At 44.8% G+C, this 288358-nt stretch overlaps 3 protein-coding genes across 6 annotated transcripts in view; 1 reads left to right on the forward strand and 2 right to left on the reverse strand.

Moving 5' to 3' along the window:
* Positions 1–50121, forward strand: part of slc25a16 (solute carrier family 25 member 16) — a 171688-nt gene extending 121567 nt beyond the window's left edge. The window contains exons 4-10 of the mRNA XM_041209003.1: positions 24393–24526; positions 25748–25811; positions 41696–41817; positions 44764–44830; positions 45575–45737; positions 47640–47708; positions 49449–50121. Coding sequence (XP_041064937.1) covers positions 24393–24526; positions 25748–25811; positions 41696–41817; positions 44764–44830; positions 45575–45737; positions 47640–47708; positions 49449–49605 — 776 coding nt within the window. The 3' untranslated portion in view covers positions 49606–50121. The remainder of the gene's footprint in view (positions 1–24392; positions 24527–25747; positions 25812–41695; positions 41818–44763; positions 44831–45574; positions 45738–47639; positions 47709–49448) is intronic.
* Positions 50122–62616: 12495 nt separating this feature from the next.
* Positions 62617–117648, reverse strand: LOC121289867 (inorganic pyrophosphatase-like). Of its 2 annotated transcripts, XM_041209777.1 has the most exons (11): positions 117518–117648; positions 115132–115196; positions 105328–105381; positions 102171–102290; positions 98335–98421; positions 94149–94275; positions 91458–91585; positions 81588–81673; positions 78401–78470; positions 73138–73177; positions 62617–62832 (listed from the first exon to the last, which is right to left on the reverse strand). In XM_041209777.1, the coding sequence occupies exons 1-11, from the start codon at positions 117579–117581 to the stop codon at positions 62801–62803; spliced, it is 873 nt and encodes a 290-aa protein (XP_041065711.1). In that variant the 5' UTR covers positions 117582–117648; the 3' UTR covers positions 62617–62800. The 2 variants fall into 2 exon arrangements, with proteins under 2 accessions (XP_041065711.1, XP_041065712.1); XM_041209778.1 differs by lacking the exon at positions 115132–115196 and having other exon boundaries at positions 117518–117621.
* A 9496-nt stretch (positions 117649–127144) lies between these two features.
* Positions 127145–238649, reverse strand: dydc2 (DPY30 domain containing 2). 3 transcript variants are annotated; one of them, XM_041210154.1, is made up of 6 exons: positions 238584–238649; positions 163635–163795; positions 141892–142011; positions 135479–135589; positions 130179–130295; positions 127145–127280 (listed from the first exon to the last, which is right to left on the reverse strand). In XM_041210154.1, the coding sequence occupies exons 2-6, from the start codon at positions 163779–163781 to the stop codon at positions 127236–127238; spliced, it is 540 nt and encodes a 179-aa protein (XP_041066088.1). In that variant the 5' UTR covers positions 163782–163795; positions 238584–238649; the 3' UTR covers positions 127145–127235. The 3 variants fall into 3 exon arrangements, with proteins under 3 accessions (XP_041066088.1, XP_041066089.1, XP_041066090.1); XM_041210155.1 differs by having other exon boundaries at positions 163635–163784; positions 238584–238630; XM_041210156.1 differs by lacking the exon at positions 127145–127280 and adding an exon at positions 129166–130080.
* Between the last annotated feature and the right edge of the window lie 49709 nt (positions 238650–288358).

Consider the following 288358-nt stretch of genomic DNA (forward strand, 5'->3'; position numbering starts at 1 on the left):
TCAGCACCTAAACAGGACTAAACATTAGCAATCATCACCAAGCAGCTCATCATCTGACTTTATGATGCAGGGAAGGTCATTGATGAAGCAGCTGAAGATGGTTGAGCCGAAGACACTGTGCTGAGGAACTCCTGGGGCTGAGATGATTGACCTTGACAGCCATTGTCCTTTGTGCTAGATATACTTCTAGGCAGTGGATACGGGGCAGGGGTGGCGTGGTGGTTGGAGGAGTGGGAGAATGAGAGGGAGCATTGTAGTTGACTCATTGATGCCTAAGGCCCACCTGATCGAATTTTCAGGAGGCCCTGCAAATGAACAAGCTACATGTCTGCATGGTTCTGGTGGAAGGCTTTTTAAAATGCAAATCAGACTCCTGTCCTGGTTGTATGACCCTGACTGCAATATTTAGGTGCCTGTTTCACTTCTTTCTATGTAGCATTAAGCTGTCTAACAAGGGACCATCAAAAGCCACTCAAAAAATACCCAAATACATTTTGAACTTCAATTTTTTGGGGCTACGAAGAACTGATTTCCCACCCTGTCACAAGCAGTGGGATGTTGTGGGGACAATTCAATGATGGCTTTGGCCTTTGGCTGGCAGCTTTGGGAGCTGCTCTATTAAGTATTGGAAGATCATTTCTGCTGTGTGAAAGGAGGATAGAGATTTGAAAGTACTGAAAGAACCTGGGCTATAAACTGGGCAGGAGTGGGAAATATGTTGTTCACAATATTTTTTGGAGGGGTTGAATGGTTTAGAAGGAAGGAAGGTAATTGATACTGATAAAGGAGAGAGTATCTGCTGGAGGGTGGAATAATTGCACTGTAAAGACCAGTGTGTACAAATTATTGAAATACACTTTGGACATAGACACACACATTTGCTGCCAGGCTGAGTTGTGGTGGGAATGTGAAGGTTGGGGTGTGGGGTGGGTGTGAGAAAGTCATTGAATGGACTCCAGTATAAGTGTAGAGCACTTAGGAAAGATGAGGAATGTCTGTTACTAAATGTAGCCCTGTGTATATAGGCATGTCAGTCACTGAATTTTTAAAAATGTATTTGCTCGTGGGATATAGGCATCACTGGCTAGGCCAGCATTTGTTGCCCATCTAACTGCCCTTGAGAAGGTGGCGTTGAGGCGCCCCTTGAACCGCTGCAGTCCATGTAGTGTAGGTGCTGTTAGGGAGGGAGTTGCAGGATTTTGACCCAATGTCAGTGAAGTAATGGTGATATTGTTCCAAGTCAGGATGGTGAATGGCCTGGAGGGGGAACTTCCAGGTGGTGATGTTCCCTTGTATCTGCTGCCCTTGTCCTTCTAGATGGTGAGTTTGGAAGGTGCTGTCAAATGAGTCTTGGTGAGTTGCAGCAGTGCATTTGGAGATTGTACAACTGCTGCCACTGTGTGTTCATGGTAGAGAGAGTGGATGTTTGAGGTGGCGGTTGGAGTGCTAATCAAGCAGGCTTTCTCCTGAATGGTGTCAAGCTTCTTGACTGCTGCACTTATCCAGGCAAGTGGAGAGTATTCCATCACATCCCTGACTTGTGCCTTGTAGAAGGGGGACAGGTTTTGGGGAGTCAGAAGGTGAGTTACTCGCTGCAGAATTTCACTGCCTATGATCTGCTCTTGTAGCCACAGTATTTATGGGGTTGGTCCAGTTCAGTTTCTGGTCACCAGGATGTTGATGGTGGGGAACCCAGTGATGGTAATGCCATTGAATGTCATGGGGATTTGGTTAGATTCTCTTGTTGGAGATGTTCATTACCTGGCACATGTTACTTGCCAAGCCTAAATGTTGTCCAGGTCTTGCTGCATTTGGACATGGAATGCTTCAGAATCTGAGGAGTCGTGAATGGTGCTGAACATTGTATAATCGTCAGTGACTATCCCCCTTCTGCCCTAATGGAAGGAAGGTCATTGATGAAGCAACTGAAGATGGCTGGGCTTAGAACACTACCCTGAAGAACTCCAGCAGTGATATCCTGGGACTGAGATGATTGACCTCCAACAACCACAACCATCTTCCTTTGTGCTAGGCATGACTCCAACTAGTGGAGAGTTTTCTCCTTGATCCCACTGACTTCAGTTTTGCTAGGGTTCCTTGGTGTTGCACTCAGTCAAAGGCTGCATTGATGTCACCTCACCTCTGGAATTTAGCTCTTTTGTCCATGTTTGGACCAGGGCTATAATGAGGTCAGGAGCTGAGTGGCCAAGGCAGAACCCAAACTGAATGTCAGTGAGCAGGTTCTTGCTGAGTAAGTGCTGTTTGATGGCACTGTTGACGACACCTTCCATCACTTTGCTGATGATCAAGAGTAGTCTGATGGGGTGGTAATTGGCTGGGTTGAATTTGTCCTTTTTGAATGATCTCCAACATCTCCAATGTAGGGAATATAGGGGATGTCTATTACGGAATGGAATCCAGTGTAGATATAGAGAATATAGGGAATGTCAATCACTAAGCATAACCCTATTTAAATATGGGAAATGTCAATCTCTGAATGGACACCAATGTAGATTTTGGGAACATAGGGAATACAAACATATGAACAAATGAATTAGGAGCAGGAGTAGGCCACTTAGCCCCTTGAGCCTGCTCCATCGTTCAATAAGATCACGATCTGATTGTAAGCTCAACTCCACATTCCTGCCTACCCTCAATTACCTTTCATCCCTTTGTTTATCAATAATCTATCTAGCTCTGCCTTAAAAATATTCAAAGACTCTGCTTCCACTATCTTTTGAGGAAGAATTCCAAAGACTCTCAACCCTCAGAGAAATTTTTTTTCTCATCTTTGTCTTAAATGAGCAATCCCTTAAGTTTAAAAACTGACCCCTAGTTCTAGATTCTCTTACAAGAAGAGACATCCTCTCCACATCCACCCTGTCAAGATCTCTCAGGATCTTAAAGGTTTCAATCAAGTCGTCTCCCTTACTCATCTAAACTCCAGTGGATACAAGCCTAGCCTGACCAACTTTTCTTCATAAGGAAACCCGCCCATTCCTGATGTTAGTCCAGCAAACCCTCCCTGAACTGCTTCTAATGCATTTATATCTTTCCTTAATATCAGTTAATGAGTGGAACGCAGCGTAGATGTAGGGAATGTCAATAACTGAATGGACTCCTCGGCCCAACCATCTTCAGCTGCTTCAAGAGTGACCTTCCTTTCATCATAAGGTCAGAAGTGGGGATGTTTGCTGATGATTGCACAATGTTCAGCACCATTTGCAACTGAAGCAGTCCATGTCCTAATGCAGCAAGACCTAGACAATATCCAGGCTTGGCTGACAAGTGGCAAATAGCATTCACGCCACACAAGTGCCAGGCAATGACCATCTCCAACAAGACCATCTCCTTCAAGGTGAGGGGCAGGAGGTTTAGGGGGGATGTGAGGAAAAACCTTTTTACCCAGAGGGTGGTGACAGTCTGTAATGCACTGCCTGGGAGAGTGGTGGAGGCGGGTTGCCCCACATCCTTTAAAAAATACCTGGATGAGCACTTGGCACATCATAACATTCAAGGCTATGGGCCAAGTGCTGGTAAATGGGATTAGGTAGGTAGGTCAGGTGTTTCTCACATGTCGGTACAGACTCGATGGGCCTCTTCTGCACTGTGATTGTGATTCTGTGTGAAGAGAGTATCAAACCATCGCCCCTTGACGTTCAATGACATTGTCATCACTGAATCTCCCACTATTAACATTCTGGGGGCTACCATTAACCAGAAACTGAACTGGACTAGCCATATAAATACTGTGGCTACAAGAGCAGGTCAGAGGCTAGGAATCCTGTGATGAGTAACTCGCCTCTGACTCTCCAAAGCCTGTCCACCATCTATAAGGCACAAGTCAGGTGTGTGCTTGAATAATTCCCACTTGCCTGGATGAGTACAGCTCCGAAAACATTCACACTATCCAGGGCAAAGCAGCCTGCTTGATTGGCACCACACCCACAAATTCCATCCACCACCGACACACAGTGGCAGCACCACGTATCATCTACAAAATGCACTGCAGGAATTCACCAAGGCTCCTTAGACAGCACCTTTGAAACTAACCAGCACTACCATCTGAAAGGACAAGGACAGCAGATAGATGAGAATATCACCACCCGGAAGTTCCCCTCCTAGTTGCTCACGATCCTGACTTGGAAATATATCACTGTTGGTTCACTGTCGCTGGGTCAAAATCTTGGAACTCTCTCCTAACAGCACTGTGGGTGTACCTATACCACGTGGACTGCAGCAGTTCAAGACGGCTGCTCACCACCGCCTTCTCAAGGGCAATTAGGGATGGACAATAAACGCTAAGCCCACATTCCGTGAATGAATTAAAAAAAAGACCTACCAGCAACAATTTACTTTGAAATACTCCAGTGTCATAAAACGTCCCAGGGTGACTCGCAAGAATGTTATAAAGTAAAATTAAACACCAAGCCACATAAGACAATATTCGCACAGATTTCCAAAAGCCTGGTCAAAGAGGTAAGGGGCATCTTAAAGGAAGAGAGAGAGGAAGAGTTTTAGAGAGGCTTAGGGAGGGAAATTCGGAGATTAGGGGCTTAAGCAACTGAAGGTACAGCCACCAGTTAAAATTGGGGATGCTCAAGAGGTTAGAAGCTCATTTCAGCCAGGAGTGATGCCAAAGTTATAAACAATCTGATTTAGCCTCAGACTGTAATTAGGGAGAAGAAAGGAGTGAGTAGCTGTGGAATAGAGTTTGGAGCAAGGATTGAAGGCAATGGTAGAGTTGGATGTATTGGTGTATATTGCTGGGTCAAAGTCCTGGAACTCCCTCCCTAACAGCACTGTGGCTGTACCTACACCACATGGACTGCAGTGGTTCAAGAAGGCAGCTCACTACCACCTTCTTGAGGGCAATTAGGGATGGGTAATAAATGCTGGTCTAACTTGGGATGTCCACATCCCTTGGGTGAGTGAAAAAAATGTGAAAACTAATGCAGTGCTTTTGGCTGACGTTGCTGAGATATAGGAGGGAGCCAAGCAAGGATCCTTGGGGACACCAGAGATAGTGGTGCAGGAACGAGAAGAAAAGGCATTGCAAGTGATACTCTAACTCTGATTAGATAGTTGAGAATGGAAATAGGCAGGTGCAGTCCTATCCAACTAGACAATAGTGGAGAGGTGTTGGAGGATGGTGGTGTGGTCAACCATGTCAAAGGCTGTATGCAAGTCAGGAAGGATGAGAGGGGTAATTTAGCATGGTCACAGTGACATAGGGTATCGTTATAGGGCATGCCGGTCTGTATAGATATAGAGAATTAGCCCCTTTTGTGATAAAAGATTAAAGGTTGCATAGAATCTTAATTCACCCTGGTATATGGGGAACATCCAGTGCGTAAAACAAAGATAATAATTGACAAATGGACAGAATGGTAGTAATTGACCTAACAACTAAACAAGCTTGATCTATCAACTGTATGCATACAGAAGGTAATGAGATATTGGATTCATTAGTTAACCTTATTAGTACAGGCTACACTCTTGTATTTCAGGAATTGTGTATAATGTGACCCAGGAATATTGTTTGGGGGTGGGGGGATAGATGCAACTCTCTGACCCTATTGAGTTTTTTATCTCCAAGCATAGTTGGTGTTGATCTCATGGACTCCGTGCACAATGGGTTCTAGTGATGTTTATATTAATGCAAGTTGTTAATCTGAAGTTTCAATATTTCTTGGTCCTTGAAGTCCTTGAAAGAGGAAGGGTAGTGAGGATTCTAAAAACCTAACAATATACACAAAGGAGGTTCAGACAGTCTGTATGATCAGAGATAAAGTATAAAGATGGATTGCTCCATTAGTTAAATATCTATGGAAGGTTTTGATTGAAAAAAGCAATGGATTTATTTGAGGAGACGACAGACATGGTAGATGGGGAGATGCAGTGGCTGTGGTATACCAGGACTTTCAGATAAGGTACCACCCAGGAGATTATTGGAGCAGATTAACTGATGTGGAATTAGAGATAGCAGAGTTAAGGACTCTTACTCTAAGTGGTTTGTAATGGGTAGTGGTTCCTTACAGTTCTGTGGGGCCACTTTTATGCTGTAATATTGCATTTATTACCCTCTCAAGTTATGCCTCCTTAATAAAGTGTAACTAGGTTTTTAACGGTGTACTAAGCAATAACTATCTCCGAGCAACCTCGCTGGCCCTGGAAAACTAAGTTTATATTTGTGTAATTTTGATTTTTTTCCATTATGATAAATTCCATAGGTTTTTAATTTAATTTAAAAAAGCTTGTTTATATTGGGGTTTTAATCCTGCAAGGTGGGATAGGGGGTTTTTAAAACAAAGGAGTGCTGGCTTGTTGGAAACACAGCATTGGTGTGGGTTTGCAGGCACATGGGAAGCCTCATGGGGTAGGCAAGTTGGTGATTATAAAATATAAAATACATTTTGAATGAAGATTTAACCCTGTGTTCTGGTTTTAACCACCAGCACACGGGCTTTCCAAGCAATCTGAAAGTTTCTAAGGTCAACAAGGCGAGTTTAACACTGTAACATTGACAGGTTGGAAAGCCATTAAGTGCTGAACTGTTTATTACTCATGAAATGAAGCAGCTGTCAAAGATTTGGGTTACAGGACATGTTCTGAGTGCATGCTTTCACTGCTTTAGTGAGTCAATACTTTGTAACTCATTTCTGCTACCTTGGACTTTTTTGACCTGCACTTCCCAGCTGCCAACCTTCACTGCAGCTTGGGGGCAGCTTTATCTTGGTTTCCTGGTAAGGAGCAAGAGCAGCAGCTGTCTTTTCTTCAGCCACCCGGATTTACACAGGACAGTTGGAGTGCACACAGAGCTCCAGCTTGAAGGAGGTGGTACCCCTAACACGGTTTCTCAGCAAAGGATCAGCTTTCTGGACATGACTGAGCAGAATTTCTCAGGTTGCTGACATCTGTAGCCTCCTGGAACAAGACCAAGTAGACATGCATTGCCAGTGGCTGTCAAGGTAATTCCTGAATTTATTTGTCTCCAACTCTCTGCAGGGCTTTTGACACATCTGCAGGATTTCAAAATGGGAGATGCACTTGTGTGAAGGTCAGGTGCCCGATGCCATGCGTGCCAGGGTCCTACTTTGCCACTGATAAGGCTAGTCAAAATAAGAGGGTCATTGGATTTTCTGCAGATTTCCACAGAGTATGGTGTGGGAAAGTGTGAGGTTGTGTACTTTAGCGGGAAGAATAGAGGAGCTAAATATCATTTAAATGGAGAAAGACTGCAGAAAGTTGCAGCACAAAGGGATTTTGGAGTCCTGGAGGACTAGCATACAGGTTCAGCAGGTAATGGGGTGGGCAAATAGAATGTTGGCCTCTATTTCAGGGGAGTGGAGTGTAAAAATGGGGAAGTCTTGCTAAAACTGTGCAGGGCACTGGTTAGACTACACCTGGAATACTCTGAACAGTTTTCCTTACGTAGGGAAAGATATACTGGCATTGGAGGCAGTTCAGAGAAGGTTCACTGGGTTGATCCTGGACATGGAGGGATTTTCTTATGAGGAGAGATTGGGTCAGTACTCATTTGAGTTTGGAGGCATGAGAGGTAACCTTATTAGGATGACAAAACATATAGGATTCTTAAGGGGCTTGACAGGGTAGACGTTGAGAGGTTGTTTCCCCTTGTGCGAGTGTCCGGGACCAGAGGTCATAGTCTTAGAGTAAGGGGTTGCCCATTTAAGACAGATTAGGAGGAATTTCTTCTCTGAGGGTCGTGAATCTGTAGCATTCTTTACCGCAGAGCTCTGTGGAGGCTGGGTCATTAAGTATATTCAAGGCTGAGATTTTTTTATCAGTAAGGGAATCAAGGCTTATAGGGAAAAGGCAGGAAAGTGGAATTGAGGATTATCAAAGCAACCATGATCTCATTTAATGGCGGAGCAGACTTGATGGGCTGAATGGCCTACTTCTGCTCCTGCATCTTATGGTCTTATAGATACAGGGAGCCATACAGTACACCGGCAAATTAAGGCACCCTCCGATCAACCAGCAGTCTTTATCGTTCGGAAAGAAATCCACTCCATCAGTGTTCAGCTGGTATGTGACCACCAGCATGCATGTCTGTGCAAGATATCCTGGAGGCTGCCATGGGCCTTCATTCTTTGCCAGTCATGTCTTCCACAGGTCTTTGAACCTCCAAGCAGTGTCAGCGAGTGGCTCTTTGGAGACAAAGGCCACCTTATAAAGGCCACCTGGTTGATGACACCTGTGAGGAGCCCTAACTCAGATGAATAGGAAAGGTACAACTGGAATTCAGTTAAGTTTCGAATCCATATTACCCTTCTTCAGAGCCTTCTCTTTCCACAGATGCTGCCAGACTTGCTGAGTTTTTCCAGCATTTTCTGTTTTTGTTTCTGATTTCCAGCATTCACAGTTTTGTTTTTATTCAACTGGAACTCACTGCCTATAAGGGTGTTAGAAGCGGAAATGATCAATGGTTTCAAAAGGAAATTGGATAGGCACTTGGGGAAAATAAATATGCGCTATGGGGATAAAGCAGGGGGAATGGAACTGATTGTATTGCTCTACAGAGCTTGAATGACCTCCTTATGTACTGTAATGACTGTATGACAAGAGAGGTCATTGAACAAGCTATTGGGTTGCTGAAGATGTGATTTGTGTGCCTGGGCTGATCTAAGGGTATCATTCAGTATGCACCAGCAAGGGCACCCCAAATGGTAGTGGTCCACTTCGCTTTACACAATACTGTATAGTGCGGCAGAGAGGACTGGAGCTGCAGGAGGAGGAAGGTGATGATTGTTTTGCATCTTCAGAGGAAGAGGATGTGTTCAGGGTCCCTGAAGCTGTTCACCTAGCTAGTAGAAACACCTGCAGCGGATTCGTACAAGCATGATTGAGCTAACTGATGTTGTTAAATCACGTGGCACACCAGTGCTGAAACGACTGGGCACTATTCATACCCAATACAAAGCATTCCCACAGTCAATAATCTTTTCATCTCATTGACACCCATTGCTTGTCGTCATCTCTGGCGGGACAATTTTTCTCAAGACTCATGGCCTGTCGACAGGTGAGAGGCGACAGTGGAGACTTGCAATAAAGTTTATGGTTTGTTAACATTGACAATAAAGTTGACACAGTGACATTACTTGAAAACAACCAAGTCTTGTGGAACTACAAAGTCTTTCCCTTCCTTTTCCCCTTCCACAAATATTGCCCCTGCGGATTTAGCACAATTTGGGCTGTCAAGTGGCAAGTTACATTCATGCCACACAAGTGCCAGGCAATGACCATCTCTAACAAGAGAGAGTCTAACCATCGCCCCTTGACGTTCAATGGCATTACCATCATTGAATCCCCACTATTGACATCCTGGGGGTTGACCAGAAACTGAACTGGTCTAGCCATATAAATACTGTGGCTACAAGAGCATGTCTGAGGCTAGAAATCCTGTGGCGAGTAACTCACCTGACTCCCTAAAGCCTGTCCGCTATTTACAAGGCACACGTCAGAAGTGTGATGGAATACTCCCCACATGCCTGGATGAGTGCAGCTCCAACAACACTCAAGAAGCTTGACACCATCTAGGGCAAAGCAGCTTGCTTGATTGGCTCCCCTTCAACAAACATTCATTCCCTCCACCACCACCAATGAACAGTAGCAGCATTATGTACCTTCTACAAGATGCACTGCTGAAACTCACCAAGGCTCCTTAGACAGCACTTCCAAAACCGCAACCATCTAGAAGGATAAGGACAGAAGATAGATGGGAACACCACCTGAAAGTTCCCCTCCAAGTCACTCACCATCCTTACTTGGAAATATATCGCTGCTCTTTATTGCTGGGTCAAAATCCTGGAACTCCCTCCCTAACAGCTCTATGGGTGTACCTATACCACAGGGTCTGCAGCGGTTCAAGAAGGCAGCTCACCACCACCACCTCGAGGAATTAGGAATGGGCAATAAATGCTGGCCTAGCCAGTGATGCACTGATCCTTGCAGCACTTCGTGCCTCTTGAAAATGCCCTGTTTATGCCCACTCTCTGCTTCCTGTCTGTTAACCAATCCTCTATCCATGCTTCTACATTACCCCAACTTCATGAGTCCTTATCTTGCTTATTAACCTTTTGTGTGGTACCTTATTGAATGCCTTTTGGAAATTCAGCAGTACTACAGCTACTGGTTGCCCTTTATCTACCCTAATAGTTCCATCCTCAAAAAAACTCTAATAAATTTGTCAAACAGGATTTCCTTTTCGTAACACCACGCTGACTTGTTCTAATTATACTATACTTTTTATAGGTGCATTGTTAAGACTTTCTTAATAATAGATTCCAGCAATTTCTCAGCAACTGACGTTAGGCTAACTGACCTATAGTTCATGGTTTTCTTTCTCCCTCCTTTCTTGAAAAGCAGAGTAATACTTGCTAACTTCCAACCTGATAGGACCATTCCCAAATTGAAGGAATTTTGGAAAATCATAGCTAGTGCATCAAATATCTGCAGTTATCTCTTTTAGAGCCTCAGGGTGTAGGCCATCGTGTCCTAGGGATTTGTCAGATTTTAGTCCCTTAAGTTTTTTTCAATGCTTTTTCTCTGCTGATAATTTCTTTAATTTCCTCACTCCTTTTAGCCCCTAGGTTATCATCTATTTCCAGTATGAAACTTGAGTTTTCTGCCGAAGACAGACACAAAATATTTGCTGTGTCTGCTATTTCTTCATTCCCCATAAATATTTCTCTCTCTCTGCTTCTAAGGGACCAAAGTTTACTTTAATTACTTTCTTTTTATACACTTATAAAAACTCTTACAATCTGTTTTTATATTTTTGACTACTTTGCTCGCATTCTATTTTTTCCCTATTTATCAAATTTTTGGTGGCCCTTTGCTGGTTTCTAAAACACTCCCAATCCTCAAACTTGCTGCTGTTTTTTGCAACAATATAAGCATAATCTTTTAATCTAACACCAGCCTTAGCTCCCTGAGTGAGTCACAGATGGGTCTTCCTTGCTGAGATTTTGGCCAGAATTTTTCGTTGGCGAGTTGGGGGCGGGGCCAGCTTGCCAACGCGAAAATAATGTGGGATGACGTCGGCCATTGACAGGATAATTAAGCCAATTAAAGGCCCTGCCCGTCCAACCTTAAGGCTGGTAGGCAGGCCAGGAGTCCCAGCGGGCTTCTGAAAAAACATGAAACCTCATCCACTGGCGGGATGAAGTTTCATGTCTGTTTTAGAAATCTTTAATAAAATTTGTGATATTTATTAACATGTCCCATCTCGTGTGACATTGCCACATGAGGGGGACATGTTAATTTTTTTTTCTATTTTTTAAGTTTATAAAACTTTCAGCGCTCTCCCTAAGACAGCATTTAGTCTCAGGGAGCTGTGCGCTCTTTCGCGTGCATGCATGAAAGAGCACACTTTGACGGTTGGGGAATCCCTCACCCACCTGCACAGGAAGCACATAGCGCTTCCCGTCGGGTGGCCCGCTGGGCGGGCCTTAATTGGCCTCACTCAAAATGGCGGCGGGGCCCGTTTCGGCGGTGGTGGCGATTGGCTGCCCGCCTGCCATTGAGCTGGTGGGACCCACCCACCCACCCACCCATTAAGGGCAAAATTCTGCCCTTTATTGTTTTTCAGTGGAATGTATTTTTGGTGAACATTTAGAATTGTTCTTTAAATGTTTCTTACCATTCATTTGCTACCATACCTTTTAGTCTGTTTAGCCAGTTCTCCCTGCTTACCTATGTATTTGGCTTTATTTAAGTTTAAAACTCTTGTATGTGGTTGGAGTATGTCACTTTCAAATGTAACGTGGAATTCCATAGTGTTATGATCACTATTTCCCAATGGATATTTTACTATGACATTACTCATTTACCCTGTTTCTTTACACATTAATAGATCTAAGATGGCTTTATTCCTAGCTGGTTCCACAGTGTATTGCGCCAAGAAACTGTCATGGAAACATACTACAAATCTATGTTCGAGACCAATCTTGCCAATTTGATTGTCCCAGTCTAGATGAAGATTAAAGTCCCCCACTATTATTACATTGTCTTTGTTACAAGTTCTAATATTTTCTTGCTTAATGCTCTATCCAATAGCACATCTACTGTTATATAAACTTCTCCCGCTAACTCCTGCTGTTTCTAATTTCTACCCATACTGATTCCACTTCATGATCTTCTGAGGCCAGATCCATTCTTACTAATGTCATCCTTTACTATCAGGGCTACCCCAGCTCCTTTGCCATTCTGTCTGTCTGACCAAAATATTGCGTACCCTCGAATATTTATTTCCCAACCTTGATCATCTTGTAACCATGTTTCTGTAATGGCGATTAGATCTAAACCATTTACCTTTCTTTGTGTCACTAATTCATCTATCTTATTGCAGATGCTTCATGCATTCATATAAAAAATCTTTAATTTCATTTTTTCTTTTGTTCCCTGCAATGACCTTTTTTGCTGATGTACAGATTTTGTTAAACTCTATCTCTTCCTGTCGCATTCTGCTTGTCTTCAATTTTTTAAAAAAATATCATTGTGAGAGTCCTGTGCTTTTGTGTCTAGTAGCTTTTCCTCCTTGTTTCTACAATACAGGAAAAAAAATACGATTAGCCGAGACAGATTTCAATCTGAAACCTGGCTTGCTCAGCATTAACATTATCAGTGGTCATAACAGTTGGGATGGGTTCAACTTAAGTGAGGCTGTGACCAGCGTCTTGGCCAATCATATAACTAGGGCTATGGACAGGTCTTTAAACTAATGGAGTGGGGGAGAAGGTTTTTGTGAAGGGAGATTTAAAATCCAAAGAGAAAGGTTGAGGCATCGGAGAATTAAACTGTTTATTAAAAGAAAGAAAAGATGAAACTCAAATGCACAAGAAAAAAGGTACACATAAAGAAATCTTACAAAACAACCCCCAAAGTGCTTTATCAAAGGTGCCCAAAATAACTCTTTGGCAACAGCCCTTCTAGATTCTTAATCATAAAATCCAGGAAATATTATCCAAACTGAGAAATTACTTTCGCTTTAAACAGAAACACAATCCATGACTCTCCAGAACAAATCTACACTGATATGGTTTTTCCAAAGGGTGATTCAAAAAAAACTTTCTCAGAACAAATATTCTCCTGGCCCAAAACTGAGTTGTTTTCTTTAATTAAAAAACTTTCACAGCTTTTCAGCACACTCCAAAACACCAGAATTGGCCTTCAGTGGAGCTTTCCCCTACAGCAACTCACTACAACTGAAAACCCATTTTCATAAATACCTTTTCACCCTTTTATCTTAGTTCTCCATTTTCTTTAAATATCTCTTTGAAAACTCAGGTTCCCGAGTATCAAAACCTTTCATGTTCCCATTTTACCTCTATTTCAGGCCAAAAACATTTAAAATGCCTATCTCTTGAATCTCTTGTAAAATGTTCTTCTGTATCTGAGACTCCTTTGAAATGCAACAGCTACAAATCAATTTCAAAACTCATCCCCAAGTGTAAATTTCATATCTACTATTTCCCTGTAAGTTAACACCCACCAAAAGGCCTCATTATTAATTGCAGGAAGATAGCACCTTTTCAGGAAGATAACACCTTTAATCTTTTATCCCTTAGATTCTGTACACAACTCCTGTCCCACACCAAACTCCCCTCCAGCCATGAGAAAATGTCCTTAACTCTGCCACTGGGCATGCACCACAACCTTTGGAGCTCCCAGTCGCGGCTGCAGAGAACCGTATAATCCCCTGACTATACTGTCCCCTGTCATTACCTCATTCCTCTTCTCTCCCCCAACTTGAATGGTGTCCTTCACCATGGTGCCATGGACAGTCTGCTCATCTACCTTGCAGTCCTTCTCATCGACACAGGTAACAAGCACTTTGTGCCTGTTGGACAAAGTTAGGACCTGAGGCTCTGCTGTCACTACATGTTGATTCCCCATACCTCCCTCCCTTGCTCGCAGTTGCACCCTTCTGTTAAACTATTGACCAACTCTTAAAGATCTGCCTAGCCTAAGGGGTGTGATTGCCTCCAGGTGTCTGCAGCTCGGCCCCTTGCTTGAGGACTCTAAGCCGAAGTTCCTCAAGCCGTAGGCACTTGCTGCAGACACGTTTTCCTGGATCACACTGATGTCCAGGAACACCCACGTTTTTCAGCTGCCACGCAAGACCTGCTCAGGCATCTTTACTATATGTTAATTAATTTATTACTTTTTTCTTAATTTATAATTAATAAACCCTACTACTCCCAATAAGCTTTACTACTGCTAGTAAACCTTATGAATAAAACCTTACAATTACCAATTAAACGAGAAAAATGGGAACAAATACCCACCAACACTTATCTGTTTCCCTATGGTGTCATACTTTGATTTTTCTCCAAACATGGTTGGTCCACAGCTTGTATCCCCATTCCACCCCCCCAAACCCCGATCTGTTTTTAAGCTCTCGGCAAGTCAGAGCTCATCATGGCCTGCTCGTTTCCTTGCTGACAGCTGAGATATGTGAGATGTATGAGCTCTGGATTTTGGGACCATGAGGGCCCCAGTAAGTTCTGTCTCACCTACACCTATGCAGGGTCAGACAGGGCCTTTGGACTTTGACTTGGGTAGGAAGGGGAAAGCAGGGAAGAACGGGAGTGTCTTGAGCAGAGTTCAATTTACATGTTTCCATCTTCCTTATCATGGCTCGTCTGTACTTCCCTGCTGGCCAAAATCTGGAGAGCACTCTGCTACAGTTCAGTGATGCACTAAATGGTCAACGGGAGGTTTTCTTCATCCTGAGTGTATAGGCCATTGGTGAGGATCTGCGTACACTCGGTTACCTGCCGCTTGTGATTCTCCATGCAGGTGGCCTCTCTTTCCATAGAGATGGACATTTGTGCAAAGTCCCGAAACATCATAGCACTCATGTTAGAGACAGACTCCTCCAATCTCTCTCCAAGTGTGCACAGTGCCTCTTGATAGGTTGACTACCTCACACATTTTCTGTTACTTTTCCAGAATAGCTGCCTTTGTGGATGACCACTGAGGCTTAATATCTGCGCCTAGCTAAGCAGACCTTGGAATGCCCTGCACCGTATGACAGGATTTCCCACTGTTGTCCCTGTTTTCAATACCTGCTGACTTTTGATATGCACTTTACCATGTGACAACGTAGCTATCTTACTTGGGATCCCCACTGAGATGTGTGTACTTAGTTGGTGTTTCCTCAAAGTGCATCATGTTTTATGGACCTGAGAGATGAAAGACATGAATTAGAACTGGAAAGGGTTTAAAAAAAATCAGCATTGTGATCATACAGTGAGTGTGTGTACCATGTGTCTGTGTAATCGCCAATTCTGTCACTAGCCATCTGAGGGATCTCCATCTCTAATGACTGTGCAACCTACCATCCTGCACATCTCCATGGCCACCACCTCCACAGCAGTAGTGGTGGCGATGATCGGAGAGCCACCCCCCCAGCTTTCTGTCTCTCCCTGGTGTCATGTGCTATCTTCAAGAGAAATGAGAGATCTGTGAGTGTGTGAAACAGAACATTTTGAGAGGCTGGAAGAATAATATTTGTGGAGGGTGACTGTGATGGATGGATGTGGGATGGCATGAAGGTGAATGTCAGTGGATCCTGTTCAGATAGGGATGTGCAAATATCTCGAGGAACAGGAATGAATGGAGTTATCAGAAGTGTAGGTCTGAGTAGTGCTGCACAGGAGAACGCTGAAGTCAAAGCGAGGGCGTTGGCACTTGAATGAGGGAGCCGTCACTCACTTTCCTGCCGTAAATGAGGCCTTTGAATCTCTTTTGGTACTGTATCCATTTGCAAAGTACCACGCTTCTGCTGCTGACTGTCTGAGCCATTTCTAGCCGTGGCTGCTTGGTTTCAGAGGCTGTTCTCTTTCCCCAGTCTGCTGGGAAGAGTGTTTCTGTATGGGCCCTTACAGCCCACAGCATGGTATCCAGGGCTGCCTCTGGGAACCAAGAGGAAGCCTTCCCACGGTGAATCTCCATAATTGTACAGGCTCTGTCTGCAACCATTTCAATAATGGATCCATTATAATCTCCACTGGTGCCTCTTTAAATAGAGAGCCTTTAACTGTCAGGTGCAGGTTACCATAACACTGTGCTTTGACTGTTCTGAAAACCTTGAAATGGGATGCTAATGCTGTTGTTGAGTTAAAAAGCCACAGCAAAGCCCACTGCAGTGGCTTTCATATGCCTACCGTGCTTCCCCAATTGTGAGTCTGTATAAGTGTTAAAATTTGATCAGATATTTCAGTTTCTAATGTGCCTGTTCACTTTCTGTAAAACTTATAAAATGTGAAAGATAACAAGTGTTTATTATTTCCTGGCTTGCTGTCTGTCAGAACAATGTGATTGTTATTTACTTTGCTTGATGACATCACTGTTGCTAGATGCCTGTAGCTCCTTTTGACTTGAAGCTGAATTCAAATTAACATTGGGAAGTTGAAATCTATTCCACAGAGATGATTAGATAGTCCACAACACACCCAGAGGTGAGAAAAAAACCCCAGTGGTGGAGAGCTTTGGGAACCGTCGGCCCAAAGTCACATGTTCCTCCCAAGTGCTCTACACTCTCCATATCTCACATTACTCACATACTGTATCCCAAAGTGCTCTTTTCTGAAAGAAATTTATCATTTGAATGAACACTATAACTCCTGCTGCTGACCAGAAAGGTATCAGGAATGGTTGTGCATGTGTACTAGGCCCACATTGTGGCTGTTGGTGTACATGCGACTGTTCCTGATGCCTTTCTGGCTGGTGGCAGGAGTTCGGAATATGCACGATCAGCATCAATTTCACTGCAGCAAATAACAGATATGAGAAAAAAAAACATAATTTGGCGAGAACAATTAAAAAAGCCTCTCTTTGTAGCTTAATTATTCATTCCAATTCCCTTTCTGTGATAGAATCTCAATCTCAATCAGATTTTATATGAGTGCTGCCTCCTTAAAAGGAGTCACTTGGAGCTAAACCTAGTGTGTTAAGGCTTTGTGCAGGAAATTCTTACACAGCTTAGGTAGCTTAGTTGGTAGATAATGGGATGTTCAATCCTAGGGTCATAGTTTCAAGTCTCACATTGGGTAATGAAATTTTTCCAAAATATTTTATTCAGAAGTTTTTTTTAAACCAAAATGTATCCTTAAACTAAATATTACAATCAAATTTCTGCAGTCTCTTTGAGTTCATTGGAAGTTAAGAATTTCACTTACTGAAATTTCTTGATTATATATCTTCGTTATTTACTGAATTGTGTTACATAGGGAACAGTTGAGAAGTGACAGGTGGACTAGGTAGAAGAACTTGCAGTTGGTTAAGGACTGCAAAACCTAAAAGTGGGTAACTTGGATTTTATCGTTAGTCTGTGTCAAACCAACTCATACAGACAGCTGACACTTCAACTATGCATGTGCAGGAAGTACCCTCCTAAGTGTTGTGGTACAAATATTTAACCCTGAAAAGTGTGAGGTGATACACTTTCGAAGGAGTAATCTGACAAGGAAGTATTCAATGATTGACATGACACTAGGAAGTTCTGAGGAACAAAGGGACCTTGGCATGTGTGTCCATAGATCTCTGAAGGCGGAGGGGCATGTTAGTGGGGTGGTGAAAAAGGCATATAGGACACTTGCCTTTATCAATCGAGGCATAGATTACAGAAGTAGGGAGGTCATGCTGGAGTTGTATAGAACCTTGGTGAGGCCACAGCTGGAGTACTGTATGCAGTTCTGGTCGCCACATTATAGGAAGGATGTGATTGCACTGGAGGGGATGCAGAGGAGATTCACCAGGATGTTGCCTGGGATGAAACATTTATCAAGAGAGATAGACTTGGGTTGTTTTTATTGGAGCACAGAAGACTGAGGGGCAACCTGATCGAGGTGTACAAGATTATGAGGGGCATGGACAGGGTAGATAGGGAGCAGCTGCTCCCTTAGTTGAAGGGTGAGTCATGAGGGGACAAAAGTTCAAGGTGAAGGGCAGGAGTTTTAAGGGGGATGTGAGGAAAAACTTTTTTACCCAGAGGGTGGTGACGGCCTGGAATGCGCTGCCTGGGAGGGTGGTGGAGGCGGGTTGCCTCACATCCTTTAAGAAGTAATTGGATGAGCACTTGGCATGTCATAACATTCAAGGCTATGGGCCAAGTGCTAGTAAATGAGATTAGGTAGGTAGGTCAGGTGTTTCTCACATGTCGGTGCAGACTCGATGGGCCAAAGGGCCTCTTCTGCACTGTGGGAAGCATTCTGTGATTCTGAAATAAACACAGTTGTTCTTAAATATATTGAAACCCTCCTGTACCTTATCCTATTCAGCTTCACAGCCTGCCACCTTGATTAGTTTTGTATCATCTGCAAATTTAGATGTTATGCTTGAGACACCAAATTCTCAAATATTTATTAAGGTATTAAATAAAAGAGAACCCCATGTCATAAGTCATTTTGGTGCAGTAGGAGACCATTTGGCCCATTGGGTCCATGACTTTATTAGTAATATTCACCCAGACTGATGAGAATTCCCAAACCACGATACTGGTTCTATCAATCAGCCAATTATATATTCATTGTAAAATATTTCCATTGACTCCTGTTGAGTTAATTTAATTCCTTCAATCTTTTACTCTCCTTTCTGAGACTCTGATGCAATCTTAGTAACTGCGAACAAATCTTGGCCTGCAACTTTTGTTCTACCCTTCTTTAAAGATCACATTGTGGTGAGTATGCAGCCATGTATTCACCCAGATCCCCCATATTTCCTGAATCTGCTTTGTAATGGAGATAGTCAGTCCCCAGTTAGACACTCAAAGCACTCAAACGCTCAATTAGATATGTTCCTGCCATAGTCGCCAATAGTGTTGAGTTAATGTAGGACATTGTCATATATCCCTATTGCCCTCATTTGGGGATACTATAGGATATTATATATTCCTGCTGTCCTTATGTGGAGGTATATTGAATATTGTCATATAGTCTTAATGCCCGTATGTGGAGGTATTATATCATTATGTGCAGCAACTTGCATTTATAGCATGTCTTAATGAGCCAGAGAGGTTTAAGGAAGGAATTCCAGAGCCTAGAAAACTGAATGCACAGCTGACAAAAGTGGAGCAGTGTAAATTAGGGATGCTGCAAGAGTCCAGAATTGGAAGAGTGCAGCCACCTCAGAGGTTTGTAGAACTGGGGGAAATTCCAGAGGTAGGAAGGACTGAGGCTATGGAGGGATTTGAAGATAAGGATGAAAATTTTAAAATCAAGGCACCGCCAGGTTGGGAGTCAATGTGAGTCAGTGAACATGGGTGACGGGTGAATGGGATTTGCTGCGATTTAGGAAATGGGCAGCATGGTTTAGATGAACTGACGTTTACAAGGATACAAGATGGGAAATTGGCAAAAAGAGTACCAGAGTTATGGACAATCTGTTTTGCATCTGATTGTGGCCAAGAAGAGAGATGTAGTTGATAGCTAGGAGTGGAGTTCTTGGTGGGGCAGAAGACAATGGCTTTGGACTTCGCTCTGTTTAATTATAGAAAATTTATGCTCATCCGATACTAGATGTCAGACTAGCAGTGTAATTTTCAGGGGGGGGTAAAGGGGGTCAGAGAGGTGGTGGTGAGGTAGAGCTGGGTGTATACCCCGATTCAACTAAGGCAAACATAAAAATAAAAGTGCAAATAGCCTAAACATAAGGAAAAAAAATGAGAGCAAAGTCCAGATCATAAATAGCATTGAAGGTAATACATTTTTCAGGTTCAAAAAAGAAATAAAGGAAATAATATTTCTGTTAAAAATAGAACAGGATTGATGAAAGCAAGTTAAAATGTATCAGAAAAACATAATAAGATCATAAGGTATGGAGCAGAAATAGGCCCTTGAGCCTGCTCTGCCATTCAGTGAGATCATGGCTGATGTGATTGTGGCCTTAATTTCACTTTTGTGCCTTTCCCCTGCCCCCAATAATTCTTGACTCCCTTGTGGATCAAAATTATGTCTGATGCAGTCTGAGTGTATTCAATGACCCAGCCTCCACTGCTGTTTGGGGAAGAGAATTTTTAAAGATATAACAGCCCTCAGAGAAGAAATTCCTCCTAATCTCCGTCTTAAACGTGAGACCCCTTATTTTTAAACTGTGCCCCTAGTTCTAGATTTCCCCATGAGAGGAAACATCCTCTCGGTATCTACCCTGTCAAGCCCCCTTAGAATCTCATATGTTTCAATAAGATCACCTCTCATTCTTCTAAACTCTAATGAGTATAGGATCAACCTTCCCTCATAAGAGAACCCTTTCACCCCAAGAATCACCCTAGTGATTCTTCTCTGATCTTCAAATGCAAATATATCCTTCCTTAAGCAAAGTGAACAAAACTATACACACTAGTTGCAATCTCACCAATGCCCTGCACAGTTGCAGCAAGACTTCCCTACTTTATATTCCATCCCCCTTGCATTAAATGTTAATACCATTTGCCTTCCTAATTACTTGCTGTACCTGCATGCTACCTTTTTGTGATTCATGTACAAGGACACCTTTGTACTGCAGCATTCTGCAGCCTTTGTCTGTTTAAATAATAACCCTTTTTTTATTCTTCCCACCGAAAGGCATGAAAGTGGACAACCTCACATTTTCCCATATTATACTGCAGGACAGGGATAGGGTCTATTGCCTGAGTAAGTGTTGTCTACACCAAAATGTGTGTAGCATAAGAAATAAAGCAAGTGAAATAAAGCTGCAATCGATATGGTGTAGGTACTCCCACAGTGCTGTTAGGAAGGGAGTTCCAGGATTTTGACCCAGCGACAGTGAAGGAAAGGCAGTATATTTCCAAGTCAGGATGGTGAGTGACTTGGAGGGGAACACCAAGTTCCCATCTATCTGCTACCCTTGTCCTTCTAGATGGGAGTGGTCGTGGGTTTGGAAGGTGCTGTTGAAGGAGCCTTGGTGAATTCCTGCAGTGCATTTTGTAGATGGTACACTAGTAAAGCTCTTGCCCAAGGTCTTGTTATCGAGGGCAATTAGGGATGGGCAATAAATGCTAGCCGAGACACAAATTCAGCTTAAACAGCATGATGTAGGGGGCCATCACCTGGCTACAAGTTGCGTGTGACTAGGAACTAAATATTGCAGATTATAAGGTCTTTAGATAGAATAGGGAAACTGGAAAAGGAGGAATAACAATATTGATAAAGGACATTGGTGCAGCTTTGGAGAGAATAGCAGTAAGGATGAGGAGGCGGTAGAGATGCTGGGTTTATAAAGAATAGAAAAAGATAAAAGATTTGGAGTAGGATAGCAGTGATGAAGTAATATTCACAAAGATCAGAGAAGCTTGTTGCAAAGACAGAGTGATAATAATGCGAGACTTTAATCTCCCTGAGATGTCCTGCTTCTCTCAATTAAAGTCCTAAGGGCTGATTTCTTGGGGTATTTAGAACAGTTGTCTGGGAGAATATGTCCTTGAACCAAAAAGAGAGCAGGCTATCTTAGATTTAATAATGTGTCTAAAAGTTGTTAATCTAACAGGAAGAAAATATCTAGCTAACAGTGACCACAATATGCGAGAATTTGATATTAGGTTGGAGAGGGAAAATGTTGAGTCACGAATTAAGGCTTTAAAGGCTGACTTTGGATCGATGTGGCAAGAATTGACCATAACAGACTGGGCAGAACTACTAACTGATAAACGTATAGATGAGCAGTGGGTGGTGTTCAAAAATGTATTTGTTAGACCACAAGACCTTGGGCAAGAGCTTTGCTAGTGTACCATCTACAAAATGCACTGCAGGAATTCACCAAGGCTCCTTCAACAGCACCTTCCAAACCCACGACCACTCCCATCTAGAAGGACAAGGGTAGCAGATAGATGGGAACTTGGTGTTCCCCTCCAAGTCACTCACCATCCTGACTTGGAAATATACTGCCTTTCCTTCACTGTCGCTGGGTCAAAATCCTGGAACTCCCTAACAGCACTGTGGGAGTACCTACACCATATCGATTGCAGTGGTTCAAGAAGGCAGCTCACTGCCACCTTCTCGAGGGCAATTAGGGATGGGCAATAAATGCTAGCCCAGCCAGCGAAGCCCACATCCCGTGAATGAATTTTTAAAAAAAGCAATATTACACAATAGTCTCACCAGTATTTCTACTTCAAAATCCAGGCCATTTTATCTTGTATACCAGGGACTTCTCCAGGATCGCAATTCGTATTGAATGCTTTCTAGACTTAGCAAAACTATGATCAAAAGTTCCAAGGAACTCCAGTTTCTGTATCTTTTCTATTTTTAATTATATCCCCCTACCATGACGTCATTACATCAACATTATGTAACTATACCTGTTTAATCTTCAATGTGTGTGGAATAATATATCACAGTATCTTTATAGTGCAGAAGGAGGCCATTTGGCCCATCAAGTCATCACCTCGTCCCACTCCCTGACTTATACCGTAACCTTGCACATTTTCTCTCTTCAGGTAGCAATCCAATTCTTTTGAATACCTCGATCAACCCTGCCTCCACCACCCTTTCAAGTAGTTTGTTCCAGACTCCGACCACTCTCTGGGTGAAAAGAAATTTCCTCACATCACATTTACTCCTGCCAACAGTTTCAAAATTAAAGATAGGATTTAATTGTGAGCACTGTGGAGTCTGAGAGCACTTTTGCTTCTAGCTCCAGAGGCAACTATTTGTGATTGAATTAAATATCCCCCAACATTGGTTTGATGCAGAGGCTGCTGTTCCTCAAGAAGTGTTGGAATGTATTCTGAGCCTAACAGTGCATTGGGTCCTTAAACCCGTTTGTCATTATGCCCATGCTTGCGATACAGGTGCAGTTGAGGCATGGGACCTTGCCCATGAAATTGGTCCTTTCTTTCTCCTCATCGTCATTTTCTGCCTGAAAATCAGCTGTTATGAGAACCAATTTTGACTTAGTTATAAATCTGAGCAGTGGGAAGATACTATTTAAGTAGTAGTGTGGGGGAAAGAAAACTGATTCGCAAGTCATGTTGTCAGGAAGTTCATATAGACTTGTGATTTTCAATAATGTCCGGGTAGATATACTATTGCACAAAGAGAATCAAGACCAGGTACAGTTTTCAGGTGAAGCAGGGCTAAAGAACGGGAGATAATTGGACCAGGAAACAAACTGTCCCTTGGTGAGACAGAACTTCAAAATGTCTGAAAATGTTGCTGAAGCTTTTCATCTTGCACTCATCAGGGCAATGCAAGAATACAAAATTTCAAATGATCACAACAATTTATACTACAGGAGAAAAGGGTTGCTGATTGGTTGGCAAGCCGACTCTGACTGAGGTGTTGCCATGGAGAATGCACGGCGAACTCTAGGCTCCCCAGGCTCCTGGGTATTTCAAAGAAGAGGCACAAGGCTTGAACACATTCCTTTTGTTTGCAGAGAACAAGTTCCTGCGTATGAATGTATGTCACTTTTAGCAAGCGTAACTGAGTCATGTTATGAGCTCAACTGATTATCTTAAATTGGTTGTTAGTATAGCTATTGGTGCATTCAGGATTGTTCAGCAAGTGTTGTCCAATCACAGGATCATATCTAACAGTAAACATTGAAATTCATACACAAAGCTGTTCAATTGTATAGTAGGCAGAATGTGTTTTTAGACAGCAGCATTCTGTTGGTGGAAAATACCACTCATGTGCCACTGCATAGTAGCAGCATGTAACAGCTTGCTTAACCTGTTGTTCAAATTATTGAAATACTTTGCCATTCCAGGATAATTTGAGGTAGAATGGGCACTTTTCAGTTTCGAGATGGGCGGTCTTTGACCCATTTGTGAGTTTGCATGATACACAGCAAGCAATGACCTGATCAGGATAGTCATCGTCCCTCAGGGTAGCTTTGATGTGCTGTATTCTGTGTCAAGGTTGCAAAGTGAGCAAATGGCTAGGGCCCTATTGACAAGATTGCTGATCAGGCCAATCTTAGAGCACATGGAGCTTTATGAATCCCAATATGTATATTGACTGGTGAAGCTAGGCTTGTGGTAGACAGTAGTAAAGAACACATTAGTGGATTTCTCAATTAGCACATTAGGAAAAGGAGTGAGTTAAACTGCTCCACTTCAAAGTGAATTTGAGTGTGGGATGGAATGTATTTAGGTAATAACATAATTCAGTTTTCACCTTAAAAGACATTCTGATCGTATTCGTGTATTTAGTTTCAAAATTACTACATTTACATTTGTAATGGAAACTGTGTAAATTTCTCACATTTTGGATACACTCCAACCAGTGAAGGTGCTGCACATGTGCTAGTATCATAGGGTAATAAGTGGTATCTGGTTTAAGCAATGCGGGTCATCAAAGTCAGCTTTGTAATTAAAAGTTTGTTTGGAACTTGATTTGTGACTGCAATCTTTCTTACAGGAGTGTTTTCTACTCTGCGTGCTGTACCAAAGAAAGAAGGCTTCCTTGGATTGTATAAAGGTAACGGAGCTATGATGGTCAGGATCTTTCCTTATGGTGCTATTCAGTTCACTGCATTCGACCGATACAGAAAGGTAAAGTTAGTTGAAGAAATAGAGTTCATGATAATAGTATTATTAAAGTATGAAATCATTATACAAGTAAAATTTGTGGCATTCATTTTTGTTCTGTAACTTGCTGACTGAAATGAGTGGGCAATAGTGTGGTGTAGCAGTGGAGTAAATAGGTCATATATCAGTGCATCAGAACAGTCATCTATAACTGAACATGAGATATGGATGTAACACATGTCTTGCCTAAATTCTGTGTCTCCCATTCCTAATTAATTAATTCTTATTCCTAACTAATGGGAACAGTTTTTCCTTGCCTACCTTATCCAGACCCGTCATAATCTTGTACACCTCTATCAAATCTCTGAATTTTGTTTGCTCCAAGGAGAACATCCGCAGCTTCTCCAACCTACCTTGGAGCTAAAACCTGCTCATCCTTGGGACCATTCTGATTAATGTCATCTGCATCCTCTCATGGACCTTCATATCCTTCCTCAGTGTGATGACCAGAACTGAATGCAATACTCTAGTTTGTAACCTTATTTGAACTTTATAAAAGTTCACCATAACTTCTCTAGTTTTGTACTCAATGCCTCTATAAAGCCCCAGATCCCATATGCCTTGCTCACCACTCTCTCAATTTGTCCTGTGACCTTCAAAGATCGATGTACCTGCACCCTAGGTCTCTCTGCCTCTGCACACTCTTTGAAACTGTGCTGTTAAGTCTATAAGTACCTCCCTATCCGTTCTGCCGAAATGCATCACTTCACACTCAGTCATGCCCTCTGCCTCTTTTTTTGTTCCCTAATCGGCCCAACCCTTCCTTTGCCCCTCACAATTTATATGTTTTTAAAAGGTTCCATTGGGTCTCCAGAAGAGATTTGGAAAAGTGCTTTGAGGGGAAAGTGAATTGCAGAGCTATGTGGAAAGAAAAGGGAATTGGAACTAGTTAGATAGTTGTACCAAAGAGCCAACATATACCTGATGGATGAATAGCCTCCTTTTATGATGTATCATTCTACGTATGATGCTGAGTGTCTTGGGGGAGGGGGAAAGTACCATGTGTTGTGGGGCAGTACTGAGTGTCTCAAAGGGGTGGGGAGTACCAAGCCTCTCTGGGGCAGGGGTGTTGCCCAGAGTCTTGGGGTCTCACCTGTATACTGTGTGTGTATTGTGGCAAGGATTAGAAAGGATTTTGAATAGTTAGAATTGTGAATAAAATAATCCTTGTTATGTTTCATTCAGCTTTTGATCAGCAAACTTGGCATATCTGGGCACATTCATCGATTAATGGCTGGATCCATGGCAGGTAATTTGTTTTTCTTCTGAAATCTAGATAACCTTCCAGTGTAGCTGGTGTAAAGGAGACTTCTGAAATTGCTAAAAAAATTAAAGAAGTGTTTTTATGAAGTCATAGAGTCATTATGACACAGAAGGAGCCCATTGAGTCCATGCTGGCTCTCTGTAGAGCAATCCAATCAGCCCCATTCCCTCTCTCTATCCCCATAGTACTGTAGGATTATTTTGCTCAAATGTCCAATCAATTTCCTTTCAAAATCATTCATTGTTGCTGCTTCCACCATCCTTGTACTCAGTGAGTTCCAGGTCTTTACCACTCGCTTTGTAAAAAGAGTAATTCCTCACATCCCTCCTGCATCTCTTGCTCTAAATCTTAAATCTGTATCCCCTAATTCTTGTACCATCAGCTAACGGAGATAGCTTTGTCTACCTTTTCTAAACCTGTCAAAATTGTGTACACCTCTATCAAATCTCCCCGGAATCTCCTTTGCTCCAAGAAGAACAACTCCAGCTTCTCCAACCTAACCTTGTAACTAAAATCCACCAATCCTGGATCTATTCTAGTAAACCTATTCTGCACCTGCTCAAGGACCCTCATATCCTTCAAAAGTGTAGTGAACAGAACTGGATACAATACTCTAATTGTGGCATAATTAGAATTTTATAAAGGTTCATAATAGCTTCCCTGCTTTTGTACTTGATGCCCCCAATTATAAAGTCCAAGATTCCTGTTTGCTTTGCTCAATGCTGTCTCAATATGTCTTGCCATCTTCAAAGATCGAAGCACATGACCGCAGGTCCCTCCGTTCCTCATACTCTTTAAAATTGTGCCATTGAGTCTTTATTGCATCTTTATTTCTTCTTCCAAAATGTATTGCCTCAGACTTGTTCATATTAAATTCCCTCTGCCACTTGTCTGCCCATTCTGCTAGTGTAACTATGTTCTGTTGCAGTCGATGGGAATCATCCCCACTGTTTGCCACACCTCCAGGTATCATCATCAGATTTTGAAATATTACTCTGTATTCCAATATCCAGGTTGTTTATTTGTAGCAAAAAAATAGCAACGGTCCTAGCACTGATCCTTGGGGAACACCACCGTCCACCAGCCCGAAAAACTACCATTTACGACGATTCACTGTTTTCTGAACGCAACAATTTTTTATCCAATTGGTCATTGATCCTCCTATTTTAGGAGCCTCAATTTTGGTAAATAGCATTTGTGCTACTTTGTCAAATGCTTTCTTAAAACTCATATGCACATCATCCATCGCTTTCCCTTCATCAGCCTTCTCTGTTACTTAATCAAAAAATTCAATCAGTTTAGTCAAACATGAGGTGCCTTTTACAAATCTGTGCTGGCTCTCCTTTTTTAACTTAAACCTCTTAATTTCTCCCTGATTATTGTTTCTAAAACCATACCCACCATCGTTGTTAAACTGACTGGCCTGTAGTTGCTAGGACTTTCCTTACACCCTTTCTTGAGTAAGAGTATCACATTTGCCACTTTCCTCTGGCATTTACCCTGTATCTAGGGAAGATTGGAACATTATGACAAGCCCTTCTGCATTCTCTACACCTACTTCCCTTAGCAATCTGGGATGCAAACCATCTGGACCAGGTGACTTATCCACTCTAAGCATACCAGCCTTTCCAGTACATCTTAACTTTTTCATTCATCCATTACCTCTACCATTTCCACTTCTAGTGATATTTTGTTAGTATCCTCTACTTTGGTAAACACCGATACAAAATACTTATTAAGTATTCTTGCCTTGTTCTGCACCTCTAAGCATATATCACTTCTTTGACCTTATTTCTGCTCCTGCTGGCATGTGGTACTGGGAATAATCCAGGGATTACTACCTCCAGGGTCCTACATTTTAAACATTATCTCCTTAAAGTCTGACTGTAGGACCTCAGTACCTGTTGTTGGTACCAACATTTACCACAACTTCTATCCCACATCCTACCCACTTCGGAATATTCTGCACCATCTCCATGCTGTCCTTTCCTCAGCACCAAGGAAGCAACATACCATGCGGAACTCTCAATGAGGACTACAGAAACGTTATTCTGTCCCCTAACTATAGAATCTCCTATAATGACTGCATTTCTAGTCTTGGCTTTTCCATTCTGTACAGCCCTTTGCCCGTTGGTGCCATGGTCTGGACTGCACTCATTCAAGATGCCATCACCCCCAGCAGTCTCCAATGCTGAGTACCTGTTTGAGAGTGGCACACACTTTGAAGATTCCTGCACTTCCTACACTTTCTGATGGCCACCTATCTGCTATCCTGACCTCTCACTGCTTGTGGGGTGACTGCCTGCTCAAGTGTACGATGCAGAGAACACTCATCCTCCCTGGTGCTCTGCAGTGATTAAAGCTGCCCCATCAAGGTCGGAAATCCAGAGCTTGAGCAGCTGGTGACACTTCCCACATACATGGTCACCCAAGACGCATGAAGCTTCCTGAAGTTCTCTCATGGCACAGGAATGGTAAGCAACAGGTCTCTACTGTCTGTCCATGCTACATACAAACACACAAATTAGGAGCAGGAATAGGCCTCTCGAGCCTGCTCTGCCATTCAATAAGACCATACTGACCTGATTGTAAGCTCAACTGCACATTCCCGCCTACTCTGATAACCTTTCACCCTCTTGCTTATCAAGAATTTATCTACTTCTGTCTTAAAAATATCCAAAGACTCTGCTTCCACTGCTTTTTGAGGATGCGGGTTCCCAAGACTCTCAAAATTCTGAGCAAAATAATTTCTCTTCATCTGTGTCTTAAATGGGCTACCCCTTATTTTTAAATCGTGACCCCTAGTTCTCGATTCTACCACAAGAGGAAACATCCTTTCCACGTCACGCTGTCAAGACCCCTCAGGATTTTATATGTTTCAATCAAGTCGCCCTTATTCTTCTAAATTCCAGCAGATACAAGTCTAGTCTCTCCAACCTTTCCTCGTAAGACAATCCACCTATTTCAGGTATTAGTCTAGTAAACCTTCTCTGAACTGCTTCGAACGCATTTACATCCTTCCTTAAATAAGGAGACCAACAGTGCAAACAGTACCCAGAAATGGTCTCTCAATGCCCTGTATAACTGAAGCATAACCTCCCTTCTTTTGTATTCAATTCCTTTCGCAATGAATGATAACATTCTATTAGCTTTCCTAATTACCTGCATACTAACCTTTTGTGATTCATGAACTAGGACACCCAGGTCCCTCTGCAACTCAGAGCCCTGCAATCTCTCACCATTTAGATAAAATGCTGCTTTTTTATCCTTCCTGCCAAAATGGACAATTTCACATTTTCCCACATTATACTGCATTTACCAGATCTTTGCCCACTCACTTAACCTATCAGTATCCATTTGTACCCTCCTTATGACCCCATCACAATTTAATTTCCTACCTACCTTTGTGTCATCAGTAAATGTGGCAACCATACCTTCGGTCCCTTCATCCAAGACATTCATATAAAATTGTAAAAAGTTGAGGCCCAGCAACTGATCCCTGTGGCACGCCACTTGTTACGTCTTGCCAATGGGAAAAAGACCCATTTATGCCCACTCTGTTTCCTGTTAGCTAGCCAATCTTTTATCCATGCCAATATGTTATCCCCTACACCATGAGCTTTTATTTTCTGCAGGTGGCACTTTATCAAATGCCTTCTGAAAATCTAAGCACAGTACATCCACTGGTTCCCTTTTATCCACAGCACATGTTACTACAAATAACCCCAATAAATTGGTTAAACATAATTTCTCTTTCATAAAACCATGTTGACTTAGGAAAGGCTAAGTGCCCTTCTGAAATGTCTTTAATAATAGCTTCTAAGATTTTCCCTATGACAGATGTTAAGTTAACTGGCCTGTAGTTTCTTGCTTTCTGTCTCCCTCCCTTTTTGAATAAAGGAGTTACATTCACTATTTCCAATCCAATGGAGCCTTCCCTGAATCCAGGGAATTTTGGAAAATTGAAACCAACGCATCTATCTCACTAGCCACTTCTTTTAAGTCCCTAGGATGTAGTACATCAGGACACGGAGATGTGTCATCCTGCATCTCCAACAATTTGCTCAGTACCACTTCCCTGGTGATTGTAATTTTCTTATGTTCCTCCCTCCCTTCCATTTCCTGATTTGGAGCTATTTCTGGGATGTTACTTGTATCTTCTATAGTGGAGGCGGTGGCGTACTGGTATTGTTGCTGAACTAGTAATCCAGAGACCCAGGGTAATGCTCTGGGGACCCCAGTTCAAATCCTGCCACAGCAGATTCAATTGAATTGAATTCAATTAAAAAAAACCTGGAATTAAAAGTTTAACGATAACCATGAAGCCATTGTCGATTGTTGTAAATGTCCATCTGGTTCACTAATGTCCTTTAGGGAAGGAAATCTGCTGCTCTTATCTGGTCTGGCCTAAATGTGACTCCAGACCCACAATTGTACCAAACCACTACAAAGTCTCAAAAAAGGAATGACACCTAGGCACTGGAAATGACAAAGTCCTCCTTAGTAACGTCTGGGGGCTAGTGCCAAAATTGGGAAACTGTCTCTCAGACTATGTCAAGCAACAGCCTGACATATTCATACTCTCAGAATCATATCTTACATACAATGTCCCAGACACCACCATTGGCAGGATAGACCCAGTAGAGGTGGCGGCACAGCGGTATACAGTCAGGAGTTGCCCTGGGAGTCTTCAACATCGACTCTGGACCCCAAGAAGTCTCACGACATTAGGTCAAACATAGGCAAGAAAACCCCTTCTGATTACCACGTACTCCCCTCCCTCAGCTGATGAATCAATGCTCCACTTGGAGGAAGCACTGAGGCTGGCAAGGGTGCAGAACGTACTCTGGGTGGGCGACTTCAATGTCCATCACCAAGACTGGCTCGGTAGCATCACTACTGACTGGGCTGGCTGAGTCCTAAAGGACATAGCTGCTAGACTGGGCCTGCGGCAGGTGGTGAGGGAACCAATAAAGAAACATAGTTGACCTCAACCTCTCCAACCTGCCTGCCGCAGATGGCAGTATTGGTAGGAGTGACCACCACACAGTTGTTATGGAACCGAAGTCCCACCTTCACATTGAGGATACCTTCCATTGTGTTGTGTGGCACTATCACCGTGCTAAATGGCGTAGATTTTGAACAGATCTAGCAACTCAAGACTGGGCGTCCATGAGGCGCTGTGGGCCATCAGCAGCATCAGAATTGCACGCGCACACAATCTGTAACTTCATGACCCAGCATATCCCCTCTCTACATTTGCCATCAAGCCAGGGGATCAACTCTGGCTCAATGAAGAGTGCAAGAGGGCATGCCTGGAGCAGCACCAGGCATACCTAAAAATGAGGTGTCAACCTGGTAAAGCTATAACACGACTGCATAAGCAGCAAGTGATAGTCAGAGCTAAGCAATCCCACAACCAACGGATCAAATCTAAGCTCTGTAGTCCTGCCAAATCTAGTTATGAATGGTGGTGGACAGTTAACTCACTGGAGGAGGAGGCTCCACCAATATCCCCAACCTCAATGATGTGAGAGCCTACCACATCAGTGCAAAAGGTAAGGCTGGAGCATTTGCTACAATCTTCAGCCAGAAGTGCTGATGGATGATCCATCTGGGCTTCCTCCTGAGGTCCCCAGCATCACAGATGCCATTCTTCAGCCAATTCAATTAACTCCACGTGATATCAAGAAACGGCTGAAGGCACTGGATACTACAAAGGCTATGGGCCATGACAATAGTACTTAAGACTTGTGCTCCAGAACTTGCTGCACCCCTAGCCAAGCTATTCCAGTACAGCTGCAACACTGGCATCTACCCGGCTATGTGGAAAATTGCCCAGGTATGTTCTGTACGCAAAAAGCAAAACAAATTCAACTCGGCCAATTATTGCCCCATCGGTCTATTCTCGATCATCAGTAAGGTAATGGAAGGGGTCATCAACAGTTCTAGCATACGTCACTTGCTTAGCAATAACCTGCTCATTGACGCCCAGTTTGGGTTCCACCAGAGCCACTCAGATCCTGACCTTATTACAGCCTTGGTTCAAACGTAGACAAAAGGGTTGAACTCCCGAGGTGAGGTGAGAGTGACTGCCCTTGATACCAAGGCTGCATTTGACCGAGTTTGGTATCAAGGAACCATAGCAAAACAGTCACTGGGAATCGGGGGAAATCTATCCACTGGTGTAAGTCATACCTAGCACAAAGGAAGACGGTTGCAGTTGTTGGAGGTCAGTCATCTCAGCTCCAGGACATCACTGCAGGAGTTCCCAGGGTAGTGTCCGAGGCTCAACCGTGTTCAGCTGCTTAATCAATGACCTTCATTCCATCATAAGGTCAGAAGTGGGGATGTTTGTTGATTGCACAATGTTTAGCACCATTTATGACTGCTCAGTTACTAAAGCAGTTCATGTCCAAATGCAGCAAGACCTGGACAATATCCAGACCTGGGCTGACAAGTGTCAAGTAACATTCATACCACACAAGTGCCAGTCAATGACCATCTCCGACAAGAAAAAAATCTAACCTTCGTTCCTTGACATTGTGGCATTACCATCACTGAATCCCCCACTATTAACATCCTAGCAGTTACCATTGACCAGAAACTGAACTAGACTAGCCATATAAACACTGGCTACAAAACCAGGTCAGAGGCTAGGAATCCTGCATGGAGTAACTTATCTCCTGACTCCCTAAAGCCTGTCCATCATCTATAAGGCACAAGTCAGGAATGTGATGGAATGTTCCCCACTTGCCTGGATGAGTGCAGCTCCCACAACACTGAAAAAGCTTGACACCATCCAGGACAATAGGGTTGTTGTGGTGGGTGATTTTAACTTTCCCTATATTGACTGGGAATCACTTAGAGCTAGGGGTTTGCATGGTGCAGAATTTGTAAGGTGCATCCAGGAGGGCTTCCTGAGACAATATGTAGATAGTCCAACTAGGGAAGGGGCAATACTGGACCTGGTATTAGGGAATGAACCCAGCCAGGTGGTTGAAGTTTCAGTAGGGGAGCATTTCTGGAAAAGTGACCATAATTCAGTAAGTTTCAAGGTACTGGTGGATAAGGATAACAGGAGTTCTTGGGTTAAGATTTTTAATTGGGAGAAGGCTAATTATAACAATATTAGATAGGAACTGAGGAATCTAGACTGGAGGCGGATGTTTGAGGGCAAATCAACAACTGACGTGGGGGGAGCTTTCAAACGTCAGTTGATAAGAATTCAGGACCAGCATGTTCCTGCTAGGATGAAGGATAAGTATGGCAAGTTTCAGGAACCTTGGATAACGAAAAGAAAAGGGAAGCATTCGTAAGGGCTAGAAGGCTGGGAACAGATGAAGCCCTTGGAGAATATAAAGAAAGTAGGAAGAAACTTAAGCAAGGAGTCAGGAAGGCTAAAAGGGGTCATGAAAAGTCATTGGCAACCAGGATTAAGGAAAATCCCAAGGCTTTTTATACATATGTAAAAAGCAAGAGGGTACCCAGGGAAAGGGTAGACCCACTCAGGGACAGAGGTGGGAATCTGTGTTTGGAGCCAGAAGAAATGGGAGAGATACTAAATGAATACTCATCAGTATTCACCAAAGAAAAGGACTTAGCGGTCGATTTTTCTAGGGAAGAGTGTGTGGATAGCCTGGATCATGTTGAGATCAAAAAAGAGGTGTTAGGCATCTTGAAGAATATTAAGATGGATAAATCTCCAGGGCCAGATGGGATCTACCCCAGAGTACTGAAGGAGGCCAGGGAGGAGATTGCTGGGGCCTTGATAGAAATCTTTGTATCCTCACTGGCTATGGGTGAGGTCCCAGAGGACTGGAGAATGGCCAATGTTGTTCCATTGTTTAAGAAGGGTAGCAGGGATAATCCAGGAAATTACAGGCCGATGCGCCTTACATCAGCGGTAAGGAAATTATTGGAGAAGATTCTTTGTGACAGGATTTACTACCACTTGGAAGCAAATGGGCGTATTAGTGAGAGGCAGCATGGATTTGTGAAGGGGAGGTCATGTCTCACTAACTTGATCGAGTTTTTCGAGGAAGTGACAAAAATGATCGACGATGGAAGGGCAGTGGATGTTATCTACATGGATTTCAATAAGGCCTTTGATAAGGTCCCACATGGCATACTGATACAGAAGGTAAAGTCGCACGGGATCAGAGGTGAGCTGGCAAGATGGATACAGAATTGGTTTGATCATAGAAGACAGAGGGTAGCAGTGGAAGGGTGCTTTTCTGAATGGAGAGCTGTGACTAGTGGAGTTCCGCAGGGATCAGTGCTGGGACCTTTGCTGTTTGTAGTATACGTAAATGCTTTGGAGGAAAATGTAACTGGGCTAATTAAGTTTGCAGATGACACTAAGGTTGGAGGAGTTGCAGATAGTGAAGAGGATTGTCAAAGGATACAATGGGATATAGATCAGGTGGAGACTTGGGCGGAGAAATGGCAGATGGAATTTAATCATGACAGATGTGAGGTAATGCATTTTGGAAGGTCTAATACAGGTAGGAATTATAGGAAGTAAATGGCAGAACCGTTAAGTGCATCGACGGGCAGAGGGATCTGGGTGTACAGGTCCACGGGTCACTGAAAGTGGCAGCGCAGGTGGATAAGGTAGTCAGGAAGGCATATGGCATGCTTGCCTTCATCTGCAGGGGTATTGAATATAAAAGCTGGGAAGTCATACTGCAGCTGTATAGAACCTTGGTTAGGCCACACTTGGAATATTGCGTGCAATTCTGGTCGCCACATTACCAGAAGGATATGGAGGCGTTGGAGAGGGTGCAGAGGAGGTTTACCAGGATGCTGCCTGGTTTGGAGGTTATTAGCTGTGAGGAGAGGTTGGAGAAACTCGAATTGTTCTCAGTAGAGCGACGGAGATTGAGGGGTGACTTGAAAGAAGTTTACAAAATTATGAGTGGCATGGCCAGAGTAGACAGTCAGAAGCTTTTTCCCAGAGTGGAAGAGTCAATTACTAGGGGACATAGATTTAAGATGAGAGGAGAAACTTTAGAGGAGATGTGCGGGGCAAGTTTTTTACGCAGAGTGTGGTGAGTGCCTGGAATTCGTTGTCAGAGGAGGTGGTGGAAGCAGGTATGATAGTGGTGTTTAAGAGGCAGCTTGACAAACACATGAAGAGGATGGGAATAGAGGGATACAGACCCCGGAAGTGCAAAATGTTTTAGTTTGATAGGCAATATGATCGGGGCAGGCTTGGAGGGCCGAAGGACTGTTCCTGTGCTGTACTTTTCTTTGCTTGTTCTTTGTTTGTTTGACAAAGCAGCCTGCTTGATTGGCACCACATCCACAGACATTCAATCCCTCCACCATGATGCAGAGTAGCAGCATTGTGTACCATCTACAAGATGCACTGCAGGAATTCACCAAGGCTCCTTAGACAGAACCTTCCATACCCACGACTATTACCGTCTAGAAGGACAAGCACATCAAATGGTTAGATTAGAAGTTCCCCTCCAAGTCACTCACCATCCTGACTTGGAAATATATCACCGTTCCTTCACTGTCCCTGGGTCAAAATCCTGGAACTCCGTCTCTAATTGCACTGTGGGTGTTCTTACACCATGTGGACTGTAGCAGTTCAAGAAGGCAGCTCACCACCATCTCTCAAGGGCAACTGGGGATGGGCAATAAATGTAGGCCTAGCTAGTGAAACCCACATCCCATGAACGAATTAAAAAAAAACCATTGAATTTATCTGCCATTGCCTTATTTTCTGTCATTAATTCCCTAGACTCACTTTCTATAAGACCAATGCTCACTTTGTTAATTCTTTTCCTTTTTAAATATCTACAGAAACTCTTTGTCTTTACATTTCTGGCTAGCTTTCTCTTGTACTCGAATTTTTCCCTCCTTATTAATCTTTTAGTCAGTTTTTGTTGTTTTTTATATTCTGTACAATCTTCTGACCTGCCACCCATCTTTGTGCTTTATCTTTACCTAAAAAGGTTAAAGACAGTATCAAACTTAATCACAGATGGTAGGTCCTCTGCTTGGAATTTTTCTTTCATGCTGGAATGTATCTATTCTGTGTGTTCTGAAATATGCCCTTAAATGTCTGCTACTGCATCTCTATTGACCTATCCCTTAACCTAATTTGCCAGGTCACTTTAGCTGGCTCAGTTTTCATGCCCTCATAATTGCCCTTATTTAAGTTTAAAATACTAATCTTAGACCCACTTTTCTCTCTTTCAAACTGAATGTAAAATTCAATCATATTATGTTCCCTGTTACCAAGGGGCACCTTCACTATGGAGTCATTAGTTAATCCTAAATCATTGCACAATACCAGGTCTAGTTTCGCCTGCTCTTTGGTTGGCTCCAGAAAGTGCTGTTCTAAGAAACCATTCTGAAAACATTCTATGAACTCCTCATTTGGGCTAACTTTGCCCATCTGATTTTTCTAATCTAAATATAGATTAAAATCCCCATGATTGTTGCCGTACCTCTCTGACAAGCTCCCATTATCCCTTCCTTTATACTCTGTCCTACCATGTGGTTACTCCCACAAGTGACTTCTTGCCTTTATCATTTCTCATCTCTCCCCAAACCACTCCTACACCCTGATTTCTGAACTTAAGCCATCCCCCTCTGCTGTGCTAATACCATCATTAATTAACAGAGCTACCCATCCACCTTTTTTTAGCTTCCTGTCCTTCCTACATGTCATGTACCCTTTAATATTCAGGTTCCAATCTATGTCATCCTGCAACCGTGCCTCTAATGGCTATCAGATCACACTTATTTATTTCTATATGCGTTATCAGTTCATCTGTTTTGTTTCGAATGCTATGTGCATTCAGTTACAGAGCCTTTAGTTTTGTCTTTTTATTATTTTTGTAACATTTAACCTTATCTGCTGATTTACCTTTAGATTTGTACTCTTTGTCCTTTCCTGTCACAGTCTGTTTATCCTTTCCCATATTAGTACCTTTCTCTCTTGCCTTGTCTCTACTCTTTGATTTACCACATCTTCCCAAATTTGATCCCTTGCCGCTACTATTTAGTTTAAAATCCCCTCTACTTCCCTAGTTACGAAGCTTGCTAGAACATTGGTCCAAGCATGGTTCAGGAGCACATTGTCCCCTTTCCCAGTACTGATGCTGGTGCCCCACCAACCGGAACCCACTTCTCCAAACCCAATCTTTGAGCCACGCATTCGTCACTTTTAATTTAGTGGCTAGCTCCTAATACTCTCTATGCAGACTCTTTCCTAGTCATTCCAATGTCGTGGTACCTATGTGGACCACAACCATTGGATCCTCCCCCTCCCACTGCAAGTTCCTCTCCAGCCTTCAACAAATATTCCGAATCCTGGCACCATTCAGGCAACACAGCCTTCTGGATTCTCGCTCTTGACTGCAAAGAACAGTGTCAAACCCCCTGACTATACTGTCTCCTGTCATTACCACATTCCTCTTCGCTCCTCCCACTTGAATGGCATCCTTCACATTGGTGCCATGGGCACTTTGCTCAGCCATCTTGCATTCCTTCTCATCATCCACACAGGTAGCAAGCACCTCAAGCCTGTTGGACAAAGTCAGGGGCTGAAGCTCTTCCATCACTACATGGTAGTTCCCCATACCTGCCTGACTCTCAATCATACTTTTCTGTCCCTGATCATTGACCAACTCTAAAGTTCTACCTAACGTAAGGGGAATGACTGCCTCCTGGAACAAAGTGTCCAGGTAACTTTTTCCCTCCCTAATGCCCCGCAATGTCTGCAAGTCAGAGCCAAGGTTGCCTAAGCTGCAGACACTTGCTGCAGATATGGTTGTCTGGGATTGCAGTACATTTCACAGATTCCCACATGCTTGAGTCATGGCACACTACCAGCCCTGCCGTTTCTGTCTAACCATATTTATTTAATTAGTCAAATAGTTAATAATTTACACAGATAAAGTAATAGAAAGCTGCACTCACCTAGCTTGGAGACAAGGAAGGAAACTCACCAACTACTGGAGACTGGAAAAAAATGCAGGAAAAGGAGCACCTCTCTGCCCCGAATTCCCACCTGAACCAAATTCCCAACTCCTCACCCAATCTACGTCTCACTCAGATGTTGTCTCGTATGCCGCGTGCCTCTTTCTATGATGTTAAAGAAAAATCTCACCTCTTTTAGAATTTATTTAGTATCTTCTTAAACTATTAATTTTAATTAATGCCTCCAGATCTTCGCTCTCAGGTCTCACTGTCTCCTGTCCCCTTTCTTAGACTACTCTTCGCCAAATTCCCCAGTACTGGACTCCATGCTGCAAATGTTGTGCATAGAAGTATTTCCTAATTTCACTTCTGAAGAGTCTGGCTCTAATGTATAGACTATGCCTCTTAGTCCTAGACTGCCCAATCAGTGGAAATAGTTTTTCTGTTTTTATGCTGTTCTCTTAATACCTTTAAAACTTAATCAAATCACCCATTAAGCTTCTAACTTCTAGGGAATAAAACCCTACTTTGTTTAATTTAATTTAACCCTTTGAGTCCAGGTATCATTCTGGGTAAGTCTGCATTCCAAAGGTGTAGTGCCCAGAACTACTCCAGGTGTGGCCTAACCAGGGCTTGTGTATTTGAAATGTGACTTCTTGTATCCTAGGCCTTTAGATATAAAGGCCAGCATTTCATTAGCCTTTTTGATTATTTTCTGTATCTGCCCATGATTTACGTACTTAGTGCATCTGTACTCCTAAGCCTCTGTGGTGAAAAGCTAGAAACAGTGGAGGTCCATTTAAAAGGTATCCTGTTCTATCCTTTTTAGCAGCGACGAGGTCACGTTTGTCTACATTCAAATCCATTTGCCTCAGATATGCTCATTTCCTTAATCTATGAATATCCCTTTGTAGTTTTAAACCATAGAAAAGTTACAGCACAGAAGGAGGCCATTCTTGTCCATGCCAGCCCGAGGACACCCAGGTTCCCTTTTTAATCCCACCTTCCTGCACCTGGCCCTTATCCCTGCAGCTTACAGCACTTAAGGTGCAGATCCAGGTACTTTTTAAAAGAGTTTAGAGTTTCTGCCTCTACCACCAACTTGGGCAGTGAATTCCAGACACCCACTACCCTCTATGTAAAAAAAGTTCTTCCTCACGTTCCCCCTACACCTTGAATCTATGTCCCCTGGTTCTAGAATTCTCCACCAAGGGAAACAATTTTATCCTATCCACTCTATTCCTCTCATAATTTTGAACACCTCAATCAAGTCATCTCTCAGTCTTCATTGACCTAAGGAAAATAACCCCAACCTATCCAATCTCTCCTTGTAGCTACACTTTTCTACCCTGGCAACATTCTTGTAAACCTCCTCTGCACTCTCTCCAGAGCTATTATGTCCTTCCTGAAATGTGGTGACCAGAACTGCACACAATACTCAAGTTGTGGCCTCACCAGTGTTTTACACAATTCCAATATTATACTTCCAATTATACTGCTGCCAATCTTTGTCATTGGCAAATTCTGATATTTAGCTTTCAGTCCCTTCATCAAGTCATTAATGAATACAAAGAATAGTTGCGCCCCCAAAACATCATTGCAAAATATTACTAGTCACATCCTGTCCCATTGTCCCCAATCTCTGTGTCCTCCTGCTTAGCTAATTTCTGACAATAATTCACCTTCAATTCTATGAGCTTCAACTTTAGCTAACAGTCCCTTGTAAGGGACTTTACCAAATGCCTTCTGGAAGCCCATATAAATAGCATCTATTGACATTCCCCTGTGCACTACTTTAGTCAGCTCTTCTGGTTTATCAGGCGTACTGTACCCTTCACAAATTCACGCTTTTTCTCTTTTTCTCTGACTAGCTGAAAATTTTCAAGATGCTCAGTCACCCTAACCTTAATTATAAACTAATGATTTCCTGATAACAGATGTTATGTTAACTGGCCTGCAATTCCCTGTAGTAGGTATTTTCTTGTTTTGTGCATGTGTGTTTTTTTAAATTGCAAATACTCTGCTTTTCCATTTCATTTAAATTTAAATCTTAATTAGCTGGGTGACATGCACAACTTTCCAGTCTAAAAGAATAGTTCCAGAATCGAGAACTTTTGAAAATTATATTTAGGGCATCCACAATGTTCTCACCTACTTCTTTTAAACCTTAGGATGGAAACATCTGGTGCTGGGGATTTGTCACCCTTTACTGTCATTATTATCTTCTTTACTGTTACATGTTAACCTTGTTGAGTCCCTGATTCAGTATTAATTTCCTTGGGATTTCTGGCATGCTAACATCTTCCTCTTCCTGGCACGCTAACATCTTCCTCTTCCTGGCACAAAGTAACATCTTCCTCTTCCTGGCACAAAGTAAATGTTCAACTTGGTTGCCATTTCCTTATTTTCTTGGACAGCATCACAGTTATCAGTTTTCAAGCGGCCCACATTACTCTTGAACACCCTCATTTTCCTAATAAAATTGTCACAATATTTTGTGTTGCTTTTGCTATTCCTCACATTTCATATCCATTTTTGTAGCTCTTACAATCAGTCACCCTTTGATTTTCTTTGTATCTTTTCCATTTGCTAGGATCTCCATTATTGTTTGCATTTTATGTGCATTTTTTTAATATTTATATTGTCTCTTACCTCTTTAATTGCCCATTGCTGTTTTTTTTTTGGCAAGGAGAACTTTTGTCCCTTGGAGGTACGACTTATTCTGTATCAGGTTAAATTATTTTTGAGCACCTCCCATTAACAGGCTTGCCCAGTTTAATGTGGACAGTCACTGTCTCCTTGCAAAAAGTCAGCCAGACCTCAGTCTAGAATCTTAGCTGCTTTTCCTCTATTGTTCTTTTCAAAAACTATATTATGATCACTATTAGATGATGGCCAGTTGGTAGTACAGAACTAGAATATTGCTGAAAAGAAAGACATGTCCCCCAAGGTTTTCAAAACAAATGTGAGAATGCCAAATTTCAAACGATCACAATTTATACCATAGGAGAAAAGGGTACTGACTGGCCGGCAAGTTGACTCTGATTGGCCAAGGCTAATTATATAATGGTTCATTTGTGCCTTGTAGTCGGGAAAGGCTTTGTGGAGTCAGGAGGTGAGTTACTTGCTCCAGAATAACCAGCCTCTGACCTGCTCTTGTAGCCATTGTATGTGGCTGGTCCAGTTCAGTTTCTAGTCAATGGTAACCCCCAGAATGGGGGACTTGACAATGGTAATGCCGTTGAATGTCAATGGGAAATGGCTAGATTCTCTCTTGTTGGAGACCTTGACAACATTGATGACCCTTTCCCTGACCAAAATCTAATCAATCAAATGTCAGCATTTGGAACAAATGAGCATTAAGCTTTCTTTGGCAGCTGGAAAGCTGTGTTCTTGATGATCAGACTATGCTCAGTGCATTTTCTTCAGAGTAGAAGGCAGTTGCAGTGGTAATTTTCAACACCAGATTTGCCTTTGACGGTCTGACTCATATGAGTGTTAAAGTTGCCCCGTGGCTTAGATGTTCATTGAGCTTGATTTTTGATTTTTGTCTGGGCTGCTTCTGGTTGACACATTGGTGCTGATGATGGCAGGATGACATTTTCCAGGGAGTGGTAATCTTAATGTCATCAGGGAAAGTTATCAAGTTTCAATGCAAAGCCCCTATTGATCTTGCCAGCATTCCCCTTTAATCCGATCATAGGCCAAATGATAACACAGGAAGTACGTTTGGCCACTGGAGATGTACATAATTGTGGCAAATGTATCTATTCTACATGAGATTGTTAAAAATGTATGCATGGGTTTTGCTGTGGCTCAAACTGTTACTACACTAACATTGCAGAAACATGCCTCCTTAGTTTGGGTTTTGATTCACTTCTTGCTCTTTCACAAAACAGCGGACAATAAGTAGTTTTATTTTACAGGGATGACTGCAGTGATATGTACCTATCCACTTGACATGATTCGAGCGCGTCTGGCATTCCAGGTGAAGGGCGAGCACAGGTATGCTGGAATCATTGATGCTTTCAGGGTCATTTATACACAGGTGAGTATTGCATCTTTCTGTTGCACTTTATGAGAAACTAACCCGATGAGGTATATTGGAACTGGTTAAATGTTGAGATTTCCTGATATGTTAGTAAGCATTGCTGTTCAGTATTTCAATGACCAAAGCATAGATCATATTTTGCAGATTTCGGTGTGTGAACTTCAAATACGTGGTTATAAAAGGATCTGGGTTTTGCCCTCATTTCACATAGCTTTTTCTTTAGCCCATCCCTCCCCTTAAAATGCTGGAATCTATCTGTCTCTGCGCTGTGGTTTGTGTAAATTAAAATGAGGTAACTAGGGTCAAATGCCTACTAAATAAATATAAACATTTTATAATTTGGTTGACTTTTAAGTACACAGCAAGATAAAATGATAGTATGGAATGAGAAAAGACCATGTTTTAAATTTGTTCTTGGGACCTGCTATTCGCTCCTCCTCATTCCCAGAAGACACTGTTCAGGTACCTTCCTTTAACCACAGGAGTGCTTGCAGTGAAAAAAAATATAAAAACAAAAAACTGCGGATGCTGGAAATCCAAAACAAAAACAGAAACACCTGGAAAAACTCAGCAGGTCTTGCAGCATCGGCGGAGAAGAGTACAGTTGATGTTTCGAGTCCTCATGACCCTTCAACAGAACTAAGTAAAAATAGGAGAGGGGTGAAATATAACCAGCTTATATTTCACCCCTCTCCTACTTTTACTTAGTTCTGTTGAAGGGTCATGAAGACTCGAAACGTCAACTGTACTCTTCTCCGCCGATGCTGCCAGACCTGCTGAGTTTTTCCAGGTATTTCTGTTTCTGTTTTTGTGCTTGTAGTGAAGGTGCTTCCAGTGTGTTAGACAGGGATTTCCAGGATTCTCATCTGGTGGTGAAGAAGGAATGACAATCTGGCAGGATTCTGTTCCTGTTAGTTAGTAGTTAATGTGACTCCATCGTTAAGCCACTGTGCTTTCCTTCCAGGAATTTCCTGCATTTGCAGGGCAGGTTCAGAGCAGCAACACTGCTCCTGAAGGATTTACCATCACTGGGAAGGTAGAAATTCAAAACTGCAGAGTTTAAAACAATGCGACCATTTAAAAGGATGCAGATGCTTTAACAGAGCAGCAAATAGCAGTGGCAATAAAGGCAGCCCCACCCCTATCTGGATGATCAGGCCCAAGGTACCCCTGACACTGGGACTATGGCCTCATTGCCATGAGCCAGAGTAACAGGCGGCGCTCCCATTAGAATCACAGCACAGAGTCCTGTTCCCTAGCTCTGAAGAAGTCATAAGGCCTCGAAACATTAACTCTGTTTCTCTCTCCACAGATGCTGCCAGACCTGCTGAGTTCTTCCAGCATTTTATGTTTTGATTTCGAACTTCCAGCATCCACAGTATTTTGCTTTCATCCTGGTCCCCAATGCTGCTCTTTAATCAGGCACTGTCCCCCTCCTTAACATATCTCCCATTCTCAGAATCCCTCTTATCCCTCTGCCCTTGCAACTATTACCTCATCTCCAAAATTCTTGTGTGTTGTAGCCTCCAAATTGGGTCAACTTCCCACAAGTCCATGTTTTAATCAATCCTATCAGGTGTCTACTTCTGCTGCAGTACTGAACCTGCCCTTATCAAAGTCAGAATGGCATCTGTTGTGATTGTGACCATCACAAATTTTCTCTCCTCATCCTTATTGACCTATCTGCAGCCTTGACACAGTTGATCACATCACTCTTTTCAAGTACCTTTCCTGCTTTGCCTAGCTGGGTGGGACTATCCCTGATTGATCCCTTTCTTATCTATTCAGTTGTAGCTAAAGAATCACCTGTAATGACTTCTCTGCCCACTCCCACACCATTACCTCTGGCGTTCCTCCTATTTCTCATCTCCATGCTTCAACTTTATCCAAAAACACATCTGTTGCACATGTACTCAACAGCACACTGCTCTACCTCACCACCAGCTCTTTTGACTCCGCCACTCTTTCTGATTTGTCAGTCTACTCGTCTAACATCTAGTACTGAAGGAGCAAAAATTTCTCCCAATTAAATATCTGGATGACCGAAGCCATTGTTTCTGGACCTCATCACAAACTCCCTTCCCTTGCCATAAACTCTACCCCTTTCCTTGGAAAATGTCTGAGAATGAACTAGATCATTCTTAACCTTGGTCTCATAAAGACGACCTACTTTCACGTTGATAACATTGCCGGAATATGAATATGCCTTAGCTCATCTGTAGACATCCCCATCTCCATGCCTTTGTTACCATTATACTCATCCGTTCCAATGCTCTCCTGGCCGGGCTTCCATTCTCCATAAAACGTGAGCTCATTCAAAATTCTACTTCCTGTGTCCTTTAACTCACCAATTCCTGTTCGCCCATCACCTGTGCTCTCCTGTTCACCCATCACCTGTGCTCTCTGGCCTACATTGGCTCCCAGTCTGACAATACCTCAATTTTAAAATTCTCATCCTTGTTTTCAAATCCCTCATAGCCTTGCCCTCCCTATCGCTATAACCACCTCCAGCCTCACAAGCCTCTGAAACCTCTTGTGCTCCTCCAATTCTGACCTCTTGTGCATCCCCAATTTTAATCATTGTACCCTTGGTAGCTGTGCCTATGTAACAAGGTGTTAAATTTTGTTTGATAACACTGCTGTGAAGTGCCTTGAGATGTTTTACCACATTATAGGTGCTATGTAAATGCAAGTTCTTGTTGCTGTTGTCACTGCTCAGAGTCCTCCTCACTGGGGTCCTAGGGGTCACTTTGCACCAAAGGCTGCAATATCTGATACTGCCTCCCTGTGGCAGGTTGTGAAAGACTCAAGCCCATTGCTTAGAGAGGTGCTGTTGCTGCATTAATGGAGGCCATTCTACTTTGTTTTTGTACAGTTGTAACTAAATATTGATTGAATGAGGAAGTTTATTCGTGACCCAAATTTTTTTTTTCTGTTTATAAGGAAGGAGGATTTCGAGGGTTTTACAGAGGTCTGACTCCTACTATCATTGGCATGGCTCCTTATGCAGGTATTTAGAGGACTTAAAGAACATCTTTTTTTCATTAATGCTTTCAGTAAACATCTCTGTAACAACTGAGGGCTATGGTACATTTAAAAACTGCCCGCTTATCCCTCCGCTTTCACTTCTAATATCAAACGTGAAGATGATGAACTGCTTCATCTCTCAAATTATTTTTATTCTTTCACAGCATTTGTCACTAATAAAGCCAGCATTTATTATCCATCCTAATTGCCCTTCTGAAGGTGGTAGGGACACAACTGAGAGGCTTGATAGGCCATTGCAGAGAGCAGTTAAGAATCAGCCACATTGCTGTGGGTTGAGAGTCACATGTAGGCCAGACCGGGTAAGAACAGCAGATTTCTTTCCCTAAAGGGCATGAGTGGAGTTTCACGAGAATCCAGTCACCATTACTAGCTTTTTATTCCAGGTTTAATTAATCAATTAAATCTAAATTCCCAGCTACTGTGGTGGGATTTGAACTCAAGTTTCCAGATCATCGCCTCTTGATTACTAGTCCAGTAACATTACCACTATGCTATTGTACTCCAGTACAGAACTATAATAAAAGCCTATACATCTAACCCATGTGTCACCTCCCTTACTGCGGCTTTCTCCTGCACACTCCATGCTCACCTATTTTATGACCCTAATCCTGTCCTTTCTGTACCCCGCCCCCCCTTATGTTCATATCTCGCATTAATCAAAAGCAGCAATTCCAGATGTTTACATTGTATTAAATATTAATTTCAGGAATTTCATTCTTCACCTTTGGCACTTTGAAGAGTATTGGCCTCAATCAGGCTCCTGGCATTCTTGGAAGACCTTCTTCTGACAATCCTAATGTTTTGGTTTTAAAAACCCACGTGAACTTGCTATGTGGTGGAATAGCGGGAGCATTTGCTCAAACAGTATCGTAAGTGTTCATCTGCACAATGGGGAGGAGAGGGAGGGAAGCATGGGCCATGCCAATTCTGCTTGCTCCAAAAATTGTTTTCATAGTAGACAATTGGTTTAAAAAAAAAAGAAATCTGACGTATTTTAGATTTTACTATTACTATTACTTTCATCTAAATTCCAAATAGCTGAAACAGGTCATCTGTTTGTAACTGGTCCCCATGATCTGATTGTAACTGGTCCCCATGATCTGATTGTAACTGGTCCCTATGATCCGATTGTAACTGGTCCCTATGATCCGATTGTAACTGGTCCCTATGATCCGATTGTAACTGGTCCCTATGATCCGATTGTAACTGGTCCCTATGATCCGATTGTAACTGGTCCCCATGATCCGATTGTAACTGGTCCCCATGATCCGATTGTAACTGGTCCCCATGATCCGATTGTAACTGGTCCCCATGATCCGATTGTAACTGGTCCCCATGATCCGATTGTAACTGGTCCCCATGATCCGATTGTAACTGGTCCCCATGATCCGATTGTAACAAGACGCAGTGATAGGTCACAGTGGAACATAGGAACACAAATTGGTCATTCAGCCCCTCGAATTTGTTCCACACTGAATTAGATCATGGCTGATCTGTATATACTCTCCTTGTTCCTGTAACTTAATATACTTGTCTAAAAAAAATCCTTCAACCTCAGTTTTTAAATTTTCAGCAGCTTTTTGTGACAGTTTTCAACTATCCTTTGTATGAAGAAGTGCTTCCTGCCATCACTCTTGAATGGCCTGGCTCTAGGTTGTACCCTCTTGTTCGGACTCTTTCACCAGAGGAATCTTTTAAAAATCTACACTATGGAACGTTTTAACCATCTTAAACTTCTCAACTAGACCACCCCTTAATCTCCTATATTCAGTGGAATACTAGATTAGTCTATACAATTTAAACAAAGCTCTGTGCAGCTGTGACATAATTTCCACCCCTTTGCATTCTAACGCGCTTGAGACATTACCTTTTTATTTAATTTTCATATCTGCCTCCTAGTTTTTACTGAATTTTGAACTTCAATCGCTAAATCGCTCTGTCAATCCTTGCTTCCTGCCATTTAGAAATATTTCTCTTCCATCTTCCTTAGGTCAAAGTGGATGACCTCACACTTTCCCACATTGAACTCCCTCTGCTGCAGTTTTATTCATTTAATGTCAACTTTCAGCTCCCATCTACATTATTTGCTGTGCCACCCAATTTGTTGTTATCAGCAAATATAGATATATGACTCTCTTGTCTTCCAACTGAGCCATGTATATAGTAATGTTCCCAGTACAGATGCCTGGGTTAGTCATCCCATGCTAATTTGAGTAAAGACTTATTATCCCAAGCTCCTAACCAATTTTTTATTCAAGCCAATAGTTTGTCTCTAATTTCATGTGCTCCCATTTTTAAGTTTCTGATGTGGAATCTAGTTCAATGTCTTCTGCAGGTCCATATAAATACACACTCCCTTATCTACCAATGTTTGTTACTTCATCAAAAAATTTCAACTAGATTCGTTAGACATGATTTGCCCTTTACAAATCGATGCTGGCTCTGTCTGATCAGCTCATATTTGTTCAAGTTGCAGTCACTCTGTCTCTAATAACTTTCTTACAACTGGCGTTGGGCTAATGGGCATATAATTTCCAAGTTTATCTTTCTTACTCTTAATTAATGGAGTATCATTGGCAATTTTCCACTCAAGGGCATAATTCCTGAATCAGGAGAGACTGGTGGGCGGCAGGTGGGCCCAGGCAACAATTTATAAAAACTTAGGACTTGTACACTAGCAGTTTTCTAATCATTGGCAATTTTTTCATTATTAGCAAAAATACTTCTAACGTCTTTTCAGGGATTGTGTTGAATTTTTGTTTCTGTTGTAGATACCCTCTAGATGTAGCTCGGAGGCGAATGCAGTTAGGCTCCATTCTGACAGAAGCTGATAAATGTGTGTAAGTATAATCTGTAGATGTAAAAAAATGTTTCTGGTAACGATAGGGGAATGTTATATGACAAGAGACTCTCAGTCCTCCTCTTTGCCACACATTAAGACAATTTTCAGTGGCATTGCCATCACTGAATCTCTCATTATCAATACCCTGGGGTTACCATTGATCAGAAACTGAACTGGACTAGTCATATAAATACTGTGGCTACAAGAGCAGGTCAGAGGTTGGGAATTCTGCGGAGAGTAACTCGCCTCCTGATTCCCCAAAGTATGTCCACCATCTACAAAGCACAAGTCCAGGAGTGTGATAGAATACTCTGCACTTGCCTGGATGAGTGCAGCTCCCACAACCCTCAAGAAGCTTAACACCATCCAGGACAAAGCAGCCCACTTGATTGGCACGTCATCCACAAAACATTCATTCCCCCCATCACTGATGCACAGTAGCAGCAGTGTGTACCATCCACAAGATACACTGCAGCAGTTTACCAAGGCTCCTTCAACAGCACCTTCCAAACACATGACTTGTACCAGCTAGAAGAACAAAAACAGCAAATGCATGAGAACACCTGCAAGTTCCCCTCCAAGCCGCACATCATTCTGACTTGGAATTGTAATCACTGTGGCTGGGTCAAAATCTTGGAACTCCCTTCCTAACAGCACTGTGGGTTTACCTACACCATATGGACTGCAGCAGTTCAAGCAGGCAGCTCACCACCACCTTCTCAAGGGCAACTGGGGATGGGCAATAAATGCTGGCCTAGCCAGTGACGCTCGCATCCCATGTAAGAACATTAAAAAATCTCTTCACATGGTGCAGTCACACTCAAATCGATGGCTGAAATACTTTTTAACTGAGCAGTGCAAGCTAACAGCTGAGTATTTACTACATAATGGAGTGCAATTTTAATAATAATAAAAACAAAATGCTGGTAAAACTCAGCAAGTGTGGCAGCATCTGTGGAGAGAGAAACTGTTCATGTTTTGAGTCCAATACGATTGTTCTTTGGGACATTGCTGGACTTGAAACGTTAACTCAGCTGCCAGACCTGCTGAGTTTTTCCAGCATTTTCTGTTTATGTTTCAGATTTCAAGTATCCGTAGTGTTTTGCTTTTATTTTAGTGCAGTTTTAATGTCAAATACAAGGGACAGATATGAAAAAAATCTATAAAATACTAGGAACTATCACAAAAAGCAAAAAGGAATGTTCGGTCTAACTCTGATAATGCAGCCTTACAGGCAGGGCCAGGTTCTCAAAACTCAGTGATTTGGGCTCATAGTGTCAGTAAATTTATAGAGGCCAGCACAAGAATATTGGGGTGAGAGCTATTGAAATACATTAATCCATTTAGATCACTTGGAGGCTTTGCCTACTTTCTTCTAATTCATAAACTGAGATTATCAAAATTGGGTGAGATTCAAACTTAGACCCTGTTACCCAAATGCCGTCCAACTCATTGGCCACTGCCCTTGACTATTGACCACTGTCTGGTGATCACTCTTTCTCTCTTATCGTGAAAGGATGCTGTGACCTAGGGATTAGACTATCTCCCTGTTTGGTCAGCATACACTGACCCTGGGGGTTTTTTGGGTTAGATTAAAATTGTTAACTAACATTAATCAGTACAAAGGTTCCTCAATGGTCCTAATCATCTGGTTAATTCAGTAGGAAACTTAAATTGTTTGTAACGCTGGTGTGTTTACATGGAATAATTTCCTGTTTAACCTCTTTTTCTCTTTTAGCTCGATGTGTAAAACATTGAAGTATGTCTACAAGGTGCACGGGATACCGAAGGGCCTGTACCGGGGGCTCACGCTCAATTACATCCGTTGTATCCCATCTCAGGCTGTGGCATTTACCACCTATGAGCTCATGAGACAAGCTCTTCATCTGAACTAAGGATGTTTCAGAATGTTAATCTGGACTATCGAATTCATTATTACAGCTCTGGGACTCTTAATCATGAGAACATTTCCACAGTGGGCACAGTTCTGGTCAGATGTGGACTCAACCATTATTTATTTAATTCAGTAATTGATTGTGATGAACACTGAAAGTCAGCATCCGTGTGCTTTGTGTTTTTAGGTATACACACCTTATGGCTGTCTCCTGCCACATGTCTCTTATTTCACTAGGCCAGAAAATCAATTTCAGTTCCTGCACACCAGCTTTGAAGAGAGGAAGATGAGTTTAATATGGGCAGAACAATTGGACCTAAGTTTGCCAGCAACATTTTCTGTTACTTTATGTATGAATATTTTATCAATCCGTTCATCATGTGTACAGATATAACTCTTTGTTGTAAGGTTTATTTTGCATCCTTGATCGAATATTTGGTGTATGTTAATTTTTAAAATTGTAATAATTGTAATCTCTGGCAATTGATGCTGCAGTAAATCTTTGTGAATATTTGTAGATATAGCCTTGAGATTGGTTTTGTGCTTGGGATAATTATTCTGGCCAATTTTTTCTCCTCAGAATGGTAACAGTAAGCTTCCAGGTATTTGGATTTGATGCAGATTTCTTCAGAGCACCATTGTATTTTATAATGCTGGTGTGTTAGTACCAAATCTTCTGTGTGTTGTGCAGGAATCGAGCTCCAGTGGCTACTATCCCTCTACCCAAATGGGTCCTTCGTTTACCAAAGAGATCTGCCATTGAATGTAGGGCTGCAAATGCTGTCACATCCAGATCTTCATTTTGCTTTTCTATTGGTCTCTTTGTGTGGAAGATTAATATGGACAAGGACTGGTCAAGAAATCGACCATCTGCTGAATTGGCCTAGTGTTTATGCTCCACCTCAGCATCCCTTTTTATCTCACCTGATCATATCTTTCTGTTCCTCCCTCCTTTGTATTTATCTAGCTTCTCCTTAAATCCATCTGTGTTAGTTGCCTCATTTAGCTCATGCTGGGGTTGCAAAATGGAGTCTCCAGGAATTAAAGGATAGTGCAGACCTGGGAGAAAAACCGTGGGACATCTTAAAAAAGATGTGTTCTATTTTCATTTTCTCTTGAATACTTTTGAGAAAAGGTTGTTTGACAGACAGTGGCAAATCAGCTAATTTGGTAAGGAAGACTCTTGTTGCTTTCTCATCAGTATGGAAGGGCCATGTCGTGTGACCATTGATGGGAGTGGACTAGAGTGGAACCTAGGGGATGGTTGGAGGCAGGAGATCTCACGATGAAACCTTCAGGAAGATGTCAAACCAGAACTGCAGGCAAAGAAAGTCAGGGTTATGTAGTGATCTTATCAGCCACTGGCAATGCAGAGCCACCTCATTGACTGGGAAGGAGATCTTGTTCCAGGAGGCTGCAACAATGACTGGCCATGAAAGACTGAATCTCCTGAGACACTTGCTGTGTCATGTTGAGGAAGCTGATCATCTGCCTGTAGGCCCTGTGCTTGATTCGCCTCTTTCAAATTGGAGCTTTGTGTTCAACCCCTCAGTCCTGTGGAGCAGCATGGAGAAGGCAGCTGCTGCTAGTGCCGACATTGCTACTTCTCTTGTTGCTCATCAGGGGTTCATGTTATAACTGCATAAACTGTTAATGCTGCAGTGAAGGGCTGACAGCAGGGAAGATTAGATCAATGTGCATAAAGTTCATAGGTGAAATTACTTCAAAAAGTTAGAAATTCCCCATATAGCAGTGAAAACACGCTCAGAATAAGTGCTGTGAATGAGAATTTTACATACGTATGAACATTTGAATTAGGAGTAGGCCTTGAGCTTACTCCTCCATTCAAAAAGATTGCGGCCTCAACTCCGCTTTCCTTCCTTTTCTCTCTCTGGGGTTTTGTTGAATGAGAGGTGAACTAAGTGAAACGTATGAGATATCGAGATAAAAAAATGCTGGAAACACTCAAAGTCTGGCAACATCTGTGGAGAGTGAAACAGAGCTCATGTTTCAAGTTGATGACCTTTCATCAGAACATGGATACTGAGATGATGTTTCCTCTGACTGGAGTCCAGAACTAGGGGCATAGTCTCACGATAAGGGGTCAGGCATTAGGACTGAGATGAGAGTGGGATGTGAATATTTGAAATTTCATACCCCAGAGGTTGTGGATGCTCAGTCTTGAATATACTCAATGACTAGAATCCAAAAATTTATTGATCTCAAATCAGAGGCTAAACATCAGGTGGGAAAGTGGCATTGAGGGCAAGGATCAGCCATGGTCTTATTAATTAGTAGGCGGGCTCTTGAGGCCTCCTCTTGATCCTATTTTTAAAATCTTATAATAAAGGCTGTAACAAAGTGTGCTGGAGTACTGACCAATGACAGGCAAGGCTAATCTACAATGTGTAGTTTGAGAATATTAACCAACGACAGTAAAAGCAGTAACCGACAGTGTGAAGGAGTTTTAACCAGCTTTAACCTTCAGTATGCTATTGGAGAGTTTCCTACACCACTCCTTCAGCCATGTTTATTCCTATTAATGCACATGGTTTGGATAATAATGCAGCGGTTATAACTGTTAAAGCTCTTTGTTAACTTGGTTTCTAGTTCCTGGTACACTTCAAACAGGACCTCTTGTTCACTCTTCCTGATGATGGTCCCAATATGGGTCATATTGAACACCCCCTTCCACCAGCCTTTTGAGCCAGTTCAAGATGTTTCTCACCAAGACATCAGGTAGGTAACATATCACATGGGATCTTTGATCCTTATTAAGGATGGTATCTGTCCCCCCTAATTATCACAGAATTGTTACACCACAGGGAGATGTCATTCGGCCCATCGTGACTATGCCAGCTCTCCAAATGAACAATGCACCTAGTGCCATTCTCCCTTCTGCTTCCTCCCCATAAACCTGCACATTCTTCCTTTTCAAATAATCCAATTCCTCCTTGAATGCCTTGATGGAACCTGCCTCCACAACACTCTCAGGCAGCGCATTCCAGATCTTAACCACTCGCTTTATGACAGTTTTCCATGTCTCCTTGCTTCTTTTGCCAATTACCTTAAATCTGTGTCCTCTGCTCAGCGCTCCAGTAAGGGGCACATGAGACAGGCGACTAAACTGGAGTGAGACAGAGACTGAGTAGCAAATTAGGTTCACATAGTAAGTTCTGGTAAGTCCTTTTCTAATAGTTTGTTCAATAGAAGAACTGCCTGAATGGCAGTTATCTGTCAATCACCTGAAAGCAGTTCAAGTGGTAATTACTGTAGCAGGAAGCTAAACCAACTAGTGACTCATCAGAGGGTCTATAAAAGAGATAGGCTTTTCAAACTGCATGATCAGTAAGGGGTGCATGAGGAGACAGGTGACTACGCCAGAATGAGATGGAGACCAAGTGAGTAGTGAATTAGGTTCATGTAGGAATTCAATGCATGGGGGAAAAGAGGTGTGGAATACATAGGAATTATTCTACATTAATTAAGTAAACTAAATAACGTAAGTAACAATGGCAGGACAGATGTTTATGTTACAGCTGTGGAATGTGGGTGCTTTTGGACACCAAGGTGATCCATGACAAACACATCTGCAGAAAGCTTGAGGAATTCTGGATCAGGATTATTAATCTGGAAGCTGAAGTGCAGACATTGTGCAACATAAAGGGCAGGGAGAAATACCTGGACACTTTGTTCCAGAAGACAGTCATGCTTCTGAGAACGGGGTTGTCTGTTTTGGTCAGCAGTGAGGCAGGTAAAGGGACCGAGCAGACAGAAGTGGAGAAGCCTCAGACTGTGCAATTGTCAAACAGCTTTGAGGTGCTCACAACCTGTGTGGACGAAAACGAGATCTGCAAGGTGGATGAGCTGGCTGGCCATGGCACAGGAAGCTGTTCAAGTGGTGGGAGCAAACAGAAATGTAGTGGTAGTAAGGGACAGTATAGTGAGGGGGATTGACACTGTTCTCTGCAGCAAAGAGCATCAGTCCAAAAGGCTGTGTTGCTTGCCCGATGCTAAGGTTCAGTACACATTATCAATGCTGGAGAGGAACTTGCAGTGGGATAGGGTGGGTCCTGTTGTTGTGGTCCATGTAGGAACCAACAACATAGGACAAGGAAGGAGGTTCTGCATAGTCAGTATGAGAAGCTAAGTACCAAATTAAGCAGAGCCTCAATGATAATGTCTAGATTATTTGAGTGTGGCTCAAAGACTGGTATGGGAAGAAGTGGGTTCCGATTTTTGGGGCACTGGCACTACCGTTGGGATAGTCTACACCTGAACCATACTGGGAAAAGTGTTCGTGCGAATTGTATAACTAGGGAAATAGGGGCTTTATTCTGTGATGGGAAATGAGGGATCAAGCTTGGGTAGATGTGGCAAATCAAGGAGTGGATTCAAGGCAGGAGACCATAATAGTAGTATGGGAAATGAGAGTCATAGAGTAGAAGGAAGAGGCTTAGATAAAACCTAAGAATACATCAATAGTCAGGACTAGATGTTACAAAGGTTACAAAAAGACAAAACTAACAGAGCATATCTGAATGTGCAATGCACACATTGAAGTAAATAAATATGATCTGATAGCTATTATGGAGATATGGCTGCAGGATGATAAGGGTTGGGTCCTGAATATTGAGGGGTATGTGACATTCAAGAAGATTAGGAAGCTAGGTAAAGGTGGAGGAGATGAAATTAATCAAGGATGGCATTTATGCAATAGTTAGAGATGACATTGGTTCAGGAGATCAGGATGTAGAATCGGTTTGGGTGGAGATGAGGAATAGGAGGGGAAAGAAGTCATAAGTGGGAGTGGCTTACTAATACCAATTAAATTTTTCTTTTAGTTTCAGCTGGTTAGTTACATAGCCAAATATGCTTAAAGTTTAAATCCAGAGTTCATTCACTGACCAGTGAATTAAAAGCAATAATCAAAGTATTTGCATCTCTGTACAATGACTTGGCAGTTTTAATAAGCTTCCTGTGGAATGAGCATAGTGTTTCTTGGCTCTGCCTTCTCCCAAAACACAACTGGGACTGCCAAAAGCTCTTTATTAAAGGACAATATTTCCTTAATATTGAAAAGGCTCAAGCTTTCAGGGAAAAAACGCAAACTGAAGTGAAAATGCTTTCAGGAATTCTCTTTTAATTTTCATTTCAATATAATGACTAATCACTTTAATACATTGTACACAATTTGTTTTCACCATTACCTTATTTTAATGGAGGTTCCCCCAATCACATTTTACTTATGGTAGTTCTAAGTCAGCAGGGTTCAACGGTGGGGTATAACTTTCCCAAACAGGAACCACAATTTAGGACAAAGTATATAAGAAGAAATATTGGGTGCTTGTCATAAAGGGGCAGCAATAATCATAGGTGATTTTAATCTGCATATAAAATGGAAAAATCAGTTTGGCAGTAGTAGCCTGGATGAGTTCATAGAATGCTTTTAAGATAGTTGCTCAGAGTAGCACGTTCTGAAACCAACCAAAGAGCAGGTTATATTAGACTTGGTATTGTGTAATGTGACAGGATTAATTAATGACCTCAGAGTGAAAGCACCAATATGATTGAATTTTATATCCAGTTTGAAAGGAAGAGGAGTCTAAGGTTAGTATGTTAAACTTAAATAAGGGCAACTACGTGGGCATGAAATCTAAGCTAGCTGAAGTGAACTGAGATACTAGGTTAGGGGATAGATCAATAGAGAAGCAGTGGCAGACATTTAAGGGGGTATTTCAGAGTATTCAGAATAAGAACATTCCTGCTATAAAAAAAATTCTAAAGGGATTTCATTTCGGCCTCAACTCCAATTTCCCATCCTCCCCCTAACCTTTCAACCCATTACTAATTAAAAATCTGTCTATCTCCTCCTAAAATTTATTCAGCGTCCCGGCATCCACTGCACACTGAAGTAGTGAATTCCAGTTTTACAACCCTTTGAGAAAAGTAATTCCTCCTCATCTCTGATTTAAATCTACCACCCCCTTAGCCTAAAACTATGGCCTCTCATTCTAGAATGGCCCACAAGGGAAAACATCTGCTCCACATCTACTTTGTCTATTCCCTTTAGCATCTTATATACCTCAATTAGATCTCCTCTCTAAACTCTAGCCAGTATAGGCCTAAACTGCTCAATCTCTTCTCATAAGGCAAGCCCCGCATCTCTGGAATCAAATCTAGTGAACCTCCTCTGAACCGCCTCCAATGCAACTACATCCTTCCTCAAGGGGACCAAAACTGCACAGTACTCCAGGTGCAGTCTCACCAATGCCTTGTACGGTTGCAACAACACTTCCTTATTTTTATACTCTTTTCCTTTAGCAATTAATGCCAAAATTCCATTTGCCTTCCTTATTACCTGCTGTATCTGCATACTAGCTTTCAGCGATTCACGCACGAGGGCACCTCTGCACTGAAGTATTCTGAAGTTTCTCTCTCTTTAAATAAGTCACCTTTTTATTCTTCCAACCAAAATGGATAACCTCACACTTATCCACGTTAAACTCCATCTGCCAAATTTTGGCCCATTCACCTGACCTGTCCATGTCCATTTGTAAATTTATTTCTTTATTGCAACTTACTTTCCCACCTATTTTGGTGTCATCTGCAAATTTAGCTGTAGTACCTTCTATCCCTGAATCTAAGTCATTAATATAGATTGTAAGTAGTTGGGGCCCAAGGACCAAATCCTGTGGCACCCCACTAGTCACAGCTTGCCATCCAGAAACAGACCCATTTATCCCAACTCTCTGTTTTCTGTTGGTTAGCCAATCCTCTATCCAAGCTAATATATTACCCCTAACTCCATGTGATCTTATCTTGCGTATTAATCTTATGTGTGGCACCTTATCAAAGGCCTTCTGAAAGTCCAGATATAAAACATCTACAGGATCCCCATTATCAGCTTTGTTTGTCACATCTTCAAAGAACTCTAGTAAATTGGTCAAACACGATTTACTCTTCATAAAGCCATGCTGACTCTGATGGATTGCATTTTGACTTTCTAAATGCCCCCTTATTACTTCCTTAATAATGGATTCCAACAATTTCCCAACGACAGACGTTAAATTAACTGGTCTACAGTTTTCTACTTTCTGCACCCCCCCCCCCCCCCCCCCCGCACCCCCCACCTCTCCCGCCCCCAACCCCAACCCCACTTTTTGAATAAGGGCATTTTATATTAGCATTTTTCCAAATCACTGGAACCTTTCCAGAATCCAGGGAATCCTGGAATATTATAGACAATGCATCCACTATCTCCACTGTTGGTCCTCTGAAGAGTAACACTGGCGTTAATAGTAGATAATAAGGAAATAGCAGATGAAATGAACAAATATTTTGCTTCTGTCTTCACTGTAGAGGATACAAAAATCATTCCAGTAATAGCTATAAACTGGGAGGTGGAAGGGAAAGGGGAACTTAGTGAAATTACAATCACTAGGGAAGCGCTACTGAGCAAACTGATGGAGCTGCGGGCTGACAAGTCTCCGGGTCCTGATGGATTTCATCCTCGGGTCTTAAAAGTGGCAAATGTGTCGGTCTTAATTTTCCAAAATTCCCGAGATTCTGGAAAGGTTCCATCAGATTTAGCAAATATAACCCCTTCTATTCGAGGAAGGGAGGCAGGAAACTATAGGCCAGTTAGCTTGACATCTATCGTGGAGAAGTGTTAGAACTGATCATTATGGAGATTATAGCTGGGCACAGAGAAATTCAAGGTAATCAGGAAGAGTCAAGGTTTGTGAAAGGGAAATCATGTTTAACCAATTATTGGAATTTTTTGAAGGAATTACATGCATTGTTGATAAAGGGGAGCCTGTGGACATACTGTACTTGGATTTCCAAGAGGCATTTGATAAGGTGCCACATCAGAGGTTATTGCAGAAAATAATAGCTCCTGGTGTACGGGATAGAAGATGGATGGCTGGCAGAAAACAGAGGATGCATAAATGGGTCTTTTTCTAATTGGCAGGATGTGATGAGTGGAGTCTGTGCTGGGCCCTCAACTTTTGTACAGTTTATATCAATGATTTAGATGAGGGTATGACAGCTAAATTTGCAGATGACAGATAAGTAGGAAAATATGTTGTGAAGATGACATAAGGAGGTTGCAGATAGATATAGATAGGTTCAGTGAGTGGCAAAAATATGGCAGATTATGTGGAAAAATGTGAAGTTGTTCACTTTGGCAGGAAGAATTTAAAAAGCCTAGTAATACTTAAACAGAGAACAGCTGCAGAATTCCAAGCTGCAGAGGGATCTAGGTGTTCTAGTGTATGAGTCACAAAAAGTCCGTATGCAGATACGGCAAGTAATTAAAAAGGTTAATGGAGTGCTGTCTTTTATTATGAGAGGAATTGAACACGAAAGGATGTTATGCTTCAGTTATACAGAGAATCGGTGAGCCCACATTTCAAATAGTTTTAGTCTCCTAAGTTAAGGAAGGATAAAAATGCATTGGGTGGTTCAGAGACGATTTACTAGATTGATCCTGGAATGGGCGGGTTGTCTTATGAGGAAAGGTTGGATACACTTGGCTTGTTTCCACTGGAGTTTAGAAGAGTGAGGGTTGACTCGATTAAAGTATAAAAGATCTTGAATTGTATTGTAATCGTGGAAAGGATGTTTCCTCTTGTGGGTGAGTCCAGAACCAAGGGGCACCCTTTTAGGACAGAGGTGAAGAGAATTTTTTTTCCTTTAAGGGTTGTGCGACTTTGGAACTCTGCCTCAGACGGCGGTGTCATTGAATATTTTCAAGGCGGAGGTAAATAGATTCTCGTTAGGCAAAGGAATCAAAGGTTATTGGGGGTAGATGGTAATGTGGAATTTGAAACACAAATAGATCAGCTATGATCTTATTGAATGGCAGAGCAGGCTCGAGTGGCCAAATTGCCTAATTCTGCTCCTATTTCGTATGTTTGTCTTGATCCTGCCACCAGTGGGAACAGTTTCTCCCTAGCTACTCTCTCCAGGCCCATGATTTTGGATATTTCTATCAAATCTAGTCTGAACCTTCTCTTCTCCAAAGAAAATAGACCCACCTTCTCCAATCTATGTAACTGAAGTTTCTCATCCTTGGGACCATTCCCGTGAATCCTTTGCCTTCACATCTTTCCTAAAGTGTGGCGTCCAGAACTGGATGCAATACTCTATCTAAGGTTGAACCAGTGTTTTATACAAGTTTAAAATAAGCTCTTTCCTCTTGTACTCTGTGCCTCTATTAATAACGCCACAATACCTTGTGTTTTATTAACCGCGCTCTCAACATTTCCTAGCTTCAATTACTTATGCACATATACACCTAGGTCACTCTGCTTCTGCACTCCTTTTATAATCATACCCTTTATTTTATATTGTCTCTCCATGTTATTCTAGCCAAATTGAATCACTTCATACTTCCCTCCATCCAATTTAATTCGCCATTTATCCACCCATTCCACCAACCTGCCTATATCCTTTTGAAGTTCTACACTATCCTCCTCACAATTCACAATGCTCCCAAGTTTGATATCATTTTGAAATTATGCCCTCTACACTAAGGTCTCTGATGTTAATATATATCAGGAAAAGCAAAGGTCTCAACATTAATCCCTGGGGAACTTCACTACAAATCTTCCTCCAGTCTGAAAAGCATTTATTAACCACTACTCTGTTTTCTGTCACTCAGCCAATTTTGTATTGAGGTTGCTACTGTCCCTTTTATTCCATGAGCCATAACCTTGCTCACAAGTTTGTTGTGTGGCACTTTGGAAGTCCATGTAAACCACATCAACAGCATTACCCTCATCAACTCTGTTACTTCTTCAAAAAACTCTAGAAAGTTAATTGTGATGTTTCCTTAAACCCATGCTGGCTTTCCTTAATTCAGCTGCATTTGCCCAAGTGACTCTTAATTTTGTCTCAAATTATTGTTTCTAGAAGCTTCCCACTGAAGTTAAACTGACTGGTCTGTAGTTGCAGGGCTTACATTTACATTTGAGCTGTGGAAGTGCTATAATGGTAGGGGATTCCCGAGTTAGAGGAGCAGGCAAGTGTTTCTGTGGCCATAGACATGACTCCAGGATGGCACCTCCCTGGTGCCAGGGTCAAGGATGTCACAAACCAGCCACAGGACATTCTTTTTTGGGAGGGGGGTGGGGGTGGGGGAGGAAAGAGGGTGAACAGCTAGAGGTTATGGTCCACACTGGGACCAATGACATAGGCAGGAAAAGGGACAAGGTCCTGAAAGCAGATTTTAGTGAGTTAGGAAGGAAATTGAAAAGCCGGATCTCAAGAGCAGTAATTTCAAGATTACTCCCAGTGCCATGTGTTAGTGAGCATAAGAATTGGAAGATTGAACAGTTCAATATGTGGCTGGAGAAATAGAGTAAGAGGGTGGCCTTTAGATTTTTCAGGCATCGGGACTGGTTCTGGGGCAGGTGGGACCTGTACAAGAAGGACAGATAACACCTTAACAGGACTGGGGCTAATGTCCTCATGGGAAGGTTTGCTAGTGCTGCTGGGGAGAGTTTAAACGAGACTGACAGGGGAATGGGAACCTAAGGGGAAATTCAAAGAGAGGAGAAAAGTTGGCAGTGGGAAGCATTGAAGTATTAACTGATAAGGAGGATATATCAGAGAATAGTATCAAGTTAAATAGAATACCTGGCGAGTTTGATAGAACAAGAGTAAGCTACAGTAAGTCATTAGATGGGGTCAGAGCAAGGGGGAAAGTTATAAAGCCTAAATCAGGATTAATATGCATGAATGTGAATGCACAGAGTGTGGTTAATAAGACTGGTGTACTACAAACACAGGTTGACAAATGGATCTATGATATTATTGCTATAACAGAGACCTAGCTCAAATTAGGGCGGTACTGGGTGTTAAATATTCCTGGGTACAGGGTATTTAGGAAACAGGAAAGGAAGTCAGTGGAGGAGGGGGGGGGTGGGGTGGGGGTGGTTGGGTGGTGGTGAGGTAGCAGTATTGACTTAAAGGTGGTATTACAGTGCTGGAGAGAGTGGATGTTCCAGAGGGGCAAAGACAGAATCTCTCTGGCTAGAGGTAAGGAATGGGAAAGGTGTAATAACATTGATCAATGTAGTATATAGACCACCAGCTAGTGGAAGGGATATAGAGAAAGAAAAACAAATTTTCCTTGCATCATATTTACTCCTTTTGCCAAATATTTTTAATCTGTGCCCTCTAGTCCTTGATGCTTTCTTGAGTTGGAACTGTTTCTCACTATTTACCCTGTCCATACCCCTCAGGATCTTGAATACCTTCATCAAGGTAATGCATCTTGGAAGGTCAAAAACAGGTAGGAATTATACAGTAATGGTAGAACTCTTAAGTGCATCAACAGGCAGAGGGATCTGGGTGTATAGGTCCACAGGTCACTGAAAGTGGCAACACAGGTGGATAAGGTAGTCAGGAAGGCATATGGCATGCTTGCCTTCATCAGCAGGGGTATTGAGTGTAAAAGCTGGGAAGTCATGCTGCAGCTGTATAGAACCTTGGTTAGGCCACACTTGGAATATCGCGTACAATTCAGGTCACCACATTACCAGAAGGATATGGAAGCACTGGAGAGGGTGCAGAGGAGGTTTACCAGGATGCTGCCTGGTCTGGAGGTTATTAGCTGTGAGGAGAGGTTGGAGAAACTCGGATTGTTCTCACTAGAGCGACGAAGATTGAGGGGCAACTTGATAGAAGTTTACAAAATTATGAGTGGAATGGACAGAGTAGACAGTCAGAAGCTTTTTCCCAGGGTGGAAGAGTCAATTACTAGGAGACAGAGATTTAAGGTGAGAGGAGAAAACTTTAGAGGAGATGTGCGGGGCAAGTTTTTTTTACGCAGAGGGTAGTGAGTGTCTGGAATTTGCTGCCCGAGGTGGTGGTGGAAGTAGGTACAATAGTGGTGTTTAAGAGGCAGCTTGACAAATACATGAATAGGATGGGAATAGAGGGATACGGACCCGGAAGTGCAAAATGTTTTAGTTTGACAGGCGCAGGCTTGGAGGGCCGAAGGGTCTGTTCCTGTGCTGTACTTTCCTTTGTTCTTCTCCTCTCAGCCGCCTTCTCTTCAAGGAAAAGAGTCCCAACCTCTCCAATCTATCCACATAGCTATAGTTGTTTATACCTGGAATCATTCTTGTGCATCTCTTCTCTATTCTCTTCAATGCCTTTACATCCTTCCTCAAGTAATGCCAACCTGGTTAAGCAACACAAGACTACATGAATGCTAAACAGCATCAGCACCATGTTATAGACAGAATTAAGCAATCTCACAACCAACAAAGCAGATCAAAGCTCTGCAGTTATACCACATCCAATCATGAATGGTGGTTGACAATTAAACAACTAACTGGAGGAGGCAGCAGCTCCACAAATATCCCTATCCTCAATAATGTGGAAGCCCAGCACATTAGTGCAAAAAACAAGGCTGAAGCATTTGCAAGCATCTTTAGCCAGAAGTGCCCAATAGATGATCCATCTTGCACTCAGGAGTGTGATGGAATACTCCCTACTTGCCTGGATGACTGAAGCTCCACCACTCAAGTAGTTCAACACCATCCAGGACAAAGCAGCCGACTTGACGGACACCCCATCCGCCACCTTCAACATTCACTCCCTCCACCACAGATGCACAGTAGCAGTAATGTGTACCATCTACAAGATGCACTGAAGCAACTCAACAAGCCTCATTCAACAGCACCTTCCAAACCCATTATCTCTACTACCTAGAAGAACAATGGCAGCAGACACATGGGAACACCACCACTTGCAAGTTCCCCTCCAAGTCCTTCATGCATTCTAATGTGGAACTGCATCGCCATTCCTTTACTCGCTGGGTCACAATCCTGGAACTCCTTCTCTAACAGCACTGTGGATATACCTGTACCACCACCTTCTTAAAGGTAATAAATACTGACTTCACCAGTAATGCTCACATTCCCATTAAAGAATAAAAAGGTGTGGCTCTCTGGAAGTCTAAGCCACAATAAGATGAACAATGCATCAGCAGTGAAGCAAGAGAAATTTTATTGAATTGACTCACTTCCTTCATATCTGAAGTAGAAGCTACACTGATCATAGACATTTACTGGTACACTCAAATTCATCCCTTATCTTCATTCCAATTATGATTCTACAACTGATCACTGTTTGGATTGGGCTACTATGGACAATGTCTGATTCTTCGTGGCTATTTAATTCTTCTTGCCATACCACCACTTGTCCACTGCAGAGAGAGAGAGAGAGAGAGAGAGAGATTATATTACAAAACAGCTTGATTCAGGACAATAATAATATAAAAACAAAAAAACTGCAGATGCTGGAAATCCAAAACAAAAACAAAAACAGAATTACCTGGAAAAACTCAGCAGGTCTGGCAGCATCGGCAGAGAAGAAAAGAGTTGACGTTTCGAGTCCTCATGACCCTTCGACAGAACTTGAGTTCGAGTCCAAGAAAGAGTTGAAATATAAGCTGGTTTAAGGTGTGTGTGTGGGGGGGGCAGAGAGAGAGAGAGAGAGAGGTGGAGTGGGGGTGTGGTTGTAGGGACAAACAAGCAGTGATAGAAGCAGATCATCAAAAGATGTCAACAACAATAATACAAAAGAACACATAGGTGTTAAAGTTAAAGTTGGTAATATTATCTAAACGAATGTGCTAATTAAGAATGGATGGTAGGGCACTCAAGGTATAGCTCTAGTGGGGGTGGGGAGAGCATAAAAGATGTTAAAAAATAAGTAAATAAATAATTTTTTTTTCTTTTTCTCTTTTTATAATGGAAATAGGTGGGAAAAGGAAAATCTATATAATTTATTGGAAAAAAAGAGAAAAGGAAGGGGGAAACAGAAAAGGGGTGGGGGTGGGGGAGGGAGCTCACGACCTAAAGTTGTTGAATTCAATATTCAGTCCGGATGGCTGTAAAGTGCCTAGTCGGAAGATGAGGTGTTGTTCCTCCAGTTTGCGTTGGGCTTCACTGGAACAATGCAGCAAGCCAAGGACAGACATGTGGGCAAGAGAGCAGGGTGGAGTGTTAAAATGGCAAGCGACAGGGAGGTTTGGGTCATTCTTGCGGACAGACAGCAGGTGTTCTGCAAAGCGGTCGCCCAGTTTACGTTTGGTCTCTCCAATGTAGAGGAGACCACATTGGGAGCAACGAATGCAGAAGACTAAGTTGGGGGAAATGCAAGTGAAATGCTGCTTCACTTGAAAGGAGTGTTTGGGTCCTTGGACGGTGAGGAGAGAGGAAGTGAAGGGGCAGGTATTGCATCTTTTGCGTGGGCATGGGGTGGTGCCATAGGAGGGGGTTGAGGAGTAGGCCGCTTCCTGTAAGGACTCCATCCCATTCTCTCAGTTCCTTCGCCTGCGTCGCATCTGTTCTGATGATGCTACCTTCAAAAACAGTTCCTCTGACATGTCCTCCTTCTTCCTTAACCGAGGTTTTCCACCCACGGTCGTTGATAGGGCCCTCAACCGTGTCCGGTCCATCTCCCGCGCATCCGCCCTCACACCTTCTCCCCCCTCCCAGAAACATGATAGGGTCCCCCTTGTCCTCACTTATCACCCCACCAGCCTCCACCATTTCCGCCAACTCCAGCATGATGCCACCACCAAACACATCTTCCCTTCACCCCCCCTATCGGCATTCCGTAGGGATCACTCCCTCCGGGACACCCTGGTCCACTCCTCCATCACCCCCTACTCCTCAACCCCCTCCTATGGCACCACCCCATGCCCACGCAAAAGATGCAATACCTGCCCCTTCACTTCCTCTCTCCTCACCGTCCAAGGACCCAAACACTCCTTTCAAGTGAAGCAGCATTTCACTTGCATTTCCCCCAACTTAGTTTACTGCATTCGTTGCTCCCAATGTGGTCTCCTCTACATTGGAGAGACCAAACGTAAACTGGGCGACCGCTTTGCAGAACACCTGCGGTCTGTCCGCAAGAATAACCCAAACCTCCCTGTCGCTTGCCATTTTAACACTCCACCCTGCTCTCTTGCCCACATGTCTGTCCTTGGCTTGCTGCATTGTTCCAGTGAAGCCCAACGCAAACTGGAGGAACAACACCTCATCTTCCGACTAGGCACTTTACGGCCATCCGGACTGAATATTGAATTCAACAACTTTAGGTCGTGAGCTCCCTCCCCCATCCCCACCCCCTTTCTGTTTCCCCCTTCCTTTTCTCTTTTTTTCCAATAAATTATATAGATTTTCCTTTTCCCACCTATTTCCATTATAAAAAGAGAAAAAGAAAAAAAATATTTATTTATTTATTTTACATCTTTTATGCTCTCCCCACCCCCACTAGTTATACCTTGAGTGCCCTACCATCCATTCTTAATTAGCACATTCGTTTAGATAATATTACCAACTTTAACACCTATGTATTCTTTTGTATTATTGTTGTTGACATCTTTTGATGATCTGCTTCTATCACTGCTTGTTTGTCCCTACAACCACACCCCCACTCCACCTCTCTCTCTCTCCGCCCCCCACACACACACCTTAAACCAGCTTATATTTCAACTCTTTCTTGGACTCGAACTCAAGTTCTGTCGAAGGGTCATGAGGACTCGAAACGTCAACTCTTTTCTTCTCCGCCGATGCTGCCAGACCTGCTGAGTTTTTCCAGGTAATTTTGATTCAGGACATTCCACTTTAATACAACTGCATTTCAGCATTATTAGGTTTAGTTCAGAGTCACAGCAACATAGGAGGAGCCCATCTGGCAATCATGTCCATGCTGGCTCTCTGTAGAACTATCCACTCAGTCCCATTCTCCCGCTCTATCCATGCAGCCGTGCAAGTTTATTTCATTCAAGTGCCTATCCAATTTCATCTTGAAATCATTGATCATCTCCACTTCCACCACTCTCATAAGCAACAAGTTCCAGGTCATTACCGCTCGCTGCATAAAAAAGTTTCTCTTCACATTCCCCCCACATCTCTTTCTAAAAACCTTAAATCTGTGCCCACCCCGACTGCACACCCCCCACACCCCCCCCCCCCCGACCACACCCCCTCCGACCACCCCCCCCCCCCCCCCCCCCCCCCAGACCTTGTACCAACAGCTACTTGTACCAACAGCTAATGGTAAGAGTTTTTCTTTGTCTACCTTATCAAAATCGTGTACACCTGTGTCAATTCTCAACTCAGCCTCCTTTGCTCCACGGAGAACAGCCCCAGCTTCTCCAATCTAACCTCGTGGCTAAAATTCTCCATTCCTGGAACCAAAAAGCTCCTCTCGAAGATCCTCACATCCTTCCTAAAGTGTGGTGACCAGAACTGGATGAAGGCCACTCCTCATGTCAATAAGATTATGGCTGATCTCTGACCTGATCCCCAATTCCCTTGGAGCCCAAAAACTGATCCACCTCAAACTTGAATATATACAGATGGATAATCCACAACCCTCTGGGGTAGAGAATTCCAAGGGTTCTTAAGTGTCCGAGTGAAGAAATTTCTCATCTCAGTGCTGAATGGTCGACCTCTTATCCTGAGACTATGCCCTTAGATCTAGACTTTCCAGGGGGAACAACATCTTAGTTTTATTCTTGCCAAACCCTCACAGAATATATATTTCAAGAAAATCAGCTCTCATTCTTCTTAACTCTTGGGTATATAGGCCATTCTATTCAATCTCTCCTCATAGGCCACCATTCATCACAGGAATCAAACTAGTGAGTCTTTGTTGCACTCCCTCTAAAGCAAGTACATCTTCCTTAGATTCAGTGACCAGGACTCCAGATGTGATCTCACCAAAGCCCTGGTCCATTTGTAGCAAAGCTTCTTCATTCTTGCGCTCCAATCCCTTTGCAATCAACATTTAAAAGTTTCTTGCCTTTGAAAAAAAATTCTGCTTTTCTGTTCTCACTACCAAAGTGAGTAATCTCACACTTCCCCACTTCTCCACCTGTCACTTTTTTGCCTACTCACTTAACCTGCTATCTATATCCTCTTCCAGACAGGATGTATGACACTCAGTTCCTTTGCCTTAGTCATTATACAGATTGCAAATAGCTGAGGCACCAGTGATTCTTGGTTCCACCCCACTTACAGCCCGAATCTGAAAATGATCCAGTTATTCCTAATCTCCCCTCCTTTCTGTCCATTAATCGATCCTCTATCCATGCTATTATTACCCCAGCCCCATAAGCTTTTACCTCGTGCAACAAATTTTCTGTGGCACCTTAGTGAATGCCTTCTGAAAATCCAAAATATCCATTATTACATCCACTTGTTCATCTTTATCTACCATGTTACTTACATCCTCAAAAGAATTCTAAAAGACTCAAATATAATATCTCTTCATAGAACTATGCAGAATTTGCCTATTCCCTAATCATTTTATAAATGTCATTACCACTTCCTTAATAATGAGTTCCAATATTTTCCCATTCGAATGATGTCAGGCTAACCGGTCTGTCTTTCCCTGATCTCTCTGCCCTGTTTTAAATAGCTGCCTTACATATGCCAATTTATTTCCAGAAGGCATTCAATAAGGTGCCATATAAAAGGTTACTGCACTAGATAGGAGCTCACGGTATTGGGGGGTAATGTATTAGCATGGATTGAGGATGGGTTAATACAGAAGACAGAGAGTCGGGAATAATGGGTCTTTTTCAGGTTGGAAAGACATAACCAATGGAGTGCCACAAGGATCAGTCCTAGGGCCTCAATTATTTATTATCTATATTAATGACTTGGGGGGTGGGGGGGGTGGGTGCAAAGTGTAATGTATCCAAATTTGCTGATGATACAAAAATAGGTGAGAGGGCATGTTGTGATGAGGACATAAGGAATCTGCAAGGGGATATAGACAGGTTGAGTGAGTGGGCAAAAACTTGGCAGATGGAATTTAATGTAGGAAAGTGTGAAGTCATGCACTTTGATAGGAAGATCAAAAGGCAGCCTATTATTTAAATGGAGAGAGACTCCAAAAAAGTGCAGCACAGAGGGATCTGGGTGTTCTTGTATATGAAACACAAAGTTAGCATGCAGGTGCAGCAAGTAAATCAAAGGCAAATGGAACTTTGAACTGTATTGCTCAGGGTTGGAGTTTAAAAAGAGGGAAGTCCTGTTGCAACTGTGCAGGGTGTCGGTGAGACCACACCTGGAATACTGTGTACAGTTTTGGTCCCTGTATTTAAGAAAGGATATACTGGCATTGGAAGCAGTTCAAAAAAGATTCACTAGGTTGATTCCTGGGATGAAGGGGTTGACATTTCAAGAACGGCTGAACAGGTTAGATCTTTATTCGTTAGAATTTAGAAGAATGAGGGTGATCTTATGAAAATGTACAAGGTTCTGAGGGGACTTGACAGGGTAGAAGTTGAGAAGATGTTTCCACTGGTGGAGGAGTCTCGAATTAGGGGACATAGTTACAGAATAAGGGGACACCCATATAAAACTGAGATGCGGAAGAAATTTCTTCCCTCAGAGGGTAGTGAATGCCTGTAATTCTCTACCCCACAGAGTTGTGGAGGCTACATCACTGAAAGTATTTAAAGAGGAGGGAGAAGGATTTTTGAAATATTGGGGAGCTGAGGGTTATAAGGAGCTGAGGCCTGGGGCAGATCATCCATGATCTTATTGAATGACAGGCTTGAGGGGCTGAATGGCCGACTCATGCTCTTACTTCTAATGTTATGTTCTATAACTTCCAATCAACTGCCACCACACCAGAATATGGAGAATTTTATAAGATCACAGCCAGTGCAGAGTCAGAGCAAGCGAGTAGTACAGAATGAGAGAGACAGATAGAGTGAGCGAATGAATGAACATTGAGATTGTGAGCGAAGAAGAAAGTGAGTGGCAGAAAAAAATGACAGATTGAAATTTGTGAAACTGTGAATGGGGGAGCAGCGAACACAGGAGGGTAGATTCGATGATCAGTGATCTCAAGCATTGGAGCACTTGCTTTGTCCAAAAATAAGCAGCGCATGGTGTAAAGGATTGAATTTGAGTAGCCGGACGAGGTCCAAGAGTCAGGGAGAGAATGAGTATTAAAATGAGTAATAAAAAGTACCTGGATGAGCACTTGGCATGTCATAACATTCAAGGCTCTGGGCCAAGTGGTGGTAAATGGGATTAGGTAGGTAGGTCAGGTGTTTCTCACGTGTCAGTGCAGACTCGATGGGCCGAAGAGTCTATTCTGCACTGTGTGATTCTGAGAGTTCTAGACAGTGAGTCATCAGTCAAGGGTTAGATGAGGGAGAGAGACTCGGAAAATTCGATTATTCGGTTGGCATGTGAGGAGAAGGGAGAGGCTGAGCCAAAGGTAAGTGATGGAGCCAGCGGAGTACCTGGCTATCAGGCCTAGATGATAGTGAGACTTGGCAGTGTTTCCCCATTGAGCATCACTCAATGGACTATGACTCACCCAGGAGTCTAACAGCTCAGAAAGGCCAAAGCAATTAGAGTCACAAATTCAATGGGTGTGGCTCATCAGAGCCAAATGAACACAGCCTGGGTCAAGTTGACCAAGGGATTTAGCCACAATGAGCTCCTAATGCGTTTATGGATTGACAGATTTATAATGCCGATTGGGCATTCTCCATATGTGATCAACAGTACAGTGAACATGCATGCATGTATACATACATACATACATGAACATTTCAATAAATGCCTTTAGCATTGACTCAGCTATATATACCAGCCTGGAAACCATAGGCTAATTGAAGCCATCTAGGTTAATGGATGAGAAACCAGGTGAGAATTTCATTTCACTGTTTGATGAGACAAACAGACTTTTATGATCCAAGACCAGACTTTTTAAGTAGTGTGCAGTTTCATTGTTCCTTTTCCATCTCACCTGCTCTCCTGTGGGAGCTCCTTTTTTCTGACATAAGGGCCAACAGTTCAAGTGTGGGGTGTGTAAGGGCGGGGGGGGGTGGTTGGCGGATGAGGGAGGGTGGAAATTATGGGAAGGGGTAGAATGGGATTTGAGGAGGAGCGGGACAATGGGGGGAGTGCAAGGAGAGAAGTGATGTGAATCAGGATGTGAGAGATTAGAAGTATAATGTGACTTGTGGAGGAGAGGTGAATTGGAACCATTGGGAAGTGGAAGGGGAGTGGGACCCATGAGAAGGAGAAGAGGACCAGCAGGAGGAAAGCTTGGGTGAAGGGAGAATTTGAAATCCAAAGAGAGGGGTTGAGTTATTAGAACAGTATAGCAATGTGGGTAAAGACAAGCAGAGTGGGACAGGAAGGGACCAAGTGTTTAACAAAACTTGTACATCAGCGAATAAGGTAATTGCAGGGAATAGAAATTTAAAAAAATGAAATTTGAATCTGAACGCACAAAGCATCTGCAATAAGATAGATGAACAAATGGCACAAACAGAGGTGTTATATCTAGTCATCTAGTCACAAGATGATCAAGGTTGGGAAATAAATATTCCAGGGTACACAATATTTCGGAAAGACAGACAGAATGGCAAAGGAGGAGGCGTAGCCCTGATAGTAAAGGATGACATTAGGACATTAGTGAGAAAGGATCTGGCCTCAGAAGATCATGAAGTAGAATCAGTATGGATGGAAATTAGAAACACTAGGAGTCAGAAAACACAGTGGGAGTAGATTGTAGATCACCTAACTGTAGTTATACCATTGGGCAGAACATTAAAAAATAAATCATTGGAGCTTGTAACAAAGGAATGCAGATGCTTTGTGTGTTCAGATTCAGAGGGATTTTAATCTTCATATAGACTGGGACAATCAAACTGGCAAGAGTTGCCTAGAAGATAAGTTTGTAGAATGTTTCCGTGACAGCTTCTTGGAGCAATACATTGTGGAACAAACTCTCTTATATCTAGTATTGTGTAATGTAGCAGGGTAAATGAGTAATGTCATAGTAAAATATTCACTGGGAAATAGTGATCATAACACCATTCAATTTCATGTTATGTTTGAAAGTGACATATTCCGATCACAAACAGGAATCTCTAACTAAAACAAAAACAATTACTTAGATATGAGGGGAGAACTGGCAAAGGTTCATTGGGTAAATAGGCTGAAAGGTATGGAGGTAAATGAACAGTGGGGGACATTTAAAGAAACAATTCAAAATGTTCAACAAAAATACATTCTGTCAAAGCTTACCATTGCTCATCAGGACAATTCGCAAGAATACCAAATTGTAAAGGGAACAACTTATCCTGCATGAGAAGTATGCAGATTAGTTGGCAAGTAGACTGAACGGCAGGGGTGTTACTATGGAGAATGCACCAGTTAACCGATAACTGACATTTAACTGCCAAACTTGGCTTAAATTCAAACCACGCAGGTTTGCTGTGATTGGTCAAAGCATTGGCCTGGGGAATTAACTGGCGCATTTGACAAGAATACTAAATTTCAAAGAGAACAACAATTTGTACTGCATGAGAACAGGGTGCTGATTGGTTGGCAAGTGGGATTGATAGAGACATTGCCATGGAGAATGAAACAGGGAACAGTTAATTGCCAAGCTCTTGTTTAAATGCAAACCAGGCAAATCTACTCTGATTGATCAAGTCATTACCATGGGGAATGGCTGTCCCCAAGCTTTTTTAGTTGAAAAAGGTGCAGTGCATGGACATGTTTTCCTGTTTGCAAAGGACAGGGCCCTGTGTGTGAATGTACTTGGCTTCTAGTATGCCTAAGTGAGCCACACTGCAAGCCCGACTGATATCTTAAATTGTTAGTGTTAGCATGAATAGAGGATTGGTTAACAGATAGAGAGCAGAAAGCATAAATGGGGCTTTTTCAAGTTGACAGGCAGTGAACAGTGGAGTACTGCAAGGATCAGTGCTGGGGCCTCAGCTATTTACAATCCATATTAATGACATAAATGAAGAGACAGAGAGGAATGTATCTAAGTTTGCTGATAATACCAAGTTAGGTGGAAAGGTAAGCTGTGGGGAGGACACAGATGCTGCAAAGAGATATAGACAGGTTAGGTGAGTGGGCAACAAGGTGACAGATGGATTATAATGTAGGGAAGTGTGAACTCATTCACTTTGATTACAAGAATAGAACAGTATAATTTTTTTTTTTAAAGGCGTGAAACATTTAAGTTGATGTTCAAAGAGACTTGGGTGTGCCCGTATAAGGAATGCAGAAAGTTAGCATGCAGGTGCAGCAAACAATTAGGAAGGCAAATGGCATGTTGGCCTTTATTCAAGGGGATTGGAGTACAAGAATAAAGAAGCCTTCCTACAATTATGCAGGGCTTTAGTGAGACCACATTGGAATAATGTGTGCAATTTTGGTCGCCACATTTAAGAAAGGCAATACAACAAAGGTTCACTACATTGGCTCCTGGGATAAGGGGGTTGTCCTATGATGAGAAGAGTAAACTGGGCTTATATTCTCTGGAGTTTAGAAGAATGAGAATTAAACTCATTGAAACCTCCAAAATTCTGAAGTGGCTTGATCGGGTGGACTCTAAGAGATTGCGTCCATTGGTCAGGGAATCGAAAACACGGGGGCACAGTCTCAGGATAAGGGGACCTCATTTAGGACTGAGATGAGGAGAAGTTACTCACAAAAGAGTTGTGAACCTTTGGAATTCTCTACCCCAGAGGGTTGTGGATGCTCCATCGTTGAATACATTTAAGGCTGGAATAGACAGATCTTTGATCTCTCAGGGAATTAGGCAGGCGGGAAAATGAGTTAAAGCCCAGGATCAGCCATGACCGTATTGAATGGTGGAGCAGGATTGATGGGCCATATGTCTACACCTGCTCCCATTTCTTGTGTTGTCTCTAAGATGCAGGTGACTGCCATGCAGCAATTTGAAATGTACTCTGCACTGAAATAAACAGGCTGCTCACACCTCAGTGGTAGTTCAGTGACATCATGGACAAAAAGTGTTGTTTAGAGCAATTTGTAACCCATTACCAATAACGTTTACAGCGAACATTGGTGACAAGTAACATTTACACCATACAAGGCAACGAGCATCTCCAACAAGGGGTTAACCACCTCCCCATGACATTCAATGGCATGACTATTGTTGAATTTTCACCCCCTCCCATTATCAACATCTTGGTGCGGGGGTGATGACACTATTGATTTGAAACAATAAATGCTGAGGCTACAAGAAACAGAAGCAGCCTAAAAGGGGATAGATAACCAGTCCTAAGCTAAATAAAAGACCCCAAAATCCAGGGCAGCGGAACAGGAGAAAGTCCCAATAAGATCTTCTAGTCAAAAGACGGACAGGAGGTCAGATGCTGGGTAATATGCAGCAAAGGCACTGCAAAGCCTTTGCACAGCCTACATTTAGCTGACCAGCAGTATTTGCTATACGTAAAAGGTGTTTGCACAGACATGGCATAGAGCATGAATTATACATTTAATCCCGTCTTAGTACAAGAGCTAAAGAAACAGTGGTGAACAGTGAAATGTAGAAGTAAGGATGATTGACAATCAGCTTACACCAAATTCCATTATAATAGTAGAATTTTCTAAGCACTGTGTGATAACATGGCTAGGAGTCAACTGTACCCCACAGAGGTATAAATGCATGTTAGGAAAACTCTTACCATCCGCTGGCGCTGAATCACCTGCTCCATACACTGGCACCTGAAAAAACAGAGTTTAGAAATGTTTAAGCTGAAACAGGTAGAGTCCTATAACAAATCATAGAATGATATAGCAAAGGTGGCGGCCATTTGGTCCATTGTGCTTGTTCCAGCTCTTTGAAAGATATATCCAATTAGTCCCACTAACCTGCCCTTTCCCCAGAGCCCTTTAAATTTTTCCTTTTCAAGCATTTGAGGGAAGGTGGAAATTGCAAAAGCACTGATCATAATCCTCCAATCCTCCATGTTAGGAAATAGAGATAGTTTAAGTTATATTGGTATTTGTACGTGTTGGGAATGAGTTTTGGTTTTAAAATTTAAGTTTGATTTGTATTTCTGCATGTGTGTTAAGAAAGGTCAAATTACATTTTAGTTTCACTTTAAAAGGGCGCTTGCATTTCCAATGAGGATTTTTACGACTAAGCTAAGTTAAACAAACAACAGGGGGCCGCAGAGGTAGATCCCTCCCACAGGCACACACACAAGGGAAGCTGTTGGAGTTCAGTTGGTTTGAAGACAGCTATGAACCAGAAGCAGCCTAAAAGGGGATAGATAGCCAGTCCTAAGCTAAATAAAAGACCCCAAAATCCAGGGCAGTGGAACAGGAGAAAGTCCCAAGAAGATCTTCTAGTCAAAGGACGGACAGGAACCTGGAAAAGGTCCTGTTAAGTGAAGTTAATAGTGAGGGGTGAACAGAGAAAGGCTCCAAGCTTCAGATTTAAAGAGACAAAAGCTGTAAAAAGTAGATTTAAAGCGAGAACAGCTTGCAAAACACAACAAGGTCCAAAGAGACAGATGAAGGTCTGTAATTCTTTGCTATAGGCACGTGAAGTAGTAATGCACTGTTGGTGGTTGAGTCGGTGAGAGAGAGCATGGAACACAGCTTGAATGCATGTGGTGACCCAGTGGAGAGGAACATCAGAAGGAGAGTTTGAAACCCTGGAGGGGAACCCTTGCAGAAGGTGTCTGAGAGAAGGCGTCGGTTTGGGAGAAGATTCCAAGGCTTCAAGATTCCTTGGAGAGTGGAGCTGGGAAACCCTCATGCGAAAGTTGGCGTGCAGTGAGACCGGTTGGCTCACAGTGTGACAAGAATCTGGGGGGGGGGTTGGGGGGGGAAAGAGTTGAAGAGAGAACCACAGCATCTGGTTGAGGTGGCATCTGTCACTTGGTTTTAGAAAACGGTGCATCTGACCACAGGGTGCCATAGATTTACATGGACTGGGTATTTAGTATGGACATTAGCGTATAAGATAGCTTTTGTAACTTGTGTTATCCTTACATATCTGTATATATCTGTAAAGATATAGTTGTGGGTGAAGGAGTATTGTAATAAAGTTAATCTTTTCTTTTGAATAGATGTTTTATGCTTTTGTTAAAAGTTCATTAGCTGACTCCTGTGACTCTGTTCAGTAGCCTCTCTCCACCTATCTAAACAAACAAATAAAAGTTAGGATCTACTGAGCTGGGTCCCACCCTGGGATCAAGCTTGTCCAGTAGAAATCTCAGATGGGACTGCAACATTAGATATACTAGAGAATTGCAAATGTTGCACCAATGTTTAAAAAAGGGTGTAAGGATAAGCCCAGCAATTAAGGCCAGTTAGTTTAACCTCAGCAGTGGAAAAACTTTTAGGAATGATAATTCGGGACAAAATTAACAGCCGCTTGGGCAAATCCTAATAAGTTAAGGAAAGCCAGCATGGATCTGTTGAGGACATGTCGTGTTCAGCTAACTTGCTAGAGTTTTTTGTTGAGGTAGCAGAGATGGTGAATGTGCTGTACATGGATTTCCAGAAAGCATTCAATAAAGTGCTACATAACAAGCTTGTGAGCAAAGTTAAGAGTCCATGGAATAAAAAAGACAACATGGATACAAAACTGGCCAAGTTACAAGAAACACAGTAGCAGTGAATAATTGTTTTTTTAAACTGGAGGACATTAAATTGTGGTTCCCAGGTGTCAGTGTTAGGGCCCCTGTTCTTCGTAATATATATTAACAACCTAGATCTTGGTACAGGGCACAATTTCAAAATTTGCAGATGACAAAACTTAGAAGCGTTGTGAACTGTGAGGGTAATATAGAACAGGCTTGTCAAATATCCAGCTCCACATCAGTGTGGTCCCTGGAGGTGGTTTTCAAAATGCTGGTCAATGCAGTGAAATATTCTTAATGAAACTGCTCCTCCACTCACAGGCTGTTCCTCTCCCATGTTTGCTGCTGATTGCTTCTCAAATGAACCTGTGATTGGAAGAATAGCAACATTGGCAGCAGCAAGTAGGGTCCAGAAATGGAGCAAGACAGACTCACTGCTGGGTCAGGGTGGAGCACATGGGCCAGGGGTGGGGGGGAGAAGTGGGAGGGAGCGCGGGGGAAAGTGTGTGTTTGAGGGGAGTGTGTCTGGCTCACTCAGTCTCAGGATTCCCACTCAGCCTCACACCAATGCACAATCACACACACTCACATGGTCATTGAGGGTTAGTGAGCATCAAGAGATTGGAGTGAGTCAGACAGAGTCCGAACCTCTCTCACTCTAAGGTCGATCTTTAATTATTCTTTACTTTATCAATTTATTGCTTTACTTTTGCTTAGCAAGTTGCTTTTCTTCAACTGTATTTTGAAATTGACGTTTAATGTTGTGCCAAAACTTATCTTTCTGAAATTAGCTCATCAGCTCCTTGAGTGAGAAGAAAATGTAAATGTGGCTGCTGATGTGAAAAGGATAGACAAGCCTGGTGTAGAACTTCAAAAGAACAGATAGGCTGGTGAAATGGACGGAGAGTGGCGGATGAAATTTAATGCAGAGAAATGTGAAGTGATTCATTTTGGTAGGAAGAACACAGACAATATAAAATAAAGGGCACAATTTTAAAGAGTGCAGGGCTGAGGGACCACATGCACAATCATTGAAGGTGGCAGGACAGGTTGAGAGGACAGTTAATAAAACATGCAGGATCCTGGACTTTATTAATAGGGCCAGAGAGTGCAAAAGCAAGGAAACTAGGATAAACCTGTATAAAACACTGGTTTAGCCTCAGCTGGAGCAATGTGTCCAGTTCTGGGCACCACACTTTAGGAAGGATATGAAGGCATTTAGAGGGTGCAGAGAAGATTCATGGGAATGGTTCTAGGGGTGAGGAACTTCAAATATGAAGATAGATTAGAGAAGCTGGAGCTCTTCTCCTTGGAGAAGAGAAGGTTTAGAGTAGATTTGATAGAGGTGCTCAAAATCAGGAGGAGTCTGGACAGAGTAGATAGGGAGAGACTGTTCCTATTGGTGGAAGGATTGAGAACCAGAGGGCACAGATTTAAAGTGATCGGCAAAAGATCACATGAGACAACATGAGAAAAACTTTTTCACATAGTGGGTGGTAAGGATCTGGAATACATTGCGTGAGAGTGTGGTGGAGACAGATTCAACTGAAGCTTTCAAAAGAAAATTAGATCATCATCCGAAGAAAAACAATTTGCAAGGCTATGAGGAAAAGAGGAGTGGGAATCAGTGAGCAGCTCTTGCAGAGAGCTGGAATAGACACATCAGGTCGAATGGTCTCCTGTACTGTAACCATTCTCTGGTTCTATGATTCTATTTATCCTTGTGAAAGTTATTGCTGAATCTGCTTCTACCATCCACTCTTCCAGCATTCCAGATCATAGCTTGCTGCAGAAAAATGCTTCTCATCCAATTACCAACTATCTTAATTGTGTCCTCAGTTTCTGACCTTCCTACTGAAAGTTGTTTCTCATTATTTACTCTATCTTGCTTTTATCATGTTCATGATTTTACTTTCATTGAATCTCCCTTTTAACCTACTCTGATCTAAGGAGAACAGCCCGTTTCACTCGTCTCTCCCACTTAACTGAAGTCCTTCCCCTGGTACCATTCTACTAAATCCCCTCTGCACTCTTTCTAACACCTGGACATTCTTCTAAAGGACAGTACCCTGAGCTGGACCCAATACTCCAACTGAAGTGAAATGAGTGAGTTATAAAGGTTTAGCATAACTTCCTGCCTTTGGTATTCTATGTCCTGTCAACTTCCAAGATTTGCATATATACACCCCAGATCTCTGTCCCTAAACTCATTTTAAGACTGTACCATTTAGTTTATACTACCTTTCCTCATTCTTCCTATCAAAATGCAGGGTGGTGTAAAGGCAGCAGGGCAATGGGGTTAGTTTTACATTGTACTGCTGTTTAGAACAAACAAATTCTCAACTAGCAATCTACAGGTTGTAAACTTTAAATCCCACAAATTCAAATCCCACAATAGCAAGTTGCAAAATTAAATTCAATAAATCAGGTAGTTTGTAATTTGTAACAAACCCAACTAGTTCATGAATATCTTTCATGATGGGGAGTCTGCTGTCTTTATCTAGGCTGCAATGACTCCAGACCCCAATGCAGCTCACTCAACATTGTCGGGGCAACTAGAGATATTCTTGTCACAAAAACATAAATAATGGGGCAATTTTGTAATAAGATGAGTGCACATGGCTAAAACACCGACAGTGTGACAATTTCTACTGGACAGCTCGATGGTAAAGTAACAATAAACCAGTGACACTGCAGCTGAAGCGCATCCGTGATCAGTGAAATCACCCAATATCCAGAATGCTCTTAAGGGAGCATTCCATTGCTAACATGTGACTGCACAATAAATCCAGGATTGACCAGCCAACTTCATCGCAGCCAGGCAGCAAGGAGATGCCCTTGATTGCAGTAACCATCATCATTTGCTCCAGTTTGGTTTTCCTTTACCTGCTCTTCTAGTCTACAAAAATACTCAAGGAAGAAATAGCATTCATACAGAATTTTTCATGTCCTCACGATATCCCAAAGCCCCTCACAACCAATGAATTATTTTTGGAGGCCTGTCACAATTGCTATGTAGGGAGATGTGGCAGCCAATGCCTATGCTTTGAAGTGGCACAAACAGAAATAGGATAAATGAGAGAGGGATTAAGATGTGTTCAGGTCTCTTGAATGCAGGTTGAATACATGACCTTCTGACTCCGAGGTGAACGAGATAACTGTCTCCTGCTCTGCTCGCAGGACATTGTAAGTTGATAATCAGGCTAAAAAAAACAAACTCGAAAGAACACACGAATGGATGATTTCGTGAAGGAACCAAGGTGTGCTTTGGCCTCATGTACCGGAGACAGAATAGCAGCTTATATGCTTCAATAGCCTCTTGCAATATTAGACAAATGATTAGCATACTTACTGCATCCACAAAAGCTTTAGCGTCAGTTTCAGAACACAGGAATGGACTTTCAGACACCATTGTGTTTATGCTGAGGAGAGAAGCAAAACCCCATTTCAGTAAAACTAATGTTTGAAACAAATGATGGTCAGGACAATAATGTGGATTAGTGTGTGTTTAGAAATGCACGTATCTGTTACATGGAAAAATCTTGCCTCTAGCTCCTATTCTCCCAATTTTTCTGTCTCTCAGACGCATCTGTTCTCATGATCACAGAATCACAGAACTGTTACCGCGCAAGAGGTCACCATTCAACCCATCATGTCTGCACTGGCTCTCCAAATGAACAATTCACTTAGTGCCATTCTCCTGCTTTCTCCTCGTAACCCTGCACATTTTCTCTTTTCAGATAAGAGTCTAATTCCCTCTTGAATGCCTTGATTGAACCTGCCTCCACCACACTAAGACAGTGCATTCCAGACCCCAACCACTCACTTAGTGAAAAATTATTCTCATATTGCTTTTGCTTCTTTTGCCAACTACTGTAAATTTCTTGTTCCCAATCCTTTCCTAAGTGGAAATAGTTTCTCCCTATATACTCTGCCAGATCATTCATGATTTTGAATACCTCTATCAAATCTCCTCTCAGCCTTCTTTTCTTCAAGGAAAACAGTCCCAACTTCTCCTGAAGCTCCCCGTCTCTGGAACCATTCTCATGAATCTTTTCTGCACTCTCTCCAACGCCCTCACATCCTTCCTGAAGTGTGGTGCTCAGAACTGGCCGCAATACTCCAGCTGAGACTGAACTAGTGTCTTACACAAGTTCAATATAACCTCTTTGCTTTTGTACTCCATGCCACTATTAATAAAGCCCAGGATACTGAATGCTTTATTAACTGCTCTCTCAACTTGTCTTGCCATCTTCAATGCCGTATGCACATATACCCCCAGGATCCTCTGCTCTTGCACCCCCTTTGGAGTTGTACCCTTTATATTGTCTCACCAAGTTCTTCCTACCAAAATTAATCACTTCACATTTCTCTGCATTTCCTCTGCCACCTGTATGCCCACTCCACCAACTTGTCTATGTCCTTTTGAATTTCTACATTATCCTCCTCAGTCCACATTGCTTCCAAGCTTTATATTATCCACAGATTTTGAAATTGCACCCTGTACACCAAGGTCTGGGTCATTAATAAAAATCAGAAAAAGGGTCCCAACACTGAACCAGGGGACTTCACTACAAACCTTCCTCCAGTCAAAGCAGTGTCTCTGTTGATGCAACTTTCTATGCCAGTGTGAAATGTCTTCCTTTTTCCTTAACTGAGGATTACTCTCCACCATGTTCAAACAATTTCTCACACCCCTTTCCCAGAACAATGACAGGGTTCCCCTTGTCCTCACCTTCTACTCCACCAGCCTCCACATTCACTGGTTATTCCTCTGCCATTTCTACTACCTCCAGCACATCTTTCCCTCTTAGCATTCCGATGGGACTGTTCACTCTATGCTTGCAAAACTCAGAACATAATGTCTAATGTTAGATGTGACTCACTTACACTAGAATATATTCATATGCAGGGGCCTGTCCTCTACAGGACAAAGCAACATGCCCAGGCACTGTGCCTTTTTTGAATTAAGCAAAACCATGGGGGACAATAGTTTGCTGGTGCATTGTCCATGGTACTGTCTCAACCAAAGGTGACTTACCGCCAATCAGCACCATTTACTCACGCAGTATAAATACTGCTCCCTTTGAAATTTGGTATTCTTGCCTCCATCCTGATGAGTGCAAGGCAAAACATTTCGACTGCATGTTCCTTTATACTTAAAGCATTTCACATCTCTAATTTTCTCCCAGTTCTATAATTGTTAACTCTGTTTCCCTCCAGATGCTGCCAGACCTGCTGAGGAATTCCGATCTGTTTATTTCAGATTTGTTTTTTTTTAATTCGTTCATTGGGTATCTCTCTCGTTGGCTAGCCCAGCATTTATTGCCCATCGCTAATTGCCCTTGAGAAGGTGATGGTGAGCTGCCTTCTTTAGCTGCTGCAGTCCATGTGGTATAGGTACACCCACAGTGCTTCTAGGGAGTTCCAGGATTTTGACCCAGCGACAGTGAAGGAATGGCGATATATTTCCAAGTCAGGATGGTGAGTGACTTGGATGGGAACTTCCAGGTGGTGGTGTACCCATGTGTTTGCTGTCCTTGTCCTTCTAGATGTTAGTGGTAGTGGGCTTGGAAGGTGCTGTCTAGAGCCTTGGCGAATTTCTGCAGTGCATCTTTTAGATGGTACACACTGCTGCTACTGTGCGTCAGTGGTAGAAGGGGGGAATGTTTGTGGATGTGGCACCACTCAACTGGGCTGCTTTGTCCTGGACAGTGTCAAGCTTCTTGAGCGTTGTTGGAGCTGCACTTATCCAGGCAAATGAACAGTATTCCATCACATTGCTGACTTGTGCCTTGTAGATGGTGGACAGGCTTCGGGGAGTCAGGAGGTGAGTTACTTGCTGCAGGATGCCTAGCCTCTGACCTGCTCTTTTAGCCCCAGTGTTTACACGGATAGTCCGGTTTAGTTTCTGGTGAATGGTAACCCCCCAGGATGTTGATAGCTTCTGCAGTATTTTGCTTTATGGAAGAATTGGGGTGGCTCCATGTCTTCGCCAAGGGACAGCATGTAGAGGTGGTCCAGGAGGGGCCAAGGACAGGTTGTTGAGAGTATGGAGTAGGAAGAGAAGTCAGTTGTAGAAATGCTCTGGATAAATATGGATTGTGAGGGTAATCCCACTGAGTAGACAATGGTTTGTCAAAGGTTGCAGAGAGGTCAAGCACAGATAGCAAACCATAGTCACAGCATACAGGTACTCCTATATTTCCTGCAACCCCCGCACCCCGGTAACTCATATTGCCATGCCCCAACCCCATCTCCCCAGGTACTCTTCCACTCCTACCCCCCACTCTACACTCACTCACTCCTCCAATCCCCTTATCACATCCACTGTGATCATCTCAAGATATCTGTTAATTGAGATTCTTGTTTCATTCAAAGGCCATGTCCAAGTTGCTTTGGGGTAATCAAGACAAGAAAATGCCAGCGTTTCTTCATTTTTTGTCAAGCTTCAGGTTATCTTCTTCTCAAACTGAACATCATAAACTGACCATTCTGCCAGCCTCACAAACTGACTGTTCTGCCAGTCTCACACTTACCAGTTAATTCCTCCCACCGAGGATTTCTTCATTATCAGATCCTTCCAGAAATTGTGCGTGCTTTTGATCGCCTGAATGGCAAAATCCTGCAAGCAATGAATCTCTTGTTATCGGTATAGAAACCTGAAAAGTCAGTCAAATGCTAAAGATCATCTAGGAGAATGGAGAACAGAAAACTGGCAAGAAACACAGCCCATTGAATTAACATTGGAACACAGGAGAACTGCGCCAGTCTTCAAAGGGCAGTGCATCAAAAAAATTAAAGACAAGAAAGCAATGCATTAATCTTCAGCAGCACAAATTAGCCAACAAGAACAAGATTATCAAGCTTTATACAAGACTAACAGCTAACTGTTTTTTTTAAATAGCATTGAGTAGTAAGGAAGACGGACAATTTGGAGCATAATCCTCCCAATTATCCTCAAGAATAAGGATAAAAGAGCGTAAGGACAGCAGCAGAGACACAGGATAAAAGAAAGCAAGGAGAGCGGCAGAGACACAGGATAAAAGAGCGCAAGGACAGCGGCAGAGACACAGGATAAAAGAAAGCAAGGAGAGCGGCAGAGACACAGGATAAAAGAGCGCGTGGAGATCAGAGACACAGGATAAAAGAGCATGAGGAGAGCAGAGACACAGGATTAAAGAGCGCAAGGAGAGCGGCGGATTCACAGGATAAAAGAGCGCGAGGAGAGTGGTGGAGACACAGGATAAAAGAGCGCGAGGAGAGCGAAGACACAGGATAAAAGAGCACAAAGACATACCTTGTAGTTAAGAAATATATAACCTTAGCTGTCAGTGGTACTAGCATTCAATAAACACAGTAAATTGTAGCATAGAACCATAGAACACTACAGCACAGAAAACAGGCCATTCGGCCCTTCTAGTCTGTGCCAAAATATTATTCCGCTAGTCCCACTGACCTGCACCTAGTCCATAACCCTCCAGACCTCTCCCATTCATGTATCTATCCAATTTATTCTTAAAACTTAAGAGTGAGCCCACATTTACGTCAGGTGGCAGCTCGTTCCACACTCTCGCCACTCTCTGAGTGAAGAAGTTCCCCCTAACGTTCCCCCTGAACCTTTCCCTTTTCACCCTAAAGCCATGTTCTCTCATGTTTACTTCTCCTAATCTAAGTGGAAAGAGCCTACTTGCATTTACTCTGTCTATACCCCTCATAATTTTGTAAACTTCTATCATATCTCCCTTCATTCTTCCACGCTTCAAGGAATAAAGTCCTAACCTGTTTAATCTTTCACTGTAACTCAACTCCTTAAGACCTGGCAACATCCTAGTAAATCTTCTCTGCACTCTCTCAATCTTACTAATATCCTTCCTGTAGTTAGGCGACCAGAACTACACACAATACTCCAAAGTCGGCCTCACCAATGTCTTATACAACCTCACCATAACATCCCAACTCCTATACTCAATATTTTGATTTATGAAGGCCAGTATGCCAAAAGCTTTCTTTACAACCTTGTCTACCTATGACTCCACTTTCAGGGAACTACGTATCTGAACTCCCAGATCCCTTTGTTCCTCCGCACTCCTCAGTGCCTTACCATTTACTGTGCATGTCCTACCTTGGTTTGACCTTCCAAAATGTAACACCTCACACTTTTCCGCGTTAAATTCCATCTGCCATTTTCTGGCCCATTTTTCCAGCTGGTCCAGATCTCTCTGCAAGCTTTGAAAGCCTTCCTCGCTGTCCTCAACGCCTCCAATCTTAATGTCATCAGCAAACTTGCTGATCCAATTTACCACATTATCATACATAGCATACATAGGAAGAAAGTAATTAAAAGTAAATTACATAAGTAACAATGGCGGGACAGGTATTATGTTGCAGCTGTGAAACGTGGGAGCTTTTGGATGCCAAGGTGAACTTACAAACATGTCTGCAGGCAGTGTAAGCAGCTTAAGGAATTCTGGATCAGGATTACTGATCTGGAAGTCGAAATGCAAACACTGTGTAACATAAGGGAGGGGGAGAAATAACTGGATACTTTGTTCCAGAAGACAGTCATACCTCTTAGAATAGGGTCATCTGTTTTGGTCAGCAGTGAGGGACAGGGGCATGTGACTGTCAGTGAGGCAGGTAATGAGACCGAGCAAACAATAGTGGAGGAGGCTCAGACTTAGCAATTGTCAAATAGGCTTGAGGTGCTCACAACCTGTGTGGATGAAAGCAAAGGTTGCAAAGTGGATGAGCTGGCTGGCCATGGCATCGTGGTACAGGAAGCCATTCAAGCAGGGTGGGCGGGGGGTGGAGGAGCAGTGGTAATAGGGGACAGTATAGCGAGGGGGATTGACACTGGTCTCTGCAGCAAAGAGTGAGAGTCCAGACGGCTATGTTGCCTGCCCGCTGTCAGGGTTCTGGACATCTGCTCAGGGCTGGAGAGGAACTTGTAGTTGGAGGGGGAAGATCCAGTTGTCGTGGTCCATATAGGTGCCAATGCAATAGGCAGAACTAGGAAAGAGGTTCTGCAAAGTCAGTATGAGGAGCTAAGTACTAAATTAAGAAACACAACCTCAAAAGTAATAATCTCTGGATTATTATCTGAACCACATGCAAATTGGCATAGGGCAAATAAGATTAGAGACACGAATGCATGGCTCAAAGACTGGTGAAGGAGATGTGGGTTCTGGATTGTGGGGCACAGGCAATCAGTTCTAGGGAAAGCAGGGGATGTACCGTTGGGACGGTTTACACCTTAACAGTGCTGGGACGAGTGTCCTTGCAAATCGCATAACTAGGAAAGTAGAGAGGGCTTTAAACTAAACAAGAGGGGTGAGATCTCAAGTTTAGGCAGAGGAAGCAATTCAAGGTGTAGAGATAAGGCAGGAGAGCAAAATTATAATATGCAAAATGAGGGCCAGAGAATGGCAGAAAGGGACAGAGAGAAAAAAACCTAAGAATACATCAACAGTCAAGACTAAATGTTACAAGGGTAACAAAAAGACAAAACTGAAAACTTTATCTGAATGCACGTAGCATTCATAACAAAGTAAATAAATTGTTGGTCCACAGTGAAATAAATAAATATGATCTGATAGCAATTATGGAGACGTGGCTGCAATATTGAAGGGTACATGACATTCAAGAAGAATAGGAAGCTAGGTAAAGGTGGAGGGGTAGCACTGTTAATCAGAGAGGGCATTGGTGCAATAGTTAGAGATGACTTTGGTTCAGGAGATCAGGATGTAGAATCGGTTTGGGTGGAGATGAGGAATAGTAGGGGGAAAAAAGTCATTAGTGGGAGTGGTCTACAGGCCCCCGAACAATAGCCACAGTGTAGGACAAAGTATTCAAGAGAAAATATTGCGTGCTTGTGATAAAGTGGCGGCAATAATCATGGGTTATTTAATCTACACATAAACTGGAAAAATCAGATTGGCAGTAGTAGCCTGAATGAGGAATTCTTAGAATGCTTTCAAGATAGTTTCTTCGAGTGCCATATTCTGGAACCAATCAGAGAGCAGGTTATATTCGACTTGGTATTGTGTAACGTGACTGGATTAATTAACAGTCTCAGAGTAAAGGCACCCTAGGTAGCAGTGACCCCAATATGATTGAATTTTACATCTAGTTTGAAAGGGAGAAGAGCGGTTCTAAGACTGGTATTGTAAACTTAAATAAGGGTAACTATTGTGGGGATGAAAGCTGAGCCAGCTGAAGTGATCTGGGAAACTAGGCTTGAAGATAGATCAATAGAGAAGGCATGGCAGACATTTAAGGAGATATTTCAGAATACTCGGAATAAGTATATTTCCACCATAAAGAAAAATTCTAAGAGGAGGATCCACCATCCGTGGTTAACTAAAGATGTCAAGGAAAGTGTCAAACTTAAGAATACAACTCCGCAAAGATGAGTGGCAGGACAGAAGATTGGACAAAATATAAAGAATGGCAGAGAATGAAAAAGGTTAATCAGGAGAAAGAAATTAAGAGTTGAGAGGAAACTAGCTAGAAATGTAAAAACGAATAGCAAGAGTTTCTACAGGAATTTAAAAAGGAAAAGAGTAAGTAAAGTTGGTCCTCTAGAGAGTTACAGTGGGGAGTTAATAGTAGATAATAAGTAAATGGCAGAAGAAATGAACAAATTATTTGCTTCTGTGTTCACTATAGAGGATACAAAAAACATTCCAGTAACATCTGCAAATCAGGAGGTGAACGGGAGAAATGAACTTGATGAAACCGGAATCACTAGGGAAATGGTACTGAGCAAATTGATGGAGCTGCAGGCTGGCAAGTCTCCGGGTCCCGATGGACTACATCCTAGGGTCTCAAAATAGGTGGCTAATGAGGTAGTCGGTGTTAATTTTCCAAAATTAGATTCTGGAAAGATTCCATCAGATTGGAAAGTAGCAAATATGACCCCTCTATTCAAGAAGCGAGGGAGGCAGAAAACAGGAAACTATAGGCCAGTTAGCTTGACATCTGTCGTGGGGAAGTTATTAGAATCGATCACTGAGGTGATTATAGCTGGGCACTTTAGAAGAGCTCAAGGCAATAGGGAAGAGTCAGCATGTTTTTGTGAAAGGAAAATCATGTTTAACCAATTTATTGGAGTTTTTTTTAAGGAGTAACATGCGCAGAAGATAAAGGGGAGCCTGCACTTTGATTTCCAGAAGGCGTTTGATAAGATGCCACAGCAAAGATTATTACAGAAAATAAAAGCGCATGGTGTAGTGGGTAACATATTAGCATGGATAGAAGATTGGCTGACAGAAAACAGAGTATGCATAAATAGGTCTTTTTCTGATTGGCAGGATGTGACGAATGGGAGTCCCACTGGGGTCTGTACTGGGGCCTCAACTTTTTACATCAGTGACTTAGAGGAGGGGAGTGAAGAAATGGTAGCAAAATTTACAGATGACACAAAGATAGCTAGGAAAGTATGCTGTGAAGAGGACTTAAGGAGGTTGCAGATGGATATAGATAGGTTGAGTGAGTAGGCAAAGATCTGGCAAGTAGAGTTTAATGTGGGAAAATGTGAAGTTGTTTACTTTGGCAGGACGGACAAAAAAAGCAGACTATTACTTAAACGAAGAACAGCCGCATAATTCTGAGATGCAGAGGGATCGAGGTATTCCAGTACATGAGTCACAAAAAGTTAGCATGCAAGCTCAACAAGTAATTAAGGTAATTAATGGAATGCTATCCTTTATTATGAGAAGGATTGAACATAAAAGTAAATATATGTTTCAGTTATACAGGGCATTGGTGAGACTGTACCTCAAATACTGTGTGCGGTTTTGGTCTCCGGATGTAAATACATTGCAGGCAGTTCAAAGGAGGTTTACTAGATTGACTCCTGGAATGAGTGGGTTGTCTTATGAGGAAAGGTTAGACAGATTGGGCTTGTTTTCACTGGAGCTCAGAAGAGTGAGGGGTGATTTGATATAGTATACAAGATCCTGAACAGCCTTGACAAGGTGGACATCAAAAGGGTGTTTCCTTTCGTGGGCGAGTCCAGAATTAGGGGGCACTGTTTTAAAATTGGGGTTTGCCCTTTTAGGGCAGAAATGAGTAGAAATTTTTTCTCTCAGAGGATTGTGCGACTTGGGAATTCTCTGCCTCAGAAGGTGGTGGAGGCAGGGTCATTGATTATTTTTAAGGCAGTGGTAGATTGATTCCCTTGCCAAACAAGAATCTAAGGTTATCAGGGGTAGATGGGAAAGTGGAATGCGAATCACAAGAAGATCAGCCGTGATCTTATTGAATGGCAGAGCAGGCACAAGGGGTCGAATGGTCCACTCCTATGGTCTACTGTTCCTTTTCTTACATTCTTATGAATCAGCTTTAATGAACTGCTGTCACCAGCAGGCAATGCAGAGACCAGCTTTTTCTTATTCTCCATGCATACAAGGGTGGGGTAGTGGGTGCAGGGCAGCACTGAGGTGCCCGGGGGTGCGGTGCTGAGGGCCAGCGGAGAGTGGGGGGGGTGGCATGGAGAAGGATGACCAAAAGCTTGGCCAAAAAGGTGGGTTTTAAGAATTTTCTTAAAGGAGGCGAAAAGTGAGGTGCTGATGTTTAGGGAGGTTGTTCCAGATGAGGTGCTAACGATGGAAGGGTGCCAGATCATAAAAACAGACAGTTGTGGCATGAACCAATTGTGTCCTGAGGCTGGAAGTCCTCGCAGAGGTTAGATCACATGGGGATTCAGGTCATGGTGCTGGGCAAGTATAACCTGATAGGGACAGCAAACTTCTGTACGAGCTGAAATTTGTGGAGCATTAAAGATGTTAAGCTGGCCAGAACACTGGAATTGTCAAGAATGAAGGACTTATACCTGTTGGCTAATTTGTGCTGCTGAAGACATTAATGAGGGTAGATTCAGCAGTGAAGAAGCCAAAGCAGGGGTGCAAGAGGTGATGTTGAAGTGGAACTAGTGGGTATTTGCAATATAGGATTAAAATCTCTGTTCAGCTTCAAATAGGACACAAAGGTTCAAATAGTGCGGGTCCCCCTGAGACAAGCTACCAGGAAGTAGGATGGAGTCAATGGCTCTACAGTTTGTGGTGGGGAACAATGTTCCCTCTTAAGCTTCACGGCTGTGCAACAACCTGTAAGTTTCAGCATAGGCCACTCACATATCGGCCCGTTTAAATACCTTGTGTGTGGCTGCGCAAAAACATTTCAAGATTTAGTCATTTAAACAAATTACTGGTATACTCCAAAACAAAATTAGAACCACGTTGGTCGGGACCAAAACCTAATGGTTTCAATCTTCCCACTGTTTAAATGAAGGAACATGCAGCTATCCAGGGCTGGGTGTCAAACATCCAAGTAGATGAAGAGGAGAGCACTAAAGATAAATCTTCGGAGACTCAAGTTACACTGTACAGGCATATGGGGTGTATCTTTTTGAGTGGATATGTGAGACTGGGATTAGGCAAGGGCAGTCTCATCTTGTTAAAGGAGGATGGTGTGGCAAACCATGGTAGGTCAATACTGTGGTGGGGCGAAAGTAGATTGGCAAGGTTCAAGCCTGGAGTTGTGGGAAAATGGACATCAATTTGGAAGGTGATAACATGTCTAGATTTAGATAAGGCTGACTTCAATAGGATGAAACAGGGGCTGCCCACAGTAAGTTGGGAAAATCTGTTAATGGGTAAAATGACAGAATGACAGTGGGATGTATTTAAAAAAGAATTTACTATGATTCAGAAAATGTTTATATCCCTAAAGGGATTACCGAAGAAACAGCCATGGATAACTAAAGAGGTAAGAGACAACATAAAACTAAAATTAAAGCGTACAAAAGAGCAAAGAAAAACATAGATCCTGGCAACATGGAAGCTTGCAAAAAACAAAGAATGACAAAACAGATATTAAGAGCTTTAAAAAGGGAGCATGAAAATAAACTTGCAAAGGATATCAAAATCATTACAAAACACTTTTTAAAAAAATGTATGAGAAAGGGCACCACACCCGAAGGAGGATTTACTGGCCTTTGAGAAGTCAGTGTAGATTTACCTAAATGGCACCTGGACTCCAAGGGTTAACTTGGGAGGAGAGATTATAGAAACCCTGGAATTCAGAACGTTAAGGTGTGAATTGGTGGAACAGGGCTTGATTGGGCTAAATGGCCTACTCCTGTTCCTATATTCATAGATGGGCCAGTAGTTTGCAAGGGCAGTATGGTGGTTTATTTGAAGAGGGGGCTATGAAAGTAGTTTTGAAAATGGGAAGAACTGTATCCGAAGACAGCAAACCATTTACAAAGTTAGTTAGCCCGAGGACCAGGAAGGGTAGTTGGGTGGTCAGCAGTTTGGTGAAGGTGTGTCCAGAGTGTGCAAGGTGGGTCTGATGGATGATGAGCTCAAAGAATATGAAGAGAGAATAGTGAGACAGGGCTAAGGCACAGGAGAAGCTGCAAGAAGCTTTGGCTGCTAAGATTTGAGATTCAGTAGTCATTCACAGGACAGAATGGTTAAGATAAAAGCAAAATACTGCGGATGCTGGAAATCTGAAACAAAAACACCTGGAAAAACTCAGCAGGTCTGACAGCATCTGTAGAGAGGAATACAGTTAACATTCCGAGTCCAGTTAACTCTTCATCAGAACTAAGAAATATAGAAATGACCCATGAGATGGGAGATGGCCCATCTCCCATGTATCCGCCCTCATACCTTCCTCTCCCTCCCAGAACCATGATAGGGTCCCCCTTATCCTCACTTATCACCCCATCAGCCTCCACATTCAAAGGATCAGCCTCCGCCATTTCCGCCAACTCCAGCATGATGCCGCCACCAAACACATCTTCCCTTCACCCCCCGGCGGCATTCCACAGGGATCGTTCCCTCCGGGACACCCTAGTACACTCCTCCATCACTCCCTACACCTCAAACCCCTCCCACAGCACCTTCCCATGCAACCGCAGAAGGTGCAACACCTGCCCCTTTACTTCCCCTCTCCTCACCGACCAAGGGCCCAAACACTCCTTTCAAGCGAAGCAACATTTCATGCTGCCAGACTTGCTGAGTTTTTGTTTTGAATCACATTAGCTGTTCTCCAGTCCTCTGGTATCTCCCCCGTGGCCAGAGAGGAATTAAAAATTTGAGTCAGAGCACCTGCGATCTCCTCCCTTGCCTCCCTCAGCAGTCTGGGACACAAATCATCTGGACCTGGAGAGTGTCCACTTTTAAGCCTGCCAACACCTCCAATACCTTGTCACTCTCTATATCAAATTGCTTAAGAACCTCGCAGTCGCTCTCCCCGAGTTCCATACCTTCATCCTCATTCTCTTGGGTGAAGATGGATGTGAAGTATTCATTCAACACTCTAGCGATGTCCTCTGGCTCCACCCATAGATTGCCCCCTTGGTCCCTATTCTTTCCCTGGTTATTCTCTTCTCATTGATATATTTATAGAATATCTTGGCATTTTCCCTACTTTTACCAGTCAGAGCTTTCTCATATCCCCTATTTGCTCTCCTAATTGCTTTCTAAAGCTCCACCCTGCACTGTCTGTACTCCACTAATGCCTCTGCTGACTTGTTTCCCTTGAACCTGTTAAAAGCCTCTCTTTTCCTTTTTATCGTAACCTGAATATCTCTGGTCATCCATGGTTCTCTGGGCTTGTTACTCCTTCCTATCACCTTAGAGGGAACGTGTTGAGCTTGTACCCTCTCCATTTCCTTTTTGAACACCCCCCACTGTATCTCTACCTTTTCGCTTATTTTGATCCCTTCCTCCCACCCCACCCCCAATAGGGCTATCTGTCACTTGCGTGTCCTTCTTTCTACCCTTAATGTCATTCCTCAGCTAATATCACCAGCGTCAACACCCCTTTGTCTATGTCTATGACATCTCTGGCAATCTCTTCTTTGCCTCCCCTATCACTGGCCCTCTATCCAGCTCTAGCTGTCGCACCCTCCTTCAACCAGCTTATATTCCATCTTATTTCTATATTTCTTAGTTCTGATGAAGAGTCATTCGGACTCGAAACAATAACTGTATTCCTCTCCACAGATGCTGTTAGACCTGCTGAGTTTTTCCAGGTATTTTTGTTTCTGTTACAGAATGGTTAAGGGTGGGTTCTTTTGAGGACAGGCAGACATTTTTCTCACCTTCTGCTAAACACCCTCCCCCTCATCCCCTCCCTCACCGAATCCCCTTCCCCCCTTTCTCCTAGTTCCTCTTCTCCTCCACTTTGATCTTAAATCCTCCCCCCTCTAATGCTGGATCTGTGCCTTCCATCTGCGAGTAGACTGAGGTTTTTGTTGAAGGCACTGCACAGTAAGTTGTCATAATTAAATATTTGCCAAGTCAGTGTTGGACCTCTTTAGGAAACAGTGCACTAATTGAGGGCTCGATGAAAAGGAGCTTTTAAAGGCTTCATGGTATCGGCCAAGATACCTTGTCCTTGAATTCGCTGTTGAATGCAAAGTGGTTTTCAGGTTTTCCATCGGGCACCTTGTATCGTCTGAACCAATCTACTGTGGCTTCCAGATATCCTGGTTTCAACCGTCTCACGTCATCAATATCTAATTAAGAAAAACAAAATTGTTGCTAAGTTGGGTGGATTTTTTGGCCTTAGTATGCTCATCAGAATACATCAAGTGTCCAACGTTCAAATAAATGGCTTAAACATCTCCTTAACTAACCCCACAAAACAGACTGTTGCCCTCAATGTTTGTTAATGATCTAGATTTAGGTGTTCAGCGAATACTCTGTAAATTTGTCTGTGTGTGTGTCATGTGTGTTAAAGTCAGGATTGTGAGAATGTTTGAGTACTACCGACAGATCTCATCACACTAGGATTTGGCTCATGACCAAAAAATGGTGATTAACTTAGGAAAGTGTAGGATTATGCATGATGAACTTAAATACAACCTTCAGGGATAAAAAACTATAGCTAGTGGAGAAAGATATCCATATGTTAATCCATCAATCTCTAAAAGTTCACGAACAAGGTTGTAAAGAGGCAGCAAAGCCAACAGATTGACAAGTCAAAGTATACCTTGTCCTACTACAAAACCTTGGTTCGGCCTCACTTGGAATACTATGTCCACTTTTTGGGTCTCCTCATTGGGAGTGAGGCTTTGGAAATTTGAGACCACGAAACTCCAGTTCTTTTCCCAGAGGACTGTGGTTGCCACCTCATGTAGCAAACCATGATTTGCTGAAATCTTTCAAGGGAGAGCTAGACCTGTTCCTGACTGGGATAGGAACTGTCTTGTACAAGCTTAATTGCTGTATGATGTTAATCAGGTCAGAATGATCACCCAGATTAGTTTCAAACACCTCAGGGGTTAGGAGAGAAATTTTCCAGGTTCTAGCTCACATTAGCCTAGGTTTTTAAACTGGTTTTTCAGATGAGGTGAGAGCTTGTAGATTGTGAGGGACAGGCTGGATTGGTCAAAGGATCTTCTCCTGTTTATACATGCTCATATCAAAATTTTCAGATATCAAACTAGGGGCATAGCTAGCACTGAGGGAGAATGCAATATAATACAAGACACTAGATAACTTGTGGACTGGCCAGTTAAACGGCAAAAGAACTTTAACATAGATAAATGTGAGGTGATGCACTTTGGTAGGAAAAATAGAAAGATCACCCACAGCATTAAAAATAAAATATTGAATGGAGTAGGACCTCAGGATACAGATGAACAAATCATCACAGCATTGCAGGTCAGCGAAGCAATTAAAATATTAACAAAATACTGGGATCTAATTTTATAAAATGAACATGGGGTGTATAATTCACTAATTTTGAATTTATGTTAAACTTGTATAAAATCTTGGTCAGATTGAGTACAGCAAAGTAGAGGATTCCATGCTATAAGGACAAAAGCACTGGAGAAAATGCAATTAAGATTTACAAGAATGATGTAATATCTACTGGGAAAGATTTAACAGGCGGGGACTTTTATCTTTAGAAAAGAAAAAATTCAAGATGATCTAATAAAGGTCTTTTGAATTATGAATGTGTTGGACAAGGTAGATGTAGAGAGAATGTTTCCACTTGTGGAAGAATCCCAAACTGGGACAATAGATGCAGTACAGTACTAACAAATTCATTAGAAATAATAAGATATTTCTTTACTCAGAGCAGTTAGAATGTGGAACTCACCTCAACCACTCACTGTGGTAGTAAGTAGCTTTCAAAAGTAAGTTAGATGAGTACATGAGAGAAAAGATTTGCTGAAAGGTTGAGATGGGGCAGATGGGAGGAGATTCGTGTGGAGTACAAACACCAGCACAGACTAGCTGGACTGAATGGTCTGTTTCTATGTAATATGTTAAGTAAAATCATTCAAGTGCAGAAAGCATAATATCGCATGCAAAAATTTCTAGGTGAAAAAGAAAGAACTTATACTTCAAGAGACAATCACACTCTTGGCATGTCCCAGAGCACTTAACAGCTACTGGATTTCCTGGTCATAAATGATTGCACCAATCAATCTGTGCAAGATATCTCACAAACAGCAGTAAATGCAATGATCAGTTAACCTGGCTTCTGTTGGTTTTGTTTGAGGGGGCAATGTCAAAAACATCAGGTTGTGAGAGGTGCAATATTAAATTGAAATTGAGCAGCGTCACACTGAGATCTACACAAATAAATGGCCATCAAAAACAGATGCAATCTTTTCAAATTTGCTGACAACATTAAAACAGGCAGGTCAAGGTCTACAGAAATTAGTTCTGGAATTAGCCACAAAGTTTATTTAAATAAGGACTAATGCCTAAATATACAAACTGGAAATACACCAGGGCCTGCAATCCACCTCTCTCTCTCGCCACAGCTCCCTATGAAATGCATTGAAAAATGATGGGAGTTAAAAGCAGCAAAGGAAATCTAAAAATGCAACTACTTCTGCGTTGGTGTCCAGTGGTGTGGTGGGGAGTGGTGGTGGCAGAATCAGCCGGTGTGTCATCCCCTCTAGCCTGGACAGCCCATGGGTAAGGGCTTCCCATGGGTAAGGGCTTCTAGTCAAGCCAGCTACACTTCCCATGCCATAAGGCATGTTGTGATGTGTTAGATCATAATTTTAACAGACACTGTCATAAGAATTAGTCTGATAGCAGTCTGCGTAAACTTACTTTTAAAACTATTTGCCTCAGGATCCTTGATGTTTATTGCAATAACTTTCCAGTCAGTTTCGCCCTCGTCTATCAATGCCAAAGTCCCCAGAACTTTGACCTGGATAACTTCTCCTCTGGAACATACCTAAAATAAAACAGCAACTCTGATTTAAAATTGATTTTTATTACCTCCAATCAGGAGCCATGCTGGAAGCAACAAAAAGAAGAAACAATATCAAGTGCTCTGAAAAACTTCAAAGCTTTTGTTCCAAACAGCTTGCTGAGAAAAAGAATGAAATGGACAGTGATGGTGGTGGTGGCTGGTGGATTTGGGCACGATGATACGAAAGTTGGAGTAGAAAACAAGGATGATAGCTATCGACCACACCAGGACAGAGGCGAGCAGAATGGGCAGACAAGTGACAGATGGAATTTAATAGAGGAGCATGAGGTGATGCAGTCTGACTGAAGGGATAATGAGAGGCAATATAGACTTAATGGTAAAGAGCTAAAGATTGTGCAGGGATAGAGGGAGCTCGGAGTGTGTGTGCATCAATTTTTGAAGGAGGCAGGACTTTGAGAGAATGGTTACTAAAGCATAAGGGATCTTGGGTTTCATAAAAAGAGGCACTGAGTACAAAAGCAGGTTATGCTGAACTTTTATAAAGCTCTGGTTATAATTAATAGCTCTGCATTTTAATGCTAGGAGCATTTGTAACAAGATGCAGTTTTTAAAAATTTAATTCATGGGATGTGGGCATCGCTGGCTAGGCCAACATTATTACCCATCCCTAATTGCCCTCGAGAAGGTGGTTGTGAGCAGCCTTCTTGCACTACTGCAGTCCTTGTGGTGTAGGTACACCCAAAGTGCTGTTAGGAAGGGAATTCCAGGATTTCTGGCATGACTGCAGAGCTTAGATCTGATCCATTGGTTATGGAATCGCTTGAGCCTGTCTATCACTTGCTGCTTATGTTGTTTGGCACATAAGTAGTCCTGTGTTGTAGCTTCACCAGGTTGACACCTCATTTTTAGGTGTGCCTGGAGCTGCTCCTGGCATGCCCTCCTGCTCTGTTCACTGAACCAGGGTTGATCCTCTGGCTTGGTGGTATGATAGAGTGGAGGATATGCTGAGCCATGAGGTTGCAGATAGTGGTCAAGTACAATTCTGCTGCTGCTGATGACCCACAGCATCTCACGGTTGCCCAGTCTCGAGTTGCTAGGTCTGTTCGAAATCTATCCCACTTAGCACAGTGGTAGTGCCACATAACACAATGGAGGGTATCGTCAATAGGAAGACGGGACTTAGTTTCCATAAGGACTGTGCAGTGGTCACTCTTACCAATACTGTCACGGACAGATGCATCTGCGGCAGGCAGGTTGGTGAGGATGAGGTCAAGGTCGTTTCTCCCTCCTGGTTCCGTCACCACCTGCCGCAGGCACAGTCTAGCAGACATGCCCTTTAGGACTTGCCCAGCTTAGTCTATAGTAGTGCTAACAAGCCACTCTTGGTGTTGGCACCAATAGAAATAAATATGATATGACAGCTATTGCAGAAACATGGGGTAAAATTTTGCCCTTGGTGGGCAGGCTTGGCAGGGGCAGTCAGGAAGCCGCCCGCGATTGGCACTGGACTGTGATTTCATGCTGGCTGGCCAATTAAGGCCCACTCAGCATGAAACGCAAGGCTCAGTGCTGCCTGTATTGTTTTTTTTTGGGGGGCGGAGGGGGGGCGGGAGAAGGAGGTCAAGAGTGCAAGTTCGCACATGCATGCAAGTGCACGCTGGAAAAGCTCCCTGAGGCAGAGAGCTCAGGGAGGTGAAGCACTGTTAAAAAAATAAAATGAAGAAAATATAAATGTAATAAAACATGTCCCCTCATGTGATTCCATCACATGAGCAGGGACATGTTATTAAATCAATTTTCAAACTTTTATCTTTATTTGCTTTTGGAAACCTCATCCCACCTCTGGTGCCCACCCAACCTAAGTTAATTGTTACTTAATGGCCAAACAGGCCTTTTAATTGTTGGCTGGTGCGCTGCTAGCTCCGGCATGCGCCTGCTGACTGAACTATCGTGCAAATGTGCGTTGACATCAGCACGCTCAGCCGATGTCAATGTGAGTCATTTCACACTCAAGCAGGTCGGGTGCCCGCCCGCCTGCTGAGCCAAAATTTCTGTCCCTGGTTACAAGCTGACCAAGGTTGGGACCTGAGTATTCAAGGATGTTCGACATTTTGGAAAGGCAGTAAGAAAGGAAAAGGTGAGTGGCTCTGTTAATAAAGGATGAGATCAGTGCAGTCAGTACAGTCATTGGAAATTAGCTTGGTTTGAAGGATCAAGATGTAGAATCAGTTTGGGTGGAGATAAGAAAAAGCAAAGGAAAGTCACTGGTGGGAGTAGCTAATAGGTCCCCAAACAGTAGCTGCACTGTAGGACTGAGTTTAAAATCAATAAATAGCTCTAGGAATAGAGCACAGACTGTGTTACTGTGTGTTGCACAGCTGTAAAAGGACAGTACACTAAAGACATCAAGAGCGATGGATTGTGGATTGGACAAGACCTATTGCTTCTGCTTAAGTGTTGCCAGAGACCACCAGATCACTTAAAAGGGTCGGAGAAAAGAGGCTCTGTGCGGAGATGGTCACCCAGTAGTAATGTTGCTGGATTAGTAATCCAAAGGCACAGGTTAATGTTCTGGGAGCAATAGTTCAAATCCCACCATAGCAGCTGGTGGAATTTAAATTTAATTAATAATCTGGAATTGGAAAAAAAAAACCTAGTCTCAGTAATGGTGACCATGACAACTATCATCAATTGTTGCAAAAACCCATCTGGTTCTTTAAAGTCCTTTAGGGAAGGAAATCTGTTGCCCTTACCTGGTCTGGCCTACATGTGACTCCAGGCCCACAACAATGTGGTTGGCTCTTAACTGCCCTGTGAAATGGCGTGACAAGCCACTCAGTTCAAGGGCAATTAGGGATGGGCAATAAATGTTGGCCTTGCCAGTGATGCCACACACCATGAAAGAATAAAAATTCCATGTGATCAGAACTGTCATGACCCGAGTGAGAGCGGGTTCATAGACATGCACCTCGTCAGTGGTAACCCTGTCCAGGGGCTTTGGATGGAATACAACTGCTGGTGAACGTGACTCAAGGGCTGAAACAATTGGATGGGAATTGAGAGATACTACAAAACAAAGGCAAAGTTGGAAAGACTAAGATCACACGTGATGCACGTTTGTGCGCAAAATAACATGAGCACTTGTAACTATGTGGGGAGTATCTCTGTCGTATCAAATAAAGTGAAATTTTATCTTTTATTTGAAATATCCCTCGCCTGTTAATTGTTTGAATTATGTTGGTTTTAATTAGTTTGTTACAATAAAAGTTTTAAAAAGTGTAATCTTGTGTATTGGTTTCCTTTGTGTGGGCTTTGTGGGGATTATCGATCTCTATGGAGATTATAATACTCCACAGTATCAATTGTGGCCATTCTGGGCTGGAGAGGATGAGTGACATTTCAGGAACTGTTGGCTGGCAGCAGTTTGCCTGTTTCCACGTCGATCCTATGCTTCTACCATATGCCAGCGCTGCCATCAGTGCAATGAGCCAACTGACACCATCAATCCTGACTTGAAGATGCACGAGGGCCTGACCAGCTCTTTGTGGGTGACCCAACGCTATCAAAAAGCTTGTGGTTAAAATGGCAGTGGGGGTGAGGTGGACAGTGCCTATAATCACACTCCACACAGACTAAGGAATAGGGAGGGGATTGCGCCTCGCTGCTCACACTACAGACAAAGTGTTCCAGTGTCTGTGCTGAGGCAGCCCAAATCTGCCAGAGCAAATGGTATAGTTAGCCTCAGCACTCCTGGACTAATAAACCAGCCCCAACTGCTATCCAATTATCTCCAGCCTAAAGTGTGGGCATGAATTAAGGACAGGATTGAGCTCCACTATCATGCTACCCATAGTCAAACAGCCTAAGGCATGCTAAATGGGAGGATCTTTAAGACTGCCATGGAGACAAGAACACTTTCGGAACTCAATCCGCACCCTTCAAGTCAGCATTGACAAGGACAAAATTAGACAGGACTTCCTCCACATCAAAACATGGCAGCATTATAACCAAAACATGGCAGCAATATTATAATCAATGATGTTTCTAAATGCACTCATGGAACATTCACAAAAGCAATACCTTAGTTCCAATTTCGCATACGTCGATAGGATCATTGTCTCCACGACATCCAGTTGATTCATCTGTGTGACTTGGGTCTTCCCAAGTCTGTAAAAACAAAAGCACAATGGGAGTTACAGGTAGAGGACCATTGACCCATCGAGCACCCAGCATCCACAGTGCTCCCTCAGCCCACTGAGCACCCAGCATCCACAGTGCTCCCTCAGCCCACTGAGCACCCAGCATCCACAGTGCTCCCTCAGCCCACTGAGCACCCAGCATCCACAGTGCTCCCTCAGCCCACTGAGCACCCAGCATCCACAGTGCTCCCTCAGCCCACTGAGCACCCAGCATCCACAGTGCTCCCTCAGCCCACTGAGCACCCAGCATCCACAGTGCTCCCTCAGCCCACTGAGCACCCAGCATCCACAGTGCTCCCTCAGCCCACTGAGCACCCAGCATCCACAGTGCTCCCTCAGCCCACTGAGCACCCAGCATCCACAGTGCTCCCTCAGCCCACTGAGCACCCAGCATCCACAGTGCTCCCTCAGCCCACTGAGCACCCAGCATCCACAGTGCTCCCTCAGCCCACTGAGCACCCAGCATCCACAGTGCTCCCTCAGCCCACTGAGCACCCAGCATCCACAGTGCTCCCTCAGCCCACTGAGCACCCAGCATCCACAGTGCTCCCTCAGCCCACTGAGCACCCACATCCACAGTGCTCCCTCAGCCCACTGAGCACCCAGCATCCAGTGCTCCCTCAGCCCACTGAGCACCCACCATCCACAGTGCTCCCTCAGCCCACTGAGCACCCACCATCCACAGTGCTCCCTCAGCCCACACCATCCACAGTGCTCCCTCAGCCCACACAAGCTCCCACTTTGAGTTCCACTTGACCCACTGAGCCTGTTCAAATCCAGTGTTTCTTTTGACCCATCTAAACTCCACTATCCACAGTATCACTTTGATGTTTTTCAAATATCCCCCGAATTCCATTTGTTGATATTAACCAATTCAGTTGTTCTTGGAACCCAGTAGGGTTTCTTGTTTCACCCCATATAGGGCCAGTAAACTCTGCCACACCCTCGCAACCTGATAACTATTGGTCAGGGACACAGTATTCCCTCGCCATCGGGGTCAGGGACAGAGTAAGTATCTAAATGCGATTATCAAGCTTAGCTAAGACCCAATTTGAAACAACATGAATAGAAACAGAAGCCTGTAGCGAGTCTAGAGTTGATGTCTTGAGCTGAGATTAAGATTCTCTTCAGGCTGTCATTCAGTTTTATAGTTGGTAGGTCAAAAATTACAGTCAAGCTAAACTGAATCGTGGTGATCCAGCAGAATTGCTCAAAGAGCAATCCCTGGCAAGACAATGAAATCAATAAACATTGTTTATTACAGTTACTTCTAAATATGAAGCAAATCTCTGTGCTGATTGCTCCCTGAAGCGAAGGGGAATTTGTTAGCCTTGTTGATCAGCTTCAGTCGAGATCAATGTTCTGCCAGTTCAGAATTTGAGCACAGGTCCAAAGTAAACATACACTGCAAACTCTCCACGTCACACAGCTTGACAGAGTAAAAGTAAACTGCTTGCGATAACGGGGCAAGGTCCATTTACAAGCCTTGTTCTGAATTACAATTTTCACTGTGTCTTTAACATTGAATCAAGCAACCCACAGTACTTGAAGCACTTGAGGAAAATGGGTGTTGAGCCAAAGGAAAGATTAAATTGGCTAACCAAAAGTCAATCAAAGAAGTGGATTGGAAGGAGGGTCAAAGGAACAGTGGAAATTGGAGGGTTTGAGAGAGAGAATACCAGAGTGCAAGTTCTCACTGGCTGATAGAAATGTAGGCAGTATTGAACAAAGGGGAATGCACAAGAGTTCAGGGTGTAAGGGGTAAGAATTAGGGACAAGCGATAGGTGGCATGATTGGGAGGATATTATAGAGATAGGGAAGGGGAGGCAATGGACAGATTTGAACACGTGAATGCTGGCAGCGTAATGTCACTGGACTAGCAGTCCAGAGACCAAGTCTAATGCTCCGGAGATGTGGGTTCAAATCCCACCATTGCAGCTGTTGGCATTTAAATTCTATAAAAATCTGGAAAATAAAGCTAGTCTCAGTAATGGTAAATAATGAAACTATCATCCATTATCATCAAAACCCATCTGGTTCACTAATGTCTTTTAGGGAAGGAAATCTGCCATTCTAACCTGGCCTGGCCTACAGGTGACTCCGGACCCACAGCAATGTGGCTGACTCTTAACTGCCCTCTGAAATGGCCTAGCAAGCCACTCAGTTCAAGAGCAATTAAGGGTGGGAAACAAATGCTGGCCTTGCTAGTGACACCCACATCCCAAAGAATAAAAAAAATGGTGTTGCTGGACCAGGAACCAATGTACAGTATGCACAGGGGAGATGGGTGAACAGGGCTTGATATAAGTCAGGGTACAGGCAGCAAATTTTTGGATGAGCTCATTTTATAGAGGGTGCAAGTTGGGAGGATACTGAAATAATTAAATGTGGATGGAAAAAGTCATGGGATGAGGGGTTCAGCAACAGATGAACCGAGATAAGGGTGGAGATAGGCAATGTCCCGATGTAGAAATGGGGCGTCAGTTGTTAATTGTATATTCAATGTGTTTAGTAGCATGCAGGTGATGGGCATTAACTGGGGATTCATTTGTGCTCCTAAAAAAGTTGTAAATCGATACAAACTGAAAATGTAGTTGCTGTGTCAGGAGGTGAATGTTTATCATGTGTATCTTTGTAAACAAATGCTTATAAAAGTGTGTAAAGATTGGCTCCAGTTCTATCCTTCAGCTAACTTTTCAGAGTAATACAATAGTGATTATGGGAACTTGTGTTCAGAAGCAGCTGCTTCACATCATTGGGACAAAATCCTGGAACTCCCTCCCTAATAGCACTGTGGGCGTACTTACACCACATGGACTGCAGTAGTTCCAGAAGGCAGCTCACTGCCACCTTCAAGAGCAATTAGGAATGGGCAACAAATGCTGGCCTAGTCAGCAATGCCCACATCCCATGAAAGAATAAACAAAATAAGAAAGCTCATCTTGGGGTAGATACCATACCAAGGTTGCTCATAATCTGCTTCAACCTCAGGACAGTGGCCAGGAAGAGGGATGGTGTTGATGGCTGAGATCAGAGTTTGTGACAGTAACTAAAGACAATGACTTTGGCTCTTCCCAACATTTAGTTTGAGATAATTGCTGCTCATCTAGAACTAGATGTTGAACAAGCAGTGTGACAACAGTTGATTTAAGAGGTGCAGATTTAGGTTTAGTCAGTCCTTATGTGGAAGATGGCACCATGTCTTAGATGGTGCTGCCAATGGGCATCATAGATGAATTGGGGTCACAGGTGGGGTTGGCACGTACAAACCTTTGAGGCTCCCTGCAGGTGAAAGAAAACTGTTCTATAAAAATCAAAAATTCTTCATGACAAAGCCATTTTGGATCTACAATGCTAAATTTATTTAATCAGCTATAGTGAAACAATTGCCAATAAACTTGCCACGAACAAGGGCTGAGCTCACAATAGTAGAGAAAGGATTTTTTGAGAGAACAATATTTCTATTTCCAAAAACCTCATAGCTTTTTGAAATGGTCATTAAAGAGCAGTGAGCTGCCTGTATTGCTCTCATGGTCCATGAGTGTTTTTATTCTAGGACTGCCCCAAAACTAGAATCCCAATTGCTCCGGGACAATGTAGGCACTCATAGTGGCCAATTATAGGTTCACCTCTGAAATTGTGGCCTCCCAGAATTGAAAAGAAGCCACTGTAATCAGCAGAGGGTTGCTGTGATTGCAAATACCTTTGCCACTCACCTGTGGAAGGGCCCCATAATTCCAAATATAGCCCTTATGAGGGAAAACATTTGCCACAAATCGCATATTTCCTTTCTTAGCATCTTGCTTGATTGGGTTCAACGGCTCTTTTGTTGCAATCTGAAGATGTAGAAACACAATATTCAGTTAATGTTTCCTGTTGAAAGTATGCAACCATCTCAGTGCATGCTCTGCTCTTCCTTCTCCTGGCCTTTCAAAATGCTGCACTGGCAACAACTGCACCAACACATTACACAGGATTCTTGCCCCTTTGCAATCTGAGATGTGATGATTCCACCCTTATACCCTGTCCAAAGCCTGCTCAGCTACACACAGGTAACAGCAGGGTGAATGGCCAAGGGCAATCAGGCATGTACAGTAAGGTTAGAAGCCTAGCAGGGGGAGAGGCAGCCAGTAGAAATTAGTAGTAGTGCCAGAAGAAACCTGCAAGTCCAGAGGAAGCTGGAGGATTACTGGGAGAGGAGGCGGAGAAGAATTGGGCAGCAGTGGCCATGGGATCCACTCTAACTGGACAAGCCTGTGGATATTTGATTGAGGGAGGTGCTTTCTTTTGGGGACCGGTGTGTGTGGTGGGGGGGGGGGGGGGTTCCTGCCACGCAGCTGGGCAAAGAGGGCAGACTAGAGGAGAGAGGTATGAGGGCCTGTGTCAATGACTGGGACAGCAGCTGCTAAAAGGGAAACACGCTGATACTCCAATATGATTTCACAATGTTTCAGTGTTTGATGCTCTGGATACTGTCAAAGGTGCTGACATTGTGTGCCAGTGCAAGAAAGTACATCTATCATTTCTACTTTGAAAGCAAACCCATTCTTGTTTAACTTTGTTTATATCTATTTTTGCTTCTTTACAATCCCAGTATTATTAAGTTTGCCATATATTTATTTTGGTTACCACAACAATGTGCCTGGGCTGAGAGCTGTCCCATTCTTCTCAACACCACAATTCATTTAACCGTGGCTTGTTCTCTGACCACCCACTGCCAAAAGCAAGGGACAGAGAGCCAGAGAGCGCCAGCCAGAACAAGCAGGAGATAAACAGAGACACCACTAGGGTAACAAGATAGCAGAAGAACGGAGAAAGTTGATAGCGTGTTGCTCTTCGGCCATATGTGTAGGGAGAATAACTCCATCACAAACATAAGCATGAAACTTATTTAAAATGAAAAAGGGCGATGTAAAAATTTGATCAAATGTCACCACCACCATCCCTGGGTATGTCCTGTCCCACCAGCAGGACAGGCCCAGCAGAAGTGCTGGCACAGTGAGTGGAATACAGTTGTGAGGGAGTTGCCCTGGGAATCCTCAACAGCAACACCGGGCCCGTGAAGTCTCATGGCACCAGGTCAAACATGGGCAAGGAAACCTCCTGCTGATTATCCCCTCAGCTGAAGAATCTGTGCTCCTCCATGTTGAACACCACTTGGAGGAAGCACTGAGGGTGGCAAGAGAGCAGAATGTAGTCTGGGTGGGGGACTTCAAAGTCCATCACCGTGAGTGGCTCCGTAGCACCACCACTGACTGAGCCGGCTTGAGTCCTAAAGGATATAGCTGCTAGACTGGGTCTGCAGCAGGTGGTGAGGGAGCCAACATGAGGGAAAAACATACTTGAATTCAACCTCAGCAACCTGCCTGCTGCAGATGCATCTGTCCATGACAGTATTGGTAGGAGTGACCACCGCACATTGTGGAGACGGAGTCAGTCTTCACATTGAGGATACCCTCCATCGTGTTACATGGCATAGATTTTGAATAGATCTAGCAACTCAAGACTGGGCATATGAGGCGCTGTGGGCCATCAGCAGCAGCAGAATTGTACTCGAACACAATCTGAAACCTCATGGCCCAGCATACCTCCCACTCAAGCATTACCACCAAGCTAGGGGATCAAACCTGGTTCAATGAAGTGTTCAGGCAGGCATGCCAGGAGCAGCACCAGGCATACCTAAAAATGAGGTGTCAACCTGGTGGAGCTGCAACACAGGACTAATTGCGTGCCAAACAGCATAAGCAGCAAGTGATAGAGTTAAGATATTCCACAACCAACAAGTCACACCTAAATTCTGCAATCCTGCCACATCCAGTTGTGAATAACGGTGGACAATTAAACAACTCGCTGGAGGAGGAGGCTCCACAAATATCCCCATCCTCAATGATAGGCGGGGGTCCAGCACATCAGTGCATAAGGTAAGGCTGAAGTATTTGTAACAATCTCCCAGTATCCCAGGCCCAACCATCTTCAGCTGCTTCAACGACCTTCCTTCCATCATAAGGTCAGATGTGGGGAAGTACACTGATGATTGCACAATGTTCAGCACCATTTGCGATTCCTCAGATACTGAAGCAGTCTGTCCCCACATGCACCAAGACCTCTTGACATTCAATGGCATAACCATTGCTGAATCCCACATTATCAACATCCTGGGGGTTACCATTGACCAGAAACTGAACTGGACTAGCCATATAAATACTGTGGCTACAAGAGCAGGTCAGAGGTTAGGAGTCCTGTGGTGAGTAACTCACATCTTGACTCCCCATCTACAAGCGACCAGTCAGGAGTGTGATGGAATACTCCCTAATTGCCTGAATGAGAGCAGCTCCAACAAGAAGCTTGACACCATCCAGGGCAAAACAGCCCACTTGATTGGTGCCCCATCCACAAACATTTACTCCTTCCACCACTGACGCACAATGGCAGCAATGTGTACCATCTACAAGATGCAATGCAGAAACTTCGACAGCATCTTCCAAACCCATGACCACTACCATCTAGAAGGACAAGGGCAGAAGATACATGGGAACACCACTACCTGGAGATTCCCCTCCAAGTCACTCACCATTCTGACTTGAAAATATATCGCCATTCCTTCACTGTTGCTGGGTCCAAATCCTGGAATTCACTTCCTAACGGCACTGTGGGTATACCTACACCACATGGGCTGCAGAGGTTCAAGAAGGCAGCTCACTACCACCTTCTCAAGGACAATTAGGGATGGGCAATAAATGCTGGCCTAGCCAGCAATGCACGTTTCCATGAATGAAAAAAATTAATTTAGGATTGCAAATAATTCACTAGGTGTTGGAAAAAAAAAGTCACATTTTAATACACAAGGCTGTCTGGGCAAAAAATAAAAATTACCTCCATTTTCGCATTGGTCCAACGAGGAATCTCAACAACCATGTTAAACACATCCTGCAAGAAAATTCACGATATAGCATGAGTGAGCACTGATGTTGCAGTTCATCGACTCAGTATATCCCCCATATCCACCCCAGGTTAGTACCTCACCTCAGTATATCCTCTATACCCATTCCAGGACAGCGCATCATCTCAGTATATGTTAAAGAAAATACTAGTCAAGTGGCCAGTTTACATTGCTTTGGCAAAGAGCTCATAGGCTTGATGGACCTAATGGTGTCCTCCTGTGCTTTAATACAAGGTTCTAGACAAATTTGCTAATCTTTAGCATAGTGCCTTTCACAAGCACAGAACATCCCAATGCACTTTATAACTAATTAAATACTTTTAAAAAGTGTGGTCACTGTTGTCAGAAGCATGGCAACTAATTTGCATACAGCAAACTCCCACAAACAGCAGTTTGATAATTACCAGATGATCTGTTTTTGTGATGTTGATTGAGGGACAAATATTGACCAGAACACTGGAGATAACTCCATGCTCTTTTCTGAAATGGTACCATAGGATCTTTTACAGCACTTCCTCTGTACTGGAGTGTCAGTCTACATTATGTGCTCAAATGTCTGGAAACTTTCATTTATTTAGCAGTTTTAACTTACATTAACATCTCAAGGTGCTTCGCAGGAGCTCATGAGTGCTTTGAGGCAAAAATCAGACACTGAACCACATTGGGTGATATAAGGGCAATGGCCAAAAGCATGGTCAGAGAGGTAGGTCTGAAAGGAGCGTCTTAAAGGAAGAGAGAGCGAGGGGAAGAGAGCTGGAGAGGTTTAGGGAGGAAAATTCAGAGTTTAGGGGTTAGGCAGCTGAAGGCACAGCCACCAAAGGTGGGACAATTAAAATTGGGTGTGCTCAGGGACCAGAAGGTTGAGAGGCTGGAGTAGATTACAGGGATAGAGAGGGTTGAGCCCATGAAAGATTTGAAAACCAGCATGAGAATTTTAAAATCAAATTGTTGTTTGACCAGAATCCAATGTAGGCCAGCAAGCATGTGATGTGTGTCTTACCTTAATGTTGCAGGAGTTTTGGATGACCTTAAATTTACAGAGGGTAGAATTTGGGAGATCAGCCAGGGAGTGTGTTGAAAATAGACCAGTCTAGAGGTAACAAAGACATGATGAGGGTTTCAGCAGCAGATAAGCCAAGGCAATGGGCAAAGTCAGGTGATGTTACAGAGATGGGAATAAGTTGTCTTAGTGATGGCACGATTATGTGCTCAAAAGCTCATGTTGGGGTCAAATATGACAGCAAAACTGAACAGTCTGGCTTAAATTGTTACCAGGGAGAGGGATAAAGTCAGTAGTCAAAGAACAGAGTTGGTGCAGGGACTGAAAACAATAGCTTCAGTCTTCCCAATATTTAATTGGAGGAAATTTCTGCTCATCCAGTGCTGGATGTCAGATAAGCAGTCTGATCATTTAGCAAAAGTGGAGGAGTCGAGAGAGGTGGTGCTGAGGTAGAGCTGGGTGTCTTCAGTATACATGTGAAAACTAACACTGTACTTTCAGTGTCAAGGCACATCGTGTGGATGAGGAACAGGAGGGGACCAAGGATAGATTCTTGGGGGATACCAGAGGTGAGGGAGATAGCCCAGAGCAGCAGGGAGGACGTCAGTGAAGGAGGCTATCAGAAGTGACTCTTCCATTAAAGTCGAGCATGAGGAGAAAACACAACCAAGTATGTCCAGAAATGAAAAACTTTTCCTCTCACCCTTTGAGTCAGTGGCATATTCAAAGGCACAGATAAAGTATTTTTTTTATACAGCATTGAAAGATTACAGAACAACCATGTGTATTTATGCTTAATTACTCTATACGTCCTAAAACAAGTTTGTCTAGATTTCTCCAGAGTGCAACTGGAGGTGGAGCTATCTAAGAATAGCTCAAGATGCATTATGCAGTTGTTGCCATGTACACGGCTGCTCTTATCTCAGTGCTCTTACTGCAGCCAGTATTGTCACACTTCCTCCTTGTAACACCTCTAAAGGAATTTAATATGCAAAATATCCAGCTTCATGTTACAATATTACAAACACTGATATATAAGGGCACCAGAAACAGTACAAGTCAGCCAGTAGCTGTAGATGAAATAGAACAGCTCTTTCAAGAGTTCCTATCCAGACTGGTAACCTGTGTCTGGTCCAGTGGCGACTGATTTGTGTGTTTGCACATTTCCAGTTTTATTTTCATTTTTTGAGCATTTTGATTTTTGTCGGCAATGACTAACAGAGCAAGAACCTTCCAAGCCAGGAGCTTAATAAACATCGAAAATAAGGGCGGAGAGGCAAGGAGGATCAGAGTAGTTCAATCCAAATCTAAATAGGTGAAAATGATAATGAAAGTGAGAATGGGCAGGGTAGAGTAGGAACAGCCAGGATACATTAACCTGTCAGTGAAAGCCAGGCTGAGTGTCAGTCGAGGACTGGAGACTATCTTGTGTAGTCTGGACTGAGCATCAACAGAAGAGTAAACATTACTGTTAGAAATCAGCACATTGCTTAGAATATATGTTAAATCAGGGCAGTGCTGGAAGTTATGTTTTCTAGAAACCAAGCTAGTGAAATGATTATTCTTAGGTGGTGATGGCTGTAGCTAGCCTGAAAGAGGCCATGGTCAAATGAGGCCTCTGCAGCAGTGGGAGAGTGATTTGATGCATACTTAAAACAAATAACTATTTTACAAAACTGGGTTTGGATTTTCAGTTAACCATGCCTAATTTAAGATCTTTGCTGAACTGCATAAGTTAATTAATGTGTGGAAATAGAATAGAAACTACTTTAGTGAATAACCCTATGATTTAATAGTCAGGAATTAGATCAGTTAGACTGGATAGTCATTATGAACAGCTGATAATAAACTGCTGATGACAGGCAAATAGAAACAATGAGGCTGCTGAAAGTAGGCTAGAAGGCCAGGGATGGTATACAATGGAGTGATGAAAGTGATCATGTCAAACAGTACTGAAAGATACAAGGAAAGCAGTCCCGAGGATGATACAAGGACATGGGCAATTGAGACTGATGGAAAATGGAAGATGACACAAGAGTAGTCTTTTACCCCATGGCTTAAACAAAGTGTCTGACACACCTTTGGACACATTACAGGACAATTAAGCCCTGTCCACATAACACCCTAGTCCAGTCCTGAAAAAATGTATAAAATGGATAAGTTTTTGAAGGAAGCCACTGCAGTAGGAGGTAAAGAAGTGGGCTCAAGAGTGGATCCACATTGGCTTTGGTCTAGAACTGTTGGGTAGTTCAGAAGACTTTGAAGAGAAGCAAGGCATAGAGAAGTTCAAAAACACACCAGCTGTCCTGTCTAACCTGGATTGGTATTTGCTACTTATATGGTTTGGCAATAGCTATCTGATCAAACTCAACATACCCACCACATTGGTTACAGTCTATCCTGATTAGATTAATTGATAACAATGTTTAAATTAAATTGACAAGTTTAAGATCTTTACACTATCTTGTACTGGGGTCATGGGTAAATGGTGAAGGTGAGGGTGTAAGGATGTGGCTGAGCTGTAAAAATGTCATGGTGAATGGAGAGTCAAAGGTTAAACAGTTGAGATTTTGAAAGTGTCATTGAAGGCAAGTTCCTTTGTCAAGGCAGACTGGGAGAGGGAAGGAGAATATAGGTGGAGAATGGTTCAAGGAAGTGATCGAAGATGGCTTTATTTGTTTATGACAAGATGGGTGTAGTGAAGTCAGGTGAGATGGCAAGGTCAAGGGTTGGACATGAATATGGTTTGGAGAGTTCATACGGAACAAGAGATTAAAGGAGAACAGGAGCACAGTGATCTCAGAGGACGGAGAACATGATAAATTGAGGTGGAGGTCGAAAAGACACTCAGTGCAGAGATTGAGGGTGGAAAGCAGTGAAGATATCTGAGGGAAAATATCACTGTCACAGTCACAGAGGGTGTCACCTGTGACTTTGACGAGAGCTGTTTTCATACTGTGGCAGGTTTTAAGCCCTGAGCTCTGGGAAAGATGGGAAGGGATTTGGTAGAAATCAAGTGGGAATTTGTGGGGATAGTTGATAAATATTTTGCATCATTGAGAATGTGGATTTTTGTGCAGCCTCCCCCTCCAATTAGCTGCAAAATTTTCCACCATCATACATGACTGGATATGGCTTGACTGCAGAGCTTGGATCTGACCTATTGGGTGGGGGAAATCGCTTAACTTTGTCTATAGAATGTTGCTTTGCTATTTGGCATGCATGTACTCCTGTGTTGTAGCTTCAAGAAATTGGCACCTCGTTTTCAGATACACCTGGTGCTATTTCTGATATACTCTCCTCAATGAACCTGTGGTGGTCCCTGAGCTTGATGGTAATGGTAGAGGGATATGCTGGGCCATGAGGTTACAGATTGTGGTTGAATACACTGCTGCTGCAACTCTCATGGATATCCAGTTTTGAACTGCTAGATCTGTTCTGAACCTATCCTATTTAGCATGATGATACTGCCACACAATGTGATGGACGATATCCTCAATGTGACAATGGGACTTTATTTCTATGAGGTCTGTGCAGTGGTTACTCTTGCCAAATACTGTTATCAACAGATGCACCTATGACAGCTAGGTTGGTGAGGAACAGGTCAAGTGGGTATTTCCTTTTTGTTGGTTCTCATACCACCTGCCACAGGCCCACTCTGATAGATATGTTCTTCAGGACTCTTGTCAGCTCAGTAAGTAGTTGTGCTACTGAAACCCCCCCCACAGGTGGAAAAGGTGGCATAGTGATAATGTCACTGGACCAGTAATCCAGACGCCCAGGCTAAAGCTAATGGTGACCATGACAACTACCATCAACTGTTGTAAAAACCCATCTGGTTCACTAATGTCCCTTATAGAAGGAAATATGCTGCTGTTGCCCAATCTGGCCTACACGTGACTCCAGATCCACAGCAGTGTGCTACTTGAAATGACCAAGCAAGCCACTCTGTTCAAGGGCAATTAGGGATGGAAAACAAATGATGGCCTTGCCAGTGATGCCCACATCCCATGCTAGAATAAAATAGACCCAGAGTATATTCTGTGCCCTTGTTACCCTCAGTGCTTCTTCCAATTGTTGTTCGACATGGTGGAGTACTGATTCATCAGCTAACAGAGGTAGTAATCATGGAATGATTACAGTACAGGAGGACATTTGGCCCATCATGTTCCATGCTGGCTCTCTGGAAGAACAACTCACTTTGTTTTTTCAGTTTCCCTTCAAGGGGCTGCTTTTACTTTATCCCTGATTTTGTTCATTATTTTAATTGGTTTGACTCAAAAGAGTTACCCCACTGTTTCCCCATAAGACTTCTCTTCAGATAATGATCCAATGAAGGCCTCAATTGAATCTGCCTCCACCACACTCTCAGACAGTGCATTCCAGATCCTAACCACTCACCGCGTAAAGAGAGTTTTCCCTCATTTCGCTATTACTTTTTTTTTTGAAAATCACCTTAAATCGATGTCCTCTGGCTTTCGACCTTCTGCCAATGAGAATAGTCTCTTCCTATCTTTTCTATCCAGACTGGCTTTGACTAGTGAACTTTACAAGGTAACACTCAGTGCTGGTGCCTCAATTACTTACAATCTATATTAATGCTTTAGACGAAGAGACCAACAGTAATATACCTAAATTTGCTGATGATACAAAGCTAGATAGGAATGCAAGCTATTGAGGAGGACACAGAGGCTGCAAAGAGAGATAGAAGATGGACTACAATATGGGAAAGTGTGAAGTTATTCACTTTGGTTGTAAGAATAGAAAAGCTGATTTTTTTTTTAAAAAGCTGTGAAACTTGTAAATGTTGATGTTCAAAGAGACTTGGGTGCACTTGTACAAGAAGCACAAAAAGTTAGCATGCAGGTACAGCAAGCAATTAATGAAAAAAGGTATGTTGGCCATTTTTGTAAGGGGATTGGAGCAAAGAATAAAGAAGTCTTGCTACAATTGGTAAGACCACACCTAGAATATTACGTGCAATTTTGGTCTCCACATTTAAAAAAGGATATGCTTACATTAGAGGCGGTACAGTAAGGGTTCACTAAATTGGTCCTCGAGATGACAGGGCTGTCCTATGATGAGGGGCTGAATAAATTGGGTCTATGTTGTCTGGAGTTTAGAAGAATCAGAGGTGATCTCATTGCAACTTTCAAGATTATGATGGGGTTTGAAAGGCTAGATACTGAGAGGTGTTTCCCCTGGCTGGGGAATCTAGAACACAGGGGCACAGTCTCAGGATAAGGGGCCAATCATTTAGGGCTGAGATGAGAAGTTACTTCACTCAAAGGGTTGTGAATATATCTAAGGCTGAGATCGGCAGATTTTTGGAGTCTCAGGGAATTGAGGGATATGGGGAGCAGGCAAGAAAGGAGTTGAAGCCCAAGATCCATCATGATTGTACTGAATGGCAAAATAGGCTCAAGCGGGTATTCTTCTGCTCCTACATATGTAACATCCCCTCCTGATTTTGAGCACCTCTAACAAATCTCCTCTCAACCTTCTCTTCTCCAAGGAGAAAAGAGTTCCAGCTTCTCCACTCTATCTTCATAACTGAATTTCCTCATCCCTGGAGCCGTTCTCATGAATCTTTTCTGCATCTTCTCTAATGCCCAACGGGTGCCCAGAACTTCAGTTGAGGCTGAACCAGTGTTTTATACAGGTTTATCATAACGTCCCTGCATATGTACTCTAAGCCCCTAGTTATAAAGCCCAGGATTTTAATATAGGTAACCTACATTAATCACTTTCTCAACTGTCCTGCCACCTTAAATGATTTATGCACATGTACCTCCAAGCTGCTCCTGCACCCCCTTTAGAATGGTACCATTTGATATTGCCTCTCCTCGTTCTTTCAACCACTTCACTGCATTAAATTATATCTGACACTTATCTGCCCGTTCTACCAGCTTGTCTGTCCTTTTGAAAATTATCACTATCGTCCTCACAGTTCGTAATCCTTCTAATTTTTATGTAATCTGTAAATTCTGAAATTGCGCTGTGTATATTCTCAACTAGGTCATTAACATAAATCAAGAAAAACAGGGGTCCTAACAGTAACCCCTGGAGACCCCACTATATACCCAGAACTCAATCTGGTATTGCTCCCTTCCTCATTGGGCTGGAAACACACTAATGGAAACACTCGTGTAAAATTTCAGGAACTATATTCCCACCTGCCTCTCCCCCAACCCCACTTGCACCGTTACTATCCATCTCGGTCTATAATTAAGATAATTGAAATTCCCCATCATCACTACTCTCTATTTCCTGCGTCTTTGTAATTTTCCTGCACAGCTCCTTCTCTATGTCTTCTCCACTACTTGGTGGCCTATAGTATATATCCAGCAGTGTAACAGCTCCTTTATTAAACCTTAACTCAAATCAAACGTCTTTAGTCCCTCAACGACACCAGGATTAAGAATAGATGTGAGTGCAGGGCTGAGGGGCCAATTCTTCGAAAGATGGGACATTTTGTGATCTTTAATTAAAGATGAAGAGAAAATAATTAAGCAGTATGAAATTAGAGGGAGAATGGTGAAATAGATGAAAAACTGGCTAGAAAAGAAGAACAGAGAACACAAGTTTAGGAATTTTTTTCCACAGTTGTTTCACATAGATAGTGGTGCCCCACAGAAACTGTTGAGGCTACTTCTGTTCACTGTACATCAATAACTCGGTTAAAGAGCTGGAAGGAACAGTGTCCACATGTGCATATAGGAAGTGTCGTTAACAACTGAGGATTACAAGAAGCTACAAAGGATATGGAGAAGGTGGTAAATGTCAGTAAAGGTGCGATGGAAGATTTAGGTAAAAATTTAGACTTTGCATGGGATAAACTGACAGATTTTATAGAAATTACAGCACAGAAACAGACTACCCGGCCCAACTCCATGCATGCTGCAAATGAGGATCCTGCCATCCTGATTCATCTCGTCTCATCAACATATCCTTGTATTCCTTTCTCCTTCATGTATTTATCCAGCTTCCCCTTAAAGTTATACTATGCTATTTAGTTACCACTCCTTGTGGTGCCAAGAACCACATTCTAACCACACTAAGTAATGAGGTTTCTCCTTAATTCCTTTTTTAGGTTTATTGGCGACCATCATATATTTATGGCCCCTCATTCTTGTCAGCTCCTTAATTCTAACCAAATGAATTGTCTTTGATCTTCAACCACATCAGGATAAGAGTGGATGAGAGTGGAGGACTGGAAAGAGACCAATGGACCCACCCTCAAAGATGGAACATTTTGGAATGTTTAAGTAAAAGATAAAATAACGAAGGGGTATGAAATTATGACGATAGCAAAATACATTAAATGGAAGGGAGAACAGAAAGAGGAGTTCTTAGTGGTTTCAAGTACATCATTCATAATTTTCAAGTCCTCTGATAGAGCCCAAGCCTGTTCTGTCTTTCCTGATGAGTTTAGCCTCTCAGTTCTGGTATCACCCTTGTAAATCTTTTTGTCTTTTCCAGTGTCTCAAACCCTTTTTATAATATGGAGACCAGAACTGTGCACAGTACTCCATATGTGGTCAAACCAAGGCTCTGGACAATTGTAACATAACTTCTCTGCTTTTCAATTCTATTCATTTAAAAAGAAACCCAAGCTGTATGAAGTGAATTGCTACTTTTAAATATTTGTGTACCTGTACCTCAAATTCCCTTTGTTCCTCTACCCCATTAACATAAAATTCCTAAGGACCTCCTTATTCCTTCCTACCAAAATGTAGAAAGCTGCCTGCATCCCTAAAACAAGTAGGGTACTTCAAACAAAAAAAAAAAATCAGGAAAAAGTTGAATTTAAAAAGCATATTAAATAGAATAAGAGCAGAGAAGTTTGGAGGCTTCAGGTTCACAAGACATTAAAAGCACACCAAGTGGATAAAATTACAAATGCTCATGAAATTCTGGATCTCAGGAAAATATAAAAGTCAAGATGCAATGTGAATCTATGTGAGCCTCAGTAAGACCACAGTTGGAATAGTATGTGTGGTTTGGGTCCCACACTGCACAAAGGATGTTGATGCAATATAGATACAGCACAAAGTCCCTGGATACAGCCTGGCATGAGAAAATACAAATATGACGAAAGGCATGAAAAATTGGGGCTGTTTTTGTTAGAAGAGGAAAGGACAGGTGATTAGATGTGGTTAAAATTATGAATGGATCGGACAGGGGAGGTAGAAATATTGATTAAGAGTCTGGAACAAGAGAATCTAGGTGTAAGATTAAGGACAGGGAGCAGGGTTGTGAGACTATGATTGTAGGTAGTGATTGAAGTAAAGACCATGTCAACATAGGTTATATTAGCAGTTGAAGAAAAGGGGATACACTAAAGGCATATGGAACATGGGGGGCACTATTCATATGGAGGGTAACCACAATGACCTATTTCCATGTTGTAATTTCGATGTGTGACACTCCCCTCCCAGCTCACATCGTATATGAAGTAATTATGACATGATGAAAGCAACCAAACTTCAAGGAGGCTTATGGATAAATACAGGGCATTCCTTTTTAATGATGGTCATCCAAAGCCTATCTGTGGGCAGACTACAGGGCAAAGGATCTCCAAGAATCAAACATCCAGACTGGAAACACAAGGGGATTAACAAACATTGCTGTCTCTCTGAACACAAGGTCATTCTGGATTGTCTTGCTAATCAAAGCAGGAGAGAATTAATTTATACTGCAGGGTGGGAGGAAGAACAGGCCTGCTTCCAATTACCTCAGTCTTTGCTGCATACAGCGGGATGTCATGGAATGGAGACAGGAACCGGCCCTGGTCGTTACCTGGAACCGATGAACAAATAAGTCACAGGGGCACCACATCAATGCCGCCGCCCCCCCAACACCAAAATACCCCCCACGTTAGCAACCTGCAAAATATCCCCCACACCAACATCCAATTAACTAAAAAAGTTAAGGGTAGTATAAAACTTAAAGAGAAAGCATACCACTGCACAAAGATGACTGGCAGGTCAGAAGATTTTGCAGAATATAAAGAACAGTAAAGAATGACAAGATGATGAATAAAGCGGGAAAAGTTAGAGTATTAGCGAAAACTAGCTAGAAATATAAAGGTAGATAGTCAGAGTTTCTATACATATTTAATTAAGAGTTAACAAAGTGAACATTGGTCCTATAGAAAGTGCATCTGGGGAATTAATAATGCAAAGTAAAGAAATAGCAGATGAATTGAACAGTTATTTTGCATTGGTCTTCACTTTAGAGACGACAAGTAACAACCCAGAAATAGCTGTAAATCAGGAGTTGGAAGAGGGGAATTCAGGAAAACTACAATCATCAAGAAAACAGTGCTGAGCAAATTATTGGAGCTGACAACTCCCCAGGTCCTGAAGGATTTCATCCTAGGGTCTTGAAAGAAGAGATTAGTGAGGTAGTTGATGCACTAATTTTAATTTTCCAAAATTCCCTAGATTCAGGGAAGGTTCCATTGGATTGGAAAGTAGCAAATGTAGCTCCTTTATTCAAAAAGGGAGGGAGACAGAAAGCAGGAAACTACTGGCCAGTTAGCCTAACATCTGTCATAGGGAAAATGTTACAAGCTATTATTAAAGATGTAATGGCAGGGCATTTAGAAAAATTCAAGGCAATCAGGCAGTCAACATGAATGGGAAATCATGTTTAACCAATCTATTGGAGTTCTTTGAAGGAGTCGCATGTGCTGTGGATAAAGGGGAAACTAACCACATCTATAGTTTTCTTTTTACTTGACACTTGAAACAGTTTTTGGCCTATTATTAACTCTTGACAGTTTATCCATTTTGAAAAAAAAGAGCTGATTTTAACCTTCAAGGCGATGCCAAAATCTTTGTGACAGGTTCAAACTGACTATAGTCAGAGTCCTGAAGTAAGTAAGTACCCAGCCTGCAGGTGTTAATAACACTAAATTGTAACCCGTCACTATCGCACTCTCTCTGCCTGTTGTGCAGGTGATGTTATGAGTGCGTCAAGTTTTACATTAAATTGGAAAGACTACAGATGTGGAAAACCTTGCACTCTGATATGTATTCACTAGCTGAGATTTTTATGCTCAGAATTCTGGGAGTTGCAGTCTTATGGCCCACATCCTATTCAACTGGCGCACAGAAACAATAAATTTCCAGAAGGCCACATCAAAGATTATCGTGGAAAATAAAAGCTCATGGTGTAGGGGCCAACATATTTGGCATAGCGAGAAGATTGGCTAGCTAACAGGAAACAGTGAGTAGGCATAAATTGGTATTTTTTCTGATCAGCGTGATTAACCAAGTGGTGTGCCACAGGGATCAGGGCAGGGGCCTCGGCTTTTTAAAATTTATATAAATACAGTTTAAATAAATTTATATAAATAAAAGCTTGGAGAAAACTAAGAGATCGAAGATATGGCTGCTAAATTAGCTGATGATACAAAGATAAGGTAGGAAAGTAAGTTGCAAAGAGAACATAAGGACACAAAAGGCCGTAGATAGGTGAAGCAAGTGAGCAAAGATCTGACAAATGGAGTGTAATTTGGGCAAATGTGAAATTGTCCATTTTGGCAGGAAGAATAAAAAAAGCATATTATGTAAATGGTGAGGGATTGCAGAGCTCAGATCCATGTCATAGTGCATGGATCACAAAAGGCTAGTTTGCAGATACAGCAAGTAATTAGGAAAGCCAATAGAGTGTTATCATTAATTGCGAGGGGAATCGAATACAAATGTAGGGAGGTTATGCTTCAGTTATACAGGACACTGAGACACCACATCTGGAGTACTGTATTAGTCTACTGATTTAAGAAACGATGTAAATGCATTAGAAGCAGCTGAGAGAAATTACAATCGGATTAGCCATGATCTCATCGAATGGCAGAGCAGGCTCAAGTGACCGAGTGGCCTATCCCTGCTCCTAATTCATAAGTAAATATTCCCCACGCCAACGCCACCACATACCACCGCGCCCGCCCGCCCGCCCGCCCGCCACCCACCCACCCAACGCCAACGCCACCACAACCACATTCCGCCCCACCCCCGGCCCAACGCCACCAGATAACCCCCCCTGCGCCAAAAACCCAGATACCCCCCCCCCGCCCAATATATCCCTTGCTCCCCAATCTGCTCCGCACTCACTCAGGAACAGGCGGTAGGTGCCGGTGTGCTCTCGGCCTCGCTCCTCAACCCGGTACCCAGCCATGCTGCTACTGCCGATATAACCACCTCAGCTCTGAAGCCGCCCACCGGATGCCGTCAGCAACACACCCTCCCCCCGCCCAGCGTCTGACATCATCCCCTCCGCCCAGCGTCTGACATCATCCCCCCCAGCCCCCCGTTAATTTCTGTTCTTCTCCATTCTCTCTGGGCGGTTGTGCTTTTTGGTCTGAATTTGACCGATTACAAAAATAAAATATTGAGGATGCTGCAAATCTGACATGAAAACATAAAATACTGGAAACAGAGAGAGAATGGACCAGTGCTTCATTGGTGGGGGGGACAGTGACAGTGCTTCCCTGGGGGACGGGATGACAGTGCTCCCCTGGGGGCGGGGGGCAGTGAGCGATGACAGTACACCCCTGCAGGCAGGGAGGGCAATTAATAGTGCTCCCCTGGGGGGGTGGGTGGCAGTGACAGTGCTCCACTGCGGGGAGGGGGGGAGGAGCAGTGACAGTGCTCCCCTGGGGGCAGGGAGGGGTGACATTGCTCCCATGGAGGGGGGCAGTGACAGTGCTCCCCTGAAGGGACAGACAATGACAATACTCTGTTGGGGCGGACAGTGACAGTGCTCCCCTGGGGGCGGGGGGCAGTGACAGAGCTCTCCTGGGGCGGGGTGGAGGACAGTGCTCCCCTGGGGGGTGGTGGGGGGCAGTGACAGTGCTCTCCTGGGGGCAGGGAGTGGTGACATTGCTCCCGTGGAGGGGGGCATTGACAGTTCTCTCCTGGGTGGATTACAGTGCTCCCCTGGGGGTTGGGTGTAAACAGTGCTCCCTGGGGTAGATATTTGGGGGGCAGGGAAACAGATGAGATGCAGAGGCCAACACTAAGAAGGCATGGCTGGAGGTGGCAGGCATCATTAGCAGCTGTGGGACCATTGCCAGGAGCTGGATTCAGTGCAGGAAGAGATTTATTTACCTGCACCGGCCTGGAAAGGTGGGAGTTGCAAACTGGAAGCCCAGCGTGAATTAAAACCTGCCCAAGAAATATTAGTCAGTTGGTGGACCAATGCATGGGGCAATAATAGGTACCAAGGTCCACATTGAGGCACCCTGTTCACACTAACCTGAAACCCATGCTCAATGATGGGTGAATGTTGCACTGTGACGGCTGAATGGCTGTTTCACCATTATCATCCCAGCAGTGTGGTACTGCACATTTCCAGTGCCTCAGAATGACTAGCACAGATAGGTTTTGAGACAGGAGCGACACTGCCTATGTCTGTGCTTGCATGAGCACTGTGCTCAGAATGTCAGGCAGCGTCAATGCATAGCGAGCAGAGTACCTTTCATCGCCATGGTAATAGAAGATTGGCGAGCAGGAAACAGAGTTAGCATAAATGGGTCTTTTTCTGGCTGGCAGGATGTAATGAATAGTGTGCCATAGGGATCAGTGCTGGGGCCTCAACTTGTTACAATTTATATAAATGACTTGGATGAAGTGACTAAAGGTATGGTTGCGAAATTTGCTGATGACACAAAGATAGGTAGGGAAGTAAATTGTGAAGAGGACATAAGCTGGCTACAAAGTGAAATAGATGTATTGCTGAAAAAAGAGACACGTCAAAGCTTTTCATAAAAGTCAAAAAACTGCGGATGCTGGAAATCCAAAACAAAAATAAAAATAAAAATACCTGGAAAAACTCAGCAGGTCTGACAGCATCTGCGGAGAGGAATACAGTTAACGTTTCGAATCCGTTTGACTCTTCAACAGAACTAAGGAAAAATAAAAAAAAGGTGAAATATAAGCTGGTTTAAGAGGAGTGGGGGGGCGGTGGGACAGGTAGAACTAGATAGAGGGCCAGTGATAGGTGGAGATAGCCAAAAGATGTCATAGACAAAAGGACAAAGAGGTGTTGAAGGTAGTGATATTATCTAAGGAAGGTGCTAATAATTAAAGGTAGAAAGCAGGACGAGGATGTACAGATAGCCCTAATGGGGGTGGGGTGAGGGGAAGGGATCAAAATAGGCTAAAAGTTAGGGATAAAACAATGGATGGAAATACATTTAAAAATAATGGAAATAGGTGGGAAAAGTAAAATCTATATAAATTATTGGAAAAAAAAGGGGATCAGAAAGGGGGTGGGGATGGAGGAGAGAGTTCATGATCTAAAATTGTTGAACTCAATACTTAGTCAGGAAGACTGTAAAGTGCCTAGTCGGAAGATGAGGTGCTGTTCCTCCAGTTTGCGTTGAGCTTCACTGGAACAATGCAGCAGGCCAAGGACGGACATATGGGCATGAGAGCAGGGTGGAGTGTTGAAATGGCAAGCGACAGGGAGGTCTGGGTCATGCTTGCGGACAGACCAAAGGTGTTCTGAAAAGCGGTCACCCAGTCTGTGTTTCGTCTCTCCAATGTAGAGGAAACCACATTGGGAGCAACGAATGCAGTAGACTAAATTGAGGGAAGTACAAATGAAATGCTGCTTCACTTGAAAGGAGTGTTTGGGCCCTTGGATGGTGAGGAGAGGGGAAGTAAAGGGGCAGGTGTTGCACCTTCTGCGGTTGCATAGGAAGGTGCCGTGGGAGGGGGTTGAGGTGTGGGGGGTGATGAAGGAGTGGACCAGGGTGTCCCGGAGGGAACGATCCATGCGGAATGCTGCCAGGGGGTGAAGGGAAGATGTGTTTGGTGGTGGCATCATGCTGGAGTTGGCAGAAATGGCAGAGGATGATCCTTTGAATGCGGAGGCTGGTGGGGTGATAAGTGAGGACAAGGGGGACCCTATCATGGTTCTGGGAGGGAGAGGAAGGTGTGAGGGTGGATGAATGCGCGGGAGATGGTCCGGACATGGTTGAGGGCCCTGTCAACCACCGTGGGTGGAAAACCTTGGTTAAGGAAGAAGGAAGACATGTCAGATGAACTGTTTTTGAAAGTGGCACCATTCACATGGTCCATCTCTGACACTTCCCTTCCCTTCCTTGACCTCTCTGTCTCAATTTCTGGTGATAGACTGTCCACCAATATTCATTACAAGCCTACCGACTCCCACAGCTACCTTGATTACAGCTCCTTACACCCCGCTTCTTGTAAGGACTCCATCCCTTTCTCTCAGTACCTTCGCCTCCGTCGCATCTGTTCTGATGATGCCACTTTCAAAAACAGTTCCTCTGACATGTCTTCCTTCTTCTTTAACCAAGGTTTTCCACCCACGGTGGTTGACAGGGCCCTCAACCATGTCCGGACCATCTCCCGCGCATCCGCCCTCATACCTTCCACTCCCTCCCAGAACCATGATAGGGTCCCCCTTGTCCTCACTTATCACCCCACCAGCATTCAAAGGATCATCTTCCGTCATTTCTGCCAACTCCAGCATGATGCCACCACCAACACATCTTCCCTTCAACCCCCTGGCAGCATTCCGCAGGGATTGTTCCCTCTGGGACACCCTGGTCCATTCCTTCATCACCCCCTACACCTCAACCCCCTCCCACGGCACCTTCCGATGCAACCACAGAAGGTGCAACACCTGCCCCTTTACTTCCCCTCTCCTCACCATCCAAGGGCCCAAACACTCCTTTCAAGTGAAGCAGCATTTCACTTGCACTTCCCTCAATCTAGTCTACTGCATTTGTTGCTCCCAACGTGGTTGGAGAGACGAAACGCAGACTGCGTGACCACTTTGCGGAACACCTTTGGTCTGTCCGCAAGCATGACCCAGACCTCCCTGTCGCTTGCCATTTCAACACTCCACCCTGCTCTCATGCCCATATGTCCGTCCTTGGCCTGCTGCATTGTTCCAGTGAAGCTCAACGCAAACTGGAGGAACAGCACCTCATCTGCTGACTAGGCACTTTACAGCCTTCCGGACTGAATATTCAACAATTTTAGATCATGAACTCTCTCCTCCATCCCCACCCCCTTTCCGATCCCCCTTTTTTCCAATAATTTATATGGATTTTACTTTTCCTACCTATTTCCATTATTTTTAAATGTATTTCCATCCATTGTTTTATCTCTACCTTTTAGCCTATTTCGATCCCTTCCCCTCACCCCACCCCCACTAGGGCTATCTGTACCTTGCTCGTCCTGTTTTCTACCCTTAATATCACCTATTAGCACATTCCTTAGATAATATCACTACCTTCAACACCTCTTTGTCCTTTTGTCTATGACATCTTTTGGCTATCTCCACCTATCACTGGCCCTCTATCTAGCTCTACCTGTCCCCCCCACCACCACCTTAAACCAGCTTATATTTTACCACTTTACTATTTTTCCTTAGTTCTGTTGAAGAGTCATACGGACTCGAAACGTTAACTGTGTTCCTCTCCGCAGATGCTGTCAGACCTGCTGAGTTTTTCAGGTATTTTTATTTTTATTTTGTTTGCAAAGCTTTTCATATTGCATTCATCAGGACACTGCAAGAATACCAATGTAAGGGCAGGACATAATCTTGCCAAGTGTCCTAACGAGTGCAAGACAAAAAGTTTCAACATGTCTTTCTCTCAGCAATACTCAAGTTCTGTACTATCAAGTGGCTATTTGGATATTGATCGGTGAAATTGTCCATTTTGAGAGGAAGAATAAAAAAGCTTATTATCTAAATGGTGAGAGATTGCAGGGCTCAGATTCAAAGGGATCTGGGTGTCCTAGTGCATGAATCACAAAAGGCTAATATGCAGGTACAGCAAGTAATTAGGAAAGCTAATAGAATAGACTCATAGATGTTACTGCACAGAAGGAGGCCATTCAGCCCATCATGTCTGCACCGGTCAACAAAGATCTGACTACACTAATCCCATTTTCCAGCACTTGCCCCATAGCCCTAGAGGTTATGGCAACTTAAGTGAATATCTAAATACTTCTTAAATGTTACGAGTTTCTGACTCCACCACCCTTTCAGGCAGTGAGTTCCAGACCCCTATCACCCTCTGGGTGAAAACATTTCTCTTCAACTCCCCTTGTAGCCTTCTACCTCTTACCTTAAATCTATGCCCCCTGGTTATCGACCCCTCTACTAATGGAAAAAGTGCCTTCCTATCTATGCCCCTCATAATCTTATACACCTCTATCAGGCCCCCTCTCAACCTTCGCTGCTGCAAGGAAAACACCCCAGTCTATCCAACCTTTCATCATAGCTCAGGCCCTCCAGTCCAGGCAGCATCCTGGTAAATCTCTTCTGCACCCTATCCAGTGCAATTACATCCTTCCTATAATGTGGTGACCAGAACTGCACGCTGTACTCCAGCTGTGGCCTAACCAGCATTTTATACAGTTCCAGCATAACCTGGAAAAACTCAGCAGGTCTGGCAGCATCGGCGGAGAAGAAAAGAGTTGACGTTTCGAGTCCTCATGACCCTTCAACAGAACTTCAGTTCGATGCTGCCAGACCTGCTGAGTTTTTCCAGGTAATTCTGTTTTTGTTTTTGTTTTGGATTTCCAGCATCCGCAGTTTTTTGTTTTTATCCAGCATAACCTCTCTGCTCTTGTATTCTGTGCCTCGGCTAATAAAGGCAAGTATCCCATATGCCTTCTTAACCAACTTATCTACCTGCCCTGCTACCTTCAGGGATCTATGGATATGCACACCAAGGTCCCTCTGATCTTCAGTAATTTCTAGGGTCCTACCATTCATAATGTAATCCCATGCCTTGTTAGCCCTCCCCAAGTGCACACTAGCCTTTTGGTCAGCAAAGGGAATTGAATACAAAAGTAGGGAGGTTGTGCTTCAGTTGTACAGGACACTGGTGCAACCACTTCTGGTGTACTGTGGACAGATGTAAGGAAGGATGTAAATGCATTAGAAGCAGTCAGAGAAGGTTTACTAGACTAATACCAGGAATTGGCAGGTTGTCTCATGAGGAAAGGTTGGACAGGTTAGGCTTGTCCCAACTGGAGTTTAAAAGAGTAAGAAGTAACTTGATTGAAACCTGAGGGGACTTGACAGGGTGGATGTGGAGAGGATGTTTCCTCTTGTGGGAGAATCTAGAACTAGGGGTCACAGTTTAAAAATAAGGGGTTGCTCATTTAGGACAGGGATGAGGAGAAATTTTTTCTCTCAGAAGCTCATGAGTCTTTGGAACTCTTCCTCAAAAGGCAGTGGAAGCAGAGTCTTTGAATATTTTTAAGGCAGAGCTTCATAGATTCTTGATTAGCAAGGTGGTGAAAGGTTATTGGGGGTTGAGGTTACAATCAGATCAGCCATGATCTTACTGAATAGTGGACCAGGCTCGAGGGGCCGGGTGGCCTACTGCTCCTAATTCTTGTATAAGTTTGTATGTAAGAGATCATGGTGATTGATGGATCATGGCAGGGCAGCCTGTTGCTGAGGGTGAGGCAGGTTTAGAAAGAGAGTGAGCAAAGTGATGGTTATGTCCATTATTGCCTCGACCATGTGACCTGTGGCATCTGAAACACCACTGGAAGCTCCTGACCAAGTGGAGGCATCAGGGGTTGGTGGAAGGAGCAACTGTTTCACTAAAAGATACAATAGCAGGTGAGGGAAAGACAAGGTTTCCTGCAACATTGGGAAGCTCAGAGGATGCAACGTCATCTAATTTTATTCCAGTCACACTCCAACAGCACATGTACTCTCATGTCAGTGGACATTGGCATGTGTGTAGAATGGGTGGCACAATCTGATGAATGCTGCATAGACATACAGAGGAGGTAACTGAGGCTGTGACAGCTGTGGCCACTTCCCTTTGCAGGAGTGAGGAGGGGTCCAGCACCTTGCAGATGGCAAGCCTTGGGTATCATCAGCAAAGTTCAAAGTTTTAAAGTATTGTCTGAAAGTTTATAATGTACTGGAGCTTGACACTAGTAATGGAGAAAAGCAAAGGACATTCCAAAGTAGAACATCTAAATTGGAAGAAGGCTAGCTTGAATTGTGTGGGAAGGGGTCTAGCCATAATAAAATGGAAACAAAGGGCAGGATTTTTAGGTCGGTATGCGGGCGTGATCAGCAGGCCCGGGAGTGGCCGGGGAATGGACAATCGTGATTTCACAGGCACTGATGTAAGCATGGGCACATTAGAGCGTGGAATGAAAGCTCCCTGAAGGCAGGGAGCTGAAGATTTTAAAAGCAATAAATAAAGATTTTAAAATCTGGAAAAGAATCAGTCGCCTGAACAAAGACATGATGAAAATTCTGTCATTGTATTTTTTAAATTTAATAACAGAAACCTTATCCCAACCTTGCATGAGGTTTCATCAAAATGCAAATTCCGTTTGGCAGATTCACCCATCCGCCAACCGTAAGGTTGGACGGACCACAAAAATTGGGGACAATTGGAACATTAGAAGGCTTAATTGCCCTCTTAATTGTTTGCGGGCGCGCTTCTGACTTTTGCGCATGCGTGCTGACCGAAATATTGCACGAGTGCAGGATGACGTTGGGACACTAGCGCAATGCCATCATGCGTTATTTTACACTCAAGCAGGTTGGGCATGTGCCGCATGCTGAGCTAAAAATTATGCCCAAAGACTTACAAGAGAAAATGTAACAGAACAATTGGTGATCTTTAAGAAAGAGATGCTTCAGGTACTACATTCCAACTAGGCTGAAAGGTAAGGGAGCCAAAAACAGGTGTGCACTGAGAGCTGGTGAGTGAGGGAGTTTTAAGGGTTAATTTCTATCTAAAGTCTAGTTTATTCATTAATTTAGCAATTATACAAATATTACTCCAGTTAAGCAAAGTTAAGTTTTATTCCAGCCTTAAAGCAGGGGAATGCAAGCTCTCTGAGAGCAGCTGCAGCTAGTGAATTAGGTAGCTCGCTTAATTTTCAGAAATCTGAACCAGTTGTTCAGGAGCATAAAAAAGGTCATCCTCAATGCTGCCTCATCTGCACTGAGTTCTGCTATCGGTGCACAGAGTGTAAGAATGAGAGTTTGATGACTGAGGCAGTTTGGGGAAGGAGGTGCTTCTTTCTGTTTCCACCTTTTTTCAGCCTGCAGTAGCTGGCTCTTAATTTGGCACAGGGGAGGAAGCTGATTGGTGAGTAACTGGTAAGTTATTCTACTTAATTTAATTGTAATAAATAGCTTTTAAAGTTACAGTATGGCAGGTTGGTTTGGCTGAGTGAAATGTACAAGTCATTTGGTAATACAGAACTTGAGTATTGCTGAGAAAAAGACGTGTTGAAACTTTTCGTCTTACATTCATCAAGGCACTTCGCAAGAATACCAATATAAGGGGAAAAGAACAATTTATACTGCACGAGAAGAGAGTGCTGATTGGTTGGCAAGTGGACTCTGATTGGTAGAGGCATTGCTATGGAGAATGCACCAATTGATGGTGACTGACAGTTAACTGCCAAACATTATTTGAAATTTAAACCAGGCAGCTTGACCCTGATTGGTCAAGGCGTTGCCCTGAGGAATGAGTCAGCAAATGGCTGTCACTTATTAGAACAATGAGAATTGATCTCACTGAACGTATAAACTTTTTACGGGCATTTACAGAATCGAAGATGAGAAAATATTTTCCTTGGATGGAAAATCCAGAACATTGGGTCACAGTCTCAGAATATGGGATCAGTCATTTAAGACAGAGATGAGGAAATTATGGGACATGAAGGTGGTATGGGAAAGTGGAGTTGAGGTAGATCAATCATGGTCTTATTGAACAGCAGAGCAGACTCAAAGGGCTGAATGGCCTACTCCTGCTTCTATTATATTCTAATGTCCAGCTGCATTTCCTTGTGATAATCTTACAGATCACAGATCAGCCATTAGCTAATTGAATGGCAGAATGTGCTGAGGGGCCAACTCCTTAATCCATTGAGTGCAGTCTTACCCTGCTGGATGAGTTGGAGGAGGATAGTGTGATCAACCATGTCATTGGCAGCAGACATGTCAAAGGAGTGCTGCTCCCTTAATGCTGCCCTATCAATCAATCCCAGGGTTGGTACAAATCTTCCAGTCTCTGGATTATTGGAGACTGAGCATATGACTCAAGATGCATGTTGGGACCTCACAAATGTCCCAATGCGCTGACCTCCGTGGGAATTTCTGGGGAGTTTGAACTTCTGATGTGCAATTCCCCTGCTCCCCAAGACCTTATGACTCTAACCTTGGGTGGTTCCATGGTACATACCTGAATAGTTGCCCAGAAAATGTTTGATTTAAAAAAAAATCCTAGTCTAACTCCTGGGTAACTACAGAATTGATCCTCCAATAACTCACACTGAACCCCTGACTCCAACCCCCCACCCACCCCCACCACCTCCCTGATCAATGAAATGCTGTGTAAAATCTTATCAGATCAACCAAACTGCAAGATGACCACTACACTGGCATAGGCAGTTCATGCAAAGAATTTGCTTCAGATGATTGGAGGGAATAGTCCCTAACAATTGGCCTCGGGAGGGATCCCAGATTACCTTCTGTGCTGGGTGATAGTCCCTCTGCCTGAGAGGGGACTGTGATTTATTCCACCACTGCTGCTGTATCTAACCCGTGCTGTCCCTGCCCTGGGTGTGTTTGATAGAGTGTAGAGGGAGCTTTACTCTATGTGAAATTCTGATACAAGAGGCAGGGCCTCAAAGAAGTCATGAGTACCAAATTCAGAACATAAATCTCCAAAATGTTGAAACTCAGAAAGCTGATTCAGAATCTATTCATTTAATGGAGAATCAGAAGATGGACAGTTTGATACCACTTCTCAAGTCAAGAGTTGAGATGAGCTAGTAAATTTTTCTAGGAATTCTCCTCAAGTTTCTCTTGTGTTTCTTCAGTGTGAGTCTAGAAGAAAGCATATCATCACGTGAGTTCTGATATATTAACAAAATCAAAGTAATTTATTACCCAGCTCTCCATCAGTTATTTCACTCCTGTCCCGAAGGGCAAATTTATACCAAGAATGGGTCCATGGCAATTACTGGAATTTGCTCATTCCCCACTGGAGGATAGAAGTTTGGGAGGGACAAGGCAAGCAAGCAATTGTGATATAAGCTTGCTAGGCCCTTTCAGCGGGCAGTTAAGAGTCAGCCACATTGCTTTGGGTCTGGAGTCACACGGAAGCCAGATCAGGTAAAGGAGGCAAATTTCCTTCCTTAAAAGACATTAGTGAACCAGATGGGTTTTTACAACAATCATTAGACCTTTTAATTCCAGTTTTTAAAATTAAATAATTTAAATTCCATTACCTGCTATAGGAGGATTCGAAGCCAGGTCTCCAGAGAATTACCCTGGGTCTCTGGATTGCTAGTTTAGTGACAATACCACTAAGCCACTGCTTTCCACAAGAGGAAATCCTGGAACTTCCTCCCTAACAGCATTGTGGGTGTACCTAAAGCACATGGACTGGAGCGGTTCAAGATGGCAGCTCACCACTATCCTCTCAAGGGCAATTAGGGATGGGCAATAAATGCTGGCCTAGCCAGCGAAGCCCACATCCCATGAATGAACTTATAAAAAACTTAAATAACTTTATGGCCATTTAAAAAGGAGAGGGTCAATCAACCATTGAGAGGATGATCCATCAATCAGTAAGGATCAATCAATGAGGAGAGGATGAAGTTGTGATTTGTATCTGTTGAGTTTTTTTCTGGCACTTGTGAAATTAGTCATATGGCTTTCTTGAGGTAGGAAGTGGGATAATGATGCTTTGGGTAGTTTGTTACATCACAGGTGGTAAACAATCACCCAATTTTGACAGAACTCTTCCTTGGTGATCTTGTTCACAGAAAAAGGTAATCTGCCATAATGAATCACTAAGGACAGTGAGTGTGAGAGGTGGCTATAAAGATCCTGAGCTTTGTTTAATAGAGATCATCTGCCTATCCAGGGAACACTGGGAATATTATTTCTTTGTGTGTGTACAGCTTAAGGTCATGGGCCAGAATTTACTGATCTCCCCCCACCACCCCACCCCTGTTCCAGCCCCCAGTGGGTTTTCAGCCATTAAAAAGCAAGAGGAGATTCTCTGGTTCCCCCCCTTGCCCAATTTTATGCTCGGGCGGACAAGGCCTCGGATGGGAAGCCCACCCCTGCCCCAATTGAGGCCCTTAAGTGGCCAATTAATGGCCACTTAAGGGCTGTTTCCCACCCAGCAGCAAGTTTTAGGCTGGTGGGTGGGTTGAAGATCCATGGGAGAAGCCTGAAAATAAAGAAAGTTAGATCTTGGGTGGGAAAGGGGGGCACTGACTGAGGGCACTCTCCCCTTAAGACCCAGTGATCTCTGGACCTCCCTCCCTTTTCCCCGAGAACTCAACCATCACCCCCCCCACCCCACCGGTGATGCCTCAAGCCTTCCCTAACCTCCCTGCCCTGGGACCCCTGACACTTACCTGGGTCTCCGGTTCCCAAGATTCAGTCTCAGGCAGCTTCATGTATTTCCTCTTCTGGCTACTGCAGTGCTGATCCTGCAGGGGGCTGGAGAGCTGCTGGCCAATCAGAGGATGTCCTGCCTACTGCCAATCCCACCGACTCTTTGGATGGTGGGGTCTATAGATTTAGGCCATGGTATGTGTCCACATTTGTTCGCACAAAATGTATAAATTTTTGTTCTTACAACAATATTTAGTTTTGAATTATCTTGCATGAATTTGACTGGGTTTAAACCAAGATACAAATATGAACCTGACAGCAACAACTTGCTATTTTATGGCACCTTTAATATAGTAAAACTACCCAAAGGGCATCACAGCAATACTAAAGAACAAAATTTGATCCCGAGCCATATAAGGTGATATTAGCATAGATGTCCAAATGGTTGGGCAAAGTGGTAGTCTGGCTGATATTACAGATGTGGAAACAGAGCAATATGTGGTCAGGAGGTTGATAGAATGCCAAGGCTGTGAATGAGCCGGTTCAGTCTCAAACAGTTCACAGGAAGAGGGATGGGATCAGTGAATAGGGAAAGGAGTTTGCAGTGGGGACTGAAGATGATGTCTTTGGTCTTCCCAATATTTATTTGGGGAAAAGAAAACTTTGCTCATCCAGTACTGATTGTTGGACCATCATAAATTAGAGACACTGCTGAGGTCTGGTGAGGTAGAGTGGGTGTCGTGAGCGTACATGTGAAAACTAACACTCTACTTTCAGAAGATGTCACCGAGGGCAGCATGTAGATATGAAATAGGAGGGGGAGGTCAAGGATAGATCCTTGGGGGATACCAGTCATCATCATGCGGGAGCAGGAAGAGAACCAATTGCAAGTGATTCACTAGCTAGAATTAGATAGAAAAACAGTCCCACCCAGCTGGATGACAGCGCGGAGGCGTAGGACGATAATTGTGTGGTCAATTGCATAAAGGCTTGCAGACAGGTCAAGAAGAACGAGGAGGGAAAGTTTCCCTTTGTCATAGTCATGCAGGATGTCATTTGTGACACTGATAAGTGCCAGCACTGTGGCAGGCACAAAAACCTGATTGGAATGATTTAAACATGGAGATCTGGGAAAGATGGACACGGACATGGGTGGTGACAACACGTTCAAGACCTTTGGAGAGGAAAGGGAGGTTGCAAGGCCAGAGGGGTCAAGGGAGGGTTTCGTGACAAGAAGGCTGATGACAGCATATTTGAGGAGTTAGGACAATTGCTGAGGAGAGAGAACAGTTAACACCAGTTAACTTGGGGTCAGAAAGGGAAGTTAACTGAGGTTAAATTGAGTTCAGAGTAGCTGAATGGGTTACTCACCAACAATGGTCCCTGATCAATTTCATCTCTCTCTTGCACAGTTTCAAGTTCAGGTTCCCCAAGCCATTCAGGTGGTACTAATGAAGATGCACTCCCCATAATCGAGTGTTCAGACGACTAATAAAAAAAAATCATTATCAGAGAGAGACTTAGAGAGAGAGAGAGAGCAAGAGAGAGGGAGGAAGGAATCAGATAGAAAGGGATGATAGAGGGGGTATTGCGGAGTGTAGGAGAGACAAGAAAGAAGAAAGGCATGAGAGCTTAAGAAACCGAACAAGTGGGACAAAGGAGAGAGAAACAGAAAGGGAGGGACCAAGGAGGGAGAGAGAAAGAGAGCAAAATGATGAGAGGGATAAAGGATAGAGGTAGAGAGAACAAGACAAACCAGAATGAGGAGAGTGAGATGAGAGGGAGAGGAGAGAGAGAACAGGAAAGGCAAAGGAGAAAGAAGACAAGGAGAGAAAAGATGAGAGAATGATTGAGAGAGGGAGGTAGAGAATTATAGAATAAGAACATAAGAACTGAGAGCAGGAGTAGGCAATTCAGCCCCTCAACCCTGCCCCTCCATTCAAAACGATCATGGCTGATCTCATTTCGGCCTCACCTCCAATTTCCCACCCTCTTCCCATAACCTTTCAACCTGTCTATCTCCTCCTTAAATTTATTCAGCATCCCGGCATCCCCTGCGCTCTTAGGTAGTGAATTCCACAGATTCACAACCCTTTGAGAAAAGTAATTCCTCCTCAACTCTGATTTAAATCTACCACCCCTTAGCCTAAAACTGTGCCTCTCATTCTAGAATGCCCCACAAGGGGAAACATCTGCTCCAAGTCTACTTTGTCTATTCCCTTAAGCATCTTATATACCTCAATTAGATCTCCTCTCATCCTTCTAAACTCTAGCCAGTATAGGCCTAAACTGCTCAACCTCTTCTCATAAGACAAGCCCGCATCTCTGGAATCAATCTAGTGAACCTCCTCTGAACTGCCTCCAATGCAACTACATCCTTCCTCAAGTAAGAGGACCAAAACTGTGCATAGTACTCCAGGTGCAGTCTCACCAATGCCTTGTATGTTTGCAACAACACTTCCCTATTGTTATACTTTATTCCTTTAGCAATAAATGCCAAAATTCCATTTGCCTTCCTTATTACCTGCTGTACCTGCATGCTAGCTTTCAGCGATTCATGCACGAGGACACCCAGATCCCTCTGCACTGAAGCATTCTGATGCTTCTCTCCATTTAAATAATAAGTCACCTTTTTATTCCTCTGACCAAAATGGATAACCTCACACTTATCCACGTTGAACTCCATCTGCCAAATTTTGGCCAATTCATCTAACCTGTCTATATCCATTTGTAAATTTCTTATTTCTTCATTGAAACTTACTTTCCCACCTATTTTGGTGTCATCTGCAAATTTAGTTATAGTACCTTCTATCCCTGGATCCAAGTCATTAATATAGATTGTAAATAGTTGGGGCCCAAGGACCGAACCCTGTGTCACCCTACTTGTTACAGCTTGCCATCCAGAAAAAGACCCATTTATCCCAACTCTCTGTTTTCTGTTGGTTAGCCAATTCTCTATGATGGTGATTGTTCTAAGTTCCTTCTTTGAAGGGTTCTCAAAATTCCCACATTTTTCATATCATCAACAAGGATATGACTTTTGGACTTTTAAACAGCAGAGTTAAGTGTAAAACTCTGCAGACAGAAGGCTGGGCCCATGGAGGCCTGGGGTTGCAAATGCCCGGGCTTATTGAATGCAGTGTAGATTGTTTTGCCTGAAACCAGACAACGAGAGGAGACAGAATACGCATTCTTCCCTTTAATACAATCAACCCAGAGAAAGACATCACCTCACACGAAACAGAAGCCCATCAAAATCTTGCATAAATAATTGCTACTAACTACTAAGGCAGGAAGGCACAATCAATTCAATTATGCGAACCCATTAATACTCCACACATACAATGGCTTTCAGTTCAAAACTAGTTACTAGGGCAGGAAGACAGTGATAAACAACATGTGAACCCAGTAAAAACAACGAGACTACAATCACCTAAGGAAGCCCACCAAAGTCAAACAAAGAACTAACCTTGATTTGGATTCCGATTTAAAAAATTCGAAAGACAGTATAACTGGCCTGGTCAGTTGAGAGGGACTGGGAGGGAAACCAGTTAGCAGGCAGTGAGCAGTTGGGAGTGGTTGAAACAGAGTTTAAGCAAGAAGATCTGGAGGTTTGCAGACCCTCAGGCAACATCACGGTGAGCGGCACGGGGTGGCAGGCTCAACCGAAGACAACAAGGTCACAACAGCAGCCCTCCACGAAGATCGACCACCCACTCAACTGAAGAACCTTCTCAGATTCCACAGACCAGGACCGCGTGGGGATGGCAGGCCCCAGAGGACACAAAAGCGTACTCCAAAACTGCAACCGGCTTATCGGCTGAATTTTGAACTGTCAAGGAACCCTGGGTTGGTGAGCATGATCCCTGACCTTTCCTAGTTCAATTTAGTTAGGTTTTGGGGGTGGGACAAGGGTAAGGGGGATTAGTAGTGTGATTTTTTCCTCGTTATGCCGTGTGTTCCCCATTCTTAACTAAGTGTACTTTGTAAGTCTGTATAGTCTCAGTGTAATCCTAATGTTATAAATTCATTTGTGACTTCAATAAACTCAGTTTTTCTTGCAGCAAAACCAGTTGTCTGCTGCACTTTGTCACAACCCCCAAATAAGTCCAAGGTCTAGAACCCAGGGAGTGGGAGTGATTCGAACCACTCAGAAGTCAGAGGGGAAACTGACACACACTAACATCCCCTACACCTTCTCTATACCCTCTGCACTACCTGTTACTATTGGGGTGGTACTAGTATCTTCCACCATGAAAACTGAGGCAAAGCGAGCAATTAGAATCCAGAATCCTTCAGAATCACAATGATAGAATGGTCACAGCCAGAAGGAGGCCATTCATCCCATGGTGTCTGTTCGACTCACACAGCCCCACATTCTCTTGTAACTCTGCAAATGTTTCTCTTCAGATATTGATCTAATTCCCATTGGAAAGCCTTAATTGAATCTGCCTTCACCTCATTCTCAGGCAGAACCTTCCGGATCCTAATCGCTTGCTGTGTTAAAAAATGTGATAGAAAGAGAGAGAGAGATCGATAAGATTATTATCAGTGTGAATAGTGTGGTCAGTGTTGTGGGTGTGGTCAGTATGGTGGGTGTGGTTGGTGTGGTCAGTGTGGTGCGTGTGATTGGCGCGATCAGTATTCATGATGTGGTTGATGCAGTCTGTATGGTCAGGGTATCCACTGCAGTCTGTGCAGTTAGTGTGGTGTGGTCAGTATGGTTGGAGCAGTCAGTGTGATGCCTGTCACGTGCTGAACTGGAAGCTAATCAATGAGTAGATTTGTGTTTGGATGCTTTAATGTGCTAAATGATTGGGTGGTTGAACTTGACTTGTCGAGGTGTGGATGAATGGAATCAGAGGAATGTGTGAAAGAGCGGATGATAGGTTTAATGGATATTCAAGATTAGGTCAGAGACAGGCAAGGATCCAAAAGAATGAGATCAGGTAGAAATATGTCAGAAGGGGATCCTGAAAGAGAAGCAAATGATTGAAAGAGAGGAAATCTGGAGAAAGAATGGTGATGGGTGGCTTCTGAGGGAGGGCTGAAACAGAACTGTTAGAAAGAGAGAGCGACACAGGAGCAGTTATAGAAACAGGGATAAAGAGTGATAAAGTAGTAATCATGGAGGATGCAGAGAGCGGACATGAAGCAAAAGTGAATGAAATCAAACATCAAGGTAGGTCACAGCAGAATGGGGAGAAAGAGAAAGGAGCCAGTGAGAAAACAGATTGAGGGAAAAGGTCCAAAGGAGAGAAGTTGAAGATATACAGAGGGAAGTATGAATCCATACAACATAAAGAAAGTGCAGCTTGCTGAGATGCCCATTTCTGCCCAACGTATCATTACTGACCAGAAGAGTCCAATCTGATCAATCTAAGCCTCATCTACACTATTCTCGTTGCTCACACCCATATGGGCCTAGTTTGGGTAAGGGTGGCAGGTGTCCTTTTTTAAAAGGTGTTATGACGCGACAGATGATGTGTGCCAGACATTTCAAATCCATGAAGGAAACTTGATCATGCTATCACAACAGTTTTGCAATTTGTATTTATTTCGAGATGTGTGCCCTGAATTGAAAAGTAATAAGTCCACCAAGACTTCAGAGATTTTTTAGAAAACTAAATTAAACATTTATTGACAAAAGAAACAACTTCAAGCACATGTATAAGTCTACAAATTACTTCTATAATAACTCCTAAAATCCCTAATTAACCTGGCTTCCAGTTACACCCCTGTTAAAGCAACAGTAAAAAAAATAGGTTTTAAACCGATCCAGGCAAGTCAACACAATACCCTGGACAGTAGAATTCAAAGTGGCTTTTCCCAGCTTTGGTTTCTGTAGACAGCAGGCTTAATGCACAAATACTGGAGGCTTCTTACACTTCTGTTAGATCTTACAATGCCTTGCCTGCCACATAGCCTCATTCTCCTTTATACATGTTTCTCCCTTTTAATGCAAATTCCATTGTTCCCATATATCTTTGGAACTTTACCTTTCTCATAATATAAATCTTTCCATGCTGCTAATATTGTCAGTAACCTTTGGAAAACTAAACACACAGCTTAGCCTAGCTTCTCTGGCTAGGTGTAAACATCCTACCATCTCTTTGAAATTCAAACTGCCCTGATTTATCTAAAAATGTAAATTCTCCTCACCTCACATTCTAATACTTCAACCATGTTTATGTATTTAGCATTTCAAACCTAGCTTCTTATGATGAGTCAAAGCCTCCAGACCAGTTGTCTCCAATTCAATTAAATCACACACACATGCACTCACATATACACACACAAACAGAAACTATCCAAACCCTACTATTACAATAAATCACAATAATATTATGAGAACTATTATACTTTCATGACAAAAGTACAGTAGTAACCAGTAAGGTTTTACAACAATTGACAAAGTCATGGTCACTAATACGAATTCCAGCTTTTTATTACCAGATTTTCAAAACGTTCAAATTCTCAAACTGCCCTGTTGGGATTATCCCCTTATATCAAAATGTTAGGGCACATTGCATCTCATTGAGGCTGGAATCAAACATAGCAAGAACTGCTGAGTACATGCGATTTTTCTTACTCCACTCATAATGAACAGGCACACACACACAAACACACGCACACACTCACAGTGAATAAACTGCTAAAATAGCACTAACCTTCTTTTCTAATTCCAGCAATTCCTTTTCTTGCCTCTCCTTCGCTGCTTCAAGTGCAGCCATAATCTGAAGTTGTCGTTGCTGAAGCTCAGCATTCGCTGCCTTGAGCTTCTGCAATATGGAAAGAAACAGAGATAAAAACAAAAAAACTGCGGATGCTGGAAATCCAAAACAAAAACAGAATTACCTGGAAAAACTCAGCAGGTCTGGCAGCATCGGCGGAGAAGAAAAGAGTTGACGTTTCGAGTCCTCATGACCCTTCGACAGAACTTGAGTTCGAGTCCAGGAAAGAGCTGAAATATAAGCTGGTTTAAGGTGTGTGTGTGGGGGGCGGAGAGATAGAGAGACAGAGAGGTGGAGGGGGTTGGTGTGGTTGTAGGGACAAACAAGCAGTGATAGAAGCAGATCATCAAAAGATGTCAACGACAATAGTACAACAGAACACATAGGTGTTAAAGTTAAAGTTGGTGATATTATCTAAACGAATGTGCTTGGTGGTAATGGTAGAGTGGGGGATATGCCAGGCCATGAGGTTACAAATTGTGGTTGAGTACAATTCTGCTGCTGCTGATGGCCCACAGCACCTCATGGATGCTCAGTTTTGAGTTGCTAGATATGTTCTGAATCCTCCCTGTCGCTTGCCATTTTAACACTCCACCCTGCTCTCTTGCCCACATGTCTGTCCTTGGCTTGCTGCATTGTTCCAGTGAAGCCCAACGCAAACTGGAGGAACAACACCTCATCTTCCGACTAGGGACTTTACAGCCTTCCGGACTGAATATTGAATTCAACAACTTTAGGTCGTGAGCTCCCTCCCCCATCCCCACCCCCTTTCTGTTTCCCCCTTTTTTTTTCCAATAAATTATAAAGATTTTCCTTTTCCCACCTATTTCCATTATTTAAAAAAAAACCCACTAGAGCTATACCTTGAGTGCCCTACCATCCATTCTTAATTAGCACATTCGTTTAGATAATATCACCAACTTTAACTTTAACACCTATGTGTTCTATTGTACTATTGTCGTTGACATCTTTTGATGATCTGCTTCTATCACTGCTTGTTTGTCCCTACAACCACACCAACCCCCTCCACCTCTCTGTCTCTCTATCTCTCCGCCCCCCACACACACACCTTAAACCAGCTTATATTTCAGCTCTTTCCTGGACTCGAACTCAAGTTCTGTCGAAGGGTCATGAGGACTCGAAACGTCAACTCTTTTCTTCTCCGCCGATGCTGCCAGACCTGCTGAGTTTTTCCAGGTAATTCTGTTTTTGTTTTGGAAAGAAACAGCTCCTGTTGTATCATCCAGTTTTGTACACAGGAACACAGTTCCCTGTTCTTAAAATTAGTTTTATAAGCAACAATACAAATCGTCATAAAGTCATTATGATACAGAAGGAGGGCATTCGGTCATTCAAGTATATGTTGGTTCTCCACAAAACAATCCAGTCAGTCCCACTCCCCCTGTTACCCCTGTCGTCATTGGAATTCTTCATTGAACTAGGGTTGATCCCCTGGCTTGGTGGTAATGGTAGAGTGGGGGATATGCCAGGCCATGAGGTTACAAATTGTGGTTGAGTACAATTCTGCTGCTGCTGATGGCCCACAGCACCTCATGGATGCTCAGTTTTGAGTTGCTAGATATGTTCTGAATCTATCCCGTTTAGCATGGTGGTAGTGCCACACAACATGATGGAGGGTATCCTCAATGTGAAGACATGTGAAAATTAATGTCTCCACAAGGACTGTGCGGTGGTCACTCCTATCGATACTGTTATGGACAGATGCACCTGTGACAGGTAGATTGGTGAGGACTAGATCAAGTGGATTTTTCCCCTCTTGTTGGTTCCCTTACCACCTGTCGCTGGTTTAAGGTGGTAGGGGTGGGGGATGAGAAGTGGGGGGGTGGTGGTTGTAGGGACAAGCAAGCAGTGATAGGAGCAGATAATCAAAAGATGTCAAAGACAAAAGAACAAAGAGGTGTTGAAGGTGGTGATATTATCTAAGAGAACATACTAATTAAGAATGGATGGCAGGACACACAAGGTGTGTCTAGTGGGGGTGGGGTGAAATAAGACTAACAGGGCATAAGAGGTATAGATTTAAAAATAATGGAAATAGATGGGAAAAGAAAAATCTATATAAATTATTGGAAAAAACAAAAGGCGGGGGAAGAAATGGAAAGGGGGTAGGGATCCACCTTGTGTGTCCTGCCATCCATTCTTAATTAGCACATTCTCTTAGATAATATCACCACCTTCAATACCTCTTTGTTCTTTTGTCTTTGACATCTTTTGATTATCTGCTCCTATCACTGCTTGCTTGTCCCTACAACCACCACCCCCCCACTTCTCTCCCCCCACCCCTCCCACCTTAAACCAGCTTATATTTCACCCTCTCCTAATTTTACTCAGTTCTGTTGAAGGGTCATGAGGACTCGAAACGTCAACTTTATTCTTCTCTGCCGATGCTGCCAGACCTGCTGAGTTTTTCCAGGTAATTCTGTTTTTGTATTAGTAAAGAGGACTTTGCAGGATCGACAGGGTGGGATGTGCCATTGTCATTTCCATACCTAGGTCAATGTCAGATGGTCCGTTCACAAAGGAGGACACAAATAACACCAGAAATGTTGGGGAACATAGGGTTTAGTGAGAGGGAGGAACTGAAAGAAATCAGTATTAGTACGGAAATGGTGTTAGAGAAATTGATGGGATTGAAGGCCGATAAAACCCCAGGGCCTGATAATCTACATCCCCGAGTACTTAAGGAAGTGGCCCTAGAAATAGTGGATGCATTGGTGGTCATCTTCTGAGATTCTATAGACTCTGGAACAGTTCCTACAGATTGGAGGGTAGCTAATGTAATCCCACTAATTAGGTACAGGGTAGAGAGAAAACAGGGAATTATAGACCAGTCAGCCTGACGTCGGTGGTGGGGAAAATTCTAGAGTCCATTATAAAAGATTTAATAGCTGAGCACTTGGAAAACAGTGGCAGAATCGGACAGATTCAGCATGAATTTACGAAAGGGAAATCATGCTTGACAAATCTACTGGAATTTTTTGAGAATGTAACTAGTAGAGTTAATGAGGGGGAGCCTTTCAGAAGGCTTTCAACAAAGTCCCACATAAGAAATTAGCGTGTAAAATTAAAGCACATGGGATTGGGGGTAGTGTATTGAGATGGATAGAAAACTGGTTGGCAGACAGGAAACAAAGAGTAGGAATAAACGGGTCTTTTTCCGAATGGCAGGCAGTGACTAGTGGGGTACCACAGGGATCGGTGCTGGGAACCCAGCTATTCACAATATATATATAATGATTTAGATGAGGGAGCTAAATATAATATCTCCATGTTCGCAGATGACATAAAGCTGGGTGGGAGGGTAAGCTATGAGGAGGATGCAGAGATGCTTCAGGGTGATTTGGACAAGCTGAGTGAGTGGGCAAATGCATGGCAGATGCAATATAACGTGAGGTTATCCATTTTGGTAGCAAAAACAGGAAGGCAGACTATTATCTGAATGGCTATAAATTGAGAGAGGGGAATGTGCAACGAGACCTGGGTGTCCTCGTACACTAGTCTTTGAAGGTAAGCATGCAGGTGCAGCAGGCAAATGGCTTTCATAGCGAGAGGATTCAAGTACAGGTGCAGGGATGTCTTGCTGCAATTAAACAGGGCCTTGGTGAGACCACACCTGGAATATTGTGTGCAGTTTTGGTCTCCTTATCTGAGGAAGGATGTACTTGCTATAGAGGGAGTGCAATGAAGGTTTACCAGACTGATTCCTGGGATGGTGGGACTGACATATAAGGAGAGATTGAGTCGGTTGGGATTATATTCGCTGGAGTTCAGAAGAATGAGGGGGGATCTCACAGAAATCTATAAAATTCTAACAGAACTAGACAGGGTAGATGCAGGAAGGATGTTCCCAATGGTGGGGGAGTCCAGAACCAGGAGTCACAGTCTGAGGATACGGGGTAGACCATTTAGGACTGAGATGAGGAGAAATTTCTTCACCCAGAGAGTGGTGAGCCTGTGGAATTCGCTACCACAGAAAGTAGTTGAGGCCAAAACATTGTATGTTTTCAAGAAGGAGCTAGATATAGCTCTTGGTGTGAAAGCAATCAAAGGATAGGGGGAGAAAGCGGGAGCAGGCTATTGAGTTGGATGATCAGCCATGATCATAATGAATGGCGGAGCAAGCTCGAAGGGCCGAATGGCCCAATCCTGCTCCTATTTTCTATGTTCCTATGTTCGGTTTTATTCCTTTTTGACTTCCCTGCAGTCGTTGGTAGAACTGAGTGGTATTAATGAACAGATGGGTTTTTGCAACAATCAGTAAAAGTTTCATGGTCACTATTATTGAGACGAGCTTTATTTTCCAAAATTATTAATTAATAAATTCAATTTAAATTGCACCTGGTGTCACAGTGGGATTTGAATGTATTTCACCAGAGCATTTGCCTGGGCCTCTAGATAATTACTCCAGTGGCATTACCACTACACCACCACACTCCCCAATTTATCCTCCTTAAATGCTCTCTACTGCCCTAGCTTGAACTTGTATCTTTCACTTGTATCTTGTACCTTTCACTAGTTTCTCTCCTATCTCCCCTCTCCAAGCTCATCCTGTCCATGAGACCTACTTCCTGTTCCCTCGATCCTATTCCCGCTAAACAGCTGATCAACCAACTTCCCCTACTGATCCTCTTGTTAATTGATATTGGTAAGGGTTCTCTCTCTGGATGTTGTCCCCCTCTCTTTTAAATTTGCTGTCATCACCCTCCTCCTCAAAACAAATCAACCTTGATCCCACCATCCTTGCAAATTACTGTCCTATCTCCAGTCTCCCTGTCCTCTCCAAAGTACTTGAATGTGTTGTCACCTCCCAAATCCCTGCCCTTCTTTCCTGGAACTCCACTGGAACCTCCAATCAGGTTTCTGCCTCTTCCATGGAACTGAAACAGCTCCTATCAAAGTCAAAAACTGACATCCTATTTGACTCTGACAAAGGTAAACTTTACCTCTTGTCCTTCTTGATCTGTTTGCAGTTTTTGACACTGTTGACCACACCATCCTCCTCCAACACCTCTCCACTGTTGTCCAGCTGGGTGGGACTGCTCTCACCTGCTTCCATTCTTACCTATCTAATCATAGCCAGAGAATCACTTGCAATGACATCTCTTCCTGCTCCCCCAAGGATCAGTGACATCATCTGAAAGCGCAGTGTTAATTTTCACATGTTGACGACATCTAGCTCCAGCTCACCACCAATTTCTCTTGATTCTTTCACTGTTGCTAAATTGTCAGACTGTTTATCTAATATCCAGCACTGGATGAGAAGAAATTTCTTCCAATTGAATACTGGGAAAACTGAAGTTATTGTTTCTGCTTCAAACTCCATTCCCTAGCTACTGGCTCCATCCTTTTCACAGTCCGAGATTAAGCCAGTCTGTTTGCAACCTTGATGTCACATTTGATCCTGAGATGAGCTGGCAATCTCATATTTGTGCCATCACCAAAATTATTTCCACCTCAATAACATTGCCTGACTTTGCCCCTTTCTCAGCTCATCCGCTGCTGAAACTCTCATTCATACCCTTGTTACCTCTACAGTCTTAACTATTCCAATGCACTCCTGGCTGGTCTCCTTTGCAAACTTGAGGTCACCCAAAACCCTGTTGCTCATGTGTTAACTTACACCAAGTCCCATTGCCCTGTTACCCCTGTCGTTGCTGACCTACATTGTTTTCCTGATCAATGTTTTGATTTTAAAATTCTTATCCTTATTTTCAAATCCCTCCATGGGCTGTCCCACATTCCTCTGGGTTATCTGCACTCCTCTAATTCTAGCCTCTTGTATATCCTGATTTTAATTATTTCATCATTGGTAGCCGTGCCTTCAGTTGCCTGGGCCCCAGGCTCTGGAATTCCCTCCCTACATCTTTCCACTTTGGGACATTTTATTACATGAGACATTTTATTACATGAAAGGTGCTATACAAATTTAAGTTAATAATCCAAAAGAAAGAAAAGAAACCTGAACCAAAAACAGAGGTTGCCTTAAGGTCAGGTAGGGGTTGGGCAATTCCAATGGCTGCATGCCTATAATTCTAGGATTCACAGTTCCATTATGGTGATGTTGCACAAATTTCTTGGCAGTGCGCCTCATGAGGTTTACACTGTGGAGCAATGCAACTCTCCTGTTTCCCCAGCATAAGCTGAAGCATGGGAGAAAGGTCAAGGCAAGTATGAAAGTCTCTGCCTCTGCATTTCAGTTCTGGGAGTGGGATGGGAGACCCAATTCAAATGATCAACCCAACCAATAAAAAAGTTACAAAGCAGTGGTGGGGAGCAGGTGTGAAAGTATTAATATATAAACTGCTGGTGTGGTGCAATGTGTCACTTACCAACTTTTGTTCGTGCGCCTGCTGAATCTCAAACAGTTCAGCCCGTAGCTGTTCCTGTAGAGCTGTCTCCTTTATTGCTTCTTCCCTCTCTTTGTCCAGCTTTTCAAGCTCCACTTCACTCTTTAAAACAGAATGGTAGTATGTCAAATTACAACATGATTTACAAGTATTTACACTATCATGAACTCAGCTGGTGTTAATTGCTGGGCAAACCAAATCCCAGAGGGAAACTTGGCTTATAGGCTATACCTTTCTTTTTGCATTCTGAAAACGAGAAGATGTACTGATCTCAGTAGTAAAAGGTCCAATAACACTTTTGGGATTTTAAAATTGAAAGTAAAAGTTTTATAAATAAGAATAAAAGAAAACTTGAACACACAATATTAAAGTTACACAATTAAGGTTAGTCTTACAAAACATTCTCCAAGAAGACTCTACTTGGTCAGACCCACAAGTAAACATTTCCAGGCAACATTCGGTTATAGATAAAAACAAAAAAACTGCGGATGCTGGAAATCCAAAACAAAAACAGAATTACCTGGAAAAACTCAGCAGGTCTGGCAGCATCGGCAGAGAAGAAAAGAGTTGACGTTTCGAGTCCTCATGACCCTTCGACAGAACTTGAGTTCGAGTCCAGGAAAGAGCTGAAATATAAGCTGGTTTAAGGTGTGTGTGTGGGGGGCGGAGAGATAGAGAGACAGAGAGGTGGAGGGGGGGGGTGTGGTTGTAGGGACAAACAAGCAGTGATAGAAGCAGATCATCAAAAGATGTCAACGACAATAGTACAATAGAACACATAGGTGTTAAAGTTAAAGTTGGTGATATTATCTAAACGAATGTGCTAATTAAGAATGGATGGTAGGGCACTCAAGGTATAGCTCTAGTGGGGTTTTTTTTTATTTTTTTAAATTTTTTTTTATAATGGAAATAGGTGGGAAAAGGAAAATCTTTATAATTTATTGAGAAAAAAAGGAAGGGGGAAACAGAAAGGGGGTGGGGATGGGGGAGGGAGTTCACGACCTAAAGTTGTTGAATTCAATATTCAGTCCGGAAGGCTATAAAGTCCCTAGTCAGAAGATGAGGTGTTGTTCCTCCAGTTTGCGTTGGGCTTCACTGGAACAATGCAGCAAGCCAAGGACAGACATGTGGGCAAGAGAGCAGGGTGGAGTGTTAAAATGGCAAGCGACAGGGAGGTTTGGGTCATTCTTGCGGACAGACCGCAGGTGTTCTGCAAAGCGGTCGCCCAGTTTACGTTTGGTCTCTCCAATGTAGAAGAGACCACATTGGGAGCAACGAATGCAGTAAACTAAGTTGGGGGAAATGCAAGTGAAATGCTGCTTCACTTGAAAGGAGTGTTTGGGTCCTTGGACGGTGAGGAGAGAGGAAGTGAAGGGGCAGGTGTTGCATCTTTTGCGTGGGCATGGGGTTGTGCCATAGGAGGGGGTTGAGGAGTAGGGGGTGATGGAGGAGTGGACCAGGGTGTCCCGGAGGGAACGATCCCTACGGAATGCCGATAAGGGGGGTGAAGGGAAGATGTGTTTGGTGGTGGCATCATGCTGGAGTTGGCGGAAATGGCGGAGGATGATCCTTTGAATGCGGAGGCTGGTGGGGTGATAAGTGAGGACAAGGGGGACCCTATCATGTTTCTGGGAGGGAGGAGAAGGCGTGAGGGCGGATGTGCGGGAGATGGGCCGGATACGGTTGAGGGCCCTGTCAACGACCGTGGGTGGAAAACCTCGGTTAAGGAAGAAGGAGGACATGTCAGAGGAACTGTTTTTGAATGTAGCATCATCGGAACAGATGCGACGGAGGTGAAGGAACTGAGAGAATGGGATGGAGTCCTTACAGGAAGCGGGGTGTGAGGAGCTGTAGTCGAGATAGCTGTGGGAGTCGGTGGGTTTGTAATGGATATTGGTGGACAGTCTATCACCAGAGATTGAGACAGAGAGGTCAGGGAAGGGAAGGGAAGTGTCAGAGATGGACCACGTGAAAATGATGGAGGGGTGGAGATTGGAAGCAAAATTAATAAATTTTTCCAAGTCCTGACGAGAGCATGAAGCGGCACCGAAGTAATCATCGATGTACCGGAGAAAGAGTTGTGGAAGGGGGCCGGAGTAGGACTGCAACAAGGAATGTTCCACATACCCCATAAAGAGACAGGCATAGCTAGGGCCCATGCGGGTACCCATAGCCACACCTTTTATTTGGAGGAAGTGAGAGGAGCTGAGGGAGAAATTGTTCAGCGTGAGAACAAGTTCAGCCAGACGGAGGAGAGTAGTGGTGGATGGGGATTGTTCGGGCCTCTGTTCGAGGAAGAAGCTAAGGGACCTCAGACCATCCTGGTAGGGGATGGAGGTGTAGAGGGATTGGACGTCCATGGTGAAGAGGAAGCGGTAGGGGCCAGGGAACTGGAAATTGTTGATGTGACGTAAGGTGTCAGAGGAATCACGGATGTAGGTGGGAAGGGACCGGACAAGGGGAGAGAGAAGGGAGTCAAGGTAACGAGAAATGAGTTCTGTGGGGCAGGAGCAAGCTGAGACGATCGGTCTACCGGGGCAGTTCTGTTTGTGGATTTTGGGTAGGAGATAGAAGCGGGCCGTCCGAGGTTGGGCGACTATCAGGTTGGAAGCTGTGGGAGGGAGATCCCCAGAGGAGATGAGGTCAGTGACAGTCCTGGAAACAGTGGCTTGATGTTCAGTGGTGGGGTCATGGTCCAGGGAGAGGTAGGAGGAAGTGTCTGCGAGTTGACGCTCAGCCTCCACGAGGTAGAGGTCAGTGCGCCAGACAACAACAGCACCACCCTTGTCAGCGGGTTTGATGACAATGTCAGGGTTGGACCTGAGAGAATGGAGTGCAGTAAGTTCAGAGAGAGACAGGTTAGAATGGGTGAGAGGAGCAGAGAAATTGAGACGACTAATGTCGCGCCGACAGTTCTCAATGAAAAGATCGAGAGAAGGTAAGAATCCAGAGGGAGGGGTCCAGGTGGAGGGAGAATATTGGAGATGGGTAAAAGGATCCGTTGAACTGGGAGAGGACTCCTGCCCAAAGAAGTGAGCCCGGAGACGAAGACGGCGGAAGAAGAGTTCAGTATCATGCCGAGCCCGAAATTCATTGAGGTGAGGGCGTAAGGGTATGAAACTAAGTCCTTTGCTGAGTTCTGTCGAAGGGTCATGAGGACTCGAAACGTCAACTCTTTTCTTCTCCGCCGATGCTGCCAGACCTGCTGAGTTTTTCCAGGTAATTCTGTTTTTGACTCGGTTATAGATGTTAACTATAAGAAAAAATCCAGTAATATTACACAAGGCAAACTGCTGTGGCTTCAATAGAGGCATACTACATGACCTTGACCTTCATTCCACTCTGCAGTGAATCCACTTCAGAATAAAATGGCTTGTTGCAGTCCAATACTTTTCTGGCTTGACTGGATGGCTGGTTCAAATGCATCCTCTCCCAGCCCAGAACGAACAGCTCCCAGCTCAGGTCCAGGTATCTCTAGCTAAGCTCTCCACAGTAATTTTAAAATATCTTTTCTCCCCTTTCATCTCTGGTTCCATTGTTCTCACACCTCCTTGGAACTCAAATCTTTTCAAATATAAAATCTTTTATGTTTCTATCTTGTCTTTGCTTTTGGGTCAATAAAATATAACCTTTTTTTTTCATTCAAGGGCTGTGGGCTTTGCTGGTTAGGTCAGCATTTATTACCCACACCTAATTGCCCTGGAGAAGTTGGTGGTGAGCTGCCTCCTTGAAGCACTGCAGGCCAAGTGGTGTAGGTACGCCCACAGTGCTTTTAGGGAGGGAGTTTCAGGATTTTGACCTGGTGCTGGTGACAGTGAAGGAATGGCAATATATTTCCAAGTCACAATTGTGACTGACTTGGCGGGGAACTTCCAGGTGATGGTGTTCCCGTGTATCTGCTGCTCTTGTCCTTCTAGGTGGTAGTTGTCATGGAAGGTGCTGTCTAAGGAGCCTTGGTGAGTTTCTGCAGTGCATCTTGTAGATGGTACACACTGCTTCTACTGTGCTTCAATGGTGGAGGGAGGGAATGTCTGTGGATGGGGTGCCAATCAAGCGGGTGCTTTGTCCTGGACGGTGTCAAGCTTCTTGAGTATTGTTAGAAATGCACTCATCCAGGCAAGTAGAGAGCATCCAACACACTCCTGACTTGTGCCTTATAGATTGTGAACAGGCTTTGGGGAGTCAGGAGGTGAGTTACTCACCACAGGAATCCTAACCTCTGACCTGCTTTTGTAGCCACAGTATTTATATGACTAGCCCACTACTGTTTACCTATGGAAATCCTGCAAGATGTTTCTTGTTACCTCTGACTTTCCTTTGGTATCAAACAAACTCTCAACTTATCTAAAAATGCAAGTGTTAGATCTAACCTATTTACTTGTACCCCAAACCTAACACCTCCATCTTTTTCATGTTTTAAGCCCCCTAGACAATCTGACTCCTATCAATCCCTTGAGCAGTTTAATTAAATCATATGCACACCCACACAGACTTCATTACAGAATAGTACAATATTTCCCAAAAATATTTTTTTAAAAAACATTCATTCTCACAATACATCAAATGATTTGAATCAAACTACTATTAACACTCAGATACAGATAGGTCTGGTGGCGCAATGGGTCTCTGAACCAGAAACTCTGGGTTCAAGTCTCACTTCAGGACTTGATAGCCAAGAAAGTTGTGTTCATAGAACCATAGAAGGTTTGTGGCACAGAAAGAGGCCACTCTGCCCATTGTATCTGCCTAATCCCAGTTTCCAGCATTTGGTCCGTAGCTCTGCAGGTTATGCATTTGAGGTGCATATCCAGATACCTTTTAAATGAGTTGAGGGTTTCTGCCTCTACCACCCTTTCAGGCAGTGAGTGCCAGATCCCTACTACCCTCTGGGTGAAAAAAATTTCCTCATCTCCCCTCTAATGTTTCTATCAATCACTTTAAATCTATGCCCCCTAGCCACTGACCTCTCTGCTAAGGTAAATAGGCCCTTCCCAACCACTCTATCCAGCCCCCTCACAATTTTGTACATCTTAATCAAATCTCCCCTCAGCCTCCTTGGAACAGCCAAGGCGAACAACTCCAGCCTATCCAATCTTTCCTCATTGCTGCAATTTTCCAGTCCTGGCAACATCCTCGTAAAGTTCCCTCTGCAATGCAATTACATCCTTTCTATAATGAGGTGACCAGAACTGCACACAGTACTCAAGTTGTGACTGAACTAATGATTTATAGCGTTCCAGCATAACCTCCCTGCTCTTATATGTTATACCTTGGCTAATAAAGAACAGGATTCCATATGCCTTCTTAACCACCTTATCAACCTGTCCTGCTATCTTCAGAGACCTGTGGACATTCACTCCAAGGTCCCTCACTTCCTCTGTACCTCAGTATCCTCCCATTTATTGTGCATTTCTTTGCCTCGTTTAACCCCCCCAAATGCATCATCTCACACTTCTCTGGGTTGAATTCCATTTCCCATTTTCCTGCCCACTTGATCAGTCCATTGATATCTTCCTGCAGGCCACAGCTTCCCGCCTCACTATTTACAACGTGGCCAATTTTTGTGTTGCCTGCAAATTTCTTGATCATCCCTCCTACATTTACATCCAAATCATTAATATATATACCACAAAAAGTGGGGAATCTAGTACTGAGCCCTGCAGAACCCCATGGGAAGCAGCCTTCCAACTGCAAAAATACCCATCAACAATTACCATTTGTTTCCTGCCACTGAGCCAATTTTGTATCCAACTTGATATATTCCCCTGAATCCCATGGGCTTTTATTTTTTTAACCAGTCTGCCATGTGGGACCTTGTCAAAAACCTTGCTAAGATCCATGTAGACCACATTAACCTGATTGAATTTTTTATGGAGGTAACAAGGAAGATTGATGAAGGTAGTGCAGTTGATGTAGTCTCTCTCTGAATTGCTCATTCTCTCTTTCTGAGTTGCTCTCTCTCCCTTTCTCTCTGTGCTTGAGTCCCTCTCTCTTTCTCTGTGCTGGAGTTGCTTGCTTTCTCTCTCTCTTTGAGTCGCTCTCCCTCTCTCTGAGTCGTTCTCTCTCTGAGTCGCTCTCTCTCTTTATGTCGCTCTCTCTCAGTCACTCTCTCTCTATCAGTCGCTTGCTCATTCGCTCTCTCTCTGAGTCGCTCATTCTCTCTCTCTGAGTCGCTCGCTCTCTCTGAGTCGCTCTCGCTCTTTCCCTCTCTCTCGGAGTCACTCACTCACACTCTGAGTCACTTGCTCTTTCTCTCTCTCTCTGAGTTGCTCTCTCTCTCAGTCGCTCTCTCTAAGTCACTTGCTCTTGCTCACTCTTTGAGTTACACTCTCTCTCAGTCACTTTATATCTCTCTCTCAGTCACTCTATCTCTCAGACGCTCTCTCTCAGTTGCTTGATCACTCTCTCTCTCACTCTCTCTGAGTCACTTCCTCTCTCTCTCTCTCTGAGTCCCTCTCTCTCTCTGAGTCACTCATTCTTTCTCTCTGAGTCACTCGCTCTCCCTCACTCTGCATCGCATACTTCCTCTGAGTCGATTTTCTCTCTCTCTCTCTCTGTCACTGTATTTCTTTCTCTCAGCCACCGTTTCTCTCTCTCTCAGTCTCTCTATCTCTCTCTCTCAGTCGCGCTCTCTCATTGAGTTGCTTGCTTTCTCTGTCTCCTTCTATGAGTCACTCTCTCTCTCTGTTTGAGTCATTTGATCTGCATCTCTCTCAGTCGCTCGCTTTCTCTCCCTCTCTTTGAGTCATTCTCTCACTCTGAGTCACTCGCTCTCTCTGAGTCGCTCACTCTCTCTCTCTCTTTCTAAGTTGCTCTCTCTGTCATTCTCTCTGAGTCGCTCGCTCTCTGAGTCGCTCTCTCTCTGAGTCACTCTCTCTCTCTGAGTCACTCCCTCCCTGAGTTGCTCACTCATTTGCTGAGTAGTGCGCGCTGTCTCTCTGAGTCGCTCTTTCTCTCTCTTTCTGTTTGAGTCACTTGCTCTCTCTCTTTCTTCCTTTCTCTGAGTCGCTCCCCCTTGAGTCACTCTCTCTCTCTCTCTCTGAGTCACTCTCCCTTCTGTTTGAATCACTTGCTCTCTCTGAGTCCTCACTCACTCTGAGATACTCGCTCTTTCTCTCCCTCTCTCTCTATCTCTGTGAGTTGCTCTCTCTTTCAGTCGCTCTCTCTCTAAGTTGCTCGCTCTCACTGAATCATATTCTTTCTCAGTCGCTGTAACTCTCTGTCAGATGCTCTATCACTCGTTGAGTTGCTCACTTATTCTCTCCCCGAGTTGCTCTCTCTCTGTTTGAGTCACTTGCTCTGCATCTCTCTCTGAGTTGCTTGCTCTCTCTAAGTTGCTCTTTCTCTCTGTTTGAGTTGCTTGCTCTCTCTCTATTTTTCTCTCTCTCTGAGTTGCTCGTGCTCTCTCTCTCTGAGTTGCTCTCCCTCTCTCTGAGTCGCTTGCTCTCTCTCTGAGTTGCACTCTCTCTCTCTCTGAGTCGCTTGCTCATTTGCTCTGTCACCCCTTTTACTCTGTTTGAGTCGCTTGCTTTCTCTTTCTCTCTGCCACTCTCTCTCTCTCTGAGCTGCTCTCTCTGAGTCGCTCGCTCGGTTCCGTTCTCTGAGTCGTTCGTTCTGTCTATGAATCGTCCACTCTCTCTCTCTCTGAGTTGCTCTCTCGCTGAGTTGCTCGCTCACACTCTGAGTCACTCTCTATCTCTGGGTCACTCTCTCTGTCACTCCCTCTCTCTTTCTCTCTGTCGCTTGCTCTCTCCCTCTGCCGCACTCTTTCTAAGTCGCTCACTCTGTCCCTCTTTCTGAGTCATTTGTTCTCTCTCTCTCTCTGAATCACCCATTCTCTCTCTCTCTGAGTCACTCCCTCTCGCTGAGTTGTTCGCTCGCACTGATTCACTCTCTCTCTCTTTCTCTCTCTATCTGTCACTCTCTCTCAGTGGCTCTCTCTCTCTTGTCTCAGTCACTTACTCTCCTTCTCTTATTGAGTCGCTTGTTATCTCTCTCTCCCTCTGAGTTGCTCTCTCTCTCTGAATCATTTGATCTGCATCTCTCTCTGAGTTGCTCACGCTCTCTCTCTGATTCACTCTCTCTCTCTGAGTCACTATCTCTGTCACTCTCAGTAGCTTGCTCTCTCTCTCCCTGTCTCTCCCTGAGTTACTTTCTCTCTCTGTTTGAGTCACTTGCTCTCTCTCTGAATCACTCACTCTCTGACTTGCTCCCTCTGTATCTCTCTCTGAGTCGCTCCCTCCAAGTTGCTCTCTCTCTCTTTCTGAGTCACTCTCCCTTCTGTTTGAATCACTTGCCCTTTCTCTCTCTCTCTTGGAGTCGCTCTTTCTCTCTCTCAGTCACTCTCTCTCTCTCTAAGTTGCTCGCCCTCACTCACTTTCTGAGTCACACTCTCTCTCAGTCACTCTATCTCTCCCTCGCTGAGTTACTCCCTCGCTCTCTCACCCTCTGAGTTGCTCTCTCTCTGTGTTTGAGTCACTTGCTCTCTCTGAGTTGCTCTCCCTCTCTGAGTCGCTCTCTATCACTCTCTCTCTGAGTCGCTCTCTCTCTGTGTTTGAGTCACTTGCTCTCTCTCTCTCACTCAGTCGTTCTCCCTCTCTGAGTCACCCTCTCTGAGTTGCTGTCTCTGAATCTCTCTCTCTCTGAGTCGCTCGCTCACTCTCTGTCTGAGTCGTTCCCTCTCTCTCAGTCACTCAATCACTCATTCTCTGAGTCATTCACTCTCTCTCTCAGTCTCTCTCTCTCTCTCAGTCGCTCGCTCTCTCTCTCTGTTGCACTCTCACTCTGAGTTGTTCTCTCTCTCTCTGCTGCTCTCTCTCTCTGAGTTGCTCTCTCTCTCTCTCTGAGTCGCTCACTCTGTCCCTTTGAGTCGTTTGTTCTCTCTCTCTCTTTCTGAGTCGTCCGCTCTCTCTGAATCGATCGTTCTCTGAGTTGCTTTTCTCTCTGTTTGACTCCCTTGCTCTCTCTCTCCCCCGACTCACTCCCTCTCTCTCTCCTTGAGTCACTCGTTCTGAGTTGCCCGTGCTCTCTTTCTTTCTCTCTCTCTGAGTCACTCTCTCTTAGTCTTTGAGTTGCTCCCTCTTGCTCTGAATCACTCTCTCTCTGAGTCGATCGCTCTCTCTCAGTCACGTTTCCTCTCTCATTGCTCCCTCTGTCTCCCTCTCTGAGTCGCTCTCTCTCTCCGTTTGAGTCATTTGATCTGCATCTCTCTGAGTCGCTTGGTCTCTCTCTCTCTCTGAATCACTCTCTCTCTTTCCCCTCTATCTCTCTCTCTCTGAGTCACTTTCCCTCTTTGTTTGAGTCACTTGCTCTCTCTCTCTCTAAGTTGCTCGTTCTCGCTCACTCTCTGAGTTGTGCTCTCTCTTTCTCTCTGTATCTCTCTCTCTGTGTTGTTGTATCTCTCTCTCACAGTCACTCTATCTCTCTCTGTTGCTTACTCACTCTCTCCCCCTCTGAGTCACTCTCTCTCTGTTTCAGTCACTTGCTCTGCATCACTCTCTCTGAGTTGCTTGCGCTCTCTCTCTTTCTCTCTCTGAGTCGCTCTTTCTCTCTCTGAGTCGCTTGCTCTCACTGTTTCTCTCTCTCTCTGAGTTGCTCACTTACTTGCTCTCTCTCTCTCTCTCTCTGAGTCACGCTCTCTCTCTGAGTTGCTCTCTCTGACTTATTTCCTCTCTCTCCCTCTCTCTGAGTCACTCTCGCTCTCCCTCAGTCACTCTCTCTTTCTCAGTCACTAGCTCTCTCCCTCTCTCTGAGGCACTCTCCCTTCTGTCTGAGTCACTTGCTGCCTCTCTCTCTCAGTCACTCTCTCTCTAAGTCACTCGCTCTCACTCACTCTGAGTCACTCCCTCTCTCTCTGAGTCACTCACTCGTTTTCTGAGTCGCATGCTCTTTCTCTCTCTCTGTTTGAGTCACTTGCTCTCTCTCTTTCCCTCTCTCTCTCTGTCACCCCCTCTCTGAGTCGCTCGCTCACTTACTGTCTGATTTTTCCCTCTGTATCTCTCTAAGTCGCTCACTCCGAGTCACTCACTCTCTGAGTCACTCTCTCTCTGAGTCACTCACTCTCTCCCTCTCTCTGAATCACTCTCCCTTCTGTTTGAGTCACTTGCTCTCTCTCTCTGAGTCTTCACTCATTCTTTCTCTCTCCGTCTTTCTGAGTTGCTCACTCACTCCCTGAGTCACTTGCTCTTTATCTCTCACTCTTTCTTTGAGTCGCTCTCTCTCTAAGTCGCTTGCTCTCGCTCACTCTCTGAGTTGCTCTGAGTTGCTTTATCTCTTCCTGTCAGATGCTCTCCCTCTCACTGAGTCACTCACTCGCTCTCTTCCCCTGAGTTGCTCTCTCTTTCTGTTTGAGTCACTTGCTCTGCATCTCGCTCTCTGAATTGCTTGCTCTCTGTCTCTCTCTGAGTCGCTCTTTCTCTCTGTTTGAGTCACTTGCTCTCTGTTTCTCTCTCTCTGTCGCTTGCTCTCTCTCTCTCTCTGAGTCACTCTCTTTTTCTCTAAGTTGCTTTCTCTTTCTCTGAGTCGCTCGCTCTATCTCTCTCTCTGAGTCACTTGCTCTCTTTCTGAGTCACTTGTTCTCTCTCTCTCTGAGTTGCACTCTCTCTCTCTGAGTTGCTTACTCTCTCAGTCTCTCTCTTTCTCTCTCAGTCTCTCTCTGTCACTCGCGCGCTCCTCTCTCTCTCTCGGAGTCGCCCTCTGACTCTGAGTCGCTTGCTCTCTCTGCTGCTTGCTCTCTCTGAGTCCCTCGCTCTGTACCACTCTCCCACTCTCTGAATCGTTCATTCTCTCACTCTTTCTGAGTCACCCACTCTTTCTCTTTGAGTCAGTTGATTGAATTTTTTGAGGAGGTGACTAGGTGTGTAGATGAGGGTAGTGCAGTTGATATAGTTTATATGGATTTCAGCAAAGCCTTTGACAAGGTCCCACATGGGAGACTTATAAAGAAGGCAAATGCATATGGGATCCAGGGTAATTTGATAAGGTGGATTCAAAATTGGCTTAGTTGTAGGAGACAGAGGGTGATGACAGAAGGATGCTTTAGTGACTGGAAACCAGTGTCCAGTGGCGTCCCACAGGGATCTATGCTGGGTCCCCTATTATTCGTCTTTTATATAAACGACATAGATGACTATGTGGGGGGTAGGATTAGTGAGTTTGCAGATGACACAAAGATTGGCCAGGTGGTTAAAAACAGTAAGGCTGAGTGTCTTGGGCTACAGGAATGGTCAAATGGGCAGATAAGTGGCAGATGGAATTTAACCCTGAAAAGTATGAGGTGATACACTTAGGAAGGAGTAATTTGACAAGGAAGTATTCAATGTACGGCATGACACTAGGAAGTTCTGAGAAACAAATGGACCTTGGCGTGTGTGTCCATTGATCTCTGAAGGCGGAGAGGCATGTTAGTGGGGTGGTGAAAAGGGCATATGGGCCACTTGCCTTTATCAATTGAGGCATAGATTACAAAAGTAGGGACACTTGCCTTTATCAATTGAGGTGTAGATTACAAAAGTAGGGAGATCATGTTGGAGTTGTATAGAACTTTGGTGAGGCCACAGCTGGAGTACTGTGTTCAGTTCTAGTCGCCACATTATAGGAACAATGTGATTGCACTGGAGGGGGTGCAGAGGAGATTTACCAGGATGTTGCCTGGGAAGAAACATTTAAGTTATGAAGAGAGGTTGAATAGATTTGGATTGTTTTCGTGGGAGCAGAGAAAATTGAGGGGCGACCTGATTGAGGTATACAAGATTACGAGGGGCATGGACAGGGTGGATAGGGAGCAGCTGTTCCCCTTAGTTGAAGGGTCACTCACAAGGCTACATAAGTTCAAGGTGAGGGGCAGGAGGTTTAGGGGGGATGTGAGGAAAAACTTTTTTACCCGGAGGGTGGTGACGGTCTGGAATGTGCTGCCTGGGAGGGTGGTGGAGGCGGGTTGCCTCACATCCTTTAAAAAGTACCTGGATAAGCCCTTGGCACATCATAACATTCAAGGCTATGGGCCAAATGCTGGTAAATGGGATTAGTTAGGTAGGTCAGGTGTTTCTCATGTGCTGGTGCAGATTTGATGGGCCGAAGGGCCTCCTCTGCACTGTGTGATTCTGTGATTCTGAGTCGATCGCTCTATCTCTGAGTTGCTTTTCTCTCTCTCTCTCTGTTTGAGTCACTTGCTCTCTCTCTCTCTCCATGACTCACTCCCTCTCTCTCCCCCCTTGAGTTGCTCGCTCCGAGTTGCCCGCTCTCTCTCTCTCTCTGAGTCGCTTGCTCGCACTCTGAGTCACTCCCTCTCTCTGAGTTGCTCTCTCTCTCTGAGTCACTCTCTCTCTCTCAGTCGCTCTGTCTCTCATCTCTCTGTCACTCACTCTCTCTCTCTCTCAATGAGTCGCTCATTATCACTCTCTCTCTCTCTGAATTGCTCTCGCTCTGTTTGAGTCATTTGATCTGGTTCTCACTCTGATCACTTGCTCTTTCTCTCTCGCTCTCTGAGTCACATTCTCTCTCTCTCAGTCACTGTATCTCTCTGTCTCATTTGCTGTATCTCTCTCTCCCCCTCAGTCACTTTTACTCTCTCACTGAGTCGCTCACTCACTCTCTCCCCCTCTGAGTCGCTCACTCTGTTTTAGTCATTGCTCTGCATCCATCTCTCTCTGAGTTGCTTGCTCTCTTTGTCTCTCTGAGTCGCTCTTTGTCTCTGTTTGAGTCACTTGTTCTCTCTATTTCTCTCTCTCTGAGATGCTCACTCACTTTCACTCTCTCTGAGTCGCTTGCATTCTGAATCGCTCGCTCTATCTCTCTGAATCACTCTCTCTTTCACTCTCTCTCTGAGTCGCTCGTTTTCTCTCTCCCTCTGAATTGCTCTCTCTCTGAGTCGACCGCTCTATCTCTTTCTGAGTTGCTTGCTCTCTCTCTCTTGACTCACACTCTCTCTCTCTCTCTCTCTCCTTGAGTCGCTCGCTCCAAGTTGCCCATGCTCTCTCTCTCTCTCTCTCTCTGGGTTACTCTTTCTTTGTCTCTGAGTTGTTCCCTCTCAGTCTGAGTTACTCGCTTGCACTCTGAGTCAGTCTCTCTGAGTTGCTCTCTCTCTCAGTCACTCTCTCTTGTCTCTTTCAGTCACTTACTCTCTCGTCTCTCTCATTCACTTACCCTCTCATTCAGTCGCTCGCTATCTCGCTCTACCTCTGAGTCGCTCTCTCTCTCTCTCTCTGTTTGAGTCATTTGATCTGCATCTCTGAGTTGCTCGTGCTCTCTCTCCGAGTCATTCTCTCTCTCTGAGTCGCTCTCTCTCTCAGACACTTGTTCTCTCTCTCTCTGAATTGCTCTCTTTCTGAGTCGCTCTCTCTCTCACTCTCTCTCTGAGTCACTCTCCCTCTCTGTGTTTGAGTGTCTTGCTCTCTCTCTTTCTGAGTCTCTCTCTCTCTTTCTCTCTCTCTCTCTGTGTTTGAGTCACTTGCTCTCTCTCTCTATTACCCTCTCTGAGATGCTCTCCCTCTCTGAATCGCTTGCTCTTTCTCTGAATTGCTCACTCACTCTCTCACTGAGTCACTCACTCTTTCTCTCAGTCTCTCTCTTTCTCTTTCTGAGTCGCTCTCCCTCTCTCTCTGAGACTTCCTCTTTCTCTGAGACTCTCTCTCTGAGTTGCTCTCTCACTCTGAGTCGCTCGCTCTGTCCCTCTGAGTCGTTCATTCTCTCTCTGAGTCGCTTTTCTCTCTCTCTCTCTCTGAGTCTCTCTTTCTCTCTGTTTGAGTCGCTTGCTCTCTGTTTCTCTCTGAGTCGCTCCCTCAGTCTGAGTCGCTCGCTCGCTCTCTCTGTCACTCTCTCACTCAGTCTCTGTCACTTTCTCTCGCTCTCTGAGTCGCTCCCTATCTCTCTCTCTCTTAGTCGCTCTTTCTCTCTGAGACGCTCTCTATCTCTGACTTGCTCTCTCCCTCTCTCTGAGTCGCTCTCTGTCTCCGTCACTCGCTCTCTCTCTCTCTCTTGAGTTGCTCTCCCTCTTTGTTTGAGTCGCTTATTCTCACTCAGAGTCTCTCATTTGCACTGAGTCGCGCTCTCTCTCTCTCTGAGTCGTTCTCTCTCTCTGAGTCGCTCTCTTGCTGAGTTGTTCTCTCTGAGTCGCTCTTTCCGCTCTCTCTCTGAGTCGCCCCTCTCTCTCCCTCTCTCTAGATTGCTCACTCTCCATCTCTGAGTCGCTTGCTCTTTCTCTCTCTCTTTCTGAGTTGCTCTCCTCTTTCTCTGAGTCACTCCCTCTGAGTCGCTCACGCTTCCTCTCTCTCTGAATCGTTCTTTCTCTCTCTCTATTTGAGTCGCTTACTCTCTCTCTCTTGCTCTCTCTCTGAGTCACTTCCTCTCTCTCTCGCTGTTGGAGTTGCTTACTCTCTCTCTCTTTCTCTCTCTCTGAGTCACTCTCTCTTTCTCTGCTGCTTTCTCTCTGTCGCTCGCTCTCTCTCTCTCCCTTTCTCTCTGAGTGGCTCTCCCTTTTTGTTTGAGTCACTTGCTCTCTCTCTCTCTGACTCACTCTCTGAGTTGCTCTCCCCTCTCTCTCTGGTCGCTTGTTCTCTCTCTTCCTCTCTGAGTTGCTCTCTCTCTCTGTTTGAGTCATTTGATTTGCATCTCTTTTTGAGTCACTGCCTCTCGCTAAGTCGCTCGCACTCTCTCTTGCTCTCTGTGTCACTCTCTCTTTCTCTCCCTCTCTCTGAGTCGCTCTCTCTCCTCTCTCTGAGTCACTCGCTCTCTCTGAATCACCCCCCCCGCCTCTCTGAGTCGCTCTCTCTCTCTCTGTTTGAGTCATTTGATCTGCATCTCTCTGAGTTGCTTGCTCTCTCTGTCGCTCGCTCACTCTCTCTGTTGCTCGCTTGCTTTCTCTCTCTCTGTCTCTCTACGTCACTCTCTCTCTCTGAGTCATTCTCTCTCTATCTGAGTCACTCTCTCTCTTTCTCTCCCTCTCTCTGAGTCAAGAAATTGGTGGGTCAAAATTCAGAAACTACTCTCCTGGATTATGTATCAAACTTCAAAGAAAGATTGGACAGAGCATGTGAGTTAGCTTGGGAAGTTTAAAGATATTGCAGAAAGTGATGAAAGTGAAGGCAGACAGGAAAGCTACAGCTCATAGTTTTGTTGCTGGGGAAAAAGTGCTAGTTCTGTTACCAGTACTGGGTGACTCATTAAAGGCAAGGTTTAATGGGCCTTACAGGATTGAAAAGAAACTGAGTGAAGTAAATTATTTAATAAGTACTCCAGATAAAAGAAAGAAGCAGAGGGTGTGTCATGTAAATATGCTTAAAAAGTACTTTGACAGGGAAGAGGACCAAAAGAGGTGTTAGTAGTGGTAGATAAAGAGAAAGAGGTAGAAATGCAGGATTCTGAAATTTATTTTCCTCTAATCAAATTGGATAATGAGGAGGTACTTGAAAATTTAAATGCAACATTTAGTTACCTACCAGACAAGTGTCAAAGTGATTTGGAGAAGTTCTTGCAGTCACACAAAGCTATTTGTGGGAATAGGCTGGGGAAGACAAATTTAGCTATACATGATATGTGTGTAGAAGTTTCATCTTCGATAAGGCAATGTCCTTATAGATTAAATCTGGCAAAATTATCACAAGTACAGGAAGAAATTGAATTCATGCTTCAAAATGACATCATTGGGTCTAGTTGCAGTAACTGGAGTTCGTCTATTGTGTTGGTACCGAACCCGGATAGAACATAAAGGCTGTGTGTGGACTATCGAAAGATGAATGCAGTGACAAAAGTAGATTTATATCCTATACTACGGTTCAAAATTATATTGAGAAAGTGGGACAATCAAAATTTATCATAAAGATTGACTTGCTAAGGGGATATTGGCAAGTACCATTATCAAAGAGAGCAAAGGAGATATCGGCTTTTGTGATGCCAGATGGACTATATCAGTTTAAAGTCATACCATTTGGTATGAAAAATGCATCTGCAACATTTCAAAGACTTGCAAACAATAATTGAAGGACTGAGCAATTGTGCTGTTATATTGAAGACTTGATAGTTTTCAGTCAAACACGGGAGGAGCATTTACAGCATCTGTTTTGTTGATCATAAGAAGCTAATTTGGTGATGAGCTTGGCTAAAAGTGAATTTGTAAAACCGCAAGTTTTGTATCTAGACCATACCATTGGACATAGTAAGGTGGCTCCGAGACATGAGAAAGTCAAGGTTGTCATGGATTTTCCAGTGCCTACAACAAAATCAGAAGTTTTGAGATTTCTGGGCATGAGTGGGTTTTTACCAGAAATTTGTACCAAATTTTAGCAATGTGGTTGCTCCATTGACTGAACAATTAAAAAAGAACAAGACGTTTCAATAGACACATGAGTGTCAGAAGGCATTTGACAGTTTGAAAACTGTGTTAACTATAACACCAGTTTTGGCAGTGCTCAATTATGCCAAGCAGTTTAAGTTGGCCATTGACACAAGCGATACAGGCATTGGGGCTGTATTATTACAAGTAGATGACAAGTAGATTACAATAGAGAAACCGATAGGGTATTTTTCATGGAAATTGAATGTACAACAGAGAAGATATTCAGTGATTGAAAAGGAGACTTTGGGTCTGGTGTTAGCATTGCAGCATTTTGAGATTTACATGGCAAACAATTTGTCAGAAACAATTGTTTGTACGGACCTTAATCCTTTAACGTTTCTGGACAAATTTTGAAACAAAAGTGCAAAGCTTTTCAGTCACTCTCTCTGAGTCAGTCATTTTCTCTCTCTCCCTCTGAGTCATTCTCTCTCCCTGCCTTTGAGCCACACTCTCTCTGAGTTTGAGGCGCTCTCTCTCTCTGTGCTTGAGTCACTTGCTCTCCCTCTCTCTGAGTTGCTCCTCCTCTCTCTCATTGAGCCGCTCGCTCTCTCTCTCTCTCTCAGTCTCTCTATCTCCCTCTCTAAGTTGCTTTCTCTCTCTGAGTCGCTCGCATTCTCTTTCTGTCGTTCTCTCTATCTGTCACTTTCTCCCTCTCTCTTTCTCTCACTTGCCCGATCTCCGGCTCTCGCTCTCTCTGAGTCACTTGCTCTCTCTCTGAGTTGCTCACTCTTTCTCTCTGAGTCACTCTCTCTCTCTCTCTGTTTGAGTTGCTTTCTCTCTCTCTGAGTCACTTGCTCTCTCTGTGAGTCACTCTCTGTTTGAATCGCTTGCTCTCTCTCTCTGAGTCACTCACTCTCTGTTTGAGTCGCTTTCTCTGTCTTTGCGCCTCTTGCGCTCTCTTGGTCTCCATGAGTTGCTCTCTCTCTGTTTGAGTTGCTCACTCTCTGAGTAGCTCGAACTCTCTCTGTTGTTCGTTCTCTGCCTGATTTGCTCACTCTCTCTCTGAGTCACTCAAACTCTCTCTCTCTGGGTCACTTTCTCGCTATCTCTTATTCGCTCTCTTTCAGAGTCGCTCTCACTCTTAGCTTATCTCTCTCTCTGTTGTGCTCTCTCTCTCTGTTGCTTTCTCTCTCTTTCAGTCGCTTGCTCTGAGTCGCTTTCTCTCTCTCTCTCCATCTGAGTCGCTTGCTCTCTATCTCTGAGTCGCTCTCTCTGAGCTGCTCTCTCTTTGAGTCGCTCTCTCTCTATCTCTCTGAATTGCTCTCTTTCTCTATCTCTCTGAGTTATTCTCTCTCTGAGTCACTTGCTCTCTCTCCCTCTCTTTGAGTCACTCACTCTCACTCTGAGCCACTCTTTCTCTCTCTCTCTGAGTCGCTTTGTCTCTCTGAGTCACTCGCTCCCTTTCTGAGTCACTCTCTTTCCCTCTCTCTAAGTTGCTCTCTCTCTATCTCTCCGAGTCACACACTCTCTCTCTCTCTGAATTACTCAAACTCTTTCTCTGAGTCGCTTTCTGATGGAGTTTATTACTGCAACCATTTAATCTACAGATTATACATGTGGCTGGATGAGAAAACCTGATTGCTGATGCATTGTCAAGAGTTTGAAGCTGAAAGTGAAAATAGGACATTTAAAAACCTGGACACTGGACTGGAACGATTTCTGTTGATACCAAGGATTCTTATATATATTATGTTAATGCTTGCATCTGATAATGTAAGAGTGTCTGCATATAGATAAGTAGATGAGGTAATATAAGATGGGTTAAGAAAACGAAGCTGTCTTTTTAAATAGGACAGTTCATTTTCCAGTAAGGAGGAGAGTGTCATGAACATATAATAATTTTCATAATATTATTGTAATTTATTGTAAATGTAGTTAATAGGTTAATAGTGGGGTTTGGATTAGTTTCTCTGTGTAGCTATTTGTGTGCGAATTTTAATTGAATTACAGACAGTTGGTCTGGGTGCTTTGATGTATCCGAAGGGAAACTAAGTTTATAATACTAAATACGTAAACATGGCTGAAGTTTTAGAACTTGAGGTGTGAAGAACATTTGCATTTCTAGATAAACCAGAGAGCAAGTGATACTCTATGTCTGAGTCACTTGTTCCCTCTCTCTGAGTCGCTCCCTCTCTCTCTCTCTGAGTTGCTCCCCCCTCTCTCTGAGTCGTTTGCTTTCTCTCTGTGAGTTGCTCTCTCTCTCTCTCTGAATCACACTCTCTCTCTCTGTCGCTTGTTCTCTCTCTCTCTCTGAGTTGCTCACTCTTCCTCTCTTTGACTCACTCGCTGTCGCTTTCGCTGGGTCACTCTTTCTGAATCGCTCACTCTCTCTCTCTCCCTCTTGTGTCATTCGCCCTCTCTCTGAGTCACTCATTCTCTGAGTCACTCGATCTCTAACTCTGAGTTGCTTGAAATCTCTCTCTGAGTCGTTCGAATTCTCTTTGAGCTGCTCAAACTCTCTCTTTTTCTGAGTCATTCATTCTCTCTCTGAGTCACGCTCTCACTCTCTCTGAGTTTCTCCCTCTCTCTGTTGCTCGTGGTCTCTGAGTCACTTGCTCTCTCTCTCTCTCCATGAGTTGCCCTCTCTCTCTGTTGCCCAATCCCTCTCTCTCCCTCTGAGTCGCTCTCTCTCTCTCTCTCTCTGTTTGAGTCACTTGCTCTCTCTCTGAGTCACTCCATCTCTGAATCACTCGCTCTCTCTATCTCTCTCTCTCTCTCTGTGTCGCGCTCTCTGTGTTGCTCTCTCTCTCACTTGCTCTCTCTCTCTCCCTGGCTCCCTGGGTTGCGCTTTCACTCCCAGACTTCAAACTAATAGCTTCATTTTTCCTATTCTTTCATGAGATGTGGACAATGCTGGCAAGGCCTGCATTTATTTTCCATCTCTAACTGCCCTTGATGGTGGCATCTTGAAGGTAATGGACAGTCACCTTCTTGAATCGTTGCAGGCTATTTTGTGTAGCTATACTCTCAGTGCACAGTGCTGTTAGAAAGGGAGTTCCAGGTTTTTGTCCCAGAGGCAGTGAACTAAAGGTGATATCGTTCCAAGTTAGTAAAATAAAAGCAACACTGGAGATCTGAAATAAAAACAAAATGCTGGAAAAACTCAACAGGTCTGGCAGCATTTGTGGAGGGAGAAATAGAGTTAATGTTTCGAGTCCAATATGATTCCTTTTCAGAACTAAACTCTTCTTCAAGTGAAGAAGTGATTTATTTGTACTTCTTTCAATTTTGTATACTATGTATACTATGTTTTGTATACTATGTTCGCTGCTCACCATGTTGATCCCCTCTATATTGGGGAGACTAAATGCAGATTGGGTGACTGCTTTGCAAGCATGACCACAACCTTCTTGTCACTTGCCATTTCAATTCATCATCCTGCTGTCACACTCATGCTTCTGTCCTTGAGTTGCTACAATGTTCCAGTGAAGCCCAGCGCAAGCTGGAGGAACAGCAGCTTATCTTCCAATTAGGCATTTTATATCTTTCTGGATTCAACATTCAGTTCAACAACTTCAGACCATTAACACTGTACTCCATTTTTTATTTTTTCCCCTAGTGCCAATCTGTATCCGGTACTCATGTTCTATTTTCAGAAGCGCTGACCTTTATTCTGCTATTGCTCTCACCCTATCCCTTCCCTTTTAGTCCACCTGCTCCTCCCTATGTTTTCAACAGCATAAAACCCATCACATTCCTACCTCTCTCTCCAGTTCTGAAGAAGAGTCATATTGGACTCGAAACATTAACTCTGTTTCTCTCTCCACAGATGCTGCCAGACCTGCTGAGTTTCTTCAGCACTTTCTGTTTTTGGTTCCAAGACAGGATGGTGTGTGACTGAGAGAGGAACTTGCATGTAATGTTGTTCCCATGCATCGGCTGCCCTTATTAGCACTATGGCTTCCTTTTTGGTACAAAAATGGCATCCCTGGTGTGTTCGCAGGTTTCCAGTGCGTCACATATTGAGCACTGTTTTGGTGAGGGAAACAGCATGAGCATTAGCACTGTGTGTCAGAAGTATACAGAGGAAACAGGTCATGGGGTCAGTTGTGTAAAACTGAAGCTAGTGCTGCCATTTTCCACCTCACCATCGATATAATAGTCTCTTCAACATGCAAAGCTGAACATACGTTCATCAGCAGAAAAGATTCCAGCCAATACCATTTAAAGGGATCATCAAATATTTTCAGCTAACAAATCTCAATCACTCTGTTTGAGATTATTGAAATCCTTGCTGATTTGAGGAGCTGCCACACACAACGCTGGAACCAAGTAGCAGCTGTCCATTACTGACAGCACACCACACAGCCAAATGCAAAGGTGAGCTTACTAAAGAACCACATCCTCATAACAGGAATGGCCATCTTAGAACCATAGAAAAGTTACAGCACAGAAGGAGGCCATTCAGCTCATCTTGTCCATGCCAGCCCAATGACACCCAGGTGCCCTTTCTAATCCCACCTTCCTGCACCCGGTCAGAAGGCATCACAACGACCCACACAACAAAAGAAAAAGAGGAAAAAAACGACATGGAGACGAGCACAACATTCATCCACGCCTCAAGAAATGGGATGGAACAACAACCACCCATCACCACAACTGCCAAATCGACAGAGAGCGGTTCAATATCAAGGAATGGAAAAAGAGGATGGAAAGATACCCAGATGCCAGAACAGCCTCCAAATCAAGAGTTTACCTACAACAACAGAGCGTACCAAGCCTCCGACGTAGGTTATAAAGCCTCCAGACTGCCTGAACCCATGAATTCAGAGACTTGAATTGGGAGATGGGGTAGTAATAACGATGTAAATACATGGGGTAAACTAAAATAACTTGAAATACATTGGATAAAGACATGGGGGGAGGTTTGGAATAAAGGGTCTGACACATATAGGGTTAACGTGGGACTGAGTGCAGTACCACCCACACTGTGTTATAGGAGAACACATACCTAGAGGTCAGTCTAGTGTTGAATAGAGCCATGTGCACAAGCAAGCATGGAGACAGCACCCAGCTTGAACCCTTTACTGTATATCTGTACATAGTTCTTGTAGTTAATAAATACATACAGTTAACCTACTTAAGACTACAAAGACTTAATTAAAACCTAGTGAATAGTGTCCAACACACTACAACAAGTGAGTCACTGGAGAGGACAATGGGCGCAAACCCAGAGACAATCACAAGTGTGGCCACGGTGAATTACTGGATAAACAACAGAGAGAGTACCCAGCTACAGTCAGTACAGGAGTACTGGTTATTGAGAGCTGCTACTTTTCTCCATGTGACTTAACACCCTATGAGGAGATGGTGAGAACTAAGGGAATGAGGCAAGCTGAGGGAAGAAACAATTCAGCTCGGAGTGCTGATATACAATGAAAACCAGCAATCTCACCTGTAATGCTAAGTCGAGGTTTTCTCTGTATTTATACAGCCAGTGTGCCAGGTAGTCAATAGGGTCGATCGGTCGATGCTCTGCCACCTCTGCCAACCCTTCGGTCAGGCAGTCACCCAAAACAACCCTCAGATATTTTGAATCCATCTCCTGCTGAGAGACTGTCAGGTAATGATATCAAAGACTGCAAAAATATTACCCTATCTAAAGAATGTTTGGGTCAATTCAGCAAAAAAATTGTCCATAGCAAACAGCAAGGTTATCAACACAGACACATGGAGACAGGAACAAACACTACACACAGAACACAGACACCGTATTGATCACCAGTCACATGTACTATTCCCTCACATCCCCAGATATGGATCAGCCAACACACACAATGATAGCTCTCTCATTGTATTGATAATTCCCTCTGCGTTAATCGCTTTCACTCTCTGTATAGATCACTCTATCTCGATTGATCAATTTCTCTCTCTCTGAATAAATAACTCACTATCTCCATACTGATCACTCTCTCTCCGTATTGATCACTCTCTCTCTGTATTGATCACTCTCTCTATCTGTATTGATTGCGCTCTCTTCATATTGATCATTCTCTCTCAGTATTGGTCACTCTCTTTGTATTGATCAATCTCTATATTGATCACTCTATCCATATTGATCACTCTGTCTTTATATATATATTGATCTCTCTCTCTCTGTACTGATCTCTCTCCCTGGTATTGATCACTCTCTCTCCGTATTGATCAATCTCTCTCTGTATTGATCACTCTTTCCATATTGATCACTCTCTATATATATATTGACCCCTCTCTCTCTGTATTGATCTCTCTCTATATTGATCACCCTCTCTCCGTATTGATCACTCTCTCTGTATTGATCAGTCTCTGTATTGATCAGTCTCTCTTGATATATATATTGATCTCTCTCTCTCTGCATTGATTTCTCTCTGTATTTGTCTCCCTCTCTCTGCATTGATCTCTCACTCTCTCTATTGATCTCTCTCTCTCTCTGTATTGAGCACTCTCTCTCTATAATGATCTCTATCTCTCACTGCATTGATCACTCACTCTCTCTGTATTGACCACGTTCTCTTACTCTGTATTGACCACACTCTCTCTCTGTACTGATCTCTCTCTCTGTATTGAGCACTCTCTATTTATATAGATTGCTATCTCTCACTGCGTTGATCTCTCTCTCTCTTCTGTACTCATCACTCTCTCTCTTCTGTATTCATCTCACTGTCTGTATTGATCACTCTCTCTGTATTGATCACTCTCTGTATTGATCGCTCTCTATGTATTTATCTCTCTCTCTCTATTGATCTATCTCTCTCTCTGTATTGATCTCTCTCTCTCTCTGTCTATGTATTGATCACTCCCTTTCTGTCTCGATCACTCTCTCAATCTGTACTGATAACTCTCTCTCTGTACTGATCACTCGCACTCTCTGTATTGATAATTTGCTGTCTCTCTGGATTGATCATACTCTCTCTCTGGATTGCTCACTCTCTCTCTATCTCTGGATTGATCACTCTCTCTCTCTGGATTGATCAGTCTCACTCTCTCTGGATTGATCAGTCTCGCGCTCTCTGGATTGATCAGTCTCATGCGCTGTATTGAACTCTCTCTCTCTCTGTCTGTATTGACCACTCTCTCTCCATTGATTTGAAGTTGAGGCTGAAATGAGATTAGCTATGATCGTGTTGAATGGCGGGGCAGGCTCTAGGGACTGAATTGCCTACTCCTGCACCAAGTGCTGATGTACTTATCTCTCTCTCTCTGTATTGATCCTTCTCTCCCTATCTTTTGATCAGTCTCTCTCTCTCTTTTGATCAGTCTCTCTCTCTTTTGATCAGTCTCTCTCTTTCTTTGTTGATTTCTCTCTCTCTGTATTGATCTCTCTCTCCGTATTGATCCCTCTCTTATAGTATCGATCCCTCACTGTCCTAGTTGATTACTCTCTGTATTGATCTCTCTCTCTGTATTGATCTCTATCTCTCTGTATTGACTTCTCGCTCTCTGTATTGATCTCTCCCTCGCTCTGTATTCATCACTCTCTCTCTCTATATTGATTTTTCCCTCTCTGACTTGATCACACTTTCTCTCTCTGTACTGATTTCTCTATCTCTCTGTATTGAGTTTTCCCTCTCTGACTTGATCATTTTTTCTCTCTCTGTATTGATCTCATTCTCTCTGTATTGATCTCTCTCTGTTTCTGTATTGATCTCTCTCTGTCTCTGTATTGATCTTTCTCTGTTTCTGTATTGATCTCTCTCTCTGTATTGATCTCTCTCTGTGTATATTGATCACTCTCTCTCTGTATTGATCACTCCCTCTCTCTATATATATCACACTTACTAACTCTATGTATTGATCAGTCTCTCTCTATATTGATCACACTCTCTCTGTACTGAACACTCTTTCTCACTCTGTGTTGATCACGGTCTCTCTGTATTGATCAACCTCTCTCCGTATTACCCTCCCTCTCTCAGTGTATATCTGTCTCTCTCTGTATTGATCACTCTCTCTCTCTCTGTATTGATCATGCTCTCTGTATTGATCACTCACTCTATATTGATCACTCTCTCTGTATTGTTCACTCTTTCTCTCTGAATTGATCACTCTCTCTCTGTACTAATCACCCTCTCTCTCCGTATTGATCATTCTATCACTGTATTGATCACTCTTTCTCTCCGTATTGATCATTCTATCACTGTATTGATCACGCTCTCTCTATATTTATCACTCCCTCCGTATTGCTCAGTCTCAGTCTCTTTTGGATTTCCAGCATCCGCAGTTTTTTTGTTTTTTTTTTTGTTTTTTTCTCAGTCTCTGTATTGATCATTCTCTGTATTAATCACTCATTCTCTCTCTGTATTGATCACTCTCTCTCTGTATTGATCACTTTCTCCCTACTGTTCACACTCTTTCTCTATTGATCACTCTCTCTCTGTATTGATCACTCTTTCTCTCTCTGTATTGTTCACATTCTCTCTCTGTATTGATCACTCTCTGTATTGATCACTCTCTCTGTATTGATTACTCTCTCTGTATTGATCTCTTTCTCTCTCTGTATTGATCACACTCTCTCTTTATTGATTTTTCTCTCTCTCTGTATTGGTCTTGATCACTCTCTCTGAATTGATCACACTGTGTGTGTACTGATCTATCTCTCACTGTGTGTATTGATCACTCTCTCTCTGTATTGATCACTTTCTCTCTCTGTATTGATCACTCTCTCTCTATTGATCACACTCTCGCTGTATTGTTCTCTCTCTGTATTGATCCATCTCTCTCTCTGTATTGATCACTCTCTCTCTCTGTGTACTGATCTCTCTCTCTGTGTTGATCGCTCTGTCTGTATTGCTCACACACTCTTTCTCTCCCTGTGTTGATAACTCTCTCTTTGTATTGATCACTCTCTCTCTGTATTGATCACTCTCTCTGTATGCATCATTGCTTCTCTGGATTCATCTCTCTCTCTGTATTGATCACTCCCACTATATTGAACACTCTCTCTCTGTATTGATCACACTCACTCTGTATTGATCACTCTCTCTGTATTGATCATTCCCTCTTTCTGTATTGATCTCTCTCTCTCTTTCTCCATATTCATCTCTCTCTGTATTGATCTCTCTCTCTCTGTATTCATCACTCTCTCTTTGAATTGATGTTTCCCTCTCGACTTGATCACACTTTCTCTCTCTGTACTGATCTTTCTGTCTCTCTGTATTGATCTTTCCCTCTCTGACTTGATCACTCTTTCACTCCCTGTATAGATCTCACTCTCTCTGTCGTGATCTCTCCCTCTCTGGATTGATCACTCCATCTCTGTATTGATCACTCTTACTCACTCTCTGTATTGATCTCTCTCTGTCTCTGTATTGATCTCTCTCTCTCTCTCTGTATTGATCACTCTCTCTCTGTATTGATCACCCCCTCTCTATATAGATCACACTTACTAACTCTCTGTATTGATCAGTCTCTCTCTATATTGATCACACTCTCTCTGCATTGATCACTCTTATTCACTCTGTGTTGAGCACGGTCTCTCTGTATTGATCAACCTCTCTCCGTATTGATCTCAAACTCTCTCTGTATATCTGTCTCTCTCTGTATTGATCACTCTCTCTCTTGGTACTGAACACTCTCTCTGTATTGACAATCTCTCTTTTGATCACTCACTCTCTCTGCATTGATCACTCTCTCTCTGTATTGATCATTCTCTCTCTGTATAGATCACTCTATCTCTGTATTATCACTCTATCTCTGTATTGATCACTCTCTCTGCATTGATCACGCTCTCTGTATTGTTCACTCTCTCTCTGAATTGATCACTCTCACTCTGTATTGATCTCTTTCTGTATTGATCACTCTCTCTCTGTATTGATCACTCTGTACTGTTCACTCTCTCTCTGAATTGATCACACTCTCTCTGTATTGATCTCTCTCTTTGTATTGATCACTTTCTCTCTGTATTGATCACTCTCTCTGTATTGATCACTCTTTCTCTCTCTGTATTGTTCCCAATCTCTCCCTGTATTGATCACTCTGTCTCTATATTGATCACTCTCTCTGTGTACTGATCTCTATCTCTCTGTATGGATCACTCTTTCTGTATTGTTCACACACTCTTTCTCTCTGTATTGATCACTCTCTCCCTCTGTATTGATCACTCTCTCTCTGTATGGATCATTGCTTCTCTGGATTGACCTCTCTCTCTCTGTATTGATCACTCTGTCTGTATTGTTCACACACTCTTTCTCTGTCCATCTCGATAACTCTCTCTCTGTATTGATCACTCTCTCTGTGTATTGATCGCTCTCTCCCTCTCTCTGTACTGATCACACACTCTCTGTATTGATCACTGTTTCCCTCCCTGTCTTGTTCACATTCTCTCTGTATTGATCACTCTCTAAGTATTAACACTCTCTCTGTATTGATCACTTCCACTGTATTGATCACTCTGCCTCTATATTGATCACTCGCTCTCTCTGTATTGTTCGCACTGTCTCTCCATATAGATCACTCTCTCTCTCTGTATTGATCACTATTTCTCTTTCTGTATTGATCACTCTCTCTCTGTATTGATCACGCTTTCTCTCTCTGTTTTGTTCACACTCTCTCTCTGTATGGATCAGTCTCTCTCTCTCTCTGTATGGATCACTCTCTCTGTATTGGTCACTCTTTTTCTCTCTGTATTGTTCACTCTGTCTCTACGTTTAAATCCCTCTCGCTTGTATTGATCACTCTTCCTCTGTATTGTTCACTGTCTCTGTGTGTTGATCACCGTCTCTCCGTATTGATCACTCTCTCTCTGTATTGATCACCGTTTCTCTGTCTGTATTGTTCACACACTCTCTCTGTATTGAGCACTATCTCTCTCTGTGTTGATCACTCTCTCGCTGTATTTATCTCTCTCTCTCTCTCTGTATTGATCACCCTCTCTCTCTGAATTGATCACTCCCTCTCTCTATAATTTGATTACTCTCTGTATTGTTCACATACTCTTTCTCTCTCTAATTTGATCACTCTCTCTGTATTGACACTCTCATATATTGATCACTTTCTCTATACTGACCACTCTCTCACTGTATTGATCACTCTCTCCCTCTCTGTCTTGGTCACGCTTTCTCTGTGCTGATCACTCTTTCTCTCTCTGTATTGTTCATATCCTCTCTCTGTACTGATCACTGTCTCTGCATTGATCACACTCTCTCTCTGTATTGATCACTCTCTCTCTGTATTGATCACTCTTTCTCTCTCTGTATTGTTCACACTCATTCTTGCTATTGATCACTCTCTCTCTGTATTGATCACTCTTTCTCTGTCTGTATTGTTCACACACTCTCTCTGTATTGAGCACTCTCTCTCTCTCTCTGTATTGTTCACACTCTTTGTACTGATCACTCTCTCTATATTGATCACGCTCTCTCTGTATTGATCACTATTTCTCTGTATTGATCACTCTTTCTATCTCTGTATTGTTCACACTTTCTCTCTTTATTGATCACACTTTCTCTGTATTGATCATTCTCTCTCTCTGTATTGATCACTTGCTCTCTGTATTGATCACTGTTTTTCTCTCTGTATTCACACTCTCTCCAGGTATTGATCATTCTCTCTCTGTATTGATCACTATTTCTCTTTCTGTATTGATCATTCTGTCTCTGTACTGATCACACTTTCTCTCTCAGTATTGTTCACAAGCTCTCTCTGTATGGATCACTCTCTCTGTATTGGTCACTCTTTTTCTCTCTGCATTGTTCACACTCTCTCTCTGTATTGATCTCTCTCTCTGTATTGATCACTCTCACTGTATTGAACACTCTCTCTCTGTACTGATCACTCTCTCTCTGTATTGATCACAGTCGCTGTGCGTTGATCAGAGTCTCTTTGTATTGATCACTCTCTCTCTGTATTGACCACCCTTTCTGTCTGTACTGTTCACACACTCTGTATTGAGCACTATCTCTCTCTCTGTTGATCACTCTCTTGCTGTATTGGTCTCTCTCTCTCTGTATTGATCACATTCTCTCTCTGTATTGATCACTCCCTCTCTCTATAATTTGATCACTCTCTGTATCGTTCACATACTCTTTCTCTCTCTGTATTGATCACTCTTTCTGTACTGATCACTCTGTCTCTGTATTGATCACTTTCTCTAAACTGACCACTCTCTCACTGTATTGATCACTCTCTCTCCCTCTGTCTTGGTCACGCTTTCTCTGTGCTCATCACTCTTTCTCTCTCTGTATTGTTCACACTCTCTCTCTATATTGATCACTCTATCTCTGTACTGATCACTCTCTCTGTGTTGATCACTCTCTGTATTGATCACTTTCTCTCTCTGTATTGATCACTCTCTCTCTTTATTCATTTCTCTCTCTCTCTGTATTGATCACTCTCTCTGTGTTGATCACACTCTCGCTATATTGTTCACTCTCTGTATTGAACACTCTCTCTCTGAATTGATCACTCTCTGTGTGTGTGTACTGATCTATCTCTCACTGTGGGTATTGATCACTCTGTATTTATCACTTTCTCTCTCTCGATTGATCACACTCTTGCTGTATTGTTCTCTCTCTGTATCGATCACTCTCTCTGTATTGATCTCTTTCTCTCTCTGTATTGAGCACTCTCTCTCTTTATTGATTTTTCTCTCTCTCTCTGTATTGACCACTCTCTCCGTGTACTGATATCTATCTCTCTGTATGGATCACTCTGTCTGTATTGTTCACACACTCTTTCTCCCTGTATTGATCACTCTCTCCCTCTGTATTGATCACTCTCTCTGTATGGATCATTGCTTCTCTGGATTGATCTCTCTCTCTCTGTATTGATCACTCTATCTGTATTGTTCACACACTCTTTCTCTGTCCATCTTGATAACTCTCTCTGTATTGATCACTCTCTGTGTATTGATCGCTCTCTCTCTCTCTGTATTGATCACACTCTCTCTGTATTGATCACTGTTTCCCTCCCTGTCTTGTTCACACTCTCTCTGTATTGATCACTCTCTAAGTATTAACACTCTCTCTGTATTGATCACTTCCACTGTATTGTTCACTCTCTCTCTGTATTGATCACTATTTCCCTTTCTGTATTGATCACTCTCTCTGTATTGATCACTCATTCTCTCTCTGTATTGTTCACACTCTCTCTCTCTGTATGGATCACTCTCTCTCTCTGTATGGAACACTCTCTCTGTATTGGTCACTCTTTTTCTCTCTGTATTGTTCACTCTGTCTTTACGTTTAGATCCCTCTCGCTTGTATTGATCACTCTTCCTCTGTATTGTTCACTCTCTCTCTGTATTGATCACTGTCTCTGTGTGCTGATCACAGTCTCTCCGTATTGATCACTCTCTCTCTGTATTGATCACCGTTTCTCTGCCTGTATTGTTCACACACTCTCTCTGTATTGAGCACTATCTCTCTCTGTGTTGATCACTCTCTCGCTGTATTTATCTCTCTCTCTCTCTGTATTGATCACCCTCTCTCTCTGAATTGATCACTCCCTCTCTCTATAATTTGATTACTCTCTGTATTGTTCAGATACTCTTTCTCTCTCTATATTGATCACTCTCTCTGTATGGATCACTCTCTCTCTCTCTGTATGGATCACTCTCTCTATATTGGTCACTCTTTTTCTCTCTGTATTGTTCACACTGTCTCTACGTTTAGATCCCTCTCTCTCTGTATTGATCAATCTTTCTCTGTATTGTTCACTCTCTCTCTGTATTGATCACTCTCTCTCTGTATTGATCACTGTTTCCCTCCCTGTCTTGTTCACACTCTCTCTGTATTGATCACTCTCTAAGTATTGGCACTCTCTCTGTATTGATCACTTCCACTGTATTGATCACTCTGCCTCTATATTGATCACTCGCTCTCTCTGTATTGTTCACACTGTCTCTCCATATAGATCACTCTCTCTCTCTGTATTGATCACTATTTCTCTTTCTGTATTGATCACTCTCTCTCTGTACTGATCACTTTCTCTCTCTGTTTTGTTCACATTCTCTCTCTCTGTATAGATCAGTCTCTCTCTCTCTCTGTATGGATCACTCTCTCTGTATTGGTCACTCTTTCTCTCCCTGTATTGCTCACATCCTCTCTCTATACTGATCACTGTCTCTGCATTGATCACACTCTCTCTCTGTATTGATCTCTCTCTCTCTGTATTGATCACTCTTTCTCTCTCTATAATGTTCACACTCACTCTCGCTATTGATCACTCTCTCTCTGTATTGATCACCCTTTCTCTGTCTGTATTGTTCACACACTCTCTTTGTACTGATCACTCTCTCTATATTGATCACGCTGTCTCTGTATTGATCACTATTTCTCTGTATTGATCACTCTTTCTATCTTTGTATTGTTCACACTTTCTCTCTTTATTGATCACACTTTCTCTGTATTGATCATTCTCTCTCTCTGTATTGAGCACTTGCTCTCTCTATTGATCACTGTTTCTCTCTCTGTATTCACACTCTCTCTAGTGGTATTGATCATTCTCTCTCTGTATTGATCACTATTTCTCTTTCTGTATTGATCACTCTGTCTCTGTACTGATCACTCTTTCTCTCTCAGTATTGTTCACACTTTCTCTGTATGGATCACTCTCTCTGTATTTGTCACTCTTTTTCTCTCTGCATTGTTCGCACTCTTTCTCTGTATTGATCACTCTCTCTCTGTATTGTTCACACTCTTTGTCTGTACTGATTACTCTCTCCGTATTGATCACGCTCTCTCTGTATTGATCACTATTTCTCTGTATTGATCACTCTTTTCCTCTCTGTATCGTTCACACTTTCTCTCTTTATTGATCACACTTTCTCTGTACTGATCATTCTCTCTCTTTGTATTGATCACTTGCTCTCTGTATTCATCACTGTTTCTCTCTCTGTATTCACACTCTCTCTAGGTATTGATCACTCTGTCTCTGTATTGATCACTATTTCTCTCTCTGTATTGATCACTCTTTCTCTCTCTGTATTGTTCACACTCTCTCTCTCTGTATGGATCACTCTTTTTCTCTCTCTGTATGGATCACTCTCTCTGTTTTGGTCACTCTTTTTCTCTCTGTATTGATCACTCTTTCTCTGTATTAATGATTCTTTCTCTCTCTGTGTTGGTCACTGTCTCCCTGTATTGATCACTTGCTCTCTGTATTGATCACTGTTTCTCTCTCTGTATTCACTCTCTCTAGGTATTGATCATTCTCTCTGTATTGATCACTATTTCTCTTTCTGTATTGATCACTCTGTCTCTGTACTGATCACTCTTTCTCTCTCAGTATTGTTCACACTCTCTCTCTCTGTATGGATCACTCTCTCTGTATTGGTCACTCTTTTTCTCTCTGCATTGTTCACACCCACTCTCTGTATTGATCACTCTCTCTCTGTATTGTTCACACTCTTTGTCAGTACTGATTACGCTCTCCATATTGATCACGCTCTCTCTGTATTGATCACTATTTCTCTGTATTGATCACTCTTTCTATCTTTGTATTGTTCACACTTTCTCTCTTTATTGATCACACTTTCTCTGTATTGATCATTCTCTCTCTCTGTATTGATCACTTGCTCTCTGTATTGATCACTGTTTCTCTCTCTGTATTCACACTCTCTCTAGGTATTGATCATTCTCTCTCTGTATTGATCACTATTTCTCTTTCTGTATTGATTACTGTCTCTGTATTGATCACTCTTTCTCTCTCTGTATTGTTCACACTCTCTGTCTCTGTATGGATCACTCTTTTTCTCTCTCTGTATGGATCACTCTCTCTGTTTTGGTCACTCTTTTTCTCTCTGCATTGATCACTCTTTCTCTGTATTAATGATTCTTTCTCTCTCTGTGTTGGTCACTGTCTCCCTGTATTGATCACTCTCTCTCTGTATTGTTCTCTCTCTCTCTCTCTCTGTATTGTTCACACTGTCTGTCCATATAGATCACTCTCTCTCTGTATTGATCACTATTTCTCTTTCTGTATTGATCACTCTCTCTCTGTATTGACCATTCTCTCTCTCTCTCTCGGTATGGATCACTCTCTCTGTATTGGTCACTCTTTTTCTCTCTGCATTGTTCACACTCTCTCCCTGTATTGATCACTCTGTCTCTGTATTGATCACTCTATCGCTCTCAATTGAGATCCCTCTCTCTCTATTGACCTCCTTCTCTCACTCTGTATTGATCACACTCTCTCAGTATTGATCACTGTCTCTGTGTGTTGATCACTTGCTCTCTGTGTATTGTTCACACTGTCTCTCCATATAGATCACTCTCTCTCTGTATTGATCACTATTTCTCTTTCTGTATTGATCACTCTCTCTCTGTATTGATCACTCTCTCTCTGTACTGCTCACACTCTCTCTGTATGGATCACTCTCTCTCTCTCTCTCTGTATGGATCACTCTCTCTGTATTGGTCACTCTTTTTCTCTCTGTATTGTTCACCCTGTCTCTACGTTTAGATCCCTCTCTCTCTGTATTGATCAATCTTTCTCTGTATTGTTCACTCTCTCTCTGTATTGATCACTCTCTCTCTGTATTGATCACTGTTTCCCTCCCTGTCTTGTTCACACTCTCTCTGTATTGATCACTCTCTAAGTATTGACACTCTCTCTGTATTGATCACTTCCACTGTATTGATCACTCTGCCTCTATACTGATCACTCGCTCTCTCTGTATTATTCACACTGTCTCTCCATATAGATCACTCACTCTCTCTGTATTGATCACTATTTCTCTTTCTGTATTGATCACTCTCTCTCTGTATTGATCACCCTTTCTCTCTCTGTTTTGTTCACACTCTTTCTCTCTGTATAGATCACTCTCTCTCTCTCTCTCTCTGTATGGATCACTCTCTCTGTATTGGTCACTCTTTTTCTCTCTGTATTGTTCACACCGTCTCTACGTTGAGATCCCTCTCTCTCTATTGACCTCTTTCTCTCACTCTGTATTGATCACTCTCTCTCTGTATTGATCACAGTCGCTGTGCGTTGATCAGATTCTCTCTGTATTGATCACTCTCTCTCTGTATTGACCACCCTTTCTCTGTCTGTATTGTTCACGATCTCTCTGTATTGAGCACTATCTCTCTCTGTGTTGATCACTCTCTCGCTGTATTGGTCTCTCTCTCTCTCTCTGTATTGATCACATTCTCTCTCTGTATTGATCACTCCCTCTCTCTATAATTAGATCACTCTCTGTATTGTTCACATACTCTTTGTCTCTCTGTATTGATCACTCTCTCTGTATTGACACTCTCATGTATGGATCACGCTTTCTATATTGACCACTCTCTCTCTGTATTGTTCACTCTCTCTCTCTGTCTTGGTCACACTCTCTCTGTGCTGATCACTCGTTCCCTCTCTGTATTGTTCACAGTCTCTCTCCGTATTGATCACTCTCTCTCTCTCTGTATGGATCACTCTCTCTGTATTGGTCACTCTTTCTCTCCCTGTATTGCTCACATCCTCTCTCTGTACTGATCACTGTCTCTGCATTGATCACACTCTCTCTCTGTATTGATCACTCTCTCTGTGTACTGATCTCTATCTCTCTGTATGGATCACTCTGTCTGTATTGTTCACACACTTTCTCTCTGTATTGATCACTCTCTCTCTGTATTGATCACTCTCTCCCTCTGTATTGATCACCCTCTCTCTGTATGGATCATTGCTTCTCTGGATTGATCTCTCTCTCTGTATTGATCACTCTGTACTGTTCACACACTCTTTCTCTGTCCATCTTGATAACTCTCTCTCTGTACTGATCACTCTCTCTCTGTGCATTGATCGCTCTCTCTCTCTGTACTGATCACACTCTCTCTGTATTGATCACTCTCTAAGTATTAACACTCTCTCTGTATTGATCACTTCCACTGTATTGATCACTCTGCCTCTATATTGATCACTCGCTCTCTCTGTATTGTTCACACTGTCTCTCCATATAGATCACTCTCTCTCTGTATTGATCACTATTTCTCTTTCTGTATTGATCACTCTCTCTCTGTATTGATCACTCTTTCTCTCTCTGTTTTGTTCACACTCTCTCTCTCTGTATGGATCAGTCTCTCTCTCTCTCTGTATGGATCACTCTCTCTGTATTGGTCACACTTTTTCTCTCTGTATTGTTCGCTCTGTCTCTACGTTTAGATCCCTCTTGCTTGTATGATCACTCTTCCTCTGTATTGCTCACTCTCTCTCTGTATTGATCACTGTCTCTGTGTATTGATCACAGTCTCTCCGTATTGATCACTCTCTCTCTGTATTGATCACCGTTTCTCTGTCTGTATTGTTCACACACTCTCTCTGTATTGAGCACTATCTCTCTCTGTGTTGATCACTCTCTCGCTGTATTTATCTCTCTCTCTCTCTGTATTGATCACCCTCTCTCTCTGAATTGATCACTCCCTCTCTCTATAATTTGATTACTCTCTGTATTGTTCACATACTCTTTCTCTCTCTATATTGATCACTCTCTCTGTATTGACACTCTCATGTATTGATCACTTTCTCTATACTGACCACCCTCTCACTCTCTCTCTGTCTTGGTCACGCTTTCTCTGTGCTGATCACTCTTTCTCTCTCCGTATTATTCACATCCTCTCTCTGTACTGATCACTGTCTCTGCATTGATCACACTCTCTCTCTGTATTGACCACTCTCTCTCTGTATTGATCACTCTTTCTCTCTCTGTATTGTTCACACGCACTCTCGCTATTAATCACTCTCTCTCTGTACTGATCACCCTTTCTCTGTCTGTATTTTTCACACACTCTCTTTGTACTGATCATTCTCTGTATATTGATCACGCTCTCTCTGTATTGATCACTATTTCTCTGTATTGATCACTCTTTCTATCTTTGTATTGTTCACACTTTCTCTCTTTATTGATCACACTTTCTCTGTATTGATCATTCTCTCTCTCTGTATTGATCACTTGCTCTCTCTATTGATCACTGTTTCTCTCTCTGTATTCACACTCTCTCTAGATATTGATCATTTCTCTCTGTATTGATCACTATTTCTCTTTCTGTATTGATTACTCTGTCTCTGTACTGATCACTCTTTCTCTCTCAGTATTGTTCACACTCTCTCTCTCTGTATGGATCACTCTCTCTGTATTGGTCACTCTTTTTCTCTCTGCATTGTTCACACTCTCTCTCTGTATTGATCACTCTCTGTATTGTTCACACTCTTTGTCAGTACTGATTACTCTCTCCGTATTGATCACGCTCTCTCTGTATTGATCACTATTTCTCTGTATTGATCACTCTTTTTCTCTCTGTATTGTTCACACTTTCTCTCTTTTTGATCACACTTTCTCTGTATTGATCATCCTCTCTCTTTGTATTGATCACTTGCTCTCTGTATTGATCACTTTTTCTCTCTCTGTATTGATCACTCTTTCTCTCTGTATTGTTCACACTCTCTCTCTCTGTATGGATCACTCTCTCTCTCTCTCTCTCTCTGTATGGATCACCCTCTCTGTATTGGTCACTCTTTTTCTCTCTGTATTGTTCACCCTGTCTCTATGTTTAGATCCCTCTCTCTCTGTATTGATCAATCTTTCTCTGTATTGTTCACTCTCTCTCTGTATTGATCACTCTCTCTCTGTATTGATCACTGTTTCCCTCCTTGTCTTGTTCACACTCTCTCTGTATTGATCACTCTCTAAGTATTGCCACTCTCTCTGTATTGATCACTTCCACTGTATTGATCACTCTGCCTCTATACTGATCACTCGCTCTCTCTGTATTATTCACACTGTCTCTCCATATAGATCACTCTCTCGCTCTGTATTGATCACTATTTCTCTTTCTGTATTGATCACTCTTTCTCTCTCTGTTTTGTTCACACTCTCTCTCTCTGTATAGATCACTCTCTCTCTCACTCTCTGTATGGATCACTCTCTCTGTATTGGTCACTCTTTTTCTCTCTGTATTGTTCACACCGTCTCTACGTTTAGATCCCTCTCGCTTGTATTGATCACTCTTCCTCTGTATTGTTCACTCTCTCTCTGTATTGATCACTCTGTCTCTGTACTGATCACTCTATCGCTCTGTATTGAGATCCCTCTCTCTCTATTGACCTCTTTCTCTCACTCTGTATTGATCACTCTCTCTGTATTGATCACAGTCGCTGTGCGTTGATCAGAGTCTCTCTGTATTGATCACTCTCTCTCTGTATTGACCACCCTTTGTCTGTATTGTTCACAATCTCTCTGTATTGAGCACTATCTCTGTGTTGATCACTCTCTCGCTGTATTGGTCTCACTCTCTCTCTCTGTATTGATCACCCTCTCTCTCTGCATTGATCACTCCCTCTCTCTATAATTAGATCATTCTCTGTATTGTTCACATACTCTTTCTCTCTCTGTATTGATCACTCTCTCTGTATTGACACTCTCATGTATTGATCACTCTTTCTATATTGACCACTCTCTCTCTGTATTGTTCACACTCTCTCTCTGTCTTGGTCACACTCTCTCTGTGCTGATCACTCGTTCCCTCTCTGTATTGTTCACAGTCTCTCTCTGTATTGATCACTCTTTCTCTCTCTGTATTGTTCACACCATCTCTCTGTATTGTTCACTGTCTCTGCATTGATCACACTCTCTCTCTGTATTGATCACTCTCTCTGTGTACTGATCTCTATCTCTCTGTATGGATCACTCTGTCTGTATTGTTCACACACACTTTCTCTCTGTATTGATCACTCTCTCTCTGTATTGATCACTCTCTCCCTCTGTATTGATCACTCTCTCTCTGTATGGATCATTGCTTCTCTGGATTGATCTCTCTCTCTCTGTATTGATCACTCTCTCTGTATTGTTCACACACTCTTTCTCTGTCCATCTTGATAACTCTCTCTCTGTACTGATCACTCTCTCTCTGTGCATTGATCGCTCTCTCTCTCTGTACTGATCACACTCTCTCTGTATTGATCACTCTCTAAGTATTAACACTCTCTCTGTATTGATCACTTCCACTGTATTGATCACTCTGCCTCTATATTGATCACTCGCTCTCTCTGTATTGTTCACACTGTCTCTCCATATAGATCACTCTCTCTCTCTGTATTGATCACTATTTCTCTTTCTGTATTGATCACTCTCTCTCTGTATTGATCACTATTTCTCTCTCTGTTTTGTTCACACTCTCTCTCTCTGCATGGATCAGTCTCTCTCTCTCTGTATGGATCACTCTCTCTGTATTGGTCACACTTTTTCTCTCTGTATTGTTCGCTCTGTCTCTACGTTTAGATCCCTCTTGCTTGTATAATCACTCTTCCTCTGTATTGCTCACTCTCTCTCTGTATTGATCACTGTCTCTGTGTGTTGATCACAGTCTCTCCGTATTGATCACTCTCTCTCTGTATTGATCACCGTTTCTCTGTCTGTATTGTTCACACACTCTCTCTGTATTGAGCACTATCTCTCTCTGTGTTGATCACTCTCTCGCTGTATTTATCTCTCTCTCTCTCTGTATTGATCACCCTCTCTCTCTGAATTGATCACTCCCTCTCTCTATAATTTGATTACTCTCTGTATTGTTCACATACTCTTTCTCTCTCTATATTGATCACTCTCTCTGTATTGACACTCTCATGTATTGATCACTTTCTCTATACTGACCACCCTCTCACTGTATTGATCACTCTCTCTCTGTCTTGGTCATGCTTTCTCTGTGCTGATCACTCTTTCTCTCTCCGTATTGTTCACATCCTCTCTCTGTACTGATCACTGTCTCTGCATTGATCACACTCTCTCTCTGTATTGATCACACTCTCTCTGTATTGATCACTCTCTCTCTGTATTGATCACTCTTTCTCTCTCTGTATTGTTCACACGCACTCTCGCTATTAATCACTCTCTCTGTGTACTGATCACCCTTTCTCTGTCTGTATTTTTCACACACTCTCTTTGTACTGATCACTCTCTGTATATTGATCACGCTCTCTCTGTATTGATCACTATTTCTCTGTATTGATCACTCTTTCTATCTTTGTATTGTTCACACTTTCTCTCTTTATTGATCACACTTTCTCTGTATTGATCATTCTCTCTCTCTGTATTGATCACTTGCTCTCTGTATTGATCACTGTTTCTCTCTCTGTATTCACACTCTCTCTAGGTATTGATCATTTCTCTCTGTATTGATCACTATTTCTCTTTCTGTATTGATTACTCTGTCTCTGTACTGATCACTCTTTCTCTCTCAGTATTGTTCACACTCTCTCTCTGTATGGATCACGCTCTCTCTCTCTCTCTATATGGATCACTCTCTCTGTATTGGTCACTCTTTTTCTCTCTGCATTGTTCACACTCTCTCTCTGTATTGATCACTCTCTCTCTGTATTGTTCACACTCTTTGTCAGTACTGATTAGTCTCTCCGTATTGATCACTCTCTCTCTGTATTGATCACTATTTCTCTGTATTGATCACTCTTTTTCTCTCTGTCTTGTTCACACTTACTCTCTTTTTGATTACACTTTCTCTGTATTGATCATCCTCTCTCTTTGTATTGATCACTTGCTCTCTGTATTGATCACTGTTTCTCTCTCTGTATTCACTCTCTCTAGGTATTGATCATTCTGTCTCTGTATTGATCACTATTTCTCTCTCTGTATTGATCACTCTTTCTCTCTGTATTGTTCACACTCTCTCTCTCTGTATGGATCACTCTTTTTCTCTCTCTGTTTGGATCACTCTATCTGTTTTGGTCACTCCTTTTCTCTCTGTATTGATCACCCTTTCTCTGTATTAATGATTCTTTCTCTCTCTGTGTTGGTCACTGTCTCCCTGCATTGTAAACTCTCTCTCTGTATTGTTCTCTCTCTCTCTCTCTGTATTGTTCACACTATCTGTCCATATAGATTACTCACCCTCTGTATTGACCAATATTTCTCTTTCTGTATTGATCACTCTCTCTCTGTATTGATCATTCTCTCTCTCTCTGTATTGTTCACACTCTCTCTCTGTATGGACCGCTCTCTCTCTCTCTCTGTATGGATCACCCTCTCTGTATTGATCACTATTCCTCTGTATTGTTCACTCTCTCTCTGTATTGATCACTGTCTCTGTGTGTTGATCACAGTCTCTCTGTATTGATCACTCTCTCTCTGTATTGATCACCGTTTCTCTGTCTGTATTGTTCACACACTCTCTCTGTATGGAGCACTATCTCTCTCTGTGTTGATCACTCTCTCGCTGTATTTATCTCTCTCTCTCTCTCTCTGTATTGATCACCCTCTCTCTCTGATTTGATCACTCACTCCCTCTATAATTTGATTACTCTCTGTATTGTTCACATACACTTTCTCTCTCTATATTGATCACTCTCTCTGTATTGACACTCTCATGTATTGATCACTTTCTCTATACTGACCACCCTCTCACTGTATTGATCACTCTCTCTCTGTCTTGATCACGCTTTCTCTGTGCTGATCACTCTTTCTCTCTCCGTATTGTTCACATCCTCTCTCTGTACTGATCACTGTCTCTGCATTGATCACACTCTCTCTTTATTGATCACTCTCTCTCTGTATTGATCACTCTTTCTCTCTCTGTATTGTTCACACTCACTCTCGCTATTGATCACTCTCCCTCTGTATTGATCACCCTTTCTCTCTCTGTATTGTTCACACACTCTCTTTGTACTGATCACTCTCTGTATATTGATCACGCTCTCTCTGTATTGATCACCATTTCTCTGTATTGATCACTCTTTCTATCTTTGTATTGTTCACACTTTCTCTCTTTATTGATCACACTTTCTCTGTATTGATCATTCTCTCTCTCTGTATTGATCACTTGCTCTCGGTATTGATCACTGTTTCTCTCTCTGTATTCACACTCTCTCTAGGTATTGATCATTCTCTCTCTGTATTGATCACTATTTCTCTTTCTGTATTGATCACTCTGTCTCTGTACTGATCACTCTTTCTCTCTCTGTATTGTTCACACTCTCTCTCTCTGTATGGATCACTCTCTCTCTCTGTATGGATTACCCTCTCTGTATTGGTCACTCTTTTTCTCTCTGTATTGTTCACTCTGTCTCTACGTTTAGCTCCCTCTCTCTCTGTATTGATCAATCTTTCTCTCTATTGTTCACTCTCTCTCTGTATTGATCACTGTTTCCCTCCCTGTCTTGTTCACACTCTCTCTGTATTGATCACTCTCTAAGTATTGACACTCTCTCTGTATTGATCACTTCCACTGTATTGATCACTCTGCCTCTATATTGATCACTCACTCTCTCTGTATTGTTCACACTGTCTCTCCATATAGATCACTCTCTCGCTCTGTATTGATCACTATTTCTCTTTCTGTATTGATCACTCTCTCTCTGTATTGATCACTATTTCTCTCTCTGTTTTGTTCACACTCTCTCTCTCTGTATGGATCACTCTCTCTCTCTCTCTCTGTATGGATCACTCTCTCTGTATTGGTCACTCTTTTTCTCTCTGTATTGTTCACACTGTATCTACGTTTAGATCCCTCTCGCTTGTATTGATCACTCTTCCTCTGTATTGTTCACTCTCTCTCTGTACTGATCACTCTGTCTCTGTATTGATCACTCTATCGCTCTGTATTGATATCCCTCTTTCTCTATTGACCTCTTTCTCTCACTCTGTATTGATCACTCTCTGACTGTATTGATCACAGTCGCTGTGCGTTGATCAGAGTCTCTCTGTATTGATCACTCTCTCTCTGTATTGATCACTCTTTTTCTCTCTGTATTGTTCAAACTCTCTGTATTGATCACTCTTTCTCTCTCTGTCTTGGTCACGCATTCTCTCTGCTGATCACTCTTTCTCTCTCTGTATTGTTCACATCCTCTCTCTGTATTGATCACTGTCTCTGCATTGATCACACTCTCTCTCTGTATTCATCACCCTTTCTCTGTCTGTATTGTTCACACACTCTCTCTGTATTGAGCACTCTCTCTCTCTGTATTGTTCACACTCTTTGTACTGATCACTCTCTCTCTGTATTGATCACTGTTTCTCTCTCTGTATTCACACTCTCTCTAGGTATTGATCATTCTCTCTCTGTATTGATCACTATTTCTCTCTCTGTATTGATCACTCTTTCTCTCTGTATTGTTCACACTCTCTCTCTCTGTATGGATCACTCTTTTTCTCTCTATGTATGGATCACTCTATCTGTTTTGGTCACTCCTTTTCTCTCTGTATTGATCACCCTTTCTCTGTATTAATGATTCTTTCTCTCTCTGTGTTGGTCACTGTCTCCCTGCATTGAACACTCTCTCTCTGTATTGTTCTCTCTCTCTCTCTCTCTGTATTGTTCACACTGTCTGTCCATAAAGATCACTCTCTCTCTGTATTGACCATTATTTCTCTTTCTGTATTGATCACTCTCTCTCTGTATTGATCATTCTCTCTCTCTCGGTATGGATCACTCTCTCTGTATTGGTCACTCTTTTTCTCTCTGCATTGTTCACACTCTCTCCCTGTATTGATCACTCTGTCTCTGTATTGATCATTCTATCGCTCTCTATTGAGATCCCTCTCTCTCTATTGACCTCTTTCTCTCACTCTGTATTGATCACACTCTCTCAGTATTGAACACTGTCTCTGTGTGTTGATCACTCGCTCTCTCTGTATTGTTCACACTGTCTCTCCATAAAGATCACTCTCTCTGTACTGATCACTATTTCTCTTTCTGTATTGATCACTCTCTCTCTGTATTGATCACTCTTTCTCTCTCTGTATTGTTCACACTCTCTCTCTCTGTATGGATCACTCTCTCTGTATTGGTCACTCTTTTGCTCTCTTTATTGTTCACCCTGTCTCTACGTTTAGATCCCTCTCTCTCTGTATTGATCAATCTTTCTCTGTATTGTTCACTCTCTCTCTGTATTGATCACTCTGCCTCTATACCGATGACTCGCCCTCTCTGTATTGTTCACACTGTCTCTCCATATAGATCACTCTCTCTCTCTGTATTGATCACTATTTCTCTTTCTGTATTGATCACTCTCTCTCTGTATTGATCACTCTTTCTCTCTCTGTTTTGTTCACACTCTCTCTCTCTGTATGGATCACTCTCTCTCTCTTTCTCTGTATGGATCACTCTCTCTGTATTGGTCACTCTTTTTCTCTCTGTATTGTTCACACCGTCTCTACGTTTAGATCCCTCTCGCTTGTATTGATCACTCTTCTCTGTATTGTTCACTCTCTCTCTGTATTGATCACTCTGTCTCTGTATTGATCACTCTATCGCTCTGTATTGATATCCCTCTCTCTCTATTGACCTCTTTCTCTCACTCTGTATTGATCACTCTCTCTCTCTGTATTGATCACAGTCGCTGTGCGTTGATCAGAGTCTCTCTGTATTGATCAGTCTCCCTCTGTATTGAACACTATCTCTCTCTGTTGATCACTCTCTTGCTGTATTGGTCTCTCTCTCTCTCTGTATTGATCACATTCTCTCTCTATATTGATCACTCCCTCTCTCTATAATTAGATCACTCTCTGTATTGTTCACATACTCTTTCTCTCTCTGTATTGATCACTCTCTCTGTATTGACACTCTCATGCATTGATCACTCTTTCTATATTGACACTCTCTCTCTGTATTGTTCACTCTCTCTCTCTGTCTTGGTCACACTCTCTCTGTGCTGATCACTCGTTCCCTCTCTGTATTGTTCACAGTCTCTCTCTGTATTGATCACTCTTTTTCTCTCTGTATTGTTCAAACTCTCTGTATTGATCACTCTTTCTCTCTCTGTATTGTTCACATCATCTCTCTGTATTGTTCACTGTCTCTGCATTGATCACACTCTCTCTCTGTTTTGATCACTCTCTCTGTGTACTGATCTCTATCTCTCTGTATGGATCACTCTGTCTGTATTGTTCACACACTCTTTCTCTCTGTATTGATCACTCTCTCTCTGTATTGATCACTCTCTCCCTCTGTATTGATCACCGTTTCTCTGTCTGTATTGTTCACACACTCTCTCTGTATGGAGCACTATCTCTCTCTGTGTTGATCACTCTCTCGCTGTATTTATCTCTCTCTCTCTCTCTCTGTATTGATCACCCTCTCTCTCTGATTTGATCACTCACTCCCTCTATAATTTGATTACTCTCTGTATTGTTCACATACACTTTCTCTCTCTATATTGATCACTCTCTCTGTATTGACACTCTCATGTATTGATCACTTTCTCTATACTGACCACCCTCTCACTGTATTGATCACTCTCTCTCTGTCTTGATCACGCTTTCTCTGTGCTGATCACTCTTTCTCTCTCCGTATTGTTCACATCCTCTCTCTGTACTGATCACTGTCTCTGCATTGATCACACTCTCTCTTTATTGATCACTCTCTCTCTGTATTGATCACTCTTTCTCTCTCTGTATTGTTCACACTCACTCTCGCTATTGATCACTCTCCCTCTGTATTGATCACCCTTTCTCTCTCTGTATTGTTCACACACTCTCTTTGTACTGATCACTCTCTGTATATTGATCACGCTCTCTCTGTATTGATCACCATTTCTCTGTATTGATCACTCTTTCTATCTTTGTATTGTTCACACTTTCTCTCTTTATTGATCACACTTTCTCTGTATTGATCATTCTCTCTCTCTGTATTGATCACTTGCTCTCGGTATTGATCACTGTTTCTCTCTCTGTATTCACACTCTCTCTAGGTATTGATCATTCTCTCTCTGTATTGATCACTATTTCTCTTTCTGTATTGATCACTCTGTCTCTGTACTGATCACTCTTTCTCTCTCTGTATTGTTCACACTCTCTCTCTCTGTATGGATCACTCTCTCTCTCTGTATGGATTACCCTCTCTGTATTGGTCACTCTTTTTCTCTCTGTATTGTTCACTCTGTCTCTACGTTTAGCTCCCTCTCTCTCTGTATTGATCAATCTTTCTCTGTATTGTTCACTCTCTCTCTGTATTGATCACTGTTTCCCTCCCTGTCTTGTTCACACTCTCTCTGTATTGATCACTCTCTAAGTATTGACACTCTCTCTGTATTGATCACTTCCACTGTATTGATCACTCTGCCTCTATATTGATCACTCACTCTCTCTGTATTGTTCACACTGTCTCTCCATATAGATCACTCTCTCGCTCTGTATTGATCACTATTTCTCTTTCTGTATTGATCACTCTCTCTCTGTATTGATCACTATTTCTCTCTCTGTTTTGTTCACACTCTCTCTCTCTGTATGGATCACTCTCTCTCTCTCTCTCTGTATGGATCACTCTCTCTGTATTGGTCACTCTTTTTCTCTCTGTATTGTTCACACTGTATCTACGTTTAGATCCCTCTCGCTTGTATTGATCACTCTTCCTCTGTATTGTTCACTCTCTCTCTGTACTGATCACTCTGTCTCTGTATTGATCACTCTATCGCTCTGTATTGATATCCCTCTTTCTCTATTGACCTCTTTCTCTCACTCTGTATTGATCACTCTCTGACTGTATTGATCACAGTCGCTGTGCGTTGATCAGAGTCTCTCTGTATTGATCACTCTCTCTCTGTATTGATCACTCTTTTTCTCTCTGTATTGTTCAAACTCTCTGTATTGATCACTCTTTCTCTCTCTGTCTTGGTCACGCATTCTCTCTGCTGATCACTCTTTCTCTCTCTGTATTGTTCACATCCTCTCTCTGTATTGATCACTGTCTCTGCATTGATCACACTCTCTCTCTGTATTCATCACCCTTTCTCTGTCTGTATTGTTCACACACTCTCTCTGTATTGAGCACTCTCTCTCTCTGTATTGTTCACACTCTTTGTACTGATCACTCTCTCTCTGTATTGATCACTGTTTCTCTCTCTGTATTCACACTCTCTCTAGGTATTGATCATTCTCTCTCTGTATTGATCACTATTTCTCTCTCTGTATTGATCACTCTTTCTCTCTGTATTGTTCACACTCTCTCTCTCTGTATGGATCACTCTTTTTCTCTCTATGTATGGATCACTCTATCTGTTTTGGTCACTCCTTTTCTCTCTGTATTGATCACCCTTTCTCTGTATTAATGATTCTTTCTCTCTCTGTGTTGGTCACTGTCTCCCTGCATTGAACACTCTCTCTCTGTATTGTTCTCTCTCTCTCTCTCTCTGTATTGTTCACACTGTCTGTCCATAAAGATCACTCTCTCTCTGTATTGACCATTATTTCTCTTTCTGTATTGATCACTCTCTCTCTGTATTGATCATTCTCTCTCTCTCGGTATGGATCACTCTCTCTGTATTGGTCACTCTTTTTCTCTCTGCATTGTTCACACTCTCTCCCTGTATTGATCACTCTGTCTCTGTATTGATCATTCTATCGCTCTCTATTGAGATCCCTCTCTCTCTATTGACCTCTTTCTCTCACTCTGTATTGATCACACTCTCTCAGTATTGAACACTGTCTCTGTGTGTTGATCACTCGCTCTCTCTGTATTGTTCACACTGTCTCTCCATAAAGATCACTCTCTCTGTACTGATCACTATTTCTCTTTCTGTATTGATCACTCTCTCTCTGTATTGATCACTCTTTCTCTCTCTGTATTGTTCACACTCTCTCTCTCTGTATGGATCACTCTCTCTGTATTGGTCACTCTTTTGCTCTCTTTATTGTTCACCCTGTCTCTACGTTTAGATCCCTCTCTCTCTGTATTGATCAATCTTTCTCTGTATTGTTCACTCTCTCTCTGTATTGATCACTCTGCCTCTATACCGATGACTCGCCCTCTCTGTATTGTTCACACTGTCTCTCCATATAGATCACTCTCTCTCTCTGTATTGATCACTATTTCTCTTTCTGTATTGATCACTCTCTCTCTGTATTGATCACTCTTTCTCTCTCTGTTTTGTTCACACTCTCTCTCTCTGTATGGATCACTCTCTCTCTCTTTCTCTGTATGGATCACTCTCTCTGTATTGGTCACTCTTTTTCTCTCTGTATTGTTCACACCGTCTCTACGTTTAGATCCCTCTCGCTTGTATTGATCACTCTTCTCTGTATTGTTCACTCTCTCTCTGTATTGATCACTCTGTCTCTGTATTGATCACTCTATCGCTCTGTATTGATATCCCTCTCTCTCTATTGACCTCTTTCTCTCACTCTGTATTGATCACTCTCTCTCTCTGTATTGATCACAGTCGCTGTGCGTTGATCAGAGTCTCTCTGTATTGATCAGTCTCCCTCTGTATTGAACACTATCTCTCTCTGTTGATCACTCTCTTGCTGTATTGGTCTCTCTCTCTCTCTGTATTGATCACATTCTCTCTCTATATTGATCACTCCCTCTCTCTATAATTAGATCACTCTCTGTATTGTTCACATACTCTTTCTCTCTCTGTATTGATCACTCTCTCTGTATTGACACTCTCATGCATTGATCACTCTTTCTATATTGACACTCTCTCTCTGTATTGTTCACTCTCTCTCTCTGTCTTGGTCACACTCTCTCTGTGCTGATCACTCGTTCCCTCTCTGTATTGTTCACAGTCTCTCTCTGTATTGATCACTCTTTTTCTCTCTGTATTGTTCAAACTCTCTGTATTGATCACTCTTTCTCTCTCTGTATTGTTCACATCATCTCTCTGTATTGTTCACTGTCTCTGCATTGATCACACTCTCTCTCTGTTTTGATCACTCTCTCTGTGTACTGATCTCTATCTCTCTGTATGGATCACTCTGTCTGTATTGTTCACACACTCTTTCTCTCTGTATTGATCACTCTCTCTCTGTATTGATCACTCTCTCCCTCTGTATTGATCACTCTCACTCTGTATGGATCATTGCTTCTCTGGATTGATCTCTCTCTCTCTCTGTATTGATCACTCTGTATTGTTCACACACTCTTTCTCTATCCATCTTGATAACTCTCTCTCTGTACTGATCACTCTCTCTCTGTGTACTGATCGCTCTCTCTCTCTCTGTACTGATCACACTCTCTCTGTATTGATCACTCTCTAAGTGTTAACACTCTCTCTGTATTGATCACTTCCACTGTATTGATCACTCTGCCTCTATGTTGATCACTCGCTCTCTCTGTATTGTTCACACTGTTTCTCCATATAGATCACTCTCTCTCTCTGTATTGATCACTATTTCTCTTTCTGTATTGATCGCTCTCTCTGTATTGATCACTATTTCTCTGTATTGATCACTCTTTCTATCTTTGTATTGTTCACACTTTCTCTCTTTATTGATCACACTTTCTCTGTATTGATCATTCTCTCTCTCTGTATTGATCACTTGCTCTCTCTGTATTGTTCACACTGTTTCTCCATATAGATCACTCTCTCTCTCTGTATTGATCACTATTTCTCTTTCTGTATTGATCGCTCTCTCTGTATTGATCACTCTTTCTCTCTCTGTTTTGTTCACATTCTCTCTGCATGGATCAGTCTCTCTCTCTCTCTGTATGGATCACTCTCTCTGTATTGGTCACTCTTTTTCTCTCTGTATTGTTCAATCTGTCTCTACGTTTAGATCCCTCTCGCTTGAATGATCACTCTTCCTCTGTATTGCTCACTCTCTCTCTGTATTGATCACTGTCTCTGTGTGTTGATCACAGTCTCTCCGTATTGATCACTCTCTCTCTGTATTGATCACCGTTTCTCTGTCTGTATTGTTCACACACTCTCTCTGTATTGAGCACTATCTCTCTCTGTGTTGATCACTCTCTCGCTGTATTTATCTCTCTCTCTCTCTCTGTATTGATCACCCTCTCTCTCTGATTTGATCACTCACTCCCTCTATAATTTGATTACTCTCTGTATTGTTCACATACACTTTCTCTCTCTATATTGATCACTCTCTCTGTATTGACACTCTCATGTATTGATCACTTTCTCTATACTGACCACCCTCTCACTGTATTGATCACTCTCTCTCTGTCTTGATCACGCTTTCTCTGTGCTGATCACTCTTTCTCTCTCCGTATTGTTCACATCCTCTCTCTGTACTGATCACTGTCTCTGCATTGATCACACTCTCTCTCTCTATTGATCACTCTTTCTCTCTCTGTATTGTTCACACGCACTCTCGCTATTGATCACTCTCTCTCTGTACTGATCACCCTTTCTCTGTCTGTATTTTTCACACACTCTCTTTGTACTGATCACTCTCTGTATATTGATCACGCTCTCTCTGTATTGATCACTATTTCTCTGTATTGATCACTCTTTCTATCTTTGTATTGTTCACACTTTCTCTCTTTATTGATCACACTTTCTCTGTATTGATCATTCTCTCTCTGTATTGATCACTTGCTCTCTCTATTGATCATTGTTTCTCTCTCTGTATTCACACTCTCTCTAGGTATTGATCATTCTCTCTCTGTATTGATCACTATTTCTCTTTCTGTATTGATCACTCTGTCTCTGTACTGATCACTCTTTCTCTCTCAGTATTGTTCACACTCTCTCTCTGTATGGATCACGCTCTCTCTCTTTCTGTATGGATCACTCTCTCTGTATTGGTCACTCTTTTTCTCTCTGCATTGTTCACACTCTCTCTCTGTATTGATCACTCTCTGTATTGTTCACACTCTTTGTCAGTACTGATCACTCTCTCCGTATTGATCACGCTCTCTCTGTATTGATCACTATTTCTCTGTATTGATCACTCTTTTTCTCTCTGTATTGTTCACACTTTCTCTCTTTTTGATCACACTTTCTCTGTATTGATCATCCTCTCTCTTTGTATTGATCACTTGCTCTCTGTATTGATCACTTTTTCTCTCTCTGTATTCACACTCTCTCTAGGTATTGATCATTCTCTCTCTGTATTGATCACTATTTCTCTCTCTGTATTGATCACTCTTTCTCTCTGTATTGTTCACACTCTCTCTCTCTGTATGGATCACTCCTTTTCTCTCTGTATTGATCACCCTTTCTCTGTATTAATGATTCTTTCTCTCTCTGTGTTGGTCACTGTCTCTCTGCATTGAACACTCTCTCTCTGTATTGATCACTCTCTCTCTGTATTGTTCACACTCTGTCAGTACTGATTACTCTCTCCGTATTGATCACGCTCTCTCTGTATTGATCACTATTTCTCTGTATTGATCACTCTTTTTCTGTCTGTATTGTTCACACTTTCTCTCTTTATTGATCACACTTTCTCTGTATTGATCATTTTCTCTCTTTGTATTGATCACTTGATCTCTGTATTGATCACTGTTTCTCTCTCTGCATTCACACTCTCTCTAGGTATTGATCATTCTCTCTCTGTATTGATCACTATTTCTCTCTCTGTATTGATCACGCTTTCTCTCTCTCTAATGTTCACACTCTCTCTCTGTATGGATCACTCTTTTTCTCTCTCTGTATGGATCACTCTCTCTGTTTTGGTCACTCTTTTTCTCTCTGTATTGATCACTCTTTCTCTGTATTAATGATCCTTTCTCTCTCTGTGTTGGTCACTGTCTCCCTGTATTGATCACTCTCTCTCTGTATTGTTCTCTCTCTCTCTGTATTGTTCACACTGTCTGTCCATATAGATCACTCTCTCTCTGTACTGATCACTATTTCTCTTTCTGTATTGATCACTCTCTCTCTGTATTGATCATTCTCTCTCTCTCTCTCGGTATGGATCACTATCTCTGTATTGGTCACTCTTTTTCTCTCTGCATTGTTCACACTCTCTCCCTGTATTGATCACTCTGTCTCTGTATTGATCACTCTATCGCTCTCTATTGAGATCCCTCTCTCTCTCTATTGACCACTTTCTCTCACTCTGTATTGATCACACTCTCTCAGTATTGATCACTGTCTCTGTGTGTTGATCACTCGCTCTCTCTGTTTTGTTCACACTGTCTCTCCATATAGATCACTCTCTCTCTGTATTGATCACTATTTCTCTTTCTGTATTGATCACTCTCTCTCTGTATTGACCACTCTTTCTCTGTATTGTTCACACTCTCTCTGTATGGATCACTCTCTCTCTCTCTCTCTCCCTCTGTATGGATCACCCTCTCTGTATTGGTCACTCTTTTTCTCTCTGTATTGTTCACACTGTCTCTACATTTAGATCCCTCTCGCTTGTATTGATCACTCTTCCTCTGTATTGTTCACTCTCTCTCTGTATTGATCACTCTGTCTCTGTATTGATCACTCTATCGCTCTGTATTGATATCCCTCTCTCTCTATTGACCTCTTTCTCTCACTTTGTATTGATCACTCTCTCTCTGTATTGATTACAGTCGCTGTGCGTTGATCATAGTCTCTCTGTATTGATCACTCTCTCACTGTATTGATCACTCTTTTTCTCTCTGTATTGTTCAAACTCTCTGTATTGATCACTCTTTCTCTCTCTGTATTGTTCACATCATCTCTCTGTATTGTTCACTGTCTCTGCATTGATCACACTCTCTCTCTGTATTGATCACTCTCTCTCTGTATTGTTCACACTCTTTGTCTGTACTGATCACTCTCTCTGCATTGATCATGCTCTCTCTGTATTGATCACCATTTCTCTGTATTGATCACTCTTTCTCTCTCTGTATTGTTCACACTTTCTCTCTTTATTGATCACACTTTCTCTGTATTGATCTTTCTCTCTCTCTGTATTGATCACTTGCTCTCTGTATTGGACACTGTTTCTGTCTCTGTATTCACACTCTCTCTAGGTATTGATCATTCTCTTTCTGCATTGATCACTATTTCTCTTTCTGTATTGATCACTCTCTCTCTGTATTGATCACTCTTTCTCTGTATTGATTACCGTTTCTCTGTCTGTATTGTTCACACACTCTCTCTGTATTGACCACAATCTCTCTCTGTGTTGATCACTCTCTCGCTGTATTTATCTCTCTCTCTCTCTCTATATTGATCAACCGCTCTCCCTGAACTGATCACTCCCTCTCTCTATAATTTGATTACTCCCTGTATTGTTCACATACTCTTTCTCTCTCTATATTGATCACTCTCTCTGTACTGACACTCTCATGTATTGATCACTTTCTCTATACTGACCACTCTCTCACTGTATTGATCACACTCTCTCTCTCTGTCTTGGTCACGCTTTCTCTGTGCTGATCACTCTTTCTCTCTCTGTATTGTTCACATCCTCTCTCTGTATTGATCACTGTCTCTGCATTGATCACACTCTCTCTCTGTATGGATCACTCTCTCTCTGTATTGATCACTCTTTCTCTCTCTGTATTGTTCACACACACACTCTCTGTATTGAGCACTATCTCTCTCTGTGTGGATCACTCTCTCGCTGTATTTATCTCTCTCTCTCTCTCTGTATTGATCACCCTCTCTCTCTGAATTGATCACTCCCTCTCTCTATAATTTGATTACTCTCTGTATTGTTCACATACTCTTTCTCTCTCTGTATTGATCACTCTCTCTGTATTGACACTCTCATGTATTGATCACTTTCTCTATACTGATCACTCTCTCACTGTATTGATCACACTCTCTCCCTCTGTCTTGGTCACGCTTTCTCTGTGCTGATCACTCTTTCTCTCTCTGTATTGTTCACACTCTATCTCTGTACTGATCACTCTCTCTGTGTTGATCATTCTCTGTATTGATCTCTTTCTCTCTCTGTATTGATCACTCTCTCTCTTTACTGATTTCTCTCTCTCTCTGTATTGAACACACTCTCGCTGTATTTTTCTCTCTCTGTATTGATCACTCGCTCTGTATTGATCTCTTTCTCTCTCTGTATTGATCACTCTCTCTCTTTATTGATCTCTCTCTCTCTCTCTGTATTGATCACTCTCTCTGTGTACTGATCTCTATCTCTCTGTATGGGTCAATCTCTCTGTATTGTTCACACACTCTTTCTCCCTGTATTGATCACTCTCTCTCTGTATTGATCACTCTCCCTCTGTATTGTTCACTCTCTCTCTGTATTGATCACTCTGTCTCTGTATTGATCACGCTATCGCTCTGTATTGAGATCCCTCTCTCTCTATTGACCTCTTTCTCTCACTCTGTATTGATCACTCTCTCTCTGCATTGATCACTCTCTCTCTGTATTGATCACAGACGCTGTGCGTTGATGAGAGTCTTTCTGTATTGATCACTCTCTCTTTGTATTGACCACCCTTTCTGTCTGTATTGTTCACACTCTCTGTATTGAGCACTATCTCTCTCTGTGTTGATCACTCTCTCGCTGTATTGGTCTCCCTCTCTCTGTATTGATAACATTCTCTCTCTGTATTGATCACTCCCTCTCTCTATAATTTGATCACTCTCTGTATTGTTCACACACTATTTCTATCTCTGTATTGATCAATCTCTCTGTATTGACACTCTCATGTATTGATCACTCTTTCTATATTGACCACTCTCTCTCTGTATTGTTCACTCTCTCTCTCTGTCTTGGTCACACTCTCTCTGTGCTGATCACTCTGTCCCTCTCTGTACTGTTCACAGTCTCTCTCTGTATTGATCACTCTTTTTCTCTCTGTATTGTTCAAACTCTCTGTATTGATCACTCTTTCTCTCTCTGTATTGTTCACATCCTCTCTCTGTATTGTTCACTGTCTCTGCATTGATCACACTCTCCCTCTGTATTGATCACTCTCTCTCTGTATTGTTCACACTCTTTGTCTGTACTGATCACTCTCTCTGCATTGATCACGCTCTCTCTGTATTGATCACCATTTCTCTGTATTGTTCACTCTGTCTCTCTCTGTATTGTTCACACTTTCTCTCTTTATTGATCACACTTTCTCTGTACTGATCATTCTCTCTCTCTGTACTGATCACTTGCTCTCTGTATTGATCACTGTTTCTCTCTCTGTATTCACACTCTCTCTAGGTATTGAACATTCTCTCTCTGCATTGATCACTATTTCTCTTTCTGTATTGATCACTCTCTCTCTGTATTGATCACTCTTTCTCTCTCCGTTTTGTTCACACTCTCTCTCTGTATGGATCACTCTCTCTCTCTGTATGGATCACTCTCTCTGTATTGGTCACTCTTTTTCTCTCTGTATTGTTCACCCTGTCTCTACGTTTAGATCCCTCTCTCTCTGTATTGATCAATCTTTCTCTGTATTGTTCACTCTCTCTCTATTGACCTCTTTCTTTCACTCTGTATTGATCACCCTCTCTCTGTATTGATCACCGTTTCTCTGTCTGTTTTGTTCACACACTCTCTCTGTATTGAGCACTATCTCTCTCTGTGTTGATCACTCTCTCGCTGTATTTATCTCTCTCTCTCTCTCTGTTTTGATCACCCTCTCTCTCCCTGAACTGATCACTCTCTCTCTCTATAATTTGATTACTCTCTGTATTGTTCACATACTCTTTCTCTCTCTGTATTGACACTCTCATGTATTGATCACTTTCTCTATACTGACCACCCTCTCACTGTATTGATCACTCTCTCTCCCTCTGTCTTGGTCACGCTTTCTCTGTGCTGATCACTCTTTCTCTCTCTGTATTGTTCACACTCTCTCTGTATTGATCACTCTATCTCTGTACTGATCACTCTCTCTGTGTTGATCACTCTCTTTATTGATCTCTTTCTCTCCCTGTATTGATCACTCTCTCTCTTTATTGATTTCTCTCTCTCTCTGTTATGATCACTCTCACTATATTGTTCTCTCTCTGTATTGAACACTCTCTCTCTGAATTGATCACTCTCTGTGTGTGTGTACTGATCTATCTCTTACTGTTGGTATTGATCACTCTCTGTATTGATCACTTTCTCTCTCTGTATTGATCACACTCTGTATTGTTCTCTATCTGTATTGATCACTCTCTCTGTATTGATCTCTTTCTCTCTCTGTATTGAGCACTCTCTCTCTTTATTGATTTCTCTCTCTCTCTGTATTGATCACTCTCTCTGTGTACTGATCTATATCTCTCTGTATGGATCACTCTGTCTGTATTGTTCACACACTCTTTCCCTCTGTATTGATCACTCTCTCCCTCTGTATTGATCACTCTCTCTCTGTGTGGATCATTGCTTCTCTGAAGTGATCTCTCTCTCTCTGTATTGATCACTCTGTCTGTTTTGTTCACACACTCTTTCTCTGTCCATCTTGATAACTCTCTCTGTATTGATCACTTTCTCTCTGTGTATTGATCGCTCTCTCTCTCTGTACTGATCACACTCTCTCTGTATTGATCACTGTTTCCCTCCCTGTCTTGTTCACACTCTCTCTGTATTGATCACTCTCTAAGTATTAACACTCTCTCTGTATTGATCACTTCTACTGTATTGATCACTCTGCCTCTATATTGATCACTCGCTCTCTCTGTATTGTTCACACTGTCTCTCCATATGGGTCACTCTCTCTCTCTGTATTGATCACTATTTCTCTTTCTGTATTGATCACTCTCTCTCTGTATTGATCACTCTTTCTCTCTCTGTTTTGTTCACACTCTCTCTCTCTGTATGGATCAGTCTCTCTCTCTCTGTATGGATCACACTCTCTGTATTGGTCACTCTTTTTCTCTCTGTCTTGTTCACACTCTCTCTCTCTGTATGGATCACTCTCTCTCTCTCTCTCTGTATGGATCACTCTCTCTGTGTTGGTCACTCTTTTTCTCTCTTTATTGTTCACACTGTCTCTACGTTTAGATCCATCTCTCTCTGTATTGATCAATCTTTCTCTGTATTGTTCACTCTCTCTCTGTATTGATCACTCTCTCTCTGTATTGATCAGTTTCCCTCCCTGTCTTGTTCACACTCTCTCTGTATTGATCACTCTCTAAGTATTGACACTCTCTCTGTATTGATTACTTCCACTGTATTGATCACACTGCCTCTATATTGATCACTCGCGCTCTCTGTATTGTTCACACTGTCTCTCCATATAGATCACTCTCTCTCTCTGTATTGATCACTATTTCTCTTTCTGTATTGATCACACTCTCTCTGTATTGATCACTATTTCTCTCTTTGTTTTGTACACACTGTCTCTCTCTGTATGGATCACTCTCTCTCTCTCTCTCTCTGTATGGATCACACTCTCTGTAACGGTCACTCTTTTTCTCTCTGTATTGTTCACTCTGTCTCTACGTTTAGATCCCTCTCGCTTGTATTGATCACTCTTCCTCTGTATTGTTCACTCTCTCTCTGTATTGATCACTTCCACTGTATTGATCACTCTGCCTCTATATTGATCACTCGCTCTCTCTGTATTGTTCACACTGTCTCTCCATATAGATCACTCTCTCTCTCTGTATTGATCACTATTTCTCTTTCTGTATTGATCACTCTCTCTCTGTATTGATTACTCTTTCCCTCTCCGTTTTGTTCACACTCTCTCTCTCTGTGTGGATCACTCTCTCTCTCTCTGTATGGATCACTCTCTCTGTATTGGTCACTCTTTTTCTCTCTGTATTGTTCACCCTGTCTCTACGTTTAGATCCCTCCCTCTCTGTGTTGATCAATCTTTCTCTGCATTGTTCACTCTCTCTCTATTGACCTCTTTCTCTCACTCTGTATTGACCACTCTCTCTCTGTATTGATCACTGTCTCTGTGTGTTGATCACAGTCTCTGCGTATTGATCACTCTCTCTCTGTACTGATCACCGTTTCTCTGTCTGTATTGTTCACACACTCTCTCTGTATTGAGCACTATCTCTCTCTGTGTTGATCACTCTCTCGCTGTATTTAATCTCTCTCTCTCTGTTTTGATCACCCTCTCTCTCTCTGAACTGATCACTCTCTCTCTCTATAATTTGATTACTCTCTGTATTGTTCACATACTCTTTCTCTCCCTGTGTTGATCACTCTCTCTGTATTGACACTCTCCTGTATTGATCACTTTCTCTATACTGACCACTCTCTCACTGTATTGATCACTCTCTCTCCCTCTGTCTTGGTCACGCTTTCTCTGTACTGATCACTCTCTCTCTGTATTGTTCACACTCTCACTCTGTATTGATCACACTATCTCTGTACTGATCACTCTCTCTGTGTTGATCACTCTCTGTATTGATCACTCTCTCTCTTTATTGATTTCTCTCTCTCTCTGTATTGATCACTCTTTCTGTATTGATCACACTCTCGCTATATTCTTCTCTCTCTGTATTGAACACTCTCTCTCTGAATTGATCACTCTCTCTGTGTGTGTACTGATCTATCTCTCACTGTTGGTATTGATCACTCTCTGTATTGATCACTTTCTCTCTCTGTATTGATCACACTCTCGCTGTATTGTTCTCTCTCTGTATTGATCACTCTCTCTGTATTGATCTCTTTCTCTCTCTGTATTGATCACTCTCTCTCTTTATTGATTTCTCTCTCTCTCTGTATCGATCACTCTCTCTGTGTACTGATCTCTATCTCTCTGTATGGATCACTCTGTCTGTATTGTTCACACACTCTTTCTCTCTGTATTGATCACTCTCTCCCTCTGTATTGATCACTCTCTCTCTGTATGGATCATTGCTTCTCTGGATTGATCTCTCTCTCTCTGTATTGATCACTCTGTCTGTATTGTTCACACACTCTTTCTCTGTCCATCTTGATAACTATCTTTCTGTATTGAACACTCTCTCTCTGTGTATTGATCGCTCTCTGTCTCTCTCTGTACTGATCACACTCTCTCTTTATAGATCAGTTTCCCTCCCTGTCTTGTTCACACTCTCTCTGTATTGATCACTCTCTAAGTATTCAAACTCTCTCTGTATTGATCACTTCCACTGTATTGATCACTCTATCTCTATATTGATCACTCGCTCTCTCTGTATTGTTCACACTGTCTCTCCATATAGATCACTCTCTCTCTCTGTATTGATCACTATTTCTCTTTCTGTATTGAGCACTCTCTCTCTGTATTGATCACTCTTCCTCTCTCTGTTTTGTTCACACTCCCTCTCTCTGTTTGGATCAGTCTCTCTCTCTCTGTATGGATCACACTCTCTGTATTGGTCACTCTTTTTCTCTCTGTATTGTTCGCTCTGTCTCTACGTTTAGATCCCTCTCGCTTGTATTGATCACTCTTCCTCTGTATTGTTCACTCTCTCTCTGTATTGATCACTGTCTCTGTGTGTTGATCACAGTCTCTCCGTATTGATCACCCTCTCTCTGTATTGATCACCGTTTCTCTGTCTGTATTGTTCACACACTCTCTCTGTATTGAGCACTATCTCTCTCTGTGTTGATCACTCTCTCGCTGTATTTATCTCTCTCTCTCTGTATTGATCACCCTCTCTCTCTGAATTGATGACTCCCTCTCTCTATAATTTGATTACTCTCTGTATTGTTCAGATAATCTTTCTCTCTCTGTATTGACACTCTCATGGATTGATCACTTTCGCTATACTGACCACTCTCTCACTGTATTGATCACTCTCTCTGTCTTGATCACACTCTCTCTCTGTATTGATCATCTTTCTCTCTCTGTATTGTTCACACACTCTCTCTCTTTATGGATCATTCTCTCTCTCTCTCTCTCAGTATGGATCACTCTCTCTGTATTGGTCACTCTTTTTCTCTCTGCATTGTTCACACTCTCTCTCTGTATTGATCACTCTGTCTCTGTATTGATCACTCTATCGCTCTCTATTGAGATCCCTCTCTCGCTATTGACCTCTTTCTCTCACTCTTTATTGATCACACTCTCTCAGTACTGATCACTGTCTCTGTGTGTTGATCACTCGCTCTCTCTGTATTGTTCACACTGTCTCTCCATATTGATCACTCTCTCTCTGTATTGATCACTATTTCCCTTTCTGTATTGATCACTCTCTCTGTATTGATCACTCTTACTCTCTGTATTGTTCACACTCTCTCTCTCTGTATGGATCACTCTCTCTCTCTCTCTCTGTATGGATCACTCTCTCTGTGTTGGTCACTCTTTTTCTCTCTGTATTGTTCACACTGTCTCTACGTTTAGATCCCCCTCTCTCTGTATTGATCAATCTTTCTCTGTATTGTTCACTCTCTCTCTGTATTGATCACTCTCTCTCTGTATTGATCACTGTTTCCCTCCCTGTCTTGTTCACACTCTCTCTGTATTGAACACTCTCTAAGTATTGACACTCTCTCTGTATTGATCACTTCCACTGTATTGATCACTCTGCCTCTATATTGATCACTCGCTCTCTCTGTATTGTTCACACTGTCTCTCCATATAGATCACTCTCTCTCTCTGTATTGATCACTATTTCTCTTTCCGTATTGATCACACTCTCTCTGTATTGATCACTCTTTCTCTCTCTGTTTTGTTCACCCTGTCTCTACGTTTAGATCTCTCTCGCTTGTATTGATCACTCTTCCTCTGTATTGTTCACTCTCTCTCTGTATTGATCACTCTCTCTCTGTATCGATCACAGTCGCTGTGCGCTGATCAGAGTCTCTCTGTATTGATCACAATTTCTCTCTTTATTGATCACACTTTCTCTGTAATGATCATTGCCTCTCTCTGTACTGATCACTTGCTCTCTGGATTGATCACTGTTTCTCTCTCTGTATTCACACTCTCTCTAGGTATTGATCATTCTCTCTCTGCATTGATCACTATTTCTCTTTCTGTATTGATCACTCTCTCTCTGTATTGATCACTCTTTCTCTCTCCGTTTTGTTCACACTCTCTCTCTCTGTATGGATCACTCTCTCTCTCTCTGTATGGATCACTCTCTCTGTATTGGTCACTCTTTTTCTCTCTGTATTGTTCACCCTGTCTCTACGTTTAGATCCCTCTCTCTCTGTACTGGTCAATCTTTCTCTGTATTGTTCACTCTCTCTCTATTGATCTCTTTCTCTTACTCTGTATTGACCACTCTCTCTCTGTATTGATCACCGTTTCTCTGTCTGTATTGTTCACACACTCTCTCTGTATTAAGCACTATCTCTCTCTGTGTTGATCACTCTCTCGCTGTATTGTTCTCTCTCTGTATTGATCACTCTCTCTGTATTGATCTCTTTCTCTCTCTGTATTGATCACTCTCTCTCTTTATTGATTTCTCTCTCTCTCTGTATCGATCACTCTCTCTGTGTACTGATCTCTATCTCTCTGTATGGATCACTCTGTCTGTATTGTTCACACACTCTTTCTCTCTGTATTGATCACTCTCTCCCTCTGTATTGATCACTCTCTCTCTGTATGGATCATTGCTTCTCTGGATTGATCTCTCTCTCTCTGTATTGATCACTCTGTCTGTATTGTTCACACACTCTTTCTCTGTCCATCTTGATAACTATCTTTCTGTATTGAACACTCTCTCTCTGTGTATTGATCGCTCTCTGTCTCTCTCTGTACTGATCACACTCTCTCTTTATAGATCAGTTTCCCTCCCTGTCTTGTTCACACTCTCTCTGTATTGATCACTCTCTAAGTATTCAAACTCTCTCTGTATTGATCACTTCCACTGTATTGATCACTCTATCTCTATATTGATCACTCGCTCTCTCTGTATTGTTCACACTGTCTCTCCATATAGATCACTCTCTCTCTCTGTATTGATCACTATTTCTCTTTCTGTATTGAGCACTCTCTCTCTGTATTGATCACTCTTCCTCTCTCTGTTTTGTTCACACTCTCTCTCTCTGTTTGGATCAGTCTCTCTCTCTCTGTATGGATCACACTCTCTGTATTGGTCACTCTTTTTCTCTCTGTATTGTTCGCTCTGTCTCTACGTTTAGATCCCTCTCGCTTGTATTGATCACTCTTCCTCTGTATTGTTCACTCTCTCTCTGTATTGATCACTGTCTCTGTGTGTTGATCACAGTCTCTCCGTATTGATCACCCTCTCTCTGTATTGATCACCGTTTCTCTGTCTGTATTGTTCACACACTCTCTCTGTATTGAGCACTATCTCTCTCTGTGTTGATCACTCTCTCGCTGTATTTATCTCTCTCTCTCTGTATTGATCACCCTCTCTCTCTGAATTGATGACTCCCTCTCTCTATAATTTGATTACTCTCTGTATTGTTCAGATAATCTTTCTCTCTCTGTATTGACACTCTCATGGATTGATCACTTTCGCTATACTGACCACTCTCTCACTGTATTGATCACTCTCTCTGTCTTGATCACACTCTCTCTCTGTATTGATCATCTTTTTCTCTCTGTATTGTTCACACACTCTCTCTCTTTATGGATCATTCTCTCTCTCTCTCTCTCAGTATGGATCACTCTCTCTGTATTGGTCACTCTTTTTCTCTCTGCATTGTTCACACTCTCTCTCTGTATTGATCACTCTGTCTCTGTATTGATCACTCTATCGCTCTCTATTGAGATCCCTCTCTCGCTATTGACCTCTTTCTCTCACTCTTTATTGATCACACTCTCTCAGTACTGATCACTGTCTCTGTGTGTTGATCACTCGCTCTCTCTGTATTGTTCACACTGTCTCTCCATATTGATCACTCTCTCTCTGTATTGATCACTATTTCCCTTTCTGTATTGATCACTCTCTCTGTATTGATCACTCTTACTCTCTGTATTGTTCACACTCTCTCTCTCTGTATGGATCACTCTCTCTCTCTCTCTCTGTATGGATCACTCTCTCTGTGTTGGTCACTCTTTTTCTCTCTGTATTGTTCACATTGTCTCTACGTTTAGATCCCCCTCTCTCTGTATTGATCAATCTTTCTCTGTATTGTTCACTCTCTCTCTGTATTGATCACTCTCTCTCTGTATTGATCACTGTTTCCCTCCCTGTCTTGTTCACACTCTCTCTGTATTGAACACTCTCTAAGTATTGACACTCTCTCTGTATTGATCACTTCCACTGTATTGATCACTCTGCCTCTATATTGATCACTCGCTCTCTCTGTATTGTTCACACTGTCTCTCCATATAGATCACTCTCTCTCTCTCTGTATTGATCACTATTTCTCTTTCCGTATTGATCACACTCTCTCTGTATTGATCACTCTTTCTCTCTCTGTTTTGTTCACCCTGTCTCTACGTTTAGATCTCTCTCGCTTGTATTGATCACTCTTCCTCTGTATTGTTCACTCTCTCTCTGTATTGATCACTCTCTCTCTGTATCGATCACAGTCGCTGTGCGCTGATCAGAGTCTCTCTGTATTGATCACAATTTCTCTCTTTATTGATCACACTTTCTCTGTAATGATCATTGCCTCTCTCTGTACTGATCACTTGCTCTCTGGATTGATCACTGTTTCTCTCTCTGTATTCACACTCTCTCTAGGTATTGATCATTCTCTCTCTGCATTGATCACTATTTCTCTTTCTGTATTGATCACTCTCTCTCTGTATTGATCACTCTTTCTCTCTCCGTTTTGTTCACACTCTCTCTCTCTGTATGGATCACTCTCTCTCTCTCTGTATGGATCACTCTCTCTGTATTGGTCACTCTTTTTCTCTCTGTATTGTTCACCCTGTCTCTATGTTTAGATCCCTCTCTCTCTGTACTGGTCAATCTTTCTCTGTATTGTTCACTCTCTCTCTATTGATCTCTTTCTCTTACTCTGTATTGACCACTCTCTCTCTGTATTGATCACCGTTTCTCTGTCTGTATTGTTCACACACTCTCTCTGTATTAAGCACTATCTCTCTCTGTGTTGATCACTCTCTCGCTGTATTTATCTCTCTCTCTCTCTGTATTGAACACCCTCTCTCTCTGAATTGATCACGCCCTCTCTCTATAATTTGATTACTCTCTGTATTGTTCAGATACTCTTTCTCTCTCTGTATCGACACTCTCATGGATTGATCACTTTCTCTATACTGCCCACTCTCTCACTGTGTTGATCACTCTCTCTGTATTGGTCACGCTTTCTCTCTCTGTATTGTTCACATCCTCTCTCTGTACTGATCACTGTCACTGCATTGATCACACTCTCTCTCTGTATTGATCATCTTTCTCTCTCTGTATTGTTCACACACTCTCTCTTTGTATGGATCACTCTGTCTCTGTATTGATCACTCTATCGCTCTCTATTGATATCCCTCTCTCGATATTGACCTCCTTCTCTCACTCTGTATTGATCACACTCCCTCAGTATTGATCACTGTCTCTGTGTGTTGATCACTCGCTCTCTCTGTATTGTTCACACTGTCTCTCCATATTGATCACTCTCTCTCTGCATTGATCACTATTTCCCTTTCTGTATTGATCACTCTATCGCTCTCTATTGAGATCCCTCTCTCGCTATTGACCTCCTTCTCTCACTCTGTATTGAGCACACTCTCTCAGTATTGATCACTGTCTCTGTGTGTTGATCACTCACTCTCTCTGTATTGTTCACACTGTCTCTCCATATTGATCACTCTCTCTCTGCATTGATCACTATTTCCCTTTCTGTATTGATCACTCTATCGCTCTCTATTGAGATCCCTCTCTCGCTATTGACCTCCTTCTCACTCTGTATTGAGCACACACTCTCAGTATTGATCACTGTCTCTGTGTGTTGATCACTAGCTCTCTCTGTATTGTTCACACTGTCTCTCCATATTGATCACTCTCTCTCTGTATTGATCACTATTTCCCTTTCTGTATTGATCACTCTCTCTCTCTCTGTATTGTTCACACTCTCTCTCTCTCTGTATGGATCACTCTCTCTCTCTCTCTCTGTATGGATCACGCTCTCTGTGTTGGTCACTCATTTTCTCTCTGTATTGTTCACCATGTCTCTACACTTAGATCCCTCTCTCTCTGTATTGATCAATCTTTCTCTGTATTGTTCACTCTCTCTCTTTATTGATCACTCTCTCTCTGTATTGATCACTGTTTCCCTCCCTGTCTTGTTCACACTCTCTCTGTATTGATCACTCTCTAAGTATTGACACTCTCTCTGTATTGATCACTTCCAATGTATTGATCACTCTGCCTCTATATTGATCACTCGCTCTCTCTGTATTGTTCACACTGTCTCTCCATATAGATCACTCTCTCTCTCTGTATTGATCACTATTTCTCTTTCTGTATTGATCACACTCTCTCTGTATTGATCACTCTTTCTCTCTCTGTTTTGTTCACCCTGTCTCTACGTTTAGATCTCTCTCGCTTGTATTGATCACTCTTCCTCTGTATTGTTCACTCTCTCTCTGTATTGATCACTCTCTCTCTGTATCGATCACAGTCGCTGTGCGCTGATCAGATTCTCTCTGTATTGATCACAATTTCTCTCTTTATTGATCACACTTTCTCTGTAATGATCATTGCCTCTCTCTGTACTGATCACTTGCTCTCTGGATTGATCACTGTTTCTCTCTCTGTATTCACACTCTCTCTAGGTATTGATTATTCTCTCTCTGCATCGATCACTATTTCTCTTTCTGTATTGATCACTCTCTCTCTGTATTGATCACTCTTTCTCTCTCCGTTTTGTTCACACTCTCTCTCTCTGTATGGATCACTCTCTCTCTCTCTGTATGGATCACTCTCTCTGTATTGGTCACTCTTTTTCTCTCTGTATTGTTCACCCTGTCTCTACGTTTAGATCCCTCTCTCTCTGTATTGGTCAATCTTTCTCTGTATTGTTCACTCTCTCTCTATTGATCTCTTTCTCTTACTCTGTATTGACCACTCTCTCTCTGTATTGATCACCGTTTCTCTGTCTGTACTGTTCACACACTCTCTCTGTATTAAGCACTATCTCTCTCTGTGTTGATCACTCTCTCGCTGTATTTATCTCTCTCTCTGTATTGAACACCCTCTCTCTCTGAATTGATCATGCCCTCTCTCTATAATTTGATTACTCTCTGTATTGTTCAGATACTCTTTCTCTCTCTGTATCGACACTCTCATGGATTGATCACTTTCTCTATACTGCCCACTCTCTCACTGTGTTGATCACTCTCTCTGTATTGGTCACGCTTTCTCTCTCTGTATTGTTCACATCCTCTCTCTGTACTGATCACTGTCACTGCATTGATCACACTCTCTCTCTGTATTGATCATCTTTCTCTCTCTGTATTGTTCACACACTCTCTCTTTGTATGGATCACTCTGTCTCTGTATTGATCACTCTATCGCTCTCTATTGATATCCCTCTCTCGATATTGACCTCCTTCTCTCACTCTGTATTGATCACACTCCCTCAGTATTGATCACTGTCTCTGTGTGTTGATCACTCGCTCTCTCTGTATTGTTCACACTGTCTCTCCATATTGATCACTCTCTCTCTGCATTGATCACTATTTCCCTTTCTGTATTGATCACTCTATCGCTCTCTATTGAGATCCCTCTCTCGCTATTGACCTCCTTCTCTCACTCTGTATTGAGCACACTCTCTCAGTATTGATCACTGTCTCTGTGTGTTGATCACTCACTCTCTCTGTATTGTTCACACTGTCTCTCCATATTGATCACTCTCTCTCTGCATTGATCACTATTTCCCTTTCTGTATTGATCACTCTATCGCTCTCTATTGAGATCCCTCTCTCGCTATTGACCTCCTTCTCACTCTGTATTGAGCACACTCTCTCAGTATTGATCACTGTCTCTGTGTGTTGATCACTAGCTCTCTCTGTATTGTTCACACTGTCTCTCCATATTGATCACTCTCTCTCTGTATTGATCACTATTTCCCTTTCTGTATTGATCACTCTCTCTCTCTCTGTATTGTTCACACTCTCTCTCTCTCTGTATGGATCACTCTCTCTCTCTCTCTCTGTATGGATCACGCTCTCTGTGTTGGTCACTCATATTCTCTCTGTATTGTTCACCATGTCTCTACACTTAGATCCCTCTCTCTCTGTATTGATCAATCTTTCTCTGTATTGTTCACTCTCTCTCTTTATTGATCACTCTCTCTCTGTATTGATCACTGTTTCCCTCCCTGTCTTGTTCACACTCTCTCTGTATTGATCACTCTCTAAGTATTGACACTCTCTCTGTATTGATCACTTCCAATGTATTGATCACTCTGCCTCTATATTGATCACTCGCTCTCTCTGTATTGTTCACACTGTCTCTCCATATAGATCACTCTCTCTCTCTGTATTGATCACTATTTCTCTTTCTGTATTGATCACTCTCTCTCTGTATCGATCACTCTTTCTCTCTCTGTTCTGTTCACATTCTCTCTCTCTGTATGGATCACTCTCTCTCTCTCCCTCTGTATGGGTCACTCTCTCTGTATTGGTCACTCTTTGTCTCTCTGTATTGTTCACACTGTCTCTATGTTTACATCCCTCTCGCTTGTATTGATCACTCTTCCTCTGTATTGTTCACTCTCTCTCTGCATTGATCACTGTGTCTCTGTATTGATCACTTCCACTGTAGTGATCACTCTGCCCCTATTGATCACTCGCTCTCTCTGTATTGTTCACACTGTCTCTCCATATAGATCACTCTCTCTCTCTGTATTGATCACTGTTTCTCTTTCTGTATTGAGCACTCTCTCTCTGTATTGATCACTCTTTCTCGCTCTGTTTTGTTCACACACTCTCTCTCTGTATGGATCACACTCTCTGTATTGGTCACTCTTTTTCTCTCTGTATTGTTCACTCCGTCTCTACGTTTAGAACCCTCTCGCCTGTATTGATCACTCTTCCTCTGTATTGTCCACTCTCTCTCTGTATTGATCACTGTCTCTGTGTGTTGATCACAGTCTCTCTCTATTGATCACTCTCTCTCTGTATTGATCACCGTTTCTCTGTCTGTATTGTTCACACACTCACTCTGTATTGAGCACTATCTCTCTCTGTGTTGATCACTTTCTCGCTGTATTTATCTCTCTCTCTCTCTGTATTGATCACCCTCTCTCTCTGAATTGATGACTCCCTCTCTCTATAATTTGATTACTCTCTGTATTGTTCAGATACTCTTTCTCTCTCTGTATTGACACTCTCATGGATTGATCACTTTCTCTATACTGACCACTCTCTCACTGTATTGATCACTCTCTCTGTCTTGGTCACGCTTTCTCTGTGCTGATCACTCTTTCTCTCTCTGTATTGTTCACATCCTCTCTCTGTACTGATCACTGTCTCTGCATTGATCACACTCTCTCTCTGTATTGATCACTCTCTCTCTGTATTGATCATCTTTCTCTCTCTGTATTGTTCACACAATCTCTCTATGTATGGATCATTCTCTCTCTCTCTCTCTCGGTATGGATCACTCTCTCTGTATTGGTCACTCCTTTTCTCTCTGCATTGTTCACACTCTCTCTCTGTATTGATCACTCTGTCTCTGTATTGATCACTCTATCGCTCTCTATTGAGATCCCTCTCTCTCTATTGACCTCTTTCTCTCACTGTATTGATCACACTCTCACAGTATTGATCACTGTCTCTGTGTGTTGATCACTCGCTCTCTCTGTATTGTTCACACTGTCTCTCCATATAGATCACTCTCTCTCTGTATTGATCACTATTTCCCTTTCTGTATTGATCACTCTTTCTCTGTATTGATCACTCTTTCTCTCTCTGTATTGTTCACACTCTCTCTCTCTGTATGGATCACTCTCTCTCTCTCTGTATGGATCACTCTCTCTGTATTGGTCACTCTTTTTCTCTCTGTATTGTTCACCCTGTCTCTACGTTTAGATCCCTCTCTCTCTGTATTGATCACTGTTTCCCTCCCTGTCTTGTTCACACTCTCTCTGTATTGATCACTCTCTAAGTATTGACATTCTCTCTGTATTGATCACTTCCACTGTATTGATCACTCTGCCTCCACATTGATCACTTGCTCTCTCTGTATTGTTCACACTGTCTCTCCATATAGATCACTCTCTCTCTCTGTATTGATCACCATTTCTCTTTCTGTATTGATCACTCTCTCTGTGTATTGATCACTCTTTCTCTTTCTGTTTTGTTCACATTCTCTCTCTCTGTATAGATCACTCTCTCTCTCTCTCTGTATGGATCACTCTCTCTGTATTGGTCACTCTTTTTCTCTCTGTATTGTTCACACTGTCTCTATGTTTAGATCCCTCTTGCTTGTATTGATCACTCTTCCTCTGTATTGTTCACTCTCTCTCTGTATTGATCACAGTCGCTGTGCGTTGATCAGAGTCTCTCTGTATTGATCACTCTCTCTCTGTATTGACCACCCTTTCTCTGTCTGTATTGTTCACACTCTCTGTATTAAGCACTATCTCTCTCTGTGTTGATCACTCTCTCGCTGTATTGGTCTCTCTCTCACTCTGTATTGATCACATTCTCTCTCTGTATTGATCACTACCTCTCTCTATAATTTGATCACTCTCTGTATTGTTCACATACTCTTTCTCTCTCTATTGATCACTCTCTCTGTATTGACACTCTCATGTATTGATCACTCTCTCTCTCTGTCTTGGTCACACTCTCTCTGTGCTGATCACTCGTTCCCTCTCTGTATTGTCCACAGTCTCTCTCTGAATTGATCACTCTTTTTCTCTCTGTATTGTTCAAATGCTCTGCATTGATCACTTTCTCTCTCTGTATTGATCACACTCTTTGTACTGATCACTCTCTCTCTGTATTGATCACTATTTCGCTGTATTGATCACTCTTTCTATCTCTGTATTGTTCACACTTTCTCTCTTTATTGATCACACTTTCTCTGTATGGATCATTCTCTCTCTCTGTATTGATCACTTGCTCTCTGTATTGATCACTGTTCCTCTCTGTATTCATACTCTCTCTAGGTATTGATCATTCTCTCTCTGTATTGATCACTATTTCTCTTTCTGTATTGACCACTCTCTCTCTGTACTGATCACTCTTTCTCTCTCTGTATTGTTCACACTCTCTCTCTGTATGGATCACTCTCTCTCTCTCTGTATGGATCACTCTCTCTGTATTGGTCACTCTTTTTCTCTCTGCATTGTTCACATTCTCTCTCTGTATTGATCACTCTCTCTCTGTATTGATCACTCTGTCTCTGTATTGATCACTCTATCGCTCTCTATTGAGGTCCCTCTCTCTCTATTGACCTCTTTCTCTCACTCTGTATTGATCACTCTCTCTCAGTATTGATCACTGTCTCTGTGTGTTGACCACTCGCTCTCTCTGTATTGTTCACACTGTCTCTCCATATCGATCACTCTCTCTCTGTATTGATCACTATTTCCTTTTCAGTATTGATCACTCTTTCTCTCTCTGTATTCACACTCTCTCTAGGTATTGATCATTCTCTATCTGCATTGATCACTATTTCTCTTTCTGTATTGATCACTCTCTCTCTCTCTGTACTGATCACTCTTTCTCTCTCCGTTTTGTTCACACTCTCTCTCTCTGTATGGATCACTCTCTCTCTCTCTGTATGGATCACTCTCTCTGTATTGGTCACTCTTTTTCTCTCTGTATTGTTCACACTGTCACTACGTTTAGATCCCTCTCTCTCTGTATTGATCAATCTTTCTCTGTATTGTTCACTCTTTCTCTATTGACCTCTTTCTCTCACTCTGTATTGACCACTCTCTCTCTGTATTGATCACTGTCTCTGTGTGTTGATCACAGTCACTCCGTATTGATCACTCTCTCTCCGTATTGATCACCGTTTCTCTGTCTGTATTGTTCACACACTCTCTCTGTATTGAGCACTATCTCTCTCTGTGTTGATCACTCTCTCGTTGTACTTATCTCTCTCTCTGTATTGATCAACCTCTCTCTCTGAATTGATCACTCCCTCTATAATTTGATTACTCTCTGTATTGTTCACATACTCTTTCTCTCTCTGTATTGATCACTCTCTCTGTATTAACACTCTCATGTATTGATCACTTTCTCTATACTGACCACTCTCTCACTGTATTGATCACTCTCTCTCTCTCTCTGTCTTGGTCACGCTTTCTCTGTGCTGATCACTCTTTCTCTCTCTGTATTGTTCACATCCTCTCTCTGTATTGATCACTGTCTCTGCATTGATCACACTCTCTCTCTGTATTGATCACTCTCTCTCTGTATTCATCACTCTTTCTCTCTCTGTACTGTTCACACTCACTCTCGCTATTGATCACTCTCTCTCTGTATTGATCACCCTTTCTCTGTCTGTATTGTTCACACACTCTCTCTGTATTGAGCACTCTCTCTCTCCCTCTGTATTGTTCACACTCTTTGTACTGATCACTCTCTCTCTGTATTGATCACTATTTCTCTGTATTGATCACTCTTCCTATCTCTGTATTGTTCACACTTTCTCTCTTTATCGATCACACTTTCTCTGTATTGATCATTCTCTCTCTCTGTATTGAGCACTCTCTCTCTCTGTATTGTTCACACTCGTTGTACTGATCACTCTCTCTATATTGATCACGCTCTCTCTGTATTGATCACTATTTCTCTGTATTGATCACTCTTTTTATCTCTGTATTGTTCACACTTTCTCTGTATTGATCATTCTCTCTCTCTGTAGTGATCACTTGCTCTCTGTATTGATCACTGCTTCTCTCTCTGTATTCACACTCTCTCTCGGTATTGATCATTCTCTCTCTGTATTGATCACTATTTCTCTTTCTGTATTGATCACTCTCTCTCTGTACTGATCACTCTTTCTCTCTCTGTACTGTTCACACTCTCTCTCACTGTATGGATCACTCTCTCTGTATTGGTCACTCTTTTTCTCTCTGCATTGTTCACATGCTCTCTCTGTATTGCCCACGCTCTCTCTGTATTGATCACTATTTCTCTGTATTGATCACTCTTTTTCTCTCTGTATTGTTCACACTTTCTGTCTTTATTGATCACACTTTCTCTGTATTGATCATTCTCTCTCTTTGTATTGATCACTTGCTCTCTGTATTGATCACTGTTTCTCTATCTGTATTGATCACTCTCTCTCTGTATTGATCACTCTATCTCTCTCTGTATTGTTCACACTCTCTCTCTCTGTATCGTTCACTCTTTTTCTCTCTCTGTATGGATCACTCTCTCTGTTTTGGTCACTCTTTTTCTCTCTGTATTGATCACTCTTTCTCTGTATTAATGATTCTTTCTCTCTCTGTGTTGGTCACTGTCCCCCTGTCTTGATCACTCTCTCTCTGTATTGTTCTCTCTCTCTCTCTCTCTGTACTGTTCACACTGTCTGTCCATATAGATCACTCTCTCTGAGTATTGATCACTATTTCTCTTTCTGTATTGATCACTCTCTCTCTGTATTGATCATTTTTCTCTCTCTGTATTGTTCACACACTCTCTCTCTGTATGGATCATTCTCTCTCTCCCTCCCTCTCTCTCGGTATGGATCACTCTCTCTGTATTGGTCACTCTTTTTCTCTCTGCATTGTTCACACTCTCTCCCTGTATTGATCACTCTGTCTCTGTATTGATCACTCTATCGCTCTCTATTGAGATCCCTCTCTCTCTATTGACCTCTTTCTCTCACTCTGTATTGATCACACTCTCTCAGTATTGATCACTGTCTCTGTGTGTTGATCACTCGCTCTCTCTGTATTGTTCACACTGTCTCTCCATATAGATCACTCTCTCTCTGTATTGATCACTATTTCTCTTTCAGTATTGATCACTCTCTCTCTTTATTGATCACTCTATCTCTCTCTGTATTGTTCACACTCTCTCTCTCTGTATGGATCACACTCTGTCTCTCTCTCTGTATGGATCACTCTCTCTGTATTGGTCACTCTTTCTCTCTCTGTATTGTTCACCCTGTCTCTACGTTTAGATCCCTCTCTCTCTGTATTGATCAATCTTTCTCTCTATTATTCACTCTCTCTCAGTATTGATCACTCTCTCTCTGTATTGATCACTGTTTCCCTCCCTGTCTTGTTCACACTCTCTCTGTATTGATCACTCTCTAAGTATTGACACTCTCTCTGTATTGATCACTTCCACTATATTGATCACTCTGCCTCTATATTCATCACTCGCTCTCTCTGTATTGTTCACACTGTCTCTCCATATAGATCACTCTCTCTCTCTGTATTGATCACTATTTCTCTTTCTGTATTGATCACTCTCTCTCTGTATTGATCACTCTTTCTCTTTCTGTTTTATTCACATTCTCTCTCTCTGTGTAGATCACTCTCTCTCTCTCTCTCTGTATGGATCACTCTCTCTGTATTGGTCACTCTTTTTCTCTCTGTATTGTTCACACTGTCTCTATGTTTAGATCCCTCTCGCTTGTATTGATCACTCTTCCTCTGTATTGTTCACTCTCTCTCTGTATTGATCACTCTGTCTCTGTATTGATCACTCTATCGCTCTGTATTGAGATCCCTCTCTCTATTGACCTCTTTCTCTCACTCTGTATTGATCACTCTCTCTCTCTGCATTGATCACCCTCTCTCTGTATTGATCACCCTCTCTCTGTATTGATCACAGGCGCTGTGCGTTGATCAGAGTCTCTCTGTATTGATTACTCTCTCTCTGTATTGACCACCCTTTCTCTATCTGTATTGTTCACACTCTCTGTATTGAGCACTATCTCTCTCTGTGTTGATCACTCTCTCGCTGTATTAGTCTCTCTCTGTCTGTATTGATCACATTCTCTCTCTGTATTGATCACTCCCTCTCTCTATAATTTGATCACTCTCTGTATTGTTCACAAACTCTATCTCTCTCTGTATTGATCACTCTCTCTGTATTGACACTCTCATGTATTGATCACTTTTTCTGTATTGACCACTCTCTCTCTGTATTGTTCACTCTCTCTCTCTGTCTTGGTCACACTCTCTCTGTGCTGATCACTCGTTCCCTCTCTGTATTGTTCACAGTCTCTCTCTGTATTGATCACTCTTTCTCTCTCTATATTGTTCACATCATCTCTCTGTATTGTTCACTGTCTCTGCATTGATCACACACTCTCTCTGTATTGATCACTCTCTCTCTGTATTGTTCACACTCTCTGTATTGATCACTCTTTCTCTCTCTGCATTGTTCACATCATCTCTCTGTATTGTTCACTGTCTCTGCATTGATCACGCTCTCTCTGTATTGATCACCATTTCTCTGTATTGATCACTCTTTCTCTCTCTGTATTGTTCACACTTTCTCTCTTTATTGTTCACACTTTCTCTGTACTGATCATTCTCTCTCTCTGTATTGATCACTTGCTCTCTGTATTGATCACTGTTTCTCTCTCTGTATTCACACTCTCTCTAGGTATTGATCATTCTCTCTCTGCATTGATTACTATTTCTCTTGCTGTATTGATCACTCTCTCTCTGTATTGATCACTCTTTCTCTCTCCGTTTTGTTCACACTCTCTCTCTCTGTATGGATCACTCTCTCTCTCTGTATGGATCACTCTCTCTGTATTGGTCACTCTTTTTCTCTCTGTATTGTTTACACTGTCACTACGTTTAGATCCCTCTCTCTCTGTATTGATCAATCTTTCTCTGTATTGTTCACTCTTTCTCTATTGACCTCTTTCTCTCACTCTGTATTGACCACTCTCTCTCTGTATTGATCACTCTCTCTGTGTGTTGATCACAATCTCTCTGTACTGATCACCGTTTCTCTTTCTGTATTGTTCACACACTCTCTCTGTATTGAGCACTATCTCTCTCTGTGTTGATCACTCTCTCACTGTATTTATCTCTCTCTCTCTCTGTATTGAACACCCTCTCTGAATTGATCACTCCCTCTCTCTATAATTTGATTTCTCTCTGTATTGTTCACATACTCTTTCTCTCTCTGTATTGATCACTCTCTCTGTATTGACACTCTCATGTATTGATCACTTTCTCTATACTGACCACTCTCTCACTGTATTGATCACTCTCTCTCTCTCTCTGTCTTGGTCACGCTTTCTCTGTGCTGATCACTCTTTCTCTCTCTGTATTGTTCACAGTCTCTCTCTGTATTGATCACTATCTCTGCATTGATCACACTCTCTCTCTCTGTATTGATCACTCTTTCTCTCTCTGTATTGTTCACACTCACTCTCGCTATTGATCACTCTCTCTCTCTGTACTGATCACCCTTTCTCTGTCAGTATTGTTCACACACTTTCTCTGTACTGAGCACTCACTCTCTCTCTCTCTGTATTGTTCACACGCTTTGTACTGATCACTCCCTCTCTTTATTGATCACTATTTCTTTGTATTGATAATTCTTCCTATCTCTGTATTGTTCACACTTTCTCTCTTTATCGATCACACTTTCTCTGTATTGATCATTCTCTCTCTCTGTATTGATCACTTGCTCTCTGTATTGATCACTCTTTCTCTCTCTGTATTGTTCACACTCTCTCTCTGTATGGATCACTCTCTCTGTATTGCTCACTCTTTTTCTCTCTGCATTGTTCACACTCTCTGTATTGATCACTCTCTCTCTGTATTGTTCACACTCTTTGTCTGTACTGATCACTCTCTCTGTATTGACCACCCTCTCTCTGTATTGATCACTATTTCTCTGTATTGATCACTCTTTTTCTCTCTGTATTGTTCACACTTTCTGTCTTTATTGATCACACTTTATCTGTATTGATCATTCTCTCTCTTTGTATTGATCACTTGCTCTCTGTATTGATCACAGTTTCTCTCTCTGTATTGATCACTCTCTCTCTGTATTGTTCACACTCTTTGTCTGTACTGATCACTCTCTCTGCATTGATCACGCTCTCTCTGTATTGATCACCATTTCTCTGTATTGATCACTCTTTCTCTCTCTTTATTGTTCACACTTTCTCTCTTTGTTGATCACACTTTCTATGTATTGATCATTCTCTCTCTCTGTACTGATCACTTGCTCTCTGGATTGATCACTGTTCCTCTCTCTGTATTCACACTCTCTCTAGGTATTGATCATTCTCTCTCTGCATTGATCACTATTTCTCTTTCTGTATTGATCACTCTCTCTCTGTACTGATCACTCTTTCTCTCTCCATTTTGTTCACACTCTCTCTCTCTGTATGGATCACTCTCTCTCTCTCTGTATGGATCACTCTCTCTGTATTGGTCACTCTTTTTCTCTCTGTATTGTTCACACTGTCACTACGTTTAGATCCCTCTCTCTCTGTCTTGGTCAATCTTTCTCTGTATTGTTCACTGTTTCTCTATTGACCTCTTTCTCTCACTCTGTATTGACCTCTCTCTGCATTGATCACTGTCTGTGTGTGTTGATCATAGTCACTCCGTATTGATCACTCTCTCTCTGTATTGATCACCCTCTCTCTCTGAATTGATCACTCCCTCTCTCTATAATTTGATTACTCTCTGTATTGTTCACATACTCTTTCTCTCTCTGTATTGATCACTCTCTCTGTATTGACACTCTCATGTATTGAACAATTTCTCTATACTGACCACTCTCTCACTGTATTGATCACTCTCTCTCTCTCTCTGTCTTGGTTACGCTTTCTCTGTGCTGATCACTCTTTCTCTCTCTGTATTGTTCACATCCTCTCTCTGTATTGATCACTGTCTCTGCATTGATCACACTCTCTCTCTGTATTGATCACTCTCTCTGTATTGGTCACTCTTTTTCTCTCTGTATTGTTCACACTGTCACTACGTTTAGATCCCTCTCTCTCTGTATTGGTCAATCTTTCTCTGTATTGTTCACTCTTTCTCTATTGACCTCTTTCTCTCACTCTGTATTGACCACTCTCTGCATTGATCACTGTCTCTGTGTGTTGATCATAGTCACTCCGTATTGATCACTCTCTCTCTGTATTGATCACACTCACTCTCGCTATTGATCACTCTCTCTCTTTTTTGATCACCCTTTCTCTGTCTGTATTGTTCACACAATCTCTCTGTATTGAGCACTCTCTCTCTCTCTGTCTCTGTATTGTTCACACTCGTACTGATCACTCTCTCTCTGTATTGATCACTATTTCTCTGTATTGATCACTCTTCCTATCTTTGTATTGTTCATACTTTCTCTCTTTATCGATCACACTTTCTCTGTATTGATCATTCTCTCTCTCTGTATTGATCACTTGCTCTGTGTATTGATCACTCTTTCTCTCTCTGTATTGTTCACACTCTCTCTCTGTATGGATCACTCTCTCTGTATTGGTCAGTCTTTTTCCATCTGCATTGTTCACACTCTCTCTGTATTTATCACTCTCTCTCTGTATTGTTCACACGCTTTGTCTGTACGGATCACTCTCTCTGTATTGACCACGCCCTCTCTGTATTGATCACTATTTCTCTGTATTGATCACTCTTTTTCTCTCTGTATTGTTCACACTTTCTGTCTTTATTGATCACACTTTCTGTGTATTGATCATTCTCTCTCTTTGTATTGATCACTTGCTCTCTGTATTGATCATTGTTTCTCTCTCTGTATTGATCACTCTCTCTCTGTATTGATGACTCTTTCTCTCTCTGTATTGTTCACACTCTCTCTCTCTGTATCGTTCACTCTTTTTCTCTCTCTGTATGGATCACTCTCTCTGTTTTGGTCACTCTTTTTCTCTCTGTATTGATCACTCTTTCTCTGTATTAATGATTCTTTCTCTCTCTGTGTTGGTCACTGTCTCCCTGTATTGATCACTCTCTCTCTGTATTGTTCTCTCTCTCTCTCTGTATTGTTCACACTGTCTGTCCATATAGATCACTCTCTCTCTGTATTGATCACTATTTCTCTTTCTGTACTGATCACTCTCTCTCTGTATTGATCATCTTTCTCTCTCTGTATTGTTCACATACTCTCTCTGTATGGATCATTCTATCTCTCTCTCTCTCTCTCGGTATGGATCACTCTCTCTCTATTGGTCACTCTTTTTCTCTCTGCATTGTTCACACTGTCTCTACGTTTAGATCCCTCTCTCTCTGTATGGATCAATCTTTCTCTGTATTGTTCACTCTCTCTCTGTATTGATCACTCTCTCTCTCTGTATTGATCACTGTTTCCCTCCCTGTCTTGTTCACACTCTCTCTGTATCGATCACTCTCTAAGTATTGACACTCTCTCTGTATTGATCACTTCTACTGTATTGATCACTCTGCCTCTATATTGATCACTCGCTCTCTCTGTATTGTTCACACTGTCTCTCCATATAGATCACTCTCTCTCTCTGTATTGATCACTATTTCTCTTTCTGTATTGATCACTCTCTCTCTGTATTGATCACTCTTTCTCTCTCTGTTTTGTTCACATTCTCTCTCTCTTTATAGATCACTCTCTCTCTCTCTGTATGGATCACTCTCTCTGTATTGGTCACTCTTTTTCTCTCTGTATTGTTCACACTGTCTCTACGTTTAAATCCCTCTCGCTTGTATTGATCACTCTTCCTCTGTATTGTTCACTCTCTCTCTGTATTGATCACTCTGTCTCTGTATTGATCACTCTATTGCTCTGTATTGAGATCCCTCTCTCTCTATTGACCTCTTTCTCTCACTCTTTATTGATCACTCTCTCTCTGTATTGATCACTCTCTCTCTGTATTGATCACAGGTGCTGTGCGTTGATCAGAGTCTCTCTGTATTGATCACTCTCTCTCTGTATTGATCATCTTTCTCTCTCTGTATTGTTCACACACTCTCTCTGTATGGATCATTCTATCTCTCTCTCTGTAATTTGATTACTCTCTGTATTGTTCACATACTCTTTCTCTCTCTGTATTGATCACTCTCTCTGTATTGACACTCTCACGTATTGATCACTTTCTTTATACTGATCACTCTCTCACTGTATTGATCACTCTCTCTCTCTCTGTCTTGGTCACGCTTTCTCTGTGCTGATCACTCTTTCTCCCTCGGTATTGTTCACATCCTCTCTCTGTATTGATCACTGTCGCTGCATTGATCACACTCTCTCTCTGTATTGATCACTCTTTCTCTCTCTGTATTGTTCACACTCACTCTCGCTATTGATCACTGTCTCTCTGTATTGATCACCCTTTCTCTGTCTGTAATGTTCACACACTCTCTCTGTATTGAGCACTCTCTCTCTCTGTATTGATCACTGTTTCCCTCCCTGTCTTGTTCACACTCTCTCTGTATCGATCACTCTCTAAGTATTGACACTCTCTCTGTATTGATCACTTCTACTGTATTGATCACTCTGCCTCTATATTGATCACTCGCTCTCTCTGTATTGTTCACACTGTCTCTCCATATAGATCACTCTCTCTCTCTGTATTGATCACTATTTCTCTTTCTGTATTGATCACTCTCTCTCTGTATTGATCACTCTTTCTCTCTCTGTTTTGTTCACATTCTCTCTCTCTTTATAGATCACTCTCTCTCTCTCTGTATGGATCACTCTCTCTGTATTGGTCACTCTTTTTCTCTCTGTATTGTTCACACTGTCTCTACGTTTAAATCCCTCTCGCTTGTATTGATCACTCTTCCTCTGTATTGTTCACTCTCTCTCTGTATTGATCACTCTGTCTCTGTAATGATCACTCTATTGCTCTGTATTGAGATCCCTCTCTCTCTATTGACCTCTTTCTCTCACTCTTTATTGATCACTCTCTCTCTGTATTGATCACTCTCTCTCTGTATTGATCACAGGTGCTGTGCGTTGATCAGAGTCTCTCTGTATTGATCACTCTCTCTCCGTATTGTTCACACACTCTCTCTGTATGGATCATTCTATCTCTCTCTGTAATTTGATTACTCTCTGTATTGTTCACATACTCTTTCTCTCTCTGTATTGATCACTCTCTCTGTATTGACACTCTCACGTATTGATCACTTTCTTTATACTGATCACTCTCTCACTGTATTGATCACTCTCTCTCTCTCTGTCTTGGTCACGCTTTCTCTGTGCTGATCACTCTTTCTCCCTCGGTATTGTTCACATCCTCTCTCTGTATTGATCACTGTCGCTGCATTGATCACACTCTCTCTCTGTATTGATCACTCTTTCTCTCTCTGTATTGTTCACACTCACTCTCGCTATTGATCACTGTCTCTCTGTATTGATCACCCTTTCTCTGTCTGTAATGTTCACACACTCTCTCTGTATTGAGCACTCTCTCTCTCTGTATTGTTCACACTCTTTGTACTGATCACTCTCTCTCTGTACTGATCACTATTTCTCTGTATTGATCACTCTTCCTATCTCTGTATTATTCACACTTTCTCTCTTTATCGATCACACTTACTCTGTATTGATCATTCTCTCTCTCTGTATTGAGCACTCTCTCTCTCTGTATTGTTCACACTCTTTGTACTGATCACTCTCTCTATATTGATCACGCTCTCTCAGTATTGATCACTATTTCTCTGTATTGATCACTCTTTCTATCTCTGTATTGTTCACACTTTCTCTCTTTATTGATCACACTTTCTCTGTATTGATCATTCTCTCTCTCTGTATTGATCACTTGCTCTCTGTATTGATCACTGTTTTTCTCTCTGTATTCACACTCTCTCTCGGTATTGATCATTCTCTCTCTGTATTGATCACTATTTCTCTTCCTGTATTGATCACTCTCTCTCTGTACTGATTACTCTTTCTCTCTCTGTATTGTTCACACTCTCTCTCTCTGTATGGATCACTCTCTCTCTCTCTGTATGGATCACTCTCTCTGTATTGGTCACTCTTTTTCTCTCTGCATTGTTCACACTCTCTCTGTATTGATCATTCTCTCTGTATTGTTCACACTCTTTGTCTGTACTGATCACTCTCTCTGTATTGATCAGTATTTCTCTGTATTGATCACTCTTTTTCTCTCTGTATTGTTCACACTTTCTATCTTTATTGATCACACTTTCTCTGTATTGATCATTCTCTCTCTTTGTATTGATCACTTGCTCTCTGTATTGATCACTGTTTCTCTCTCTGTATTGATCACTCTCTCTCTGTATTGATCACTCTTTCTCTCTCTGTATTGTTCACACTCTCTCTCTCTGTATGGAACACTCTGTTTTGGTCAGTCTTTTTCTCTCTGTATTGATCACTCTTTCTCTGTATTAATGATTCTTTCTCTCTCTGTTTTGGTCACTGTCTCCCTGTATTGATCACTCTCTCTCTGTATTGTTCACACTGTCTGTCCATATAGATCACTTTCTCTCTGTATTGATCACTATTTCTCTTTCTGTATTGATCACTCTCTCTCTGTATTGATCATCTTTCTCTCTCTGTATTGTTCATACACTCTCTCTCTGTATGGATCATTCTCTCTATCTCTCTCTCTCTCGGTATGGATCACTCTCTCTGTATTGGTCACTCTTTTTCTCCCTGCATTGTTCACACTCTCTCCCTGTATTGATCACTCTGTCTCTGTATTGATCACTCTATCGCTCTCTATTGAGATCCATCTCTCTCTATTGACCGCTTTCTCTCACTCTGTATTGATCACTTCCTCTCAGTATTGATCACTGTCTCTGTGTGTTGATCACTCGCTCTCTGTATTGTTCACACTGTCTCTCCATATAGATCACTCTCTCTCTGTATTGATCACTATTTCCCTTTCTGTATTGATCACTCTCTCTCTGTATTGATCACTCTATCTCTCTCTGTATTGTTCACACACTCTCTCTCTGTATGGATCACTCTCTCTCTCTCTCTGTCTGGATCACTCTCTCTGTATTGGTCACTCTTTCTCTCTCTGTTTTGTTCACCCTGTCTCTACGTTTAGGTCCCTCTCTCTCTGTATTGATCAATCTTTTTCTGTATTGTTCACTCTTTCTCTCACTCTGTATTGACCACTCTCTCTCTGTATTGATCACTGTCTCTATGTGTTGATCACAGTCTCTCCGTATTGATCACTCTCTCTCTGTATTGATCACCGTTTCTCTGTCTGTATTGTTCACACACTCTCTCTGTATTGAGCACTCTCTCTCTCTGTATTGTTCACATTCTTTGTCTGTACTGATCACTCTCTCTGTATTGATCACTATTTCTCTGTATTGATCACTCTTTCTCTCCCTGTATTGTTCACACTTTCTCTCTTTACTGATCACTCTCTCTCTATATTGATCATTCTCTCTCTCTGTATTGATCACTGTTTCTCTTTCTGTATTCACAGTCTCTCTAGGTATTGATCATTCTCTCCCTGTATTGATCACTATTTTTCTCTTTGTATTGATCACTCTCTCTCTGTATTGATCACTCTTTCTCTCTCTGTTTTGTTCACATTCTCTCTCTCTTTATAGATCACTCTCTCTCTCTCTGTATGGATCACTCTCTCTGTATTGGTCACTCTTTTTCTCTCTGCATTGTTCACACTCTCTCTCTGTATTGATCACTCTGTCTCTGTATTGATCACTCTATCGCTCTGTATTGAGATCCCTCTCTCTCTATTGACCTCTTTCTCTCGCTCTGTATTGATCACTCTCTCTTCGTATTGATCACTGTCTCTGTGTGTTGATCACAGTCTCTCTGCATTGATCACTCCCTCTTTGTATGGAACTCTCACTCTCTCTGTATTGAAGACTCCCTCTCTGTATTGATCACTATCTCTCTCTGGATTGATCACTCTCTCTCTGTATTGATCACCCTTTCTCTGTCTGTATTGTTCACATTCTTTGTCTGTACTGATCATTCTCTCTGTATTGATCTCTCTCTCTCTGTATTGATCACTCTTTCTCTCTCTATATTGTTCATACTCACTCTCAGTATTGATCACTCTTTCTCTGTATTGATCACTTTCTCTCTCTGTATTAATCACTCTCTCTGCATTGATCACATTCTCTCTGTATTGTTGTCTCACTTTGTAATTATCAATCTCTCTCTTCATTGAGTTCTCTCGCTCTGTATATATCTCCCTCTCTCTGTATATATCTCTCTCTGTTTTGATCAATCTCTCTCTATATATATTGATCTCTCTCTCTATTGATCACTCTCTCTCTGTCTTGATCACTCTCTCTCTCTCTCTCTATCTTGATCACTCTCTCTCTGCATTGATCACTCTTTCTCTCTCTGTATTGTTCACATTCTTTGTCTGTACTGATCACTCTCTATCTGTATTGATCACTCTCTCAGTGTCATGGTCACTCTCTCTCTGTATTGATCACTCCTCTCTGAACTGTTCTCACACTCTCCATATTGTTCACAATTTCTCTCTGTATCGATCACTCTCTCTCTGTATTGATCACTCTTTCTCTGTCTTGTTCACATCTCTGTGTATTGAACACTCTCTCTCTGTATTGATCACTCTTTCTGTCTTGTGCACATCTCTGTGTATTGAACACTCTCTCTCTGTATTGATCACTCTCTCTATCTCTGTATTGATCACTCTCTCTCTCTGTATTGATCTCCCTCTCCCTCTATTGACATCATTCTCTTGCTATGTATTGGTCACTGTCTCTCTCTGTGTTGATCACTCTCTCAGTATTGATCACTCTCTCTCTCTGTATTGTTCACTCTCATTCCTGTATTGATCACTCTTTCTATATTGATCTCTCTCTCTCTCTCTCTATTGATCACTCTCTGTGTCTTGATCACTCTCTCTCTCTGTCTTGATCACTCTCTCTGCATTGATCACTCTTTCTCTCTCTCTATTGTTCACACTCTTTGTTTGTACTGATCACTCTATCTCTGTATTGATCACTCTTTCTCTGTGTCATGAATCAATCTCTCTCTGTCTTGATCATTCTCTCTCTGTATTGATCACTCTCTGTCTATTGATTACTCTTTCTCTGTATTTATCACTCTTTCTCTCTTTATTGTTCATACTTTGTATTGATCACTCTCTCTCTGTATTGTTCACACTCTCTCTCTGTATTGATCACACTCGCTCTGTATTCATCACTCTCTCTGTATTGTTTACACTTTCCCTCTATATTGATCACTCTCCCTCTGCATTGATCACTCTTTCTCTCTCTGTATTGTTCACACTCTTTCTGTATTGATCACTCTCTCTTTCTGTATTGATCAATCTTTCAGTCTCTGTGTTGATCACTGTTTCTCTGTATTGATCACTCTCTCTGTATGGTTCACACTCTCTCTCTTCATTGATCACTCATTCTCTCTCTGTATTGTTCATACAGTCTCTCTGTATTGAGCACTCTCTCTCTATTTGTGTACTGATCTCTCTCTCTGTATATTGATCACTCTCTCTATATTAATCACTCTTTCTCTCTCTGTATTGATCACTCTTTGTATTGATCACTCTCTCTAAATTGATCACTCTCTCTCTACTGATCACTCTCTTTCTGATTTGATCACTCTCTCTCTGTATTGATCACTGTTTCTCTCTATTTTGAACACTCTCTCTCTGTATTGATCACTCTGTGTATTGATCGCTCTCTATCTCTGTATTGATCACTCTTTTTCTCTCTGTATTGTTCACTCTCACTCTTGGTATTGATCACTCTTTCTCTCTCTGTATTGATTACTCTCTCTCTGTATTGATCACTCTTTCTCTCTCTGTATTGTTCACACTCTCTCTCTCTGTATTGATCACTTGCTCTCTGTATTGATCACTGTTTCTCTCTCTGCATTCACACTCTCTCTAGGTATTGATCATTCTCTCTCTCTGTACTGATCACTATTTTTCTTTCTGTTTTGATCACTTTCTCTCTGTATTGATCACTCTGTCTCTGTATTGATCACTCTGTCGCTCTGTATTGTGATCCCTCTCTCTCTATTGACCTCTTTCTCTCACTCTGTATTGACCACTCTCTCTATATTGATCACTGTCTCTGTGTGTTGATCACAGTCTCTCTGTATTGATCACTCTCTCTCTATTGATTACTCTTTCTCTGTATTTATCACTCTTTCTCTCTCTTTATTGTTCATACTCTGTATTGATCACTCCCTCTCTGTATTGTTCACACTCTCTCTCTGTATTGATCACACTCGCTCTGTATTCATCACTCTCTCTATATTGTTTACACTTTCCCTCTATATTGATCACTCTCCCTCTGCATTGATCACTCTTTCTCTCTCTGTATTGTTCACACTCTTTCTATATTGATCACTCTCTCTGTATATTGATCACTCTTTCAGTCTCTGTGTTGATCACTGTTTCTCTGTATTGATCACTCTCTCTGTATGGTTCACACTCTCTCTCTTTATTGATCACACTCTCTGTATTGATCACTCTCTCTGTACTGATCACTCTCTCTCTCTGTATTGATCACTCATTCTCTCTCTGTATTGTTCACACAGTCTCTCTGTATTGAGCACTCTCTCTCTCTTTGTGTACTGATCTCTCTCTGTATATTGATCACTCTCTCTATATTAATCACTCTTTCTCTCTCTGAACTGATCACTCTTTCTTTGTATTGATCACTCTCTCTAAATTGATCACTCTCTCTCTACTGATCACTCTCTTTCTGATTTGATCACTCTCTCTCTGTATTGATCACTGTTTCTCTCTATTTTGAACACTCTCTCTCTGTATTGATCACTCTCTCTGTGTATTGATCGCTCTCTATCTCTGTATTGATCACTCTTTTTCTCTCTGTATTGTTCACTCTCACTCTTGGTATTGATCACTCTTTCTCTCTCTGTATTGATTACTCTCTCTCTGTATTGATCACTCTTTCTCTCTCTGTATTGTTCACACTCTCTCTCACTGTATTGATCACTTGCTCTCTGTATTGATCACTGTTTCTCTCTCTGTATTCACACTTTCTCTAGGTATTGATCATTCTCTCTCTGTATTGATCACTCTGTCTCTGTATTGATCACTCTATCGCTCTGTATTGTGATCCCTCTCTCTCTATTGACCTCTTTCTCTCACTCTGTATTGACCACTCTCTCTGTATTGATCACTATCTCTGTGTGTTGATCACAGTCTCTCTGTATTGATCACTCTCTCTCTGTACTGATCACCGTTTCAGTGTCTGTATTGATCACCCTCTCTCTCTGTATTGATCACTCCCTCTCTCTACAATTTGATCACTCTCTGCATTGTTCACGTACTCTTTCTCTCTCTGTATTGATCACTCTCTCTGTATTGACACTCTCATGTACTGATCACTTTCTTTACATTGACCACTCTCTCTCTGTACCGTTCACTCTCTGTCTTTCTGTCTTGGTCACAGTCTCTCTCTGTATTGATCATTCCTTTTCTCTCTATATTGTTCACACTCTCTGTATTGATCACTCCTTCTCTCTCTGTATTGTTCACATCCTCTCTCTGTATTGATCACTGTCTCTGCATTGATCACACTCTCTCTGTATTGATCACTCTCTCTCTGTATTGATCACTCTTTCTCTCTCTGTATTGTTCACACACTCTCTCTGTATTGAGCACTCTCTCTCTGTATTGTTCACACTCTTTGTCTGTACTGATCACTCTCTCTGTATTGATCACTATTTCTCTGTATTGATCACTCTTTCTCTCCCTGTATTGTTCACACTTTCTCTCTTTATGATTCACTCTTTCACTATATTGATCATTCTCTCTCTCTGTATTGATCACTTGCTCTCTGCATTGATCACTGTTTCTCTCTCTGTATTCACACTCTCTCTAGGTATTGATCATTCTCTCCCTGTCTTGATCACTATTTTTATCTCTGTATTGATCACTCTCTCTCTGTATTGATCACTCTTTCTCTCCCTGTATTGTTCACACACTCTCTCTCTGTATGGATCACCCTCTCTCTCTCTCTCTGTATGGATCACTCTCTCTGTATTGGTCACTCATTTTCTCTCTGCATTGTTCACACTCTCTCTCTGTATTGATCACTCTGTCTCTGTATTGATCACTCTAGCGAGTATTGAGATCCTTCTCTCTCTATTGACCTCTTTCTCTCACTCTGTATTCACCACTCTCTCTCTGTATTGATAACTGTCTCTGTGCGTTGATCACAGTCTCTCCATATTGATCACTCTCCCTGTATTGATCACTGTTTCGCTGTCTGTATTGTTCACACACTCTCTCTGTATTGAGCACTATCTCTCTCTGTGTTGATCACTCTCTCGCTGTATATATATATATCTCTCTCTCTGTATTGATCACTCCCGCTCTCTATAATTTGTTCACTCTCTGTATTGTTCACATACTTTCTCTCTCTGTATTGATCACTCTCTCTGTATTGATCACTCTTTCTCTCTCTGTATTGTTCACACTCTCTCTCTGTATGGATCACTCTCTCTCTCTCTCTGTATTGGTCACTCTTTTTCTCTCTGCATTGTTCACACTCTCTGTCTGTATTGATCACTCTGTCTCTGTATTGATCACTCTATCGCTCTGTATTGAGATCCCTCTCTCTCTATTGACCTCTTTCTCTCGCTCTGTATTGATCACTCTCTCTTCGTATTGATCACTGTCTCTGTGTGTTGATCACAGTCTCTCTGTATTGATCACTCCCTCTTTGTATGGATCTCTCACTCTCTCTGTATTGATCACGATCTCTCTCTGTATTGAAGACTCCCTCTCTGTATTGATCACTATCTCTCTCTGGATTGATCACTCTCTCTCTGTATTGATCACCCTTTCTCTGTCTGTATTGTTCACACACTCTCTCTGTATTGAGCACTCTCTCTCTCTGTATTGTTCACACTCTTTGTCTGGACTGATCACTCTCTCTGTATTGATCACGCTCTCTCTGTATTGATCACTATTTCTCTGTATTGATCACTCTTTCTGTGTGTACACTGATCTATTTCTCTCTCTCTGTATTGATCACTCTCTCTCTGTATTGATCTCTCTCTCTCTCTGTATTGATCACTCTTTCTCTCTCTATATTGTTCACACTCACTCTCAGTATTGATCACTCTTTCTCTGTATTGATCACTTTCTCTCTCTGTATTAATCACTCTCTCTGTATTGATCACACTCTCTCTGTATTGTTGTCTCACTTTGTAATTATCAATCTCTCTCTGCATTGAGTTCTCTCTCTCTGTATATATCTCCCTTTCTCTGTATATATCTCTCTGTTTTGATCAATCTCTCTCTATATATATTGATCTCTCACTCTCTCTCTCTGTATTGTTCACTCTTTCTATATTGATCTCTCTCTCTCTCTATTGATCATTCTCTCTCTGTGCCTTGATCACTCTCTCTCTCTCTGTCTTGATCACTCTCTCTCTGCATTGATCACTCTTTCTCTCTCTGTATTGTACACACTCTGTCTGTACTGATCACTCTCTATCTGTATTGATCACCCTTTCTCAGTGTCATGATCACTCTCTTTCTGTATTGATCACTCCTCTCTGAACTGTTCTCACACTCTCCATATTGTTCACAATTTCTCTCTGTATCGATCACTCTCTCTCTGTCTTGATCACTCTTTCTCTGTCTTGTTCACATCTCTGTGTATTGAACACTCTCTCTCTGTATTGATCACTCTTTCTGTCTTGTGCACATCATGTGTATTGAACACTCTCTCTCTGTATTGATCACTCTCTCTACCTCTGTATTGATCACTCTCTCTCTGTATTGATCTCCCTCTCCCTCTATTGACCTCATTCTCTCGCTATGTATTGATCACTGTCTCTCTCTGTGTTGATCACTCTCTCTGTATTGATCTCTCACTCTCTCAGTATTAATCACTCTCTCTCTCTGTATTGTTCACTCTCTATCCCTGTATTGATCACTCTTCCTATATTGATCTCTCTCTCTATTGATCACTCTCTGTGTCTTGATCACTCTTTCTCTCTCTCTGTCTTGATCACTCTCTCTGCATTGATCACTCTTTCTCTCTCTGTATTGTTCACACTCTTTGTTTGTACTGATCACTCTCTCTCTGTATTGATCACTCTTTCTCTGTGTCATGATCAATCTCTCTCTGTCTTGATCATTCTCTCTCTGTATTGATCACTCTCTCTCTATTGATTACTCTTTCTCTGTATTTATCACTCTTTCTCTGTCTTTATTGTTCATACTAGGTATTGATCACTCCCTCTCTGTATTGTTCACACTCTCTCTCTGCATTGATCACACTCTCTCTCTGTATTGATCACTCTCTCTCTCTCTGTATGGATCACTCTCTCTCTCTCTGTATGGATCACTCTCTCTGTATTGGTCACTCTTTTTCTCTCTGCATTGTTCACACTCTCTGTCTGTATTGATCACTCTGTCTCTGTATTGATCACTCTATCGCTTTGTATTGAGATCCCTCTCTCTCTATTGACCTCTTTCTCTCGCTCCGTATTGATCACTCTCTCTTCGTATTGATCACTGTCTCTGTGTATTGATCACAGTCTCTCTGTATTGATCACTCCCTCTTTGTATGGATCTCTCACTCTCTCTGTATTGATCATGATCTCTCTCTGTATTGATCACTCTCTCTCTGTATTGATCACCCTTTCTCTGTCTGTATTGTTCACACACTCTCTCTGTATTGAGCACTCTCTCTCTCTGTATTGTTCACACTCTTTGTCTGTACTGATCACTCTCTCTGTATTGATCACGCTCTCTCTGTATTGATCACTATTTCTCTGTATTGATCACTCTTTCTGTGTGTACACTGATCTATTTCTCTCTCTCTGTATTGATCACTCTCTCTGTACTGATCTCTCTCTCTCTCTGTATTGATCACTCTTTCTCTCTCTATATTGTTCACACTCACTCTCAGTATTGATCACTCTTTCTCTGTGTTGATCACTTTCTCTCTCTGTATTAATCACTCTCTCTGTATTGATCACACTCTCTCTGTATTGTTGTCTCACTTTGTAATTATCAATCTCTCTCTGCATTGAGTTCTCTCACTCTGTATATATCTCCCTCTCTCTGTATATATCTCTCTCTGTTTTGATCAATCTCTCTCTATATATATTGATCTCTCACTCTCTCTCTCTGTATTGTTCACTCTCTATCTCTGTATTGATCACTCTTTCTATACTGATCACTCTCGCTCTGTATTGATCACTGTTTCCCTCCCTGTCTTGTTGACACTCTCTCTGTATTGATCACTCTCTAAGTATTGACACTCTCTCTGTATTGATCACTTCCACTGAATTGATCACTCTGCCTCTATATTGATCACTCGCGCTCTCTGTATTGTTCACACTGTCTCTCCATATAGATCACTCTCTCTCTGTATTGATCACTATTTCTCTTTCTGTATTGATCACTCTCTCTCTGTACTGATCACTCTTTCTCTGTTTTGTTCACATTCTCTCTCTGTATAGATCACACTCTCTCTGTATTGTTCACACTGTCTGTACGGATTACTCTCTCTGTATTGACCACGCTCTCTCTGTATTGATCACTATTTCTCTGTATTGATCACTCTTTTTCTCTCTGTATTGTTCACACTTTCTCTCTTTATTGATCACACTTTCTCTGTATTAATCATTCTCTCTCTTTGTATTGGTCACTTGCTCTCTGTATTGATCACTGTTTCTCTCTCTGTATTGATCACTCTCTCTCTGTATTGATCACTCTTTCTCTCTCTGTATTGTTCACACTCTCTCTCTCTGTATGGATCACTCTTTTTCTCTCTCTGTATGGATCACTCTCTCTGTTTTGGTCAGTCTTTTTCTCTCTGTATTGATCACTCTTTCTCTGTATTAATGATTCTTTCTCTCTCTGTGTTGGTCACTGTCTCCCTGTATTGATCACTCTCTCTCTGTATTGTTCTCTCTCTCTCTCTGTATTGTTCACACTGTCTGTCCATATAGATCACTCTCTCTCTGTATTGATCACTCTTTCTGTGTGTACACTGATCTATTTCTCTCTCTCTGTATTGATCACTCTCTCTCTGTATTGATCTCTCTCTCTCTCTGTATTGATGACTCTTTCTCTCTCTATATTGTTCACACTCACTCTCAGTATTGATCACTCTTTCTCTGTATTGATCACTTTCTCTCTGTATTGATCACACTCTCTCTGTATTGTTGTCTCACTTTGTAATTATCAATCTCTCTCTGCATTGAGTTCTCTCTCTCTGTATATATCTCCCTTTCTCTGTATATATCTCTCTCTGTTTTGATCAATCTCTCTCTATATATATTGATCTCTCACTCTCTCTCTCTGTATTGTTCACTCTCTATCTCTGTATTGATCACTCTTTCTATATTGATCTCTCTCTCTCTCTATTGATCACTCTCTCTCTGTGTCTTGATCACTCTCTCTCTCTCTCTGTCTTGATCACTCTCTCTCTGCATTGATCACTCTTTCTCAGTGTCATGATCACTCTCTTTCTGTATTGATCACTCCTCCTCTCTGAACTGTTCTCACACTCTCCATATTGTTCACAATTTCTCTCTGTATCGATCACTCTCTCTCTGTATTGATCACTCTTTGTCTTGTTCACATCTCTGTGTATTGAACACTCTCTCTCTCTATATTGATCACTCTTTCTGTCTTGTGCACATCTCTGTGTATTGATCACTCTCTCTCTGTATTGATCTCCCTCTCCCTCTATTGACCTCATTCTCTCGCTATGTATTGATCACTGTCTCTCTCTGTGTTGATCACTCTCTCTGTATTGATCTCTCACTCTCTCAGTATTGATCACTCTCTCTCTCTGTATTGTTCACTCTCTATCTCTGTATTGATCACTCTCTATCTCTGTATTGATCACTCTTTCTATATTGATCTATCTCTCTCTCTCTCTATTGATCACACTGTGTCTTGATCACTCTCTCTCTCTCTGTCTTGATCACTCTCTCTGCATTGATCACTCTTTCTCTCTCTGTATTGTTCACACTCTTTGTTTGTACTGATCACTCTTTCTCTGTGTCATGATCAATCTCTCTCTGTCTTAATCATTCTCTCTCTGTATTGATCACTCTCTCTCTATTGATTACTCTTTCTCTGTATTTATCACTCTTTCTCTCACTTTATTATTCATACTAGGTATTGATCACTCCCTCTCTGTATGGTTCACACTCTCTCTCTGTATTGTTCACACTCTTTGTCTGTATTGATCACTCTGTCTCTGTATTGATCACTCTATCGCTCTGTACTGAGATCCCTCTCTCTCTATTGACCTCTTTCTCTCGCTCTGTATTGATCACTCTCTCTCCGTATTGATCACTGTCTCTGTGTGTTGATCACTCCCTCTTTGTATGGATCTCTCACTCTCTCTGTATTGATCACGATCTCTCTCTGTCTTGAAGACTCCCTCTCTGTATTGATCACTATCTCTCTCTGGATTGATCACTCTCTCTCTGTATTGATCACCCTTTCTCTGTCTGTATTGTTCACACACTCTCTCTGTATTGTTCACACTCTTTGTCTGGACTGATCACTCTCTCTGTATTGATCACGCTCTCTCTGTATTGATCACTATTTCTCTGTATTGATCACTCTTTCTGTGTGTACACTGATCTATTTCTCTCTCTCTGTATTGATCTCTCTCTCTCTCTGTATTGATCACTCTTTCTCTCTCTATATTGTTCACACTCACTCTCAGTATTGATCACTCTTTCTCTGTATTGATCACTTTCTCTCTCTGTATTAATCACTCTCTCTGTATTGATCACACTCTCTCTGTATTGTTGTCTCACTTTGTAATTATCAATCTCTCTCTGCATTGAGTTCTCTCTCTCTGTATATATCTCCCTTTCTCTGTATATATCTCTCTCTGTTTTGATCAATCTCTCTCTATATATATTGATCTCTCACTCTCTCTCTCTGTATTGTTCACTCTCTATCTCTGTATTGATCACTCTTTCTATATTGATCTCTCTCTCTCTCTCTCTATTGATCACTCTCTCTCTGTATCTTGATCACTCTCTCTCTCTGTCTTGATCACTCTCTCTCTGCATTGATCACTCTTTCTCTCTGTATTGTTCACACTTTGTCTGTACTGATCACTCTCTATCTGTATTGATCACTCTTTCTCAGTGTCATGATCACTCTCTTTCTGTATTGATCACTCCTCCTCTCTGAACTGTTCTCACACTCTCCATATTGTTCACAATTTCTCTCTGTATCGATCACTCTCTCTCTGTATTGATCACTCTTTCTCTGTCTTGTGCACATCCCTGTGTATTGAACACTCTCTCTCTCTGTATTGATCACTCTTTCTGTCTTGTGCACATCTCTGTGTATTGAACACTCTCTCTCTGTATTGATCACTCTCTCTCTGTATTGATCTCCCTCTCCCTCTATTGACCTCATTCTCTCGCTATGTATTGATCACTGTCTCTCTGTGTTGATCACTCTCTCTGTATTGATCTCTCACTCTCTCAGTATTGATCACTCTCTCTCTCTGTATTGTTCACTCGCTATCTCTGTATTGATCACTCTTTCTATATTGATCTCTCTCTCTATTGATCACTCTGTGTCTTGATCACTCTCTCTCTGTCTTGATCACTCTTTCTGCATTGATCACTCTTTCACTCTCTGTATTGTTCACACTCTTTGTTTGTACTGATCACTCTATCTCTGTATTGATCACTCTTTTTCTGTGTCATGATCAATCTCTCTCTGTCTTGATCATTCTCTCTCTGTATTGATCACTCTCTCTCTATTGATTACTCTTTCTCTGTATTTATCACTCTTTCTCTCTCTTTATTGTTCGTACTCTGTATTGATCACTCCCTCTCTGTATTGTTCACACTCTGTATTGATCACTCTCTCTTTATTGTTTACACTTTCCCTCTGTATTGATCACTCTCCCTCTGCATTGATCACTCTTTCTCTTTCTGTATTGATCACTCTCTGTGTATTGATCACTCTTCCAGTCTCTGTGTTGATCACTGTTTCTCTGTATTGATCACTCTCTCTGTATGGTTCACACTCTCTCTCTTTATTGATCACACTCTCTGTATTGATCACTCTCTGTATTGATCACACTCTCTCTGTATTGATCACTCATTCTCTCTCTGTATTGAGCACTCTCTCTCTCTGTGTACTGATCTCTCTCTGTATATTGATCACTCTCTCTATATTAATCACTCTTTCTCTCTCTGTATTGATCACTCTTTCTTTGTATTGATCACTCTCTCTAAATTGATCACTCTCTCTCTACTGATCACTCTCTTTCTGATTTGATCACTCTGTATTGATCACTGTTTCTCTCTATTTTGCACACTCTCTCTCTGTATTGATCACTCTCTCTCTGTACTGATCGCTCTCTATCTCTGTATTGATCACTCTTTTTCTCTCTATTTGGTCACTCTCACTCTCGGTATTGATCACTCTTTCTCTCTCTGTATTGATTACTGTCTCTCTGTATTGATCACTCTTTCTCTCTCTGTATTGCTCACACTCTCTCTGTATTGATCACTCTTTCTCTCTCTATATTGTTCACACGCACTCTCGGTATTGATCACTCTTTCTCTGTATTGATCACTTTCACTCTCTGTATTGATCACACTCTCTCTGTATTGTTGTCTCTCACTCTGTATTGTTCACATTCCCTCTGTATTGAACACTCTCTCTCTTTGTATTGATCACTCTCTCTGAATTGGTAACTCTCTCTGTGTACTGATCTCTCTCTCTCTCTGTATTGATCACTCTGTCTGTATTGTTGACACACTTTCTCTGTATTGTTCACTCTCTCACTGTGTATTGATCACTCTCTCTCTGTATGGATCATTGCTTCTCTGGATTGATCTCTCTCTCTCTCTGTGTTGATCACTCCCACCATATTGATCACTCTCTCTGTATTGGTCACTCTTTTTCTCTCTCTGTATTGATCACACCCTCTCTGTATTGACCACTCTCTCTGTATTGATCACTCCCTCTGTATTATTCACTCCCGCTTTCTGTATTGATCACTCTCTCTCTCTCCCTCTCTCCATATTCATCTCTCTCTCTCTCTCTGTATTCACCACTCTCTCTGTCTGAATTGATGTTTTCCTCTCAGACTTGATCACACTTTCTCTCTCTGTACTGATCTCTCTGTCTCTCTGCATTGATCTTTCCCTCTGTGACTTAATCACTCTTTCACTCTCTACAGATCTCACTCTCTCTGTATTGATCTCTCCCTCTCTGCATTGATCACTCCTTCTCTGTATTGATCACTTTCTCTGTCTTGTTTACACTCTGTGTGTATTGATCACTCTCACTTTGTAATTATCAATCTCTCTCTGCATTGAGTTCTCTTTCATCACTCTCTCTGTCTGCATTGATCTTTCCCTCTGTGACTTAATCACTCTTTCACTCTCTGTACAGATCTCACTCTCTCTGTATTGTTCACACTCACTCTCGGTATTGATCACTCTCTCTCTGTATTGATCACTTTCTCTCTCTGTATTAATCATTCTCTCTGTATTGATCACACTCTCTGTATTGTTGTCTCTCACTCTGTATTGTTCACATTCCCTCTGTATTGAACACACTGTTTCTTGGTATTGATCATTCTCTCTCTGAATTGGTAACTCTCTCTGTGTACTGATCTCTCTCTCTCTGTGTTGATCACTCTGTCTGTATTGTTGACACACTTTCTCTCTCTGTATTGATCACTCTGTCTCTGTATTGATCACCGTCTCTCTGTGTTGATCACTGTCTCTCTGTATAGATCACTCTCTCTCTGTATTGATCTCTCACTCTCTCTATATTGATCACTCTCACTCTCTGTATTGTTCACTCTCTTTCTGTATTGATCACTCCTCCTCTCTGAACTGTTCTCACACTCTCCGTATTGTTCACAATTTCTCTCTGTATTGATCACTCTTTCTCTCTCTGTCTTGTTCACATCTCTATGTATTGAACACTCTCTCTCTGTATTGATCACTCTCGCTCTATCTCTGTATTGATCACTCTCTCTGTATTGATCACTCTTTCTCTGTGTCATGATCACTCTCTCTTCATTGATCAGTCCTCCTCTCTGATCTGTTCTCACACTCTCCGTATTGTTCACGCTCTCTCTCTGTATTGATGACTCTCTCTCTGTATTGATCACCCTTTCTCTGTCTGTATTGTTCACACACTTTCCCTGTATTGAGCACTCTCTCTCTGCATTGATCACTCTTTCTCTCTCTGTATTATTCACACTCTTTGTCTGTACTGATCACTCTCTCTCTGTATTGATCACTATTTCTCCGTATTGATCACTCTTCCTCTTTCTGTATTGTTCACACTCTCTCTGTATTGATCACTCTCTCTGTATTGATCATTCTCTCTCACTGTATTGATCACTTGCTCCCTGTATTGATCACTTGCTCCCTGTATTGATCACTGTTTCTCTGTATTCACACTCTCTCTAGGTATTGATCATTCTTTCTCCTTCTGTATTGAACACTCTCTTTCTGTCTTGATCACTCTTTCTCTCTTTTTATTGTTCACCCTCTTTCTCTCTGTGTTGTTCACACACTGTCTCTCAGTATGGATCACTCACTCTCCGTATGGGTCACTCATTCTCTGTATTGTTCACTCTCTCTCTCTGTATTGATCAGTCTCTCTTTGTACTGATCACTCTTTCTGTCTTGTTCACACTCTCTCAGTATTGAACACTCTCTCTGTATTCATCACTCTGTCTCTGTATTGATCACTCTCTCTCTATCTCTGTATTGATCACTCTCTCTCTGTATTGATCTCCCTCTCTCTCTACTGACCTCTTTCTCTCGCTCTGTATTGATCACTCTCCCTCTGCATTCATCACTCTTTCTCTCTCTGTATTGTTCACACTCTTTCTGTATTGATCACTCTCTCTGTGTATTGATCACTCTTTCTGTCTGTGTTGATCACTGTTTCTCTGTATTGATCACTCTCTCTGTATTGTTCACACACTCTCTCTGCATTGATCACTCTCTCTGTATTGATAAGTCTCTCTCTGTATTGATCACTCTCTCTGTATTGTTCACACACTCTCTCTGCATTGATCACTCTCTCTGTATTGATAAGTCTCTCTCTGTATTGATCACTCTTTCTCTCTCTGTGTTGTTCACACTCTCTCTCTGTACTGAGCACTCTCTCTCTCTCTGTACTGATCTCTCTCTCTGTGTATTGATCGTGCTCTCTCTATATTGATCACTCTTTCTCTCTCTGTATTGATCACTCTTTCTCTGTATTGATCACACTCTCTCTGAATTGATCACTCTCTGAATTGATCACTGTGTCTCTGTATTGCTCACTCTTTCTCTCTGTTTTGAATACGCTCTCTCTGTATTGATCACACTCTCTCTCTGCATTGATCACTCTTTCTCGCTCTGTATTGTTCACACTCTTTGTCTGTACTGATCACTCTCTCTGTATTGATCACTCTCTCTCTGTATTGATCACTCTCTCTCTCTGTCTTGATCACTCTCTCTCTCTGTCTTGATCACTCTCTCTCTCTGTCTTGATCACTCTCTCTCTCTGTCTTGATCACTCTCTCTCTGTATTGATCAGTCTCTCTCTGTATTGATCAGTCTCTCTCTGTATTGATCTCTCACTCTCTCTGTATTGATCACTCTCTCTGTTTTGTTCACACTCTCTCTCTGTATTGATCACTCTCTCTCTGTATTGATCACTCTACCTCTCTCTGTATTGTTCACAGTCACTCGGTATTTATCAATCGCTCTCTGTACTGATCACTCTCTCCCTGTTATGATCTCTCTCTTTCTGCATTGGTCACTCTTTCTCTCTCTGTATTAACCACTCTCTTTACTGATCACTCTTTCTATCTCTGTATTGTTTGCACTTTCCCTCTGTATTGATCACTCTCCCTCTGCATTGATCACTCTTTCTCTCTTTGTATTGATCACTCTCTCTGTGTATTGATCACCCTTTCTGTCTCTGTGTTGATCACTGTTTCTCTGTATTGATCACTCTCTCTGCATTGTTCACACTCTCTCTCTGTATTGATCACTCTCTCTGTATTGATCACTCTTTCTCTGTATTGAGCACTCTCTCTCTGTGTACTGATCTCTGTGTATTGATCGCTCTCTCTATATATTGATCACTCTTTCTCTCTCTGTATTGATCACTCTTTCTCTGTATTGATCACACTCTCTCGAACTTGATCACTCACTCTGAATTGATCACTCTCTCTCTGTATTGATCACTCTTTCTCTCTGTTTTGAGCAGTCCCTCTCTGTATTGATCACTCTCTCTGTATTGATCACTCTCTTTCTATCTTGATCACTCTGTCTCTCTCTTTATTGTTCACACTCTTTCTCTCTGTGTTGTTCGCACACTCTCTCTCGGTATGGATCACTCCCTCTCTGTATTGGTCACTCATTCTCTGTATTGTTCACTCTCTCTCTGTATTGATTAATCTCTCTTTGTATTGATCACTCTTTCTCTCTGTCTTGTTCGCACTCTCTCTGTATTGAACACTCTCTCTGTGTTGATCACTGTCTCTCTGTATTGATCACTCTCTCTCTGTATTGATCTCTCACTCTTTCTGTATTGATCACTCCTCCTCTCTGAACTGTTCTCACACTCTTCGTATTGTTCACACTTTCTCTCTGTATTGATCACACTCACTCGGTATTGATCAATCTCTCTCTGTATTGATCACTCTCTCCCTGTTATGATCACTCTCTCCCTGTTATGATCACTCTCTCTCTGCATTGATCACTCTTTCTCTCTCTGTATTGACCACTCTCTCTTTACTGACCACTCTTTCTATCTCTGTATTGTTTACACTTTCCCTCTGTATTGATCACTCTCCTTCTGCATTGATTACTCTTTCTCTCTCTGTATTGTTAACAGTCTCTCTCTGTATTGATCACTCTCTCTGTGTATTGATCACTCTTTCTGTCTGTGTTGATCAGTGTTTCTCTGTATTGATCACTCTCTCTGTACTGTTCACACTCTCTCTCTGTATTGATCACTCTGTATTGATAAGTCTCTCTCTGTATTGATCACTCTTTCTCTCTCTGTATTGATCACTCTTTCTCTCTCTGTATTGTTTGCACAATTTCTGTATTGAGCACTCTCTCTCTCTGTATTGATCGCTCTCTATCTCTGTATCGGTCACTTTTTCTATATTGATCTCTATCTCTAATTGATCACTCTCTCTCTGTATTGATCAGTCTCTCTCGGTATTGATCACTCTCACCTGTGTTCTCCGAAACTGAGTCCGCTTTTCAGTTGCTTGGTTACCCGACTGCGTGGAAAGGATATGACGTATCCACCGTGCGCGCGGGAGGAGGAGGCTGTGCTCTGTTTGAGGGGCGGGGCCTGTGACATGATGGTGGGCCGGTGCAGAGTCCGGGACGAGGAGCTTCGCCTAAGTACGGGCGTTGGGTTTGGTGGCCTGGGGGCCCGGTCGGGAGTGGTGCCGGCGGGGTGGGGGTGTCAGGCCCCCTCTCCCTACGAGATGTGATCTGGACTTCATGCCCGAGAAGATCATCAGTGCGGCCAACCCCAGGCTCCAACATGCTTTCAAAACAGAGGTGACCCAGGGACAGTGACCCTGGAGTCAGGACAATCTCTGTGAGCCTGGGACAGTGACCCCGGGTTCAGGACACTCTGTGACCCGGCGACAGTGACCCCAGGGACAGGACACTCTCTGTGACCTGGGGAGAGTAACCCCGGGATCAGGACACTCTCTGTGACCCTGGGATAGTGACCCTGGGGTCAGGACACTCTCTGTGACCCTGGGACAGTCACCCCAGGGTCAGGGCACTCACTGTGACCCAAGGACAATGACTGTGTGGTCCGGACACTCTGACCCAGGGACAGTGACCCCGGTGTAAGGACAATCCCTGTGACCCAGGGACAGTGACCCCAGGGACAGGACACTCTCTGTGACCTAGCGACAGTGACCCCAGAGTCAGGACACACTCTGTCACCTGGGGAGAGTGACCCTGGAGTCAGGACACTGTGACTCGGACACCGACCCTGGGGTCAAGATACTTTCTGTGACCCTGGGACAGTGACCCCGAGGACAGGACAGACTCTGTGACCCATGGACAGTGACCACGGGGTCAGAACACTCTGTGACCCAGGGAGAACAACCCCGGGGCCAGGACACTTTCTGTGACCCTGGGACAGTGATCCAGGGGTCAGGACACTTTCTGTTACCTAGGGATAGCGACCCTGCGGTTAGAAAACTCTCTGTGACCGAGAGATAGGGACCCCGGGTTCAGGACACTCTCTGTGACCCAGGGACATCGAGCCTGGGGTCAGGACACTCTCTGTGACCCTGGGATAGTGACCCCGGGGTCAGGACACTCTCTGTGACCCTGGGATAGTGACCCCGGGGTCAGGACACTCTCTGTGACCCTGGGACAGTCACCCTATGGTCAGGACACTCTCTGAGACCCAGAGACAGTGATCCTGGGGTCAGGACACTCTCTGTGACCCAGAGAGAGTCACCCCGGGGTCAGGGCACTCACTATGACCCAAGGACAATGACTGTGTGGTCCGGACACTCTCTGTGACCCAGGGACAGTGACCCCGGTGTAAGGACAATCCCTGTGACCCAGGCTCAGTGACCCCGGAGTCAGGACAATCTCTCTGACCCAGGGACTGTGGCCCCGGGGACTTGACAAACTCTCTGACATGGGGACAGTGACCCCGGTATCAGGACACTTTGTGACCCTGGGAGAGTGGACCCAGGGTCACAGCACTCTCTGTGACCCAGGGACAGTCACCCTGTGGTCAGGACACTCTCTGTGACCCAGAATCAGTGAACCAGGGGTCAGGACACTCTCTGTACCCAGGGAGAGTTGCCCTGGGGTCAGGACACTGTGACCCAAGGACAGTGAGCCCGGGATCAGAACACTGTGACCCAGGGACATTGACCATGGGGTCCGGACACACTCTGTGACCCAGGAACAGTGACCCCTTGATCCGGCAACAGTGATTTCGGTGTAAGGACAATCTCTGTGACCCAGGGACAGTGACCCCGCAGTCAGGACACTCTCTGTGATCCAGGGACAGTGGCCCCGGGAAAATGACACACACTCAGACATGGGGAAAGTGACCCCGGTGTCAGGACACTCTCTGTGACCCTGCGACTGTGACCCCAGAGTTAGAAGACTCTCTGTGACCTGGGGAGAGTAACCCCGGGGTCAGGACACACTCTGTGACCTGGGGACAGCGACCCCGGGGTCAGGACACTCTCTATGAACCAGACACAGTGACCCCGGGGCAGTGACATGGGTCAGGACACTTTCTGTGACCCAAAAACAGTGACCCCGGGGACAGGACACTCTCTGTGAGCCAGGGATAGTGATCCCGGATTCGGGATGCTCTCTGTAACCCAGGAAAGTCAACCCGGGGAAAGGACAGATTCTGTGATCCGGGGACAGGACACTCTCTGTGACCTGGGGAGAGTAACCCCGGAGTCAGGACACTTCTGTGACCAGGGCACGGCGACACCGGGGTCAGGACACTCTCTGTGACCTGGGGAGAGTAACCCCGGAGTCAGGACACTTCTGTGACCAGGGCACGGCGACACCGGGGTCAGGACACTCTCTGTGACCAGGGGACAGTGACCCCAGAGTCAGGGCACTCTCTGTGACATGGGGAGAGTAACTCCGGGGTCAGGACACTATCTGTGACCAGGGGACAACGACTCTGGGATCAGGACACTCTCTGTGACCCAGGGGAAAGTGACTCCGGGGTCAGGACACACTTTGTGACCCAGCGACAGTGACCCCGGTGTCAGGACACTTTCTGTGACCTTGGGATAGCGTTCCCGCGGTCAGGGCACTCTGTGTGACCGAAGGATAGGGACCCTGGGTTCAGGACACTCTTTGTGACCCAGGAACAGCGACTCCATGTTCGGGACACTCTCTGTGAACCAGGGACATCGACCCTGGGGTCAAGACTCTCTTTGTGACCCTGGGACTGTGACCCTGGGGTCAGGACACTCTCTGTGACTCTGGGACAGCGAGCCCGGGGTCAGGACACTCTCTGTGACCCAGGGGCAGTGACCTTGGGGTCACAACACAGTGACCCAGGGACAATGACCGCGGGGTCCGGATACACTCTGTGACCCTGGGACAGTGACCCCGGTGTAAGGACATTCTCTGTGACCCAGAGACTGTGGCCCCGGGGAAATGACACACTCTCTGACACGGGGAAAGTGATCCCGGTGTCAGGACACTTTCTGTGACCCTGGGGCAGTGACCCCAGGTTCAGAACATTCTCTATGACCTAGGGACAGCGGGCCCGGGGTCGCGGCACTCTCTGTGACCGAGGGACAGTCACCCCGGGGTCAGGACACTCTCTGTGACCCAGGACCAATGACAGCTGGGTCCGGACACTCTATGTGACTCAGGGACAGTGACCCCGGTGTCAGAACATTCTCTGTGACGAAGTAACAATGACCGGGGGTGTCAGAACATTCTGTGTGAGCCGTGGACAGCGAGCCCAGGGTCACGGCACTCTCTGCAACCCAGAGAGAGTCACCCTGGGGTCAGGACACTCTCTGTGACCCAGAGACAGTGACCCCAGAGTCCAGACAACCTCTGTTACCCAGGGACAGTGACCCATGTGTAAGGACACTCTCTGTTATCCGGGGACAGTGACTTCGGTGTAAGGACGCTCTCTGTGACGCAGGGACAACGGCCCCGGGGTGAGGACACTCTCTGTGACCCAGGGACATTGCCCCGGGGACAGAACACTCTCTGCAACCCAGGGACAGCACCCCGGTGTCAGGACACTATCTGTGACCCTGCGACAGTGACCCCAGAGTCAGGTCAATGTGACCCTGGGAAAGTGACCCTGAGGTCAGGACACTCTTCGTGACCCAGCGACAGTGACCCCTGAGTTAGGAGACTCTCTGTGACCTGGGGAGAGTAACCCCGGAGTCAGGACTCTCTCTGTGACCAGGGGACAGCGTCTCTGGGATCAGGACACTCTCTGTGACCCAGGGAAAGTGACTCCTGGATCAGGACACTTTCTGTGACTTTGGATAGCGTTCCCGCGGTAGGACACTCTGTGTGACCTAGGGATAGGGACCCTGGGTTCAGGACACTCTTTGTGACCCAGGAACAGCGACTCTGGGTTCAGGACACTCTCTGTGACTCAGGGACATTGACCCTGGGGTCAGGACTCTCTATCTGACCCAGGGATAGCGACCCTGGAGTCTGGACACTCTCTGTGACCCTGGGACAGTGACCCTGGGGTCAGGACACTCTCTGTGACTCTGGGACAGCGGGCCTGGGGTCAGGACATTCTCTGTGACCCAGGGACTGTGGCCCCGGGGACATGACACACTCTCTGACACGGGGACAGTGACCCCAGTGTCAGGACAATCTCTGTGACCCTGCAACAGTGACCCCAGGGTCAGGTCAGTGTGACCGTGGGAAAGTGACCCTGAGGTCAGGACACTCTTTGTGACCCAGCGACAGTGACTCCAGAGTTAGGAGACTGTCTGTGACCTGGGGAGACTAATCCCGAGGTCAGGACACTCCCTGTGACCCAGGGACAGTGAGCCCGGGATCTGAAAACTGTGACCCTGGGACAGTCATCCTAGGTTCAGGACACTCTCTCTGACCCAGAGACATTGACCCCGGGGTCAGGACACTCTCTGTGACCCATGGACAGCGACCCCGGGATCAGGGTACTCTCTGTCATCCAGGGACAGTGCCGGGGGGTCAGGACACTCTGTGAGCCAGGGACAGCGACCCTGTGACAGGAGACTATCGGTGATCCAGGGACGGGGTCCCCTGGTTCAGTACACGATGTGTGACCCTGGGATAGTGACTCCGGGTTCAGGAAACTTTCTATGAACCAGGGACAGCAACCCCGGGCCAGGAGACTCTCGATGCCCCGTGGACAGGGACCCCGGGTTCAGGACACTATTTGACGCAAGGACAGTGACCCCGGGATCAGGACACTCTATGAACCAGGGACAGTGACCCTGGGGTCAAGACACTGTGACCCAGGGACAATAACCGCGGCATCCGGACACTCTCTGTGACCCAGGGACAGTGACTTCGGTGTAAGGACAATCTCTGTGACCCATAGAGAGCGGCCCCGTGGACATGACACACTCTCTGACACGGGGACAGTGACCCTGGTGTCAGGATACCCTCTGTGACCTGAGGACAGTGACCCCGGGGTCAGGACACACTCTGTGACCCAGGTACAGCGACCCCGGGGTCAGGACACTCTCTGTGACACAGGATCAACGGCCCCGAGGTGAGGACACTCTCTGTGACCCAGGGACAGTACACCGGGGTCAGGACACTCTCTGTGACCCAATGACAGTGACCCTGGGGTCAGGTCAATTTGACCCTGGGAAAGTGACTCTGAGTTCAGGACACTCTTTGTGTCCCAGCGACAAAAAATCCAGAGTTAGGAGACTCTCTGTGACCTTGGGAGAGTAATCCTGGGACAGGACACTGCCTGTGAACCAGGGATAGTGAGCCAGGGATCAGAAAACTGTGACCCAGCGACAGTCACCCTAGGTTCAGGAAAACTCTCTCTGACCCAGGGACAGTGACCCCGGGGTCAGGACATTGTGACCCAAGGACAGTGACCCCGGGGGTCAAGACACTGTGACCCAGAGACAATGACCGTGGGGTCTGAACACTCTCTGTGACCCAGGGCCAGTGATCCTGGGGTCAGAACATTCTCTGTTACCCAGGGACAGCGAGCACGAGGTCACAGCATTCTCTGTGACCCAGAGACAGCGACCCCGGGGTCAGGACACTGTGACCCAGGGACAGTGACCCCTGTGTAAGGACACTCTCTGTGATCTGGCGACGGTGACTTCAGTGTAAGGACAATCTCTGTGACCCAGGGACAGCGACCCCGGGTTCAGGACACTCTCTCTGACCCAGGGACCGTGACCCTGGGTTCAGGACACTGCTGTGACCCAGGGACAGCGAGCCCGGGGTCAGGGCACTCTCTGAGACCCAGGGAGAGTCACCCTGGGGTCAGGACACACTATGTGACCCAGAGACAGTGACTCCGGGGTCAGGACACTCTCTCTGACCCTGGGACAGTGACCCCGGGGTCAGGACATTGTGACCCAAGGACAGTGACCCCGGGGTCAAGACACTGTGACCAAGGGACAATGACCGTGGGGTCTGAACACTCTCTGTGACGCAGGGACAGTGATCCTGGGGTCAGAACATTCTCTGTGACCCAGGGACAGCGAGCACGAGGTCACAGCACTCTCTGTGACCCAGAGACAGTGACCCCGGGGTCATGACACTCCCTGTGTCCCAGGGAAAGTTACCCTGGAGTCAGGGCATTATGACCCAAGGACAGTGACTCCGGGGTCAGGACACTGTGACCCAGGGACAGTGACCCCTGTGTAAGGACACTCTCTGTGACCTTGTGAAAGTGACTTCAGTGTAAGGACAATCTCTGTGACCCAGGGACAGTGATCCCGGGGTCAGGAAACTCTCTGTGACCCAGGGAAGAGACCCCGGGATCAGGGCACACTCTGAGGCCCAGGGAGAGTCACCCTGGGGTCAGGATACTCTCTGTGACCCAGGGACAGTGACCCTGGGGTCAGTACACTGTGACCCAGGGATTATGACAGCGGCGTCCAGACACTCTATGTGACCCAAGGACAGTGACCCCTGTGTAAGGAAACTCTCTGTGTTCCGGGGACAGTGACTTCGGTATAAGGACAATCTCTGTGACCAAGGCACAGTGACCCCGGGGTCAGGACACTCTCTGTGACCCAGGGAGAGTGGCCCCGTGGACATGACAAACTCTCTGACACGGGGACAGTGACCCGGGGTCAGGACACCCTCTGTGACCTGGGGACAGTGACCCCGGGTTCAGCACACTCTCTGTGACACAGGGACAACGGCCCCGAGGTGAGGACGTTCTCTGTGACCCAGGGACAGTGAGCCAGGGATCAGAAAACTGTGACCCAGCGACAGTCACCCTAGATTCAGGAAAACTCTCTCTGACCCAGAGACAGTGACCCCGGGGTCAGGACATTGTGAGCCAAGGACAGTGACCCCGGGGTCAAGACACTGTGACCCAGTGACAATGACCGTGGTGTCTGAACACTCTCTGTAACCCAGGGACAGTGACCCTGGGGTCAGAACATTCTCTGTGTCCCAGGGACAGCGAGCACGTGGTCACAGCACTCTCTGTGACCCAGAGACAGTGATCCCGGGGTCAGGACACTCTCTGTGACCCAGGGACAGTTTCCCTGGGATCAGGACACTGTGACCCAAGGACAGTGACCCCAGGGTCAGGACACTATGCCCAGGGACAGTGACCCCTGTGTATGGACACTCTCTGTGATCTGGCGACAGTGACTTCAGTGTAAGGACAATCTCTGTGACCCAGGGACAGTGACCCCGGGGTCAGGACACTCTCTGTGTGACAGGGACAGCGACCCCGGGCCAGGAGACTCTCGGTGATCTAGGGACAGGTTCCCCTGGTTCAGGACACGATGTGTGACCCTGGGACAGTGACTTCGCGGTCAGGAAACTTTCTATGAACCAGGGACAGCAACCCTGGGCCAGGAGACTCTTGGAGCCCCATGGACAGGGACCCCAGCTTCAGGACACTATTTGACGCAGGGACAGTGACCCCGGGGTCAGGACACTCTGACCCAGGGACAGTGACCCCGGGATCAGGACATGGTCTGGGACCCAGGGAGAGTGACCCTGGCGTGAGGACACTCTCTGTGACCCAGGGAGAGTGACCCCAGGGTCAGGACACTCTCAGTTACTCGGGGACATGACCCCGAGGTCTGGATACTTGCTGTGACCCAGAGGCAGCGAGCCCGGGATCAGGGCACTCTCTGAGAGCCAGAGAGATTCACCCTGGGGTTAGGACACTCTCTGTGACCCAGGGACAGTGACCCTGGGGTCAGGACACTCTCTGTGACCCAGGGACAGTACACCGGTGTCAGGACACTCTCTGTGACCCAGCGACAGTGACCCTGGTGTCAGGTAAATTTGACGCTGGGAATGTGCCTGTGAGCTCAGGACACTCTTTGTGTCCCAGCGACAGTGAATCCAGAGTTAGGAGACTCTGTGACCTTGGGTGGGTAATCCAGGGTCAGGACACTGCCTGTGAACCAGGGATAATGAGCCAGGGATCAGAAAACTGTGACCCAGCGACAGTCACCCTAGGTTCAGGAAAACTCTCTCTGACCCAGGGACAGTGACCCCGGGGTCAGGACATTGTGAGCCAAGGACAGTGACCCCGGGGTCAGGACATTGTGACCCAAGGACAGTGATCCCGGGGGTCAAGACACTGTGACCCAGAGACAATGACCGTGGGGTCTGAACACTCTCTGTGACCCAGGGCCAGTGATCCTGGGGTCAGAACATTCTCTGTTACCCAGGGACAGCGAGCACGAGGTCACAGCATTCTCTGTGACCCAGAGACAGCGACCCCGGGGTCAGGACACTGTGACCCAGGGACAGTGACCCCTGTGTAAGGACACTCTCTGTGATCTGGCGACGGTGACTTCAGTGTAAGGACAATCTCTGTGACCCAGGGACAGCGACCCCGGGTTCAGGACACTCTCTCTGACCCAGGGACAGTGACCCTGGGTTCAGGACACATTCTGTGACCCAGGTACAGCGACACCAGGGTCAGGACACTCTCTGTGACACAGGATCAACGGCCCCGAGGTGAGGACACTTTCTGTGACCCAGGGACAGTACACCGGTGTCAGAACACTCCCTGTGCCACAGAGGCAGTGACCCCGGGGTCAGGACACGCTTTGTGACCCAGGGCCAGTTTCCCTGGAGTCAGGACACTGTAACCCAAATACAGTGATCCCGGGGTCAGGTCACTATGACCCAGGGAGAGTGACCCCTGTGTATGGACACTCTGTGATCTGGCGACAGTGACTTCGGTGTAAGGACAATCTCTGTGACCCAGGGACAGTGACCCTGGGGTCAAGACACTCTCTGTGGCCCAGGGAGAGTCACCCTGGGGTCAGGATACTCTCTGTGACCCAGGGACAGTGACCCTGTGGTCAGTACACTGTGACCAAGGAATTATGACCGTGGCGTCCAGACACACTCTGTGTTCCGGGGACAGTGACTTCGGTATAAGGACAATCTCTGTGACCAAGGCACAGTGACCCCGGGGTCAGGACACTCTCTGTGACCCAGGGAGAGTGGCCCCGTGGACATGACAAACTCTCTGACACGGGAACAGTGACCCGGGGTCAGGACACCCTCTGTGACCTGGGGACAGTGACCCCTTTTCAGGACACTCTCTGTGACACAGGGACAACGGCCCCGAGGTGAGGACATTCTCTGTGACCCTGGGACAGTGAGCCAGGGATCAGAAAACTGTGACCCAGCGACAGTCACCGTAGATTCAGGAAAACTCTCTCTGACCCAGAGACAGTGACCCCGGGATCAGGACATTGTGAGCCAAGGACAGTGACCCTGGGGTCAAGACACTGTGACCCAGTGACAATGACCGGGGTGTCTGAACACTCTCTGTAACCCAGGGACAGTGACCCTGGGGTCAGAACATTCTGTGTCCCAGGGATAGCGAGCACGAGGTCACAGCACTTTCTTTGACCCAGCGACAGTGATCCCGGGGTCAGGACACTCTCTGTGACCCAGTGACAGTTTCCCTGGGGTCAGGACACTGTGACCCAAGGACAGTGACCCCAGGGTCAGGACACTATGCCCAGGGACAGTGACCCCTGTGTATGGACACTCTCTGTGATCTGGCGACTGTGACTTCAGTGTAAGGACGCTGTCAGTGACCCAGGGACAGTGAGTCAGGGATCAGGGCACTCTCTGTGACCCAGGGATAGTTCCGCGGGGTCAGGACACTCTTTGTGAGCCAGGGACAGCGACCCCAGGCCAGGAGACTCTCGGTGATCTAGGGACAGGGTCCCCTGGTTCAGGACACGATGTGTGACCCTGGGACAGTGATTTCGTGGTCAGGAAACATTCTATGAACCAGGGACAGCAACCCTGGGCCAGGAGACTGTTGGTGCCCCAAGGACAGGGACCCCGGAATCTGGACACTATTTGACACAGGGACAGTGACCCCGGTGTCAGGACACTATCTCTGACCCAGGGACAGTGACCCCGGGATCAGGACATGGTCTGTGACCCAAAGAGAGTGACCCTGGCCTGAGGAAACTCTCTGTGACCCAGGGACAGTGACCCTGGGGTCAGGACACTCTCTGTGACCCAGGGACAGTGACGCTGGGGTCAGGACACTGTGACCCATGGACAGTGACCCCAGGGTCAGGACACTGTGACCCAGCCACAATGACCGCAGCGTCTGGACACTCTCTGTGACGCAGGGACAGTGACCACTGTGTAAGTACACTCTGTGATTCGGGGACCGGGACTCCGGGGTCAGGACACACTCTGTGACCCAGGTACAGTGACACCAGTGTCAGGACACTCTCTGTGACACAGGATCAACGGCCCCGAGGTGAGGACACTCTCTGTGACCCAGCGACAGTGACCCTGGGGTCAGGACATTGTGACCCAAGGACAGTGACCCCGGGGTCAGGACACTGTGACCCAGGGACAGTGACCGCTGTGTAAGGACACTCTCTCTGACCTTGTGAAAGTGACTTCCGTGTAAGGACAATCTCTGTGACCCAGGGACAGTGATCCCGGGGTCAGGAAACTCTCTGTGACCCAGGGACAGCGACCCCGGGAACAGGGCATTCTCTGTGACCCAGGGACAGTGCTCCCGCGGTCAGGACACTCTCTGTGAGCCAGGGACAGCAACCCCGGGCCAGCAGACTTTTGGTGATCCAGGGACAGGGTCCCCTGGTTCAGGACACTATGTGTGTCCCTGGGACAGTGACTCCGCGGTCAGGAAACTTTCTATGAAGGAGGGACAGCAACCCCGTGCCAGGAGACTCTCAATGCCCCATGGACAGTGATCCCGGGTTCAGGGACACTCTCTGTGACCCAGGGACGGTGACCCCGAGGTCAGGACAGTGTGACCCAGGGACAGTGACCCCTGTGTAAGGACACTCTCTGTGACCTTGTGAAAGTGACTTCAGTGTAAGGACAATCTCTGTGACCCAGGGACAGTGATCCTGGGGTCAGGACACTCTCTGTGACCCAGCGACAGTGACCCTGGGGTCAGGACATTGTGACCCAAGGACAGTGACCCCGGGGTCAGGACACTGTGACCCAGGGACAGTGACCGCTGTGTAAGGACACTCTCTCTGACCTTGTGAAAGTGACTTCCGTGTAAGGACAATCTCTGTGACCCAGGGACAGTGATCCCGGGGTCAGGAAACTCTCTGTGACCCAGGGACAGCGACCCCGGGAACAGGGCATTCTCTGTGACCCAGGGACAGTGCTCCCGCGGTCAGGACACTCTCTGTGAGCCAGGGACAGCAACCCCGGGCCAGCAGACTTTTGGTGATCCAGGGACAGGGTCCCCTGGTTCAGGACACTATGTGTGTCCCTGGGACAGTGACTCCGCGGTCAGGAAACTTTCTATGAAGGAGGGACAGCAACCCCGTGCCAGGAGACTCTCAATGCCCCATGGACAGTGATCCCGGGTTCAGGGACACTCTCTGTGACCCAGGGACGGTGACCCCGAGGTCAGGACAGTGTGACCCAGGGACAGTGACCCCTGTGTAAGGACACTCTCTGTGACCTTGTGAAAGTGACTTCAGTGTAAGGACAATCTCTGTGACCCAGGGACAGTGATCCTGGGGTCAGGATACTCTCTGTGACTCAGGGACAGTGACCCTGGGGTCAGTACACTGTGACCCAGGGATTATGACCGCGGTGTCCTGACACACACTGTGTTCCAGGGACAGTGACTTCGGTATAAGGACAATCTCTGTGACCAAGGCACAGTGACCCCGGGGTCAGGACACTCTCTGTGACCCAGGGAGAGTGGCCCCGTGGACATGACAAACTCTCTGACACGGGGACAGTGACCCGGGGTCAGGACACCCTCTGTGACCTGGGGACAGTAGCCCCGTGTTCAGGACAGTCTCTGTGACACAGGGACAACGGCCCCGAGGTGAGGACATTCTCTGTGACCCAGGGACAGTGAGCCAGGGATCAGTAAAATGTGACCCAGCGACAGTCACCGTAGATTCAGGAAAACTCTCTCTGACCCAGAGACAGTGACCCCGGGGTCAGGACATTGTGAGCCAAGGACAGTGACCCCGGGGTCAAGACACTGTGACCCAGTGACAATGAGCGTGGGGTCTGAACACTCTCTGTAACTCAGGGACAGTGACCCTGGGGTCAGAAAATTCCCTGTGTCCCAAGTACAGCGACACCAGGGTCAGGACACTCTCTGTGACACAGGATCAATGGCCCCGAGGTGAGGACACTCTGTGACCCAGGGACAGTACACCGGTGTCAGGACACTCTCTGTGACCCAGCGACAGTGAACCTGGGGTCAGGTCAATTTGACCCTGGGAAAGTGACTGTGTGCTCAGGACACTCTTTGTGTCCCAGCGACAGTGAATCCAGAGTTAGGAGACTCTCTGTGACCTTGGGAGAGTAATCCGGGGTCAGGACACTGCCTGTGAACCAGGGATAGTGAGCCAGGGATTAGAAAACTGTGACCCAGCGACAGTCACCTAGGTTCAGGAAAACTCTCCCTGACCCAGGGACAGTGACCCCGAGGTCAGGACATTGTGAGCCAAGGACAGTGACCCCGGGGTCAGGACACTGTGACCCAGAGACAGTGACCCCTGTGTAAGGACACTCTCTGTGACCTTGTGAAAGTGACTTCCATGTAAGGACAATCTCTGTGACCCAGGGACAGTGATCCCGGGGTCAGGAAACTCTCTGTGACCCAGGGACAGCGACCCCGGGATCAGGGCACTCTCTGTGACCCAGGGACAGTGCCGCGGGCTCAGGACACTCTCTGTGACCCAGGGACGGTGACCCCGTGGTCAGGACAGTGTGACCCAGGGACAGTGACCCCTGTGTAAGGACACTCTCTGTGACCTTGTGAAAGTGACTTCAGTGTAAGGACAATCTCTGTGACCCAGGGACAGCGACCCCGGGCCAGGAGACTCTTGGTGATCCAGGGACAGGGTCCCCTGGTTCAGGACACTATGTGTGTCCCTGGGACAGTGACTCCGTGGTCAGGAAACTTTCTATGAACCAGGGACAGCAACCCCAGGCGAGGAGACTCTCAATGCCCCATGGACAGTGATCCCGGGTTCAGGACACTCTCTGTGACCCAGGGACGGTGACCCCGTGGTCAGGACAGTGTGACCCAGGGAGAGTGACCCCTGTGTAAGGACATTCTCTGTGACCTTGTGAAAGTGACTTCAGTGTAAGGACAATCTCTGTGACCCAGGGACAGTGATCCCGGGGTCAGGGCACTCTCTGTGACCCAGGGACAGTGACCCTGGGGTCAGTACACTGTGACCCAGGGATTATGACCGCGGCGTCCAGACGCACTCTGTGTTCTGGGGACAGTGACTTCGGTATAAGGACAATCTCTGTGACCAAGGCACAGTGACCCCGGGGTCAGGACACTCTCTGTGACCCAGGGAGAGTGGCCCCGTGGACATGACAAACTCTCTGACACTTGGACTGTGACCCGGGGTCAGGACACCCTCGGTGACCTGGGTACAGTAACGCCGTGTTCAGGACACTCTCTGTGACCCAGGGAGAGTGACCCCGGGGTCAGGACACTCTCTGTCGCCCAGGGACAGTGACGCTGGGGTCAAGACACTGTGACCCAGCCACAATGACCGCAGCGTCTGGACACTCTCTGTGACCCAGGGACAGTGTCCCCTGTGTAAGTACACTCTCAGTGATTCGGGGACCATGACCCCGGGGTCAGGACACATTCTGTGACCCAGGTACAGCGACACCAGGGTCAGGACACTCTCTGTGACACAGGATCAACGGCCCCGAGGTGAGGACACTCTCTGTGACCCAGGGACAGTACACCGGTGTCAGAACACTCCCTGTGCCACAGAGACAGTGACCCCGGGGTCAGGACATGCTCTGTGACCCAGGGCCAGTTTCCCTGGAGTCAGGACACTGTAGCCCAAATACAGTGATCCCGGGGTCAGGTCACTATGACCCAGGGAGAGTGACCCCTGTGTATGGACACTCTGTGATCTGGCGACAGTGACTTCGGTGTAAGGACAATCTCTGTGACCCAGGGACAGTGACCCTGGGGTCAAGACACTCTCTGTGGCCCAGGGAGAGTCACCCTGGGGTCAGGATACTCTCTGTGACCCAGGGACAGTGACCCTGTGGTCAGTACACTGTGACCCAGGGATTATGACCGTGGCGTCCAGACACACTCTGTGTTCCGGGGACAGTGACTTCGGTATAAGGACAATCTCTGTGACCAAGGCACAGTGACCCCGGGGTCAGGACACTCTCTGTGACCCAGGGAGAGTGGCCCCGTGGACATGACAAACTCTCTGACACGGGAACAGTGACCCGGGGTCAGGACACCCTCTGTGACCTGGGGACAGTGACCCCGGTTCAGGACACTCTCTGTGACACAGGGACAACGGCCCCGAGGTGAGGACATTCTCTGTGACCCAGGGACAGTGAGCCAGGGATCAGAAAACTGTGACCCAGCGACAGTCACCGTAGATTCAGGAAAACTCTCTCTGACCCAGAGACAGTGACCCCGGGGTCAGGACATTGTGAGCCAAGGACAGTGACCCTGGGGTCAAGACACTGTGACCCAGTGACAATGACCGGGGTGTCTGAACACTCTCTGTAACACAGGGACAGTGACCCTGGGGTCAGAACATTCTCTGTGTCCCAGGGACAGCGAGCACGAGGTCACAGCACTTTCTGTGACCCAGAGACAGTGATCCCGGGATCAGGACACTCTCTGTGACCCAGTGACAGTTTCCCTGGGGTCAGGACACTGTGACCCAAGGACAGTGACCCCAGGGTCAGGACACTATGCCCAGGGACAGTGACCCCTGTGTATGGACACTCTCTGTGATCTGGCGACAGTGACTTCAGTGTAAGGACGCTGTCAGTGACCCAGGGACAGTGAGTCATGGATCAGGGCACTCTCTGTGACCCAGGGATAGTTCCGCAGGGTCAGGACACTCTCTGTGTGACAGGGACAGCGACCCCGGGCCAGGAGACTCTCGGTGATCTAGGGACAGGGTCCCCTGGTTCAGGACACGATGTGTGACCCTGGGACAGTGATTTCGTGGTCAGGAAACATTCTATGAACCAGCGACAGCAACCCTGGGCCAGGAGACTGTTGGTGCCCCAAGGACAGGGACCCCGGAATCTGGACACTATTTGACACAGGGACAGTGACCCCGGTGTCAGGACACTATCTCTGACCCAGGGACAGTGACCCCGGGATCAGGACATGGTCTGTGACCCAAAGAGAGTGACCCTGGTGTGAGGACACTCTCTGTGACCCAGGGACAGTGACCCTGGGGTCAGGACACTCTCTGTGACCTAGGGACAGTGACGCTGGGGTCAGGACACTGTGACCCATGGACAGTGACCCCAGGGTCAGGACACTGTGACCCAGCCACAATGACCGCAGCGTCTGGACACTCTCTGTGACGCAGGGACAGTGACCACTGTGTAAGTACACTCTGTGATTCGGGGACCGGGACTCCGGGGTCAGGACACACTCTGTGACCCAGGTACAGCGACACCAGGTTCAGGACACCCTCTGTGACACAGAATCAATGGCCGCGAGGTGAGTACACTCTCTGTGACCCAGGGACAGTACACCAGTGTCAGGACACTCCCTGTGACCCAGAGACAGTGACCCCGGGGTCAGGACACTCTCTCTGACCCAGGGACAGTTTCCCTGGGGTCAGGACACTGTAACCCAATACAGTGACCCCAGGGTCAGGACAGTATGACCCAGGGAGAGTGACCCCTGTGTATGGACACTCTGTGATCTGACGACAGTGACTTCAGTGTGAGGACAATCTCTGTGACCGAGGGACAGTGACCCCGGGGTCAAGACACTCTCTGTGGCCCAGGGAGAGTCACCCTGGGGTCAGGATACTCTCTGTGACCCAGGGACAGTGACCCTGGGGTCAGTACACTGTGACCCAGGGATTATGACCGCGGCGTCCAGACACTCTGTGTTCCGGGGACAGTGACTTCGGTATAAGGACAATCTCTGTGACCAAGGCACAGTGTCCCTCGGGTCAGGACACTCTCTGTAACCCAGGGAGAGTGGCCCCGTGGACATGACAAACTCTCTGACACGGGGACAGTTACCCGGGGTCAGGACACCCTCTGTGACCTGGGTTCAGTGACCCCGGGTTCAGCACACTCTCTGTGACAAAGGGACAACGGCCCCGAGGTGAGGACAATCTCTGTGACCCAGGGACAGTGAGCCAGGGATCAGAAAACTGACCCAGCGACAGTCACCGTAGATTCAGGAAAACTCTCTCTGACCCAGAGATAGTGACCCCGGGGTCAGGACATTGTGAGCCAAGGACAGTGACCCCGGGGTCAAGACACTGTGATGCAGTGAAAATGACCGTGGGGTCTGAACACTCTCTGTAAACCAGGGACAGTGACCCTGGGGTCAGAACATTCTCTGTGTCCCAGGGACAGCAAGCACGTGGTCACAGCACTCTCTGTGACCCAGAGACAGTGATCCCGGGGTCAGGGCACTCTCTGTGACCCAGCGACAGTTTCCCTGGGGTCAGGACACTGTGACCCAAGGACAGTGACCCCAGGGTCAGGACACTATGCCCAGGGACAGTGACCCCTGTGTATGGACACTCTCTGTGATCTGGCGACTTTGACTTCAGTGTAAGGACAATCTCTGTGACCCAGGGGCAGTGACCCCGGGGTCAGGACACTCTCTCTGACGCAGGGACAGTGACCCCGGGATCAGGACATGGTCTGTGACCCAGGGAGAGTGACCCTGGCGTGAGGACACTCTCTGTGACCCAGGGAGAGTGACCCCGGGGTCAGGACACGCTCAGTTACTCGGGGACAGTGACCTCGAGGTCTGGATACTCGCTGTGACCCAGAGGCAGCGAGCCCGGGGTCAGGGCACTCTCTGAGAGCCAGAGAGATTCACCCTGGGGTCAGGACACTCTCTGTCACCCAGGGACAGTGACGCTGGGGTCAGGACACTGTGACCCACGGACAGTGACCCCAGGGTCAGGACACTGTGACCCAGCCACAATGACCGCAGTGTCTGGACCCTGTCTGTGACCCAGGGACAGTGACCCCTGTGTAAGTACACTCTCAGTGATTCGGGGACCGTGACCCCGGGGTCAGGTCACACTCTGTGACCCAGGTACAGCGACACCAGGGTTAGGACACTTTCTGTGACACAGGATCAACGGCCCCGAGGTGAGGACACTCTCTGTGACCCAGGGACAGTACACCGGTGTCAGGACTCTCTTTGTGACCCAGCGACAATGACCCTGGGGTCAGGTCAATTTGACCCTGGTTAAGTGACTGTGAGCTCAGGACACTCTTTGTGTCCCAGCGACAGTGAATCAAGAGTTAGGAGACTCTCTGTGACCTTGGGAGAGTAATCCAGGGTCAGGACACTGCCTGTGAACCAGGGATAATGAGCCAGGGATCAGAAAACTGTGACCCAGCGACAGTCACCCTAGGTTCAGGAAAACTCTCTCTGACCCAGGGACAGTGACCCGGAGATCAGGACATTGTGACCCAAGGACAGTGACCCCAGGGTCAAGACACTGTGACCCAGGGACAATGACCTTGAGGTCTGAACACTCTCTGTAACCCATTGCCAGTGATCCTGGGGTTAGAACATTCTCTGTGACCCAGGGACAGCGAGCACGAAGTCACAGCACTCTCTGTGACCCAGAGACAGTGACCCCGTGGTCAGGACACTCTCTGTGACCCAGGGAAAGTTACCCTGGTGTCCGGGCGTTATGATCCAAGAACAGTGACCCTGGGGTCAGGACACTGTGACCCAGGGACAGTAACCCCTGTGTAAGGACACTCTGTGATCTGGCAACAGTGACTTCGGTCTAAGGACAATCTCTGTGACCCAGGGCCAATGACCGCTGGGTCCGTACACTCTATGTAACTCAGAGACAGTGACCCCGATGTCAGAACGTTCTCTGTGACGGAGTAACGGTGTCCCGGGGGGGGGGGGGGGTGGGGGGGGGTGGTCAGAACATTCTGTGTGAGCCATGGATATCGAGCCCAGGGTCACGGCGCTCTCTGCCACACAAAGTGAGTCATCCTGGGGTTAGGACACTCTCTGTGACCCAGAGACAGTGACCCCAGGATCAGGACACTCTCTGTGACACAAAGACAGTGACCCCAGGTTCCAGACAAACTCTGTGATCTGGGGACAGTGACTTCGATGTAAGGACACTCTCTGTGACACAGGGACAACGGCCCCGGGGTCAGGACACTCTCTGTGACCCAGGGACATAGCCCCAGGGACAGGATACTCTCTGCAACCCAGGGACAGCACCCCGGCGTCAGGACACTATCTGTGACCCTGCGACAGTGACCCCAGGGTCAGGTCGATGTGACCCTGGGAAAGTGACCCTGAGGTCAGGACACTCTTTGTGACCCAGCGAAAGTGACCTCAGAGTTAGGAGACTCTCTGTGACCTGGGGAGAGTAACCCAGGAATCAGGACACTCTGTGTGACCAGGGCACGGCGACCCTGGGGTCAGGACACTCTCTGTGAACAGGGCACAACGTCTCTGGGATCAGGACACTCTCTGTGACCCAGGGAAAGTGACTCCTGGATCAGGACACTTTCTGTGACTTTGGATAGCGTCCCCGCGGTAGGACACTCTGTGTGACCGAGGGATAGGGGCCCTGGGTTCAGGACACTCTTTGTGACCCAGGAACAGCGACTCTGGGTTCAGGACACTCTCTGTGACCCAGGGACATCGACCCTGGGGTCAGGCCACTCTCTGTGACACTGGGAAAGTGACCCTGAGGTCAGGACACTCTTTGTGACCCAGCGAAAGTGACCTCAGAGTTAGGAGACTCTCTGTGACCTGGGGAAAGTAACCCCGGAGTCAGGACACTCTGTGTGACCAGGGCACGGCGACCCCGGGGTCAGGACACTCTCTGTGAACAGGGCACAGCGTCTCTGGGATCAGGACACTCTCTGTGACCCAGGGAAAGTGACTCCTGGATCAGGACACTTTCTGTGACTTTGGATAGCGTTCCCACGGTAGGACACTCTGTGTGACCGAGGAACAGCGACTCTGGGTTCAGGACACTCTCTGTGACCCAGGGACATCGACCCTGGGGTCAGGCCACTCTCTGTGACCCTGGGACAGTGACCCTGGGGTCAGGACACTCTCTATGACTCTGGGACAGCGAGCCCGGGGTCAGGACATTCTCTGTGACCCAGGGACTGTGGCCCCGGGGACAGTGACCCCGGTGTCAGGACAATTTCTGTGACCCTGGGGCAGTCACCCCGGGGTCAGGACACTCTCTGTGACCCAGGATCAGTGAACCAGGGGTCAGGACACTCTCTGTGACCCACGGACAGAACCCCGGTGTCAGGACACTCTCTGTGACCCTGTGACAGTGACCCCAGGGTCAGGTCAATGTGACCCTGGGAAAGTGACCCTGAGGTCAGGACACTCTTTGTGACCAAGCGACAGTGACCCCAGTGTTAGGAGACTGTCTGTGACCTGGGGAGAGTATTCCCGAGGTCAGGACACTCCCTGTGACCCAGGGACAGTGAGCCCGGGATCAGAAAACTGTGACCCAGCGACAGTCACCCTATGTTCAGGACACTCTCTCTGACTCAGAGACATTGAACCCGGGGTCAGGAAACTCTCTGTGACCCGGGGACAGCAACCCCGGGGTCAGGACACTCTCTGTGACCCATGGACAGCGACCCCGGGATCAGGGTACTCTCTGTGATCCAGGGACAGTGCCGCGGGGTCAGGACACTCTCTGTGAGCCAGGGACAGCGACCCCGGGACAGGAGACTCTCGATGCCCCATGGACAGGGTCCCCTGGTTCAGGACACGATGTGTGACCCTGGGATAGTGACTCCGGGGTCAGGAAACTTTCTATGAACCAGGGACAGTGAGCCCGGGTTCAGGACACTCTCTCTGACCCAGGGACAGTGACCCCAGGGTCAGGACACTCCCTGTGACCCAGCGACAGCGAGCCCGGGGTCAGGGCACTCTCTGAGACCCAGGGAGAGTCACCCTGGGGTCAGGACACACTCTGTGACCCAGAGACAGTATGCCCGGGGTCCTTACACTCTCTGTGACCGAGGGACAGTGACACCTGTGTAAGGACAATTTCTGTGCTCCATGGACAGTGACTTCGGTGTAAGGACAATCTCTGTGACCCAGGGACAGTGACCCCTGTGTAAGGACACTCTCTGTGATCTGGCAACAGTGACTTCAGTGTAAGGATAATCTCTGTGACCCAGGCACAGTGACCCCCGTGTAAGGACACTCTCTGTGACCCAGGGACAGCGACCCCGGGATCAGGGCACTCTCTGTGACCCAGGGACAGTGCTGTGGAGTCAGGACACTATCTGTGAACCAGGGACAGCGACCCCGGGCCAGGAGCCTCTTGGTGATCCAGGGACAGGGTCCCATGGTTCAGGACACTATTTGATGCAGGGACAGTGACCCCGGGGTCAGGACACTCTCTATGAACCAGGGACAGTGACCCCGGATTCAGGACACTCTCTGTGACCCAGGGTCAGTGACCCGGGGTCAGGACACGGTCTGTGAGCCAGGGAGAGTGACCCCAGGGTCAGGAAACTCTCAGTTACTCGGGGACAGTGACCCTTAGGTCTGGACACTTGCTGTGACCCAGGGAAGAGACCCCGGGGTCAGGGCACTCTCTGAGACCCAGGGAGAGTCACCCTGGAGTCAGGACACTCTCTGTGACCCAGAGACAGTGACCCCGGAGTCAGGACACTGTCCGTGACCCAGAGACAGTGACCCTGGGGTCAGTACACTGTGACCCAGGGATAATGGCTGCGGCATCCAGACACTCTCTGTGACCCAGGGACAGTAACCCCTGTGTAAGGACACTCTCTGTGTTCTGGGGACAGTGACTTCGGTGTAAGGACAATCTCTGTGACCCATGCACAGTGACCCCGGGGACAGGACACTCTCTTTGACCCAGGGAGAGTGGCCCCGTGGACATGACAAACACTCTGACATGGGGACAGTGACCCCGGGTTCAGGACAGTCTCTGTGACACAGGGACAGCGACTCCGGGATCAGGGCACTTTCTGTGACCCAGGGATAGTGCCGCGGGGTCAGGACACTCTCTGTGAGCGAGGGACAGCGACCCTGAGCCAGGAGAGTCTTGGTGATCCAGGGACAGGGTCCCCTGGTTCAGGACACAGTGTGTGACCCTGGGACAGTGATTCCGTGGTCAGGAAACTTTCTATGAACCAGGGACAGCAACCCTGGGCCAGGAGACTCTTGGTGCCCCATGGACAGGGACCCCGGCTTCAGGACACTATTTGACACAGGGACAGTGACCCCGGGGTTCAGGACACTCTCTGTGACCCAGGGACAGTGACCCCGGGATCAGGACACGGTCTGTGAGCCAGGGAGAGTGACCCTGGAGTGAGGACACTCTCTGTGACCCAGGAAGAGTGACCCCGGGGTCAGGACACTCTCAGTTTCTCGGGAACAGTGACCCCGAGGTCTGGACGCTCTCTGTGAACCAGGGACAGTGACCCCAGATTCAGGACACTCTCCGTGACCCAGGGACAGTGACCCCTGTGTAAGGACACTCTCTGTGATCCATGGACAGTGACTGCGGTGTAAGGACAATATCTGTGACCCAGGGGCAGTGACCCCAGGGTCAGGACACTCTCTGTGACCCAGGGAGAGTGGCCCCAGGGTCAGGACACTCTGTGACACAGGGACAGTACCCCGGTGTCAGGGCACTCTCTGTGACCCTGCGACAGTGACCCTGGGGTCAGGTCAATGTGACCCAGGGAAAGTGGCTCTGAGCTCAGGACACTCTTTGTGACCCAGCGACAGTGAGTCCAGAGTTAGGAGACTCTCTGTGACCTTGGGAGAGTAATCACGGGGTCAGGACACTGCCGGTGACCCAGAGACAGTGACCCCGGGGTCAGGACACTCTCAGTTACTCGGGGACAGTGACCCCGCGGTCTGGACACTCGCTGTGACCCAGAGAGAGCGAGCCCGGGGTCAGGACACTCTCAGTTACTCGGGGACAGTGACCCCGATGTCTGGACACTCGCTGTGACCCAGAGACAGCGGGCCTGGGGTCAGGCACTCTCTGAGATCCAGCAAGTGTCACCCTGGGGTCAGGACACTCTCTGTGACCCAGAGACAGTGACCCCGGGGTCAGGACACGCTCTGTGACCCAGGGACAGTTACCCTAGGGTCAGGACACTGTGACCCAAGGACAGTGACCCCGGGGTCAGGACACTGTGACCCAGGGACTGTGACCCCGGGGTCAGGACACTGTGACCCAGGGACTGTGACCCCTGTGTAAGGACACTCTCTGTGATCTGGCGACTGTGACTTCGGTGTAAGGACAATCTCTGTGACCTAGGGACAGTTACCCTGGGGTCAGGACACTGTGACCCAAGGACAGTGACCCTGGTGTCAGGACACTGTGACCCAGGGACAGTGACCCCTGTTTAAGGACACTCTCTGTGATCTGGCGACAGTGACTTCAGTGTAACGTTAATCTCTGTGACCCAGGGACAGTGAACCGGGGGTCAGGACTCTCTCTGTGACCCATGGACAGTGGCCCTGGGGACATGGCACACTGTCTGACACGTGGACAGTGACCCTGGGGTCAGGACACTATGACCCAAGGGCAGTGACCCCAGGGTCAGGACACTGTGACCCAAGGACAGTGACACCAGGATCAGAAAACTGTGACCCAGCAACAGTCAGCCTGGGTTCAGGACACTCTTTGTGATCCATTGACAGTGACCCCGGGGTTAGGACACTCTCTGTGCCCCAGGGACAGTGCCCCGGGGTCAGTACGCTCTCTCTGACCCAGGGACATTGACCCCGGGTTCAGGACATCCTCTGTGACCCGGGGACAGCAACTAGGGGTCAGGACACTCTCTGTGACCCCGGGGACATGACATACTCTGTGAACCGGGGACAGCAACCAGGGGTCAGGACACACTCTGTGACCCTGCAACAGTGACCCCAGGGTCAGGCGAATGTGACCCTAGGAAAGTGACCCTGAGGTCAGGACACTCTTTGTGACCCAGCGACAGTGACCACAGAGTTTGAGAACTCTCTGTGACCTGCGGAGAGTTACCCAGGGGTCAGTAAACACTCTGTGACCTGGGGACAGCGACCCCAGGATCAGGACCTGGTCTGTGAGCCAGGGAGAGTGACCCCGGGGTGATGACACTCTCTGTGACCCAGGGAGAGTGACCCCGGGGTCTGGACAATCTCAGTCATTCTGGGACCGTAACCCTGAGGGCTGGACACTCGCTGTGACCCAGGGACAGTGACCCGGGGCCAGGACACCTTCTGTGACCCAGAGCTAGCGACCCTGAGGTCAGGACACTCTCTGTGACCCTGGGACAGCGACTGTGGGGTCAGGACACTCTCTGTGACCCAGGGACAGTATCCCGGTGTTAGGACACTCTCTGTGACCCTGCAACAGTGACCCCAGGGTCTGGCGAATGTGACCCTAGGAAAGTGACCCTGAGGTCAGGACACTGTTTGTGACCCACCGACAGTGACCACAGAGTTTGAGAACTCTCTGTGACCTGCAGAGAGTTACCCCGGGGTCAGTAAATACTCTGTGACCTGGGGATAACGACCTCGGGATCTGGACATGGTCTGTGAGCCAGGGAGAGTGACCCTGGGGTGAGGACACACTCTGTGACCTAGGGAGAGTGACCCAGGGAGAGTGACCCCGGGGTCAGGACACTCTCAGTTACTTGGGGACAGTGACCCCGAGGTCTGGACACTCGCTGTGACCCAGGGACAGCGAGCCCGGGGTCAGGGCACTCTCTGAGATCCAGGGAGAGTCACCCTGGGGTCAGGACACTCTCTGTGACCCAGAGAGAGTGAGCCCGGGCTCAGGACACTCTCTGTGACCCTGGGACAGTGACCCTGGTGTCAGGACACTGTGACCCAAGGACAATGACCGCGGCGTCCGGACAATCTCTATGATCCCGGTACAGGGACCCCTGTGTAAGGACACTCCCTGTGATCCGGGGACGGTGACTTCGGTGCAAGGACAATCTCTGTGAACCAGGAACAGTGACCCGGGGGTCAGGACACTCTCTGTGACCCAGGGAAAGTGGCCCCGTGGACATGACACACTCTCTGACACGGGGACAGTGACACCGGTGTCAGGACACCCTCTGTCACCTGGGGACAGTGACCCCGGGGTCAGGACACCCTCTGTCACCTGGGGACAGTGACCCCGGGGTCAGGACACACTCTGTGACCCAGGTACAGTGACCCCGGTGTCAGGACACTCTCTGTGACCCTGCGACAGTGACCCTGGGGTCAGGTCAATGTGACCCTGCGAAAGTGACTCTGAGCTCAGGACACTCTTTGTGACACAGCGACAGTGACTCCAGAGTTAGGAGACGCTCTGTGACCTGGGGAGAGTAATCCCGGGGTCAGGACACTGCCTGTGACCCAGGGACACTCTCTGTGACCCAGAGACAGTGTCAGGACACTGTGACCCAGGGACAATGACCGTAGCGTCTGGACACTCTCAGTGACGCAGGGACAGTGACCGCTGTGTAAGGACACTCTCTGTGATCCGGGGACAGAGACTTTGGTGTCAGGACAATCTCTGTGACCCAGGGACAGTACCCCGGTGTCAGGACACTCTCTGTGACCCTGCGCCAGTGACCCCGGTGTCAGGTCAATGTGACCCTGGGATAGTGACTCTGAGCTCAGCACACTCTTTGTGACCCAGCGACAGTGACTCAAGAGTTAGGAGACTGTATGTGACCTGGGGAGAGTAATCCCGGGTTCAGGACACTGCCTGTGACCCAGGGACAGTCACCCGAGGTTCAGGAAAACTCTCTCTGACCCAGGGACAGTGACCCCGGGGTCAGGACATTGTGACCCAAGGACAGTGACCCCGGGGTGAAGACACTGACCCAGGGACAATGGCCGTGGGGTCTGAGCTCAGGACACTCTTTGTGACACAGCGACAGTGACTCCAGAGTTAGGAGACGCTCTGTGACCTGGGGAGAGTAATCCCGGGGTCAGGACACTGCCTGTGACCCAGGGACACTCTCTGTGACCCAGGGCCAGTGATCCTGGGGTCAGAACGTTTTCTGTGACCCAGAGACAGTGTCCTCGGGGTCAGGACACTCTCTGTGTCCCAGGGAAAGTTACCCTGGTGTCAGGACATTATGACCCAAGGTCAGTGACCCCGGGGTCAGGACACTCCAATTTCCTCTCTCTCTCTCACACACCCTCCAACTCTCTGCCTCTCTCTCTCACATCTTCAACTCCCTCACTCTCTCTCTCTCCCTCTCACACCCTCCAACTCCCTGTTTCTCTCTCTCTCTCTCTCTCTCACACCCTGCAACTCCCTGTCTCTCTCTCTCTCTCACACATCCTCCAACTCCCTGTCTCTCTCTCACACCGTCCAACACCTTGTCTCTCTCTCTCTCCCTCTCACACCCTCCCGCTCCCTGTCTCTCTCTCACACCCTCCAACTCCCTGTCTCTCTCTCTCTCACACACTCCAACACAGTCTCTCGCTCTCTCTGTCTCTCACACGCTCCAACTTCCTGTCTTTCTCTCTCACACCCTCCAACTTCCCCTCTCTCTCTCACATCCTCCAACATCCTGTCTCTCTCTCTCTCTCACACCCTCCAACACCCTCTCTCTCTCTCTCTCTCATACCCTCCAACTCCCTGTCTCTATCTCTCTCACTAACCCTCCAACCCCCTGTCTCCCTCTCTCTCTCTGTCACACCCTCCAACTCCATACCTCTCTCTCTCTCACACACACCCTCCAACTCTCTGTCTCTCTCTCTCTCACACCCTCCAACTCCATGCCTCTCTCTTTCTCACACACACCTTCCAACTTTGTTTCTCTCTCTCTCACATACCCTCCAACTCCCTGTCTCTCTCTCTCTCTCACACACCCTACAACTCCCTGTCTCTCTCTCTCACACACCATCCAACACCCTGTCTCTCTCTCTCTCTCTCTCTCCCTTTCTCACCCTCCAACTCCTTGTATCTCACACCCTCCAACTCCCTGTATCTCTCTCTCTCTCACACACTCCAACTCCCTGTCTCTCTCTCTCACACCTGCCAACTCACTGGCTCTGTCCCCCTCTCTCACACACACCCTCCACTCCGTCTCTCTCTCTCTCTCTCACTCAGCCTCCAACTCCCTCTCTCTCTCACACCCTCCAACTCCCTGTTTCTCTCTCTCTCATTTTCCAACTACCTATCTCTCTCACACCCTCCAACTCCCTGTCTCTGTCTCTCTCTCCCTCTCACACACTCCAACTCCCTGTCTCTCTCTATCTCGCACCCTCCAACACCCTGACTCTCTCCCTGTCTCTCTCTTTAACACCCACCAACTCGCTGTCTCTCTCTGTCTCTCTTTCACCCTCCAATTCCCTGTCTCTCTCTCTCTCTCCATCTCAAACCCTCCAACTCCCTGTCTCTCTCTCACACCATCCAACTCACTGTCTCTCACCCTCTCTCTCACTCCCTCCAACTCAAAATCTCTCCGTCTCTCTCTCTCTCTCACACGCTCCAACTCCCTGTCTCTCTCTCTCTCACATACCCTCCAACCCCCTGTCTCAATCTCTCGAACATCCTCCTACTCCCTGTCTCTCTCTCTCCCTCTCACACCCTCCAACTCCCTGTCTGTCTCTCTCACACACCATCCAACACCCTGTCTCTCTCTCTCTCACACCCTCCAATTCCTTGTCTCTCTCTCTCTCTCCCTTTCTCACCCTCCAACTCCTTGTATCTCTGTCTCTCACAGCCTCCAACTCCCTGTATCTCTCTCTTTCTTCCTCTCACACTCTCCAACTCCCTATCTCTCTCTCTCTCACACACCCTCCAACTCCCTCTGCCACTCTCTCACACAATCCAACTCTCTGTCTCTCTCTCTCCCACACCCTCCAACTCCCTGTCTATCTCTCTCTCACACCCTCCAACTGCCCTTTTCTCTCTCTCTCCCACTCACAACCTCCAACTCCCTGTCTCTCTCTCTCTCTCACACCCTGCAACTCCCTGTCTCTCCCTCCCTCTCTCTCACACCCTCCAATTCCCTGTCTCTCACTCTCTCTCTCTCTCTCTCTCTCTCTCTCACACACATCCTCCAACTCCCTGTCTCTCTCTCACACCATCCAACACCCTCTCTCTCTCTCCCTCTCACACCCTCCCGCTCCCTGTCTCTCTCTCTCACCCTCCAACTCCCTGTCTCTCTCTATCTCCCACCCTCCAACACCCTGACTCTCTCCCTGTCTCTCTCTTTCACACCCACCAACTGCCTGTCTCTCTCTGTCTCTCTTTCACCCTCCAATTCCCTGTCTCTCTCTCTCTCTCCCTCTCAAACCCTCCAACTCCCTGTCTCTCTCTCACACCATCCAACTCACTGTCTCTCACCCTCTCTCTCACTCCCTCCAACTCAAAATCTCTCCGTCTCTCTCTCTCTCACAATCTCCAACTCCCTGTCTCTCTCTCTCTCACATACCCTCCAACCCCCCTGTCTCAATCTCTCGAACATCCTCCTACTCCCTGTCTCTCTCTCTCTCCCTCTCACACCCTCCAACTCCCTGTCTCTCTCTCTCACCCTCCAACTCCCTGTCTCTCTCTCAATCTCTCACACCCTCCAACTCCCTGTATATCTCTCTCTCTCACCCTCCAACTCCCTTTCTCTCCCTCTCTCTCTCTCTCACACATCCTCCAACTCCGTGCCTCTCTCTGTCTCTCTCCCTCTCTCACCCGCCAAATCCCTGTCTCTCTTTCTCTCACAGACTCACTATCCAACGCCCTTTCTCTCTCTCTCACACACCCTCCAACACCCTCTCTCTCTCTCTGACACACTCCAACTCCCTGTCTCTCTTTCTCTCATAGACACACTATCCAACGCCCTTTCCCTCTCTCTCACACACCCTCCAACTCCATGCCTCTCTCTCTCTCACACACACCCTCCAACTCTCTGTCTCTCTCTCTCTCACACCCTCCAACTCCATGCCTCTCTCTTTCTCACACACACCTTCCAAGTTTCTGTTTCTCTCTCTCTCACATACCCTCCAACTCCCTGTCTCTCTCTCTCACACACCCTACAACTCCATGTCTCTCTCTCTCACACACCATCCAACACCCTGTCTCTCTCTCCCTCTCACACCCTCCAATTCCTTGTCTCTCTCTCTCTCCCTTTCTCACCCTCCAACTCCTTGTATCTCACACCCTCCAACTCCCTGTATCTCTCTCTTTCTTCCTCTCACACCCTCCAACTCCCTATCTCTCTCTCTCTCACACACCCTCCAACTCCCTCTGTCACTCTCTCACACAATCCAACTCCCTGTCTCTCTCTCACCCACACCCTCCAACTCCCTGTCTATCTCTCTCTCACACCCTCCAACTGCCCGTTTCTCTCTCTCTCCCACTCACAACCTCCAACTCCCTGTCTCTCTCTCTCTCTCTCACACCCTGCAACTCCCTGTCTCTCCCTCCCTCTCTCTCACACCCTCCAATTCCCTGTCTCTCACTCTCTCTCTCTCTCTCTCTCTCACACATCCTCCAACTCCCTGTCTCTCTCTCACACCGTCCAACACCTTGTCTCTCTCTGTCTCCCTCTCACACCCTCCCGCTCCCTGTCTCTCTCTCACACCCTCCAACTCCCTGTCTCTCTCTCTCTCACACACTCCAACACAGTCTCTCTCTCTCTCTGTCTCTCACACGCTCCAACTTCCTGTCTTTCTCTCTCACACCCTCCAACTTCCCCTCTCTCTCTCACATCCTCCAACATCCTGTCTCTCTCTCTCTCTCACACCCTCCAACACCCTCTCTCTCTCTCTCTCTCATACCCTCCAACTCCCTGTCTCTATCTCTCTCACTAACCCTCCAACCCCCTGTCTCCCTCTCTCTCTCTGTCACACCCTCCAACTCCATACCTCTCTCTCTCTCACACACACCCTCCAACTCTCTGTCTCTCTCTCTCTCACACCCTCCAACTCCATGCCTCTCTCTTTCTCACACACACCTTCCAACTTTGTTTCTCCCTCTCTCACATACCCTCCAACTCCCTGTCTCTCTCTCTCTCTCACACACCCTACAACTCCCTGTCTCTCTCTCTCACACACCATCCAACACCCTGTCTCTCTCTCTCTCTCTCTCTCCCTTTCTCACCCTCCAACTCCTTGTATCTCACACCCTCCAACTCCCTGTATCTCTCTCTCTCTCACACACTCCAACTCCCTGTCTCTCTCTCTCACACCTGCCAACTCACTGGCTCTGTCTCCCTCTCTCACACACACCCTCCACTCCGTCTCTCTCTCTCTCTCACTCAGCCTCCAACTCCCTCTCTCTCTCACACCCTCCAACTCCCTGTTTCTCTCTCTCTCATTTTCCAACTACCTATCTCTCTCACACCCTCCAACTCCCTGTCTCTGTCTCTCTCTCCCTCTCACACCGTCCAACTCCCTGTCTCTCTCTCTCTCACACACACACTATCCAACACCCTTTCTCTCTCTCTCTCACACCCTCCAACTCCCTGTCTCTCTCTCTCTCTCTCACACACTCCAACTCCCTGTCTCTCTCTCTCACACCCGCCAACTCACTGTCTCTCTCTCTCCCTCTCACACCCTCCAACTACCTGTCTCTCTCTCTCTCACCCTCCAAACCCCCCCTCTCTCTCTCTCACCCTCCAACTCCCTTTCTCTCCCTCTCTCTCTCTCTCTCTCACACATCCTCCAACTCCGTGCCTCTCTCTGTCTCTCTCCCTCTCTCACCTGCCAAATCCCTGTCTCTCTTTGTCTCACAGACACACTATCCAACGCCCTTTCTCTCTCTCTCACACACCCTCCAACACCCTCTCTCTCTCTCTCTCACACACTCCAACTCCCTGTCTCTCTTTCTCTCATAGACACACTATCCAACGACCTTTCCCTCTCTCTCACACACCCTCCAACTCGCTGTCTCTCTCTCTCTCACACACTCCAACACCCTGTCTCTCTCTCTCTCTGTCTCTCACACGCTCCAACTTCCTGTCTTTATCTCTCACACCCTCCAACTTCCCCTCTCTCACATCCTCCAACATCCTGTCTCTCTCTCTCTCTCACACCCTCCAACTCCCTGTCTCTATCTCTCTCACTAACCCTCCAACCCCCTGTCTCTCTCTCTCTCTCTGTCACACCCTCCAACTCCATGCCTCTCTCTCTCTCACACACACCCTCCAACTCTCTGTCTCTCTCTCTCTCACACCCTCCAACTCCATGCCTCTCTCTTTCTCACATACACCTTCCAAGTTTCTGTTTCTCTCTCTCTCTCACATACCCTCCAACTCCCTGTCTCTCTCTCTTTCTCACACACCCTACAACTCCATGTCTCTCTCTCTCACACACCATCCAACACCCTGTCTCTCTCTCTCTCTCACACCATCCAATTCCTTGTCTCTCTCTCTCTCTCCCTTTCTCACCCTCCAACTCCTTGTATCTCACACCCTCCAACTCCCTGTATCTCTCTCTTTCTTCCTCTCACACCCTCCAACTCCCTATCTCTCTCTCTCTCACACATCCTCCAACTCCCTCTGTCACTCTCTCACACAATCCAACTCCCTGTCTCTCTCTCTCCCACACCCTCCAACTGCCCGTTTCTCTCTCTCTCCCACTCACAACCTCCAACTCCCTGTCTCTCTCTCTCTCTCTCACACCCTGCAACTCCCTGTCTCTCCCTCCCTCTCTCTCACACCCTCCAATTCCCTGTCTCTCACTCTCTCTCTCTCTCACACACATCCTCCAACTCCCTGTCTCTCTCTCACACCGTCCAACTCCCTGTCTCTCTCTCTCCCTCTCACACCCTCCCGCTCCCTGTCTCTCTCTCTCACCCTCCAACTCCCTGTCTCTCTCTATCTCGCACCCTCCAACACCCTGACTCTCTCCCTGTCTCTCTCTTTCACACCCACCAACTCCCTGTCTCTCTCTGTCTCTCTTTCACCCTCCAATTCCCTGTCTCTCTCTCTCTCTCCCTCTCAAACCCTCCAACTCCCTGTCTCTCTCTCACACCATCCAACTCACTGTCTCTCACCCTCTCTCTCACTCCCTCCAACTCAAAATCTCTCCGTCTCTCTCTCTCTCACAACCTCCAACTCCCTGTCTCTCTCTCTCTCACATACCCTCCAACCCCCTGTCTCAATCTCTCGAACATCCTCCTACTCCCTGTCTCTCTCTCTCTCCCTCTCACACCCTCCAACTCCCTGTCTCTCTCTCTCACACCCTCCAACTCCCCGTCTCTCTCTCAATCTCTCACACCCTCCAACTCCCTGTCTCTCTCTCTCTCACCCTCCAACTCCCTTTCTCTCCCTCTCTCTCTCTCACACCCTCCAACTCCCTGTCTCTCTCTCTCTCTCACACACACTCCAACTCCCTGTCTCTCTCTCTGTCTCACACCCTTCAACCCCCTGTCTCTCTCTCACACACCCGAACTCCCTGTCTCTCTCACTGTCTCACACCCTTCAACCCCCTGTCTCACTCTCTCTCTCACCCTCCAACTCCCGTCTCTCTCTCTCCCTCTCACCCTCCAACTACCTATCTCTCTCTCTCACCCTCCAACTCCCTGTCTCTCTCTCTCTATTCCTCTCACACCCTCCAACTCCCTGTCTCTCTCTCTCACACCCTCCAACTCCCTGTCTCTCTCTCTCCCTCTCACACCCTCCAACTACCTGTCTCTCTCTCTCTCTCACCCTCCAAACCCCCCCTCTCTCTCTCTCACCCTCCAACTCCCTTTCTCTCCCTCTCTCTCTCTCTCACACATCCTCCAACTCCGTGCCTCTCTCTGTCTCTCTCCCTCTCTCACCCGCCAAATCCCTGTCTCTCTTTCTCTCACAGACACACTATCCAACGCCCTTTCTCTCTCTCTCACACACCCTCCAACACCCTCTCTCTCTCTCTGACACACTCCAACTCCCTGTCTCTCTTTCTCTCATAGACACACTATCCAACGCCCTTTCCCTCTCTCTCACACACCCTCCAACTCCATGCCTCTCTCTCTCTCACACACACCCTCCAACTCTCTGTCTCTCTCTCTCTCTCACAACCTCCAACTCCATGCCTCTCTCTTTCTCACACACACCTTCCAAGTTTCTGTTTCTCTCTCTCTCACATACCCTCCAACTCCCTGTCTCTCTCTCTCACACACCCTACAACTCCATGTCTCTCTCTCTCACACACCATCCAACACCCTGTCTCTCTCCCCCTCTCACACCCTCCAATTCCTTGTCTCTCTCTCTCTCTCCCTTTCTCACCCTCCAACTCCTTGTATCTCACACCCTCCAACTCCCTGTATCTCTCTCTTTCTTCCTCTCACACCCTCCAACTCCCTATCTCTCTCTCTCTCACACACCCTCCAACTCCCTCTGTCACTCTCTCACACAATCCAACTCCCTGTCTCTCTCTCACCCACACCCTCCAACTCCCTGTCTATCTCTCTCTCACACCCTCCAACTGCCCGTTTCTCTCTCTCTCTCTCCCACTCACAACCTCCAACTCCCTGTCTCTCTCTCTCTCACACCCTGCAACTCCCTGTCTCTCTCTCTCTCTCTCTCACACATCCTCCAACTCCCTGTCTCTCTCTCACACCGTCCAACACCTTGTCTCTCTCTCTCTCCCTCTCACACCCTCCCGCTCCCTGTCTCTCTCTCACACCCTCCAACTCCCTGTCTCTCTCTCTCTCACACACTCCAACTACCTGTCTCTCTCTCTCTCTCACCCTCCAAACCCCCCCTCTCTCTCTCTCACCCTCCAACTCCCTTTCTCTCCCTCTCTCTCTCTCTCTCTCACACATCCTCCAACTCCGTGCCTCTCTCTGTCTCTCTCCCTCTCTCACCTGCCAAATCCCTGTCTCTCTTTGTCTCACAGACACACTATCCAACGCCCTTTCTCTCTCTCTCACACACCCTCCAACACCCTCTCTCTCTCTCTCTCACACACTCCAACTCCCTGTCTCTCTTTCTCTCATAGACACACTATCCAACGACCTTTCCCTCTCTCTCACACACCCTCCAACTCGCTGTCTCTCTCTCTCTCACACATCCTCCAACACCCTGTCTCTCTCTCTCTCTGTCTCTCACACGCTCCAACTTCCTGTCTTTATCTCTCACACCCTCCAACTTCCCCTCTCTCTCTCACATCATCCAACATCCTGTCTCTCTCTCTCTCTCACACCCTCCAACTCCCTGTCTCTCCCTCCCTCTCTCTCACACCCTCCAATTCCCTGTCTCTCACTCTCTCTCTCTCTCTCTTTCTCACCCTCCAAACTCCTTGTATCTCACACCCTCCAACTCCCTGTATCTCTCTCTCTCTCACACACTCCAACTCCCTGTCTCTCTCTCTCACACCTGCCAACTCACTGGCTCTGTCTCCCTCTCTCACACACACCCTCCACTCCGTCTCTCTCTCTCTCTCACTCAGCCTCCAACTCCCTCTCTCTCACACCATCCAACTCCCTGTTTCTCTCTCTCTCATTTTCCAACTACCTATCTCTCTCACACCCTCCAACTCCCTGTCTCTGTCTCTCTCTCCCTCTCACACACTCCAACTCCCTGTCTCTCTCTATCTCGCACCCTCCAACACCCTGACTCTCTCCCTGTCTCTCTCTTTCACACCCACCAACTCGCTGTCTCTCTCTGTCTCTCTTTCACCCTCCAACTCCCTGTCTCTCTCTCTCACCCTCCAACTCCCTGTCTCTCTCTCACACCATCCAACTCACTGTCTCTCACCCTCTCTCTCACTCCCTCCAACTCAAAATCTCTCCGTCTCTCTCTCTCTCTCACACCCTCCAACTCCCTGTCTCTCTCTCTCTCACATACCCTCCAACCCCCTGTCTCAATCTCTCGAACATCCTCCTACTCCCTGTCTCTCTCTCTCCCTCTCACACCCTCCAACTCCCTGTCTGTCTCTCTCACACACCATCCAACACCCTGTCTCTCTCTCTCTCACACCCTCCAATTCCTTGTCTCTCTCTCTCTCTCCCTGTCTCACCCTCCAACTCCTTGTATCTCTGTCTCTCACAGCCTCCAACTCCCTGTCTCTCTCTCTTTCTTCCTCTCACACTCTCCAACTCCCTATCTCTCTCTCTCTCACACACCCTCCAACTCCCTCTGCCACTCTCTCACACAATCCAACTCTCTGTCTCTCTCTCTCCCACACCCTCCAACTCCCTGTCTATCTCTCTCTCACACCCTCCAACTGCCCTTTTCTCTCTCTCTCCCACTCACAACCTCCAACTCCCTGTCTCTCTCTCTCACACCCTCCAACTCCCTGTCTCTCTTTCTCCCTCTCACACCCTCCAACTACCTGTCTCTCTCTTTCTCTCACCCTCCAAATCCCTCTCTCTCTCTCTCTTTCACCCTCCAACTCCCTTTCTCTCCCTCTCTCTCTCTCACACATCCTCCAACTCCGTGCCTCTCTCTGTCTCTCTCCCTCTCACACCGTCCAACTCCCTGTCTCTCTCTCTCTCACACACACACTATCCAACACCCTTTCTCTCTCTCTCTCACACCCTCCAACTCCCTCTCTCTCTCTCTCTCTCTCACACACTCCAACTCCCTGTCTCTCTCTCTCACACCCGCCAACTCACTGTCTCTGTCTCTCTCTCTCACACACACCCCCCAACTCCGTCTCTCTCTCTCTCTCAAACGCACTCCAAATCCCCTCTCTCTGACTCAGCCTCCAACTCCCTCTCTCTCTCACACCCTCCAACTCCCTGTTTCTCTCTCTCTCTCTTACCCTCCAACTACCTATCTCTCTCTCACACCCTCCAACTCCCTGTATCTGTCTCTCTCTCCCTCACACCCTTCAACTCCCTGTCTCTCTCTCTCACACACACCCTCCAACGTCCTGTCTCTCTCTCTGACACCCTCCAACTCCCTCTCTCTCTCTCTCTCTCATACCGTCCAACTCCCTGTATCTCTCTATCTCACAAACCCTCCAACTCCCTGTCTCACTCTCTCACATACAATCCAAATCCCCTGCCTCTCTCTCCCTCACACACCCTCCAACTCCCTGTGTCTCTCTCTCTCCATCTCACACCCTCCAACAGCCTGTCTCTCTCTCTCACATACCCTCAAACTCCCTGTCTCTCTCTCTCTCACCCTCCAACTCCCTTTCTCTCCCTCTCTCTCTCTCACACCCTCCAACACCCTGTCTCTCTCACCCTCTCACACACTCCAACTCCCTGTATCTCTCGCTGTCTCGCACCCTTCAACCCCTGTCTGACTCTCTCTCTCACCCTCCAACTCCCTGTCTCTCTCTCTCCCTTGCACCCTCCAACTACATATCTCTCTCTCTCTCACACACCCTCCAACTCCCTGTCTCTCTCTCTCACAGCCACCAACACCCTGTCTCTCTCTCTCTGTCTCTCACACGCTCCAACTTCCTGTCTTTCTCTCTCACACCCTCCAACTTCCCCTCTCTCTCTCACATCCTCCAACATCCTGTCTCTCTCTCTCTCTCTCACACCCTCCAACACCCTCTCTCTCTCTCACACCCTCAACTCCCTGTCTCTATCTCTCTCACTAACCCACCAACCCCCTGTCTCCCTCTCTCTCTCTGTCACACCCTCCAACTCCATGCCTCTCTCTCTCTCACACACACCCTCCAACTCTCTGTCTCTCTCTCTCTCACACCCTCCAACTCCATGCCTTTCTCTTTCTCACACACACCTTCCAACTTTCTGTTTCTCTCTCTCTCACATACCCTCCAACTCCCTGTCACTCTCTCTCTCTCACACACCCTACAACTCCCTGTCTCTCTCTCTCACACACCATCCAATTCCTTGTCTCTCTCTCGCCCTTTCTCACCCTCCAACTCCTTGTATCTCTCTCTGTCTCTCACACCCTCCAACTCCCTGTATCTCTCTCTTTCTTCCTCTCACACCCTCCAACTCCCTATCTCTCTCTCTCTCACACACCCTCCAACTCCCTCTGTCACTCTCTCACACAATCCAACTCCCTGTCTCTCTCTCTCCCACACCCTCCAACTCCCTGTCTATCTCTCTCTCACACTCTCCAACTGCCCGTTTCTCTCTCTCTCCCACTCAACCTCCAACTCCCTGTCTCTCTCTATCTCACACCCTGCAACTCCCTGTCTCTCCCTCCCTCTCTCTCACACCCTCCAATTCCCTGTCTCTCACTCTGTCTCTCTCTCTCTCACACATCCTCCAACTCCCTGTCTCTCTCTCACACTGTCCAACACCCTGTCTCTCTCTCTCTCCCTCTCACACCCTCCCGCTCCCTGTCTCTCTCTCTCACCCTCCAACTCCCTGTCTCTCTCTATCTCGCACCCTCCAACACCCTGACTCTCTCCCTGTCTCTCTCTTTCACACCCACCAACTCCCTGTCTCTCTCTGTCTCTCTTTCACCCTCCAATTCCCTGTCTCTCTCTCTCTCTCCCTCTCAAACCCTCCAACTCCCTGTCTCTCTCTCACACCATCCAACTCACTGTCTCTCACCCTCTCTCTCACTCCCTCCAACTCAAAATCTCTCCGTCTCTCTCTCTCTCACAATCTCCAACTTCCTGTCTCTCTCTCTCTCACATACCCTCCAACCCCCTGTCTCAATCTCTCGAACATCCTCCTACTCCCTGTCTCTCTCTCTCTCCCTCTCACACCCTCCAACTCCCTGTCTCTCTCTCTCACACCCTCCAACTCCCTGTCTCTCTCTCAATCTCTCACACCCTCCAACTCCCTGTATCGCTCTCTCTCACCCTCCAACTCCCTTTCTCTCCCTCTCTCTCTCTCACACCCTCCAACTCCCTGTCTCTCTCTCTCTCTCACACACACTCCAACTCCCTGTCTCTCTCACTGTCTCACACCCTTCAACCCCCTGTCTCTCTCTCACACACCCCAACTCCCTGTCTCTCTCTTTGTCTCACACCATTCAACCCCGTCTCACTCTCTCTCTCACCCTCCAACTCCCGTCTCTCTCTCTCCCTCTCACCCTCCAACTACCTATCTCTCTCTCTCTCACCCTCCAACTCCCTGTCTCTCTCTCTCTATTCCTCTCACCCTCCAACTCCCTGTCTCTCTCTCTCACACCCTCCAACTCCCTGTCTCTCTCTCTCCCTCTCACACCCTCCAACTACCTGTCTCTCTCTCTCTCACCCTCCAAACCCCCCCTCTCTCTCTCTCACCCTCCAACTCCCTTTCTCTCCCTCTCTCTCTCTCTCTCTCACACATCCTCCAACTCCGTGCCTCTCTCTGTCTCTCTCCCTCTCTCACCTGCCAAATCCCTGTCTCTCTTTGTCTCACAGACACACTATCCAACGCCCTTTCTCTCTCTCTCACACACCCTCCAACACCCTCGCTCTCTCTCTCTCACACACTCCAACTCCCTGTCTCTCTTTCTCTCATAGACACACTATCCAACGACCTTTCCCTCTCTCTCACACACCCTCCAACTCGCTGTCTCTCTCTCTCTCACACACTCCAACACCCTGTCTCTCTCTCTCTCTGTCTCTCACACGCTCCAACTTCCTGTCTTTATCTCTCACACCCTCCAACTTCCCCTCTCTCTCTCACATCCTCCAACATCCTGTCTCTCTCTCTCTCTCACACCCTCCAACTCCCTGTCTCCATCTCTCTCACTAACCCTCCAACCCCCTGTCTCCCTCTCTCTCTCTGTCACACCCTCCAACTCCATGCCTCTCTCTCTCTCACACACACCCTCCAACTCTCTGTCTCTCTCTCTCTCACACCCTCCAACTCCATGCCTCTCTGTTTCTCACATACACCTTCCAAGTTTCTGTTTCTCTCTCTCTCACATACCCTCCAACTCCCTGTCTCTCTCTCTTTCTCACACACCCTACAACTCCATGTCTCTCTCCCTCACACACCATCCAACACCCTGTCTCTCTCTCTCTCTCACACCATCCAATTCCTTGTCTCTCTCTCTCTCTCCCTTTCTCACCCTCCAACTCCTTGTATCTCACACCCTCCAACTCCCTGTATCTCTCTCTTTCTTCCTCTCACACCCTCCAACTCCCTATCTCTCTCTCTCTCACACATCCTCCAACTCCCTCTGTCACTCTCTCACACAATCCAACTCCCTGTCTCTCTCTGTCCCACACCCTCCAACTCCCTGTCTATCTCTCTCTCACACCCTCCAACTGCCCGTTTCTCTCTCTCTCCCACTCACAACCTCCAACTCCCTGTCTCTCTCTCTCTCTCACACCCTGCAACTCCCTGTCTCTCCCTCCCTCTCTCTCACACCCTCCAATTCCCTGTCTCTCACTCTCTCTCTCTCTCTCTCTCTCACACACATCCTCCAACTCCCTGTCTCTCTCTCACACCGTCCAACACCCTGTCTCTCTCTCTCCCTCTCACACCCTCCCGCTCCCTGTCTCTCTCTCTCACCCTCCAACTCCCTGTCTCTCTCTATCTCGCACCCTCCAACACCCTGACTCTCTCCCTGTCTCTCTCTTTCACACCCACCAACTCCCTGTCTCTCTCTGTCTCTCTTTCACCCTCCAATTCCCTGTCTCTCTCTCTCTCTCCCTCTCAAACCCTCCAATTCCCTGTCTCTCTCTCACACCATCCAACTCACTGTCTCCCACCCTCTCTCTCACTCCCTCCAACTCAAAATCTCTCCGTCTCTCTCTCTCTCACAACCTCCAACTCCCTGTCTCTCTCTCTCTCACATACCCTCCAACCCCCTGTCTCAATCTCTCGAACATCCTCCTACTCCCTGTCTCTCTCTCTCTCCCTCTCACACCCTCCAACTCCCTGTCTCTCTCTCTCACACCCTCCAACTCCCCGTCTCTCTCTCAATCTCTCACACCCTCCAACTCCCTGTATCTCTCTCTCTCACCCTCCAACTCCCTTTCTCTCCCTCTCTCTCTCTCACACCCTCCAACTCCCTGTCTCTCTCTCTCCCTCACACACACTCCAACTCCCTGTCTCTCTCTCTGTCTCACACCCTTCAACCCCCTGTCTCTCTCTCACACACCCGAACTCCCTGTCTCTCTCACTGTCTCACACCCTTCAACCCCCTGTCTCACTCTCTCTCTCACCCTCCAACTCCGGTCTCTCTCTCTCCCTCTCACCCTCCAACTACCTATCTCTCTCTCTCACCCTCCAACTCCCTGTCTCTCTCTCTCTATTCCTCTCACACCCTCCAACTCCCTGTCTCTCTCTCTCACACCCTCCAACTCCCTGTCTCTCTCTCTCCCTCTCACACCCTCCAACTACCTGTCTCTCTCTCTCTCTCACCCTCCAAACCCCCCCTCTCTCTCTCTCACCCTCCAACTCCCTTTCTCTCCCTCTCTCTCTCTCTCACACATCCTCCAACTCCGTGCCTCTCTCTGTCTCTCTCCCTCTCTCACCCGCCAAATCCCTGTCTCTCTTTCTCTCACAGACACACTATCCAACGCCCTTTCTCTCTCTCTCACACACCCTCCAACACCCTCTCTCTCTCTCACACACACTCCAACTCCCTGTCTCTCTTTCTCTCATAGACACACTATCCAACGCCCTTTCCCTCTCTCTCACACACCCTCCAACTCCATGCCTCTCCCTCTCTCTCTCATACACCCTACAACTCCATGTCTCTCTCACACACCATCCAACACCCTGTCTCTCTCTCTCTCACACCCTCCAATTCCTTGTCTCTCTCTCTCTCTCTCTCCCTTTCTCACCCTCCAACTCCTTGTATCTCACACCCTCCAACTCCCTGTATCTCTCTCTTTCTTCCTCTCACACCCTCCAACTCCCTATCTCTCTCTCTCTCACACACCCTCCAACTCCCTCTGTCACTCTCTCACACAATCCAACTCCCTGTCTCTCTCTCACCCACACCCTCCAACTCCCTGTCTATCTCTCTCTCACACCCTCCAACTGCCCCTTTCTCTCTCTCTCCCACTCACAACCTCCAACTCCCTGTCACTCTCTCTCTCTCTCTCTCTCTCTCTCTCTCTCTCACACCCTCCAACTCCCTGTATCTCTCTCTTTCTTCCTCTCACACCCTCCAACTCCCTATCTCTCTCTCTCTCACACACCCTCCAACTCCCTCTGTCACTCTCTCACACAATCCAACTCCCTGTCTCTCTCTCACCCACATCCTCCAACTCCCTGTCTCTCTCTCACACCGTCCAACTCCCTGTCTCTCTCTATCTCGCACCCTCCAACACCCTGACTCTCTCCCTGTCTCTCTCTTTCACACCCATCAACTCGCTGTCTCTCTCTGTCTCTCTTTCACCCTCCAATTCCCTGTCTCTCTCTCTCTCTCCCTCTCAAACCCTCCAACTCCCTGTCTCTCTCTCACACCATCCAACTCACTGTCTCTCACCCTCTCTCTCACTCCCTCCAACTCAAAATCTCTCCGTCTCTCTGTCTCTCACACCCTCCTACTCCCTGTCTCTCTCTCTCTCACATAGCCTCCAAACCCCTGTCTCAATCTCTCGAACATCCTCCTACTCCCTGTCTCTCTCTCTCTCTCGCCCTCTCACACCCTCCAACTCCCTGTCTCTGTCTCACACCCTCGAACTCCCTGTCTCTCTCTCAATCTGACATACCCTCCCACTCCCTGTCTCTCTCCCTCTCACCCTCCAACTCCCTTTCTCTCCCTCTCTCTCTCTCACACCCTCCATCTCCCTGTCTCTCTCTCTCTCACACACATTCCAACTCCCTGTCTCTCTCACTGTCTCACACCCTTCAACCCCCTGTCTCTCTCTCGCACACCCCAACTCCCTGTCTCTCTCTGTCTCACCCCATTCAACCCCCTGTCTCAATCTCTCTCTCACCCTCCAACTCCCGTCTCTCTCTCTCCCTCTCACCCTCCAACTACCTATCTCTCTCTCTCTCACCCTCCAACTCCCTGTCTCTCTCTCTCTATTCCTCTCACACCCTCCAACTCCCTGTCTCTCTCTCTCTCACACCCTCCAACTCCCTGTCTCTCTCTCTCCCTCTCAAACCCTCCAACTACCTGTCTCTCTCTCTCACCCTCCAACTCCCTTTCTCTCCCTCTCTCTCTCTCTCTCACATCCTCTCCGTGCCTCTCTCTGTCTCTCTCCCTCTCTCACCCGCCAACTCCCTGTCTCTCTTTCTCTCACAGACACACTATCCAACGCCCTTTCTCTCTCTCTCACACACCCTCCAACTCCCTGTCTCTCTCTCTCTCTCACACACTCCAACTCCCTGTCTCTCTCTCTCTCTCACACACTCCAACTCCCTGTCTCTCTCTCTCACACCTGCCAACTCACTGGCTCTGTCTCCTTCTCTCACACACACCCTCCACTCCGTCTCTCTCTCTCACTCAGCCTCCAACTCCCTCTCTCTTTCACACCCTCCAACTCCCTGTTTCTCTCTCTCTCTCTCATTTTCCAACTACCTATCTCTCTCACACCCTCCAACTCCTTGTCTCTCTCTATCTCGCACCCTCCAACACCCTGACTCTCTCCCTGTCTCTCTCTTTCACACCCACCAACTCGCTGTCTCTCTCTGTCTCTCTTTCACCCTCCAATTCCCTCTCTCTCTCTCTCCCTCTCAAACCCTCCAACTCCCTGTCTCTCTCTCACACCATCCAACTCATTGTCTCTCACCCTCTCTCTCACTCCCTCCAACTCAAAATCTCTCCGTCTCTCTCTCTCTCACACCGTCAAACTCCCTTGTCTCTCTCTCTCATATACCCTACAAGCCCCTGTCTCAATCTCTCGAACATCCTCCTACTCCCTGTCTCTCTCTCTCTCGCCCTCTCACACCCTCCAACTCCCTGTCTCTCTCTCTCACACACCATCCAACACCCTGTCTCTCTCACTCTCTCACACCCTCCAATTCCTTGTCTCTCTCTCTCCCTTTCTCACCCTCCAACTCCTTGTATCTCTCTTTGTCTCTCACACCCTCCAACTCCCTGTATCTCTCTCTTTCTTCCTCTCACACCCTCCAACTCCCTATCTCTCTCTCTCTCACACACCCTCCAACTCCCTCTGTCACTCTCTCACACAATCCAACTCCCTGTCTCTCTCTCTCCCACACCTTCCAACTCCCTGTCTGTCTCTCTCTCACACCCTCCAACTGCCCGTTTGTCTCTCTCTCCCACTCACAACCTCCAACTCCCTGTCTCTCTCTCTCTCTCACACCCTGCAACTCCCTGTCTCTCCCTCCCTCTCTCTCACACCCTCCAATTCCCTGTCTATCACTCTCTCTCTCTCTCACACATCCTCCAACTCCCTGTCTCTCTCTCACAGCGTCCAACACCCTGTCTCTCTCTCTCCCTCTCACACCCTCCCACTCCCTGTCTCTCTCTCTCATCCTCCAACTCCCTGTCTCTCTCTATCTCGCACCCTCCAACACCCTGACTCTCTCCCTGTCTCTCTCTTTCACACCCACCATCTCCCTGTCTCTCTCTGTCTCTCTTTCACCCTCCAATTCCCTGTCTCTCTCTCTCTCTCTCCCGCTCAAACCCTCCAACTCCCTGTCTCTCTCTCACACCATCCAACTCACTGTCTCTCACCCTCTCTCACACTCCCTCCAACTCAAAATCTCTCCGTCTGTCTCTCTCTCACAATCTCCAACTCCCTGTCTCTCTCTCTCTCACATACCCTCCAACCCCCTGTCTCAATCTCTCGAACATCCTCCTACTCCCTGTCTCTCTCTCTCTCCCTCTCACACCCTCCAACTCCCCTTCTCTCCCTCTCTCTCTCTCACACCCTCCAACTCCCTGTCTCTCTCTCTCTCTCACACACTCTCCAACTCCCTGTCTCTCTCTCTGTCTCACACCCTTCAACCCCCTGTCTCTCTCTCACACACCCCAACTCCCTGTCTCTCTCTCTGTCTCACACCATTCAACCCCCTGTCTCACTCTCTCTCTCACCCTCCAACTCCCGTCTCTCTCTCTCCCTCTCACCCTCCAACTACCTATCTCTCTCTCTCACCCTCCAACTCCCTGTCTCTGTCTCTCTATTCCTCTCACACCCTCCAACTCCCTGTCTCTCTCTCTCACACCCTCCAACTCCCTGTCTCTCTCTCTCTCTCACACACCCTCCAACACCCTCTCTCTCTCTCTCTCACACACTCCAACTCCCTGTCTCTCTTTCTCTCATAGACACACTATCCAACGCCCTTTCCCTCTCTCTCACACACCCTCCAACTCCCTGTCTCTCTCTCTCTCTCACACACTCCAACACCCTGTCTCTCTCTCTCTCTGTCTCTCACACGCTCCAACTTCCTGTCTTTCTCTCTCACACCCTCCAACTTCCCCTCTCTCTCTCACATCCTCCAACATCCTGTCTCTCTCTCTCTCTCACACCCTCCAACACCCTCTCTCTCTCTCTCTCTCTCACACCCTCCAACTCCCTGTCTCTATCTCTCTCACTAAGCCTCCAACCCCGTCTCCCTCTCTCTCTCTGTCACACCCTCCAACTCCATGCCTCTCTCTCTCTCACACACACCCTCCAACTCTGTCTCTCTCTCTCTCACACCCTCCAACTCCATGCCTCTCTTTCTCACACACACCTTCCAACTCCCTGTCTCTCTCTCTCACCCTCCAATTCCCTGTCTCTCTCTATCTCACACCCTCCAACACCCTGACTCTCTCCCTGTCTCTCTCTTTCACACCCACCAACTCCCTGTCTCTCTTTGTCTCTCTTTCACCCTCCAATTCCCTGTCTCTCTCTCTCTCTCCCTCTCAAACCCTCCAACTTCCTGTCTCTCTCTCACACCATCCAACTCACTGTCTCTCACCCTCTCTCTCACTCCCTCCAACTCAAAATCTCTCTGTCTCTCTCTCTCTCACACCCTCCAACTCCCTGTCTCTCTGTCTCACACACTCCAACCCCCTGTCTCTCTCTCAATCTCTCACACCCTCCAACTCCCTGTCTCTCTCTCTCTCACCCTCCAACTCCTTGTCTCTCCCTCTCTCTCTCACACCCTCCAACTCCCTGTCTTTCTCTCTCTCTCACACAACCTCCAACTCCCTGTCTCTCTCACTGTCTCACACCCTTCAACTCCCTGTCTCTCTCTCACACACCCCAACTCCCTGTCTCTCTCTCTGTCTCACAGCATTCAACCCCCTGTCTCACTCTCTCTCTCACCCTCCAACTCCCGTCTCTCTCTCTCTCACATACCCTCCAAGCCCCTGTCTCAATCTCTCGAACATCCTCCTACTCCCTGTCTCTCTCTCTCTCCCTCTCACACCCTCCAACTCCCTGTCTCTCTCTCTCACACCCTCCAACTCCCCGTCTCTCTCTCAATCTCTCACACCCTCCAACTCCCTGTATCTCTCTCTCTCACCCTCCAACTCCCTGTCTCTCTCTCAATCTCTCACAACCTCCAACTCCCTGTATCTCTCTCACACCCTGCAACTCCCTGTCTCTCCCTCGCTCTCTCTCACACCCTCCAATTCCCTGTCTCTCACTCTCTCTCTCTCACACACATCCTCCAACTCCCTGTCTCTCTCTCACACCGTCCAACTCCCTGTCTCTCTCTATCTCGCACCCTCCAACACCCTGACTCTCTCCCTGTCTCTCCCTTTCACACCCACCAACCTGCTGTCTCTCTCTGTCTCTCTTTCACCCTCCAATTCCCTCTCTCTCTCTCTCCCTTTCAAACCCTCCAACTCCCTGTCTCTCCATCACACCATCCAACTCACTGTCTCTCACCCTCTCTCTCACTCCCTCCAACTCAAAATCTCTCCGACTCTTTCTCTCTCACACCCTCCAACTCTCTTGTCTCTCTCTCTCACATACCCTTCAACCCCCTGTCTCAATCTCTCGAACATCCTCCTACTCCCTGTCTCTCTCTCTCTCTCGCCCTCTCACACCCTCCAACTCCCTGTCTCTCTCTCTCACACCCTCCAACTCCCTGTCTCTCTCTCAATCTCACATACCCTCCAACTCCCTGTCTCTCTCCCTCTCACCCTCCAACTCCCTTTCTCTCCCTCTCTCTCTCTCACACCCTCCATCTCCATGTCTCTCTCTCTCTCTCACACACACACTCCAACTCCCTGTCTCTCTCACTGTCTCACACCCTTCAACCCCCTGTCTCTCTCTCACACACCCCAACTCCCTGTCTCTCTCTGTCTCATACCATTCAACCCCCTGTCTCACTCTCTCTCCCACCCTCCAACTCCGGTCTCTCTCTCTCCCTCTCACCCTCCAACTACCTATCTCTCTCTCTCTCACCCTCCAACTCCCTGTCTCTCTCTCTCTATTCCTCTCACACCCTCCAACTCCCTGTCTCTCTCTCTCACACCCTCCAACTCCCTGTCTCTCTCTCTCCCTCTCACACCCTCCAACTACCTGTCTCTCTCTCTCACCCTCCAACTCCCTTTCTCTCCCTCTCTCTCTCTCTCACATCCTCCAACTCCGTGCCTCTCTCTGTCTCTCTCCCTCTCTCACCCGCCAACTCCCTGTCTCTCTTTCTCTCACAGACACACCATCCAACGCCCTTTCTCTCTCTCTCACACACCCTCCAACTCCCTGTCTCTCTCTTTCACACCTGCCAACTCACTGGCTCTGTCTCCCTCTCTCACACACACCCTCCACTCCATCTCTCTCTCTCTCTCTCACTCAGCCTCCAACTCCCTCTCTCTCTCACACCCTCCAACTCCGTTTCTCTCTCTCTCTCTCATTTTCCAACTACCTATCTCTCTCACACCCTCCAACTCCCTGTCTCTGTCTCTCTCTCCCTCTCACACACTCCAACTCCCTGTCTCTCTCTATCTCGCACCCTCCAACACCCTGACTCTCTCCCTGTCTCTCTCTTTCACACCCACCAACTCCCTGTCTCTCTCTGTCTCTCTTTCACCCTCCAATTCCCTGTCTCTCTCTCTGTCTCCCTCTCAAACCCTCCAACTCCCTGTCTCTCTCTCACACCATCCAACTCACTGTCTCTCACCCTCTCTCTCACTCCCTCCAACTCAAAATCTCTCCGTCTCTCTCTCTCTCACAACCTCCAACTCCCTGTCTCTCTCTCTCTCACATACCCTCCAACCCCCTGTCTCAATCTCTCGAACATCCTCCTACTCCCTGTCTCTCTCTCTCTCCCTCTCACACCCTCCAAGTCCCTGTCTCTCTCTCTCACACCCTCCAACTCCCCGTCTCTCTCTCAATCTCTCACACCCTCCAACTCCCTGTATCTCTCTCTCTCACCCTCCAACTCCCTTTCTCACCCTCTCTCTCTCTCACACCCTCCAACTCCCTGTCTCTCTCTCTCTCTCACACACACTCCAACTCCCTGTCTCTCTCTCTGTCTCACACCCTTCAACCCCCTGTCTCTCTCTCTCACACCCTCCAACTCCCTGTCTCTCTCTCTCTCTCTCACACACCCTCCAACACCCTCTCTCTCTCTCTCTCACACACTCCAACTCCCTGTCTCTCTTTCTCTCATAGACACACTATCCAACGCCCTTTCCCTCTCTCTCACACACCCTCCAACTCCCTGTCTCTCTCTCTCTCTCACACACTCCAACACCCTGTCTCTCTCTCTCTCTGTCTCTCACACGCTCCAACTTCCTGTCTTTCTCTCTCACACCCTCCAACTTCCCCTCTCTCTCTCACATCCTCCAACATCCTGTCTCTCTCTCTCTCTCACACCCTCCAACACCCTCTCTCTCTCTCTCTCTCACACCCTCCAACTCCCTGTCTATATCTCTCTCACTAAGCCTCCAACCCCGTCTCCCTCTCTCTCTCTGTCACACCCTCCAACTCCATGCCTCTCTCTCTCTCACACACACCCTCCAACTCTGTCTCTCTCTCTCTCACACCCTCCAACTCCATGCCTCTCTTTCTCACACACACCTTCCAACTCCCTGTCTCTCTCTCTCACCCTCCAATTCCCTGTCTCTCTCTATCTCACACCCTCCAACACCCTGACTCTCTTCCTGTCTCTCTCTTTCACACCCACCAACTCCCTGTCTCTCTTTGTCTCTCTTTCACCCTCCAATTCCCTGTCTCTCTCTCTCTCTCCCTCTCAAACCCTCCAACTTCCTGTCTCTCTCTCACACCATCCAACTCACTGTCTCTCACCCTCTCTCTCACTCCCTCCAACTCAAAATCTCTCTGTCTCTCTCTCTCTCACACCCTCCAACTCCCTGTCTCTCTGTCTCACACACTCCAACCCCCTGTCTCTCTCTCAATCTCTCACACCCTCCAACTCCCTGTATCTCTCTCTCTCACCCTCCAGCTCCCTTTCTCTCCCTCTCTCTCTCTCACACCCTCCAACTCCCTGTCTTTCTCTCTCTCTCACACACACTCCAACTCCCTGTCTCTCTCACTGTCTCACACCCTTCAACCCCCTGTCTCTCTCTCACACACCCCAACTCCCTGTCTCTCTCTCTGTCTCACAGCATTCAACCCCCTGTCTCACTCTCTCTCTCACCCTCCAACTCCCGTCTCTCTCTCTCTCACATACCCTCCAAGCCCCTGTCTCAATCTCTCGAACATCCTCCTACTCCCTGTCTCTCTCTCTCTCCCTCTCACACCCTCCAACTCCCTGTCTCTCTCTCTCACACCCTCCAACTCCCCGTCTCTCTCTCAATCTCTCACAACCTCCAACTCCCTGTATCTCTCTCTCACCCTCCAACTCCCTTTCTCTCCCTCTCTCTCTCTCACACCCTCCAACTCCCTGTCTCTCTCTCTCTCTCACACACACTCCAACTCCCTGTCTCTCTCACTGTCTCACACCCTTCAACCCCCTGTCTCTCTCTCACACACCCCAACTCCCTGTCTCTCTCTCTGTCTCACACCATTCAACCCCCTGTCTCACTCTCTCTCTCACCCTCCAACTCCCGTCTCTCTCTCTCCCTCTCACCCTCCAACTACCTATCTCTCTCTCTCTCACCCTCCAACTCCCTGTCTCTCTCTCTCTATTCCTCTCACACCCTCCAACTCCCTGTCTCTCTCTCTCACACCCTCCAACTCCCTGTCTCTCTCTCTCCCTCTCACACCCTCCAACTACCTGTCTCTCTCTCTCTCACCCTCCAAACCGCCCCCTCTCTCTCTCTCACCCTCCAACTCCCTTTCTCTCCCTCTCTCTCTCTCTCACACATCCTCCAACTCCGTGCCTCTCTCTGTCTCTCTCCCTCTCTCACCCGCCAACTCCCTGTCTCTCTTTCTCTCACAGACGCACTATCCAACGCCCTTTCCCTCTCTCTCACACACCCTCCAACTCCCTGTCTCTCTCTCTCTCACACACTCCAACATCCTGTCTCTCTCTCTCTCACTAACCCTCCAACCCCCTGTCTCCCTCTCTCTCTCTGTCACACCCTCCAACTCCATGCCTCTCTCTCTCTCACACACACCCTCCAACTCTCTGTCTCTCTCTCTCTCACACCCTCCAACTCCATGCCTCTCTCTTGCTCACACACACCTTCCAACTTTCTGTTTCTCTCTCTCTCACATACCCTCCAACTCCCTGTCTCTCTCTCTCTCTCACACACCCTACAACTCCATGTCTCTCTCTCTCACACACCATCCAACACCCTGTCTCTCTCTCTCTCTCACACCCTCCAATTCCTTGTCTCTCTCTCTTCCTTTCTCACCCTCCAACTCCTTGTATCTCACACCCTCCAACTCCCTGTATCTCTCTCTTTCTTCCTCTCACACCCTCCAACTCCCTATCTCTCTCTCTCACACACACCCTCCAACACCCTCTGTCACTCTCACACACAATCCAACTCCCTGTCTCTCTCTCTCCCACACCCTCCAACTCCCTGTCTATCTCTCTCTCACACCCTCCAACTGCCCGTTTCTCTCTATCTCCCACTCACAACCTCCAACTCCCTGTCTCTCTCTCTCTCTCTCTCACACCCTGCAACTCCCTGTCTCTCCCTCGCTCTCTCTCACACCCTCCAATTCCCTGTCTCTCACTCTCTCTCTCTCACACACATCCTCCAACTCCCTGTCTCTCTCTCACACCGTCCAACTCCCTGTCTCTCTCTATCTCGCACCCTCCAACACCCTGACTCTCTCCCTGTCTCTCCCTTTCACACCCACCAACCTGCTGTCTCTCTCTGTCTCTCTTTCACCCTCCAATTCCCTCTCTCTCTCTCTCTCCCTTTCAAACCCTCCAACTCCCTGTCTCTCCATCACACCATCCAACTCACTGTCTCTCACCCTCTCTCTCACTCCCTCCAACTCAAAATCTCTCCGACTCTTTCTCTCTCACACCCTCCAACTCTCTTGTCTCTCTCTCTCACATACCCTTCAACCCCCTGTCTCAATCTCTCGAACATCCTCCTACTCCCTGTCTCTCTCTCTCTCTCGCCCTCTCACACCCTCCAACTCCCTGTCTCTCTCTCTCACACCCTCCAACTCCCTGTCTCTCTCTCAATCTCACATACCCTCCAACTCCCTGTCTCTCTCCCTCTCACCCTCCAACTCCCTTTCTCTCCCTCTCTCTCTCTCACACCCTACAACTCCATGTCTCTCTCTCTCACACACCATCCAACTCCCTGTCTCTCTCACTGTCTCACACCCTTCAACCCCCTGTCTCTCTCTCACACACCCCAACTCCCTGTCTCTCTCTGTCTCACACCATTCAACCCCCTGTCTCACTCTCTCTCCCACCCTCCAACTCCCGTCTCTCTCTCTCCCTCTCACCCTCCAACTACCTATCTCACTCTCTCTCACCCTCCAACTCCCTGTCTCTCTCTCTCTATTCCTCTCACACCCTCCAACTCCCTGTCTCTCTCTCTCACACCCTCCAACTCCCTGTCTCTCTCTCTCCCTCTCACACCCTCCAACTACCTGTCTCTCTCTCTCACCCTCCAACTCCCTTTCTCTCCCTCTCTCTCTCTCTCACATCCTCCAACTCCGTGCCTCTCTCTGTCTCTCTCCCTCTCTCACCCGCCAACTCCCTGTCTCTCTTTCTCTCACAGACACACCATCCAACGCCCTTTCTCTCTCTCT

This window comes from Carcharodon carcharias, chromosome 17, assembly GCF_017639515.1.
Source record: "Carcharodon carcharias isolate sCarCar2 chromosome 17, sCarCar2.pri, whole genome shotgun sequence".
NCBI lineage: Eukaryota > Metazoa > Chordata > Chondrichthyes > Lamniformes > Lamnidae > Carcharodon > Carcharodon carcharias.

Excerpts from the sequence above, each read along its gene's own strand:
- LOC121289867 (XM_041209777.1), bottom strand. The coding sequence starts at position 117,581 with ATGGCTGGGTACCGGGTTGAGGAGCGAGGCCGAGAGCACACCGGCACC. Across the intron at positions 91,586-94,148 it reads TGAGGCAAATAGTTTTAAAA|ATATTGATGACGTGAGACGG; the intron begins GTAAGTTTACGC and ends TTTCTTAATTAG. Across the intron at positions 78,471-81,587 it reads TCGGTGGGAGGAATTAACTG|CATAAACACAATGGTGTCTG; the intron begins GTAAGTGTGAGA and ends TTCTCTCCTCAG.
- dydc2 (XM_041210154.1), bottom strand. The coding sequence starts at position 163,781 with ATGGATTCAAAATATCTGAGGGTTGTTTTGGGTGACTGCCTGACCGAA. Across the intron at positions 135,590-141,891 it reads AGGCGCACGAACAAAAGTTG|AAGCTCAAGGCAGCGAATGC; the intron begins GTAAGTGACACA and ends TCCATATTGCAG. Across the intron at positions 130,296-135,478 it reads TGCTGGAATTAGAAAAGAAG|TCGTCTGAACACTCGATTAT; the intron begins GTTAGTGCTATT and ends TTTTTTTATTAG.